Raw genomic sequence first — 288358 nt, 5'->3', positions numbered from 1 at the left:
TTAGGCTGTGCTTACACAAACACTCCAGGTAGAGGGGAGTGAGCATTTTGTTATACTATTTTCCTGGGTTTACTTTCCTTGTACTAGTCCTCCCAGTTGTACCCACTACTATGAAGCAGTTAAAAGTGGGTGCATCCCTCTGCTTCTTTTGGAAGTGAACTCAAGCCCTTGAAGCACAAACCAGCACAGACACCAAAAGCTCAGAGCACACAAAAGCCCCATTTCCTGATTGAGGGATAGTTGCTCACTTTGACATTTGCTGAGGTTATTTTGGACACTTTTTATTTTCTCTTTGCATTTTGTACCACTTGTACAGAACATACGAGGAGCCACAGACGTGGTGCAGCTCTTTTCCAGACAAGCAACAGGGACCACTCAAAGGGTGCCTTCACCACACCAGACATAAGGGGTGACACCCCCAAGGTGATGAATGTAGGTCCCTTGTCACACTGCAGCCTCTATGAGATTGAAAACCTGCTCCAAGAAGGGTCTTCCATAATTTAAGTCTGCAAAACCAACTTTTTTTCTCCAGAAGAGCTGCATGTAAAACAAAACACAGGTTTTAGCAGCTAGAGCAACTGCTGCTGGTGTGTATAACCATTGAAGGGCACCACCCTGATTTGCAAGACCATCTTGAATTAATTTATACCTCAGGGCATTCATTGCTCATAGCACTGTGATTACTTTGGAGGGGGCACCACACTATTCAGTTCACAGACACTTATCTTGGAGCATTCTTTGACTGCTCCTCAGATGATTAAACTCCCTCAAGGATATTGCTGCTTCCATAAAAGACATCTGCTGGGAGGGCAATGGGAGGTATGAAGCCGGCCAGTGTTCTTCTGTGCCAAGGACAACAGGTGCCAAAATCATCTTGGATTGTCTGAATAAACCAGGACCTAAATGATTGCACAAGATAATTTTCTCTAAATAAATCATGATTTCCCTATTAACTAGTAAATGTAGGCTTTTGAATAACAAGGCTCTACATGCATTTGCTGTTCTAAATTTGCTGCACTTCATTAAAAATGTTGAGGAAGCATGGTCCTCTTTTTCCTCTCTCAATTTTCCCTCCAGTTGCTGTCAATCCTTACAGATTCTTGGCAGCTGGCTTCTATCCATAGAAGTACCAAGTACAGCTAAGCTAACTGAAACATTGCCTTCAAATGAGAGAACAGAGGAAATCGTAGAAAAACCTATTTTGACTTTTCTGTGTTTCAGAAAGCTTTGGCTTAGTTTGAAAGAGATGTAAATTCTTGGTTTATTTTAAAAGTAACAATGTTTTAATCTGGTTTTCTTCCAAGCATGTGGCCAAACAAATACCAGTAGTCCCACCAGGATCCCCGTGGCTGTTCCACGAACTGAGGCATATTTGGTACACTCCTACAGGAGTGGGTTCTCATGACTTTTATACCCCAAGATCTTCCTATAACTTTACTGCTATAGGTAGCAAAGAGAAAAGCTAATCTGATCCAAGGATGGGTTTTGTGCAGTGTCCTTCTGAAAGCTGCCATTGCTGAAGGAAGCCGAGGACAGTCCTGGGGAAGAGAGGATCACTCTGGGCTCGAGTCAGTATGTCCAGACCTGCAGTGACCCACCATTCCCTCATTTCCTCTCTGCCTCCAAGTGCCCAGGGGTGCTGCCGCTTCCCATCCTTGCTCTCAGCCCGGTGTTCTGCTTCCTGCTGTGTTTCTGCAAATGCAGCATTTTGGGGTTGCTGCAAAAGCCCAAGGGGGCTTAAAAGCTGATATCAGTAAAACTCTGCTGCCTGTTTGATGGGCATTTTGCCACCTATCTTCAAAACATCTCCATCTGTCAGATATCCAAAAGTCATTGGTTCTAGGAAAGTGTTGGTGTGTCTGTCCTCAGGCAGGCAGGTGAAAACTGTCTAATCAACATTAGCCTACTTCCTTGCTGGTCTACCAGCATCCAGGAAAGACTTGCAGAAATTAGTCACTGGGTGATGCTGTGTAACTTGAAGCAAATTTGGATATTGCCTTTTGCTATGTGGAAAAACTGGAACATTGAAGCTAATTAATCATTCAGTAAAAAAAAGTTCTAGTGTCTTCTGGTAGAGAGTAAAGAATTCATACTGAATAAAATGTAGATATTTCTAAGGAGAATGAAAACACAGTTTCAAACAGGACAAGAAATGTTTGGAAAGGATGAGACCAGCTTGATATTTTTTTACTCACCCTAGCAAATAATTCAGTGAAAACCACTGAGAGAACTCTTCAAAAGTACCTGCAACTTTTATTCCACTGTAATCAATTGCTGCATCAGAAAACAGAGTTTCTTGGTCCAGAATATCATAGTGATAGAAAATGAACTCTGTTTCTCACTAGTAATCAGTATAGGATTTTTAGGGCCATATTTCAGTTATTCATTCTCCCTGAACAGTATCATTATGGTTAACCCTCTTTACCCTGTGTTCCTGATTTCTCCTGTGTTGTAGAATAAGAGTTATCAACCAGATTTGAAGACTGGTTGTTTATAGGATTAGGTTATTTGTGGAAGAACGAATTCTATAGTTAAAATGCCAACATTTGAAGAAGGGCTTGGAGACACATGAGCTGCTGCTATTCCTCTGGAGCAGTATGGACCTGTCCCATCCCAGTCATTTTCTTGCTGTTTTCAGTAAGGGTGGAACTTGGGCATTGCTTGGCACAGCTTATGGCAGCAGACTCCTGAGGAAGAGGATTGTTATGGCATGTGGCTGCAAGGATATGCTTACTGGATCCTGGCGGACACAGGTTTGGACATCTGCAGGCTGGAAAATGACTTGGTCTTCAGCAAGCTGCTCTGATGTTTCCTGGAGTTGCAGTTCCTGGTGACATTACTGCTCCTGATGTAGGAGCTGCCATGACAGTGAAAAGGGAGAGTGGTGAAAATCTAATGGAAAAACCATAGTTTGTCCCGAGAGATTCTTCAGCTTTGAGATTTTCAAGCCATGAGGCTTTTCCGTTCTTCATTGATCAAACTGGGCACAGGACACTTTGTCCAAAAAGCTCTCCTGAGACACAGAGGTGCCTTTTATCTTAGTTCCAATTATGTTGGCAGTACATGGCGTTTATGAGCAACAACATTGCTGTAGGACAAGAAATGTTTTTAATGAAAGTATTTAGTCCCTGAAGCAATTGTTTTGTGATTGCCTGGCAAGGACATCCCTGCCCCTGAGCTTTCCACTGGAAGGCAGAAACAATTCTGATGTGAGTGTATTTATCCTGCGGTAAAAGACTTGACTTTTTCTCAGTTTTTAGGGATCCTGTGCTTTCAAAGTAAGCGATGTGTCATTAATAATCTTATGACGCATAGAAGGACTGGGAACAAAATGATCTTTATTTTCTGGCTGTAGTAATGTGACATTCTTCTGGGTGAGGTTACAGCCAGTTACACTTTATCCAGTGGCTCTTACAGTTATTGTTATAAAGCTTTATCCTTGCTATCATCAGGATGGTGCTGAATTAATTTTTTCCTATTCTCACAGTGTTGCAGCCAACAAGGCTCCTATCATTCTGCCAGACATGCTGGAATTGTATTGTGTGGTTTAAAGCAGATTCTGTGAGAACTTTTAGCCCACACAGAAAATTTTGCTTAGATTTATTCCAGTATAAACCAATACCAGAGTTCAAATAAAACAGAGTATGGAGTTGCATGTTTGCAAACTGAGCAAAATGTACATCTGTTTACAAAGTAGATTAAAAAAAAAATCCTATCATTTTACTGAGCCTATATTTACAGGCCACCAGGCACTTTCCTCTCTCCTGAGAGTGTGGAGATAGTCTTCAAATGATCCTTAGCTTTACAAGGCATAAAAATAAATTTGGAGCTAATACGGGCAGATTCCTGGCAGGATTTTCCTTCACTCTGCCCTACGCAACTATGAGTGCAAGCCAGGGCTAATGTTTTTGGCTGTGAAAAAGGGAGCTTATGAAAACAGCACCACAATGTTTTGTTCAGGGTGTGTGGCCGCAGTCAAGCTAAAATAATAGCACCAGTATTATTGCAATAAGCTGTCTATGCAAAGAATTTACTAAAGTAAAATGGTAATTTTTTAAGAGTTAACATTTGCAGTAGGACTGGTCTATATGTTCAAGAATATTTATTGCACAAGATGAGAAAATGAAAGATCAACCCCTCTTAAGGATTTATGAATGTTACAGTCAAATTCCCATCTCTGCTTGTGTATGAACTTTTTCTAACAGAAGAGAGCAAAGCAGGATCTCTGCTTTTGCAGTTCCAAACTCTGCCATTTTGCTGTAAGTAGGACACACTGATACCCCCAGTTAAGACAACTTCCTCTAATCTTAATGGGACAGATAGCCCAGATTTGTGAGCCAACATTCCTACTTCATTCATGTCCTCTTATGGAATAGGAGTCCTAGTAAAATATATGTATTGTATAAGTGGCCTGAGAACTGTGGAGGAAACATGGCCTTTGAGTCCAGGAGCTGTGACAGCCAGGAGCTGTGAGAATATGGCCTTTGAGCAAGGGGCTGTGTGTGTTGTAAACGGCCTTTGAGTCATGGGGAAATGTACGTATTGTACTTGAATATCTATCTTGTATTTAAATATCTGTAAGTAAAAGAAGAGGGGGAAATATAGTAGGAGTCCTAGTAAAATATATGTATTGTATAAGTGGCCTTGCCCCAATCCTAGTTGTTCTAAATGGGCTGCAGCTGTGATGTCCTTAATTGGGTGGCAGCTGTGGCTAATGAAGATAACTGGGATAAAAGGGGGTGGGGCAGTCAGGGAGAGCCTTGGAGGAGCCCTGATGAAGAAGCAGGAACAGCACTGCTGTGAAGAGCTGTGTGTGAGAAAACCAGCCAGAAGGTATGTGACTCTAGAAATATGATAACAACAATATGAATGCAACACTGGTGACCCCGACATGATAGAAGATAGCACAGCCAAGAGCTGTGGCAGCCTGGGAGCTGGGACTCTAGAAATATAACAACAACGCTCTTATCAGTTCACGTTTTCATATTTTGCTTGGCACTTAAAAAGCTCTAAAGAGCAGATTCAAAGTTTACTCTTTCAACCTTGCACACCTTCTTCCTCTCTCTGAACTGCCAAAATGGAGATCTGGAAAGTGAATTGTTTTCTCTATGCATTTAGAAACAAAGTGCACACAGGAAACAATTTCTGGGGAATTGGTAATAGACAAAAAGTATCTGAAAGCATGCACTGGAACTTCTCCTGTCTTAAATTTTTCCACTCACCAGGTGTCCTTACCCACACATCACTTGGTGGAATGGAATTTGATCCGGCATTCTAGATAAAAAATCACTTGCAGATATCCTTTATTTCATGCAGTGCTTCAGCATCCACCTGGACATTCCTTCCAGGAATATATCTGAGTACTGTTCACTTCAACTCCACAGGAGGTTCTCACCCTTTTGTCTTTGTCTTTCATCACTTTGTCTTCTCTTAAAAAAACTTCATGGATATTGTGAAGGATTTTCCAAATGTGTGTTTTCACTTCTCTCTCTCCCTTCCTCCAGAAGTTATGCCCTTTGTCTTCAGATAAGATTCAAATTGCAAGAAATGGGAGGACAAAACTTCTGCAAACACCCTCAGAAGGAGGATTGGCCTCACTGGAAATGGCATGAGGATAAAGCAGGGCAGAGCAATGCTGTACAGAAGTCAAGGCTTCCTTGCTCTTCTGCCTTTTGCCATCATTGTCAGCACCTACACTGGGAGCACTGCAGCTCCAGGAAGAGAAATGGGGCATTTGCAGGGAGGGTTTCAACACCTCATAGTGGTCTCTGTTTTATAGTTTGTTTCCTTATTTGTTCAAATCTCTCCAACAGCAGATGATTGTAAATAGCATCAAACCAACTTCACCAGCACTCACCCATCCCCACCAGGTCAGTGCTTATCTTTGTCCCTTGTCTTGAATTTGGCTGCTTGCTGCTGCCACTGCTCCCCCTGGTTGAGTCTGTGTTGCTGAAACCTCCTTAATGTCTGTTTGATTTCATATCTCTCACACTGTCAAAAACTGTTGCCTTGATTATTTTATCTCCAGGTTTGAATTAGCTGATGCAACATTTGCTGCTCAGTAATTTCTGCAAGTGTCCTAGAGCAGAATACATGTAGCTGGAGCAAAACTGGAGGACAAAAAGATAAAAAAATCTTTCATGGCTGCAATTTCACCTTTTGCCAAAACTTGGGTGGCAAGATGTGAAAGGGCCTTTTCTTCCTAAGAAGAGAGTCCAGATGCAGATAGCCTAGAAAGGAGCTGCCTTCAAAGAATTGAGGTTAATTGAGGGAAAGTGGAACATATATGCTGATGAACAGCTAAGGACAAAACCAGAGAAGAATTAATTTAAAGAGCGTTTTTTTAAATAACTTGATCTTAAAGACAAAATACCATGAAAAATCTGGAATTTGCTGTTTTTCACAGATAGGCCACATACCTATGAAACACATGAGTTTCTGTTTTGGTCCTCATTATGAAACTGTCAGCCTTTTCAGATGGGTTCTTTCACCTGCAGAATTGGTTCCAGGTCATTACAAGGTAAGGTGTGGGTGCTGTACAATTCATGTCATGTGTTCTAAGAAATATATGACAATTGCTTTGGCTTCATTTGCAAGACAAAAAAGGGTGCAAAAATCTTTGTTCACTGAAGTTAAAATCCAGAAAGCTACCGATTTCTTCATGCACAAAGAACCATTGTGTGCTTTTTACTCAAAACGAGTTATTTCAGATAAAATGGAAGCATGTGAGAAAGAACAAACCTCAGAGGCCCCAAGAGGGAGTTCAATTCACTCATTTCTTTTGGAACAGGCTGTCTCAGCTCTTTGCACAGCACACCAAACAAGCAGACTCCATGTTTCATTAAAGGGCTCAAGGCAGACAAAGCAAAAGATGAGAAATGATGAGCAAGCCCCACTGTGCAGGGTATATCTTACATACTAAAGGAGATAAGAGACATTGCCTCAAAGAGGTCACAGTCACAAAAGATGTATAGCTACAGAAGTCTCATTGCAGCATATGCATCAGATGTATTTCCAACAAAAATAAGCTTTTTTTTTTCTCTCAAAAAAGCATCCTGTCTACCCAGATGTGGTGTTAAAAAAAAAAAACGCAATCCATATCTTATGGAAGAAAATTCTGTACAGTGCTCATTAGGCAAAAAAAAAAATTTCATTACAGCAGAGTTCTGGTATCTGTATATCATCTCTGGCATGTTCTCCTCCTCATTCTTTATGTTGATTCTGCAGTAATGCCCTTATGCTGTCACTTTGTGCTATATGTTTTTCTTTTTACAGCTCTGAACAATATGTTCTCATACGAAATGCTCTTATGGTTGTACTGAATAGGCTGTGAAATATCTAAGTATTCTCTTTTCAGATCAAGTGTTTGCATACTTGATTTACCAATCATGATAGATAGATGGATGTAGAAACATGATCTTTAATAGATATTGCTAAAAACGCAATTTTAAAACACTAACTTAAAAGTGGAGAAATTAAAAGCTAAGGCTCAGAGAGCAACATAATTTAATCTGTGTTTTTCGTTATTATTTTATTCTCTCATGCACTGGGACTGTAGGGACATATTTCAAGGGACTCCTCAATACAGAAGCACTAATTCAAAATGTCACCATAGAAGAACACAGAACACTGCAAAAGTCACAGACATTTTATTCTCTGGATTAGAATTCAAAGGAAATACCTAATATCTGTAGATTGCAGAGGCATTGGCTAAGGCTTGAGCTCTCTCAGGTAAAACAGCTTGCTTTAAAAAAAGTAATTGACATGAATCAAGACTTTATAAAAATATCCATCCAGTATTTTATGGAAGACTTCCACATGAATTCACCTTCAGATAATGGAAAATTTTCTAAAAAGTCCAAGGTACGTGAAAATCAGTTTGATGTACAACATGGCCTCAGCAGTTCCAAAGTGGCCTATATTTCCATGGAGTTTTACATCCTGGAAAATTCCAGAAAACTTTTAGAAATTATGAGATATTCTTGACTCTGTGTTCTAAGAGTACACAGAGTACACATTGCCAGGACAATAACATTGCCCTGGCAATGTTATTGAGCATTTTATTTGGTCTGTTTAGGAACCTCAGGTGAAGCCTGCCCATTTGTGTGGCGACACACATAGAAAACCTCCTCAAGACAACACAAAAATATCTCATCTTGTAGAATAACTAGGAAGAACACAATACTCAGAATACAACATCCCATATGAAAATTTGGATATCACAATAAATAAAGTAATGCTGTAATGGAATTTCTTAATTAAATTCAATTATATTAAATTAAAATGAATTTATCTAAATGGATAAAACCTGGAGGTGTTGGTACTCCCTTTGCTGAGTGTGTAGGCTGGAAGCCTGATTTGATGCTGTTGAGGTGGCTTTTAGGACCCTCTCTGAGATTTCAAAGTCTTGGTAGACTAGTTTATTCAAGTCAGCTAAAAACCAACACCCAAAGAAGCTGCCAATCAGTACAAAGAGTTCAAGCTGTGGTACTGTCAGCTGCAAATGCTGGGTGCGGAGATTCTGTGTGGGACCATTAACTAGGAATTTTACAGTATTTTCATTTATCCAGAAAAAATAAATATTTAACTTTGTGTTTCTGAAAATATTTCTTGGAGAAGTTGTTTTGAGTGTATTTTTGAGTTGACTGTATAGTAGAGGTGGCCTTGGAGTCTAGTAAAATATCAGTATTGTACTTGAATATCTGTGTATAGGCCTTGCCCTGGTAGGTCCCAGTTGTTCTTGATGGGCTGCAGCTGTGGCTAGTTAAGATAACTGGGATAAAAGGGGGTGGGTTGGCCAGTCAGGGAGAGCCTGGAAGGAGCCCTGACTAGAAAGGAACAACGTGCAGAAGAAGGAGTCTGTGCTGTGAAGATCTGCAGCCATAAGAAAACACTGAGGAGGTACTGAGGGACTCTAGAAATATAATAACAACAACATGATAACAACATGACTGGACCATAGAAATTACTTTGAATGACAGCAGTACTACAGCCACCACTATCATGATTCAAAAGCAGTCAACAATTGCATTGGTCACAAGACCGTTCACTCTGGAAATAAACCAAATCACCACCTGAACCTTATTAAATTTTAAAATGTAGAACAACAGTTTGATGTGATGGAGCTTAGATGACTGCAGAACCTGATGGAAAGCCTGTTCTGTGCTCTCAAACAGGAATACTTGAAAAAAAAGGTAAAGCCATGTTCTCAGTTGGAAGTTTGGTTTTCCAATTTAAGAATTTTCCAGAGTAGTATTCCCAAGGGTAGCACCAGCCATTCTGAATCCCAGCCTCGAGCCTAAGGCTGTGTTAGGCTCTGGCTACAAAATGCCTTGGAAACTTCTCTTCAACATCGAGTAGACAAGTGCTGTGAAGGACAGACCATCTTCCCTTTCATAACCCTTTTTCTGTCTCTTTCAGACTCTGTTCATTAGAGATTTCATGTTTAAACATCTGATGAATCATAGCTTTGATCCAGTATCAGATCCAGACGTTATTGGGATCCTGCCTGCAACTAAAGACTAAAAGGGTATTTTGTACAACTGAAGGGGGCCTCATGTGGCAGAGTCACAGAGTCTGGAGCATTAGCAGGTACTGAGCACAAGGGCTATCTTTCACTCTATAAAAGGTTCTGGCTCATACATATACACACCAGTACTACAGATATTATGTTGTTTCTTCTCCTTTTTTTTGGGAAAGTCCTTTCACTTTACAGCCGTGCAAGTTGCAACAAAGCTCTGCTCACATAACAATCCAGCTGCATCCCACTATGACAGTAATCCAAAAATCTAAGACCTCAAAACTTCAAGAGTCCTTGCCAGATTTTCCCTCACCCTTCCTGGGTTAGCACTGCAGCCAGTTAAAACCACATTGAAATTACCTTTTAAACATGCCCTTAGGCAAAGAGCTAAAGCAAAGGTTTGGCAAAGCTCATCCTGTTCTTAATGCTCTAATGCCATATTATTACTACTCACTGAAAAGCTTAATGCATTTAAACTCAGCCCTCATGCCAAAATACACTGACGCTATTTAAGAGTTTGCCATATAATTTGAACTGATTGTGTATTTATTGTTGGAGCAGTCTCAGACGGTAAAGCCTCCTGGTTTCCTCAGAAGTGCTTACTCCTCTCAAGCTCTGATAGTCTCTTCCCACACAATTGTTATTCACAGCAGACTTCAGGGAATTCTTTATTTAATAGAGAATATTTATATTTCTTCTGACTTCCATCACTAAAGTTTTAAATCTAGGGTTCAGAGATTTTCTGCTAAAAAAAGTAACAACATTCTGCTGTAGCAAAAGATCTCAGATTCTCCTGTATCAATACACTTCCCCCTGGCATACCCTGAGGAGCAAAAGTGCCTGAACAACTGCCTTTTGTTGTTTGTCACTTTTCCCAGTGCATGTATGTGTCTATACATGCACTGGGAAAAGATGATCCCCTTTCCTTGTGGAAGCAGTTAAAACCAGTGTGAGCTGCAACAAATACGTTCTAGGGATCCTTCTTTAATTTCTGATGCCATTTTAAATTTGAAGGGTAGATAGTAAGAAACTGGAAAACTGTCAATGGCCAGCCATTCTTTCAAAAACAAATCCACAACCCAGACATCTGAAATAGGAACGTGCATACTCAAGAACAGAACATACAACAAAAGTCTTGGTATCTGTGTGAATAAATTTTTTACCCTATCACTTAAATTCCTCCTTGCCCTCATTTTTGGTGCATGTTTTTTACTTCTGAGGCAAATTCACTGTTGGTAGCAGAAAGATTGCATTTGCAGAAAGATGCACTTTTTGCAGCAGTTGTAATACATCAAATGCCAAAAAATACCAGCTACACCCTCAAATTCCACTTGGACAATTTGTCCAGTGACAGTAGCTCCTACCAAACCATTCAGCTGACCCAGTCTCTCACAAAAGTTCTCTTCTTCCTTAATTTTCCCTTTTACTTTCTGATATTCCTGCATACACTCCACAACACCCAAGAATTGCTAACTACTGGATATCTTTTCCCCATCTGCTTTCAGGAAATGCTTCCTTTTACTAAATTATGAGCTCATCTACTTGAAATACCCAAAAGTAACGTGACTTGAAATGACATGGAAACACACCAGTGCCTTTATCACGGAGATGAAGATAACTCTGCTATGGCACAGACAGGGCTGTTCAATACTGGATCTTCTCTGCCTGCTTGGAAAGCCCCTTTGGCAGTGTGTTGAGGGAGAGAGGTGTGGGCTGGGCTGCAGTCAGGGAGAGCAGAGCAGGTCTCAAGTGCCCCCAGTGAGTTCCTGCAGAGGGGACTGGCAGCAGGAGAAGTGGGCTCTGTTACACTACGGCTCCCCAGATGGTCTCTGTGCAGGAAGGCCAAAACAAGCATTTGGCCCTCTGTGTATTTAACAGGATTTGTGCCAGGAAAAGAAGAAAAGAGCCCACACACAGTCTGCAAATTTATCAAGTATCTTTCCAGAAGTTAGAAACAGTGAGTCTTTCTTGGGTGACAACTGTGCCTGTGTTGTAAATCATCTCTTCCACAACTGAAGATGGTACAGAACTAACATTTCTTTTTATTTTTCCTTTCAGGCTTTTGGTTCTGTACCCTGCAAATGGCCAGTTCATAAGCAGCTGCAGAGTCACCAAATCAGGCCTTATTAACTGAAATGATTTTTCTATAATATTATCCATCAAGCATAATGTCCCTTGTGCAAAATTGAGACTATAAAAGAGTTAAACACTGAAGTCTTTAATTTCTCTGGGTATCCCACTGATGTCAAAGTAAAATACATCTGCAGGACAAATGGGAGGTACTTATGTATTTGAAGGGGATAGTGCTACTGAGGATATGGGAAGCACAAAAAGAAACAAGACAGAAACCAAAACACACTGAATCATGCTGCTCAATTAAAGACTACAGCACTGTCATCCAAATGGAGGGCGGCAGGAATCCATGAAACTCTCAGCTTTCACCACATCCAAACGGGTGTTTCACAATGAAGGCTTCTGTAGGGATCTGCAGTGAATCTTGAGCCACCCACATATAAAGTATTTTGTTTGTTTTAAACTGACATGCTCCTTTCCTGGACTGATAAATGAACAGGAGATGGAAGTGAAAGGGAATAAATAAATCTCAAATGTAGAAATAAATACATTTTCATCTTCATAACATCAGGAAAAGAGTTCTTGCCAAACTCTGAAAAGTGGGATGGCAACTGTGTGTTGTTTTATCATCTGAAGCTCATGGAGGTGACTTTCATTGGAAAAATAAATCAACTTTTCACAGAGTCTCTTTCAGCTCGATTTCTTGGCACTATACCAGCTAATACAAATTCACTTATGATACCAAAAGTCAGAGGCTAAGAGCTACAAGAACAGCCAAGAGATAGTATTTCTTTAACATCTGGCAGTAAAGAACTACACATTTTCTTAAATGGCTTTTATCAAACAGAACTGTGAAGAGGGACTTGTGTCCCTCTGTGCACCCAGACACCCCTCTCTGCTGAATGCCTCTAGTATTGTATAGCTTTGTAATTTGTAGGCTGGGAATCTCAGCACCTCCACTGCCTGGAAGAGATTTTTACTAACTCCTTAGTAAGGCAGCTTTGAGTGTAGTGGAAAGTTGTCATCCAAAGAGCAACAGCCCTCTGTGGATGAATCCTTACATATCTCTCTGGATCTTACAGCAGAAGCTGCTGCTGCCTGGCCTGGATAACTCAACCTTGGTAAATGTTTTTCTGTGACCTCAAAAAATTTGGTATGTTCCTTAAAAGAGAAGGAAAATTACATTGAACAAGCATGCTAATACATCTGCTTTTAAATAGGCAAAGTCTGAAGAACAGACCTAGACTATTTTCATGAGACTGTGATGATGACCTTATCATCACAGTTTTTACTAGTCTATTCTCTGCATTCAATGTGCTTAATAAATTTCTCCCTTAGAGATTACCAATTCAGATCCTATTTTTTAAGTTTCTTTTTCCTTTGACAGATTTTTCATGAAAAGCAAGTCATACCAACCTTTCCCTGAGGAGGTTTTCATTCCTATTTCTTTACCTCCAGACCATTCTATGCAGTGTTTTGAGTTTCAGTGAATCATAAGAAAAGGAAGGATGGGATCTGCCATCTGGAAATCATTATGAAAACCTATTGTACTGCATAAATATGCTTCTTTTTTTCCTTGCTAATTCTAACACAAAGCAGCAATACTGAAACAGATGCCAGACTAAACAGTGGAGAAAACAATGCAAACATGAACTTTGCCACCAGCAACTTCAGTATTCAACTTGATTATAAAGGAAAGCACAAGCTGGAGTGCATGAATATTCTGAGGTGGGTGAAATGGTCTGTTAGGAAAGGTAAAAAGAAGTTTAGGTAGGGTTTTGGGTTTTTTTTTTTTTTGTTAACATCAGCAAAATTTGATATCATTGAGAACTAGCTGGACTTGAGCTGCTGAAGTGGAGAATCACAGCAGAAAGGTTTAGTTTCTCAAAAAGCTCTAGGAAAACATGCATCTCTAGCACAGAGGAAGTCAGAAGGAAATCAGCTACAAAGAATGTCTGCTCTATTTCCTCTGAGACAAAGGTATTTCTCTCTCCAGAAAAGGCGAAACAATCACAGCTTGCCTTGGGCCTCAGCTCTCTCAGCCAGCTCTTTTTTGGGTTTTGTAATATATTTGTTGTTGTTGTTGTTGGGATTTGAGTGATCTGGCAGTATGATCAGTCTCCTTTTAAAAGGATTTATTTTTTGTCCAAAAAATCACTGATTCTACATTTAGCTGGGAATACGGCATTGGATTGCTTGACCTTATTGAATAATTCTTTTGTCTCTTATTTGAATGCCTACAAATTCAAATAACATTTTGCATATATTTTCTGGCTCATTCTTGATTCAATGAAAACCAAGTCACCCAAATTATCAACAGCCTTCTAAGGCTGATGACACAGCAGTGCAAAGCACAGCCCAGGGCTCACAGTGTTCTGTACAAAGAGGTACCAACCTGGGAGACTTTATAGTCATTGCATGCAAGTGGGAGTGCATGGAGAGGATGGGGAGAGAAAAATTATGCCTAAAGATCTGCTCTGGGTGCAATCAGCTCACCAGGTAGGCAGGTAAAAGCACAAGGGTTTTAAGTACTCCTTCCATTTGGCGTCTGATTTTTGTTCACACTAAATAAATCTTTACCTTGCTGTTTCTCTTACAGGTGCAGAGGTGATCTTACTGGTACCGAGGTGTAGGCACAGCTGGCAGGCAGAAGGCTGGATTCACTTCTGATTTTCCCTTCGTCCTTTTTCCTCAGCCTCCCTCTCCTTTTCCAGACTCCTGCCACTGTCCTTACCCTTCTCAGCCCTGTAACCCCATGGGACCTGACGATGCCCTAAAAGTGTGGTGAGCCCTAGTAAATTAGTTTACCATTATTTATTAACTGTGTCTGTGCTTCTAGCTGCGGCACACCTCAAGCAACAGGCTCCGGTCCTGTCCCATATCCAATCCCCAGGGGCAGGATCCATGGTAAGCAGCAAACACAAGACCCTCTCCTACCCATGTATGTATGGCTGCTGCACAGGAGCCCTCTAGAATCTCTTCTGCCCCTGCCCCATGGAAGAGCCTATATACACAAGATATTTAGATTTTGTCCATGCTTTTCACATAATCAGAAGCTGGACTTGCAATTCTATTCATTACACTTACTTTTATGGAGAGATTGAGGAGATATTAACGACTGGTAGGCATAGAGTACTGCAAGTCAGCTGACATAAGAGCAATCTGCAGATTATATATCAGGGTATAGCCTATCAGGATATTCAAATATTGATGTTAATCACATGCACATTACAAATATCAGATGGCTGCTGCCCTTGTAAATCTGAAAAAATATGCCTCAGCTTATTTATCACTCAAAATCATAGGATGTGAGGTTATTCAATTTGATCTTCTATGTTTCACTGAAATGTCAGAATGAGACAATTCTCTGAAACAGTATAAAAAGTAGCAGTTATGAAAGCATTAAAAGGCCATGAAAGTATAACTTTTCTGTCTTGCTCCACTGCCTTTTATCAGTGCAACAGGGAGCATTTAAAGTTTGGAAATTCATATGAGCAGAGATAACTCTGGTAAGCAGACAAAACAGCTCAGGAAATTGGTTAGCTGGGAGTGGCCACACATTGGAATTGCACAAGCTGTATCCCAGAGTGTCTTTGTTAGCCATGGCCAAATGTGGCCTCAAGTCACCGGCCCAAACTGCCTGGAGGTCTGAGTGCTTGGCAGGGCACAGTTCAGGGTCAAGCTGGTTCCCATGTGGGGCTTGGATTTTCCTGCCTGAGAAAGCACAGTTGATTTGCCTGAGGCCAAGCTGAAACACGAGCCAATAACAGGAAGTGAGGATGGTGGGAGAGCCTGGACTCAAGCCATGAACCAACGTGCAATTAAGCACAAATAGCATCATGTCAGAAAGCACTGCTGAAACCAACAAGTCAGCTCTGGCTGGAACCACCAGGGTGTTATCAGGCAGTTATCTGGGCAGGTATTTAACTGGAATCACATTATCATCTGATTTCTATGCCACAGAAGGGAGGGGGCTGATTGCCCTTGTTTTGCAAATCTTCAGATATGACTAAGACCCAGAAATGAGCAGATTCTTGAACATCTCACCCTTAACATAGAGACCCAAACCAGCAGGAACAACTTGGAGACAAATCACTCCATCTAGTCCATCAAACACCTCCATGTGCTGCTTTCATTGATCTGACCACAGAGAGGAGTTCAAGTGGGAATTTTCAACAGCAGAGTGCTCAAAAGATATATTTTGAAATTGCTACTCAGCCTCTTAGAATTTTCAGTAAAGTCCTATGACAGGTCAACTGCCCAAACTTTTGCATAAATGCCTTTCTATTCCTGATGGAGTGTGGTTATCAATTCTGCTGTTGGCATCCAGGTGCCTGAACCCCTCTCTGGTTGTCTTGGAGCTAGGGAATATCTGGAGCTTCTGCCTCAAAGGAATGAGCAAACTTTCAAACAAGAGCAAGCTAAGCATAGGACCTTGAATAAGAAGGGTGAATGGGCTTGAACAGACATCTCAGGCTCACCCAAGTGCCACAGCTGAATGGGAAAGAGGTTGGTGAGGACAAAGAACAACATCAACTGGACAATTTGTGAAACAACCGGAACACATGTGGGTGAGTAAGGAGGGCAAAACAGAAAGCACAACACACAGAGGGAAATTAAATCTGGACAAGAGGTGGCCAATATATTCCCAGAACACCACTGAAAAGACAAAACCTAAACTCAGAAAGAGCAGGGAAAATCAGCAGGAAAAGGTTGTCCAACAGGAGTGGGGTAAAACAAGCAAATTAAAACTTTAAAGCTTGTACGGCAAATTGTGGTCTTGTACTCCTATGAACTGTAAGACAGACCTTGTACCTGAATGCTGCTGGCCCTTGAACATCCTCCCACAAAACCAAACAGCGCAGCTCTCCTAGATCAGACAATGGAAATGGAAATCTCCTGACTTCAAAACCACAGTTTGTTGGTTCTGTTTAGTCCTAAAAAGCCCTTGCTGAGGATATCACACATCTGCATTGAGCTATTTCAGGCACTGAAGTGTAGTCCAAAGTCTCTGGTCCCTTAGGAACAACTCTTTGTCTGCAAGCCTCTCAATCAGACACCTGCAGAGCTCTCTGACGTAGCAGTCCAAGCCTAGGCAGGAAGCTTTCATCCTACATATTGGCTTTTAAACGTGCAAGATTTATAATTCAAGGCCAAAAACTACTACCAACCTAGTCATAGCCAATTCTACTACAAAGTGCAGCATCTGGAAAACAAATTCCAGCTTCTTAATGGTATTTGATAATGGCTAGTGGCACCACACATTCCTCTCTGTATACTCACTGCTTAGCTGAGGAATTTCAAAAGCATTTTGATAAATTGGAGAGACTGCAAATGTGATTTGAGTGCTGGAGAAAGCACAGTACAGTGGGACTTAGCAAATTCAATCAGTGCATGTTATCAAAAAAGTGGAGGATGTGTTGACCATCACATAAAAACTTTCAAAAAAGACAAAAACAGGGATTCAAGGGCTCTTCACTTTAAGGACAGATCTCTGTGCAGCCACAGGAGCCAGACAAAAAATCAAATTATACTGCAGGAGCACATTTCAATTGTGACAATGATAAACTACTGTGGTGAAACTTCAAAGGATGTGGTGAGTTCCCAAACTCTTGCTACTTGTCATATCAAGGGTAGATGCTTTTCTGGAGAAGAAGATTTCATTAAGCAAATTAGAAGTGCAGTGCAGATCTGAGCCAAACTCTGCAGCCTTTGTTATGTAAAAAATGAGGAAAGATGGTCTGACGGTTCCTTTTGGCCTCAAAAATCCGTGTGCGGATTTAGGAACCCCTTTGCTCAGTTCTCTGCATGGACAGGAGGAGAATTCCAGCGCTGCTGCCAAGAGCCCCAAAACCCCACGGCTCTCGCTCTGCACCCAGGGCAGTATCGGCCACCCCAGCCCTGCCTGCAGCCCTTCCCATGGACACGGCTCTGTGGGGACACACGGCTCTCTGGGGACACACGGCACTGTGGGGACACACGGCTCTGGGGGGACACACGGCTCCGTGAGGACACACGGCTCTGGGGGGACACATGACTCCCTGGGGACACACGGCTCTGTGAGAACACACGGTTCTGTGAGGACACACGGCCCTGTGGGGGACAACCAGCTCCGTGAGGGACACACGGCTCCGTGGAGGACACACTGCTCGATGGAAACACACGCTCCGTGGGGAACACACGGCTCCCTGGGAGACACACGGCTCCGTGGGGACAACCAGCTCCGTGCGGGACACACGGCTTTATAGGGACACACGGCTCCGTGGGGACACATGGCTCCCAGGGGAGCACGGCTCCCAGGGGGACACACGGCTGAGTTGGGGACACACGGCTGCCCAGCCGGTCTCCAGCTCGCCATCCTCGCCCCCGAGGGGGCTCACTGGGTGACATATGTGGCACATACACACGTAAACGTCCGCAAGCTGACCTCCAATACTCGGGGCGCAAAGCAGGTCCCGGCTCTGCCCCGCTCCTCCATCGGAGGTGACTTCGCCCCTCAGCGCCCTCAGGGCGGCGGCCGCCAGGGGGCAGCGCCGCGCCGCCAGCGCCGGGCCCGCGCCGCCTGAGGCGCCGGGGCAGCGGAGGCGCCGAAAGCCGGGACTTTTCACCCAAAACAGGAGCAGAGCGGGGCAGCAGAACGCTGCGAGGTGGATCCGGTCACACCCCGGCCTAGGCATTCGGAAGGGATGTCACGGAGCTCAGGGAGCATTTGCTGCTGCCTTGTCTTTGCCCGCCGAGGCGAGGGAAGTCTCCCACGAGGGGAGCAGCTGTGACGCACGGCCGGATTTATGTTCGCGGGGAATATCCGTGGGGAAACACAAGTTGTAAATGTCTAATTCTTCGGCTTAGTGACTGGTATGTTTTCGGAATTTACTGTCCTTGTAAACTTGGAGGATTTGGAGCTTTTGTTAAACGGCCGTGTGGTGAGCCAGACCTGCTGTCTGTGTCACGCCGAATTTATGTGCTAAGCGTCATTTCTGAGCCCATAAATGCCAGCTCCAAAGTGCTTGCAGAACTTGCTACACAACAGCGGTTTTGCTCCCTTCACTCCAAACCCAGAAAATGTGCAGTTTTACCATAGCATGAAATTTGGCCTTTATGTTTAGCACACGCTGAAAATTGTGGCAGAAATACAGTGGCAATGGAAGTTTGCAGCACAAATATCCATCAATTTCCAAAGCACTCGGCAGATTTCCAGAATTTGTACTTGATACATGGCAACACTTTAAGACACAGTGATGGGACACAGTAGGGGTGGAAACATCCTAATTGCTCAGAAGATGAGGTTTGGCCTCTCTTTCTTCCCCCTCATGCTGTGATTTTTGTGTTTATTAAGAACAAACTATTAGGAAATTAATTTAAAATTTAAAATTACTATGTACTCAATGCCTATTACATAAAAGCCCAATCATTAGGACTTCTCACTGTTCCCAGTTAGCCAAAGTGAGCTGTCTTTGCCATTACCACTTTCCTGAGCAGTCCATATCCACATCTTCCTCCCTAAATCCTGCCTGGCTCTTTTTGCTCCATTGATAAAAAGCAGCAGGAGAATTGACTCAGTTCTTTTATCTTTGGATTCCTTATTTTTTTCAAACACATCTTTTTCACAAAATTTGGACCCAGATCTTCAGGGGATAAGGAACAAGAAGAGTTTTTTGCTTCTTACTTCATTTTTTTGTATTATATCACTAAAGTTAATTATCTTTTCTTGCAAGTTTATAATCACCAAAATAGCTCCTTTTAATTAATAGTTTCTGATAGTTGACAAGTTGTGTTCCCTGTGCTTGAAAGAGAAATGACAACAAATAATTACTTTTAGAAGATAAAGCAACAGGAAAGAGCTATACTTCAATGTTGCCTTTTGTGACTGCAGTTTATCTGGAATGAAGGGCTACATGCAATCTTTCTAAATGAGAGACTTCATTAGCTTTTTTTGTATTGTTTGTAGATCTAATGTTACAAATGAGCAAATCAAAAATCTCACTCATTTCAAACAATCTGAAGGTTCCTTCAGCTATTGCTGTTACCTACTCACTCCCCCTTTGATACTGGAACAGTTAAAAATGTCTGCAATTTCTTGACTGGGCCAAATTGCGCCCTGGTGCAATTCCACAGAGCACATCAGGGATGAATTTAGCACCATTTCGTCAGCATTATAAAAGCTGTATTCAGTCATTAGCCGACTGATAAATTATTCAGGAGATTTTCTTCCATGTGGCTCATTAGGGATAAAGAAAATCCTTTTGCAATCAGTCACTGTCTCGTGTTTATTTTCGGTACAAGTTTAAGCACACGCACCCCATTAGCGAGTGATTAATGGCACTGGCAGGCAGTGGCAATGGACCACTGCTCCCCGTGTCCATGAGGAGCTGCAGCTGGAGCCCGCATCCCGCTCCTAACGAGAGCAGCTTGGGCTGGCAGTGGCAGCCCGGTGTGCTTCCCTGCTCCCAGGAGAGTTCCATCCCACATCAGCCGAGGGAGAGCCCCTCGTTGCCCACTGCAGGTGCCTCTGGCTGCTCGCTCCTCCCTGGCGTGCTCTGCAGAGCTGCCAAAGCGCTGATTAACGCTGCTCCTGCTGGGGAGCTCTGGTGAGCACACAGGTCTGCAGCAGCAAATCCTCACATGCCAAAAGAGATAACTTTTTGTTAGCACTGACAGAGGCCAAGGCTAAAGCTGTGCAGTGAAAACAAAAGTGAAGCTTTTTTTCCTATTACAGAGTTTGGGAGATGGGCACCGAGCCCAGCACATGCAGTTTTGTTAATGGTGAGAAGTATGTGTGAGGAGTATGTGTGCCATTGCCACAGACAGGTGGGTTTGAGCTCAGGTGCCAAAGCCCCACAGTGCTGATTCTCCTCCTTCCCAAACCCTACAAATGCCCATATTCTCTCAGCATCAGCCTCTGCCTGCCGAGTCCAACACAAGCACACATGACCTGAGCCCAGAGCTTGCTGAAACATCCAAATGCTTTGCAGTTTTCACAGCTGCTGGATGATTATGCCCATTTCCTTGCTATTCATGTTCTAATAATAGTCAGTGAACACAGGGAGAGAAGAGGCTGTTTTCTCCATTCCTCCCTCTCCAACCATCAGTTCTTGAATGACTGCAACAACCAGCTAAATACTGGGAAATCTCAGCTAAAATCTCTCTCCCACCAGCTCTTTAAGAGCAGGACATCTAACTTCAATCTTGCCTCTCCTTCTTGTCATCAACTCTGTGGTGAAGCGGTGCTGGATTCTTTGCTGAATTGTTTTCATTTTTTTTGTTTTGTTTGTATGTGGAAGCTTTTAAGATACAAACCAGTAAATAGGGAGGGATTGAGGTCTCCCAGATGAATGTCCAGGATATGGGGCTATGTGCTCATTGTCCTTCACATTAAGTAGTTAATTGTACTGAGGAAATACCATCAGGGACTACCATGAGAATCTGAGATAGGTAAGCAGCCAAGAGGGAGGGAATTTTTCATAATAGCCCAAGAACAATGCAATTAAGGTGATTAAAGGCATTTTTCAATTTAATATTTTTAAAAAACCCAGACAAACAGAACTACACTTAACTGTATACACAGAGTTTTATTTGGATAATTTAAAGCAGGCCTGCCACATACATTAATGTTGAATTTGTAAAATAGAATAATACAATTGATCTTTTTCTGAGTTCTCTTGCTTCATGGCGTCTAAAAAGGAATGGAAAGTTTTCCATCTGCCTATCAGGGATGTTGAGAAACTGATCTCCAGAAAATGGAAAAAAATGAAAACTATTTCTGAGTTCAGAAGTGCAGCAACTTATAGGTGAAACATTCACATCCACCTGATATTTCAGAATTGTTATACATTGTGGGGAGGAATTACAGAAGTTTCTAGCAGGCATAGAAGGGAATTATGAACTGTACTAAAATTGTCTCCATAGAATGTCACTAGTTTGATCCCCATTTGAGTTGTGTAATTCTTTTCACATATTCATACCACAATATAAATGGTTGGCCCATTCTCTCTTCTAGGGAAAGAACAAGCAAGCCCAAGAGTCAGGATATGTCTGTCATACCAGTTTGGGCTCATTGCACCAGGGCCCAAAAGATAATGCCCTGCTCTGCAGCACAATACTCACTGCTCTGCCATGAGGGTGAAATTAATTCACATTAGGAGATAGAGTTGCACACTCATAAAGCCAATAACTGTGCCAAAGCTTTGATGCATTATATAAAAACTCAGTATCGGTTTTCACTCCCCTTCACTTCTGCCTTACTTTAAAAATTCCCCACTCAGATCTGTTATTTCCAATCCAATCCAACACAAATTCTTTTCAATATAAGCACAGAGCTCCGTCCTCTCAAAAACCAGATGAAATTTAAATTAGCTTCATCTATTTGCTTATTTAAAGCAGCATGACAGCAGGGATAGCTGAGCTCCACCTTGATGGTATAATAAACTTGAACTCAGTGTTATGTGCAAGGGGATTGATTTATGCTGTTGACAGATTCTAGGCTTCAACAATGAATGTGTTAGAGGGGATGTAAATGCAAATGGCCACATGGTTTCCTGAAGACATGAGGGCTCCTCGTGGTCTTATACTAATCACTTCCACATTTAGCTCTTATTTTTTTCTCTATATGCTCCCTGTTTTTTCCCAGCAAGGTTATGACCATTCACACAATGCATTTATTCACCAAACCAAAGATTTTGGAATAATGGGCATTAATTCAAAAAAACTGAACCCCCCTCCCCCCCAAAAAAAAACCCCAAACCCCCTTCCCCCCCAAAAAAGCAAAAATAATTTCACTTTCAGGAGTATCCCTTGAAGATACCTACTAATATGTGCTAGACCATGACCCTGACTAAATGAAAACTGACATAGGGTAAAAATCAGTATAAGAAATGTCAACCTGCATTTCCTATGTTGACACAGATAAATTTATACTCTTTTTTTTCACCACCTCCAAAAACTTCAATCAGAAACACACATTTGTGATGACAGCCTCAATTTTTGCCAACAGGTAGTGTTGGTTTTCCCTGGTTTTAGCAGCCTTTGTCACGCTCCCATTCTTGAGAACCATGGAACAGCCTTTAGTGACTCCTCTCAGACTGACTTTCAGTGTGTGGGTGTTTTGGTGGTGGCTGGCAATGAGACAAAAAATTCCCAAGATGTTGTTACCCTTCCCCAGAATTTCTGTCTTGCTCAAATTAAAACATAAAAACTTTGAGCTATAGGAAACCTCCTAAAAGAAGCAGGAAAAGGAGAAATCCTGCCATCTTAGCACTATACCTGCCCATTGAAAAATGACTCAGTTCTTATCAAGATAATGCAGCTTTGGCCACGCTGCCGGCGTGGTAGGAAACCCTCTGCACCTGGAGCTCCTGAGCAGAGCCTCCACAGCCTTGTCCCAGAGCACTGCCCACCGCAGCACCCAGCTCCTTCCCAAAGCCCGTGTGCTGCCTGCAGGCATTGGTGAGCTCGGCCTTTTGGGGAAGGAAATGACCTTGCCTCCGAGGGGGCACAGTCGCAGCCAAAACCGCAGCTGCCGTTCTGCAGAGGAACCGCCGAGACCTCAGCTGATGGTGCCTTTTTTTCTAACTGATTCTTGCACTAAAGGAAACAGAATACACAAATTTAGAGGAATATCTTGAATGGAAAGAAGTAATCGAGTTTTCAGGCCTCTGACACAGCTCCCAGTGACGTAAAGAAAATTATAAAGACAAAGGGCTTGACCTTCTATGAAGCTGGTATATTGCTTTGTGAGGGAAAAGAAGCAATGTAAGGACAGACAGAGCTGTCCACCCAATTCCAGCCTGGCAGGCAGCAAGTACACACACCTGGGAGATCATACCAGCCAGCAAGAGGTGCCCACAATTTCTAGCATAAAGTCATTTCCTTGGTTGTTTGTATACTGGCAACCTAATAGCTCAACCCATCCTCTTCCTCTGTACTCTGAAGGAAGCAAATGCAAGTGAAAGACTCTCAGTTTTTCTGTGGAATCAATGGTCAAAATTAGTCTTACGAACTCGTGATTTGTCCACACTCTGCTCAGTAGCATATTGTCATAGTATAAACATCAAGGGCTCTGTTTGCCCTTGATCTTGAAACTTTTGGTCTTATTTTCATTTTTAAAGAGATTTACTGCCAGAATTCCAGAAAATGGAGCCTTAGGCTAAAACCAAAAAGGTCACAACGTTCACAATACCCTTGATAACTCTGTGAGCACTGCATATCTTGCAATAGCCTTGCAGTCTCTGCTGAGCTATCGTGTAAAGACTCACAGAAGAAAAGATTTGGTTTAGCAACACCCAGATTACAAGAAGCCAATCTTTCAAAGCAAAACAGGAAGCCAGATCTCTGTGCCAGCTACCTGACTCATGGCAATGGAACCATTGGTAAAGTGCTGTTCAACACCCAGTGTGAAGGCCTTCTCACAAAAAATAATTCAATGACCTGAAAGGTCACTGCTATGTTTTTTATTCTTTTTGCATTATATCTTGTTTTTATTATTCAGGACAGATTTACTTTCAAATGACTTTTATATGCTATGGGGAAGTCTATTAAAGCATTACTCTGCACTTCCTTGTTCTAACATTTAACCTTTTATAAACCTGAATCCTCATGGTGTTCTCAAATCAGGCTTAATCTCTGTTATAGAGAAAAGGAAAGAAAGCAGGTCACTGCAGTCAAGGCCAGGATTTGATGTCTGAGTCATGATTATGACTGTGAACCTCAGCCTGTCATTCAGCTGTAGTTAGGGATGGTCAAGGGTCTGTCATAACAGGGCAGCATTTTGAGCTTCAGCCTGAGCTTGCAGGGAAGGTGCAGTTCTCTACACGATTTACAGAAGGGTTTTAGAAAACCAACAGTTAAAGTAAAGTCAAAGTTATAGCCAAAAAAGAGAGCAAAACTGCAGTTTCATTGTTCTCAGCTGTTTCTAAAAAAAACCCATCAACCTGGTGTTGGTGTATAACACAAGTTTAATCACCTTAATAATGCCCAAAGAATTCATAGCTTGGCCAGGTTTAGATTTTAAGGAACTGTTGTTTGTGCAAACTCTGCTCAGAAGAGTTTTGCTGTCAAAAGCTGGAAAACATCCCACAGACCAAAACCTCAGACATGTGTTCATTTGCCCAGAGCACAGTCTTGGATACTCTTTGTGTGACCCACCTTTCTGAGGCAGCATATGCATCATTCTGCCTGGAAAGCAAAGCAGAGTCACAGAGGGCTCAGAGCTGGACAGTATCAGATGAGCAAGAAGTCAGCATCTGAACAATTGAATCACATTCACTGTACTGGAGTAATTAGGTTGAAATAGCCAGTGGTGCTGCTGTCCAGCTGGGAGTTCTTTATGACAGACAAGGGAGATTATAAATACTTTATTTTAGCTCTAGCATTGCCTGTTGCAATGTTGCAACTTGATCAACACTCAAAACTGCCTTCAGCTATTGTCAGTAGAGTATCTCAAAGTAGTGAATGCTTTGTATTGAGACATTTTGCATAGTCTAATAACTCTTTGGCTAGAAAAAAGATTAACTTCCATTTCTAGCATAGTGCATTCAGCTTAAATCACTCTGAATTTTAGCATAACTGTGGAAAAGGCTGAAAAGCACCTCTCACTATTTCAACTTCTCACCATCCTTGCTGTAAATCTCCACATAGACAGCCTGGATACCAGCACAATGACTACTTTTAAAAAGCACCATATAGGCTCATGGAAGAAGTTGCATAATGCTCTTGAAGAAATAAATTAGTTGAATGCCCATGCCTACAGGATAATCACTTTCTAAAGTTTTTAGTTTTGTTTATAGCAGTATCACCATTCATCAGTTAATTATCTTGCTTGGTATTGCTGTGATTTATTAAATGTTCTTTTGTGTTTTGATCACAGTGTGGAAACACAAAACAGGTACCCTGGGAGAGACCAAGATTCCTGTCCTTAACTGTAGGTGGCATTCTTCATCTGTTCTTCTAAGTTATTGCTGAAGGAATTTCAATATTGCTGAGACAAATGAGTTGTTTTCATGTTCCCTTGATTAATGTTATCAGTCTTCTCCTATGTTTAATTAAACAGTACTTTTAATTGGAAGGAATGCAGGTTCATAAAATCTAGAGTTGCATAACTATGTTACTTGGAAGGATTGGAACAACTTTCTGCTGTTCTTGCCCTAGAAACTGAGGAAATGACATGTCTTTGAGTGATCTGGACTGTTTCCAGATAAATTCTTCCACCGTGTGCTATGAAGAAGAAAAAGCTGTAAGGCCTGAAGACCTAGAGACCATTTTCAATTACCTTGCAGCAACAGTGAGTAAATCCAACTACATTTTGAATTTTTAGTGCTATCTCTAGAGAAATCTCAAATAATTTCCTCTAGTAGGTGGATTTTGGCTTGCCCAAAATTTCTCATGCATACTTGGTTATCTGAGACAACTCTGCACTCTTCTAACAGCTTTAGAAAAGTTACAAGGGGAAAAAAAGAGAATTTTTTTTCTTAAATTTAGCAAAAAATGTAGTGAGATTAAAAAAGAGAACTAATCATACTTTGCTAGAATCAGACTGAACTACAAGAAAGCAAATTATCTATAAGTATCCCATGCAGCTCTGAATACATTTTACTCTCTAAGCTTTTCCAGCCATGATCCTTCTTCTGATGTAATTGCATCAGTGGTATCAGATTATGTACATCCTTCATGATGCAGGCAAACATCCACAGAGGAGTAGACTTAAGGACACGGAGTTCATATGCTCTTGTGACCTGGGAGAGGAGACAGCTTCTAATCCTGGGAATAAATCTTCCAAATAGAAATGCAATTCAATTAAATTATTCATTTCCCTTCTCAATTAATCTTTGATTAAGCTACGAGAAATACGTACTTGTGCCAGATAACTGAAAACAGATGGCAGAAATTTGTTTAGCTCACCAGAGAAATTGGTAGGTCAAAGACATCAAGTCCCTTATATAGAAGGCTTTGTTTTATATAAAACAACTTAGTTTAGGGGTGACTTATTTGATATCTACATTTTTATTTCTGTTGTGACAACAAGGTGCGGTCAAAATTGTTAAATGATCTGTTATTTGCATGGATGAGGGGATTACAGGAAACATTTCACAGGGATATATTAAATTTTTCACCTTTTTTTTTAAATGTGTGAATAGTGTTATCAAAATATTAATTTCAGCCTTCTTTATGACTGAGACAAACCCAAGTATTTTGATCTTATTGAAGGGGAAACATTCAGATGAACCTAAGTAAAATATTCCAGAAAGTTTAATTTTTTTCATGGCAGTTTGGGGCCCAATTCAAATAAAATAAAACACTGAATTCAGCTACAGAACTAATATTAGTTTTGATCAGTTCTAAATATTATCACTTTCTATTTCTACAGCACTGATTAACAAACTTGAAGGAATATGAATTCTTTGGCTCTTATGAAAGTTCAGCTGGATGATAGTGCTGTTAAATTTCTTTTGTAGAAAAATTAATGATTGAAAGATAAAAATGACTTAACAAACGCCTCTCCAGGAGCTCTGCTGCGATTTCGCTTTACTTTGTATGGATTTTCTTAACACAGTGAAGGGAGACTAAGTAAACTGTATTTATCTTTTTCCTCTGTCTCCCATTTTTACAGCTTGGGTCACTGTGCCTTTGCTGATAAGGGACAATGAAGAAACTGGGATGAGTCTTGTCTCTCCCATTCAGAGTGTGGCTGGGTTCAGCCTTTAGCTTATAGGAGCAGAAATACAGATGAGTCACCATAAAAAACTGTGAAAATCCTATATTATTCCTGAACACAACACTTAGATACACATTTTTCTTCATAGCTAGAAAGGTTATGAAGAACACTGTTCTTGTTTATGGTTTATTATTATTAGACATACACAGAATGCTGTATTAGAATTGAGGAAAAAGGCAGTAATTAACTGGTTTTTGTGTTGGTTCATCGGCTAAGTAATTTTGTAAAAACTTGAGACATCTTCCCATTGAGCTCCAGCCTCAGTGGATGTCACACAAAGAACTGCATCCCCAGGCACCAGGTGAAGGCTGGACTGCAGCCTGTGGGAAATACTATGGGAGTGCAGTGTATGTGTGATGACTAAACAAGGCAGGCTTAGATTTGCTGCTGATGAGCACAAAATGGCAAAATATTTCATAGAGTTCTCTAATATCAACAGGTTTTTAGAATATTTAGCTCAGATTGGTGGATAGAAAATGCATTACTAAAGCTGGTTCTCTACCCTGGTGAATCCATTACAGTGCAAAATCCTGACCATGCTCAAAGCTCCAGACTGCAACATGGTCCCTAAAGAAGTCAAATAAAAAATAGAATTGTGCAGCCCAATCCTTCTAAGCTCATGGGTGATTTAAATCTCAGTCTTTCTTCCTGAGTTTTGTAAAAGGGTCATTAGAACAAGTTCTTGAGTTAGGGGCTTATCTTTTTTAAATTGGACCAATGTAAATGAGGTCTTTAGCAACATGGCTGATAAAGATGAACAGCCATCTTCTGTGAGGAAACACACCACAGTTATATAAAGTCATCATCTTGTATGTTTTACAGTTCCCTGTATGTTCTCAGATCTGGAAAATATGCTTCACAGTGACAGTTTAACTAGAGTACTGTGAGCTGAGGCATGCAACAGGTTTCTAGGTTTCATTTCAGGCAGAGAAAGAAAAAAAATAGGTTTGATTTTTGCAAACATGAGCCATTTTGGTATTAGCTCAATCTTGCAACTCAAGTCTGTTTCAGATACCTGTGGCTTTGCACAGATCTTTAGAGGAAAGCAGCATGTCAGTAACTCCCTCAGCAGCACACCACCATGCAGAGACAGCATATTTATAATATGCATTCATAAAGTCACATTCTGTAGTGCAATGTTTTTGTCACTTGAGTGAGGATACACCTGATGTGATGCTCCAGATGAAGTCATCTACATTACAATTCTACAGCAAATCTGAGGTTAGCAGCATTGCAGCCACCTTGGCTGCCTGGGAGCATAAGCATAAGTATCTTTAATTAATAAGCAACTTTGCAGCTATTTGGAGTCTGCTTTAAAACAATGCCAGTGTCTTTCCTGTGAACTGTTACAAGGGCAAGCATGAACAAATCCAAGGTAAAATCCATCCTTACTGGGTATAGTTAAATCCCACCTCAGTCATACCACTTGACTGTGGTGATGGATTCCCGGGCTACTCACATGGCTGTAATATCTCTCCATTTTGCACTCAGTAGAATGGAGAAGAGATGGTCATGGATGCTCTGCAACAGCCTGGGAACTGAGCCAACACATCAGGGCAGCACAGAACCTCATGCTCTGTGCCATGACATGTGATCCTTTCAGGTGACTGTGGGAATTAGTTCACAAATCCCTTTTCTCAAGTTTGGTAAATGTATTTGGCTAAAGTAAAGATCACCATATAATCTGGAGACAAACATTCAGAGGAGTGACCACATTGTGGATTTAATAATGCAGTTTCAGGTGACCCACCTGGATCATATCTTTGCAAATCTTGCAGTGATTTTTCTACATCAAATCCATTCAGTGTTTTGAAACAGTGCCTTGGGAAAGGAAGTTAATGATTCTTCTTGTATCATGTGAACTCTGTGTAGGCATATTTTCTAATACCATAAGAACAGATAGTGCACTTTCCCACTCCCCTAGAAACTGAGTTAATGCACAATGACTAATGTATCTGTTTGGACTGTCAAAATACTCATTGTAAACTTGATGCATAATTTAGCCTAAGTACATCACAGCAAAGGATACAGTCCAAGGAACACAGTTTCTTTTCCCTTGATTAATAAAGGCTGAAATCAGGCTTAAGAGCATTCTGTGCTCCCTCAAGGTCAAGAAAAAGATGCAATACTTAGAAGTATTTCATTCTGAGGCATTAATCAGTACTTTAGCTCACCCCACATTGCTCAATAATATGCTTTAAAAACCTCCATGTGGCTTCATCTACCCTTCCACTCACTCTGCCCAATGTTTTGTTTCCCTGTCAAGGTGGACAGTGCAGACTCCAGGGCTGCCCAGGCAATCTTTGTGCCACAGTCAGTGGTAGCTGGACAGAGCTCTTGGAACAAAGCATGCACTTCAGTCTTCTATAAAGTGTCTGCTTCATAGGAAATATTGTGCAGACCTCTACAGAGACTAGAGCAAACCCCCAAATTTATTTGCCTTTTATGTATGATTTCTTGAGTTTGGAATTTGCCACCAGATAATGCAAGCTGACTTCATAAGGGTGATATAAAACATAGGGAAAGGTCAGGATTTGCAGGAACTACAAGGTCAGTTCTTTAGGAGCTATGTGCAGCATCAGCAAACATTTTCCTTACATCTTTCTTCCCAGAAATTTATTTCCAAAATAAACTGCAGTGATTGTGCCAGTACTAAAACAATCATTCCCTTGACTCACCAGTGCTAATAAACTTTCTGACACACAAAGTACAGGGAATGTTCAGACAACACCAGGTCTTCTTTTGTCATAACACTGGTGAATAACAGTAAAGAGAAAGAAAATATTTGTGAAGAAAGACTACCAGACCAATGAGCATCACTTGGGACTAACCCAACTGATGTGGGAGAAAAAAGCTGGACCAAGGAACAGCCCCCATGAAAGCTCATGGGGACACAGTGCTGTACCCAACAGCCCTGGTGAGAAGGTGAAAGCCCACTTGGCACCCTTGAAAACTTAACCCTGGGACACAGCTCAGTGGTGAACAGCACGCCTGCAAAATTCAGAATTTTATACCTTCCTAATGCTTTTTTTGGTTTTTAGCCATTTTACAGAAAAACAGTGATAACATGGTTCAACAAGATCTCCTGTATGTTTGTTTTCCATAGAATCTTATATAAAATTTGTTAGTAAGTCTGAAGAACTTGGCTATAAATAATTTAAAATTGTTTGTTCAAATGACAACACACTGAAAGTATATTTTCTCTCCTGGGAAAAACAAAAGTCTTTGAATGGCTTCTATAATATGCAGCACTGAATGTCTTGATTAATGAAACCCCAAGGGACATAGAATAGAGCCCATATCACAGAAAAAATTGGAAGGCCCAGAAGCCTATTATTTTGTAATAATTACTAAGAAATTACAAGCATTCATTGCAGCATGTTCATTAGCAGCATTTCTATTTTATCATCACTGAAATACTCTAATATATGCTGATGAGCTCAGAAATATGAGCTTGATACAGGAGGGAAACTTTTAAAGGGTGGAAAGTGCTCATAGATCTATCTCAGGAGCCAGTCTGAACATACCAGGCTAACATTGCTGGTTAGAAAGGAAGAAGCTTGGATCCCAATGACAAACATGAATGTCAGCTTCAGGTTTGACAACATGGCATCATAAAATCAAGTATTTTAAGTACTCCAAGTAGCCTGTGTACTTCAGGTGCCTTCTGTTCATCAATAAAAGGATAAAAACGCTAAAAACTGAGGAATTGTTTTCATTGCATGGAATTTGAAATACCAACTGACAACAGCTGCAGTATCTTTTTACTGCTCCTTCAGGAATTATCAATCAGCTTAAAAAGAAATGATAACCAGTTTTGTGGTTAGAATAACAAATAGCTGTAAATAAGAAATAATAAGGAAAAGAAATGTGCATAAAAAACCCATCAGCATAAAAAACCCATCAATTTCATATCGTAACACTTATTTCCAATATCTCTTTATTCGATTCCATATTTATCTAATCATATAAAATTAAATAAAAAATAAACTAGAGGCAGATAGTCATTATGTGAACAAAAGATATAACTTATTTAGTGAAAAATTATAAGGATTGACAGCAGCAAAATACTATGATCAAGGTAAGAAGAGCAAACTAAAATGCTCCTCAAAAGTAAATGAAACTTTAGTGAAAGTGTGCAGTGGAAAAGAATATGGGAAAGAAAAGTTCAGGAAAAATGCAGTAAAGGGATATGGATAAAACAAATGGGAAAGAAAAAATAAACAAGGAAAATGCTGTTTAAAAAAACAGAGCTTGAAATATCATATTCCCCCTTCATTGAAAACAAATCTAGTGTCTATTTCTTTTATATGCAGAAGGGTAAACACTGGCTGAAACATGCTGGCTTCCAAAAGCATTGCCAACATAAATACTGCCAGGAAACACAAGCTGTCCCTTGCATTTGCCCTGCAGTTAATTCTGTTGTTCTGACTTCCACAGGCACAAATCTCTGTGCAGGTTGTTGGTTAATGCTGCACCTGAACAACAGGCATTAACCCACCCGCTGCTGGGGCAGGCTCGGCTGTGTGCAGGGCTGCTCAGCAGAGAGGGGTACGTGAGCTCTCAGGTCTCTGGTGCCCTGTGGGGCAGCAGCCACAAACCCACAGGCTTCCTCTGGTCTGCTCGTTAAGCTGTGCAAACAGGGTATCTTTCACACTTGGCATTTCACCTCAGAAATGCAGGAAACTTACAACTGCATCCTATTTCACATCAGTGTCCCCACAGCTAAGGAGAATCTCATAGCTGCACACTCAAGAGCTGGAAACTTCTTTTAAATCTTCATTAGCTGCCTTGTTTCTCCATAATCCATCCATCCACACATGGCTAAAACAAATTGTCTGTGACCAAGCTTCCCTACTGATAAGTGTGTGATAAAGTGCTAGAGTATGAGAACCACAGAAAAATTTGAGGACTTTAAACAGATTTTTCTCAGGTCAGTTAGAAATTGACAGGGTTGCCAGATATGATGGACTACATGGAAAACTTGCCCACTGGGGCACAGCTGCCAGCATCTGCTGAGGTTTGGACATAGAATCATAGAATTGTTAGTGTTGGAAAAGATCTTTAAGACCATTGAGTCTAGCACTAACACACTTAACCTAGCACTAAACCATGACCCTACGTGCACCATCTACATGTCATTTAAATTACTCCATGGATGGTTACTCATCTTCTCCCCTGGGTAGCCTTTTCCAATGCCTCACTACTCTTTTGGTGAAGAATTTTTTCCCAATATCCAATCTAAATTTGCCCTAGTTCAACTTGAGTGTTTCCTCCTGTTCCTGTCACCTGGGAGTAGAAACCATGCCAAATTTTCTGAAGGCTTTTCTGGCTCTGTCAATATCCTTTTGCTTGGTGACTTCAGTTCCTTGCTAAGGGAGCAGGCAGGTTGGTGAAAAAGCAGTTCTTATCGTTCAGAGATTCTGCATAGGGTTCACAACATATGCCTGGCATTCCACATACCTGTTCTTCCTGGGGCTGGAATTATTTGTTGCTGACATCAGTTTAATTGCCCTCACCTTGATATATGAGTGAGATCATGGTTCTGTAGCCAAAGAAGATCCAGATTGAGATCAGGTCCTCAAGCAAACCTTCCTGAAGCTGGGATGTGCTCAGTGCCAACAGTCTGTCCAGCAGCACCCATGAACCAGTCCATGCTTACCAGTACCATTGGGATGAAATTAGGCAAATACTAGGTTGTTTTAAGTTTAAACTATTACTGAGTTTGGACAAAAGCCACATTCCTTTTCCTTTTTTGCAGAATTGCTATGGGTTCTTTATACCCTTAAGACAATCAGAACTACAGCTATTTGGGGAGGAAAATATGAAATGCTTTTATATCATTTTTCCACTCATTTAAAGAAAACTTTACATGCCTTGGCTTTGCCTTGAATATTCTTTCTTTGATGTAGGAAACAAAGGTAACATCATACTTGAAATCTTTTCATGGATGAATGTAATATATACTGGATCTGTGTCAGAAGCAAACATTCCTATCCTTCTTTCTTGCTTCACCAATTAATTTTTCATGAAATGACAACATTTGCCTTATTAAAATTTCTGTGCTTGTGGGACAACTAAAAGTGTGAGTGACTTTTACAACTGAAAGTGTTAGCTAAAAATAAACAAATCTTGACTTGATTGCTGTCTCCTATATATTTGAAAAGGTAATGTATGAAGGTAGTGACTGAACCAAAACTATGCAATGATCCATGAAGCACTCAAAACTATTTCTCCCATTGTCTAGAATCTGGAAATTAATCCAAACTAGAAAACACTTAGATACAGCACATAGACAGGTAGCAAGCAGAGTTCTGAAATGACCTGTTAAGGTTCACATACTGCTCAGTATTTTCTTACTCAGGAAGCAATGTTCAGCCATCTCAGCTCTTGAAATGAGGTAGCAAATTTCTGTTGACAATTGTGAATGCACTTGCAACTCAGATTTCCCTGAAGTCCAGGTCTTGACTCCACAAGACTGATTTCCTGTGTCACCAGTAAGTAAAGTCATTATTTGATGTTAAATGTATAAACCTATCTTGAGAGAGGACTGGCCAGCCTGTTACCAAGCAAAAATATTGACAGTGTTTCCCAGAGTGGTAGAATCACTGGTTTTTTCCCATATCCTAGTCTGAGAATGAACAACAGACAAAAAGGACAACATTTTTAAAACTATCCAGTACTAATGTTTTGAACATACCAAACTTCTGAATATTCAAAATTAAAATTGCATTAAAAATTAATTTAAAATACATGCATGCATTGCAAACATATATGTTTTAAATGTAAAAATAGAGTGTAAAATTAATGCATGACCCACTGTGCAACTTCCTGGCAATTTTAGAAGGGAAAACAAGGTGTCTGATATTTTCTATTTGTTCAAACATAAACAACCAAGATTTCAAGAAATTTTGTTCTGTTTACTTACTTATTATTGTTTTCTTTTATTACCTTTGTTTTCTTTCACTACATTCTCATTTTATTTGTTCATAGGTAAGCATTCTACATTTATTTCTTTTTTTTTTTTTTAAAGTCAGGCAAGATCATAAAAAAAATAAGATTAATGGAAAAGAAATACAGGCTGTTTTAAGTCAGAAACTCAAGAAAGTTAGAGTAATTGTTCCCAGGTAGCAAATTCCAGATCTTTCTGCCTGCCCTCTGTGTTAGTTGCTGCTTCTTTCTCCTTTCCAAGCAGCCTGAATTTACAACACTGAAAATGCAGAGTAAATACTACTGAGAGTGCTTGACAAAAAAAAATCCCAAGCTGTGTCTCAAATGGAAAGCTTAAAAAGATATTTTTTAATGGCAAAGATTTTGCAAAAAAAAGTTTGCTCTTATAAGCCAATGATTCAGTAGCATTTTGCGATCAGGAAATCCTTTCTCTACAATGGATACTTTGTCATGCCAAAAGACAGATCTAAAATTGCATTGTGACTCATTCATAAGGCATTCAAACATTTTTATTTTCTTCAAATGTCTGGAGTTTGAATCATCCAAATCTCCATTTAAAAAAAAAAAAAAAGGCAGCAAGCAAGCACTCTCTCCTTTCAGATGGGATGTTTTGAGGAGAGGCTACACCTTTCTCCAGCCAGTGTGGCCACATGTGGCACCCAAAGTTTGGTAACAGCACTCAGTGGTGTTTTCAGTATCCTGGGGGCCCAGGGGCTGCTCACCAACTTGTCTCTACAGATTTTAACCTCTAATAGAGCTTTTCAAAGAACAAAAGTACTTTGGCTGGGGTAAGGTATGTGTACATCATTATGACTTTGTACAAGCTATGTGCTGTTGAAATTAATCTGTTTAGACAAGTTCCTCATCTGATTCACAGCTTAAGTAACATACCTTGAAAAGATTTTCATGAGGTTTTATTAATTTCCTGTTTTGGTTCTATTCAAGTATTGCTGATGTAAAATTTTTTAGATTAACACAGGAACAGCAAAGATCTTAATCACTAACATTTATGAAACTCCACAAATTGCTCTCAAAAGAGATTTTATTCTCTGGTATGCTATGTATTCATGAAAGCACCAATAATGAGTTCTAAGAGGGCTGAAAGAATAAGTGCACAGATATTTTAAGTCTATTCACTTGTGAAATCTTAGTAGTAATCTGTGAGAATTTTTGTTTTTATTCCTGAGAAAACCTATCATGGTTTTTTGTTCCTCCTTTTGTTCCTCTGCTGCTCTGTTCACTGCTGAGTGCTTTTCACTTGCACAAAATAGAAAATGGAGCCATACATGGAGAAAGTTCATTTTGGTATCTTCTACTTATTTCTTCTACTTGGGAGTGATCAGGTTTTGATAATAAATTTAAGAATTACCATATACAATTTATTTAAACTTTATATGACAAATACTACACAGTGTTAAGGATAAAAATCTTGCTTTTTTAATCAAGCGCAAACAATACCATGCCATTTGTTGATCAAGAACAAGTGCATCACATCACATGAAACAACTACTCAGCTCACACAGTTTAAACCAAATCAGTATTGAAATGTTTGGCAGAGTGGCCAGGGTTAACCTGTGATTCAAGATCAATTCAAGATCAATATCTTGTCAATACAACAGATAAGCTCCAATATCAGGAATTTAGGAAATGTTAATGAGCACCTGAATAGTTCTAAACACATTTTTAGCACAGTTGTAGCTACTGCTGTTTCCATCCAAGGTCCCACCACCAGATGCAAATCTTCATGCTTCTTAGACCATCCACCTCTCCCAAAACTTACTGTAACTACTAGTAATAAAGAATAGTGAAATATCTAGGTTTTTGCTTACCAGCCAAGCAAATTAACAAAGTTCTTACAATTTATCCACTTAGCTGTCACTGAAATGAAACAAAACACCTCAAATTTAAGGCACTGATCTTACAGACTCCTACAAGCCCCTATAGGACTGCCTAACTTTACCCACTAGGAGCAGCTCTATTTTGGCATGGACACACAGAGAATAACGAGAATAAAGCAAACGTATGCATGTTTGCTAGATTGGTACTCCATGGCTTAAAAGTTGGTATATTGAAAGGTATTAAATATTTAACATGTTGATTACCTTGATTGTATTTTAATGACAATTCAATTTTTAGTCTTTTCATTGCAACAGAGATGCTACAGACAAGAAGCAGCTGCTTGCTACAAGCCTTAAAAAGTATTTTAAAGTACCTAGAATTACACCATGAGGTTTTATTTTTATTAAAATTTATTAAAAATACCGTGAATATTTGATTAGTCAGTTCACAAATTTTAATTAATACACACAAAAAGTTCCCTCATTCATAATGAGGGAATCTAAGAAAAACCCAGCTGCTTGCACAGCTTGGGAGCTGGTATTTTCAAACTCTTCAGAGGCACAAAAAGGCATACCTGAGATTCCAAGCTTTGGCTTTACAAGATTTCCAAGCCCTTAACCTTAGAAAGCCTTATGAATAGAGAGTACAGGCTCTCCACACCCTCAATACCTGCTTCTGGCTCTTGCAAAGCAGGCACTCAAATGCTGTGAAGATTGGCATGCACAATTGTTGGTTAATCAAAGAGATATGCCATGGCCCCTATACCATGCACCTGTCTGCATTTCCACAAATGTATCTGTCTGCAGCACTGTTTTGGAGGTGTTAAATATCTAATTCCATATTTTGCAATCTAAAATTAGAAAGATGGTTTGTTTTTTTTTTCCCAATTTGTCTCAATTCTAATGGGCCTTAAAAAAATTAATTTCTACAGAGCAGTTACTGTATGCACCAACCCCTAGAACATTGCAGAAAAACATTGTACCTTTTTCTACATCAGGCTATTTGTCCAGCAGAATTACCCTTTCAGGTTTAAAGATATATGTGCAATATAGTCTTTCCAGCCTTAGTTCACCTCTGTTTGGAGCTGGAACAAATCTATATAAGAATTGCCAACTGGAAAAGTACTGGTGGGGAAACAGATTTGCTGAGGGCTGGATTACACCATGCAGCCATAAGAACCCCAGGAGCATGTTTCAGCCACTCTTTCTGGAATATTTTGTCCTTGTCTACTGTAGCAAGTCAAATGAAATATAGAGCTAGTTCAGTGGCAGCCTTTACTGACTGTGACCAGCAGCAGCAAGTGACATTTTAAGGTAGATCATTGTAGGTAGATATTTTAAGGTAGATGATTTGGGGCAAAATCCTAATCTTAGTCTCTCTCTCTCTGGAGTGCCATTGACTCCAGTGGACAGGGGTTGAAAGATGTTTCGATCTGAACTGCATTTTTTTGGAAAATAATTACTTTTCAGAATATTTAATGGCAACATAGGTTGACACTTGACAGGCAGCATTATAACTTTCAAAGGAAAGTTACAGCCAGTGAAAATCACTACTGCTTGCCACTAATTTGCAGAAAAACTGGCCATTTCCACAGTGTTTTGTATTCAGCTGCCATTAGATTAGGTGGATGTTTTCCTTGTGGGGCTTTTGCAGTCCATACTGTTAAGAAAACTAGTGTAGTAGTGGACTGACGCTTGACTCATTAAACTGAACTGTAAACCACTAACTTCCCTGGAACACAATATCCGTAAATATACCAATCCATCTTAAACAGCTTATGAATGGTTGTCACAGCACAATAAAATTGCTTTGAATAAAAACCAATTAACTTCCAAACTCTCCAACTGAAACTAACCATGAGGTCTACACAATAGCAGAGCCAACAAATAGAGCCTACTGGGAAAGAGCTTAGGCTATCACAGCAAGCCATGCCACATATTTTCCTCTCTACAAGCCTCATGAATCCATGAAAAAGAATCAAAACGTGATTAATTCCCCTCTGCAGTCCACCAGTCTCCAGGTACCAGATTGTCTGTGCCTGTTGGTTGCTAGCACAGGCTGGAACAGAAATCCAGATTACCTCAGCTGTAACAACAGAAAAAGAACAATCCCACTTGAGGAAGGAAAGCTACAGCCTCTTCTATCTCTGCTCATCCTCCCCTGGCCCTGCCAGCTTAGTCAAGAAAAGTTCAGTCCTAAAATACTATGCAACACAGAGGAATAATTTTGCATTCAAAGCAAAATATGTGATGAATATACCCACAAATAGCTCAGGACTAACAAAGACCCCAGGAGTATTACTGCTAAAGTGCTCCTCCAAAGGGGGACACGAGGCATTCTGCTGTTCTGAAATGAGTTATACATAGTACGAACACCCCCTTGGTATTGATCAGGAAGCTAAGTAAGAAACTCACCCTTTGTGCTGTAGGAAACATATAGTGCAGCTCATTTACTTTTCTGCTCCTAACAAGAGTGACCTCTCTCCTGGAAGAAGGCACTATCAGTTTCTTTGGCCAAAAGACAGATGGCAGGAATTTCCTTCAAGTACTGCAGATGGCACAGTGGCCCCTGTGGACCTACCAATCCTCACAGCTACAGGGTTACCCAAAATAGGATTCTCTAGGGATCATGGGGTGAGTGTCTTTCCAGATCCATCACAAAGCAGGCCTTCTGATCCCTGAAACCAGCATAGGAAACCGGCAAGGGGAGTCTTGGTCTAAAGAGAGTAAGAAGACAAGCAGAGAACTGTGAAAAATTACAAGCAATTACTCATAAATCTGTATTTAGTCATTTATGGATTAAGATGATCATGGGAAAGTTACCTTTTACTGTACTCTGGTCATGCATGCTTTTTGACCAGACTCTTATTTTAGAGGACCTGTCAGACCATTTCATAAGTAGACATGGCATGAAGAGCAGCTCTGGCTCTTACCATCCCCCATGGCCTCTGCCTGTGTAATTCAGTGGTGCTAGAAAGATCCGGAGGTTGCTGACATCTTTGTACCCACACACACACAACAGCCAGGCGTGTTTTCTTTTAACGAAAGCAAAAAGTACTCAGGTGAACATGCTCAAGCCAGGAGAGAGAAAGTGAAATCTGTCAAGCCTCAGTTATTTTCCAATTGACCATTGCTTTTTCCTGGGGACTTTGGGTCATCCCAAACCAACAGAGTTTCAAATGGAGTCATCTCATTTTCAGATGCAGGGCAACAGGTTAACAAGGCGCATATGAAGAGCAGCTATGGCAATTCTTCAGAAACAGCCTTACTTAGAAAAAAACCCATCTTTTTTCACTCATTCTTTCTTTTCACTTTACTGTGTGTGCTAAAAACCTCTGTACTGTGGGCATCAGTAATTGCAAAGCAAATATGCCATGCAATCTTATTCTGCAGCTCTGTTTCCTCCATGACTCTCAAAGCACTGTAGGAAAGGAAGGGAAGTACTGCTATTCCTGTTTAAAGCGGATGGTTCCTATTTCACAGATGTAGTTACCACACCACAGGTTCCTCCTCAGACAGCAGAAATGCCTCCTCAGTGCAGCTCCAAGCATAAAGAGAATCATCCCAGTGATGCATTTGGACCAAGACACACAGGAGAGATGAATGCCTCAATGAAATGCCTCAATGGCTTGAGGCATTTTATTTCAAAGTCTGTATCTCTCGAGGACACATGAAGAGAAGATCTTTCTCACAGACACACAAGTGCAAACACTTGTATGTTTTTGGGCTTTATTGTATATAATGACTTCTTTTTCCATTCTGTTTAACAGCACATCTTCCCTACAACTGGAAATTGTTAGAAAACAGCAGGAAAGTGGGGTTGGGAGGGAAGCAGGGGAAAAACAGAATGTTTGCATGCTGCTTTAAATATTTTCCAGATTTGAGGTTTCAAGGTGGAGGGAGAAAGAGGAAGGGTCTGTTTTTCTAAAAAAATGTGTGAATTCAGAAGTCAAAACTTTATATTTTAAATGCCAAAATTCAGTGGCATTAAGTCAAAGCAGATGTTTTATTTCAGTTTTGCGTTTTTAAAATGGACATAAGTTTGAATATTGTCACATCATAACAAGTATTTCTGTTTAAAAAGGTCTATAAATAACTTAATTTTCCTTTTTCTGGAGTTTTTTTTGAAGGGGGTGTTCCAAGGGAGGTCTTAGCAGGAAAAAAAGAAAGGTCATTCTGATCTCCTCTACTTCCCAACCTGACTTTAAACTGCAATGAAAACAGCTCATCTCATAATCTCTATTATGCTTTGCTCAGAAAAAGATGACCCAAGAAGGTGTTAGAATATTCCCTCTTGGAAAGTAGATGATGATATAATGTATTATGGGCAATGCAGACAGTACCTTTTATCACTTCTAAATTATGGAGAAACTGTAGGCTATAGTACAAAGTAGGATATAAATCTGAAGAAGGGGAGGATACATTTTTTATTTTGCAAAGCAAAAATGTGTATTTCTTACAAATGTATAGGTCTGAGTTGATTTTATTTTTCTAATTTTTCCTGATACATTTGTCATAATGTTTAACAAAGTTTTTATGTTTAATGCTTGACATTCAACATCCTAGTTGCAATTTTTTGAAAGATGGTATTATACTCACTTGAAAGAATATTAGAGCAGACTATACAACCATACATATGCAAAGGCCCATGCCTTTGTATTTTCATTTTTAATCAATTTAATATAGCATGCTGTAATACAAAGGGTGGAAAAGAATTATAAAGGCACATTTTCTTAACTGTGTGCTATATTGAAAATGATGCTTTGTGAATTCTATAGCTGTCATATTTGCATGGAAATACAAAATCTTTTTTTAATTTTGGAACTAAGCACCTGGCTTCTGCAATCCAATTCCTTTGAAAGGATTCCTGCACCACCACAGTGATATTTATGCAAATATGCCCTCTGAGATGAGCCTGAAAGACTGGGGAGCAGTTAAAGGGATTTTTTTGTACAATGGATAAGAATAATCTCAGAGGAAGAAAAATGCAGTTTCAAACCACAGAGCTAATGGTGTGGATCCGGTGCAGAGAGAGGGAGCAGGGAGGGAGAGAAGGGAATGTGTCTCAGGATTCAAGCTAAGAAATACTAGAATTGCCTTGTGAAAGGCAGAAATAGCTCTTGTGTCTATTTTTGTCTTTTGCAAAGTAAGTTTAAATAGCACAGTAGAGCCTGGGGTCAGATTTTTTAAACCACAAATTATGTAGATAAGACAATTTGGGTGCAGAGAGAAGTGTGTTTCTGTCATCCAACTCCCTTTGAGAATCATGAAGAGAGCAACCCATTTTAACTTTAAAAATCAACCCTCACCTCCATGGGCAGAATAATATGAGAGAGTAGCATTTCCTCATTAACATGTTCTTCCATAACCCTTCAAGCCATGCTCGTGTCCAAGAGCCATTAGGCAGAGAGCAGTGTGCAGTAAGGCCACCACACTACAGCAGGACATCACTGTTAAATCTGCGCCCTCAGCTGTCCCTTTATTATACAGTGCAAGAAAATGCCTCCATTATGTTGGGTGCCTGCATAGCAGGGCTGAGCCTGTGATTTCACAGCAAGAAGAAAGCCTGCAGTTTTCTGAAAGAGTGACTTTTGCTCCCTGTGTCTGGACCTCAGTCCCACGCTGTCTGCAGGGCTGGGGCAACCTCATATTCACCCATGAATTACCAAGAATCAAACTTCAGCTTCTGGTGGGGTTCATTTACCCATGACAGCATTTCCTGGGGGTGATGAGGTGGCTCTGGAAGTGGCTGAGTTGCAAAACCCAACTCCTCCAAGAAGCCAGCACTTGCTCTTTGGTCCCAGATAATCAGTGATGTGTCACCCAGTGGGGAGGGAGGCACAGGATCTGTGGCAGCTCTCTGCACTCAAGGTCAGCTCCAATCCAGGCTGTTAGTGTGGAGATCCACTACAGAACAATGTTCTGTTTACAATTAAATGTTTTAGCATCACTGTCCCTGGGGTGACTCTTGATTCAGCTTGCTGCCTATGGGGCAAATAAATCCCATTTTACATTGGCAATGTGCATTAATGTGGGCAAGGTGGCTTTTGGTCTGAGACTAAGCAACGTGCTTCTGTGCTTGGAAAAAGGTCAAAGCACAGCAGCAGCTCTGTCCCAAAAAGCTCTCTCCTGTTTCTACTGGGATATTTTCTGTTCTCATGCAATTTTCAGGGTAATCAAAACCAAATGATTCCAAGCAGCAGCTAAATGAAGTTGAGGAAGAGGATAATATAAACGACATGGAGAGATAAATTCTTGAAAGTGTTTTTAGTGTAAGCAGAGAGACAGTGAAATGAAGGAGAGCACATACCTCATTCAGCAGGGAGTTGGGGGGAGCTTTCTGAAGCAGAACTGGAATGTCACTCATTTCCCTAAACCCATCAGCCCCCTTCGCCACTCTTCACTGGCTCAGGAGTGAGTCTTCAATTCACATTTCAGTTTGCCATTTTTCAACTTAGCTTTTATTGTTTAGGTCAAACTTCCTCTTCCTTAAGTGTGTGTTAAGGTAGGTATTTCTGATTCATTAAACACAGAATGTTCATATGTGCACTGTGTGCTTCAGGACTGAAGCCTTATTTCAGTGTTTACTAATATTTACAGAACACTATTTACAAGTCTCTTGACAATCACAAAATTGTTGTTACTCAGAATGTTCCCTTTTCCCTCAGAGACATCATTCTGTGTTCTTTTGTTTCTTTCTCCCTGGCTTGTTTGCATTCCCTTTACTTTCCAAACCCATCCTATTTCCTCTCAGGTGATTTACAAAGAAAGTCAGTGACCTTCCACTGTTCAACTATTGTATAAACTGTCTTGACAGAATTGTGGGCCCTAAGGAAGGGGGTAGGTGGAGGAGTCTGGCTCCTTGGCTGAGGCTGCAGCTTCCCCAGAACTTCAGTTTGGGCCATACATTGTTTGCAAAGTTAAATTACATTCTTACCCACCATTAGCTGCCCAAAAATTAAGCTGTCTGTACCACTACATTCTTGTCAATCCCTTTGTTTTGACGTTAGCCCCTATTTTACTGTAACAGGGTGATTGAAATATTTCTTGTACCATTTCATCATTACTCAGAGCTGAACAAGTACGGCCAATGACTAATGGCACATTCGTTGTGGGTCATGGATACCTGGTGATCTGCATGGCTGCACTGATTTCCCAACGTTTACATTTCCCACTACATTCACAAAACATTGTGTAAAATGGGACCTTTGTAATACAGATTTTAAAAAACACTTCTCTGAGGTTTTAAGAGTGTTTGCTTGCAGTGTGTTTGCAAGTAATCATGGCCATTATTCCTGTGCTTGTCTGGAGATGCGTCTTGGCATCTGCATTCCGACATTGAATATATATATATTCATATATATGTGAATATACATATATGTGTACGTAGAGATCACATTTAAAGCTGCCCAGGACTGGACTAACTGTTGCTTCCTGGCATTAACAAATTTATTGGCACAAATAGTCATTAATTAAAACAAGTCATAAGTGTCTCTAATAGAAAGTCTATATTAAATTGGTGTAATGAAAAATCTCAGTAGAAGCTCGGTTCCCTGACATACAGACATCTGATCACAGAACGTGCTGGAACACTTGAATCCAGTAAACACAAACTCAGCTTCACATGTTTGTAAGATGTTGAATAATTGCAGAGAATTGATGTTTTGTAGCACCACTCCCCAGCCTAAAATTCCTTGTGCTCCTGCTACAACACTCTCCCTAGTGGGCTTTCCACCAGCCTACAGAAGAAAACCTCTCCCCCAAAACATCCCACAAGGAGAAGGGATGCTGCTGTCTCGGTTGCTGGGGTTGCTCTGTTGCTGGTCCAGAGAGGAACTGATGGATTGTAGCCCCAACAAAGAAGCTTCTCCCCATCCCTGCTGGGTGAGCAGACTCAGCCACTGTCTGCTCCCACATCTGGTTGTCTGCTCCAGCTTTTGGCACAGAGTCTGCATGGATATTTGCAGTCTGTTGAGGGTGTGATGAACATGTCAATATGACAGTCACACATGTCAGCTTTCATTTCATGTAGCATTGCCAAAGTATGTTTTTACTTAAAGTAAGGCTATTTTGAAACTCCCTTTCATTCTTCTGTGATTTCTCACAGATTATTGAAACTCATTTTGGGAAGGCTGAAGTGGCCTTGAGAGCTTAACCTCCGTTTTTCATGGGCTGCTCAGGGAATTTGCCATTCTTCCCCATCCTGAATGCAGCAATCTGCAGATAGAATGGCTTTCAATGTTAAGCTTTGCACATGGAAAAAAAAAAAGAAAAAAAAAGGCAACAAAAATTCCAGCAATGTTCACATTTTGCAATGTTTATATGTAAGTGCAGAACAGACTTTCTCCCTGTTGGAAGGGGCTGGATCTGAACAGCATAAGAGCTGTCCCACAACAGGAGAGTATGCTTCAAGTAAAGACAGTATACAATAAGGAAGGAAAAATGTACAGAGGACACCCAGGAAAGTTAATTCTTATTTTTCTTTAAAATGGATTGGTTAAACTAAATTAAAATCTCACACAGATTCTTTTTCTCTTCCAAAGGGATTAAGTAGTGGCAGCCATAAAGGTGTGTTTAACACTATTCACAGAACTGTTCACAGTTTAATTCAATTTAATTAATCAATTTCAGAATTCACTCTTTAATTAAATTCAAGCTCACTTTTAAAATATATGATCTGTTGACAAGCCCTAAATGAATATCCCTCCTAACAAGGTTTTTTCTTACTAACTTGAGAATGGGAAAAATAATTCTAGAACACTGGTGTTGCTTAAGGGGAAGGAACATTACAAGGCACTAGTACAAGAGAGTGCTTGGCTTTGCTTTAAATTACAAACCTTTCTATGACTTTTCCTTTAATTTTTCAATTCCTGCCTCAGGTTTCTAAGGAATTCAAGATGTAATTAAATGATAAGAATGTCTCAGTTTGGTGAGGAATCATTCTGTTTTGGTATATCTGTAATGATTTGAAACTGATCAAAAACAAGATCAAGCACATTCCCTTAGAGAAAAGTGTTTCAACTGGAGTCTGCTCTTCCCAAGGTTCTATCCCAGGTAGCAAGAATGGGCAGAAAGTATTACATTCATTTTTGCACAAAGAAACGCCATCACTTTTAGTTCAGTGAGCTGAAAACTCAGTGATATCCAAGGTCTGTTGGACAACTGGATGACTACAACTTCTAGGAAAAAGAAAAATAAACGGAGTGACTAATGACTAGTTCATTTATGGTACAGTATGGTATTTATGCTTATAGTTTGAACTCCCAACCTGTGGAATTTGCAGGATGCACAAACATATTTGTGAACAGCAACCTTCCAAACTTGTTAAATGGCAGATGCTGAATTGAAATCTTCACTTTCTTGAATTGCTATTCATTGTCTAAACAACTTTGATCAGCTAAAATATGATTCCACAAGGAGTTATTGGACATTATCTTGACCCAGTGCAGCACTTCAGCACCAAGCTTAAGAGCTCTGCTGCACCTTTAAGCCAGAGGGCTCTCCAGCACCTTGGTTATGATATCCGATGTGAAAGCTGCTGGGTGAAGAACAAAGAGATTCCAGTCCTCTAAGAGCAAAGCAGAGAGATTCCAGTCCTTTAAGAGTTAAAAGCACAGCTGCAGCATTCCAGTAACAACATCCTGGAAACATCAGCTCCCATAAGAACACATTGACCACAAAAGTCTGTCAAACTTAAACACAGCAAATTGATTACTGCTACTTTTTTAAAAAGCCCAGTCTAGTGACAACACATTTATGAAGCAGATTTGTAGCTGCAGTTATGGCAAGTATCAAGTGAATTTCCTCTCTGCAAGGAAAGAAGGATAGCAGAAGACAGTGTCCTCTAAAGGTCTTGGTCAGCCTTTTCTTTCGAGTCAGGAGGAGGGAAGGTGGGCATCAGCAGCCATCACCTTCCACATTATCCCAGCTTTGGTTCACCCCTAACACCATCCAGCCAGTTTTCCAGCTGGTTTACCAACCTAGCAGCACAGTAACTGTGTCACATTCAGCACCCAAGCATGAGCTAAGACACTGAATGATGTGGAATGGCCCATGCAGCCAAACTTAACCAGACACCTGATCCAGGCTAATAACAAAACATTAATGGATAGGTCAGAGCCCAATTTACTTTTAAGCATCAGACCACCAAACCCCATCATCTCAGACAATGCTGTAGCACTTGTAGCCTAAAGAGAAACCCTTTTTATCCTCCAGGACAATTAATTGGGTTGGTTGTCCTCAGCAGGAGGTGACTTGTGTGTCAGTGCAGAGATGTGCAGGAGAGAACTTGACCTGCCTCGGTAGGAATCTGTGAGATGAGAAACTGCCTCTTTCTGGGTGGTATTGATTTCAGCATCTCACCCAACTGATTCTTCCATGGCACCTTGACAAAAATCAGATTTATCCAGATTCTGTCTGGCATTAAGTACTTCAAAAACACATACCTATGCCAAGACTAGCCTGAGAAAAACTGTGTGTGATCTGAAGAATACATGTATTTTTCCTCCTTTTGAGATATCTTATCTCAATGCTTATCTCTTATTTTTAATGATTACAGCATCAAAAGGCCATGATGTTAACAGAGCACAGAAGCATCTAGAGAGCAGAATTTTGCAGCAGTTGAGGCCTGTAAGCAGAAGAGATAAATTTTATTAGTCTTGCTGCTGCTACGGGAAGAAACAAACTCTGGCCTTGTGTGCACTGAATGTCTTCTAAACATCTTCTGTTTACACTTCCTTCTCTACAAACTATGCCCTTCTTATATCTTATGAAATAGAGGTAGGTTAAACAAGCAATAGCAAAAATTAGAGGAAGAAGTTGGTTCCATCAAAAATAAAACATACAAATATGTATAGTTATAGATATATAGATACAGATATGGATTGTAGATATAGATTTTTTCAAGTGTGAAGATGCTAAGTAACAAATGGGATTCAAGCATGGTCCGTTTACTCCACCTTAGGTTTTAAAATTCGAAATATGGTCCAGTCCATATTTTTGACTTATCATTTTGATTCTTCTGAAAACAAAGTAGCCCAAAAGCTGCTTGCCAGCCCTTCTATTTGTGCCAGGCATGGAGAAAGAACATCCCTTTCTGATAGCTCTGTTTTTCCCCAACACATCTTATGCTACTCTTTAAATCTTGGTAAAGATCCATGGTTCAAAGCATTATAACTGTAGAAGATTAGAATTGCAATCACAAAAGTGAAATATTTAGATTCTTGATTTGGAGCAATCTGTAAGCAAGAAGGATTTCTCAAATTCTCTTTCTGAAATACGTGCAAGTAGAGATGTAAAATGAAAGAAACAATTTCAAAACACTAAAACTCACTGGTGATGGAATGTCACATTCTTTCTTTCATCTTTGGCCAAACCTTTGCTTCTGCTAACACTAAGGAAATTTGTAGGATGCAGGAAAACAACAGCAAGGAAATCCTTGCCTTGCAATTGTTTGTTTAAAACCCAGTTCAGCCTCAGTCTGTGGTAGGTGAAGAAGCACAAGAGCTGCCCTTTCAAGAGTAAGGCACTAAATTCAAATACAATGATCACTGAACTGTAATTTACAGCTTGATCTGAAACTTTCCGCAAGCAAAACCACAGCGGGTGAATCAGAGTTTCCGCCAGGGTACCAGCATTGCCACCCTGTTCAGGCAGGGAAATGTCTGAAGCTGGCAGGGGGCCAGAGCCTCGCCCCTCGCTGGCACTGGGGACACCGACATGGAAAAGGTGCCCACCAGCATGGCTGATGACCCAGACCCTGGTCCCTCTGCTCACAGGTGGCCAGGCTTTGGGACACTGCTGAATGAAAGATGGGGCCATGAGAACTGCCTCCAGACTTTCTGGAGATAAGATTGAGGGCTGACTCAGGGGGAAACATGCGCCTACTTATTCTTGCAGCACCCGGGATTTTCCCTGAAAACTCCTGCTCAAAAATTCACGTGGAGCTCCACCAATTAACGGGTGAGGAGTCAAGAAAGACAATGTCATCACACAGAATGAGAAACGAGATCTGCTTACTGGGCTTTCTCTCTTCGATTTACACTTCAGTTTTTACTCAGTCAAGCTACTGTAGATGTCAAAGAAAATTTTGCCTCTGAATCATCTGGTACTGCTCTGAAGTACTTTGCAAACCAAACTGCAATTTTTTGCTGAAATAATCTCAGTTTTAGGGGGTTATGGAGTCATCCTGCTAATGGCCAATTCCACAAATAGAGCCTCTGTGATACATATGCTTTCGCCTCAGTAGGCTTCTTCCCCAGATTTGTAATTGCATGGGGTCACCTTCCTTCCATATGCACTATGAAATCTTTGCATCACTAAATAGTCGTTAATGATAAGTACTGGAAGTGTTCTAAAAACTTTTTTATTAATGATGTTGCTCTTTTACATCTTCATCTGCAGAGGCAAGTTACTAGATCTCTTTTTTGGTGCCTGATTCTGCTCTTGTTTACATCAGTGTTAATTTTTTAACAGCTTTATTTACTTTGTTTATCTGTATTATTATTTTATTGCTCACAGCAGAAATTGGAAGCCTTTTTTGACAGCTGGTGAGCCAAATTGTACTTTCTTACATGACTATGCACCAAAAACAAACCCTTGCACTAATTCATTGTGTTTTGCAGATTCTCTTTCAGAATTTTCAGTAGTAATTCCAAAGTCTTATTTCCCTTTGCATGAGGTAACAAATCTCATTTTGATCAGCTTGAAAGAGCCTTTCCTTGAGAAGCTAAAGTGTCAGAGCCCTTGTACAAATTTGCAAGCTGACAAAACTCCACTGCAACACTATGCTTGATGCTTCTGAAGCTGACTGAAAGAGCTGAATGTGGCCCCAAATATTTTCGGGATGCTTTTGAGGTTGTTTAATTACAAATTCAAATTTTGTATTGTGGAGGATTGACACAAATAGATATCCGGGTAAAAGGTTTTGCATGTTTTGTCTGGCCTGGCTTTTTGACAAGGTACTGATTATTTTTTCCACAAACAGACAGAAACATTCAGAGTAGAACTCTCTGCAAGCCCCTGCTGTGAAGAAGGTGAGTGCTCTGGATTTAGATTTAATCACATTCTTGTGCATGCTCACTCATGTAGCAATTTGTCTTTTTACATTAGGAGTAAAATATACAGCTTGTCAGTTTAAAGCATGTATTTTCCCTTCTGCTTCTGTTACTCTTTCACTGGCAGGCTGAGAAGTCCATATTCTGAAATGAATTCTAAGAGTTAGGGTATGTTTTCTTTTGGCAGATGAGATTTCAAAGCTTTTCTCCTAAACATGTGAGATCTGAGGTTAGCTAAGCTGCATTCTCTCGAAAACGGGGCTACAAAGGGAGCATAAGAAAAACAGAAAAAGTCTTCCAGTCAAGTACCCAGAGAGGGCATGGAATTTGTTGAAAAGAGTTTTCATGCTATCACATATTCAGAGCCTATTTTCAGTTACAAAAATGATTGGCAATGGGAGATGAGTTTTGTTGTCAGAAACAAAATGTCTTTCACCTTCCTGTTACACTGAGGTATTTCTGACTGTATTCTGCCAAACCCAAGAGAAGTCAAGTGGTCAGAAAGATCACTTGCTGCTGATGTAGGGTCCTTGGTATTCACAGCAAGTTTGATGGCTACCCCTCTTATGGAAGAGATGAGGGAACCAAACAACAGGACAGCATGGGGAAAATATTCCAGCTTGTCTTTCCCCAGATTCTGAGGAGATGTGCTCCATTCTCATCCTACTCACTGACCCTTCATTGGGCATCAAAAGGCTGAAAGTTTGTGAAGCTGAGTTTGGGGACACATCACACGTACAGAAGAGATGAGGTGGAGGAGACCACCCTCTGTGTAATTCATTGACTCAGTCTCCTGATAACACCCAGCAACTCCATTATGCAATGCAATCTCTCACCCTGTAGTTCTTCACTCCTTTTGAGCTGTGTCCCATCAGTGCTACGTGCTCCTGCTCCAGCAATTTGGAGTTGCCTTCCCCCAGAGCCTATCGAACAGTTCCAGCCTGCTGAGCAACTTAGAAAAACTAACATCCTTTCTAGCTGCACTGAAAGCTGGTAAATTACTTTTTCAAACATCTGCCAGAGCATGGGGTTACTTCCCATTTTTGTCAGCATTCAGCCTTCTGGTCATATTCTCAGCTGCTCAGTCTTCATCCTTCTCCCCTCAAGCCTGCTTTTCATTTCCTGACACTCAAATCCAGTCTCTCCAGCCCCCTTTCTGAGAAGAAAAAAGAGAAAATAAAACTATCAGAATATCCTTTCACAAATTTACAAAGAGTAAACTTATCTACCAATGTCAGGCACCAAAACTACCCTCATCTAAGACATGCTTTTACTGGCATACTTAGAAGCAATGTATAATATCTCAGAAAAAATTAGAAAGAAGGGAGTTTTTTTGCAAAATCTGAATTTCCAGCTGTATACTCATTCTTTCCTTTTTTATACCTGCATGAAAATTAGTATATAAAATTATTTTTATATATTTTTATTAAAACAAAATACAAAGATCACTAAGTTTACCTGTATCAAATAATGTGATTCTTCTTTGATCTACAACCACATCCATACTTAAGCAGACAAAAAAAGGATAAAATTTCCTAACAGCCACAGGGAAATGAAAACAAGGATTGCCTATTAAACAGCACCAGCGTTGATGAAAACCAGTGACCTGATGTTCACCTGGCTGCACCACTTGACCAAACATATTTGCTTGGGGCTGAAATGCAGCTTGATCGGCATGGGGCAGCTTTTACAGAGCAAATGGCTATAGTAGGAGTCCAAATAAAATCTATGTATTGTATAAGTGGCCTTGCCCCGATCCTAGTTGTTCTAAATGGGCTGCAGCTGTGATGTCCTTAATTGGGTGGCAGCTGTGGCTAATGAAGATAACTGGGATAAAAGGGGGTGGGTTGGCTGGTTGAGGGAGTGCTATGGAGGAGCCTTGATGAAGAAGTAGGAGCAACAGAGCTGTAAAGACTGCAGCCAGAAGGAAACACTGAGATAAGGTATGGGACTCTAGAAATATGAATACAGAAATATGAATGCAACAAATGAAAATGGAAGAGGTAGCAAGGCATTAGTCAGTGTTGAGTTTCCCTCACAAAGCCATGAGCCCATGTCAACTACTACTAAAAGCAAGAGAGATGTCTGCTGTGGCAACAAGGTGCTCTTGGTAACACACCCAAATAATGCCACAATAGTCATTGCAAGAGTGTCTCTCAGTAGCAGATGGGTGTCACTGTGGCTATGAGGACAGCAAAGGTTCTAAGGGAAAACAAATAATTTTGCTAGACTACTTGGTGTCCTTGGAAGAAGTGAGCAAGCTTTGAGGAATACAACCCTTTCTTCAAGGCACAGTCTGAAGCCACTTTCAGCCTTTCTTATCTCAGCCACTCCTCACTCCTCAGGCTCCCAGCTGGGCTATTGCCACACCTGTGTCCCCAGCCTTGGGCTGCTGGAGCTGTGGCCTTGCTGTAGCATGAGGGGACAACCAATGGACACAAGAGAGGGGCAATGCTGGAATGACAAGGGGGTTCCTCGGCTCAGGAGCCCACAGCAAAGCCACACCTTGTGGTTCTCCTGCTGTTACCTTCAGGACTTTCTCTAGGGCTCCTGGGGGACAGCTGTGCACAGTGGTCCAGCACAGCAGGGAGATTCCTGTGCACCTCCTTCAAAGCAGAGGCAGAGAGAACTCCACCTCTTCCTGGCCCTAGGGAAACCCACACCTGCCACTGTCCTAGCCCTTAGGGGCTGTCCCCTCCTCAGCACGCCATCGCTTTCACCAGGTTCAGCTCCTTCAGGGCCCTGCCGGCAGCACTTCAAGTCCCCGTCACGCGTGTGAAGTGGGGAGTTTTTCTGTACAGCTGCAGGGGAATCCCACATGGCAAGAAAGCCAGGTGGGCTGTGCTGGCTTGAGCTGTGCCAGAGTGCCAGCACCATGGTGAAGAAAAGTGCTTCCTTAAGAATAAAACTCCCTGCTTTTACAGCAGCGGAAGAGCTCCTGTCCCTGCAGCAATGCACACACCTTGTTTTCCAGGAGAGGAGCGGAGTGGAGGACGTGTTTGAGGATGGCTGTGGGTGACAGCCAGCCCAGGGCAGGTGCCACAGTGCCAGAAGATGAAGCCTCATTCCCAGCCTGGCTCCCAGGGAGGGGCACAGCTCCCAGGGAACAACGCTGTGCTTTCCCAGCGTGCTGGGGAGGAGGCTGTTCTGGCGAGCTTTCACACCGCTGTCTGTAGGAGATTTTCTCACTGGGGAGCTGGCAGCTGCTTCCAGCAGCCCATGCACTGCTCAGCCTATGCCTTTGACAATCCTCACCTTCTCTTAAATACCTCCTTGGCTTAAATGCCAGGCTTGTGTTGCAAGTACCTCCCAAAGCCTTTCAGGTGCTCTTTTCCTGTGTGCTGAATCTGTGAAGTGAAGCCTGTCCCAGCTTGCATGCATCCCTGAGCTTCCCATCCTGAGGTCGGACCTTACAGATAAGTTACATAATGCAGTTATCAGAAACTCGTGCAGCTTGTAATTTTCCCAAGATCCCAGTTCTCAGCACAAGGTTTTGGCTTTCTGCTTTATCAAGTGTAGTTCTAGCCCATATAGAAGTAGGATTACTGAAGATGAAGTGCTGTCAGTCCACAAAATAAAGGACAACCAAAACCAGAACCCATAGTTATTATTATAAAAATACAGTGTCAGATGGTCTCAAGATTTCTAAAGGCTTGGGGTTGGCAACAAAAAAAACAAGCAAGCAACTTGCCTCTCATTCCTTGAGTCTGGAGAGAGATGTATCTGCACTGCCAAAGCACAGCAATTGAGATTTCATTCTCATCCTGTTATCATCCATCATCACTCTGCCAGGCACAGACACACGCAATTTCAAGCAGTCTGGGCCACATCCTTATTTAGAAAATAGTCTCAGCTTCTTTGTACTTTTGCTTGGTGCCTGCTCATGCCATGCAGCACATTAACATAACAGCTGACAGAATTAATCAGCAGTAATAAAAGCATTTGCATGACTTGACCTGTATAATCTATTTGAGGACATCTCTCTTTTGCCTGCTCTTTCACTCACCCTCTGTGTTTATGTCTAGTTCACTTATTCCTACCCATCATCTGCAGATCAATTTAAACGTGCTGCAGCACTTGGGTGATTACTGAGCTGCACAGCAGAAGTTACTTTTGGCAGTGGCTGCACAAACCAGATCAAAGGCAGCTGCAAAGCAGCTTTTAGGTGACCTTTTTTTATTTTTCTTTCTCTTAATGAAGACCTGTATTGAAAAAATGTCACCAAAAAAATGTCCACCCCTCCCTCCAAAAACCCAATTAAGTTAAAAAGAATAAATTAAGAAATGAAGAAGAAAAGAAAAAAAAACAACAAAAAAAGCTTCACCCAGACTTGAAAACAAAACAAACAATAAAAAAACTAAAGAAGAGAAGGAAAAAAGGAAAAACTACTTCTTGGAAATGAGCACAAGATTTATTACACATGATGGGAGATATCTCTCTTGTGCCATGGTATGTTATTGTTGTTAATGTAGTATATTTAATGGAATCAAAAAACACAAAAGGGAAACGTTCTCACTAGGACAATTAAATTTTTTACAGATCTGTGGGCCTTCCTTACAAGAAGAAATGAAAATGCCCGACTTTATTGAATTTGCAATGAAGTAAATGAGGACACAAGTAATTCTGTAAAGGACCATTCAGGAAGAAGCAAGGCAACAATTACTGTTTCAGCTATAATGCAGGTAGAAAGATGGTTTTCTGCCTGGGTTGGTTGGATTGAGGCTAGTCAAGCAGCAGGAAATTCCTTCTTATGAAGCTACACATATGCATATTTTCCCCTGGGAATACTGGTTCATGTTGCTTCCTGAGGGCTTACCCCCAGAGAGTTGTACTAGTGGGATCATCTGAGGGGAGGTGCTGCATGGCATCTCAGCTGGCAAGCAGCGAGAGCAAACCTTCAGCCCTGCTCTGGCTCTTCCTGCTCCCCTGGGTGCAGGTGACACCCAGCATGTGCCAGGAGAATCCGATATTGTGACTGACATGGAAAAGGATTCCTTCCTGCCCCTACCTTCTCATGCACATGGTGTGACTGTCTAACCTTTCTCAGGAAAGTTAAAGATACAATTTCCTATACTACTTTTAAATTTGGAAGCATGCAAGTAAGGCATGGCCCAGGAGACCTTGGCTGCTGCCAGGGTAATGCTGCACATTTGAGGGTGCTCCTTGATCAGTCAATCACATAACTGCTCCCCTGAAAGAGCCTAATGGTTATTAGATACATTCTCCACCTGAGTCAGAAATGTGTTTCCCTTCCTTCTCTCCATGTTGTTGTGTTGATAGACCATACTTGCAAAATGTTTTCCTATGAAAGTATTGCAGATGAAGATGAATAAATTAAACCCTACCTTGTTGAATACACTTCCTGCTTGTTTTGCCTGTATACTATCCATTTCCAGATGCCAGTTTTTCCAACTGTGTTTTATTGATAAACTGGCTCAGAACATCTCTTATTTCATACTTGGTGCAGTGCCTGTGGAGCTACCCAGATGGAGTTGTGTGGGGCAGTGCAGAGTTGCTGTTTGCTGGCTCTAGGAGATGATTAGGCTTCTAAAGAAGATGAGCATTATCAGGTCAGGTTCTAGGAACAAGCTCAGTCCTTTGAAAAGTGCACATCTTCACTTTTAGTGTGTTGCAAAGAGAGAGCAAACCTAAAAAGAGAATTTCTTGGGATTTTTCTTTTCTGAGTGCAAACAAAAGGAAAGGATTTTTGGTACAGAGAAACAAATTTGGAATGGACAGGAAATGGTTGTGTTTACTTTGATTTTTCCTGTGTACCATCTCCTGGCAGTCCTAATTGAAAAGTCTCCTGTGAGACTAAAGCTATTGATCCTAATTGGGTTTGTTAGAAGTACCAGCTTTTTGGATAGGCACTCTGGTGTCTCATTTAATGGTTGAACCAAACCATTCACCAATTGAAGAGTTTCTGCAGGTATTTTAATTCGCTTTAAATTTCCCACATTGCTTCTAGAGGCAGTCACACAGTGGCCAGTAACAGTGCTTTTGGCCTGTCATATTTGCTTTCCTGCCTCCAGTTCTGTTGGTTCTTCTGAGTCTGCTGAGCCACTTCTGGGTCCACTGAAAGCTCCAGCGATCTGAGACTAACAGAGAAACTGAAGGGGTCTTGAACAAACATATTTAGAAAGCATCACTTGCTTCAGTTCAATGTGAAAAGAGCTGGGAGTCTCAACAATTTGCATCTAAGTACATGGAAGAGGATAAGCCAATTTTTCATAGGGTGGAAGGCAGAAAACAGCCATCAAGCCATGATCATGAAAGGGAAAAGAAGCCTCCAGTAGCATCAGCAGCACAGACTATGTAGAAAGAAGCCTTGACATTCTAAAAACAAGTGCAAGAAAAAAGGAAATGCATGAGAAATTCATCTCACAACACATTATAAAACTTGAAAAGAGGAGCAAAAAAAAAAAAATTAGGGCCAGTAGACATAAGAACGGTGAGATCTTTAAGAGACTAAGAGTAAAAGGACTAAGTTGCATGTGTTGGAACAAATGGTCACATCACTGCATATGTTGAAACAAATGGGTCAGCTTTGAGAAGATGGCCAAGTTTTTGACAGTAATGAACAAGGGAGCATGTCTCATATTAGTGGGAAAGTTTGGACAATTTCTGTTCAAGAATTTTACAAGAACTGGCTGAGAATTTTTCTGAACTCCCTCCTTGAGTCACTTTTGGTTCTGGGTTTTTGTTTTTCTTCAGCAGCTGTTGAAATGTAGGGGAAAACCTGGGAAGAAAGATAAAAATCTTTTGGGGTTGTGCCAATATTTAAAACAGGTAGGTAAGGTGAAAGTTATTACATGGGCGCTTGTCTCTGAATCTTAAAGAGAACATATCCATATATCTCTCACCAGGCTCAAGAGAGTGTATCTGTATTGCACAGCGCAGCTCTTGGCTGAGATAATATCTTAGTTTCAGGAACAATGTAGCTGTATCAGTGCAGCCTCTGCCCTATTTTAATTAGCCTGGGCATACCACTGTGCTGATGCAGCTGAACTGTTCCCAGTTCTGGAGCTGGTTCAGTTGGAGTTATGTCAGGTATTGTAGCGTATTTTGGTATTGCACCATAAAGGCAGAAAGGATAGAATCCATATGTCTGGCCATGCAGTGCAGTGCTCAGGGAAGGAGTCATAGCTGCACCAGTGAAGAAAACTTCCAGTTAGAACAACAGGCAGCAACACAATATGTCTCACTATCCTTCCAGCAGGGTAATTTGTAATTGTCCTCAGCAATCGTGCACTTGCAGTGCTACAAACAGTGATATATGAGCATTCATGTGAAATACAGTTCAGATGTTGCCACTATATCATGTACTACTTTGCACAAGATTTTAGTGCAGATGAAGTCAACAAGGCAGTGCCAGCTGTAATGATTTACGCACCAAGAACAAAAAGGGAAAAGAAAAAGTTGAGACAAAACTCTTGATTAGAAAGGCAAAGAAAAATAAGGGATACATAAGAAATCGCCACGTAATCTGGTATATGGTCTGTTGAAGAATAGAGGATGAGATCTCTCATCTGTGTATAATTTTGTTTTTTCTTTTCTATGGCTGAGTCTTTGCCGGGTCTCTTGGAGTCTTATCGTATTTCTTCCACAGTAACTGCCATGGAAGTTATTATCCTAATTGCACAGATAATTTGTGCAACCCACGGGCTAGTACTTGGACTTGGCTTTCCCCTCTGCCAACTTTTCTTTTTCCCCAACAGATTTTCTTCCTTGTTTAGTGCCACACTGCTCATCTTTCTCTTTTCCTCCCTGCTGTGAAAGTATGTTTCTTTTCTGCTCTCTCTAAAGCTCCTCTTGCCTGAGAAGATCTGGGGTCCTGCAGAACCATCCACATGCTGCTCATAAAGGGGAAAACAGCACCTGCAGGTTCTGCTGCCTGCCTGGGGCAGTTCCCTCCTGAGTTACCCCAGCAAAGCCCTGCCAGCTGAGAAGCATGGCTGGTTATTCCTGCAGGAGTGGATATATGGCTTCTACTCCTCAAAGCCAGCTCTTCCTGCTCCAGGGTATCCTTGTGAAGCTCCCTGTGCCGTGGCTCAGGCTTTGGCATCACTGGGGCAGCTCTGTCTGTGCTGCGCTCAGGTGGCAGCTGGCACAGAGGAACCCCCTGGCTCTGCTTGTGCATGGTCCCTTCATTTCAAAGGCCTCAGCGCCCTGACTTGAATTTATTTAATTGTTTTTGTCACTAAAATGACAAGCAGATGAAATTCATGGGAGCACAGACTAGAGGTAAGCCCCCCTGGGCACAGCAACTGATCCTCCCTCCAAAACAGAACAGAGATTACAGACTCACATCATCTTCTCAACATCCAAGAACTTTCACCCCTAGTTACAAAACATACCTCCAATATCCCTGAATGTGCACATAAAATCTTAAGAACAAAGTAGTGGGAAGAAAGAATGAGAAAGAAAAAATATTGTCTGTATCTACAGCTCCTGCAATGAAAGGGGAAGAGGGAGGTAAAGTATTAAAGGAAGCCTAAAACTATTTCATGGTGGCAGCAAGGCTTTCTTTTCCCAAGCTAACACCCAATCTGCTTTACCACAAGATTAAGGAAGAAAGAAATACAATCTGCATGATTAGTTCCAGAATTTGCAGAGAGATGCTTAGCTCTGCTCTCACAGAAATGCTTTTGTGTCTTTGTGTATGCTTTTTAAAGTCTTTGGCAACCTCCCACCCCTACAATACATTGACTGCACACATACGTGTCGTATTAGGAACTCATATTGTCCTTTACCTTCCCTCATCACATCAGCAATATCAACTTCTGGAATTAATTTGATGTCCTCCTTCTCCATTCTTATTGTAATAAACCAATCCTTCTCAGCTATTTTTGTAATGTTTTAGGTGTATTATTTCTAACTCTTACAATTTGAAAGTTTTGTGTTTTGTTGCTTTGTGTTTTGGGGGGTTTTTTTGGGTTTTTTTTGTTGGTTTTCTTTTTTTAATTCTGGTTTCTAGAGTCCTTTAGGTTTCACTTGAAAATTAATTTGCCCTCAGGATTACAGAGAAAAGTGGAAGCAAAACTGAAAACTTCCAACAATCCAAAGCAAATGGAAAGACTTGCACAGATGGTATTTTTCTATCTTGTGATTTTTAGACCTGCCTAATGATTTTTGGACCTTTGAATGCATAGGGCTGGTGCCTGAGCTTCAGTCCCCGTTGAGCTGAGGGGACATGCTGTTCACATGCTGAAATTCTGGCACTTCCTAGGGAATAAACCTTTTCTCCAGAGGTAGCTCTGCCTGTAGTTCAGGATGCTGCCCATGTAAAGAAAGGAACAAATGCTGGGCAGCAGAAGATCCAGCTGAAAGAAGAGAGGTGTTCTCTTTTCCCCCAGTAACTGTAGTTGGATTTTGTTCATCAATTTTCTGCCTGTGGTTTTTTGCTCTCTCAATCATTACCTCCCTGCCTTTGCACTGCAAGAGGCTTACACAGAGCAGGCATTATTACATAGGAATAGTCCATTTCTGCAATTTGGATTTTAACCTCACTGGATCAAAAAAGAACTTACTCTTTATTTAAATCCTTACAAAGTAGGAACGAATTTGGTTTGTGACAGCCCCTATGTTTCTACTGATTTTTTTTATTTTTGACATGTAAGGTGTCATTACAGCTCTGTAGGCAGAGCCCAGGGTCTGTCAGCACAAACTGCTGGTTTATCTGTCCTGTGGACCCTCCTGCACTGCCAAGTCTCAGCTCTAAGCCAGTTCCCAATACACACACTGTACTATGCAGCCCAGTACATGTGCACAGTTGAAATAAAATAAGTCTTTTCATGCATTCTCTGCACGTATCTCTGTTTCATGCAGCTCTGGTAGAAGTTATTCCAAAAATGAAGGTGCTAAAAATATCAAGATTTCAGAACTGAAATAGCAACCAAATACTACAGCTTTTTTTCCCACGAGGTATATATCCTTCTTATCAAGAAATGTTAATAAGACTCTGTACACACCCACATTACAAACTACACAGTATCACACTTCTTTTTATAATATATTTTTAACAGCATTTGCACAGACATTTGCTAATAATCATTGGATAACATGGCACAACACTACGGCAGTTCTTGTATTTAGAACCAAAACAAGTCTTTCTTTCTCTCTTCTTTACTTTCATAAATTAAATACACAATATGCCCCTTTTGGAAAGTGCACACCACACTTCCAACATTTAGTCCTAATGAAAACCAGAAGGCCGTAGTCTGGCTGCTCTGGAGCATGTGTGCACTGCAGAGAGGAGCAATAAGGTCCATTTCCTCTGTTTATGTGTGTCTTGTGAGTGAAATGATGTCTCTGCAAAATGGTGGGGTCGGGAGGCTGCAGGGTCCATGTCCTGAGATTCAGCCCTGCAAGCCTGGCACTGTGCAGGGTCTCTGCTCATGCCTCAGTTCTGACGGACAACAGGGATGAGGGGAAGAAAAAAACAGGGAAAAAACCACCCACTTTTGGATGAGCAAAATCAGATCCTAAAAGCTCTGAATTGGAGAAGTAGGAAGTGTCTCTCTCATCTCACATATATATGTGTCATGATCCTCAGGAGCACATTTTGGCACCAGAGCCAAGTGCTGCAGAGGCAATGGGCATGATGGAGGCAGTGCTGGCAGAGAGCTGGGGCAGCCTCCACACAGCTGAGCAGTGAGAATGCCAGAGACGTTCAGGAGAGCCCTGGCACTGTAGGGACTCGGGCAGAGGGGAATCATGGCATCCTCACCAACCTCTGTAGGGACTCGGGCAGAGGGGAGTCACGGCACTGTGGGCTCCTCACCAACCTCCCAACTCCCCTGGGCACCCCTGATGCAGCAGCACTTGCATAGGCAGCTACAGGAATGTGGATGTCCTGCCTGCAGTACAGCTCATCCATGAAACAAGGAAGTGGCTGTTATGGCCCACAGAAAATTGGAAAGGAATATAGCACACTCTTTAGCTAATGTACCTAAAAGCATAGGAAGCAGCCAAATACTTTTCTCCCTCTGTAAATACATATGATTTCCCTCTGTGCATGACACTGCTGGATAAGAACAGCCACACACTGTACCAAGATGTACTTTCCAAACAGTAATCAAATTTGCCTCATTTATATTCACATGCTTTTTGGATCTTCTTTCTGAAAAAATCCATCTAAAAATATTCTATTTGAAACTGCTCGTCTTGAAAGAAGAAATTCATAAAAGGGACAATGTGGGGGTTTGTAAGTGAAGAATTGCAGAGAGTAAGGGGTAGGCTGAGACAAAGGTGTCCCAGGCAGGGATTGCTGGGCCAGGAGCCAGGTGCCAGGCTGGCATCACTGAAGTGACACCAAGAGCTGGTGCTCGGGTGTCTCTCTCTCACTCGGGATCTGCCTGTGCAGAAATCCACCTCCTGCACCTGCAGTGAACTGACAGCATGACTGTGTGGAAGAGTGGCTGAGCCAGAAATAAACTCTGCTGCCTCTCAGGGAGACCAGGAGCCCTTTTAGGCTGCAAATAACTCTGTTAAAGAACACAACTGACAAGGGAAGAATCTCATGGTGAAGGAACGATTTGTTGCCTCCTCTGTGTAACAAACGGAAAGCTGTAAGAAGGAGAGAGCACTAAATTGCGTCTGCAATCTGCTTGGAGACATGGAAAGTCAAAGGTAATGTGCAGTTGACAAGCAAAGCACAGGAAAAAGAAAACACTCTGTGGTGCTAAACACATTACACAGCTCTCCAAGGGCTCGCAGGAGAGAGCACTGAAAACTCCAAAGGATGCCAGCATGAAGTGAGCAGGGCTGAAGTTTATTTTTTAGGAAGTTTCTCAAATTCAAACATAAGATTTTACAAAATAATGAAGGGACAATTAAAAGACCACTAGAAGAAAGGAATAATTCCAAGAATTTTATCCATTTAATCAGAAAACACAAATTAATGGTGTGACTGGTTAATCCAGATCTAAACTCCAGATCCCATTGTTTAAATAATAACTGTGGTCACTCTGCTTACATAGAAATAGTTCTTGCAAAGCATTTTCTTCATAGATAAATAGAACAATCCATATATTCACAGTCTATAAGGGAAATGAGAATTACTTTGGAAGTGCAAATAAACACATAGCTTTGGTTTGGCACTATGTGCTGCTGAAATACACTCAGGTTTGCGTGCACCAGAGGTGGATCCAGATTCTGGTAATTTTTAATGCTACTTGAAGCTAGCTGGCAAGGCAGATCTGATGGTGTTGTTGCCATCTATTTGCCAGTTTGGAGTAAGCACAAGGGATCTATTGTTCAGCCACACTTCCTGCAGTGGTTTAGGAATAAAGCTCAGGTTGCTGTTGCAGGGAATCCATTGACATGATTAAGGCATTACAATGGCAAAAGAGGAAAAGAGATTTTTATCTACCCATTATCTCCCCTGCATTTTCTGCCAGGTAACATTTTTTTCTGCCAGCTAACATTTTGTGTATGCCAGATAACATTATCTGTTTCTCTCTTTATAACTTCTTAATCACAGATAGACCTGTCTTAATGTGAGACTAAGGATAACATCTATATTTGCAGGATTTAGAAGTCATTCTATTTAAAAAGAAAACTTTGGGAATGGGAGCCTTAGGAAAATGTTAAATAGTTAAGATATGGCCAAGCAAACAGTTGTTATTACATCTAGGCAGAAGACTGTGAAAAATGTTTATGGAGATTTCATACTTGTAGTCTGGCTACAAAGGGAGGATATGAACAGTAATGGAGAATGTGAATTTATAGAGCACCAATTATCCAGCACTAACTCTCTGCCCAGACACCCCTAATGCATAATGGATATGACATACCTTATTCCACTTTTTAAAGTAAAAGTGGTAGCTTTCCTATAAATACATAAATCCAAGACTTTGCCCTCCATAACAGAGTGATGGAGGGAGGGAAGAGGCAATTTGCAGAGAAATGCCTGTTTCTAAACTGCTATCACACCCTTGCCCTAGATGAAAGTATGTGGTCCTTGCAGGTCCTGAGGAGGGTTCAGCATGATGCAGTGAAGAGAAAGGACTAAGGTGAGTGTGAATGTAGGTAAAGTGAACTGGTGGGAACACAGAGCTCTAGGATATGAAAGGGGGTAATTTTTCCAGAGAGTAGTAGAACTGCAAAATTCCTTAATTCAATGCAGAATTCACCCAGCAATAGTTTTCAGCAATCATATGTGTCTTCTTCATGCAAATCCTGCTCTAATCCAACCCTATTCCAAATAAAAAATTGTCCCACTGAAACCAAACTCTATGTGGTTTAGAAATACATTTCATCGTCCATGGTGAGTAATAAATTCCTCTTTTAAAAGAAGATTGAAAAACCTGACTTGACAGCCAACACAGAAAGAAGAGCATTCTTCCTTCCAAGATAATAACACCCAAAGGACTGCAGGGATTTCTGTGAATATTAATATAAACAAACAGATACTGGAAATTTATGCCTGGTGTTTATTTGTGAGTTCAGGAAGGAAGGAAGGAAGGAAGGAAGGAAGGAAGGAAGGAAGGAAGGAAGGAAGGAAGGAAGGATAAGAAACTTTAAACTTCCATGCTATGATTTTAATCCTATACTACTTACCCTATCAACTACAGGTGGAACTGTAGTGATAAATAGAAGCTTGGAAGTTTGAAGAGAGTGAATAAATGTGTTCTACCAAGACATTTATTCAAACAATGAAAGGGCATAGGCTGAGTCACAGTGGTTTTTCAGTAGAGGTAAACACCTAGAGAAATAAATTCAACTAACAGATTAGGAGGTGTGTGTTAAAATCTTCCTCTGTTATTTTCTTCTCATATTCACAGTACTCTGCCTGAAATGCGAAACTCCAAATATATTTACTGAGATTCAGATTATCTTGACAATTGATGGCCGTCCCAGCATTGTCTTGGCAGACTGAGAAAAACAAACAAACAAAAAAATCTCTTTTAGAAAATAATAGGGAAATATTAGTCATTTCATACAAAATGATGTAATTATATAAATTTAATTAAATTTCATTTCTTTGCAATCATTGGCATTAACACTTACGTAAAACTGAAGTTTTGTTATTAACATCAAAGAAATAAGGATTTCATCCTTAATTATATTTTTCAAGGGCAATTTTAGAGACTAATGCAGAACCTTCTGAAGGTAGCAACAAAAGACTGTGATTGATGTCAGTGGATTTAGTGGGAGTAGGTGGTAATTTAATAATGCATTTAGGAGCTATGGAAAATATACAAGGATATTTTCCAAATCTTCTAGAATGTCTATTTCAAATTCTGTATGGTATATTGGTTAATGAGACATATATCAGTAATTGTGAGTGAAAGGAATGTTTTAAAGTTTGAGCCTTTTGCTTATGGAGTAAGTGAAGTTTTGCCTCCCACTTTTATTGCAATCAGTCCTAGTCCTTTATAAATCAGCAAAGCAGAGAAAATAATGAAGCATTTGGTAAAACTGTAGTGCTAAGACAAGATTTTTCATAAAAATTGCTCATGTGTGCTAGACACAGTCCTTGCTTCTTTTTTTCAGTTTATTGCAGAATATGATTACCTCAAACAATTGCTGATTAACAATATTAAGCCACATTTCATTACATGCTCACCTGATAGCTTTAATTGGTTCAAGAAAGGCTGGAAAAACACATTCATGGGTGGAAGGTGTGGTACCAGATTTGGTGTCTTTGCTCTTCTTCCTCTTACTATGCAAATTTGTCCTTTTCAAAAGTTGATGAAGAGCCACATGTATTTATTCCAAATAAGATCCAGACTCAAGGGCTGCACTCCTGCAGGCAGCCAGTAGTCCCTCCTCACACCAGATGTCCCTGACTTCTCTGGGAGTCCCTCAGGCAAGGCCATGGATGGTGTCCATATCAATCACAGACAATTCTTCCTCATAAGGCAATGCTGGTGGGGTGCAACTGATAAATAACAGGTGGTCAGAGCAAAGGAATGTAGGCACATAACAAAGGCTGTATAGGGTTAAAACACTGGGATTTTGCCTGCAGCTGTCCACAATAAATATGCATAAGTTCATTTTTTGCTTAGTTATGGATTCATCCACCTGTTTTCCTAAGAGTGCCAGACATTTTGAACTGTAATTATTACCAGGTCCCATCCAAAGACCATTTCAGTTAGCACAAAAGAAGTTGTCAGTGATCTTGGGCAGCAGGGACCAAGCCATGTGGAACAGTTTCACTACCATATTTATATTACAGATTCTCAGTTTTGATCTTATATTTGGTGATTCTGCAAAAGACTTAAAAATTCTGTGCTGTTCTTATTTCCAGGTAGTTTTTGAAAACAAACCTGCGCTCCTGTTAAATTATTCCAACAGATATTGCTGCAGGAGCCCAGAGTCAGCGGAGGGTTCAGTGGCACCAGTGAGCAGAGATGGATGTGGCTCTGCCGATGGCTCCCAGCTCAATTCAGCCTCCAGACCTCCCCAGGCCAACTTTAGGGCTCTCTCCAGAGCTGATTCAGCTGCAGCACAACAGTGCCCATAAAGCAGATGAGGTGCTGCTGCCACAGAAGTGAGCGCACTTCCTTCTCCAGACCACCTTTCTGCTGCCCAGTAACACTCCTGATGCTTCCTACCTGCTCTCTTTCACTATGGTCTTACCAGTTTGTGTCTGAGAATTTTGTCTCTATTGCCTTGGTTCCCAGGGAAGGCCATAGGGCATCGTTCATCAGGAAATCCACAGGTTTATATTTCACAACTCAGAAATATAACCTTACCAGGAAAATACCTGTAATCTGTGAATACTCCAGAAAATGTTGCATCATAATTTAACAAACAAAAACAACCCCTCATCAGAAAACAGCAACAGCAAAGGAGTACCTGGAGAATTCTACAGGCAAAATTGATCAGCTCTTTAGATTATCAGATGTACAAGCTATCAAGCATTACCAGTTTCCAGTTAGTTTTGGGGTCCATTTTATAAATCTAGAATTTCATCACATAATACACTATTATTTAACAATACATGTAATTATGTAAGCCTTTATATTGTGCAACCTGGCCTTTCCATTCTCCATTTTCCTTCTTAGTGAAACAATCAGTGAAGCAATTTCTTGAGCATGGATATTCTGAATCATTATGCTTTACTTTATAACAAAATCTCTAGTTAATCAACATCAGGCAAATCTATTTTGATTTTAAAATGACTGTTTATTACATTGAAGATGTTGGCTAGTCCTGAAACTGAGGCAGTAGAAATGTGGTTTGCATGTTCACTGACACCTCTCTGCACAATTAGGTTCTGCTGTGAGTCACTTGGGATGGAGATGTTTGCCAGCCAGGTTTTGGGAGGTTCATGGACATGATTAAGTGATGCTGTCCCAAGAGCCTAGTGCACACAAAACAAAACAAAATCAGTCTTCCAGTCTTGGCAAGTTAATAGAGGAAGAGCTGGCCTACACTTTGTTCTTTAATACATCTTCAGTTGTTTGAATTTCTTCATTACTACTTTATACTTACATTAGCAGACTAAGCTAAAATATCATGCATTATTTTCCTTTCTTCAGTATTTCAATTTACATCAGCTGTTAATTAGACCTACTTATGTGACCCATCCTTCAGTCAATGGTTTGAGAATGAAAAAAACAAACCAAACCAAACCTCCAAACCAATCAGGAAGATTACTTCCATTAATTGATTTGCTTTTTAAAAGTTGGAACACAAAATTTGAAATATCTGCTCTTAAAAACACACTGGTGAGCCAAGATGTATTTCCTTGCTGCTGACCACTCTTCATGCAGCACAGTCATGACAGTTTGAAGAAGAAGAGATGGAATCTCCCCACTAGATCTGGATGTGGGGTAGGGCTGCTTGCTGAGGGTGCCCCAGGAGAGGCTGAGGGGAGATCAGCTCTTGATCCAGGTTGATGTTCACTTAAATGATCCCTGCTCTCTCTTTCTAAGCTCTGCCACCAAATCTTAGATCAGATCTGTTCTCTTGACAAAGTTATTTTTTTAAATTAGAAAGTGTGGTAATTTCAGCATAAAAACACTGTGCAGCAGTTTTAGCTTCTGCAAGTTGCTGCAGTTCTGCGGATGTCTATTTATTTACTCATTTATTTTTGAGACATCAGCATTTTAGAAAACACTGTATTCCCTAGTTAGAGATTTTTATTGGAATGCATTTTATTAAAACACCATGTATGTAATAGAATATTAAATATTAAAACACAAGGCTCAATGCATTGTACATGCATAATATAATTATTCTTGCTATAAACTATTAATTCTGTAAAATTGATTACCAAGTTATAAGTATTTTCCAAAGTCTTGAAAATAAGACATCTAATTACAAGAGAATCTCATGTAACAATTAAAACAATTTCCATATCCCCAGGTGTAAAGAAAGCTCAAAAACCTAAGCTGAATGCAAACTGAACAGACCAAAAAGGAATAAAATCACATATATTTGTGAAAGACTTCTGCAAGCTGATTTCTTTCTGTGAGTAGAAGCCTGGTAATAGTCGATGAGACACATGATTAAAACTAATAACTGCTAGCAAGCAAAAACTGAAACAAATTTTTGCATATGTATGGAAGCTTTTACTGAACCCTGGGCTCAAATGGCTTTTAACTTTTTCTGGTATGGCTGAGAAATGTTAAGAGCCATATTTTCCTTTTAAACTAATACTCAAAAATAAAAATACAGTAGGACTTCAGAATCTCCTGGAATCTCCTAGAAGCTGAATAAGGCTTTTCATTGCAGTTTACTGCAGCAAGTCAGACTGTACTTGCTACTGCTGAGAATTAAAAAGGTAATTAGCAAAAACCAGGCAGAGATGCTTAACTGGATAAACTGGATTTCATCTGTACACTCATATGTGATGCAAAAAGACTGCCAAGACAAGATGAAGAGAGACTCAAGACTTTGCTTTGTATTTTCCTTGGATATACAAATACAGGCACACAAGATTAAAGCTAGATTTTTAATAAAGCCCTATAGTTAAAGTACATGATGCAAAATTGCACTCGACTTTAGAAACCTGGCCCACATCATAAACTTTATGGATGAGAAGTTAGTAATTGATTTGGCTCTCTATTGAAGACAAAGCCTTATTTCTAAGAAGCATCAGCATAAGCTGTAAAGGGACTTGCAGTTTATGGGAAAAACATGCATTGAAGAAGGATACTGATTTTACCATAAGTGATCTGCTCCAGGAAGAAAGTTCTGCAAAGAAATATCCCTCAACTCAATAAAAATATGAAGCATTTCTTCCTAGCAAGCCTGAACTTCTTTAGTTGGGATTACCCCATGCAATAAGTATGGAAAGAATCACCCTTAAAAACTAACTGGTCTTACTAAGCATCGCTAATAATTTATTTTAAAATCAGACACATATATGCAAAGAGAACTTAACTTAGCAAACAAATTCTGAATTTTGCAGTAAATTATTTTCCTTGCAGATGAGTATCCAGAATAATTTCAGTGTAAATGTATATCAATAAAAAAGACTCCAATGGTACTAAGCCAGAATTTATTCTTGTTTTCCATAATATTTCATAAGTAATGATCTTAAGAACCTGGAATAGGATAAACTACATAGTAGTAACATTAGAAAATCTAGATTTGTTTTGTTTAGTTAATGGTAGTAACATTGCTTCAAATGTGGATGCCAGTATTTTAACAATACATATCTTTGATATATATCAATAAAATATATTTACATTATAAATTTTATAATTTAATATTTATTTTAACAGTATCTTCAAAGAGCTTTAAATAATTTGAATAAAATTGGAAAAATCTAGTTCAGCTGAAAATCTTGACAGTTTTTGTGCTGTTCTGTTTAACATTTTTTTGTCTTGACATATTATTAAAAGATTTTAATATTCAGAATATGAAGAAGTAAATCATTAAGTATAATTTTTTTGGCAGATGAATTCACTGTTCACTGGTGTTGATACTTCATTGTTTTGCATCTGGTGTAGTCATTTAGAGATGTGCATAGTCAGTGCAAAACATCACAAAATTAGAATCACATTTTTCCAAATCCCTTTATGAAGGTGCTCTAAATGTAAGGCAGGAAACTGGAAAGTCACTTCCAGTGTCTTGTGGATCTCCTTTGGCTACTGGGCTAGATTCTAATTTTATTCAACTAAATTCTTCAGAACTGATCCTTTTTATTGTTAATTCACAGCCAAGGATGAGCATATGATATATGGACCTGAACTCTGGAGTTCAGCCACGTACAGCATGGTTTCTTTGAACAAAATGTAACCAGTGGTAAACAGGGGCAGACTCTCAATTATTCTCCATGGGGGGTTTTTAGGCATTTGCTGGAATTCTTACAAGAAGAGTCTGCTCTGTGTGCTTTGCTGGACAGAATATGCACAAAAATATTTTCAAACTAAATGCAGCTGGTTCTAATCCTCTGATAATTTAATCTACATGGATCCCTAGCTTTAACATGAACCAAGTCATCTGTAAAATGTTAGTTACATTAGAAGACACAAATCTAGTTTTTTACCAGATCCGAGCCAATCAATAAGTCTTTCTTTCTTTGATCTTTGTGTTTTCTGGAATAATGGCAAGAAACCAAACCAAAGTCACTACAAAATCAATCCAAGCCTTAATACACTCTTAAAACTACTAGGAACAATTTTTGATGAGGGGCTTCACTGCTGCTGGAGTTTCTCTCCTTGAGACATGCATTCCAGTTGTGATTCAAATTTTTCTGCTGAAATGAGAGGATAAACTGTACTTGCAATCATATAGCAAGCAGTAGGAATCCTAAAAAGGTAATTTTCTTTTAAACTATATATATGGCCCTCCTTGGCTTATTTCAGATGAAATCCAGACCAATTTGTTTAAATAACCAGTAAAGACAATACAGGAACTAAATGCAGGAAGAATGCCGAGAAAAAATAAAACGCAGCCAATTCCAAGTACACACTGAAAGAATTTTATTCATATTGCATATTCACGTTACATTCAATAAGCACCTTCATGTGTTTATTCCATACTCTCACACTCCAGCTGTAATGTGGTTCCAGTGACATTTACAGATAACAGTTTGTGTTTAAAAAGCCCAGGGTTGTTTTATTAAAAGACAATGAATTTGCAGGAGAAATTACATTCTTTTTGTGAAAGTCCCTTTATGCATCACGTAGTTTTCCTCCGTTTGTGAGACACATATTATTGAGCAGGATTTTCACTCCCCACATTTAAATAAGAGAGACATGGTGGAGAAGGAAAGAGCATAAAGCACTGCTGCTGGAGTAGGGCAGTATTTTGGTTTTCCTTGGTGCAATTGTGCAAGCAAGGGAAGGATGAGCACAGTATGAAACTGGTGTCTGCCCTCCAACTCCTCTCTGGACCTTCAGGAAAGACTAATACTGAAAATGCTCACAAGTAATTTTTTTGGGCTACCTACAAAGATGATGCAAATGCAGCTCTTCACTTTCTGCTGAAAACAGCATATTTTCAGCAGAATTCCTCCTATGTACAGGCACAGAAGTCAAGAAAAAGATTACTAACTTGATTCCGTGTCTGCTAGAGAGAGGCTGGTCTATCCCTCCAGTTGTCAGGCATAACTAATATGTTTTCCTCCATATTTTTTTTCTCTCTGTTCCTGCAGTCCTGTATTTTTCTTGACACCTTATTAGCTTTACAATACAGGTTTTGCAGTCCTCAAAATCAATCACTTTTTTTACTGATGTGGAACCAGCTAGAGTAATTTGATAGCTCTTCCAAACACCTACCATCACAATCAAACTCCTGCTGCTTCATTTACCTGAAACCCTTATAGTCCATGTAATGGTATTTTCATTTGAACTAGAAACTAAGGTCTTCTACTGCCTGATGCTTTTTGCCTTTCCCACTCATCTAGTACCTTTACAGTCTCCTCTTAAAGCAGAGAACTGGATGCTCATCCTCTTCTTCCATGCTGGTAAAAGATTTGGGCAGACTCCATTGTCTCACCCACTCTCCTGGTGTGGTGTGCCATGGAAATGGTTTTTCCCAGTTTTATGGTCAGTGCAGGTAACTGGTACTCCCTGCTCTGAAGGCTGACATAGGTAGGGAGGGATGTGACAAAAAGAACATTCAGTGCTGATCTCCTGGGCTTCAGAACATAGCCTGAAGTACAAAATACACCAGCAATCAAACTGAAATTAGAAAAATATGAGAGATTTGTCAATTCCACCATTCCTATGCTGCCACCTGTCCTCTTCCAGCAAGATTCTGGTTTGACAGACTTTGTAGAAAGAACAGTTAAAGTAGATTTTGATCTTCAAAAACTGTAACAGCTGGAGCTGCTCACAATGGCTTTCCACATGAAGAAAATGCTGGTGACATCTCTAAAGCCTTAGATTTGGCAGAGGAAAATAGTATGTATAGCCAATATAATCTGTTTGGTGCATCTTTTATTCAAAATGAAAATGTCATTCCGTGTCACGCATACTTCAACCAAGGCATGCAGAAATACAGAATGAGACAGGAAGCCTTTGAAAGGCTTACACAGAAACAGAGAGCACTGGAACTTTGAGGTCACTGTGAAGCCATTAGAATTTTTACTGTTTTAATTTGAAGCAAAGAACCTTCAGAGTATCACAGATGTGAAGTGGGACTGGAACAGGCAGTCAGCCTGGCAGGGCCGTCTGAGCCAAACAACCTCTTATATCTCATGGTAGAAGGGAAGAGTTGTGGAAGGATTGGCAGAGTATAGAGGAAAGAAACATTTAAAAACATTTAGAAATGTCTCCTGAAGGGGACTGAGTTGCCTGCTCTGAAATGTGGTAAAGAAGTGTACAGAGCCTGAAACACCACTCATAATGTTGCAGGAATGGTTGAGACATTTTTTGCCAAATTTGACCCTGTACTGTCCCTGTTTTCCTCACCTACGAAGTCCTAAAGGAAACTTGCCCTTCATAGTTCAAGGTTTATTTCCTTAAAACATGTTATACCTCCGAAAATATGGAGCACAACCGAATGCCCATGCTTGAGCTACCTGTGGAAATCCTACCTCCACTGGTTGCTGTTCAAAGGATGAATTAATGAATGAATGAAACTTATGTCTTCAATGCCTGTCTCACAACTTCAACAATATTAATTTTTGGTAATGGCATTTTTCTTCCTCTTACAAGAAGCATGGCCTTTGCCTGTGACACCATTTATGCATCACATGATGCTCAGGAAGCAATTCTCTCATATCTTGTCTCCAGCCTAAAACATTCTCTGTACACAGAGTAAACCCTGGGAGCTGTGGCCCATTAAGGATTTTGTCAAAGCAGCATGTTTTTGAAGGACAAATGTCCTAATTCACCAATATTATATTTTAAACAAAACAAAACCCCAAGTTTTTCTGGGAACTCACCTTTGCCTCCAGCACCATTTCCCAAGCATTACAAACCACATAAAAGGACAAAGGATACTTCAGTGCCAGCCCAGAGAGACCTGAGCCAAGAAATGCCTTTCCAGGAGGAAGATCACAGACATTGAGATCACATGCCTGAAAGAAGGTAGATTTTTTCACTTTCTTATGTTTTCAGGACCAATTTGATGAGCTCTTAGCCAAGAAATGATTCAAAGCCTACCCACCCAAGTGAAGAGGGCAAACCCCAGATTTGGACGCACAGTCTGTGTTGCTGCCATCTGCTGTTTTCATGTGGAATGGAAAATTTCAATTTACTTTTTCCCCTACCACATTTTTTTCAATTTTTAAATGCAGTCATAAAAGGAAGATTAGAGAGAGAGCTTTCTTTTTAACAATTCTTGATTTAAAAATTCTCATTTACTTATTGGACCAGATAAATTTTTCTTTTAGTTTTGCTGCCTATTTGGGGGCTGGGTTTGGGGGTTTTTATCCTTTTTTTTTTTAACATGAATTCCCATTTGGGATAAAAGAGAAGCTTCTCCACTTCTACAGAAAACCAAAGAAAGCAGATTAATAGGGAAATAATGTATTCATTTGGGTGTATTATATACTTTCTATGACTAAATTTTAATTGGATGACTTGCATAAATGGAATGTAAATTTGTCTACAGCACAGCATGGATTTGGTGCTTTAAAAGCCAAAGTTCAACCGCTGATTTCATTAATTAGGAACTATAATTAGAAAATGTAGGGTAGGTAAAGGAAATGAAAACAAACGTGCTTCATTAACTGTTCTTCAGGCACAGGTAAATATGAGCTCATTCACTGCAACTGTGCACTGCAGCCTTATTGGGAATAAAGTAATAACCTTGGACTACAGAATAGCTCACTCCCCTGCTTACATTTGTTAGGGATCCATGACTAGGAACCACCGTGCAAGGCAGGTTTGAAGTTTCCTTCTTGAGCCTTATAATTATGACCCACAGAAAGATCAATTATCACTGCCCCTATTCCACTATGAGCCCGAATGACCTTGGAGGTCTTCTCAAAGCAGGAGATATTAAGATGAATGGTTTTGGTTTTGATGACCATTGGGAAACCAAGATTAGAATTATAGTTTCTTGATTAATTGTGATAATAATATTATCAATTCACAAAGACACAATCAGTTGCCTCATTAGACTTTGCAAGTGATACATGATTTCTGTATGACCCATCTGAATGCTGTGTGGACCTAAGCCTGGCAGAAGTTACCTCTTAGAGCTTCATGTTCTCCTGGGGCAGAAAAGTAGATGTTTGATACTGCAGATAGGAAAATAACAACAACTAAAAGCTCAGTTGCACATTGTTGGTATGCAGAGAACAGCCTTGCCCTCAATCCAAGTTATCTATAGGTAGCCATTACTGCAAAATTAATATTTTTGAATGGCAGTAGACTTTCTTTCCACTTTATTTCAGTTTAGCCCATGCTGACCTGTTTTTGGTCTTCCCTCTCCAGCCTATGTCAGCACTGACACCCTTGTTGGTGCTCTCAGCCTGTAGAACAGAGGATGATCACTGTGCTGCTCACTGAATTAGGGTGCCACCATTATCCTTCCTAAAGGAAAGCATCACACACCTGCCCTGCTGGCTATTAACCAGGAGAGAGGATGGTCGTAACACCTTAAAAAGGTAGGAATGGAAATGGGAAAGAATCCTGAGAGAACAAGGCCAAACTTAAGAGCTAAACCTACTGCTGAGTATGGCATAGCTGAAAGACAATAAAAGATTCCTTAAACTGGGCAGAACAACAGGACAAAAGACAAACAAAACCTCCTAAACCATGTCTGTTCATTTTATTATGGGGTGGGCTGCAGCCTGCCAGCCTGTTTTAAAATCAACACTTCACAGCAAGAAACTACAGAGCAATGTATCACTTCTCTGCAGGCACTTCCTTCCCCTGACAAATGGTTCAGGCACAGTAATAGCTTAACCAGAACTGCACCGAGGGAGGAGGATCTGTAGGAAATAAATCTGTATTTATTTACAGACACATACCCAGGCACACAGCTTATTGTGCAGAGAAGCTTCTTATTGTGGAAAATGAGCTGCAGAAAATGCAAAGCTACAGGAGATGTTTTAACACTCAGGGGAAAAAAATAAATTCCACATGTTACACTAATTTATTCTGTCCCCAAGGGGGATCTCCATAAACTTCTCAGTCAAAAAATCAGCTCCTCTTCCAGCAGTTTTAAGACTTACTAGTTAGCACTCTTTGTTAACATCACTAACTTACTAGCCTTACATTTTCCTAATTTTTCTAAGCAAAGGAGAACAGAAAAGGTATTGTTTGAGAGCTCATCATAGTGCTCCTGAGTGCAAGCTGAAGCACATTTTTTCCTGAGGCAGAGAATAAACTGCACCCTAATGTAAATGGCTGATACAAAGCCAATACACCAATTTATGCCTCAGCTAAATCCTTAACTTAGCACTTATGTAAGACATTAGACTTTTATAGCACTTGGACCAAGGTAGGAATTCATGAGGAGCTCACTAATTTGAGAAAACAACTTGAGTATGCTATTCTGTACGACAAACCAGACCACTTATCCAATTAGGGAGAGATGAAGGAAGATAAATTCTATTTTGCCAGCTTTCTGAAATGTTTTTCAGATTTCCTCATTTAATACAAACTTGATATAAAGCTGCAGAATAACATTTTTAAGCTGCTCTCTAGTTAAAATGCTAAGCCTTTCCCTCATGAGTAAAAAAAAGTATTGCGCATGCAGGGTTTTAACTATCTCTGCTCAAATTCTGCCAATTTTTAAATGCTTAGGAATCACACTGAATCTGCTCATTCCCCACCAGGGCTGGTAAATGAATTAGCACTAGAGTTCTGCTATTTTTCTTGTACTCAGTAGTCACATTTGTAGGAGACTATTATTTTTTGAAACACATTAATGTAATGATGGGAAATTTAGCATAAGCTAACAGAGATTTGTAGGTTCTACACCTGAGCCAAAATGCACTTTTAATGAGCACCCCAGGAAATGATGCTGTCCTCGTGAAAGTGTAATTAATGGCTTGGAACTGAAATGTTGGGATAATAACACAAAGAAGCAACTTGTAAGATGGATTTTTCAGGATATGGATGCTTAGCACATCCTCAAAATAAAGCCATTTCTATTGTGAGAGTCTCCATTATGGACACTCTCACAAATCATTACTATATTTTAAAAATGTTTGGCTTTTTTGACATTAAATTGTATTTGTCCTATTAAATGAAGACATCTCCGAACATTTGGAAACAACTTTGCACATTGTGATGAAAATCTATTTGCAATAAAAAGAAAAACTAAATGTGCAGAAGTGAAACAAAGATCAGCTCTACATAGCTGCAAAAGTCAACCTCTATGAGATTTTATGTTATCAGCAAAGAAGTAGTAGCACTATAGAAATAAGACCATGATCCATTCTACTACTACAAAAACAAAATCTACCTAAACAGAACTTAGCCACTGGAAAGCCTTTGACAAACTCTAATAGTTTTGTTTTGGAGGACAATTTTTGTCCTTTTTAAGGGCAATGGGGGAAGACCAGGAGATGCTTAGTGTTAACATGTGTTAACATCAGACCGTAGGACTACTTTATAAAAATTGCAGGAAGCATGTACACAGCAATATTGGAAAGACTTGGTTTCTTAAATGCATTCCAAAGGAGGAGCTTGGTGTCTTTAACAAAATGAATGAGGATAGACATAACAGTTAATTCATTCTCATTTTAAAAATCCTAGGTCATATTTTTGTTAAACATAATTAGAAGCCTTACTGGCAGTTCTCTCCTCAAGTTCCTGACAAGGCTCTCCCAGCCCATTCAGCGTTACAGGGGCTGATTCATGCCCCCGGGTAATTTAGAGGCACTGAACCTTGGGATGCTTCTTGGGGGAGGCAAAATCCCAGCCCAGAAAGAAAACCTCCAGAGATTCTGTGATGAAGGTTAGAAAAGTAACCTCTATAAATCAGGAAGAAGTAATTTAATTTTCCTCTAAGTCAGGCATCAAGTCTTTTCCCTTACATCAGTGACCCCTGGGTACCTGAGACTCACTTGGGAGAATTAACAGTATCCCATGCCTTATGGCAAGCCAACAAAATTGATCTTCAAAACAAGGCATCCTAAAGAACCCACCTATCTGCAAAGGACACCATCTCAAAAGAGCATGGGGAGAAACTCTACACTGATTACAGCACCAGCTGTGGGGCACAGCTGGTTACAAACAGCATCACCTCTTCTCCTTTTCCTAGGTCTGCAGGTAGAACAGGAGAGAGGCAGGATCAGACTCTGAGACCTGGATCAGACCAGGCTTTCTGACTTCCATGTGGGCTTTTGCTACTTACCCTGAAGAGATGCACCAGAAAAACTGCAGGAGGGAGAAGATGAGTCCTGTGGGAAGTACATTTCTCTTTCTAAACACACTAAGATGAAATGGCTCAGGTTCAGACTCCCAACTTCATGTACAAGAATCTCAGTAATTTAATTTTCAGTTGTTAATAATTTTTATGTTTCCTCAGTGGAAAAATGCTTAAATGTAATTTACATTCAAGCCACCAGAAGGTTATAAACAATTCCCAGGCTGAAGGCTTCCAAACTATTGTGGAAGGGGCTAGCAGCGGGCCTGTTAGCTAAAGGAGCAAGAAGTAAGAAGAAGAAGAAGCTGATAAGGAGCTTTCTCCAAGGCCGTAACCAAGGAGATCGAGAGAAAGAAGATAAGAGCATTCTGCAGCTGGACGAAGCGATTTTAGAAAGTTAGGTGGAGTCAGAGTAACTTTTCACCAATGGCATGATATTGAATTATTGTGGCCAATAGCTAAGGTAGAAGAAGGGTAAACAACTGGAAAGTGTATAAAAGATCAGCCATTTTCATTAATAAACTGTTGCCAAGTGTTACCAACTGAGACTACTTGTGGTCTCTGCTTTATGTCGTGACCGCCTCGACTGCAACATTTTGGTGACCCCGACGTGATAAGAACATAGTCGGTGGGGGCCCATACGGGGTCCTAGCAATTGGCAACCGTGACCCACTGGGACGTAGTGGGGGAGGCGGCGTTGGTGCAGCTGAGAGTGGCAGGTGGAAGCCACAAGGAGGTCCGGACCTGATTCCCTCCAATCAAGACACCTGGAAGTAGGTGAGCCACCAACTAGTAACAATGGGACAAAATTTATCTAAAGAGGAAGAAAGTGTTTTGTCTACCTGGAAAGTTTTGTTAAGAAATAAGGGAATTAATACGTCAGACTATGCGCTTCGTAATATATTGCTGTGGGCTAAATCACAGAATTTTGGCACTGATCCCGACACAGCATTTAGTGTTAAGGCATGGAAGAAAGTCGGGGACAGACTTTGGCAAGTTATTCGAGCGGGAGATAAAACAGCTGTTGATTTAGCAGTAACCTGGAACTCGCTCTTTGAGGCTTTAAAAGAATGGAAAGTAGAGAGAGAAACGGAGCAAGATGCGGACGAAGAGTCGGGGCTGATAACAGAACCTGACGGGGAGGCTGAGGCAGAGGCGGCCTCTGAGGTAGAAGGGGGCTCTGATGGGGAACTTGGTGAAGAAAGTTCGGGCGCCATGGGAGTTACCTGGCACGCTGCCAAAGCTTCTGGGAAAGCTGCCAAGGCTTCTGGGAAAGCTGCCAAAACTTCTGGGCAACCTGCCCTAGCCTCTTCTTATCAGACCCCTAAGCCTCCTTATCTCACACCTGCGCAGCAGCTCGCGATGGTGCCTGTATATACTACACCGCTACGCCAGTTAGCTCAAATGTCTCTAGCAGAGAGAAAAACCCAGCCATCTGCCCCCCCGCTTCCCTCCTCTCTGGTCCAGCCGTCCGCCCCCCCGCTCCCCTCTGAGATGCTTGGACAACCTGCAAGGATGTATCCTCCTTTACCTGACAGTGACAGCAACAGCGAGTCAAGTGATGAGTCGCCCGCAGTAACACCTGTGTTGGGGCAAGGAGCTCTGGTCCCTTCATCTCCTAAGAGCTCTAGCCTTACTGCCCCATGGACTTTGCCTCCATGCCAAGTCACTGTGCTTCCTCGACACCCTCAGGAGTTTTGGGAATTTGTTAGGAGGAAAGCAGTTGAAGAAAAGAATTGGGACATCATAGAAAGGTTAGGTGCTCCAAGAGTACCTCAGGAGAACAGTGCCAATGCAAATGTTGCTTGTGATAACCCTATGGCTTTTCCAGTTTTCAAAGCAGCTCCTGGAGCAGGACAGAATGACAGTCATCACATCTTCGCCTGGAGGGTTGTGCAAGACCTCCAATCAAAAGTAGCTCAGTATGGTATTAATTCCTCAGAGGTAATGCAGTTAATACGTGTGATTAATGCAGATTTGCTTGCACCTTATGATATCACTCATCTTGCTACAATTCTATTCCAGCCAGTACAATATGGTGTATTTCAAGAAACTTGGAGGCGAGTGGCTGAGCGCACGGCTTTAACAAATATGCAGTTGCCTCAACATGACCCTCGTCATGCTGTGGGTATTGATGCCCTACTGGAACTGGGCCTTTTGCTTATCCAGATTTACAGGCAAGGTGGGATCCTTCGATTTTGGCACAAGCTCAGCAAATTGGCATGACTGCCTTAACTAAAACAATGGAAATGGCAGCTCCAAAGCAGAAATATGTTACTATACAACAAGGGACGAGAGAACCATTTTTGCAGTTTGCAGAAAAACTTGCTGCCGCTATTGAGAAACAGGTAGATGATGAAACTTTGCGAGAGAAATTGTGTGTACAATTGGCTAAAGAAAATGCAAACCCAGACTGCAGAAAGATTATTGACACTTTGCCTGGGGAACCCACCTTGTCTGAAATGGTTACTGCTTGCTCAAAAGTTGGTTCAGTTGAACATAAAATGGCAGCTCTTGCTGCAGTGTTAAGACCTTCAGCAAAGTGTTATAATTGTGGACAACAAGGGCACGTAAAGTCACAGTGTACTGTCCGGAAAACAACATTTAGGCCAAGTGCAAGCAATGATGTTGTATGCAACCGTTGTGCTAAATCTGGGCACTATGCTAAGCAATGCAGGAGCAAATATCATGCAAATGGTCAGCTATTGCCGGGAAACCCAAAGAGGAGCGCGAAGGGGCGCGTGGGGAAACAAATACCCCAACAACCACAACAGCAAATGCGGGTCTTCCCAGCCCTGCAAAGCTACCCATTTGCGAACAATTCTCAGGGGCAACAAGCGGGTCCGCAGGGATTGATATACCCACCGCTGACACAGTAACCATTTTAACAAAAGAAATATGTAAAGTGCCTCTTGATGCCTATGGTCCGATAGGATGGGGATTGAGTGCGTTTTTGATAGGGAGATCAAGTACTACACTTAGAGGTATTCATGTGCATCTAGGGCTTATTGATGCTGATTATTTAGGGCAGATTCATGCTATGGTATCCATTGATGACCCTCCTGTTACTATTCAGAAAGGAACTTGTATTGCTCAACTTGTACCTTTTGTGAGTTCTGTTCCAAATACAGTGGACCCAAGTCGCGGCACAGGAAGCTTTGGATCGACAGGAGAACCTCAAGTGTTTTGGACTGAGAAAGTAACAGAGAGCCGTCCAGAAAAGACATGCACTCTCACCGCCAGTGGATGTTATCCAGGAACTATATCAGTAACAGGTTTGATTGACACTGGAGCAGATGTCACAATACTCTCACGACTTTGCTGGCCTCAATCCTGGCCTCTTACTCGTGCAAGTTTTGGACTCCTGGGATTGGGTGGTGCTACAACAGGTGGCCTGTCAGCCATTGTAATTAATGTAAAACATCCTGATGGCCAACAAGCTAACATCAGACCCTATGTTGCCGATGCTCCTCAAAGTTTGTGGGGACGAGATTGTTTATCTCAATGGGGTGTCAAAATTACTACGGATTTTTAATGGGGGCCACTGTGTTGCAGGGCAATGAACGTCCAGTTGTACCCCTGACATGGTTGACAGATAAGCCTGTCCGGGTTCGCCAGTGGGCCCCTGACTACTGAAAAGCTTACTGCCCTGCAAGAATTAGTTACAGAACAATTGCAAGCAGGACACATTGAGGAATCATTCAGTCCCTGGAACACCCCTGTTTTTGTAATAAAAAAGAAATCGGGAAAATGGAGACTTTTACATGATTTACGGCAGATAAATGCTGTAATGGCAACAATGGGAGCTTTGCAACCAGGCCTTCCTACACCCACGATGATTCCACAGGAATGGCAAATAGTTGTCATTGATCTAAAAGATTGTTTCTTCACTATTCCATTGGCTGAGCAGGACAAAGAAAAATTTGCTTTTACGGTGCCTTCTATAAATCATGCGGAACCTGATAAAAGATATCAATGGAAGGTACTCCCACAAGGCATGAAAAATTCGCCAACTATTTGTCAATGATTTGTGGCACAGGCCTTGTCAAAAGTGCGGGAGCAATTTAAAAACTGCTACTGCTATCATTACATGGATGATATCTTGTTGGCATCTGACAACAAGCAACAGTTGTCAGCTCTTAGACAATGTGCTGTGACAAATTTGAAAGCCTTTGGTTTGATCATTGCTCCAGAGAAAGTGCAGGAACACATGCCTTGGAAATACCTAGGTATGTTGCTGACCAACACTCAAGTTATGCCTCAACCTGTAAAGTTAGACATTGATGTTAAAACTGCTACTGATGTACAGAAATTGGTTGGTTTAATAGGTTGGATTCGATCATATTCAGGCATAACTAATCATCAGATGCAGCCATTGTTTGATTTGCTTTCAGGCATCACTTCCTCCACTGATGAGAGGCAATTGACCTCAGCAGCAAAAAAGACCCTAGAAGAAGTTGAATTAGCCCTAGCACACAAATTTGTTAACAGGATAGATCCCTCTGTTGATGTTCAATTGTTTATTTTGAAGGACCATGAAATACCATGTGGAATATTGTGTCAATGGAATGATAATTGGGAAGATCAGTTGCATATTCTGGAATGGATATTTTTATCTTTCAGATCTCGGAAAACAGCTCCAGGACTTTATGAGCTTTTTGCAGATATTATCATCAAGGGTCGCAGGCGTTGTCATGAGATTTTGGGACAGGACCCTGTGACCATTGTGATACCTGTACAACAGTGGTATTTCGAATGGTGCTTTCAAAATAATCATGAATTGCAATCTGCCTTATCTTGTTTTACAGGCCAAATCTCGTATCATTTGCCTTCTCATCCTGTTCTAACACTGACTAAAGAGATCCCTTTTGAAGGCAAGCAAATTTGTTCTCCTGTTCCAGTGGAAGGTATAACAGTTTTTACAGATGGGTCCGGGAAAACCGGAAAAGCAGCTGTGGCTTGGAGAAAGGATGATCACTGGGAATATCAGACAGTGATTCAGCAGGGATCTCCTCAACTGGTTGAACTTTCTGCTGTTCTTTTGGCTTTTACTTTGTTTCCTGGTTCTGTAAACATAGTTACTGATTCAGTTTATGTTGCCAATTTGGTTAAGCATTTAGATCAAGCAGTGTTGTATAATATTCAAGAGAAACCATTGTTTACCATATTAGTGAAGTTGTGGACAGTTATTGGTGCTCGAAAACATTCTTACTTTATTATGCACATTCGCAGCCATACATCATTACCAGGATTTTTTGCTGAAGGCAATGCCTATGTAGATTCTTTAGTAGCTGCTGCTGCAATCAAAACTGTACCCAATGTGTTGCAGCAGGCAATTTTATCCCATCAATTTTTTCATCAGAGTGCTCAAGCTTTACAGCAGCAATTCAAATTGTCTACTGCTGAAGCAAAGTCTATTCTTTCCTCTTGTCCCGACTGTCATATGACTCATGTTACTCAGTATTATGGTACCAACCCTAGAGGTCTTTCTGCGTTAGAAGAATGGCAAACTGATGTTACAAAAATGCCAGAATTTGGTCGCTTTAAGTATATTCATGTTACAGTTGATACTTTTTCTCATGCAATGGTTGCTTCAGCATTCACAGGAGAAAAAACTCGAGATGCTATTCGTCATTTTTATCATGCCTTTTCTATTCTAGGTGTTCCGTGTCATGTAAAAACAGATAATGGCCCAGCATATGCTTCGCACAAAATGCAAGCATTCTTTCGTGCTTGGGGCATTGAGCATTCAACAGGTATTCCACATGTCCCCACGGGCCAAGCAATTATTGAAAGAGCTCACGGACTTCTTAAACGTCAGGTTCAAAAACAAAAAGGGGGAATGCAACAGGAGCCACCTCAAGTGAGATTAGATAAAGCTGTTTATGTGTTAAACTTCTTGCGTCCCCCACCTGACTCACAGTTATCTCCAATCTTTTGCCATTTTTCTTCTTTGAATTCTAAGCAACCAAATTTCCATAGAAATGTCAAGGTATGGGTCAAGGATTTGATTACTGGTATATGGTCTGGTCCAGTGGAACTGATAACCTGGGGAAGGGGTTATGCTTGTGTTTTGACAGATAATGGTCCTCGATGGGTTCCTGCTCGCTGTGTCAAACCTTACCTAGAGCGTGTGGGAAAGGACAGGATCGATGGTTCTGCAGCTGAAGCAGAGCGTGCAGATGACACTGGCTAAGACCATATATCGGTACTTGAAGATGGATGAAGGACAGGAACAATTGTATTAAGAGTGGGAATTTTGTTGATGGTTGTGATTGTGATTTTGTGTGTCCCCTCTCTGCTTGGGTTTTTGCAAAGGGCCCTGCAAAAATCCATAGCAGCTGTATTTACAGTTCAAAAACAAAAAAGGGGGAATTGTGGAAGGGGCTAGCAGCGGGCCTGTTAGCTAAAGGAGCAAGAAGTAAGAAGAAGAAGAAGCTGATAAGGAGCTTTCTCCAAGGCCGTAACCAAGGAGATCGAGAGAAAGAAGATAAGAGCATTCTGCAGCTGGACGAAGCGATTTTAGAAAGTTAGGTGGAGTCAGAGTAACTTTTCACCAATGGCATGATATTGAATTATTGTGGCCAATAGCTAAGGTAGAAGAAGGGTAAACAACTGGAAAGTGTATAAAAGATCAGCCATTTTCATTAATAAACTGTTGCCAAGTGTTACCAACTGAGACTACTTGTGGTCTCTGCTTTATGTCGTGACCGCCTCGACTGCGACAAACTATGTCAATTCAAAAAACCAGCAAGACAGACATAGCTATCCTTGCAAGAAGTGCTGTTCACAAACCTGCAGTCCAAGGAAAATGTGGCACAGAAATGAAACAATGGGGAAAAAGCAGCCTATTTCCTTCAAGGTCTGTGTAAATATCTCTGGAATGTGTGTATTTCAGGGTGACCTCCTTCTGGGGTTTGCATTTTCCACAACTTCCCTGTGGTAAGAGGGAGACTCGCTGTGCACGTCCAGGTCCCCAGGCAGGGTCTGTCAGCCCTGCCTGCTGCAGCCAGCAACACCCAGCTGATTGAGTGCAGCTGGGGCACTGCCTCATTGCTCACCAGCTATTCTGAGAGCAGAGCTCAGGCTCTGCCTGGCCCAGCACTGGCCCAGCTGCCTCCTGAACCAGGAGTCAAAGGGGTTGGGCTGCAATGCAGGGGGAGGGAGAGCGGCAGAAAAGAATTTAGATCTCCCAAACTGTGAACCTGTCAAACTGATGGAAAAGTCCTGCTCTGTGGTATCACACTCATCTTTCTCAATTTGCTATCTATATGTGCAATAAAGCACTGCATGTTTAGCTGATTTGGAAGTTAAGATGGGATATTCCAAGTTTACTCCAATCTTGAATAGCATTATCTTGCTTTAGCATCAAACCATAAACTAGAGCGAGACAATAACTAAGCTTGTTAAAATTTTGTAACAACTCTCTGGGTCATGTTTTTGAATCACTATCAACAAAGAAATAGAAGTTAAACCCCTTAAAGCACTACACAATTCCTCCCTCCTCCAAGTCAAACATTAGTAGTATTCTTACCTCTAGTATAGACTGGAGGTAAGAAATCACCTTTTCCATAGGGTTTGCACCTGGAACAGTCATACTGTTAATCAGTTTACAGCTATGTTAAATAATTTACCAGTACCTGTGTGAAATAGACACAAATAAGATATATTTTTTCTGTAATTTTAAGTCTTGCACCCATCAGCCAATTAAAATTGTTAAAGATTACATACACATGGGCCATGTATGTGTTTACTACAGATTATTTTGCCTGTGTAATTTTGTACAGAAATTCTGCCTGTGTATTATCTATACTGCAATTACATCTGTTGTGTACACCACAAAGACAATCAATAAATAAATGTTTCAGTCAAAACCTCACCTAAATTTACATAGCATACAGAACTTGGCTTAGACTGAAGAATTTAACAGAAGAATTTAAAAGCTGGAGTTTGCCATATTTTGTTAAGTTCTGCACAGCGTTTGCTCTTCAGAAATTCCTATATCAAGTCACATAGGAGTAAACTTCCTTTCCAAAAGTCTCAGTTTTGTTCAGTTCCTTAACTCTGTAGCTTTACCTTTAAAATACTGGAATCAAATCTTGGGCTTTCAACAGTAGTCCAGTACCATACTCATGTTCAGTATAAGATTAAGGAGAACTGGTTTTCTTTGCATCTCCTTAAGCTTTTTGTATACTTCCATGCAAGCTCTGCACAAGCCAGCTAATCAAAGCTATTCCTTCATGCTCCTAACCAATTTCAGCAGGGATTAAACATCTAGACAAGGATCTGCGATGCCATCTTCACTTCTGAATCTCAGTCTCCAGTCTAGAAAATAGAGACAATGCTCACAAACGTAAGGATATTTGCAATACCTCACTCATGGCTGTATCTGAAGGATGAAGAGCTGAAGAAGGCAGTTGGGCTTGCTTTTTGTTTGGTTGGGGTTTTTTGTTTAACAAAGCAGCTCATCTGATGCACACAAGTCCCACCTGAAGAATTTGCATAAGGCTCTGTCTCTGGGAAAGGGACTTTTTTCCTGAAGAAAATTGTGCACAGGTTCTGAATTCCCAGGGCACTTTTCCTTTCCTAGCTTGAGGAGATTTCTCTCTGTGTTCTCCCAATGCTCTGAGCATCTTGGAAACCTGCCCTGAGGCAAGCAATGAATGGGGGGTTGGGAGATAGGACTGGAGCTGTAGTGCCTGGCTCTTCTTGCCTTTGTTTGTAAAATGAAGCATTTTAAAGGGAATTTTGACTGGACTATACTGGCTGCAGGGCCCATTTCTCATAGCTAGAAGCCCATGAAAATAGCCTATATAGAGCCATCCTACAACACACTCCAAGTGCAGGTAAGGAACTCTAACACCTGGTAGTAATTAAGACCAGACCTTGGCAGCTAATGGTGGCTCATTTATAGCAGATCGAACACAGGGCATCTTTTCTGACAAAACTACAGGATGTGTGATGATGGATTATTAATGTAGTTGGCTGGCAGCTGCACTCAAATTCATTGCTGTGGCACCTGCTCAGCAAAATTTGCTGGAAAATCCAGTGGAGATTAGGTTTTGATGAAAAATTTCAAGGCGCTTTTCCCTAATGTGAGCAAGCACAGAGCTCCTGGGTTTATTGAACATTGCAGACCAGCAAGATAGCGATGCTTCTGCCTAAGTGGATGGAAAGTGCTGGGAAATGTGGGCTGCTCCAGCCGGTCTGTGCTGCTCTCCAGCTCCGAGTTCTCCCCAGTCCTGTTGAACAACATCCACAGGCTGTCATTAGCGGGCCCAGCTGCAAATGCCAGGGCCGTGCTCGGGAGGCAATTACCCACGCCTCTGTGGAACTGCGGCACTCGCCCGGAGTGCATTACAGGGAAATACTTATAGCAAAACAGGATGTTGCGAGGGGTACGGAGCTTTTCCTGACCAAGGAGAAAGTGCGTCATGTAACTCGATGATGTTGCTTAACATACGAAATCGCCCTGGTTGTGCGATTAGATAATACGTAGCGTGGCTGACTCGAATTTCTGGTCCTACTTTCTCTTTTCCCCAGACATCAAGCACATGGCTGGAAGCTACAGGGGACGGTCAGGAACCCGGCAGCCTGGGAGCAGCGGGAGTGACTGCTTATGCAGCCCGAGCTATAAGAAATTCAAGGGTAAAGAAATGACAGTTCCTCTGGCTTAACATCAGTGAGCAAAAACTTCCCTCAGCTAGTTAAACGAAGGTTTTGAGATTCACCTAACAAGATCTGTTGTGACTGCTGGCGTGGTTACATTCAGTCCCCAGTTAACCCACCCACAGCCCGTCCGACAGCACGAGCTTCTGAAGGTAAAGCGAGTGCTGCTCCCGGCTGACCCACGCCGGGGAAGCTGCGCTGGCCCCGGCGCTGCCGCTGCCCGGCCATAGCCCGTCCCGTCCGGTCCCAGCCCGTATCATCCCAGCCCGTCCGGTCCGGCCCGCGCAGCCCCGCGCCCGCAGCTCTCGCGGGAGCCGGCCCGAGGCGCGGGGCGCTGCCCGCCCGCCGGCGGCTGCGGGGCCGGCCCGCCCGCAGGGGAAGCGGCGGCTGCCAGGGCGGGCGGAGTCGGAAGCACGACAGCACGGGGCGCTGGGGCGGCGCTGCTGGCGGGGGCGGGAGCAGCTCGGCACTCGCCGCCGTGCTGGGGTCGCGGCGCAGGGACGGAGCCGGGCAGCGCCGGCCCCGCAGCAGCAGCAGGAGCAGCAGCGGCAGGAGGAGGAGGAGCCGCCGGAGCCGCCTCCCGCCGCCGAGCGCGGGGAGCCGCCGGAGCCGCTGCCCCGGGCGGCTTGCGAGCGCCGGGTTGCGGCGCCGCCGCTGCCTGCCGCCGCTCCGCGGGTGAATGAACCTGTCCCGGCCGAGCACGACGGCGGCTTCGCCTCGGGGTCCGGCACCAGCCTCCCTCCGCGCAAGATGGACGGTTTCGCCGGGAGTTTGGGTGAGTGGCGGCGGGACGGGACGGGACGAGGCGCGGGCAGCCCGAGCGCGGCGGGGCCCGGGGCGCGCACCTGCGGCCGGCGGGGATGCCGGAGCCGCGGGCTGGGGCTGCCCGGGGCCGGCCGGGCCGGTGCGTGCGAACACCGCCCGCGGCGGGAGGGGAGGGGATGCCAGCGCGAAATCTGGTCAGCTTCAAACCATCTGTTGCGAGAGCTCCGGCTGCACTTGCCTTCTTTGTTCTTCCCTCGCCGTGGGTCTGCGCTTCCCCAGAACTAGTTGCTTGCCTTTGGGCTGATGGTTTGGCTTATGTGGTTTGGGGTTTTAAAAAATGTTGTTTTGAGTTCTGGCTCTCCCTTTTGCTGCGGGGTGGGAGGGACGCCGTCGGTCCGGGCGCGGCGGGCCCGGTGTCGCGCCGGGAGCCGCGGGCAGCTCTGCCCTGTCCCGGCTCGGAGCGGCTCCGAGGGAGCGCAGCACCCCTGGAAACTTGGGGGCGCTGGCGGCATCCGCGGGAATGTTAGCGGGGCAGTTCCCGGTGTGCGAGCATCGTCCGTGCGCCCGAGGAAGCCGAGCTCCTGCCTGCCGCGGCGGCAGGTTCCTCTGCCGGAGCCGTGGCGTGAGCGAAAACATTTACTGCTTGCTCGTGTAAATGCTGCCAGAAAACTGATAGGCTGCGCTGCCTTCAGTATTATGAAGGCTGCGGCAAATTCCCACCAGCTTATTGAAGCAAAAATCAGCCTAGTTTTTTAGTTTTTCGGGAGACAGATTGCGTGTGCTACCAGGTGTTGCTGATTACACGTGTGAACTGAATATACATTCAAATGTTAGAGTTGTAAACCATGTAAGTTTCCATTTCTGCAAATTATAAGACCATCGGCTTTGCAGTGCTGCCTACCTGCTGCTCTCATCGTATTCACTGCCGCTGCATCTATTGCAGGCGTTTCGTAATCAAACTCACTCCATCTCTTGTAGAATAATAAATCTGTGCCTCTTAAAAATAAGATTAATTTATTTTTACGTCACTCCCGTAAAATCTGTAGTAACAGTGAATAGTTCTCAATTTTCTGGAAAAATTGACTCATTTAAATACTTCTGAGTGTGATCCTAACCTTTCAGGTTTTTGAAATGTCAACTCCAGCATTTTGGGCATCTCTCCAACCCAAACTGGTGCACCATAATTAACAGTATGCTTTGGTAGTTTGGCTCTTGGCCAGGTATACTGTCCTTGCTCAAGTGACTGCCATGGCCATTTCAGATCTGGGGATCAGGAAGCGACACATGGAGGAATTGTACGGGTTCTGTTCCCAGTTTTCCGAGGGAAGATTGTGCCTGTGGGTGACATATGCAAATGTGCCATGGTTAATATTTATGAACCTCTTAACCCAGCAGAACTGATCACCATATCAAAGCGCACCGATATTGCTTTTAACTCGTGCGCTATTGGTCCCGAGAGAGGTCGATATTTAGAAATAACTGGCTTTTGTTGGAAGTAGGAAGAACTCAATTACTGTGAAATAATAAAGCGTTGCTTTCTTGCTCAGGGAGGCTCTCAGTGAGCAGTGCCGTGAGACCGTCGGGTGGCCCAGCACCTTGTGCTGGAGCCGTGATGCGCTCATTGGGGCATCCCATGTGCCTTATTAAGGAGGGGCTCCATCTGGACCTTTAATTTGTCTCGTTGTTTGTTCAGGAAGGCGCTGTGATTTTATGTGAATTTAATGAGGATTTAGCTCAGCTCAGCCTTTTAAAATGGGTATTATGATATTCACTGCTAGTTGGCCTTTGATTTTGCTTTTGTGGCAAGCACTGATGCACAGAGGTTTTCTGGACTTGGGCTAAGGGGAGGGTATTCCCAGAATCTTTTGCTTTGAAGTATGAAACTTTTTGTGACTTTTTTGTTTCCAGGTTTGAATCATGCTGCTTAGTTCTCTTCTGTATTTATAATCACTTGTTGGCTGTTCTAGCTGCTAATGAGCACATAGAGTTCACAAAGATGTGTGAATTGTTCTGAGACCTTTTTTTTTAAACGTCTCTAATTAAAATCTAATGGCTTAAATTTAATTAGCTGTCCGCTAAATGTCTTTTAGGAAGGCCATAAATTAATGTAATTTAGAACGAAATGTAAAAATTAATTACAATTATTGTTGGCAAAACTGTGCCGTCTATGTATGTGCATGCTCAACCAGTCAAGCAAGCTTATTAGAGAGCGAGTTGTCCTTTTAATGCCTCTTGTCATTATCTGGAAGGCAAAATGTTATTACAGATTGTGCCCTCTAGCAGAGGCAGAAATACCTTCTTGCATGTCTCCTGCAGTTGAAAATACTTTACACAGCTGTTTTCTTTTGGCTTCCACATTGAAATTTTTATGAGAATAAACAGATGAAAGAAACCATTTCATATGTAATTTAGAAAATTGTTCGGCTTATTGGCTTAGTAAGTGCTTATGTAGCACTCTACTTACGAGTATACAATTACTGTATACAGTAAAAAAAAATAAATCTATATGCTATGAGTTAACTTGCACAGTTGAAATAATTATTGATTATTTTGATAAAGCACTGAGTTATTTCCCGTTTGCTGTGACTTCAGTACATTTAGAATATCACAGCGATTATTGAATCCCATGCATTATCTCAAGTAGGACAGTTGTATCTCAAATTTGGCATTACCAGTGTGATGGTTGTCAGAGGTCTCAGTGGATTCTGGCCATCTGCTTTTCAGATGCATCCCTCCAAGTCAGAGAATGTGCTCCTGAATGGGAACAAGGAGTCTGTGAGCCTGGGCTCTGCCTGGTGCCCTGGCTGAGACGGGAGCACAGCATGGGCGTCTGGCTCTGGTGCTGCGAGTGCCCTTGCCTCTCAGGGTCCTCATCGAAACAGATCTGCATCAGGGCACACACTGCTCATTCTGCCAGAGGAGTCAAGCAGAGAGTTCTAGCACAAGGAAAAAAAAGGCAAATAGAAAAGCCCATGTGGGAAATAGTGCAGCTAAGGCTGTCAATGAGTGTTGTTCTGCTTCATCCCTGGCTCCTGTTCGATCTGCCCTGCTGCCCTGAGTCTCTTCCACTCTCCTGCTGGTGCCTGCAAGCCCCTGGGCAAGCTGGTTCAGACCTGCCCATCAGAGGGCTGCAGAAGACTGACAGTTTTGCCAAGAGTAATTTTGATTTTTAGGTATCATCGGGGATTGTATTACTTTACTGCCTTGCTGCTTGCCCCTGCTGTTTCAGTGTGTTTCTGCCTGAATTGGCGTGTTGGGGAGTGGGAGAAGCGTGGCAGGTGTGGGAGGGGAGCAGAGGGAGCCTTCAGCTGGGGGCAGGTGGGACCAGGTGGTGCTGACAGCTCCGAGAGTGACTTTGCTGGGTCACTCTGAGGTGCCCAAGGTGTGGGATGTGCTCGATTTAGGCTTGGGAAGAGCCAGCCATGACAGGCTGCCTGGGGCTGCTGAGCATGGAGAGCTCTTTGCTGGACAGTTTTCCATTGCTTTTGGCAGCTGCATTGTTCTCCCTTCTGAGAACGCTTCTGCTCATGGAACTCTGTGACAATAACTCGTGGTAAACAAAGATATGGAAACATTAACCAGATTATAGTAAGTAAATCACGACACCCTTTTCCAAGTTTGTCACCAGTGTATGATGACAATGTGGAAGAGAGCATTTCAAAAGGACTCTCTCCATTATTGACGTCTGGCAGAATAGTAACTCATAAAAAAATGGAGAAGTTTCAAGTTCTGATTTCAAGCCATGGCTTTTGTGCAGCTGTGCAGGATGCCCTGAAGGTTAGAAGGAGTCTTTCTGAAGGATTCTCTATGGTTGAAAATATTTTCACAGAGAAATTACAATCACTCTTATCTTGAAGTCTCAGGCAAGCGGAATAATTTAGGAATTTTTTAAAAGATCCTTTGAGCCTGTGCATTTTGTTTTCAGAGAACTAGAAAGTAAAGGAGAGCTGAAATTATGAAGCAGAGATCAGTGCTTTGCTCTGCTGTTGTTGTTACTGGAGGAAGAACTGGAGGCATAATAAAAGAGAACAAAATGTAGATATTGTACAAAATGATAAAAAAAGAATCTGTTACTGTGTATGTAGTGCTACTAACTGCAGTTAATATGCTAACCTCTTACTGGGGGGTGACATGGAGATAAGTTCATATCATTTTGCCCCATTTCTTTTCCTGGGTATGGTGCAGAAGCTGTCTGTGTCAGGCAGGTTCTGAGGCAGTGTTAGAAGTGTGTTCTGCTCCCCAGCCCTGCAGGAACCAGCAGTGCCTGTTGAACCTGTGGCTTTGCTGAAACCCAGTAAGGCTTCTCCAAAGCCCCCAGTCTGTGGGGGCAGAGCTGCTGCAGGGCTCAGGCAGAGAGGATCTTGTGGTCGCTGGTGCCGTGAGCCTGGAAAGCGTGTGTGCATGATGATTCATCCCTGGCTGGGCTCACTACCGAGAAAAATGAGTGTGTGGGGTATTTGTCATTTATTTGGGCTAGAATATTAAGTTTTATCGTTGCCCGTCTAGACTGCAGAAGTGGCCGTGGTGCTGCAATGCGATTGCTCATAGCAACAGCGAGCTCAGCCCAATTCACAGGGCTCTGCTCGTGGGATTGCTCTGTGCTATTGTCACTGTGCTGCTCTTCAGAAAAATAAAAACTTTGGCAGGACATCATTCTCCCCTGCCTGAGAGGGATGGCCTTGGCTGGTGCCAGGGGGGATTAAACTGCAGCAGCAAGGAGGGAACAGGCTGTTTGCTTTAGAAACTTGGTGGCTGCAGCTCACCTTTTGCTAGAGTTCCTTAGTTCATGTGCAGTGAGGAGGAACCCTTTGCTCTCTAGCCAGCTGAAACTCAAAGGATTGTGTGTTTAAAAAACAATTCTTTTTTGCACAGAGTAATTGGCAATATGTGCTCTCGTTGTGAGTAGTGTCTCAAACACAGGAGCCTGTTAGAACAACTTCTCTTAGAATATCTTTCTCCTTTAGAAGGGCTTTTAATGCTTGGGATGCTTAGAATAATTTCTGTCCTCACAGTGTGTTTTTCATATTCTGTAACTGAATACTTTTGATATGGCAGTAGAGTTATATGACAGGGTTGTCTCTTGCCTAAAGAACCTACTCTGAGGATTTTTTATGCTTTATATCATGAAGTACGTAAGAGGGGAAAATTGGGCAAGAACAGTGTTCTTAGAAGTTCTTTGAAGCAGCATTTTGTTTTGTAAACATTATTATTATTATGGTGGATTGTGTTGTTAGTAAGTACAGGGTGATCTGCATGTCACTCCTTGCTCTTCTGAGCTGCTTCCCTTCTTGGTGTGGTTTGTATCAATTACTGAGGTTTATTTTTCCTGTCTCTCTTTAGGTCCTTGCTAAACCTAATCCTTAATGAATGCGATCATAAGGCCAAGAATGTTGTTCCTGTTTTACCCACACATAATGTAATGGGAAGGCTGGTAGAGGATAATTAATTTTATAGCACGTGGCATGTATGATGACAGTGCAAGTCTCATTGCTCTTGCTGGTGTTGAGCATTTCTAGTAGGGACATTCTTCTGTTTAGGAAGTGAAAATCACCTGATAAAGAACTTTTTTCTTTATAATAAGCTTAATTAAGTTCCTTTTTAAGAAACCTTTCTGCAGTAACTTAGGAGCTCAGGTGGAACCACTGCTCACCTCGCTTTTCCTCTCTGTAAACAAGTGAGCACAAGGAGTTTAAAAGAGGAATTACTTGCCTCTTTTTCTTCATCTGCTTGTTTAAATTGATGCAGAATTCTAGTTTCCTGGGCTTTTCTTTAACTGAATGCTGAAGGATGGATAACTGGACACCACATGGTTATGTGCAATTTTTTTCTGAAAGGCTGAGTGCTCTTTAGGAAGTACACATATGGGCATTCAGCTTGCAAAAGCTTGTGTCCATGGAGCAGTTTGGAGTCTGAACAGATCGTTCAGTCAGTGCAAGTGGATGGGTGGTGCTGATGAAAGGGTGGGATGTGGAGAACAACACTATCACCATTAAAAACCTGAGTTTATTGCTTAATCTTGGAACATGCAGAAAGTTTTTTCTCATTTTGCCTTTTTCTTCCTCCTTCCTGCTTCCTTTGTTATTTTTGTGTGGCTTTTTTTACTCCATGGTGCAAGTATTCATGTTACAAACCATCAGTGAGTGCTACAATATTAAGCTTTCTGCCCTGAGTCTCCTTACTGGGTTGAATGAGCTAGGGTTTTTTAATCAGTTTTTTTGATTGTTTTACCTCTCTATGGTTTGCCTCTTTTGCTTATCCTCGATAGTTTCAGTCCAAGTAGCTGTGTCTTCTTGTTCTTTAACTGCTGGTTTCTTGATCCCTTTCCTGACTTTGTTGGCTGCACTGCCCTGCTTTGCATGACGGTGCTGTCCACAGGGAAGGACAACCACCTTTCACCAAGTGTTTGCAGAATCCACCTTCTTTCTTTGGTTGGTGGTGTTCCCTGCCTTCCTGCCCCATCTAGTGATGTGGAATGCATGCTGCTGTAGCTTCTTTAGCAGGATATTTTTGAGTGCAAATCCATCTTATTCTAGAAGCAGGCTTACTTTTTGTATTTAATATCTCTTCTTTCTGGAGTTGCTTGTGCTTGTGAGTGACTCTTGTGCATAATAGAAATGCAATGTGAGGGGCAAGAGCAGGAACAACAGCTGTGCACTGCAAATGGATGCGATATATTTTGTACAATTACATGGGATTTTCTGTTAATTAAATTGGAGAAAAATATTCACTGTTGTCTGTCACCTGGTTCTCTTGTTTTGCTGAAGCTCCACTCATAGCTCTAAAGGCAGTGTTCCAGCCTGGAGCTGGTTCCCATTTCTCTGGCCAGTTTTGAGCTTAAAAAGTGTGGCAGGGGGAGGCTGAAACCAGACTGGCTTATGTTTGATTGTATTTTGGATTTGTGTAAACAGTCTTAAGGCATCAAGCTAAATTGGCCAGCTTCCATAATCCTCTGGGAAAACTGGGAGTTTGGAACCCAGTGGATAAATGAAAAAAATGATCCTAAGCCCCAGATTTGGCTCCCTAAAGGGATGCTGTAAATTAGTTAGATCTAAAAATGTGGTTTAGTTAAAGTAAATGAAAAAGTGTTTTCATGAGAACCTTGTAATTTTAAAGACAAAAGAGTTGGGTTTCTTTATTCTGAGTTGAGACACAAAAGCGAGAAAATGGCTGTTGACAAGAAATTTATATTTGCTGTCCAAACAAAGAGGTAATGATTTCACCACTTTTTATGGTTTTTAATGAGATCATGACGTAAGGGTACTAGAAATTGTTTTAAAATGCTTAAATTACTCATTGGCTGAGGTAAGCAAGCCTGCACATTCATAACTAATTAAACAATGCCAAATATACATAAGATGAATGGTAGGACTATTAGTTTCCTTACAGTTTACTATATGGTAATTTTCTTCTCTATTGAGAACAGAAGAAAAATGTCGCTTTCTCATCAATGTTCTGATAAGCTTTGTGCACATCTCTGTAGGAAAGAACAGCAGTAGAATGGGCTTGAGTTTGTTTCCATCCCCCTTTTTTTCAGTCACAAGCAGACCATGCCATTTCCTGCTCTGTGTGCATTATATGGATATTTCCTTCATTAGAACACAAGATTTGCATTGCCACTGGTGCAGTTTGGGAGTTGTTTGGATACAATTTGATTGAATGGAATTTCAGAAGAGCGTTTCTAAAAATGTGCTTTTCAGTATTTCCAAAGAGAGGTGTGGAAAGGAGGGACCTCCAGAGGTCAGAACCATAAATTAAACTCTTTCAGCTGCAATACTCATGTCTGTGTAGTATCACTTAGCTTCTTTAAACAAGAGCTCTAACAAGGAGGTAATTACAACTTTGTTTAACTATGAAATTCTGCATTGAGCTGCTATCCCCTCCTCTCCCAGAGTGTGTTGTGCAAATGCCATCGGAGAGACCTGACAGACAGTCAGTGGTTTGTGTGGCTGTGGTGCTTGCCTTCTGAATTCTAAACATGTCCATTAAAACTATGAGGCAAGAGGGACAATAACAGGCAGTACAAACTCTGGTTTTGTTTTTTATTTTATAATTTGAATTTTTTTTTAATATTCTTTCACAGGTTAAGCAGGAAGCAGCACTGAATCCATCTGCATGTCTATTTTCTAAGCATTTAATGATGGCATTTTTCCATGAAAATTATATGACAGATTGAAGAAAGATGACATGTTGGCAGCCCTGTTCTCCAAATCTGGACTTTTTTCTGTATTTTCTATAATCTGTGACTGTAGTATTTTCTGAGAGATGCTTGGAAGGGATTAAGTGTCGGTTCTAAACAAAGAGTTGGGTGATTTGAGATATTTTCAAAGGAGCTATAAAAATAGAAATTGCCTCTCTTCCTCTTAAGCATAGAGAAAAGTGGGTCTTAGGTATGGTTGTAGAAAACAGTTCAGATTCTTGTAAAACAGTTTTTTTTCTCCTCCTGAACACTTTATTTGGCTTATTAGTGGTTCATTAGAAATAGTATTCCAGCATGGTACTACTCCTGTGCTGTTTGGTAGAGTAACTAATTGGAATTGTTGATACAAACTCTAAACAGGAAGAAACAAATGCTGGCCCCCAAGTGCCGTAGAGCTTTTGGTGGTGCATTTCCAAAGTCTATCCGGCATATTAGGCGGTAATGGTGTTACAAACTGCTACACATTTTTAGGATCCAATTGGACAATTGTTGCAGTTTGGAGATAATTTCTGTGTGAGGTTAACATCACGCCTCAGGCTTTTGCCTGCCAGCTGGTTTAGGTGCAAAGAAAACAGATAGAAGCTGGCAATCTTCAGATTTGTAAACTCTGAAGATTAAAGCCAACCCAGCCAAGAACTGAAAAACAATCCCACTTTATTCATGATGTGGACAGATATGGACTCAAAGTTATTGTTTAATCACAGAATGGTTTGTCTTGGAAGGGGCCCTAAAGATCATCTAATTCCAGGTGTCCCTGCTGTGGGCAGGGACACCTTCCATTCAACCAGGTTACTCCAAGCCTCATCTAAAGACAAATTTAATTCTGAAGTAGTCTTCCATTTTTCATTTTCAGATGCCAAACCTTTGGGTGTTAATGGTTGTTAGTTAAACTCTGGAGGGATTCAAGCTGTGGGCATCAGGTTGGTGGATATTGCCAATCTTTGATCTTAGTGTACTGCAGAATGGTTTATTATGGGTTAAATATCGTGGTGTGCATTAGGAAATATTTGTTTGGAGGAATCTTATATTGCTTTTTCTTTGGGGTATTTTGTCAGTGAGCTGGTGTGGTGTTGTGTGGGACTCTAATTTGGCGCCCTACTTACTGAACTGGAGATAGGAGACCAGTTTTTCTTTATATCAAGTCATATGAGTTTTGAACAGCTATTTGATCATTGATTTTGTGTGTGTGTGTGCCAGGCTTGTGGCTCTGCTACAGGAATGTTTGGATGTGTGTATGGTATTCTGCTTGTATGAGTTTGGGAGGGCATTTTATTTAGTTAGTAGTCAAATGTGGAAGTCATCCTCCACCTTAGAAACAAAGAGTGTAAGCTGTTTACTACTGGATTAAGGTATTTGAAGCATTGTTAGAATGGAGATTTTATCTCTGCCTATCAATTCAGTTATTGCCTAGCTAAATAATACAGGTTTTTGTGTAGAGATTCTTGCTAACATGCTTTTAATTATCTGCATTTACTTAACTATTATTTGCAGTAGAAATTTCAATTTCCTGCTCCTATAGCTACAGCAGGTTTACCTGCAGAAGGGCTCTAATTTGGCTGCTGGTTTTTGTGAATGAAAGGCAATGTTACTGTGTCTTTCCTGTAGATCACAAAGGGGGTGGTTTTTTCCAAAGCTGTAGATGAAGTGACAGGGAATTGCAGGAAAGTGAAAGAGAATTGACAAGAACGCTTGCGTAGGGTATTTGTCAATTCATGCAGATTTGTGTTTGATAAGATCACTTATGTCTCCCTTTCAGCCTTTAATTGAAGCTAATTTAAACAGATAAAAGTTTAATAGTCCTTATTTTAGTTTCCAGAACTAATTGGGGAATTTCCAGACTGTGGTGTCTGCATATGTATATACATAGTAACACACTCACTGACATCCCCCTACCCTCTCCCCCAGTTTTATTTACAGGATTCAGAGTCTGGCCACCCTTCTAGTAAAGGAGCTTTCCCCAGTATCAAATCCAAACTTGTCCTGATGCAGTTTTGTGTGTCTTACCACTTGTTTCTTGGGAGACTGACCCCCACCTTATATATAACTTATCTCTTATGGAATGTAGCCCTATCTGGATTTACTTTTTGTATGTGTGATTAATGCACCTTTGGTTTCCTGTCAGTATTACTGGATCTTGATTATCTTAAGCATTGCAGAATGTATTTTGGTTATGAAAAACTTTAGGCTAACTTTGAAGTAGCTTTATTTTTTTTTTTCGCTCTTTGCCGTGTTGCTTTTTATGGAGTCTTTTACATGCAGCATATGGGTTAAAACTCAAAATACCTTCAAAGTTAAACTCATTAGCTGGGGAATTTACTAGAAAAAAGTGATTTGCCTCAGATGAATGCAGCTAAGAAGCTGCATTTTGGCAAACAGCTCTTCTGTACTATCATACACTCTTTGGGTATGTATTTTTAGAAGAAAAATGGGTAGGCTTGATGTCATCTAAGACTTCCCTGTTGGCTCTGAACCCCAGTTTTCTTCATCAGTTTAACTACTCTGGGATGTTACCAACGCTTGTGTTGCAGTACTGGCTTAACAGCCTTGGGTACTGGTTCCTGCCTTTGATCTGCATCATTCTTTGTTGAGAAACAGTGGTGCAGAAACAGCCATTTCATAGTGATTTCCATCAGCCTCCTCAGCTTTCATGTGTGTGCTAACACCCCCCTTCTCTGTCACAGGCAGTTCCTGTTGTGCCCTACATTCTCCTCCAGGCTCCTTGGTGGCCTTGAGCCAGCCCTGTGCTGCCCATGGGCACTGTCACACTGGGGAGCAGAGCCAGATCCCACTGGATTTGGGGCAGGACCCTTGAGATGGAAACCATCTCTGCTTCTCTCTGCTGGTTCCCCTGTGGATGTGGTCCTGAGGGATGTGTGGGGAGCCTGGGCGGTGTGACAGCACAGACTTCCATGGGGTTCAGCAAAAATAGGGGAAATGCTAATAATTACATCTCACATATGGTCTTGACTTTGTGAACAAGCAGTTTGGTAGCAGGGAGGGAAAGGAAGATGTTTGCCCCTGGAATGAAGGCCTCTAGTGGGAGACTGCAGGAGCCACCCCAGTGAATTCTCTTCATGGAGGGTTTCATGGGGATGCTGACAAGCTGCAGCTGCTGGAGGGATGCTCTGCAGAGCAACTCGTGTTTCTGCCTGTTGTGTTAGACTGCTGTGACATGTGCTCCTCATTGTGGGCACCCAGATTGTCCAACACTCTGTAACTTAGTAGAACCACCCATCCCCTCTCCAGTACCTTTGTGGATGCCTTGTTGTGATTGTTTGGGGATTTTTTAATCTTTTATTCCATGTGGAATATTGTTTTGTTCTTTACTGAATGCCATTTAACTTCAGGTTTTTGCTGGAAAGCTCTTGAGGTTGTGTATGGCATGCTTGCCATGGGCTACTTTTATGTCACATCACCCTTTTTCTAACCTGTGCTTCCCTCAGATGCCGATTCTAGTGATTTCAGTGTTATAGAAGCAATCATCTGTCTCTTGGAAACAGATGTTAGAATAGGTTTTAGTCACTTAGCTCTTGTGCTATGTGAACCATTTGTATTCTCGAAATGGAAAACTCAATCCCCTTGATGCTCTGATAACATAATGTCTTTCTGGGCCACTTCCAGGCATCCTGGAGCAGAAGGGTGCTGCTGGTTGTTGCACTGTACTGGCTGTTCAGTCCAACAAGATTCTGCTCCTTGGTTCTCTTCTAACAAGAACCATCCCTGTTATTCAGTAAGATAATGGCTGCCATATGGTTTTCTTAATTACCCTCTTCTCTTCTAATTTTTCATGTGTGCTTATGTTCTACAAGTTTCAGGGGACCACCTTCCATGCTAGTAGAACACTGAAAGTAGGTAACTTTCTGTGTTTAGAAACTTGTTAGAGCTACACTTTTTCAACATATAGCAGATAACCATAAAGGCATTTATATTAGTTTTTTATACTCTGAGGTACATTCCACTTATTTGTTAATCATTATTGGTTTGATTGTTTTGTTTGACGTAACCCATTTTTCCAAGGCCTTTTATTGCAGCAATTACACATGTACAAGGTGAAACTTAGAAGGAAGTGCCGCATCAGATCACTGGAGATTCTCTGCTGCTTTTACAGCTAATTTTTATCTTTTGTGGTGTTAAAGTTAATGATTTCTTGCTGTGCCCACTGTTTCACATGCATAGTGTATGTTGTATCTGCTTTACTATTGAGAGTGTTTTTCTGAACCCACATGTGTCAATGTAATTCATAGGAAACTTATCTTTTGTAAGATAAGTTTTGTAATTGAACATACAAAGTTGTATTTAGGTGCTTTCTAGTGCTGCCTCTTTTATTGCTCTAGCAACTGGCTCGTAGCAGTCATAGAGAGTAGTTATAACTACCAATAGGTACTGCAGCTCTTCTCTTACATATTGTGATCTTTTTTTTTGCCATGTGTGGTTCTGCTCTCATTTTGCATTTCACTTTTCTACTCCCTTTTGAGTAAGCTGCATGTTGAGCAGTTCATCTACTTTCTACCTACCATAAAAACCCTCAGTTTTAGTTTTGAGGCAGTAATTTGTAGTCCTTTAGCAGGTCAGTGTTCTTGTTATTACAAAACCATTTCTGAAGGTGTCAGCAAGAGCAAACCAGATGGAGTCAAGCTCTGGTGGTGTTCTCAGTGCATTCCCTGCTTGGAGGGTGGACAATGCACTGCTGATACGGGAGTGTGCCTTGCTCTGTGTGTGTGAGATCATCACTGTGGTGTGATCATCACCTTGCTGTGCTGGGGGGAGAGCTGCACCCATCCCATGGCTTCTTGGGAAGCAAGACAGAAGTCTTGTTGGTTTTGGTTTTTTTCAGCCTGCTTTTATAACACCCCTTCAGGTGAATAATGAGTACTGGCTGTATTGAGGGCAGTAGGGTGAGGAAAACAAAAGGTAAGCACTTGAAGGCCAAATGATTCCTTGTATAAAATACTTAGGATTGATTAGCTGTGTGCCCATCAACATGATAATGCGTGTGTTTCTGCAAGAAAATCAGCTAATTCCTGGTCTGAGTTTCCAGGCTAGATGGTTTATCTCATGGTGATGGCTTTCTCACGTCCAGGGTGACAGCAGGAACTCTGTTCCTGTAGTCATGTTGGGTGAAAACCTTGAGTCTTGCAGAGGAGCTTTGGGATGCTGAGTGTTGTAGACTCAGCTTTGCTGTCCCCAAGGAGCCGAGGGGCAGGGGCTGCACAGTGCCACTGCCTGTGGCTCTGGTGGTCACCCTTGGTGGCTGTGTGGGAGATTACTGGCAGGACCCATTTGTCACTGAGTCTCTGGAGGATGTGGGGAAGTGAGTGGGCAGATAGTGGTCTGAAAACTTGGTTTGGAAACGGTGAAGATAACACAGTGTAAAGAAATAAAGAGGGTGCCTGGGGCTGCGTGCTGCCCAGTATGGCCAGCCTGCGGTCTGGTTCCCCTTGCACAGACCCGGCTGTGCCCGTTGGGGAGCTCCTGGTGCCAGCATGGTGGGTGGAGGTGGGTCACTGCACAGCCCACAGGTGGAAATGACTCCTTGAGGTGTGAAGGCTGCAGGACAGATGCTGTGAGGGAGGAAGAGCAGCTTGGTGTGCTGGTAGAGCACTGGGGGAGACAGTCGGATGCTGTTGAACATCCCAGTACTCCCCAAATCCCAGCCACTTTCTTCTCCCTCTGCTGCTTTCCCTCCGCTTCTCCCTGTCCTTCTTCTGCCTCTCTCAAAAGGGTGTGTGAAAAGACAGAAAGAAAATCCTTTCTCAAAACCTTCTGGGAAAGCCTGATCTTACACATCCACCTCTGTCATTGTGTCTTCTCAAAAATCAAATATAAACGAACATTGTATTGTTTTCTTGACCAAACCAACCCCAAACTTGATCTAATTATCCCATTTAATTATCATTGTTTGTCTTGCTGTCCTTATAAAGGCAGTTATGCATATCTTCCAGATGAGAAAATGTGTTTTAATTTCATTTTACTGTTCTGTATGCTAAATGAAAAAATAAGCCAACCTAATTCCCTTAGAATATATATTTTATGGAAAACATATATTCCCTTAGAATGTAGATTTATGGAAATACCTGAAATTAAGGAGTCAATAATTTAAACCTAATACTTCATTTATAAGACTTGATTTTGAGTTTCATATTCTAAAGCTAGTGTGTTGTAGAGCAGGTAATCATAGAAAAGGCAAATAAGTATCAGATTACAAAACTTTTTTACATCAAAAATATGACCATATGTGCCTCTGAATAATTCCAGATGGAAGGCTGCTGGTTTATAATTTGCTTTATATTACATTTCTTCAGAATTTTTTGCCTTTTTTTTTTTTCTTTCATTATTGTTGCAAATCCAGAGATATATTACAAGCAGAAAAAAGTAAAGAGTGCGAAATAATAGTTTATGCCAGCAGACTTTTAGGTTGGACATTATGAAAAATTTCTTCACAGGAGGGGTTGTAAAGCATTGGAATGGGCTGCCCAGGGAAGTGGTGGAGTCACTGTCAAAGAACAGTATGGCATGGAGGACTTGGTTTGGTGGTGAGCATGGGTTGATGGTCAGACTTGATGAGCTTAGAGGTCATTTCCAACCCTAAGGATTCTGTTTCACTTGTAAATCCCATTCCCAAAGTCTTGGTTGCATACTTGAACTAGCAGGGGTGTCAGGTTTGGATTGGTCATCCAGACTTTTTCATACATTATTATTTAGTCCTGAGTGATCTCATTTTAGAGCACAATTCTTTTTTAATATGTATTTTAAGAAGCCTATTCAGATGCTTATTGAGAGAGTTCCCAAAGTGAATGCAAAATCTTTCAAATAAAAAGGGAAAAACTTGAGAAAGTTACAAACTTCTGAAAACGTGCAAAAAATAGTATAACAAAAGTGGTTTTGCAACCTTGGCTTTGTTTGCTGACAGTAGTGCAGCATGGAATTCCTTTTGAAAGAAACATACTCTTGAAGCTTGTCAGCTTACTCTGCTCCATAAGACCTCTTTTAACAGTGTTGTGTTACAAAAGGAACCTTGGAAATAGGCACAAGCTTGGTTCATTTTGTCAAAGGCAGTGGTTGAATATTTTGTCTCAGTAATTGCAGCTGCACTTTCATGGCAAGGTGAGAAAAATGTAATTTTAGGTTTTAGTTAATGAAGCTGTAATTGTTGCTGTGTGGGAGGTCACCTGGGGCTCCCTTGGGGGTGGGTTGTAGTAATCCTCTTACCCTCCTGCCCTGGGCACCTTGGTCAGTCTTGATCCCCACGTGGAATGCCTGAATTGCAATTCTGGTCCTCATTAGTCCTTGCTTGCTTGCTCTTTATGATAGGTACTCTTTATGATAGAGCACCATCAAGTTCATTCAGGAAGATCATTTCAATTCTTACTATTTGTGTCTATCCTATAGCATTTTCCTTGCATCTTTTTATTTACTAATTTCTCACACAGTATTTTAACAGTATTTCATAAGTCTCTATTGTAGGAAATAAGAGGCATACCCATGTCAATAGATTCTTTATGTTTAATTTCACTCAGAACATCACATGGAGGGAGTCCATATGCAATGTATTAATAACACAGATGATGAGCTTGCCATAAAAAGTGCCTGTTCCAAGTTGCTTTTTCATCTATATCCTCCTTGTTTTTATTTGTTTATTTCCCCAAAATCAAATTTCAGGGCTTTAAGAAACCCTATGTACTGTATTTACTTGATGGCAGAGGAAAGTATGGGGTTTAGTTTTGGCCATGGCAATCACAATGAATATCTGGAACATCTGAATAATCAGAACAATCAGAATATTTGGAAAACTAATTTCCATGTCTGGAAACTTTATCCTTCTTTTATTACTTCTTGGGGCTAAATATTGATTAAATTACTGATTATTCAGGAGTCATGTGAAATACAAAATGCTTCAGAGCCTTATGGTTTTAAGCCTTTAGAAGCTTGCCCCAATGCCTTTGGCTGGGCCATATAATTAAAGAGATGTTCGTCATGTGCATTGCTGGGGTATTAACTACTTGTGTCTGCAAAATGGGGATTTTCTTTTTGTCATGCAGGCCAAGTGAGTTCTGTGGTATGTGCTTTTTACAATAAGTGCAAATGTGTGTATAAAAAAAAAAAATCAGATCAGTTTCAATGATGTAACAAATATCTGCAGCTTAAGAGAAATCATCTTGATTTCTCAAAAAGCATCATCTTTTTTGCAAAGTGCAGTTTGAGTAAAATAGTTTCTGGAGTACAGAACCTCCTGTGCAGTGCTATTTCTGAAATGCTGCTAGGAAAGAGGCCAGGATTAGAAGGGGAGCAAAATTTAGCAGTATGGAGGACTGGGATTGCTAATGGTAAGCTTTTTCTCATGCTTCTGACTGTACCATTTTTATGGTCTTTTAGAGAGGAATATTGTGGTATTTCTCATAGGCTCAATTATTTCTGTGGTCATCTTTATCTGTCGTTTAGACTTCTTTTGGTTCAAATTCTATACTTGTGAAGGATTTTATCACTTTTCTATGAAACCTTTGCCCTGGTCCTTTAGCATTTTAGATGAAAGCTGTCCTCTGCAGCTAGAAATTCCCATTAACTGGCTTGTTTCTCACACAGAGTAAGTTTAAATGTATTGACAAGCCCTAGTGTATAAAGAGGAGGTTGTTTCCTTGCAGTTGCTTTCAGAAAACAGGGGAGTGAAGGAGCTTTTGCAATATCAGCCTTGTTTGCTCAGTTGCTGTTATACCAACCCCCTCAGAATTGCTGCTTTGTAAATGAGGCCCTACCTACTGTTAATTATTTTTAATTCTAAAATTAATTCAGTTTGGTGAGCATTTAACCTGGAAGACTTGCCTTGACATGTAAGCCAAATTAACTTGCATGGTGTGGTGTTCTTTGCATGCTTTTTTTTATTTTTTTAAAGAGTTGATGTAGCAGCAGTAAGGAACAATCTGGCATTTCTTAAAATTTGTGGTGATTCCTCTGCATTAGGGTTTCAGGAAGACACTGTCACCACACCCTCCAGCAGCTCCCTCTTCTCTGGGGACTCTTTTTCCGGGTATTTCCTATGGTGCCTGTGAGATTCATCCTTTCGGAATTTGACGGAATTTGGCAAAACCTGCCCACCTATGCCTTTGTAAGGGATGGAAGGCTGGAATGTGTGTGTGTGATATCTGGGAGTTAATTATGACAGAAACTGTATTTTGGAGTAGAAATGTGTAGCTCAGTCAGTTACATCAGCACCAATATTCTGTGTGGAGCACGAGGGAGATGGTGTGGGGTGGGTGCATAATTGTGGGATCTCAGCACAGCAGGCCTGATGTGCTGAGACACGGAGACAACCCTTGGGGGGCTCGGAGGTCCTGGAACGTGGCCAGAAGTGTCTGGTGGTTGGACTTTGACCCAGCACAGGAAACATCACCTGTATGAGGATGGGAGAATCACAGGGGATAAATGGTGAAGAGATTGATTAGTTATAGTGTGAAACACAGGGTTTAGAATTACGGTACAGGGGGGTTCTAGGGAGACAAGATGGAGGAATTGGGGCGTGTCCTGTCCTTCTTCTTCTTGTCGTCCATCTTCTGTGGTGGTGGTGGCACTTTGGGATTGGTTTTTACTAAAGGTACACTTGTCAATAAGGGTGAAAGGTATTGGGGGGGAAAAGGTAAATATCTTATATGTAGTTTTGGGTATAAAGATAACTTACTGCCCCGAGGGCACGCAGTGTGCTCATGGCTGACATGCTGTGCGGACCTCTGTCGGGCCAAGAGAAGATATTGTAGATAAAAAATTAATAAATGCTGGAGACCGAAAAAACCTGAAGACTCCTTTTGTCCTTTGGAGCACGGGCTGCCCCAAGGCCATCCCGAGCCTTTCTAGGCCATCAAAAACAGCCGAGAACGGGACACATAATCAGTTTAAAACATGGCTGAGTTGGTTTTTCAGTCTTCCAGCAGGAATTGCCTTTGAGTAGAAATCAGGAATGAGTGGCACAGGCCCACCTGGAAGTGATTTGCTGCAGGTATGAAGATGTAAGATTTGAAAGGAGGAGAGGGATGCTGTAAATGTGAGGCATGCCTGCCTCCCCCGGCCTGTCCTTTCACACAGGCTGATGGTGTTCCCTCAGGTGAGATGTGGGCTGACACACGACAGGAGACACCATTAGATCTTGAAAGAAACACTGAAATATTTTAATTAAAAGCAGATGTGTGGGGGAGAGGATGCCTTAGGAGCACAGGTGATTGCACAAATAACCAAAATGTGTTGAAAGAGAAGGTGATGAATTGCACAAAAATCTAGAGGATTGTTGAGTGTTAAAGCTCAGTGATGCAGTTGATTTCTTCATAGAGAAAGAAATTCCCCAGCATTACTCAAAAAAGCCATGGTTTTTGGCATGGCCATCTTTATAAATGGATACTTTTTGGTCTGAAAGTCATCTTGTGATCACTTTGCTCTTTCTGTATGGGTATGTTTGAAGTTTTTAGTGTGAGTGAAGAAGAAAATGGTAGGTATGTTCTTGGTTCTGAAAAACATTGATGCTCCCTAATAAAACTACTAACTAAGGGTTGTAATTTTTAAAAAATTCCCTGTACAGGTATTCTCTGGTTAAAATGCTTAAATATAAATGTTTCAGATGTATGTTTGTGTCTGGATAGATAATGGTTTCTCCATATCTTTTTGGTGGTCTAATCTCCTTTAATTGTCTAAATAAGCAAATCTCAAGTGACATGGAGATGGCTGTGGGTTGAGAGTGCAACTGTACAATTGTTTTCTTGTTATTTTAGTAGACATGTCTAAACTTCTTATTTGTATAACCTTCCTAATTAATTTAATGAACTCTACTGATATTAGATGCAACTGCATACTTGGTTCAAATGTCTGAGTGGTTATTCAGTTTTTTTCTATTTTATAAATGAATTACTCAGATATATCTGTTTAAATCCTATATTTCTCATGCTGCACTATCTTGAGACATGGAGTCTCATTTGCTTGGGCTGCATTTTTGTAAGTGACACTTGACAAGCCAGCAGACAGGAATTTAGAAACTGATAAGTGTTGGCATCTTTAGTTACTGATCACATTCTGCCACACATGCCCTCACAATGGGTTTTTAGGTTTTTGGTTCCTCCCCTTGCATCTGTTCCTGCGGGGCTTATTCTTTGCTTGTTGGCTGATTTGCAGACACATGTTAGTTGAGTTATTTTTGTGTTATATTTCTTTTCAGTGAGGGAGCCTGCAAAAACTGTTGCAGTGAATGTGTATTTGCACGTAGCTTAAGCTATGCATGTAGGTTGCTTTGCTTTGCAACAGTTTATGCATGCTCAAAATGTTCATTTGCAATCTGGCAAGAATGGTGAGGAGTTCAGCATTTAGCATCTTTGCCATGTTTTCCTTCTTTTCACATATGTGATTGTAAAAATGGCACTCAGTTCAATAACTGCTTGTACAGCACGTGCAGAAACTCTTACAATACAGGCTGTTTTCCAAATGTCAGAGATGCATTCTTGGTAATGGTTGAGTGTCTGCAGGATGTCTCAACCTCTATTTTTTATTATACATTAGTGCATGAATTCTCCAGTATTTTAACTTCTGAAGTTATTTTCACCCAAGTCCATTCACCTCAGTCTTCATGATTTGCTTGTGGGCTTTTTTGAAAATGCCCACAACTTGAACAAATATAGAGTGAGTGAATTTTTTTTGGAGGTGTAGTGCTGGATGGGCCTGTTTTCTTTTTTTCTCCCTTCATTCTTCCCCACAGGCCATCAGTGAAAATTAAATTCTTCAAGATATTACTTTTCCAAATGAAAATAGACTTTTCAGTGAGTAGATTAGAAATGTTTTTGTGACTACAGGAAGAAGGAAGATCTGTGTTTGTGTAAGAGACAGCTTATTGCTGGCTTTTGTCTTAGTGTTGGGTTCTACTGGCAGCTGCACTTTTCTTCAGTTCCACCTAAATTATGGCCAGGTTCCAGCCTTCACAGTAAATTTCAATTAGACTTCTAAAGCTAATGTGAACTTTAGACACACTGTATCTTCATTGTATTCTTTAGCAAAAAAGTAATTTTTTCTTCTGTATGCTACATGTGTAGAGTAGACTGGTTTCACATTCTTCAGAGAGCGGGAAAATTCTGTCAACTTCTGGTTTAAATGATCAGATATTAAAACAAGAAATCCCTTGCCATGTTCTTGACAGACTCTCTGTTGGGAGGACCGTCCATCAACATAAATCAGAGTTATCACATCGGACTCTGCTCAAGTTTTTTCAACATGTGCAATGAAAGCACAGCAGGCCAGGTCCCCTCTCCTTGATGGGGTTCTCTTGATCAACATCAGCTGAATTTCTGACCCAACATGTGCAGTGGTCTCCATTCCCAAACACAGCCCTCCTGGCTCTGCCAGACGTCAGTGCCACATTGATATTGGAGGGAGGTTTGTTGTATCAGCTGTGTTACAGAAAATCTGTTTTCCCCAGGCTGTTTGTTACAGACTGTTCATTGTGACTTTGGCTGGCTATCAGATGCTTCTATTTAAACAAACAAATTTCTTCTCCTAGTTTTCCTCAAGATGTCCTGCAGTGAGGAACCTCTGACTGAGACAAAATGAGTGATACATATGTATGCAATAAGTGACGTCAGAATTTGTTCAAACACATCAATAAAGCAGTCATTGAATTGTGACTCCAGAATAGGTCCTAGTGGCAGTAAAACAGCAACTAGAATCTCTAAAAGTTTCCAAGACCCTTACCTTTTGTCCCAGATGCTTTTTCCCCTTCGTGCCAGATGAGTGCCCCCAGCATGTGTACTACCTGTGTTGTTGCTCACAGGTGAGCCACTGAAAGGTGTGATCTGCCATATTTAAGGTCGAAGTCCTTATGTACAGATATGTCACAAGCAACTGTGTGTTTGCATTTCTGGATTTTTTTTCCTTTTTTCCCCCTTTTCCCATAAGTTTTGACACAGCATTTTGGAGCATCTGCTGACAAGAGTATGTCTAAAGAGCGTAGACTAGTATCTTCTGTTCTTGCATTTTGGCTGGCAGTGTGTTTTGGCTTGCTGGTGTATTAAATTTGTAATCCTATACCACGCATACTGTCCTAGAATAGATCATAGAATCACTGAAAAATGTAGGTTGGAACCACTGGAGGTCATCTGGTCCAACACCCTCCAGCTCCAGCAGTGATGGCTTCAAAACCAGATAGTGTTACTCAGGGTCTTGCTCCAGTTGAGTTCTGAATATCTAGAAGAAAAAAAAAGGTTACAACTCTGAGTATAAAGAAAAAAAAAATGGGTTGAGGGTGTTTAAAAGCTAAAGCAAGTGTCTGAGTTAGAGTTTCCTTTATTGCCCCTTCCTTTTGCAGCTCTGAAGACAGTTTGATTCACTTTTTTCTGTAGTTGGCACTTCTCAAGGTAGTGAAGAATTGAGTTGGCTCCTGCTTTGACTTTTCTCACAGCCTCTGGTCATGCATGATGTACATCCTTACCATTGACTCTCCAGCTGGCCCATCTGCTCTTTACTGGAAGATACCAAACTGGACGTGTGTCCAGCTGCCCCCCAGATGGGAATAATAATTTCTGCCAGTGTGGTGCTTGCAGTTCTGCTCAGACAGCCCAGTGTGTGGGCAGCCTTGGCTGCTGCAAGGGTCCCTTGCTGACCCCTCCCAGTTCCTTGCCCTGGATCTTCAGCTTCTTTGTGCTGGTCATCCCAGCCTGAATGGCTGTGTGGGATTGTCCTGCGCTGCTGCAAGACTGTGTTTGTTGTTGCGGAATATTGTGAGACTTCTGTCAAACCGGTTTTCTAGTTTGTCCTGAAGCTGGGGAGCAGCAGCTCTACACTCCACCACTTCAGTCCTCTCCAAGGTTGATGTCATGGATTCACAGAGTTGTTCAGGTTGGGAAAGACCTCAGAGATCAAGTCCAGTCATTGATCCAGCACAGCCAGGTCCACCCCTAGACCATGTCCCTTAGTGCCACATCTGTGTGGCATTTAAATATCCCCAGGGGTGGTGACTCAACCCAGAAGTAATTTATATAATGTGATCTGAACTTTTTCCTTAAACTGCATTAGGAGTGGGGTATTGATTACTCTTAAATAGGATGAGGATGTTTCCATCCCACTGGCCGGATGAAGCAGTGTTGGCCTGGGCACTGACCCGTGAGGGGGCAAAATTGAGATCAGCCACCAGCAGGAGCATTAGACCACAACCCCTGCATCTGAAGCCCGATGACCCAGCCAGTTTTTCATAAGATTACTTTTAGGCATGGGATATCTTCTTCTCTCATCCAATCCTTATATTTGAGCAATGCAAATTTAATAAACAGGTTAATTGAATGGAAATTATTAATACTGTAGACTTCTAAAGTGCATCATAGCATTTAAGAAGGAATTGGGAATTGTTTGTGGAAAGACAACAGTAAAGCAGAGGGATCTTGTTATCTAGTTTTTTAACCAATATGGATTTGTGAAAGTGTCACATTCAAAGTGATTTGAGCTGAAAAGAAACTAAAGGGAGAATTGCAATTGGTTTGAGTTAATTTTTTTTGGCACTATTTTGCATTGTTTATGCTGTATTGCACTGGCTGTGTGTGGAGGCCGTTTATAGGAAAAGCATCTGAGTTAGAGAGGATTTAAGGAGAATGTATGGCAGTAAAAATGCAAAGCATCATGAAGGTTCAGCATATTGGAATTATTTTTAGATAATTTATGCTTTAAAGTCACTGAAATTTTAAAACTGTTAAATGTACAGGGTTTTTTTTAAATTTTTTCTTTACACTTTGTGAGACTCTCTTCTGGATGTGACGGCAAAGAATTGTTTGTTATTTAGAATTCATTTTGTAAACTGTTCTTCTTTTGAAAAGGGCCCTGTGTTTGGCTTGGATAAGCCCAAGGTCTATAAGCACAACCATCCTGAAACACTTGGGCTCATCTGAGCCTTGAGGTGCAGCTCTGGGCAGGGTTTGGTGGAGACAGGGCCAGGGCTCCTGCTTCAGAGGGCAGTGACACAACTTGAGTGAGTGTTGGGAAGTCACAGCCGAGCACCACAGAGGAACTCTAGGGAGAAAATGAGAATGGGCATGAGGGATGTCCGTGAGCTTTGTGGAGAATTTTCCCACTGTGTCATTGTGAGGAATGGAGTTGCAAATAGGGGAGATTGTTGTGTGGACAGAGGCAGGGCTTCCAGCTTTGCTCAGCAAATTTAGGCAGGAATAATTCCATCCAACACTCATGTCATAAGGGGGGATTAGTATGATAGTCCTGTGTTGTGGTGATTGCACAGATTTTATACCACTTTTGCTGCTCTTCCTCCCTCTCTGTCCCCTTCCCATTGTCAAGCTCACCCAGCACCCACCACAGTCTGCTGCATTGACAGACCTGTTCAAACAGGTATATTGTATTTAAAATATATGTCCATAGCTCTGCATTAGTGCATTAATTTTGCTCATCTCATGCCATTATTATTTACATATTCTTTCCATTTCTTGTTGGTTTTGAATTTGAGAAGGTTTGCACAACCACAGGTGCGTTTGCTTGCCTTTTAATTAAGCCAAGCAGCTTTCATTGTCAAAAAATCCACAAGTATATTGACTTTGCTAGTGGACAGGTGTTTGGTAGATTACTTAAATTCCACAAAATCTATGGAAAGTATCTTCTGAGACACACCTTAATGAACGAACATACATTTTCAGTATGCCATAAGTGACTTGTGTTAGCAAATGCAGTGGTCAGAACATCACCTGCAAAAGAATGTGGTGGTGGCAGAGATCAGAACTGTGTATGCTGGAAATAAGCAAAAAATTGTTCTTGAAAATTTGCATATGCTGGTTTTTGTCCTAAGTGTTTATACAATGTTTTTGAAAGTTATATAAAAAATAGCCTTTTTAAAAAATTGTGCAAAATAAAAACCTAAGAATTATTGTGGAAAAAAAAACCTAAGAATGAATGTGGAAAAATTTATACAGCTGTGCATGGTACTAGAGACATTGACTTGCCAAATGTAAAAAAATACATAAAGGAGTAAATACAAACAGAGGTGCATTGCCCTTTTATCCTTAAACATTGCCCTTTTATCCTTGAGTTTGCTGGAAGCACAGAAAATAATGATCATTTGCTCAAGGTGCTGGATGTATAGATTGATGCCAGCAGGAGTGCCTGCAATAAAGAGAATACCTTCAGTTTTGAGTAGAATTCGTACCTATGTTCATCATACCTTGAGGGGTAGCCACTCTTCTGAAAATAATCTGCTGTCAAATACAGAGAAAAACTTGCAATTTAGTTTAACCTAAAGGAAGATGCTTATCATCTTAAATTTTTTTTTCATTGTTGACAGTGATGAGTGGGTGGGGGTTTTTGGGGTGTTTGCTTTGCTTTTTTTTTTTTTTTATTCTTTGTTTTGTTTATTTTTGGCTTTTGGTGCTTTTTGGGAGGGCTTTTTTTTCCCCTCTCTCTACATGTTGCCTGAAACTCAGCTTGCAGTGGTTGAATCTGGAATTGAGCAGCAAGCTGTACCTGCTGGAAGGGGCTGCAAGTTCTCCTTAAACTGCTGCTTCAGTGAGAGAGGACTTTGGTGTTGGGGAAAATTTGGGCATGGTTTTGAGAGGGAAAAGCTCATGTGCAGCTGGGAATTTCCCCTTCTGGTGCTGCAAGGAAGAATCATGTGTTCTGTTTTTACTGTATACAGTCACTGGAGATTTTGGTCTTTGTGGTGACCTAATCAAGATCATGTGCAATCTTAGAATTTCTGATACTAGTCAGTAACTTCAGTTCGGAGAAAAACACTAACTTTTGGGCAATTCTGATGTTCATCTCTGCCCCTGGGTGCAATCTTAGATTTGCAGTTATAAAAGTGTTTCTTGGTCTGTCAGTGTCTGATTGAAATTCAGCCATCAAATTAATTTTGGAGAATATAATTTCTTATCATTCCTAGTGATGTAGTCATTACTGTGCAGCTGCATCACTTTGAGGAACAATTTTATTGAGCTTTTCGTTAATTTGCCTTTTGTGCTGTTGGAAATAAGCACAAAAAGCTTGTGATAAAGATCTGGTCCTGGTCTGTGAGTTTGTTAGATGAAGTTAGTGGAGTTGAGTAGAGACAAAGCAATTCAGCTTCAGTCCCCAGGATTCATCCAAGTGCCATTGCAGTCACTTTCACCACAAAGCAAAAGAGAAATACACAAATTCCCACTTCTTTCTTCAGTGTTTTTCCCCTTGCAGATTTAAAGTGCTGACTGAAGTTTTAGCAGCTCTAAGTGTGGCTACCTGTAAATAAAGTTCAGACTGCAAGTAATATTTTGTAGCATCAGAAATGAAGAGCTGGAAATCTCCTTCTGTGATTCACTGGCATTTTCTCCACCATCATCTCTTGCTCTACTCCATCCCTCTGCTTCTCTAGCTTGGCTGCTGCATTTTTTTATTTCCCCAGGTACAGGCAGGTACTTTAAACAAGCAGCTGGCAGGGACCAGCAGATTTCCTCTGTGTTGGCAGGATTTGGTGAGGTCATGCGAGCACTTGCTCCAGGAGCTGGGAAATTGCGTTGCAGTCTGTTCCAGTCAGGTTTTTGTGAGTAATTGCAGGCTTCCCTTATCTCTATTGTCTTAAGGGTTTCTGTTGTTAATTGGTTCGGTTTCATGAAGCTGTGACAGCTGTGATAAGCCTCACCATTTTTACTTCCAGTTAAATGTTTATAAAACATGAATTTCACTGTATGTGGCTCGAAAGTCAGATGAGAGCCTCTGAGTGTATTTGTTTAATTGTCTGTAGCCAAGTACAATTAGCATGTACTGTACAGGCAGTGTAATTATCCTGTCTAGCAAGCATGCAGAATTCTTCCTTGCTGGAAGATTGTTTTATTATTCCCTTGATGCTGCGTGGGGCAGCAGTTGGATCCCCATGCTAAAAATAAGAAAGGAAGATGTGCATTTTGTGTATTGCATCAGCTTTCAGCAAGCTTAAAATAATGCATTGGGCAAGAACACATCCTTCAGCTGATTCCCTAAAGACTATTGCAAGTTTAACTTCTGTGAGCCACACACACCTCCTGCCTTGTATGGACCCAGAAATAACATCATTCAGATTATAAAATAACTCGTCAATTTTTATGCATTGGTTTAAATGCAGGAGGAATTTAGATTGTTTGTGTGGAAGAGAAGAGGTGGCATTAGCTTTAGCTAAAATATAGTACTCTGAATTTGACTGATTTATCATGAGTGCTGGTCTAATTAAGTGCTTTCTGGAGAGGTTGTTTATGTGTCCATCTACATTCTTGGGTTTCTTTGTTTCCCAGGGAAGGAAATTGGAGAATGAATGTGTCATGTGAAACACTTTTTTTTTTTTTTTTTTTTAATGGATGTGCGTTGATGCCTTTTTTTTGTTTATTTGGTTTTTTTGGTTTTTTTTTTTTTACAAGTGAAATCATATATAGGTGTTTTGGAAAGTGAAAGCTTATTTTATGGGTGACTTTGGAAATTATGCAGTCGTATTACCTGTTTTCTGGGAAGGACAAAAAAAAAATGGAATTTGATGCACAGTGGGGAAGAGATCACTGTGACACTGCAGTTTGCTGTTTAGGGAAGAGAGACTTTGTAAATCATAACTTTCCCAAACTGAATGGGTGGGTGATTTCACTTGCTGATGTTTGACTCAATGCTGAGCTACAGCTTCTAATATTTTTTATATTGGCAGTGGAGCAGAATGAGCCCATTTCATGGAAGGACTCACTGAGATATTTTTTACTTTAACTTACTGTAACAGGACTAATCTGAAATCATAAGTCTCTTTAATTCTGTATGCTAGAGATAATATCTTGATTGCAACTCTTGGAGAATCAGCAGTAAATGCATCCCAAATACCAATTATGCATTACTGCTTGTACTTGCTCATAAGTTAACTAAACAACTGTAGTAATGTTTGTAATATCTTGCGCAACAGAGGTGTATTTTTGGCACAGAGGTGCCTTAGAAATAATTATGTGTTCTTCTTTTCCCTTTGGCTGTAGAATAATATTTTTGTTCTCTGCTTTGGTGAGTTTTGTGTGTTGCTCCATATAGTGAGCATTGTGTTGCCTCCTTATAGTTAAAACTTAGAGAGAGCATGAATGGTGGTTCCAGTAGGCTAAGTAGCTATTGACCTAAATGTTTAAAGCTTGTTTTGGAGGTGTGAAAGTGTAACTTCCATAAATGAACTGTCAGCTTCGGTATTTGAGACTTCTGTTTATTTTCTGCTCTGTTTCTCACTCTGGGGGTGTTTTTTTTTTAAGGTGTAAATGAAAAGAAATGGCATCATTAAGAAAGCAATGTAAATGTCGTTCATATCTGTTGACATAGTCACAAGTTTGCTTGGGCTGTTTCTGTGCATGTGTTTCCTTTGAGGCATCCATCCCCAAGGTTGGTGTGGAGCATCACTGCTCATTCCGGTGCTTCTCTCACTTCTTCTAAAACAGATATGGCTCTAAACTATATCTGTGCAGTCTCAGTGTCCTTTTGTCTGTCCAGTACTTACTGCTGTGTTCTTCATCTGGCATTTCTTGGCGTGACAGAAGTGGATTTAGAAGTGTGTACAAGTATCTGAACTCTGACTTGAGTGACCCAGCTGTTGGAAATACGCTGCAAACAGAGTTGCAGAGTAAGATTACTTCCAAAAGCATCAGTTGATAGCAGTGGTAGGTAGTGGACTGTGGAATATGTGTGCTTGAATAAACAGGTTTACATTGAACTTGGAAGAATAAAAAGAAGCAGCAGAATTAAATGTTTTAGAGTATGATTCTAATACTGCAGAAGAGGAACAGTTGCAGTTTTACCCAGGTGATTTATTCTGCCTTGGAATCAGGGAATAGGTAGCCATGAAACATGTAGTCTTCACCCTCTAAAATGTTAAAAAGAAACTAATTCTGAATAAAGTTGATTTTTTTTTTTTTTTGGTGTGTGGTGTTTTTCCATTTGTTTTTGGGGTTTTTGTTTGATGTGTGTATGCTTTCAAAACTTGCATGGAGAGCTGACATTCCTGTCTGAGCATTTGTAAAAGTCTGCCACATCTACCAAAGGGAATTGAGACAATGAATTTAGGGTATTTGATGGCAATTGTTTTCCTTACTTGAATCAAAATTTCAACTTGAGTGTAGTCCACAGAATAGATTCAAAATTGCAGAATAGGTTTTTATCTCTAAATAATTAAAGGTGTCCATGTGAACAGGAGCTTGACATTGCCATTACTACTCTGTTAAACTGTATTAAGACCAAATCCATATATAAATGTCCAGAGTAGAAATGATACCACATCTAATTGGCTTTTGATATTGTCATAAACTTTACTAGTCTATAGTTAAATAAATATGAATCAACATTTGATTAAATTTTTTTTGTGGTTTGATTTTTATATCAAATTATATTACAAGGGGCTTAATCACAAGCCTTTTGCTCTTTACCTTATTTTTTTTAGTGTATTGTGCCGGGTCTTTTAAAAATAAATAAATGACCTTAATCTACAAAATGAATGTTCCCAGCCTTAACTAGTTACTGAAACTTAGACTGTCAGAGGTATAGTTAGAACTGTGTATCTTTGAGTTTGGGGTTCTTTCTGGTTTTGTTGGGGTTTGTTTCTTCTGTTTTTGTTTATGAATATGCCATTTTCTCATACTTAATTCTGGCTAGCCATAGAATTTCAGAGTCTTAATTTGGTATGACATTTTCCCTTTTTTATGTTCTGCTACTCTGTTTCTAACTACACTGAGTGTGAAGGAGCAGTACTTTTTGCCAGCATAAGGACTGTTTTACACAATCCTGCATTAAAAGTTGATCGGGGAATTTCAGCAGTATGTACTTACCTGGAAAGATGAGCTAAACTGCACAACCTGCTTTAACAGGTTCCTGCAGTTGTGGATGCCTGCCTTTCATATTCAGTAATACAGAGGCAGCTGATTGGGGTTGGCCAAGTTCTGCTACATCAATTGTAATTACCTAAACTTAGACATGCCAGCTGGGATGTAAAAAAAAAAATCAAGTAGGTCTTCCTCTTCTGTCCCTTATTTAAAGTAAAAGCAGATTACCTCTGAGTCAAAAATATTTTTAAAGTCTTTGTGAGAGGAAACTAAGCCATGATGTTTGTGTTTTTTACATGTGAGAGGTTTTTCTAGATATTTTCCCAAATATAAGCTGAAAGAGCACTGCTGAAGTGATCATCCTGGGGTGATAACTGCCCTGCCCAAACAAGCCCAGTGAATTTGTGGAGGAAGGAGCCTAATTCCCACCTGCCCGCCCCTTCAGACAGGAGTGTGCCATCAGCAGTTTGACTGCTTTGGGAAGCAAAGAACCTTGAATAATTAAATTTGGGTCATAAAAGTTTAAGTAACATCTGGTCTCAGAAAGGATACATATGTCTGGAGGGGGTACAAAAAAAAATAAAAACACAAAAGGGAAGCAGGAAGAGAGAGAAGTACACCAAGGTTGAGTCAACAGAGGCCCTTCAGAAAAAGGGAATTCAACCCAAAGGAAACCAATACAGAAAGCCATAAAACACATCAGGCAAATGTATGGGAAGGAAATCAGAAGAGTGAGAAGTCTATGAAGCAGATGGTCTGCTTTGTAATGTCACTTTACAAAAAGAGGAAGTGAAATAGTTCCTTCTCTAATAGATAGTTAAAGGAAAAAAATGTGAGGCTGTGGAGATAAGTGCTCTAATTCTGTGGGGGTGTCTTGTTTTGTTTGTTTGGTGGTGTGGTGGTTTTTCTGTCAGTGAGAGGGAATCACTGTCACACTTTAGGATGTTGAACAAAGTGATATTTCAGCTGGTGCATTGAAACACAGCAAACTGTTGTGACCAGCTGGATATGCCAAAGAATTCTGGGGAAGTCAGGGATGATGAGGTGGTTCTGTTCCAAATGTGCATTTTGCTGTCAGTGTGAGCATGGTGAGAGGACAAAAAGGATAAGAAAAGTTATTTAATTGGCTAAAAGGAGACAAGTTTGGGGCAATACAGACTAACCTGATGAGGCAGTATGACTGAGCAAGGAGGAGACAAAGAGGACAGCATGTTGGGCTAGGAGGATTTACTTTACCAGAGGCTTAATTACTGTCTTAGCTTATTTAGCAAGGGGGCAGGATAAACACGAGTTTACAGATAAGAGGACCTTCGTGTAGATTCTAAATCTAGAATTGAGCAGCCAAATTTTAAGTACATGGAAGAAATTAGTATATTTTATCTTAGTGCTTGTCTCCAAGGTATCAAAAAAAAAAAAAAAAAAGGGGTGGGGGAAACGTATGAGACAATGGAAAGGTAGAACATCTCCTGTGAACAATGAACACTTAGCAAAGCTAAATCCAAGGAAAAGGAAATACTCCCACCCACTCTTTTTTCCTTATCGTTGTTCTCACAGGATCAGTGTTAGCATTGAATAACACATCTCTTTCAGAGGCCACTGCAGCTGAGAACTCTTCTGAGAATTCAAATGATTTTGATATTTGTCTGAGTAGCAAGTAGGGGGTGTTAGAGTAAATAACATTTTGTTTTTAGCCAAGTGTGGAATTATCATGGGTTTGGGCATTGGCCAATTTCAGAGGTGTGGGTTTTAGTTTTTGTGGTTCTTCCCCCTCACCCCCTTCCAGTATAAAGCATGTCTGAATGTGTTATCAGCATAAATGGAAAAGCAAGTGCTTTCCCTTTTTCTGATATTTGCTGTAGGATAGATTCACCAGTACTCTTGCCAGATTAAAATTTTTTCTGAAGTACAGCCCTACCACATGGACAGCTTCTGCCTTCAGTGTGTGTCTGGGGTGATGGAATGAACATTACTTCTTTTTAAAGAAAGAAACAAGAACAACCAACCTTCCCCTCTGCAACAAACACACAAAACCCCCAAATCAAATGTGTTTTATCTTGTTTGACTTGTGCTTGGGAAAGCCTTTAGGAACTGTTTGTCTTATGAACATATGAGTATTTCTCTCCAGTGTTTAAGAAGCTGCTGTGAGGCTGTAGCGTCAATGGAGATGATGTGGGCTGTTATCTCTGTGAATATAAACAGAATTAAAAAGGAATTGCTCTGGCTGGAAACTGAACTCCCTCAGCAGTTCAAGTGCTTCCATGCACTGTGGCTGTTGGAGCCACAATGCCTTCACCTGCCCAATTCCACCTGCTTTGCACCCACTGCTGTCTTCAGCAAGGAGGCTTTTGAGGAGCTGAGATCTGCCCTGTAGCACGAGAATTTCCATCTCAAGTATGCAAATAAAAATCTGAGGGCTGAGCACAGTCTGGTGTGTGAGAGTCAGCCCTGAAGCTGTCAAATACAGCTGTTGATTTGCTTCTTTTTTTGTTAAAGAGAAATGCAAGTCAGTTGAAATCAGGTTGGCATGTTGGATCTCCTTGTCTCTCCCTGAGATTTCCATCTGATCCAGTGTGGATGGTGAATGGTGGTCATGTCTCCCTCCTGTGGCACAGGGAGCTGCATAACTCATGCTTATCAAAGAAACCTTTCTTCAAAGTTTTTGATGGTCAGGTTACATCCTATTGGTAAGCATCAAATGCAATGAAATACTTTTTCAGAGGGGCTTTAAACTTTATAATGCACTTAACAAGTATTCTTCTCTCCTTCAGTGTGTGCTACGAAGCACATCTGCAAAGCACTTTACTTGCCTATTGCATTTATAGTGGATTAGTGATGTTTTTTTACCTAGAGGGGTATGTGTAAATCCTTGATGTGTGAATTGCTTCTGCAGATGTGTTCAAGTAGAAGCCCCACACTTCAAAGTCTGAATGTTATGGATGTAAAGTACCTGGGGCAAGAGCGAGTCAAAGTGTTATCTCAATAGATGGTTCTAGGCTTGCAAAAGGAAGGTGCTTTAGCTTGGACTTTCCTGCTTGGGGGAAGAAAGCTGTTTTTTATTACTGTTTGTGCTGAATTATGGGAGTTAATCATTGTTCATGTGTGTTTGCATTGAGAGAGAATGTGTTCACCAAAGGCAGTAAATCCAACAGTTCAAGTTTTCTTCTGCTTGGTGCACTCAGTGCAGTATTCAATAATGATTTTCCCATGGTATGTGCTTTGAAAGCATTTTAAAATACAATAATCACAGGTGAGCAGTGTTTTACAAAACATGCTATTGCAATGTCTGGGTAATTGGTTTATAGGTTTATAGTTAATTATAATATAGTTAATATAGATGCAATATAGTTAATATAGATGTTGTTCTAGTTGATACAGATGTAATTGTATTTCAGAATGTACAACCATACATCAGCACAATAAAGCTGATGTATGGTTGTTCATTCGGAAATACAATTATATCTATGAAAGCATTAGATATAACAACTCCCACATTGGTCAAAAACAAAATACCCTCAAGAGTAATATAATTTTCTTCATTTTCACTTAGTCTTTGGTTGACTAAGTGTTCAATTTGTTGTAAGTGAGGAATGCAAAGGCAGGTGAGTTAAAAGGAGGTGCTGTTTTTAACCATGATGTGGTAAAGCCCATAGTAATGGTTTCCACACACCTGGTGACCTTCAGTCTGAGAACTGTCTGTCTAGTGCAGTGTCTTTTATCTAACTTCAGGCATCAGCAGCCTCTTTCAAAAAGGGTGTAAAACCTCTCTGCCAGACAAATGCGGGATCATCTTTATCATCCTAAAGAAGGATGTTTTGTATCTCTTATAAAGCTTGTATTTATTTTCTTTATACTTTGAGTGCCATGTCTGGTTTTAAAAACAGCTTTTCTTTGTGGTTTTTTTTCATTATATCTGTTTTTGTCAGTGGTAATCTGAATGCATTTATCACCCTTCTGAAAAGAATAAGGGACATTTTTAGGAATGGTTGAAACCTTTGGCATTACATTTTTTAAAAGTAAATGTTTTTATTAACATAAATACGACAGCACTTGTAATTAAAATGCTGTTGTGTTTTTAAGAATATTGATGTAATCTATATAGCTTATATGTTAACAAATACAAAAATGCTTCTTTTGCAGTAGAGTTCTGAAGAAAACTAAGTCCCTGTTTAATATTTTTTGCTTTCTTAAAATGGTTTTGAAGGCAAAATTTTCTTCTACTGAAATTGTTAAGACATTTAATTTTGCCAAAGTAATAAAAATGAATTTTGGTTGTAATGAATGTTAAAAATTATGTGTAATAGAGAAGAATATGAACCTATGAAATAATAATTGCTTTTTTAAAGGGTATTTTTGTTCATGTTTATTTATGGTCAGTTGGAAGGAAGTAAGCACTTTGTTTCCTGCTAAGTGTGGAAGGCTTTAAATATATAGTGCTTGGTGCTAACTTTTTTAAAGCTTTACTTATGACTGACACATCCTGGTGCAGTTTGCTCTTCCCGCTAGCGACCTTGAAAGCATGTCTGTGCAATAATTGCTTATTGCTGGAACAAAAGATAGTTCTGTCTTTGATTTGTTTGAATTCAGGAAGCTGTGTTTGCCAAAGTAAAATCTTGGTGACGCAACTATGTAAGGCTTCAGCAGCCACACCTCTGCTGAGCAGTTTCAAGTTTTTAGTTTTAACCTTTGTTCATAGCCATCTTCCTTTTCCAGCAAAACATCTGAGGTGGTTTGCTTTCTCGCTTTTGCACTGGAGCTGTGCTAAAGAAATGCCAAGTTAGAAGGAAAAGCAGCATCAAGTGCTGTTCAGGCTTCCAGCCCTTCTGTGCTAAGGCAACTGGATGGTAGCAGAATAAATGGATTCTCTTCCTGATCACTGTGGTAAGGTTGATGCACAATATTCTCGAGTGTTGGATGGTGTAGATTGTGTGGGGTTTGGAGAACAGGATTTTCTAACGAGCTAGATATGCTTGATATATGAAAAGCAATATAGAATGCCATCACTGAGCTCCAGTTGCCTTCCACTGAGAAGGGATAGTGGATCCAATTAAATAGGTACTTCTTCACTGCTGTAATGCAGTTTTCAGCATGGCTCTGAGGTATTGCATGAACATTTGTCTTTGATATTGGTGTTTAATGCAAGAATACATTTCTAATGAGCCAAGCTGCTGAAAGTGCTCCCTCTAGGACTGTGTGAATGTAGTTTTCACTGCTTTATGATGAGGATTTGCCTTTGTGTAATTAGGGATTTGTAAGAACCGCTCCAAAATTAATAGGTTTTGGACAGCAATTAGAGTTTTGAAGTGTGTATTGCTGTTAATGTGCCGGGCTGCTCCCTGTGCTGTACCCACTGCGTGTCCTGACCTCTGCTCAGGACCGAGTCTCTGGCGAGCGCAACTTCTCACCATTATCAAACTGCAAGCAAGCATTTAATTACAAATTAGCTGTTTTAACTGCTTTGGGGGAAACAAAACCCCACAGTGTTTTGAAATTAAATCCTGAAGGATCAGTATTTCAGAAGCAGATCTGTCTATTCTTGCCTGCAGTCATCCATATTTATGCGTGTGCTACTCATGTGGCTTTTAATTATCAAACACCAAAGTTTTGTATTGAGATTTCTGAAATTTTCTGAAATTTGACCCTTGGATGCAAATTCTAATTTTTGTCAAGCTCCAAAGTGCTTTAAGCATCATGTTTGAATATTTTCTCAGTGTGGAGGGCTGAAATCAAGAGTCATGGTCTTGGAGAGCGTTCAGAGGTTTGTTCATACTGCTCTCCAGTCAGATGCGATGCCAGGGGTCAAATCTTTGTTTACAGCAGAAGTAAATGAAGAAGTCATTTTACAAATGACTTGTGAAGAAATGATAGCGGTGGCGTGTGGAGCCTCTCCAGTCCATTTGTTGCTGCATTTAGCCGTGCCTCAGCTTTGTCCTGCCCGATTTACTGCCGGATTATGGGACAACTCCTGAAGACCCTCACTGAAAGCTGTTTGTAATCTTCTACCATGTTGAGTACAATACCACATTCATCATCACAGCCCACTGTTCATGAGTTAAAATGGGCATTTACAAAACTAGACTTATTTTCCTCCCTTCTAACTTGCTAATTAATACTGTTCTGTTTCTTGCTCTTCTGTGCCTGCTTTCTGACAGGACTTCCAGAGCTAATCAGCGCCTCTCCAGAGCTAAGTCTCTTGGAGGTGCTGGTGAAGGATTCCGGCATATTCTGTACCTCGAGAGACTAAACTGTATTTAGTGTTGTTTGTAATTAGGGGAAAAAAATACATTTCCTCATTGACTGTGTTTTCAGCCATTGATATAGGCAGACTTGCCTGCTGCAGTACAAATAAATATAATTTGTGTTCAGTGTGATCTGACTAGCAGACTAAGTATCTGCAGAGAGAATAGCTTCAGCATACTTGAAGTAAAGTTATGATAGACACAAGATACCTGAGAGATCCAGATGCTCAAGAGCAGTTTATCCTTAATGATTGTTTTGCTTTGGAATGGGAGGAAATTTAGGGAAGTGATATAAAAAAAAAAGTTAGTAATTACCCACACTAAAACCCACTCTACTCATTACCACATTAGTTAAAAAGATCACAAAATTAAAAAAATCTAACAAACCAAAACCACTACAATGATAGAGAAAAGAAAACTGTGCATGTCTCAGAAGAAGTTGGGAAATGTAATTCTGTCTAGAATCGGGTAAGTTGTTCAAGTGTTTGACATGTATTGAAAATTTCCTAGAACAAATTTTTGTGTTGTTGCTGTATTATTCAGGCTTCAAATTGAAATGAATTTTAAAAAGCTTTCTGGGGAAGGTAAGAGGTATACAACAGCTGTTATAGATGAAAAAACTATTTCAGCTTCCAGGATTGACTAACTGTTGCCTTCCCCTTGGGCTACAAAGCAAGTGGTGAATGCTAAAGTAATGTGAAAATGGGATGGTAAAAGACTTGGAAAAAACATGAAATAATCTAATTTAAGAATGTTTTAATTGAGGCTTGGTCTTTTGGCTGCATTTAGACATAAATGATATCTGTTCATCTGGTGTGTGATAACCTCTGAGAAAGGACTAGGACGTACAGCGAGATTTTTGGGCTTTGTTAGGAAATACGTAAAATTAAAAGTGTTGATGATTGAGTACTTAAAGTTATTCTATGCAGAGATGAACCTTTTACTTGAAGACAGATTTACGTGATATTCACAGCTCATAAATCATTCTTGCATTGCCTCCCTGCTAGACTATTGGCAGTAGAAGGCATTTCTCAAAATATGCCTGTTTTCAATTAGCTCAAGGAAAATTCTCTAGTTACAGAAAGAACATCATCCCTATTACCTGCTCCAGGAATTAACATTCAAATACGTTTGCATGAAGATTACCAAAGCTTAGAGTGTGTAAGCAATGATTAGGGCTGATTTTTAAATAGGGGAGGATAGGAAGATTTAAGCCAACTGCCTTTGAAATGTTTCTAATCGTGAGGTTCAGAGTTGTGATGGGCTGTGGAACAGCTCCTCAGACTTGGAGAAATGCAGCCCAAGGCACGTTGGGCTGGAAGGCAGGAGGGTTTGAGAGCCAGTGCGGTGTGGCTGGAGCTGGTCGGGCTCTGGTTCAGGGGGTGATGGAAAGGCAGGATGCTGCCTCGCTCGCCCACATTGCTCTGCTCTCCTGGGCAATTGTGCTATTAGCAGCAATTTTCTGTAAACTCTTTGTACAGCCTTGCCCTGTTTCATCTCTGGGCTGAGGCAATTGAGAGCTTCTTAGTTCTGTTTTATTGTGTCTTCTCTGAACAGCCCTCAGACGCCCTTGCCTTTTGTTTGCAATTTGCCCACTTCATTGTACCTTGGTTAAAAAAGGTGCTTGTGTCCATGCAGTTACAGATCCCTGCAAAACACAGCTTGTTCTGTGCTCTCAGGGTATTCCTTGCATGGTGATTCCACCTCTCCTACATCGACTTTGTTCTCTTCATGAAGAAAAGGCAAGTGATGCTGCCAACTTTCACAGAAAGCTTGTTTTCTTCCAAGGAGCATTGAAATAGTTGTAGTCTGTGACTTTTTCTATTGAAAACCAGATTTGTGTGAACTGGCATACTTGGAATGAACAATGTCCCATTAATGTGGTCGATCCAAAATCCCTTTTTGAAGGCAAAATGGGTGATCTTGATTTGTGTGACGTTGCCAAAGTAAATGTCACTTGAAGTCATTGGCTTGCACTTAGCTGGAACAATATACCTGGCTCTTAAATAAAGCTTTTTTTTCACTGCCTGATCGTGGGTGAAGAGCTAATTTTATTCTGTTTTGCTGGTAGTGAGTGGATTTCTAAGGTACTGAGTTAATTAGAACAACTCTTCTCTGTTTTCCCAGAGAAGGAAGCGTGTACTTCAGCACGTACGTTTCGATGTGTAACATGACAAAGAGACAAAGTTTCTAGGAGCATCTTGTCAGCTCCTCTGGTGGGGAGGGCAGGTTTCTTGAGAGCATATGTGTGTGTGTGTATACATTTGGAGAAACTGTGTGAACATATGTCAGCTCCTGCTACAGAGTGAGCATTTCCATAAATTGTTACCAGTGTCTAGATTAAAATGATGCTGGTGTGTATTTGGGCTGATAGGGTAATGTTAGCCATCTAATAATTTAAGTAGTCACCTCATTTTCACTGTGGTCAAAAGAAATGGGTCATTTTACAATGTTTGTACAAGGAAAAAAATGTATTCTGTGGCATTGAGACTGTGACACATTGTTCTGCTACTTGTTGTGATGCATTGGGTCTTGGTGCTTAGACACACAAAGGACAATGCTAAGGAAATGCTTTGTATATAGTCTATATTGGAAATTCTTGACATTTTTGTTAATGGCATGTAAGTCTGTATTTATGGGGCTTGAAAATCACTTTAGAGATGCTCACAGTTTGTGGCTCTGTCAGTACAAACCTGGGCTTTTATTAAAGACTTGGTGGACAGTTCTGAAGTGGCTGGAATTTGTCACATCCACAACTGCTCAACAGGAAAATCTCTTCTGATCAATGTATATGTCCAGGGATCTTTGTCTGCAGGCATTCCATGTGTCAAAATGCAAAATGTTCTTTAGTAAAATTAAAAAGAAACAGACTGTGGGTTGAATTCAGTATTTGTAGGAACAGCACCTTTTTACCATATTTTTCAGCTGGAAAGTGAGATGGGACAGAAGGAGGATAGCCTTGGCCATGCTCAGCTGACCTGTCTGATGAGTCAAGGAGTAGCAAGCACCATTTTGTCCCCACTTTTTAAAATCTTTCTTTTATTTAATATATCTGTGATCTCAGGCTTTTGAAGGCTGAAGGAAACTAATGCCCAGTTTTTATGAATTCATGTAGTAGATGCCTATCTCTTTGCTATAGGGTTTCTGGAAAATGTAATTTCTCCTTTACTTGCATAATAACTTTTCCCAAATTTAGAAAAAAAAATTAATTTATTACTTAGCTGTAGGTTCTGTGCTTTAATAAGAATAATATGTCTCCCTTTTACAAATGCTTTTATGCTCTTGACTGTTGCATCCTGTGATGTAACTTTTCACTTGAAAATCTTCAACTTCCAAAAACCCACAAGGTGAGGCAGGAATAGGAAGAGAGTGTTTTAAAGTGGGGCCTTGCTTTGTTCTTTATAATAGTACTTATAAAATATATATAATACACATATAAAATGTGCATGTTTATAGTATATATATAGATACATAGAAATGTATTTATTTATTTAAAAGGATAAATATTTATATGCATTACTTTTTTGCCAGCTTACTTCAGTAACAGTTCAGAATGTTTTTTTGTTGGTGTTAAGCCATTTCTGTAAAATTTGAAGAGAAGCAGCATTAGGGTTGCCTCAAGCTTGGAGGAAGCCATGGTAGGGAGCAGAGGTGCTGTGTCTGAGCAGTGCACAGGGAACAAGGAAACACCACCATCAAACACAAGGTGCCATTTGTTTCACCAGGTTGTTGTAGTGCCAGCAGTCAAATCTGCTTCAATTTTACTAATAGTGTTTGAGTTGAGGCTAAAAGATGAGAGGTCCTGCTCCTTTTGGAGTTCTACCCTTGATTTCTAGGGAGGAGAATGGGGGAACTCCTAGAATAATTGTTATGCGTTAATATATTATAGCTGTCAGAAGTATTTTCTGGAAGGATTTTCCTGCGGAATTGCTGTATTATCACCACAGCCCTAAATGGAAGTTACTTAGAATGAGTGTTAAACTGAAATGCTACACAGGTCATGGAAGATAGGCAAAGCTAGCGTAATGCTTTGGGTTGCTGTTCAGACACTGATGGTACTCCTGAAAAAGCTCCTTTTTCTGTGCCTTCCAGGGAATGATTTTTGAATTCATCCTGTCTCTTCAGGTTGTGTGGCTAGCACTTGCACAAGCTTGAGGAGGAGACAATTGATGCTTTGTGCATGAGGAAGCACTCTGTTTAACATAGGCAAAGATTAGTATGTGCCAAATACAGAAAAGCAAGAAAACTGCTCTCAGTTATTGAGAGCTTGTGTATTTAAGAAGGGGGAAGGTGAATAAAAGGAAAGAAAAAAAAAAATCTTTGTTTTTTTTCCCCCAGTCCTGACTGATTGAATATCTGTTTAATAAGTAATTTGTGAAAAGAAAATAATCCTAATGGGCTCTTGGGTCATTGGTTTATGGGCCTGGCTCCAGGAAACCTTGGAGAGAATAATTTAGTTAAAAGGATGACACAAATGAGGCAGAGAGGGAGATGCTCAGCAGCCTCACTAGCAGGGTGTTGACTCTTGTCAGTACTGTCTGTCCCAACTCCACGGAGTCGGGAATTCCTGGTGTTCCTGGGCTTTCCTTGGCGGCACACGCGAGCTCTGCCTGAGCTCTCTTCTTGTCTGGGCTGGCTGTGTTTGCCAGGAGCCAGGAACCTGTGCATCCCCCAGGCTCAGGCTGGAAGGCACGGGGTCCTCACTGAGGTTTCTGGATTTGAGCTGGTGCTTTTTGAAACTCAGTTTCCTTAATTCTGTCTGTCAAATCTGCCAGTCGAAGGATGCTCCTTTCTGTTGGTGGAAAAAATGATGGGAATGCTGGTTTAGATTCAGTTTTAGATGTCACCATACTTGAACAGTGGTGGTGATAAACCCCATATTTAGCCCCTTGCATCTAAAGAAAACAATTTATGTATTGGTTTTCTGTGAAAGCTTTCAGAGTATCAAGTGACTTTTTCTTCTCTTCCTACTGCTATGTGAAGCTAACATCTTTGTTCAGGACAAGTTTTTTTTGGGGGGGCTGGGGTTTGTGTAATTATCACATTTGCTTTTCCCTACATGCCAAAATAACTTATTGTAGTATATTTTCAAAGCTGGTTTATAGCAGATAGAACATACTGACATGCTGTCCAAAATAACCACATGTTCTTTTGAACAAAGAAGAGAAAGGGAAGGACAAAGTTCTTGTTAGCAGATCTAACTGCTGTCTTATAAGGCAGAGAAAGCTGGTTAGAGAAAAATACTGCTCTGTGGAGTTTTGATTAGGTTGTATATTGTCCTTGTTTATGCCTTTCCTAATTAAAAACACCAGCAAAGTAGCACCACTGCTCTGCAAGTAAAGTTCTGTGAAACATTTCTTGTGCTTCTATTAAGAGGCAAGGAAAAAATAAAAACTAATTCCTGCAGTCAGAAAGACTTGAGGTTTTTTTCTTTGTGTGATTGCTTACTTTATGAGGTTTTGAAGAGTAGAAATGTGACATAGAGGCAGATGACCTGTGACGCTTGAGCATAAAGTGAAATAGAAGAGGATATTAACTCTAGCAATGTTCTTTCAGGTTCTTATATGCACATGCTATCTTTTATATACCAGTCTTGCCAGAACTTTTCTGTGAGGTTTAGACTACATTATTCATACATAGGAAAGAATAAGAAAATTAAAAAAAAAAAGAAAAAAAAAAGCTGAAGAAGACTCAATATAACTTTTGCCCTTTCAGGTGGTTTTTTTTTGGGGGGGTTTTTTTGGGCTTTTTTTTGGTGGTGTGGTTTTGTGTTGTTTTTTTTAAATTTGGCTGTGGACTTGCCATGTTGCAGGGATAAAAGTGATAATCAGTTATTCAAATCAAGAGCCCTTTCGTCCTTTCATAGCTCATCTTGCTGCTATAGATTTGGGAGTAGCTGCTGCTTTTTCAATGGGGTGTGTTTGCCAGTTTGGAGAAGGCAATTTTTTCAAAGGTAATTACTCCAAAATGTTATAGGATATGGCAAACTGAACTTGTGTTTAAAAAAAAGGCAAGAAAGGCTGCAGGAAGGGGGGTGGTTTGGCAAAGATGACAGGTTTGCCAGAATAGTGTCCTGCTTTCAAGTAAAGGGGGAGGCTTGAGGTATGACACATGCAAAGTCATATGTAAATTTTCTGAAAACAAATTATTTTGGGCATGCATATGATTGCTGTTGAAGCATCAGAGAAATATCTTATTTAGGTTTTAATGCCTGCTTTACCCAGAATATTAAAGCAAGTAACAGCATATATTCATATCCTACCAATTTAATTATTAAAAATAAATTTTAAATGGTATTGCATTCTGTATTAGACCCAGTGCAGGTAGTCCTGTGTGCTGGATGCCTTGCCAGCTTGGGAAGAGAACAAAAGACATCATGAGGCATTTCTAATCAAAGAAATACAAAAGATGTGTGCATTTTGTTGGTATTCCAGGAGAGTTATACAAACCAAAGGATGTTGTCTGTAAAATGGAATTGAAGTTACTTTCCAACATTAGAGTTTGTGTCGGTGAGCTCTTAGTTTGTGTGAGCCTGTTTTTCAGTGGAGTAAGCTGGAGAGAATTTTGGTTTAATTTTGAAAATTTATTTGAGTTTGAAAGGCAAACCTAAATAAACATTTCAGTTTTTTTTCTTTTAGCACTGAGATTTCTAGCAGTGGTGAACTTCTTGTCAAAATGCTTAGTGCATACCTTGTAATGGAAATTGTGGGAGAATGTGAATAGAACAGAAATAGACCCAGCGTTTATCTGATAGTTCAACACAAAGTAAATATTGAGATTTGTTTCTTCTCTTGTAATGGACTATTAAAGTACAGCTGACTTGGGAATGGAGGGCTGAAGGGGACTATTTCCCCAAACAGTCATGTAAAAAAGAAATTTTAAATCTAGATGGGCCTGCTGCTCCCATTCCCCATGTGTTCTAACACATCTAAAGCCTTTATAAAATGACAAAGTGTGAATAAAGCATAGTGTGCCCTAGGGAGGCAGCAGAAGAGTTCAGAGACATTCTTTCTACCTCTCTGTTATAGCAGGAAATGTACTAAATGTAAATGCCTGGCCGAGCGGAGGAACACACCATACCTGAGCTGCACAGGTCCCACCTAGGAAAAATTCACTCAAGCAGTGGTGAATACATAAATTAGGTGCTGTGCAGACAGTGCTGAAGTTTGTTGTCAAGTTTGTTGCAGTTCAGCTTGCCAGTCCAGATGGACTAATCCCTCAAGCTCAGGGGCAGTGGGAGTCCTTGCACCAGCCTGTGCTTCCCCCTCACCCCCTTCCTTTTCCTGAGATCCATCCTGCTTACATAAACACCCCTACAGAGCTCTGCTGCTTTCAGCTCTTAATTGCAAAGCTACAGAATCCCGAGTGCTTTGGCTTCCCATGTAAAACAGATTTATTTTTTTTTTCTGTGCTCTGTTTTCTGAGTTGTCTTGTCTGCATCTGTTTCAGGTAAATTGGTTTTGGGAAAGGCAGGTGGTTTGGTTTTGATTTGGTAGCTACAACTATATGTATAAAACGACAAGTAGTGGTTTGCCAACACCTTACATAATTGATCGTTCTGGTTTTCTGTTGAAAATAGGCATTTATTTTGTGTGTGTGTGTGTGTGTGTAGAGGCACTGCAAAGCATCAGTCTCAAACAGCATTTGATGCTGTGATGTCTCCTTCTCCTGCTCATCTCCTGTTACTGGATCATAGCAGAAGTTATTATTCAGAGTTGCCTTTCACTCCATATGTTTAAATTTCCTTGCACTATTGTTGCTCCAGCTAGCTCAAAGGACTGTCCAGTTCCTGAGAGATGCCTTTGGGAAGAGCTAATTCTCCAAACTTTGGTCTCCCAGAAGTCATTATTGTATACCTGTTTTTTGGATATGGCCACATCTGTAACTTACACATAGCCCTGATGTCACAAAACCTAAGGAACATGCATCTTCTCTTTGTTTGGGTATCTTGTGTCTCTGTTGCCTGTCTTTAAACCAGTGCTTCATTCATCTTTAAAATGTTATATGTCTATACCTTAAATACTACTGTTTATCACATCAGTTCTTGCTTTAATTCTGGATTATGCTCACTGCTGTAAGCTCTTTGGTTCCTTTTTTGAGGAACAAATTACTCAGGTAAAATGAAATTTGCCTTGTCTTCATTTCACCGCTCAATTACATTTCTCTCATTTCTTTTGTTCAGATCTTGTCTTATCAAGGTCATGCTTTTGCACGTGTAGCACCAAGGTTGATGTTCCTGCTCTCCCAAACGATTTCCTTTCCCCCTCCCTCTTGTGGTGGTTTTTGGCATATCTGTCGCTGTTGTGAGTGCCAGTTATTTCAGTATTGTGGAACAGAGATTATCCAGATCCCTTTCTTTCTTTATTTTTTGTCTCCACACTGTATGTGGCAATAACCATTACCCTCTCCTCATTTTCAGTGTGTTATTTTGTTGTCCTTATAGAAATGGAAGGCAAAACATTTTCTTTGGTGTTTGTTCCAGGTTGTTTTTTCCCTAAATTATCTCTTACCCCTCAGTGTGTAGTAGGTGTCTTTCTCCCCTCCTTTGAAACTGCAGTGCATGGGAGCAGCAATGCCCCAAGATTTCTTCCGCATAGTTCAGCTGAAGCAGGCTCCCAGTTGCTTTTACTCTTCTGTTGGCACCCTGTAACCTCTAAAACATGCTTTTCTTTCTCAAGCTTTTGTTTCGTTATGGAAAGAAAAAGGTTTCCTACTTATTTTTAGCATCATGGGTCAGGCTTTTCTTCATCCAGGTAGTCTGGGTTCCTCAAGAGATTTGTTCCTTAGCTTGGAAAAGAAACAATGCTCTCCGCCAGGCTGTTCAGTGTGTCTCTGGGAAGTGGTCAGGAATGGTCAGGGATGGGTTGTGATTGCTTGAGCTGCTGGTCATCTCTCCTGTCCAGCAGCAGGAGATGCCTGAGACAGCATCCCTACTGACCTGGGACTGATCATGGCCACTGACCCAAGGAGTCCTTCAGCTCTAATGTCCGTGCCACTGCTCTCATTCATGTTTGTTTGGGTTTTTCAGAAAATAAAATATGTCATTTTCTCAGGAGGTCACCCTTCCCTTTACGTTTTATGAGAGAGAAATCTATAGACCACAGATGTAAATTTCTGTAGGATCCCAGCTGCTCTCCAAAGTGATAATTGTCAGAAGTCTCAGTTTCAGTATTTCTCTTCCTTCCTTTCTTTTCCCTCATTCACTACTCTACCTAGCAATTCTGGCTTTTGGTGTGAGTAATGGCCACCTCTCAGAGGTTATGTTTCTCTTACCCTACTTCTTGTGTTTCATAATGTGGCAAAGACTTGTTTTCTTGTGAGGCTAATGCTTTTCCTTGTGAGTGTCTGAATTGTCAGCTGTGGTAGGACACTGTTGCTAGCATGTGGGAAACAATGCATCATGCAAGAGAAATGTGTGGCCAAATTATTTGTATGTGTTTGTGAAAAACAACCTTTTCTGCAGGAGACTGTTACTTCAGGACTGAAGGCTGCGTGGGAGAGCTGAAATTGCTGGAAACATGTTTATAGGGGAAATTCTGGCAGGTTTTTAACATACGAGGCATGTGGCTGTCTAAAAGCAAGACGTTGTGTGATTCTTTTTCCAGATGTGATCCCTTTACCTTTAATTGCAATTTTAGCATATGAGAAGGTTTAGGAATGGAAAGACTGATATAAAGTGTCTGATGACACCAATTATTGGCTCAGGTTGTCTTCTAATTCCACGTGCACAGTAATGCATATGCTTGAAGGTGCTTGTGCTGCATAGGCAAGCGTTCCTGGTTCCTCCCTGTGGAAGTGGGATGGAGATGTTAATGGTGATGTGAAACTGCAAGCTGTGCATGGTTCCTCCCTCTAAAAGAGTGGTGATAGATGTTAATGGTGATGTGAAACTGTGCAAGCTTTGAATGGTTAAATGTTAATTGTATGCCTGGATCTGCTGTGTATATTGTTGAACTGTTGAGCTTGCTCCTTTCATTTCATTGCCCAGACCCTCTTCTGTGTTTGCTGGGTGTTGTGGCTTTGTTCTGTGTTTGCTTTCTTTTACCCCTTTTCTCTTGCTTTTTCCCCTCTTTTTTTTTCCCTTTTTCTTACCCCCTCTAATTTTTGTTTGTTTGTTTGGATTTTGTTTGTTTGTTTGTTTAGCTTTACTGAAGCTCCAGAAGGGGAAGATGTCATCTGGTCTGGTTATGGGTCTGTAGGCAAGGGTGTGCAGAGGATGGGGGGTTTTTGGTTTTGTTGGTTGGTTGTTTTTTTGTTGTGTTGTTTGTTTGTTTTTATTCTGATTAATTAATGGTGAGGAGAAATGGGCAGAGGGAAAGCGTTAGCAAGTAGTGATGCCTGGCAGGGGTTGATTACATTTGAAATAACGGGTTGTGATTTATGCTGTTTAGTTTTCAGCGAGAAGGAAGAGGAAGTGGGACACATCCTGTCTAACAACTTCTTTTAATGCTCCACAATTTATCTTTGCAGCATGTGCAGTAAGACTGTTCAGGTTATTTTCTATGTGAAAAATGTTCAGTACTGTCAACTGTTGAGACTTCTGCCTGATGTTGGCTGTAGACTTTGGTATTCAAGTAGCCCCAGGTATATTGTTGCTGCTGCTTCCTTAACAGGTGAGCATGTTTTTAATGTTAATGTAATTTCCCCATGCCAGAGAAGGGATCTCAAAAGTTTTGGACCCCAAACCAACTCATTAATAAATATAATTTTGTCCTCTCACTTGACGCAGTAATTCCTTTTCTTTGTCACTGAACAGGCGTGGCACATTTGTTGTAGCTCAGTTAATTTTGCAGAAATCAGCTCCTATCTTGGTGCTGTCTTGTCCTTTATGACCTTTTGTCAGTGAGGTGCTCTGAGGGCCAGGTCAGTGCCTGGCTCTGTGGGTCGTGTGTGCAGCTTTGCCCAGAGACAAACCAATCTGCAAGGCCACTTCTTGCTCCTCTCTGCAGGTGGCATCTTGTTTATCACTGAGGAGCCTGCTTAACCCCACCAGCAGGTGGTTTTTGAGATGAATACATGCTGAGATCTAGGGAGTTTTGTAATCAGGTTTTGTCAAGAAAGGGAGCATTTAGCCTGTGTTTGGAGAAGTGCAGATCTTGTTGAGTTTTATTATTTAGCATTTGACAAAAGAAGGATTACTTGCCAGGTCTTTCAGCTCTGTTTTTAAACTAAGGAAGAGAGAGAAAAACAAGAAATAAGGATTTGAAAGAAATGTTTTTAATCTTTGCTGTTCCAGGGCTAGTTTTCACTTTTGTCAAGGTCCTTTTGGAGAGTGAAATGAAGTGTAAATTTTAAATCTTTTTTTTTCAGTCTTTTTGATGTGCAGGTGGGGCTGGAACTGTCTATGTTGTGAAAAATCCTGGACTAAGATTATTTGTTTCTAGACAGAAATACTAGGAGAAATTTACTAGATTAAAAAGATAAAAAAATATTCTTTCATGGAAGCACCTCTTTTAGCACTGTAAGAGCCTCAAAACAGTTCCTGTCATCAACAATTCATGGTTTAAATAGGCAAGAAAAGCAAAAACAGGATGAAAGGAAATATTTAAAGGAAATAAAGGTATTTTGGTGGCCATCTGTTCTCCCCTGTTTGCTAACATCCCCCAAATTTTATTTCCTGCATGATCCTTAGTGTCAAACGTGCCAGTATGACACCTCCTCTCTTCCCAAACCTGTGGAATTGGCACATTTGTGCATGTTGTCAAAGGGGAGTAAACAGTTTCAATGTCATTATTTAAAGGCAATCCCTGGAGGAATTTGGAAATAGACCCTTTATGCAAGGAATTTGTGGCTTTTCCTTCCCTGGTTCCCCAGGAGGTTGTCCTTGCTTTGGGGACACCATGGGGCTGGTGTGTCATTCCTGTCTGGCACAGAGCTGGAAGCAGCTCCTGTCTTGTCTTGGCAGGAAACTCAGTGCCCTGTGGGGGCCATGGTCGGTGTGAGCTTTGGGAGATGAAACACTGGCTGAGGTAAGGAAATCCATCCCATCACCAGGAGGGTTGGCAGGGCGGTCTGTGTTCTTGTGGCTTGTGTGTTGGTTTTCACTTTGTGTGTCTGGAATCCTGTTGTGGATCTCTGATTTTTTTCAGCATGGCTAATAAATTGCTGCCTTGCTGGATTTTCCAGTGGATTGGAAAATTTTTTCTTTGGGGAAAAAAAAACCCCTGAGTTTGTTTTCATTGATATGCTTTACTTCTTTGTTTTCATAATCTACAAAGGAGTCACAAAAGTGTAATGGGCACAAAATTTCAGCTTACATCTAGAAGAATGAATAGAAGCAAAAAATACACAGTCTTGTCTGGCTTAAACTGGAACTTTAGGAATTTTGCATTGATAATTCAGATGTGTGGATTTGCCGTCATTGTGCAGCCCCTCCTAAATGTTCTGGGAATAATCCAGCAATGTCAGCAATGCCTAGAGCAAGTTATGTGGTTATTTTTTTATGAACCTAAAATTGTGTTAATCTTTGTGAAGGTTAGAAAGGCAAACTCATAATTCTTTTTTATCACTTATATGTTTTGAAGTGACTTTGGTACCCCACAAGCCCGTGTGTATCACGGCAGGTTATTTTTCAGAATAATGGCACATGCTTCAGTCCTTTCTGATACAGCCACTTGCAATTCAGACAGGTTAAACAGAAAAGAGTTTTAAAGGCTTTCTGCTTAATGCTTCAGTGCAATTAAATCCTGGCTTTGTTTGTAGAAGATAGGATCAGCATGCATTGGAACAATTGTTATGGCCCATAAAAATAAGAGGCTTTTGTTCGTTTTTGTCATGAATTCTCAAGTAAGCCAAAGTGAAGTGAACATTACCAAGAGATGCATATCCAGGAGTTTAACCTCCTGGTAGAGGAGTACAGCTCCAGATGTGTTTGTGGGTTTTTTTGCTTTGGGGTGTTTTGGTGGTTTTTTTTAGCATCATGAGCTCTACTGCTAATGGATACGATTTCACGGGAGTGTTTTAACAGTTTGGTTTTCTTTAAGACCATGTTTGATGAAGCTGTGAAGTTTAAGGAAGAGAATTTGTGTATTTGTTTAGCAAAACTGGAAATTCAGCAACCCTCAAAGTTGCAAAAGGAAAAAGCATGAAAATCAGACGTGTAGGGGAAGTGATCCTGCATTAACTGACACAAGGTCAAAAAAATTGCCCTTTTCCCAGTAAGTTGAGTTCTGAGGTTGGCTTCAGTACACAGTTTAAACAAAGATAGTTAATTTAACCTGACACTGCCTGGCTGTCCTGTCCAAGCTGCATCTCTGTGAACAGATCCTGCTGCCCAGTGGCTCTGCCCAGCCGACAGCCTCACTCACCTCTGGGAGGCTCCACTCTCCTCCAGCTACACCAAATATTGAAATACACTTGCAGTTCTAGAATAAACTCCCACCGCCACCTCTCAATAGGAGGCTGAGATTCCTCCCCTACTCCTTCTCTTTTAACAACAGATCATTTCAAAAGCATGTCCTGTACTGTAATCTAAAGCAGATTTTTTGTCTGTAATTCAATTAAATCAGCATACTACTGGTTTTGTCATCTCAATGAATTTATTAAGCTTTTTTTTCCCCTAGAAAAACAGTATGAGAAATCAAAGTACTTGAATAATTTGCAAAAGCAATTTTTTTACCTGATGGAGTAACAATATTAATAGCCATTCTTTTTACAAAAGTGGCTCTGATACTCTGGGAACAGGATGCCTTATATGAAGCAGTGAAAGCATCATTTAATATTTAATATAGCGCCAAGTTGTCCAAATGCTATTAGGGTGTGTTTTTGATAAAATGTTCTTTTTCTAAAGACTTTTGTCTCTATGAGGATACCTACTGTAATAACTTGTTGAAATTTGCCATGTTATGTTAGATGGTATTAGAGCATAATGCATGGAGTGTAATAGTCTGGGGGCGAGTCCTGGCTCCCTTTTCAGCCAGCTGGAGCCTCTCCCAGGTTTTTAGCCTGTCCCTCACCTTGCTTACGAGGTGGTCTGTGTTCAGAGCACAGCCACCAGCCAGGCTCCTCCCTGCTAAATTGTGCAGTAGGATCTACAACTTTCTTACCAAATCAAATCTTCCAACAGTGAATCCAGTTTAAACTGCTAATTTGCTAATGATCCAGACCAAACTCCTGACTCAGAGGTTTGTGCCAAGTACGTGCTATTTCCACGCCTAATCCTTTCAGTGGAGAGTGGTACCTTGCAAGCAGTTATCTGCAAGTGTTCTCTGGCCTACTTTCAGGAATGGCTGGCTCCATTCCCACAGCCACTGCCTGACTCCATCCTGTCTGCAGCAGAGTGGACCTGTGCTGGAAAGCCACCCTGCTGTCCCCACCTGCACCAAGGTGCTCCACACCACATGGGTGTGCAGGGGTACAGAGAGCACGAGGCGTTGCTTTGAGTTGTGTTCTTGTAGGCTGGAGGGCTTCATGGAAATAAACAGCTCTTTAACATTTAAACATTATTGTGGCTATAGATTAATGCTATTTTTAGTTCTGAAAAAGTAATTTCTTTAAGTAGACTAAATGCTCATCATATGTAGATGTGATGCCCTTGCTCGGTGTTCTCAGATGTAGCATAATTGCAGATCACTTTGTGTGGCTCTTCAGGTGGGTGATTAAGGTTGGATTACAAACTCAGCTTACTGTTTGCTGGTACATTTCTTCCAATGTTCCTTTCTATCCTGCCTAAGAATAACAATTGGTTTATAAATGAGAACAGGAAGGAGACAATGCGAATAAGCCATGTTCTCTCATGTCCTTTTTAATGCCATAGATCTGATTTCATCAGTGAAAACAGTAAGATGCTTCCTCCAAATTATTGGTTAATTTAATTCTCCTCTTTCCACTTCTCCCCATATCCCTCCAATGCACATATCCTCTATGGGCTTTTAGGATGCTGCAAGAACAAACTTGATTTCATCTGATTGCAGGTATGCTTGAAAACCTGTAATTTGCCTTAATGGAAGGTAGTGCTGACCTCTTGATAGCAATGAAGCAGATAAAATCAGCTGCCTGATTACCCATCAAATGAGTTACTCATTAAATCAAGTAATTATCCTGTGGTGAGACAAAATGAGTGATTTGAATTCTGTCAAGAGCTTAGCAAAGAAAAGCACTGAGGTATAAATCTTCTGTGAAGAAAAATCTTGAAAGATATGAAGTATAGTCATTTGCAGTCCTCCACTGCTCTCTCTTAACTTTGTTTTAGAGGAGCTGGGAGGAGCTTCCTCCTTGTGAGCCACCTTGCAGGGTGACAGACATTCATACAAGGTGGTTTTGAGGGTTAGTTCTGCAATATAAATGTGTCTATGTAAATTTGTTACATGTCTGGGCTATGCAAGTGTCGGAAAGCTGCACAAGTAACTTGCTACAATTCATTAATTCCTGGTTGCTCTAGTAAAATTTTACACTTTATTTTCATAGGGGGCGGCAGAATATTGACCCATATGACAGAATAGTGAAAAACTGTGTATTTGATGGGGAAGAATGTGCTTGAAATCTGTTACATTGCCAGTGGGATGCATCCTCAAATGATGCCTATAGAAACATGCAAGATTTAGTGAAGACTTCAGAAACGGGGACTGGAGTTGTCTTGGTATTTAAGCCAATCTTCTCATTGCTATCTAATACCATCCTTTTGTTCTGATGTCCTCCAATATCATTTGGTAGTGCATGCTTTACTGTAAAAGCCTTCATTTGTGTGGAAAAAACCCTCAAAACCAAACAACTCAACAAACCAACACATGTTCATGCTGCAGGTACAGGCCATGGAGAAATAGAATGAAATGTCATTGCAGGTTTGTTACTTTCAAGCAGATTTTCCTGTGGGCTGTGTTAAGATACTAAGTCACTAGCAGTTGAAGGAAATAGCTGAGTCTTCCTGTTTATAGAGGTAGTAGGCAAAAACATTGCTACTAAATAAAACACTGAAATTGTAACATTGTCTGGTGCTCGGTGTCCTATAAGCTTCTGTGGTGATTCCAGACTTATAGATAAATAAATCACTGTTACTGTTTATCTTCTTATCTTGTTTTGACTAAAACTTCTTGAACATTCTATAAATTCTTTTGGCCTGAGGATAGAAAAAAAGAGGAATGTGTGGTTTTTGGGAACTTGTATATTAGACTGAATAATTCAATGGTCAGATGTAGCCTCTGGTGTGTATGATTTAAAAAAAAATATTTCTGTTAACTAATTTGGATAATTTTACTAAAGTTTGGACATCTTTTGTATCTGAAGACTGTCTTGAGGTCAGGTGTCACTTACTTTAAAAATTTGGAATACTAGAGAGCGTCATAGATGCTCATTACATAGATGCATAGATGCATCATTACATTGATTACATCATTACACTGATTACATCAATGTAATGATACTTTATTATATCTATAATTTAAAATCTGTGTAACCATGTGCATTTAAGAGTTCTGTAATTCTCCATTTGGTTTTGTGGAGTCCTTTAAACATGGTGCAAGCTGATATGAGAGAAAGTATTTGTAAGTCCATTTCATTGCTTATATTTCAAATGGAAGTTGTATGTTCAGAACTTGGTGTTAAAAAAGCAACACACAAAATCCCCACTTGGATTAAAAGAAGCTATGTGTAAAGGTGTTTGTCAGGTTTCTGCCTGAAACTCTTGTGCTCGTTACTCCCCTATGAGGAATGGTGAGGTGATTTGGGATTGTTCAACATGGAAATGAGAAATTTTTAGGGTGACATGATTGTAATCTTCCAGTAACCAAAGGGAGCCTACAGGAACAATGGAGAGGGACTTTTTATAAGAGCCTGTAGTGACAGAACAAGGGGAAATGGATTCAAATTGAGAGTAGAGATAGATTCAGTATTAGGAAGAAATTTTTTATGGTGAGGGTGGTGAGGCACTTGCACAGGTTGCCCAGAGAAGCTGTGGATATCCCTTCCTTGGAAGTGTCCTAGGCTGGGTTGGATGGAGCTCTGAGGAACCTGGTCTAGTGGAAGGTGTCCCTGCTCATGGCAGGGGGTTGGAACTAAATGAACTTTTAAGTCCCTTCCAACCCAGACCACTCTGTGATTCCTAGCTCTGCATGCTAGAGCTAGTTAGATGAATACTGTGACCTTCATGCTGTTCCATATTAAAAAAATACAGATGCTTCTGTAGTCTGTATTAAAAAAAAAAAAAAGTCAGGACATGAAAATAGATTTTAAAAATTATTTTAGTTGACTTTGTATGCAAGTAAATAGAGTTTATTCTTTATCCTAAGATGGTGGGAGCTTAGAGCACTCAATACCATTGTGTCTTTTGTTAGCAAAGGAGTTGCTTGTAGTTGTAGCCCTATCACCCCATGTATTTTATTCCCTTAGCTCATGAACTTTATCCTTCTCAAGGAACAGATGGGTAAACTCTGCATTTCAGGCTCAATTAAATGCCTTTTAAACTTGTGATTTCAGTGTGTTCTAGAGTGTTCTCTTGTTTTCCAGCTCTTATTACTTGATGGTAGCTAGGCAGATCTGGAGTACAGGAGTTTCTTGTGGTGAAGTAAGTACATGGTGATCTTGATCATATGTTGCCATAATCATCCCCAGCTCTTGGGGCTGGTGGTTCCACAGTGTGTGGAAATGCCTCTTTGGTAATAGGATACTGTCAAACTCCTGCTGCTTCTGACCTTTAGTCAGTCTCTGCATCTTTGGTAAGCTGGATTCTTGAAAAATACAACTGTGTTTCTTAAAGCCATCAAGGACTTCTCCATTTTTTGTTGTGTGATGTTTTTCCCCTGTAGAATGGTGTGTCCTTGTCTTGACACAGCTGTTTAGTCTGTCACTTCCTTAGACCTCTAGTGCACATCACAGCTCCCTCCTCCTCTTTCTCCCTCTTTGAAATGAGCCTGTTTGCTCCTTGCTTTGACCTTTAGCTGTCATAACAAGATTGGTGATCCAGAGGAAGAAATTATTTTTTCTGACCTACTGAATGTTTATTTTCTGGCAATACCAACACACTTCTGTAGTCAAAAGTTGACCTTGGTCCCAACTCCTGTGAAAGAGCTACCAGTTAAAATGGTGGGGTGCCATTACTCTTGTCTCTTACTGTCCTTTGGTTACTCTCCAAAGAGAGGGGCTGGCAGAGGTGTCAGTTGTGCCAGGTTTTTGTAATACTGCTATTCCTACAGGAAGGAACAATGTCCATATGTTCATGTCCGTGGTGTTACTCAGGCTTTCAAGTAAGCATGGCTTCTAGTCTGGCAGATTTTATTTTTAACTTAGTTGAAAGGTCTCTTTTGCCTTCTGTGTGTGGATCAATGTGACTCCTACTAAAGACAATTTTTTATTAAGCAATTTGTGGAATTAGTATGGCTTGTTCTTCACATTTTATGTTCACCAAGTTTTAGGGTACTGAGAACACTACTGAAAAGCAAGAGAAGTAAACAGGAATTTCCACACTTGCCTTTTTGAAAAAAGCCACAAATGTGCATCTTGTGTGTTTTTCCAACAGCATAGGTCGTAAACCCTGCCTGGGGATTTCACAATAGTTCAATCCTACGTTTATAAATAAAACATGATGTGTATTAGTGTGACCCATTTTCCTTAAGAGTACAAAAATCTTGTTGTCAACTAAATTTAAAGGAATGACATGGATATAAAGCTGTTGCTACAGATTCCCTTTAAACCACTTTGTTTGGTAGTCTGTGCCATCAGAAGGGTAATTAATTTATGGACTGTACAGCTGCTATATATACTATGTCAAAACTGTGTGGCTGTAAATGATCTTTTGATAAGGTCAGACTGAAGTGAAGTAGTAGCTTAAGGTCTGACACCTACATCACAATTGCATGTGCTAGGTAACATTTAAATGAGAGATGCTGTGTTTCTGCTGCGTGATCACAAATGGGGACAATCACCTCACCCCTGGGGTGGAAGATTTGGGTTATGCTGGCTATGCAGAAGTCTGGAGCCAAAAGCTGTTCCTGTTGGTGTGGATGAAGCCAAACTGGCACTGTGAGGTTTGTCCCTCATCTCCATGGCTTGCCATGTGTCTGAGCCACCCTTTGGGATGGGGTGGTGGCAGTGCAGTCACTTGTCACCCGGTGCACAGCTGAGCTGGTCACCCACGATGCAAGCCCTCTGGGCATCCATGGCTCCTGTGCTGGACATCCTCAGTCAGAACTGGTTTTGTGGGAAGGACTGTGCTTTTTGGTGGGAGGTTTTTCATAAAGGCTTTTCTACCTCCTCAGCACTTCAGAGTGGATAGTAAACAATTAACTTGTTGGTCTTTGTCATAAATAGTGTTCTCTTTCAAATTTTCCTGGTTTTTTAACTCCTAGTTTATTTTTTATGACTTTTAAAAGTAGTAAAAGTAGTCACCATTGCAGCAACATGTTAATGGAAACAGCCAGCATCTGGAGATGTTTTGACATGCAAGAATGACATTTAATCATTTTCTGAAAGGATACACAACTCTTAAGCAGTGTCATATTTCTAGAAGTAGATATTTTATTTTGTAAGTGCTTTATTGGAAAACACTTTGTAGGTGGTTTATGCACTGCTGTTTCCCCGTTTCTGCATGGCAGAAGTAATATTTATCTTTCTGTTGGCATAAGCTAAATAATTAAATAGCAGTCATTTCACCATAGCTCATCCATAACCATAGCTTTGATATAACTAAGACCACCAGTAAGTTGTCATTATTAATCAAACTTTTGCTTTCAGATCACTTTCAGAGAATGGAAATGAGTTATACTGAACAACCTTGTACAATTTACCTGTACTTTTCAAAATACCACTTATGCAAATCTTGTGCGTTTGAAGCTCCACTCTTGACCAGAGATGAAACTGTGATTATCTCCACAAAGGTACAGACTGTATCTAACAAGGATGCCACTCTTCAGACTCTGTCTCCTCATTGACAGGGTTGCACATTTTCATGGGCCACTACCTAGGTTATGTGGTCTGAACTGTGGTCTGGAACTTATGCCTAGCACGAATTTTCAGGAGTAAAACCTTTTTGTGCCTGTGTTTTAGATTTAACACTTTTTCACCTTGTCTGTTGGATGGGCAGGAAGGCAGCTGCACGCAGTCTGCTGTGCAAGTGCCCCAGGCAGGCAGCGGAAGGCATGCTGCAGCTGTGGTTTGGTGCTGTGTGCTCAGGGAAATACCAGCCTTGCACATTGCCACCCTTCCCACCCTCCACATCAGCCTGCTGCCACCTCCGTCCTGTTGGTACAGCTGCTGCAGCAGCCAACCCCCTGACAAAAATAGGCATTCCTGTGGTTGTTCTTAAAATAAGCATTTGCATTTGGAGGGCTCTGTGTTGTTTGCAAGTTTTTCTTTTTCAAATTAAGCAATGTGGTTTTGGACAACAAATATAACATTTTCTCATTTAGATCACTTTTCTAGGCTAGTTGACCTAGGTTTAGTATGGTTTAGTTTAAAGCTGGGTATGGTTTAGTTGTGGAGGACACCTCAAGACAATTTTTCAGATCCAATGTACACCTCTTGTTCTTGTGTTTTCTGCCTGCTCATTTGAGAAAAATGCCATAGGAGGAAGGAGCTCAGTTAAGTCTAGGAGGGGGTGATAAGGGAAGGGCTCAGGCACTGCTGTGTGCTCTCTGCTGCATCCTGCCCTTGCACTGCTTGCCTGGGGACTTCACTCTCTTCTCTATCAGTTCTTATTTTACTCGGGTTTCTGGCGATGAAATGTGATTTACAAATGGAGCTGTTTCACAATCTCCTTAAGTCATCCACGGGCAGAGCTGCTGTTGACAGACACTATTCCCACCACTCTTTCCAGAGGGTGCTGCCGCCTCCCTGCTGCTGCAGCATGGCTCATTGTGCCATACACCATGTGACTGGCCTGGTGAGTTTCCCTGTTTTGATGTTGATGAGTTCAGTTTCATGCTGTTCAGTCTCCTGGTGTGCTTCCTTGTGCAGCCCCATGAGCCGTGTTGGCAGGAACAGGATGAGAAGGGGAAGGATGCAGGAGAAGGGCAGGGATGCTTATTTTAGCAGTAATGCTGCTGTATGCCAGCTCTAAGTGACCTTAATCCTAGTCAAAGGTCCTGCTTTTCATCACTCTGGGAATTAATGCTTCAGAGAATGGAACCTTATTAGGGTTTATTACAGTGCCTGGAGTGAGGAGGAGCGAGCAGCAGCTGCCACATCCCACAGGTGTTAGTGGGAGCACTGGATCCTGCTGGATCATCCTTGTCCTTTTTAGCTCACTAACCAGCCTCTGAACACCTCACAAGTACAGCTGGAAACAGGCTTGCTTCAATGAGCATCCTTAACCAAAGTGTGTCTTGTAAAACTGTTTAATTACTTTGTCTCACCTGATGAGATGGTTTTGGTCTGTTGTGCTTGCTGAGTGATAGCTGATATAACATGGGTTTAAAAACAAACTGAAAGAAACTTTTTCCTCCTAAAGATAAAGCAATCAAATTGGAAATTGGGTGGCTTTTACAGAAATTACTTTTATTCTCTCTTTTCTATGGGGTAAAGCTAATGAAGGCTGCTGCTGAAGGGTGATACTGTTTGACAGTGAGGTTAATTGCCAGCTGAAACATTGCTGCAGTTTCTTTTCAGAAAGAAGAAAGCAAAATAATTGAAGGATCATTTGCTAGTGGAAACATGATTGATTTCATATATATGAGGAAACAAAATTAACTAGTGCTGCCCTCTTGCAGTTCAACAGCAAGACAAGCGTTGAACTAGTGTCACTGCAGTTCAACTTTGTGATGTTTATGTGCAATTGCAGGTTTTGTGAATAAAAGGTAGATAAGGGAGAGTTTCCAGTAATCTTCTGGATGGAATATAACACTGTGATTTCTTCATGCAGCAGCTCTTGGATCTGAAGCCTCCTAAATCTAAGGGAAATTAAGAAAGCCTTAATCTCTGAAAGCCAATTTCCAAAATTCATACGGCAGGTACTTTCTTAGGAGCAGTATGACTTGCCAAGGAAGCTCAATAGGTAATCTTCCTCTCTTTTTTCTTTAAGTACTAAAAATGTCCTGGGTACAAGTGTCTGTTCTGCACCTGAGGACATGGTGGCTTTGGTGGGGGCACCTCTGGTTTCCTCAGTTAGCTCTGGGTGACTGGAAGGTAATTTTTTGGGTATGGACCCACAGGGACCTGCTTTGTCCTCGTCTTCACATGGAAGTGGTTATTCCGAAGATTTCATGCCTTCCTATGGCTGTCTTCAAAAGCTGGAGAAGCCATTTCCTCCCTCCTTTGAAGAGAAGGCACATTCGAGTGCTTTTTGATTCCTGAAAATCTGAAGTATGTCTAAAAAAATTTGTACAGTCATAAACCGGTGCTGCTGCAGTCTTTGAGACATTCACTGTTCTGAACAACACCAGATGTGTAGTGTTCCTAAATATGTGTATGTTGGGGATAAACAAGCAATGAACTAATCTGTACTTGTGCAGTGTGCAGAGCTCCATTTGTGGTCTTTAACAGGCTTTTTAATTTTTGTTAGATTGAAGAGTGTTCGTTAGTTTTTTTCATGGTGTAGCAATGCACTCTGCACTGCTAATAATCTTGAGAGTTTTTTCCTGAGCAAAGACTTACATTGTGTATGTGTTTTATTTTGATATGTACCATATTATAAGGGGTTTTTTTTTTCATTATTTATGCCTATATAAAATACTTCAAAGAGCACTTCCTCATCACCCACCATTCATGTTAAGTAACAGCAGGGAAGAGGGACCTGAGATGGTGCTTAGGCTTGAAAAATGTAGAGATAGAAAGGTGTTGAAGATAGGTGGCTTAGAAGGACAGGTATGGTAGAAGGGCCAGAGATAGAAGAGTGAAAAGTCCTAATGAGGAGGTAAGGTTATCATGATAGATTTAAAGGCAACTTGAGGAGTTTTGATCAAGTCTTCAGCTGAGCAGGGAACAGCAGATGAGTGGGTTGAGAGTCCTTCTGCCATTTTCAGGGGGAGCTGTATACACTGGGCCTTCTGAAATCTTGTTTCAAAAATTAGAGTTCCGAGGATCATTCCAGCAGCGCTCTGACATTTGGTTTGGTTCCTTCTGCCTCATCCTTATGATGGAGCAGACACTAAGCTCTGTTTAAGATACCCAGAAATAGCAGTGTCTTGTACTCATGTTACAGAAAGAGAGCCTAACTCTTTTAATTTTGTGTGCTTTACTTACTTCAAAATTGGTATATTCTTAAAGAAATGTGTTGGTGTGAACTACAGTGGATGCTTTTTGTGAGTGGCATGTAACGTGTCACTGTTCAGGGCACTAATGGCCACTTAAGATTGCAATCAAGCCTCTTTCTGCTCTTGGCACTGATCTAACCAGTACTACAGTGTCTGTTTGGCCTCATGGGGCACTCTGCCTGTCATTTCTTCCAAGGCTTCATAGTTGTATTGGGAAGCAAGCTGAGTTTGAAAGGATACCGAAGTGTGTGTGTTAAATTATTCTGTCTGCCCAACCCACCCAAGATAAGACTCAGTGTTTCGTCTTGCAGTTAAGATTGTTTAATGACTTGATGCAACACAGGGGTTGGGACAAGTTGGGAATGTGGGTTCTTGGTCAATCCCAGTGCCACAGCTGTGTGTTGAGTCCCATGGCTTCATTTGGGTCCATAGTTGTGTGCCCTTGCCTTTTAGGCTTTATCATCTTCCACCAGGCAGTTTCCTAGTCCTTTCCCCTTGTATTAATCACAGGAGTTGCCTGGCTGACTTCATGCTGCAGAGCTGTGTTCAGCTGACTGCCATCTCTTTTTTTAGATCACTGCAGAGGTCGATTCCTCCAGTCGATCGGGAGCTGCTGGAAAAGAAATACACTACTGTAGTTATGTACGTTGTTAATCCTGGGGAAAACACAGAAAACCAATTGTGTGCTGTCCTAATTATATGTGTTCTTATGAACCTATTAACCTTATCATCAACCGTTTCTGATGGTGAAAAAAAAGTGCTGCTCCTCCTTGTTTTTTGAATGGAGACACAGACTTCCCCTCCCCCCCCTTTTTTTTAACTATCCCACTGTTGTCTGGAAATCTAAACTTTAATCCAGTTATTTAATATGCTTGCAAATCTCGAAAATAATAAACTATTTCAAGTATGATAGAAGAGTCAAAATACATGCAGTACAATGTTCACAAATAGTTTTGTTTTGACATTTATCTTGCTGTAGTCGTTCTGCCAATTGGCTTCAGGCACAGCTACCAAAAGAATGAACACATGTTGCATTCATTAGTTCTCATCTGGCTGTGCTTCGTCTTGCAAGACAGACAAAATCATGATCACATTAAATAGATTGTAATGCATTTGTAATACGAGTTCCCTTCTGCTGAACAGAATGATAGCTTTGCAAAGCTGCTGCTTTTAAGCCATGATATTTTGCTTAGTTTTCATATAATGGATATGAGTATATTGCCAGTGATGTCATTGCTTTTTCGTCTCGAAACGATGTCATGTGAAAAATATTCCAATATAATACTGAGCGAACTGCTGCCCCCTTCTTCCCCCCTGTGTGAACTCCGCGTGTCGCTGCTCCTGTCACTCCTCGCGTCGCGCCGTGGCTGACGATAGATGGATGCGTGCCGTCTCTGACAGACAGACACGCTTTGAGACAATAATGGTTTATCTGCATCTGCCGAGGGAGGGTACTGTCGTTAGTCAGGGCTGCTGGTTCTTTATGCCCGAGCACGGACGGACAGACGGATGCTGTGGGCTGCTGATGGTCCGTGCGGCGCAGTGCCCCGGCCGTGAGCCCCGTGCGGCGCGGTGGCACCGGGGCCGGGTTGTGGGTTCCGATAGCTGCGGTTCCCGGTGGGGAGGGCGCAGGACCGTGCCCGTGTGCGGGCAGCTGCCGCTTTCCCTTTCGGGAGCGGCCCGGCGGGCTCCGCTTCCCGGCCGAGCAGGCCCCGGGGGGCCGCGGCCCCCGGCCGGTGCCGCAGCGAGCGCGCCTGCGGGCGGCCCCTCCCCGGGCCCGGCCCGGCCCGCCCCCGCCTCCCGCGCTCGCTCCGGGCCAGGGGCACGGGCGGCGGGACCGGCAGGGCTCGGTGGCCCGGGACCGTGTGCTGGGAGCCCGCCGGCCGGGGCGCGGGAGCTCTCGCTGAGGCGCGGCGGGGCCGGCTCGGCGCCGCTGGCGGCCGGGGGGATGGAGGAAGGCTTGTCCTGCCTGGCCGCAGCCTGCGACCCCTCGGCGCTCGCTGCCTTCTGCACGGGTAAAGTACCGCGCTGCGCCGGAGGGCTCGCTCGGGGATAACCCCGGCGCTCTCCGCTCCGCCGTCCCCATCCCTGCAGGGGAGGAAGGGAAGCCTGGCAGCCCCGGGCAGACTCTGCCCTGCGAGGTGTGAGAGCGGCTCCGCGCCCCTCGGCGGCCCGCAAGGTGTGCCTGCCCCGCGGCTGAGGGGCGCGCATCCGCACCGCCAGAAAATCGACAAAAGAAGGACAAGTAAATAAAATCGGGAAGTGTGCGGGTAGCGGAGGCTAATATAATAATGAAGCTAATGCTGGCTGGACAGGAGGCAGGGAGCAGCGCGGGTCCCTTTGGGCCGGGATGGGACAGGGAAGAGTTTGGATCGAGGGACCCTCGGCAGCACCCGTGGAAGGGCGGGCGGCTCTGGCGAGTCCTGTCTTCCCTTTGGAGCGCTCGCTTTGCCCTCTCCGAGGGAAGAGCCGGAGCAGCCCCGGCGGGACTGGCGGGGCCTCGGGCAGGCAGGCGGCAGTGCAGGCTCGCTCAGCCTGCTGCGGCTTTCTCTGCCTGGGGAACCTGTGCTTGCCCTTCAGAACTAAGGGCTGCTTCCTCGTCTCCCTTTGTTTTTACCAGTGTCATAGTAAAAATGAAATATTTCGGTGTATATCTCCTTTCTTTAAACAGCTGCTCTAAACACAGCCTTTCTTAAGTGCGAGTTAGGTAACTAACTGTAGCACTCTGACTGACTGTAGCTACCAAAACTATGGTTTTGAAAAGACCAACCAACCAAATAACCCTAAGCAAGAAATCCTATCAGAGATAAAGCGTGTTCCTCTTGTACACCTCTAGTCTGTTTCCCTGCGAGTGAGGCAGACATCAGCGAGCGCCCGTTCTTTGTTTGCTGATTCATGTCGTGCGATCTGGATACAAACGCAGCATCTTGCCTGAGAAACTTACGGCCGAAAATACGATGGTCCACAGAAAAGTTTTCTTAAAAATAAAAACAAACTTAATGCATATTAAGTGCTTAATGCATAGATTTCTATGGGCATTTAGTGTAAGAAAGGAATGACCTTGCTATAGTGTACTTTGTTAAAGTGAGCGATGTGCACTGTACTTCATCTACTTCAGAATTCAAAGCATTTGGTTTAGAATTCAAGATGTTGCAACCCTCAAGAAAGAGGGGAGGGTAAATTGGAAATGTTAACATTTTAAGTGCTTCGTGTGATTTTTTTTTTTTTGCATTCTTGCAGGGATTTTTACTGTAGAGAAGAAAAGCTAATGTTTAGCTGTTTGTCTTCAGACCAAAATTCAGAACAGCATATTTTATGGCTATAGCTTGAGGCTTTGTTACCAATATGTAGAGGTTTATGTGACCAACATTTCCACTGACTTTAATGGCTTTTAACTGGGGCTTCTGTGATTGTCTGTACAAGATGTAATAGTGTCTCAAACTTCAGCTTGAGGCGTATCTTGAAGTTCCAAAGTGAGTGGGACATTATAGATTTACTTACCTTTGAGTTTTGTATAGAAATCCAACAAAATAAGAAGCAAGAAATGCATTCTTTTCTGAATCCACATGTTCTGTTTTAATTTTTTTCTGTGCCTTAAGAAATTATTTTTTCTAAAATCTTGATAAAAGACTGAGCATTTTGCTGGATAACAGCTGGCATTTATAATTAAAAGAAAATGTGGCTTTGGATATTCTTAGCAAGGTAGTGTCTTTTGTTGATTTAAAACTTGATTCCTACTTGTACAGTTAAACTTATTATGCCTTTATATCCAACCTGTATGCCAGGTTTTCCAATGACTGTATTTTGGGTTGTGTGTAGAGTGCTAAGAAACTGGTATGATGGAGAATCAACAAGTGCTTTGTTCCTGTGAAATTTCTAACTTCAGCCTTGAGGGCTTTTAGCAAATTTGCACTGGTAACAAGTATGGAAATGCCTGAGATTAAGTTATAGAAAGTATCTTTTTTTTCTTCTTTTTGTTGGGCTGGACATGCTCGTTCTTGCTTTATTTAATGGAGCTTAAGGTTTTATACTAACAGTAGAGTAGGGTCAGGATTTTGCATATTATTTTTTTAATAAATATCCTATAGTGATATGTTTTTCCATAGGAGCTTTACTACCTTTAATTGTGATTTTTTTTTTTTTTTTGTGCACAGGTGTTATTGTACATACCTCTCATTGCCCATTTCTTGCCAAAGCTGAAAATTAATTCCAAATTCAGCAGTAAAGAACTAGCATTTCCTTTTAATACATAGGGTACAATGCTGATAGGCAACTTAATCAAATTTTTTTAAAAGCTTGTCTAGTGTCAGTAGGAAAGATTTTTTTTTTTTTTTTGTCTAATTAGCCTTTTATAATTAAAGCTAAGGCAAAGACGTGTCCCTTAGGAAGAGGATAGCTATCAGATTGGATATGGGCTGGAATTTATCTCAGACAACACAGATCAGGATAGAAATTTTCAGTTTGACCAAGGGGAATATTTACCTGCAAACAAATGTTCAGTTGGCATGCTTCTAGATTAAATATTTGCCTCCAGTGGCACTTGACATTGAAATTGGTATTTATATATGGGGGAAAAAAACCAAACAAACTCCAGCATCCTAGTATTTTTAAGCTTGTTTGCTTTCAGACTGTTGATTTGTATGCATTTGTCTTTAATGTTAAGACTAGTGGAGAGTGTGCTTAGGGTTTTTTCCCAGTGGGGTTGGCCAGTTGCTGGAGGCATTGATGGCAAAGGTGGGGTTCTGTCTGTGGCTCTGCAGGGTTTCTCCAGGGTGGCACTGAGTCTGCCTTGGGCTTTGGCTGTCACTGTGCTGTGGAGGGCACCTCGGCTGGCAGTGGCTTTGCCACCTGCCTCGCTGGCAGGCAGTGACAGTGGCTGGCACATACTGCTCTTCTGCTGCCTTGCTTCCCTGCACAGGTGCTGGTGCAAAAGTATTCAATTTGAATTAGTGTCTGACATAAGGGACTGTGCTGTAAGTATTTGGGTGTTACAGGAGCCTTTTTTTTTTTTCTAGTGCATGCAGGGCTGTGTGTACACAACATAAAATTTCAAATGCTATAGAAGTCAGGAGGGATTTTCATCTCACACTATTTACAAGCCCAGTACCTTGCCTCAATAAAGGTCTCGTTTCTTTAACGTCATAATTACCTTTTAAAACTGGAATATCATTTTTGGGTAACTTTTTTTCTGTTTTGCCAGTTAAGATCTCTTGCTGGCTCCCAGCAGTTCTAGGAACATGTATTAGTCATCAGAGGGGGGTTGAGGAGATAATAGTGCCTTGTGCAGGGTAATGGTAAGTGGTTTTTAGCAGTTGCAGAAAGTAATTGCAAGTTGAAGTAACTGCAAGCCACACTTGGAAGTTGCTGAAGTATCGGAATTGGTGAAATGTCAGAGGTGGAGTTGACGCAGCAAACTTGTCATTAAAGGTCAGCTAGAAAGGTTCTGACTGCAAGCACTTTCTCAGCACCAAGTCTTTGCTCTCAGATTTTGAGTACTGCCCCTATCAAAGAAGTATCTTTATGAACGCCACATCACACCCCTGCTTGGCACAGAAAAGTGAGTTCAGCAGGAAAGAGGTGGCATTGGAAATTTCCCTCTTTCAGCAGGCTTCTTCAACCTGCTCCTTCTGCACAGAGCCAGAGCAGCTTTGAGAGCAGACCTTGCAAAGACATAGGGGGAAAGTGCTGGACATGCAGCTCCTGCCCTGTGAGCAGGGAATAAGGAATAACCAGACATGACAGCCATTAGCCACAGCTCTTTATTGTGTGATGAGAAGATGCCCTTGTGCATCATAAAAACAGGATTTAGACATGTCTTCTGGCTTTGCTCTACTCTTCTAGCATCTTTTTGTTCTTTGTATGTTCTAAAAATGCATGAATTTGGGGTTTGCCCTTGTTTGCCTGTGAAGCTCTTCAGAAGCATTTAAAACCATGGGAATATCCACAGTCTAATTTCTGATACCTATGAAATGCATCAAAGGGAGTGTTTGCTTCCATGAGAATGTGGTTTGAGTTGACCCTTCAGGTTTTTCCATGATTTTATTATTTGGTAAATAAATGCCATGATGTCTTGATCATTAAGGTATCTTTTGAGATTGCTTTCCTTAGATGATAGAAGTGAAAAAATCAGAGCTGCAGGTGTCGCTCTGAGTGGTTTGCACTGATGGTGTGCAGTTTCTGTGCTGGGATTATGTTGTGTGTGTCCTGGCAGGGGTTTGGCAGGAGCTGGCCAGTGAGCTGATCCAGCTGGAAACTAACTGGGGGTGCAAAAAGTTTTCTATCAGGTAGCCACCAAAAACTATGTCCTGAAGCTGATACTGGGGCAGAAAAAACAGCCTGATCCTTCAAGGAAGATCACTCCTTTTAACAGCAGCCCATGGTTTGACTGGCTTAAGAGCAATTGAAGCCATGCCCAAGACAGTAGTACTACAGACTGAATCAATATTAAAATTAGGACAATTTGCTGTTATGACTTTTGATTTGATCTTAATGTATGGAAACAAACTCGGTGTCTTCTAGTGTTTCTGCTTGCTTTCAGCTTCAGAGTCTTGAATGATTATTTATGAACAACATTGAACTGAAGAAAATATCTAATGGCTTTCACTGAAGAAATCTGTTTGCCCATCTTTACAATATTCTATGCATTTTTGCAATCAAAGAAACCTTTAGGCCTGTAATGACATGAAAAACTGCTGAGAAGAAAAAGAAATTTGACAAACTTTTTTCTTTAAAGGATGCAGTTCAAACTTTAGAAAATATCACTCTCTACTATAAATAATTCTAACTGCTTTGTTAGAATTTTGTTCAGTGGGGGCAGAGCTGTGCTCCTGGCCCTGCTGTGGCAGGGTCACTTGTCTTCTCCACCTTTCTGGGAAGTGTTCCCCAGCTCCCCCAGATGTACATGTTGCATGTCAGGGAGTTCTGGCATGAGAACTTTGTCCTGTGCAACTTGCAGGCTGCAAGAATGGTCACACCTACTTAGAGTGTGGGCTTGCACAGGAGTTGCAGAGGGCTCAGTGAAGGCAGAGACTTGGAGCATGTTGACACAGTGTGTTAGTAAATGTGGATTAGTAGGTTAAACAAGCTGGCATTTAGTCTTGAGTAAGAGCAGTGTGCTTGAGTAGTTACAGCATGGAAGCTGAGATGCTGTTAACTCTCTCTTGGGCTCACTCCCTGCTGATTTATTTGGCCATATCCCATGTTGCAACCCAAAAAAACCATATTTTGTTAAAATTAAAATAAAAGTTGTCAAATGAGATTATAGCAAAAGTTACAAGATGCTGAAAAGTAATAAAATAATTTTGTTTCTGTTTGTGTATTCTGTTGTGGTGGGAGGAATATTTTTCATGCATGAAGGATCCTGTTATTTTGGTTGGCAGTATTATGTGGAAATAGCATCCTCCTGGATGGTTCTTTTTTTATGTATAAATAGCTGAATTAGCATAGCTAATGCTTAGTAAGTGTATGTGGAATTAATCAGTCCTAAAACATAAGCATTAGTGGAATGAACTAGATAATTCAGTGGTTTGAGATAATAGCTGCTTTCAGAATAACTATTATCTTTTTGGCTTTAGATTGTTCCCCGCACAGTTATCAAACAAATACAAATCTCCAGGGTTTAAAAAGGAGAATGAAATGAATTGCAAACACTGGAGACCTACAATATGTAGCTTTTTCCACTCAACTGTGAGTTGGAGTGTATTAGTAAAAAATCTGTAAGCTTTATTTCTGTGGTTTCAGGCAGGCCTAACCTAGCATTGCTGTTCCTGATGTGTTACAAAGAACTGGAAGTGTTACCCAGTGATAACCAGGGAAGAGCTTTGGCATGGATCTGCAAGGGGCTGACAGCTGATGTGGCAGAGGCTCTCTGGTCGTGTTAGTGCTCTTGTACTTTTGCAGAAAAACCTGATTTTTTTTTTTTTTCTTAAATTGTGTCTTTTAGCAAATAAAAATTCCTCTTTCTGAGGTGGCTTTGATTGTTATTAGCTCTTGATTGATTAATGCCTTTATTTTGAGGAAGAAGAAAGTAAGTGGGGAAAAATGCAACTTGTAATTTGTGACACTGCTGTTACTTAGTCCCAACCATATTCAAGTCTTGTTTTCCTGTTAAGTATTTGTAGCACTTGCAATATTTGTAGTACTGGGTATATCCATGATCAGTCACTATTGCTATTTGCAGGGCTATGTTTCTTTACCTAAAACCTGTTATTTTGTAGCAAATAGTAGGAAAAGAAACCTGAAGTTTTTTTATGCTTCAGAGACCCCATCTGTAGGAAGATCAGGTAAGTAATCTGTTTATGATACAAAATGTGATGTACTTAGGCAACTTTGATAGACACATCCCTTTTGAGTGTTCAGAATTTGGCAAACATTCCACACAGAAGTGTGCTTCCCTACAGGGTCCTTTGAGAAGAAAGGAAAAAGCATTCTTATGGAAAGGCATTTTTCCTCCTAAGCAAATACCATGCACACATGTATGTGATTTATCAACAGTGACTGTGATAGTTCAATTTTGTGTAGGACTTCTACATAAAATATCTTCAAGGTGAAATTTTAGAAGGTCTTAGCCTGCCTATGCCAACCAAAGTGTTCTGCTCAGTGATTGATTTTTCTCTGGGAAGTTGTAGCATCATGTAACACTGTTAGCCGGTGTTTGTGCTTGCTTTGCTTCAGTTCTGAAATCTGCTTTGTGGTTTGGCCTAAATAAAGGTGAGACCTAATTCCTCCCTTTTCTGGGGAGTTTTCCATTTTAAGTGTAATAGTGCCAGGATTAGCAACTGAAATTATGTTTGAAACTGGCTTCAGTTTTATGTATTCATTTCTGCAGAAGTGGCCTAACTGCAGCTTTATAAAATATGTGTGCAATGACACAGAGATGTCTGCCATGCTGTTCAAGAGTTCTTCCCTGTCATGAATTAAATCTCTTTCATTTCACAATTACCTCATTTGTTTATGGGGCATTTGTGGGGACTTGTTGATAGTGTCCTTGCTAAGGAGAGTGCAGCAACACTTGGTGACAGGTCTGCAAGCTGAATTGTCTAAAAGACTGTCTTTGCAAAATAACAAATGTTAATATTGATGTTTCTACAGCTCTTGAGAAGCAGTGTGTTGCAGGACAGTCAGTCTCCTGTCAGGCAGCAGCAGCCACAGCAGCAGGAAAGGTGTGAGCAATGCTTTCCACCCACACCTTGTTTACAGCTGTTACTTCACCAGGGCTATTTAACTGCTAACACAACAAAACAAAAGACCTTAGCTAAAGAACCAGTCAGTTTAATTGTATTTATGCTCAGTCCCCATTTTTGAGGGTGGCTGTTGACTTTCGCCAGCATAGATACTTCTTACTGCTCTCTGGCTTGTGTTTTCTCTGACACACAGTGGGCAGATATTCCATTTATTTCTCACTAGTTCCTCCTGTGTAGTAACCCAATTGGAGACTGTGACTAATGTGTGATGAGGAGTTGTAGGTAGATACCACCTTCCAGGTTGGCTGTGTGGGAGCCATGTGCTCCATCCTTGAAATCTAGCAGATAGCTTAGCTATGTCTGTAGTATGGCTGGTCTTTATGGAGATGGGTTAGTTCTTTTCTATGCAAAAAAAAAAAAAAAAAAAAACCCAACCAAACCAAACTGCTGTGGATTTGGTTCCACCTGGAGTAAATATGAGCTGGTGTAGAGATGTTCCTCTAATACCAAAGCTGCAAGCAGTTGCAGAAGCTGTGGAAGCTTCTTGGTGGATGTAAACAATAGCAGAATTTTGATTGCTGCTGTTGCAAGTGCTGTGTTGGATCAAGTTTGTGATTAGAGAGCTTTAGTCTCGTATTCCTAAAAAAGAGTGGATTTTTAAAAATACCAAAACCAAACCTTGTGTCTGTTCTTGCTTACACGACAGAGGAGAGGTGGAATGGCTGCGAGATGGTATCCCCTGCAGCAGGGAGGGTAACATTAGTGTTGCAGAGCTGGGATACGGGTGCCTTCTGCAGGAGATGCTGCCCAGGGGAATGGATGGATGAAGCATGATGGCTTTGCAAGCACAACCAGCTGCTCCTGCCCTGCTGCAGCAGAATGAACACTCCCACCTGGAGTACTGGAATGAACACTCCCACCTGGAGTACTGGAATGAATACTCCCACCAGAAGACTTGTCTCTTAGAGGCTATTTTTTTTTTATTTCAAGGGAGGGAGCAGATTGTCATCCTTAGGTTTTGGATAAGAAGATACAAAGAGGGACAGTAGCTCTTCAAGGTCAGTTTATCTTGGAGTGAAGTTCACAGTTGGTGTTTTACTGAATGGGCTCTGGTATGGAGGCGTAATAAAGCAGCGGCCACATAGGGCTGTGAGTAAGTGGAAGGAATTCCTATACCTGAAATACCAGAGAGCTAAGATAAGGCAGCAGTTGGGGAGTCTGTTTCAGAACAGGTTTTCCCTTTATCTGAGTCCTGTGACTTGGCGCGATAAGAGCTGTGAAATAGCGCTGTGTACGCCAGCGCTGGTGCCTCCCCCTGCTCGGGGGTAAGCACGTTTCTGCTGAGCACAGAAATGCTCAGATCCTGCTTTTTCCAGCAGTGCTGAAAGGGAAGGCTTTCCCTGCAGGGTAGATGAGTGTTTTGGGAGAAGGAGGTCTGTATTTCTTTGGGAAGGGAAATTAATACTACAGGCCAGGTTTCTATTTTTCTTGATGGAGTTTTGCATAGTGGCACTTAGGATAGATTGGCTTAGAATAGCACAGAATGAGATCAAAGAAACGGTTTGTAGAGTGGTATTTTTGATGTTACAAATTAGATATTTATGAGTCCTGGGGGAAGGAAATGCACAATGAAGCAGCCAGTACAAAATTTAAGAAACGTTCCAACACTCATTTACAGGGATAATGTCTAACTTGATTTCTAGATAACAGAAACTAGAGATTATTAATTTGTGTGCCAGGATTTGAGATTAGTAGAATTTTGTAAGTAAACATTGCATGGTACAAGATAAAATGTATCCATAAAAGAAGAGGCTATTTTGCTTTGCCTGATGTTATCTCACTTAATGATTTCAGTGCTTTTCTGTTTTGCTGCTGAAAGGGTACTCTAGAATTGATGAGATTATAGCAATCTTAGAGTAGAAACTTCTTTCCTCTAGGGTAAAAATGTACTTGTTAAAAGCATACCACAAACAAAGACCCGGCTAGGTTAGTTGGCCAAATAAACAATAAATATTTAAGATATTGGAAGATTGCCATAAGTGTCAGATTGAAAGTATGTTGGTACTACTGAATTCAGATTCTTTGCAGCAGAGGAGATGTGCTGCCAGTAATGGGGAATGTTGGACTTCACCTGTGTTGTTGCAATCTAAAGATTGAATGTTTCGCAAACTTGGATTTATTCACGTGTTACTAGAAAAGTTTATGTTTTGGAAATAGAACTTGGATAGTCAGAGGTAAGCTGTATGAATTGGGGCCTAAATTCTGGGAAAAAAAATCTAAATATATAGACATTTCTTTGAGCATGAATTAGCACCATCACTCTGACAAGAGCAGTAATAAATAAGTGGTACTGGGTGGAGGGAGGGGTGCAGAGGGCGATGGGGAATCTGAGATTACTGTGAGTGCTCTTTTTTTTCTCTCTTTTTCCCTCCTTCCTCTCTCCCCCTTTCCATTTACAAGCCTCCACACCAACTTGCTTGCCTGCCACATAATTGCTAGTACCCGTCTGTGCAAATGAGTTTGCACAGTACTCCAGGAAAACCAATGTTTCAGATGGTCCCATGTTTCTCTGTGCATTTACTGGGCTTTGTGATGTTTTGGATAGCATACTTTTGTCTGAGCCTGTCTGTGGTTATCATCATTCATTGTGTTAAGCAGATCATTAATGCTGCCATCTTTTTGTAGATTTGGGCATTAAGGACATAAGGTTAAAGAAGAGTGTTCCAAGTGGGAAGTCAGACTGAACTTAAAAGTCAGAGTTAGGGTTGTCCTTCAAAACTATATTGAAATCATATAGCTAGTGAGATGCATGGAGGAGGTCATAGTCTCTTCCAAGTTAGAACTCTGAAAAGGTGATTCTTCCTATAAAAGTGGTTGGTATTTTGAGTTAACTTTCTTTTCTTTATGTGTCTCTCTCTTATTTTTATGGGAATGCTCTGAATCTTGCTTCTTGAGAAATTGCATGCATTTAAGTGCTGACCTTGCTACAGCACTTAGGGTACAGCCCACTAGTGTTAATTAACCTTTAGGCAGTGTAGGATGATGAATTTCATTTCATTTAACAGATGAAGAGTGTCGTTAAAAAGAGATTAAGGTCAAAAGCATCTGCTAATTACCTCATTTTCTAATTAAGTAGTCTCCTAATTTGAAATTAGAAAAGCTTGTTTGTCAAAGTGCATAGGAAGGACTGCCCTGTACATGTCAAAGCCCTATTGCTCCTGGTGGGTTTACCTGTGAGAGCCGAGCACTTTTCCTCACTGAGCTCTGGGGATTTGGATTAGGCACAGCCTGGAGGTTCCTCTGCAGTGAGGCTTTGGGAGTGCAGGAGAGATGCTTTCCTTTTCTTGGTGTCTGTCCTGCTGTGGCCACCCTGGAGCCCCAGGCAGTGGCTGGCTGTGTCTCTGTCCTGCAGAGCTAAAGCCGGTTGAGTTTCTCCATAGGGTGGCTTGGGTGCCATCTGGTTTTGGTGCAGGGAGCTCAGTGGTGAAGAGGAAGACTTTTGTAATGTGGTCCCTCTTCAGGATATGAAAAGTTGTTTTCTTAGAAAATATTAGCTAGATCAGTTTGGGCATTAGGGAGGATGGGGATTTACAGAGTTTCTTGCTCACTTGTCACTTTTACATCAGCATTTTAGAATGGAAGTGTTCTAACACTTCTTGCAGAATATGAAATATTTCCAGTGAAGGAATACTGTTCTATGTGTGCTAAAGTGTTAATGCATGTGTAACTTGCAGTAGAGCAGTTTAGTGCGGCTGTCTCTGGTTTCTGTGTGAATTTCCAAGCCTCTGTGTTAGAAAAGATGCCCCCTGCCCCTCTCCTTACTGTGACATGGAAATGGGGCAGCACCAAATATTGATAAGAGCTTGGGGTGGCTGGGATAGCTGCTGGGCTATTTATATGGAGGATCCCAAGTGGGTGCCCATAGCCACTGTGGATTCTGTGGGGTGTAGAGGTCACTGATTTGTAGCAGATGCAGTATTTTGGAAAGGGAAGGGCTTGTCTTGCGGATTCAGGACCAAGCATTGGAGTGTAATATCAGGAGGCAAGCAATGTTAGGGGAAGAAAAGTACTTAAAACCATAAGGTTTATTAAGCAGTGGGTGGGGAAAACCCCATGAATGGTCTTACTCTTGAGATGCATCTCAATGGAGGTGGAGCTGATAGGAAGTTGGGGAAAGATATGAGGCAGTGCCTGCATAATTATCTGCCTCTTCAAGTAATCAAATGGATACCTCTGTCAAATGTGAGAAATGTCTGTAAGTGTTTGTTCTGGTTTTGCAGTCTGCCTATCAAAGCTAGCATCAGCAAGTATGAAATAGGAAATTTTTGTGCCCAGTGAGTTATACAGTTACTGGAAACTTAGGCAAGCAGAACACTCATGCTGATCAAATATGGTATGGGTGGGGCTATGCCCTGTGAATCTCATGCTGATTATCTGTATTTCTAGATTATCTGTATTAAAACTGAGTGTTTGCAGCAGTAGATACACAAGCTTATTACAAAAATATTTGTATTTTCTGTAATTTGTGGTTATTATTGGGTTATTTTTGTCAGGATGTTTTTGTGTCATCTTTTTATCTTTTTCCTGCCTTTGCTTTTTCATGTCAGAAAAATAAAAATATACAAAAGCCTATGTGCACAAAGCTGTGTAGCTTATACAAGTAGAGCTACTAATTGTTAGATGTGAAGTGGTAAATCATCTTACATGTCAGAATAACTCTTTCAAATAAAGTTACTTGAAAACATGGATCGTGTTCTTTATAATGTAATGATGCAGGCTCACAGACATGATCATGCTTCAGACTGGCCATAAAGCAGTCCACAATACCAAAGGCCAGTAGCAGCTGTTGCACTGCAGAATATTCATGGGCTTCAGCAAAATCATCTCATGGATCATCTACAGACAAGTAAAATACTGCTTGCTGTGGACTTGTGATCAAAAGGCTTTGTGGAATGGCTAGTGTAGAGTAATTTTTTTATTATTATCAATTACTTGTTGGGGATAAAACTAGCTGGGTTTTAAAAAAAATCTCATGAGCTGTACAAGGAAGACAGTCTTGATGTGATGGTCCTCGTGCAACATCAATCCAGAGCAAATGAGTGGAGAGTGTTCTTGACACATGTGTTCATTCAAGACAGTGTGTTCTTCCTGAAAACCTGAAGAAATGTCTTTGAAGGACACAAATTTAAGGTTTAGCTAGTGTTGGAAATGTTAATATACTGCGCTGTCTACAGTCAGTGACTTACCTGTACCTATCTCAGAATGTCTGCATTGTTATTCTAAAAAGAAAATAAAGAGTTTATGCTTTTGTCACCAGTAAGAAGTGTGAGATCAAGCAGTGCATTGGTTTTAATTTGGTGTAGGAAAACTGGAAGGTTAGGGAAAAGAATGAAAAACTAGCAAAGGAAGCCAAAGATGTGTGAGGTGATTGAGAGAGTTAAAGGCCAGAGTCTTGCACTTGCAGGAGGGGAGAGCTGGGAAGAACTTCCCACTCCACTTCCATGCCATAAGCTCTAGGTTCTAGGATAATGCAGTACTTTTGGGTTGTGGGGGAGTTCTTTGGATCCTCTGTGTTCATGTTGTGTGCTTTAATTACTATTCTTGGATTCTTCCCATGACTCACATCCTTTACAAAACTGAGATAATTTTGCATGTGCTGGCATTTGGAGGAGATACTGTGAGCAAAAGTATGGAGCCTTAATTCTGCTTTTTTTTATTGTTGCTAAAAATTCTGAATTACAGATATGGAACATGATTCTTGATCTTTGCACCTTGTATAAGGTACTCTTAAGACAGATGATCTGCAGAAAACTGCAGAGAGTTTTCTTTCTCATAATTTGTAGGAAAAATAAATTTGTCTGGTATCTCTCTGGAAATATAAGCCTCATCCAGAGTCAAATTTTTCAGTGCTCTTTAGAACAAAAATTGGAAGTTATAGAAATATATACTTTCCCTCACATGTGAGTGGATCATGGTCCTCATGAGAAAAGGTTCCTTGGGGACGCTTATCTCCTGAAATTGTCAGCCAGATCTTTATACCAGTCCCAGTAATTTCTGTTCCTTTTCCCTAATAAAAGACTCTTACTTCTCTGAGCAAAATACAGAAAATGCTGTGGGTGCCTTAACAGCCAGGGGTTTGAAATTACCTGTGGTTTATGTGGCTTTATTGGATAAAACAAAACACAGGATTTTCCACCCTGTGATTTAAATTTCCATGGGCTGGAGTTTGTAGAATTTGTTTTTCTGAAATACTGCTTACGTCTACAATGAATTCCTTACTTAGATTTAGTCAAAGCTGGGAGGAATTGACTCAGAGGGGTGATAATGGATGCTCTGGATTTGTTGAGGGTGCCCAGAATAGATGGTTCAGTAGTAAGATATTTTTTTTTTCAAATGTAGCCAGTTCAACATTCTCCTAGGCAGCAAATGATGAAGGGTGATGCTGTTCAAATGCTGGTACTCTCACATGCCTGCTAGATGAAGAGTGATGAGTGATATGTGGTTTAGAAGGTTTATTAAGTACCATGACTGTGTCCTGGATACTCCTTTTGGAGCTCCTGGCCCAGGCTGAGGGGCAATTTGAATTGCTGCCTTGGTGGATCTGCTAGGAGGGGTTTGGTGCCTGGGGCTGTGAGTCCCACACAGAGTCACCTGCTGCTCAGTGCTGAGAAATGAACCCTCATTTCTAGAGTCATCCCTGAGTCTCATCAGTACCAAATACAAGCATCCCATGGATATCCCTTCTTACTCCAAAAGCAAGGGAAGAGTTGATAAATAGCTAAAAATAAAAAAATCAGACTGATGAACTATGAAAAATAACAGAACATCTTGTTTTGAAGTTGTAGCACTGTATGGTTAGACGTAGAATGTTTTTATTGTCATTGAGTGCCAGTACTCTTACCTTAAACCAGCTTTTAAGACTGAAAAACCTTGGATTCACATCTATGTGGATGTCTCCTCACTGCTACCAGTGAGCACTGTAGATGGGGCTTTTTGTCCACACTGGATCTTGTTCCCAGCATGTCCCTTGAAGGCATAAATCCTCAACAGCTTAGAAAACATGACCAGCACATCAGAAATTGTGATGCTTGGTTATAATAAGAATAACCAGATAACTAAAAAGGTATTTTTAAAATGAATCAAATTAATTAATCAATAGTTGACTGCACTTACAAATTACTTGCTCTATTTGCCTAACTGGTTTCCCTTTTAAAATAAATTTCTCTCTGGTTTAATAAAAGAAGAGCAGCTTATGGAAGGCCTGGATAGATGTGTGTCTATGTCTGCACAAGGGAAAGGACAGATGTTCAGTAGTGGGAGAAGAGGAAGGGAGGAGATGGAGTTTTGCCTCCCATTGACTGACTTTGTTCTTGCATAAGAGCTGTTTCCTCTCTGAAGGAGGAGGGCATGTCCTTGAAGGAAGGTTTTTTTTTCCTTGCTTGAACTTCTTTTGAAGTAGTAAAACATAAAATATGTTTTAAATGAAAGAGTAATCTGAAAGATATTGTGAAAACTTCTGTGAAGAAAAGGTGTAATTGTGCAGATTTGTCAGAATGATCTCATGGATTCCAGCTTTGTTTACTTATAGGGCATCTTCTTTTAAGATAATCCTTGCTGAATTACTTTTCAAGACACTGCCAAGAAGGGCATGTTGGAATTCAGTTGAATGTTTGCTGTAATGGGTGAGATATTTGGATTGGGAATTATTAGTTTTAAGTCTCTAATAGTTGCCAGGGTAATATATGGTTGTCATCACTTGAAACAGATGCTACTTCTCTAGAATGATAAAGAACAATGAAATGTCTTCCAAGTGTGCTACTGTATTCTTTGATCAACCAAATTAGTCTTGATTTCCCAGTAATATCCTTGCCCTCCAGCTTCTTTCAGTGTCACCTGTTGTCACCTGTGCCCTCTCTGCAATGCAGAGCAGCCACTGGTGTTTTGGAGCCTCCCGTTGTACAACAGGACACATTGCTTTGCCTGGTTTGGAATCAGCTGGGTGGCTCAATCTTCTTGGCTTTCTCCTCATGTCCCATTTCCCTAATTGTGTCCCCTGACAAACGATTGGGTTGAAGTTGAGTTTGAGGGTCCTTCTGCCTCTGTGTGCTGTGCCAAGGCTTGAGCTCCCCAAGGAGAACATTGGTCAGCTCCTCTGCTGTCTCACCGGAGGTGTTGAGGAGGTCAGAGCATTGCAGCTCACCCTCACAGGGCACTTGTTCTTCAGAGTTCTAGCTAGTGATAGGACTGTACCTTTGGGAGCTGCAGCAGCCAGCTAATGTGGCTGCAGCACCCCAATTTTGGGGTGCTGGGGTTCAACAGCAACAGTTTGGGCAATGTTAGTAGTTCATGGGAAATAAAGATGTCCAGGGATGTGCAGAGCATTTGCTTCTGTACTCATCAGAGAGACTGGTCAGCAGTGGAACCTTTCCTGGTTTGGTAATTATGCTTGTTTGGACTCTACACAGGGAGCAGAGTAGTATTTGGCTTCTAAAATTATGATTTGACATAGCTACTTATTCCTTTTACAAGTGTTTTATAGTGATCTGCTGTATATTTATGCAGCCTGGGAACATATCCATAATTTATCCATTATAATGGATAATATCTATTATTTGAGGACATTGGCCAACAAAATAAGCAAAAAAAAAAAAAAATTAAACTGGGATGAGTTTCCCCCTTTTTTTTTTCCCCCTCCTCTTTTTTTAAGGAAATGTCAAACTGCTTTTTTCTGTTTGGACTGCTACTCAGTGTAAGAGAAGTTAAAATGTTTATAATATTTTGAAAATAATTGTTCTCTGGAGTGTTCATTCTGTCTAGTCCACTGCAGCTAATACTTGCAGGACAGTAGAAATATGAATTATATGGTATTTTAAGTCCATTTGCTTTCCTGAATTAAAACCTTTTCTTCATGGATTAATTTACCTTGGTTCCTTTTTGTATGCCACATAGGTGTGGATGCACGTAGGAACTTTTCCCAGCTCCTTAAAACTGATGGGGGTTTATGTTTTGAACATGAAGGCTTTAATAAAAGAATCTTACACAGCCCTTCCCAACCTGGGGTAGGTGTCACAGGTCTGGGTTTGTAAAGTCCTGCTGAGAAAGCATTGGGTGTGCTGGGCTGTGGGGTTATTCAAATCAATTTTCTGTGTATAGGGAGGTACAGTTATGGATGATGGGATTAAAGGTCTTTTTGTTGAGTCCTAATCTGTTGTCTCTGGGTCTTGATTTGACTATATACCTTATTAATTAATTAATTCCCCTGCAGTTCTTTTTATCAGCCAGAATGAATATAGTACTAACCATGAAGTGTACACTTCTGCTTTTGCATTAACCAAATAGTGAACTAAAAATATATGCAAAACTGTGATTTAGGGGCTGGATTATTATTGTAACCTGAAGTGTTCCTTTCAGTTCAATAATAATTTTGGATACATTTAATTACTAAAGGGTTTTTAGGGTTTTTTTACTAATTAATTGTAGGAATTCTGTTTGTATTGTGAAAGTATTAATTATGGTGCTTTATTTTGGTTGGCTCAATTCTTGGTCGTTCAGTAGTGAGTATCGTGTTTTAATGGAGTGGAAGTTGGCATTAAACTCCTTAATCTTTTCCATAGTGAATTGGAGGAATTTGGCTCAGTACTTCTTTTGTTTACATGTATTTTGGAAGTGCCCCTACTCAAGTATTTCAAAGCTCAAGACTTTTTTAGGGAAAATCAAACTATTAGGATTGTGACTTATATTAAATTTTTTCTCCTACATATGTCTTCCTAAGATTAATGAAAACTAAAGTTTAGATTTAATAGAATCAAAGTAATAATACCAGCTATTTACCTTTACATTTAAATTTGCTGTATTTATTTTGTAGACTACGAACTCAAGTGAGCTGTATAAGTGAATTTTTGTTAAGCTATATTAGAAGTTCCTTACTGAGTTTTTAGGAAGCCTTAAACAGAATGGGTAAGGAATTCAGTACCTTATGACTGAGCAGCATATTCTTTTACAGTTTGTTTTTTTTTTTAAAGTGATTGGCCTATGATTTATTAGAACAGCCAAATACAGAAATCTGTTATGTGTTATTTTGGCTTGGCAGAAATAATGCAAAGAACTGTCAAAGGCAAAGAGTAAGCAGAAGCTGTAATTTCCTTTTTACCACTGAAGAATAGATTTGGCTGGGTTAGGCCTTCAATGCTAATCTATCTCTGTGTGGCCAAACAGATTTTTGGAACCTTTTTGTAGTGCATTTATTTTCTCTTCACTTGAGGCCAAGTGTTACAAGGTTGTATGTTTTTTGGCACATCCATGGTGGTGATGTGAAAAAAATAAAGAGAAGGAATCGAAATTAAGAAGTCTGATCCTAGACCACGTAAATTGAGATTGCCACTTGATGCAATTAGGTCATTGTTAACGGTACTTGTATGTTCAACTGTGGATTTTTTTTTAAACTTTGAAACTTGCTTTAATATTAAGAGTCATAGTTAAAATTCTTCAACAGTTCCACAAGAATATGTTGCAGAATTTTATACATTTTTGGTTAATTTAGTTGGTTGTTTAAATAAGGTTAATTTCAGTCTTACTTCTACTTGTAAGGATGTTTTTCACAGGAAGCACATTCTCTCTTGTGGTTTTAATAGGTCCGCACTCTTTAAGCCTTCTGTCTTAGCTAATGATTATTAATGATTTCTGTCTTGAAGCACTAATTCGATGTTTGCCGTAATATCCGTTCCTTATTTGCCTGAACTTGCTTGGTAGAATGTCTTCAGTATTTCAGAAGGATGGGACAGAACTACTGGTGCTGTACATGCCTCTTTCTGTGGCTTTTAATTCAGAACAAAGCAATTCAGTGCCTCTTTCTGCTCTGCTTTTGCCATGCACAGATGACAGCATCTCGGCTGCCAGCACCTCCGATGTCCAGGACCGTCTCTCAGCCCTGGAGCTGAGAGTGCAGCAACAAGAGGATGAAATCACCGTGCTGAAAGCGGCCTTGGCTGATGTGCTGAGGCGTCTTGCTATCTCTGAAGACCATGTAGCTTCTGTGAGAAAATCAACACCAAGCAAAGGTAAGCCCAAATTTGGTAAACTCTTCCTAGAGTCAGGCTCTGTTATGTCAGAATGTTCTCCATTGGTCACTTGTTTTTCCCTTTTCTGTCTCATTTGGGAAGGCCGATCTATTTTGAGCTGGAGGGGTTAGGTTTAGAATAGTGGCTTAAATATATACAATCAAGAGATATCTGAAATATGCTTATAAATTCTTTTGCTTGCTAAAATTTTTATGGTCTTGATACCCCTGAAAATTTCCCTTACTTCTTGTAAAAGGTTCCTGGTTTAATTTCAATTGTGGAACATCAGCCTGCCACTGGAGGTTCTGGGGCTTATTTATGGACATTTTTGAGTCTCAGCTTTGACTTTGCCTGGAAATTACTCACCTGAAAGGGCATATTAGAGGTTACGTTTTCTCTTGCTCCTAAATGATTACCACAACAAAAGCCAAAATACATTGCCACCAAATAAGAAGGCTTTCTGAATGTAGTTATTTTTTGTTCCAGTACAGAGATAATTTACCACCAGTAGATCTCATGTAAGAAATGACCATGTAGCAGCAATATCTCTTTTGGTTACTTACTAGTAACTTTTATATTGTAGCACTGATATATGTAGGATTGTTTAAAAGTAAAGAAACTAGATACTTTTTGCACTAATATTTGTATGCTTCACCCCCATCCCCCATGGACATTTCATTTTGTGTTCTGGAGAAGTATTTGAGTTGAGTTTTGAACTTACTCCAACTTAAAGTTGTGTATTTGAAGAGAATTATGTCTGTGTATGTTTCTGGCATATATCAGATTATATAAAAGATTAGATCATGTTTCGAATAAATCACAGTTTTAATTCACCATAATTGCATGTAACCACATCATACCATGCAGCATAGAGATCTCTGGGATCAATCCCTGTGTGAGTCTTGCAGTGCACTAATTGCGGCAGTGCCAGTATAACACTGAAATGATGTGATGTGGCCTGTGCTTGTTTGGGTGACCACTTCATATAGGCTGAAAATGCTGAAAGTTTGAATTATTTGAGATGTGACAGAAGGATCAAATTCCTTAATTAAGTGTTTTTGCAGTCTCTCTGCCAGATGGAAGGAAGTCATGATGCTTAATTGGCTTGGGCTCTGAATCCTGCCATTCTCTCTTGCCTGCTGAATGGTGGACTGTTGTCATCTCTGCTTATAAATGCAGCTTTTATCTACCCAGTGTACATGTCTGGTCTCATCAAGATTGAAGCTTCTTTTTACAACTCTTTTTAAATATAGCTTCAGTAGATATTTTTACTTAATCACTCTGCTGTCTGTTGTCCATTATGAGAAAGAGAAAATGTCCAAGTGTATAACTGTGTGCACCATCGTGCTTTATTCTTCCTGTTTAAATGCAGAGGAGCTGGGATGTGCACAAACATGGCTAAAAACCTTTGGCTTGGAGCTGTCTAACACCCAGCAAACTTTGTGTACAGACAGGGCAGTCTTCCTGTGTTCTGCAAAATGCCTTGGGGCCATCTCCTTTCTGCAGGTCTTGGGACCATACTCAATTCTCTAGGTCTATTTGTTTGGTGAGAAATAAACTAATTCTTTGGGGGAGGCAGAGCAGAGGAAGGGTGGAATGTCTTCAGTTTGGTCATATTATATCTCTACAATTGAATGGCAGCAGCATGGAACTGTGAAGAAAGAGATGGGAACAGGGACAGATACGTCCATGTATGATCTAATTCACTGGACTTAAATGAATTATGACTAATTGTCACTGTATTTAATTGGTGATGGATGTGTCCCCATTGTGTTCAATTACACAATATCACCAGACAACACATTAACTTCACTGTTAATCTTGAAATCAGCTGTATATAGAATTCACAGAAGAATATGCTTACATACAGAGACTGGAATTTTAAGAGACTAAAATTAGACTTGAAGCATAAACGTGGGATTAAAACAAGTTCATGCATCGCTTTTTGCAACACCCTAGGTTCTACTTTTGATGTCTGTATTTCAAATTTTTTCAATGGCCAAAAAACTCTTGAAATGTTTTAACAGAGATAAATGTGTAATTTCTTTGAATAAGTAGGATTAGAAGATGATCTGAATTGCCATTAAAAAATAACACTCAAAGAAGTTGTTGTTAGGTTTTCTTTAAAGTTTTATGCATGCATATAACAGACTCTTACTAGTCAAGTCATGATTGCTGCAAAGCTAACTGTATTCCTCCAAAACTCATCTTGGGGTTTGTGATCCTGTCAAGAATCTGGATTTCTGCATTAAAATAATTGCACTTTCATGTAAAATATTATAGGTAAATTGTCTTTTAAAATAAATGCTGAGGCTTTCAATCACAGAAATATTTTTTTCTGCAGCAACCCTTAAATACATACGGACATAAATAGTGAGAAAAGAGAATAGATGTCTGTATGTCCTTCTGAATACATGGGGAGAGATGTGTTTAATCTGAAGTATGGCAACACAGTGAGGTAAATATTTTTAAAACAAACTGAACTCAACAGGAATAATAGTACCAGAAAACACCATCCTGAATCCTTCCATCAAACAAAGGAGTTTCAATACAAGGTGATTACTAACCTAGTTTGAAGGGCGACTCTTCTACTTATTGCTGAAATGAGTTTTTTAAAACTTCTCAGTTTTTTTACTTTGTGCCACCTCGGCAATGTCTTTGAAAATACATTTTTCATAGGCTAAAAATAAGTGTTGTGAGCAGATAGTGAATCACACTGAAAGGGACAAATCCATCCTGATCATTTTTCACTGATTTTTCTTATTCTGAAGTTGATGGCTCGACTTGGTGAAAAAAGTGGTCTCTTCATCCTTTGTCTAATTTGTCTGCATGGCACATCTGGTGATCTAATTCTGTTCCTAATTTCCTTTATTTTAGAGTGACAGATTGAAACAGTAGCTGAAGATAAAGTTTTTTGCATTATCCTTTAAATCTTTGGTTTTCTTTTTTCCCCTACATTTTTGTCACATGCATATTTTGAGCTTAGTCCAGTGAAAAAATTTGTGTGATTTTTTAATAGATTTTTATTTCTAACTCATGGGCTCTCAGTCAGAAGGCTGCTACCTAGGATCTTGTGTGTAAAGCTCTGTCTCAGAAATAAAAGGCTCTTCATGCAGGGATTTGTGTACTGTAGAAGATAAGATAAAGGGCAAAATTTTTAGGCACCTTAGTGTCTCCTAGTAAAGCATGCAGTGGAGAGACTGTGTAAGGAAAATACTTCTGGTAGGGATTGCAGCAGGATTAGCACTTGTCTGTATTTCACAGTGAAAAGCAGGCTGGGAGTGTTTGTGCCTGACTTCCCAATGCAAAGTTATTCTAAATTGAGCAAATCTTTTCAATATAAAAAGATTGTGATAGTGCTTCTCCATCTCTGCATGGAGCTAAGAATAACTACACAAAGGAGAAATTACCAGGTCCAAAGACAGTTTTGAGGGTTAGAAATGAGTAAAGGCTCGGTAAGGGATCCTGTCCCCAGCAGCTATGGGGCTTCTTAGGATCATAGTCTGGGGGTGAGTTTATGGGTTTCATTTCTTTTCTTTCTCTCTTTCTTTTCTTTTTAAATAGATGGCTTGGTAAGAAGAATTTCTTTGGTGGGAAATTATTTGCATTTGGCAGCTCTGCACTCTGTTGCCACATGCCTCTGCTGTTGATGCATGATTGATGCTGTTAGCATTCACAAAAAGTTCCAAAAACAAAGATTACCTGGACACTGAAGAAAAGGAAAGCAGAAAGCAGTCTGGTACTTGTGGCTGCCAGCAAGATAGATTGGCTCCCAGCTGGTGCCTGGTAAACGTATTAAAATCTTCCAGGGTGTCAAAATGTGTGTAACAGGAGAATTCATCCCTCAGGCTCTGGGTGTGCAGACAAGTTTGTGGCACACTGTGGCACTAGTGAAATATCTCAGACTAATCATTTCACTGGAATATGAGCCTGAAAAAGTACATCTGATGTCTGCCTGTAGAGAAACAAAGAGTTCATGTCCTTTTTCTGGACTCAGAAGTGATGAGGAGACTTGACAAAGGTTAAACCTTTGGAGGAATATTTCCTATTGCTTGGGCAGGAATTGATATTAAATAACTCATATGCAAATTCGGCTCACAAACTGAAATTGGAATACTGAATGGCAGTTTGCAGAGAGGGTTTCCCATGACAGTGAAGAGTGGCAAACTGAGAAGCATTTTATTTTACTTAAAGCAGTGGTCTTGGGGACCTGGAAAATCAGGTGTATACTGGAAATGCAGTTGGTAGGGGTTTTTTTACTTATTTTTTTCTTTCCTTTGTGCAGTGGGCTTTTATAAGAGGACCCCATTGAGTTTTCCTTCTTTTCCTGTTCCCTTCTCTTGTATGAAATAGTGTATGTATCTCATTGCACTCCTGTAAGCAGAGTACTTCAGATGTAATTTTCAGCTTATCTCAATAATGGCTTCATTTCATTTGCATTAAGTAATTTGGTTTTATGTTAACAAAAAATGGCTTTTCAGGTGTTGAGCAAGCTTCATTAATGAAAGCTAGGACAGATTTGAGGTTTTTTTAGTCTTTACACTATTCAATAAGCAGAGTTGTTCTAATAACTCATTACATGTTTATGTTGTCTAATCAGTAAATGTTAAAGAAGCATTAAACAGAGGTATACATAGGAAAATGCTTTATGGTAGTGGTAGGATATAAGTTCTTATCCACAATATTAAAACTAGCCTGGCAAGCTTGTATGTGGGTCATTTTACTCATGGGGATAGTCCTATTGAAGTCTGCAGGCTGCATGCTCACATAACAAATAATGATACTCTTGAGGTCTTAATGCATTTCCCAGGGATTGGTTTTAGTGCCATCTGTTCTTTCTGCATTTCTTACAATTTTTTCCTATCTTCTGCTCTGACTTATTGAATATTTTATTTTCTTTTGTTACACTTACCTTCCTGATGTTCTTCATGTATTTTTCTTTATTTAAAAAATTTGGATCTAGAGGGAATTAATGAACTAAGGGTCACTAATCAGCTAAACCAAGGTTAGGATGGAGAAGTGAAGAATGAAGTTCAGAGGTTTTTTTTAGAGTTCTGTAACCTAATAATCTTGTTCATTGTAGAGGAATATTTTCAGTTGTGGTGATAAGTATCCTTATTCTTTTTTCCGTATGCTTCTTATAGTTTGGGGTATTTTTTGTACATCTGTGTATGTCTTTTAGAACAGTGTGAGCAGATTTCCTTGAGTAGTACTCTACTGTTCTCCATGATGCTTCTCAAACTAAGAATTGTAATGTTGGAAGAGTTCAGTGTTGTCACTAACTTTTTCAAATGGAAACTCCTTATTTGTAATACTTGAGGGGCTTTTTCATCACTTGTTTTCCAGAGTCTATCAAATAGTTTCAAATTACCATAGTTAAAAATTTATTTCCTCGGCTTAGAATTAGCCCATTTGGCAATTGGTTGAGCATGTAGATGGTGCCTCTGGGCAAGTATAGCAAAATAAGATAGAAGGGAGAAGGAAAAGGGCCGTGTGATTTGAATAAGCAATTGGCCAAACGAGTCTTTCAGTTTCCTGTAGCATGTCTTAAAATGCCTGCCCAAAGAACAGAGAGGTGCCTCCCCTAACACCTGAAAAATTAGTTTTATATCCCTATGAGGATCATTTAAAGTTGGAAGTATATTGGTTAAGTCAGTATTTATAAAAATCTAAAAATAAGTATTTAATTACCCTTAACATCTAAGTTAGTTTATCTACCTACTAGGAGAGATAGCTGCCCTTGGAGCTCAAGTTGTTTATGCATTAGCTATGCACTCTCAAACTGTTGCTTATTAACATGCCTCTATTTGGATAGTTCTTTTCCTTTTAACAGGAGATGACCAATAACGTATGTTTAATAGCTGTCTGTTGAAATCTGTGAAATTGGGCTTCCATTAAAAAAATATTAAAAGAGTGGGGTTTTTTTTAGCTAGTTGTAATTACTGTAATAAAGTTTCTTGAAACTTAACTATCTTAAAATTTGATTATTAAGCAAGAAGAAGCAAACCCACAGTTAGAGAATGGAGCTATTTATCCTGACTTGTTCTGTTCATTATTTGAGACCTAATGTCTCACTCTGACTTCTTTTCATGTGAGAGAAGAGGAGGACACTTTTTCAACCTAAAAAGTTTTAATCAAAATTTGACTCTTAGTATGTAAGCGAAGTAGTTGAATAAAACAGAATGCTGAAGAAAATATTTCCGTCCCCTTCAGAATGCAGTACTCTATTTAAAAAGAGTTTGGGGCTCCCAGGCTGTTTCTTTGCCAGCATCTTCCATGGGCTGAGGGGCTTGACATCCTTTGAAAGCAGAGCCATAACTAGAATTAGCTGCTTTTATGCAATTAATTGTAACTCCTTGAACCAAGTCTAGGATTTGTCATAATTTCTATTGATTTAGATGTTGTTCTATTAGGAAGAAAGTGCATATAAAATCTTACATTCTGCTATACTTACAACTATTTCTATCTGTTTTCCACAGCTCACTCTGTGGGCTCTCTGGAGATTTGCACACACTGGACACTTGTTTAGTAAGAGTACTAAATTGGTTTTCTGTCCTTCCTGGTAGAAAACCCCATGGCATGTAATATATTTATAATCTAAAAGCCTTTGTCACATTTTGCTGAAAGTCAAATAGTTTAAGATTGTTGAAGGATTTGATAGTGTATGCCTTAATGGAGAAAAAAAAGAAAAGTCTTCCTTCAAAACATCAAAAAAAATTTTTTTTTAGTAAGGTGTCATTTCTTGAACTTTTTCTTTTAAATCCACTTGAATTAAGAACCCAGAGAAGTAACTTAAATGTAGCTGCAGCTACTTATTTTAAATTGGAATTACCTGGAGAAGACAAACAAGTGTTTGGTTTTTTCTTGTAAGAAAGGCGGTTTCCCTGTTAGAATATTAGCAAATACAAAGATAGTGAGAAAATTGTTTCAGCAAATATATTTGATAACAGAATCACCTACGTTTTAATGTAACATATTCTGAGTTTTGGATTTGGGAAGAAAAGTGAATTACTAATTGATTCTCAGTTTCAGCGCCTTGTAAGTATGTTTGGAGGAAAAAGCTGTCATGTTATCACAGGACACACATTTTCAAACTTACCACGCTCAGCCTGGCTTCATTTTTTCCCCAGTTAGCTAATCAAGGCTGATAAAGAATTGGAAATAGATTTTTGGTTTATTGTGGTCTGTTTTTTCTAATCTTACTTATCTTTCATTCACACATTTGTATACTTGACAGATGTTAATAAAATGTTTCTTTTGAACTCTACAGATACTATTCTATGAAAATTATCAGAACAGAGATGAATCTGTCCCATAAAAGACATTTTTACCACTTTGATCTCTGACAATTTGACTTTAATCCTGGTCACCATACACTGCCTTTCATTCTGCTTTCCGTTTACATCTGGCTTTTGTTCCAAACTAGCAGATAAAGCTAAGTGCTATTCAGTGTGAAATATTTCAGGCTGCCTATGCTAGCAGGTGGTGAATGGCATGATATTGGCAGAGGTGTGCAGCCCAGTGCTGCCAGAGCTCAGTTGTTTGTGTATTGATCTGGAATTTCTGTTCTCCTGGGCCACTTCATTATTTCCAGGTCTCTGAAGCAAAAGCACTTGGTTCTATGAAGGATTATCTCTGCAGTGGAGAAGGTTATAGTGTTGTTAATTTTTGACATCTTTGGACTGCAGAGACGCCCTGGTTAAAAGTCATTAAAAGAGATGTGTGGTTTGGACTGGTGGGTCAGCTTCCTTGGACTTCTGACCCAGCTGGGAAGATCCCCCTTGTGTGTCTCTGTCAGTAGCCAGGTTTCACTGCCTGGAATGTGCACAGGACTTAAAATTCACTTTTCCTTTTCATGACTTAAAATATAAATGCATTTTCTTTACTTATAAATGCTGATGATTAATTGATTTTTTTTTTCTTCCCTTTAAAAGTAGGCACTCTAAAGTTTTTGATTATCTAATTAACATGCAGTATATAGAGAATTTGGAAGGGGTCTTGTTTCTTAGGGGTGTTGAAAATGGGGTTTGGGGATTTTTGTTTGTTGAGGGGATTTTTGCTACTTTTTTGCTTTTTTACATTTTATTGCACATTGAGTGTGGCACACTGACCAAGATTTTTGTTCTGGAGTGTAAGAAAGCCTGATATATTTCTGACACTTGAAAAAAAATCTGTCACTGCAGATTTTAATCTGGGTTATGTTTAATTGTTAGTCATTTTGCAAAAATGGTTTTTACTTCAATTCAAAAATCTTAATCTCAAATGTGATTTTGCGTGTCATGTGTTGACATTTAGGATTACTTTGCCGATCTACCATCAATATCCACCTTACTGGAAAACAATCCCAAAGCTGCAGTCTGGATCCCTTTTTTTATTGCTGTTGTGTTCATCATTGCATGGAGCAGGGCATATTCCTGTCATGAGTGCATACTGATGTCGAGTTTTATTTGTAATCAGTTTTGTCCCTGGACATAAGCAGGAACTAATGCTTTCCATACCTAGTAGGGGGAATTATTCTAGATGTAGCCAGTTAAAAAAAATAGCCTGCTCCTTGCACTCTGAGAGTGTGTTCCCCATCTTCGCAAGTTCCTGTATGCTCTCTGTAGCTCTGTTGTGCTTTGCACATCCCACTGAGTGCCTTACCCACCATGCTGGGAATTACTGCTGATTCTCCTGATTCACGTTTCTGAAAAGCCATGCTAGAGCTGGTTGGAGAGACAATAATCTATTACAATGGGCAGACAGAGACGTTAAGGTCATATAAAGTTCAAGTGTGAATCACAGGCCTTTATATTACGCATCTCCACAAAGAAGATGACTTACTTTGTCACTGAAAATAAAAGAAGCTAATTTATAGGTTTCTACAGTAAATGTGCTTTCTAAGCTCATGCGCTTTTGTTCTTGAGTCTGAATTGCATGGGGTAAAAAAATCTTGAGCTTCAGAGGCTTTATGCAGTATATTAAAGCAAATTCTAAAACAAATTTTGTATTCCAAATGTTTATCTTGCAAATAAAACAGTCTGTAAAAAGTAACACTTGGAAAGAATCATACCAAATTGACTTATACAGAATTTAGGAAGAACAATGATCTTTGATCTGTTTTTGGATTTTAAGTGTGTCTTTACTTTCTTCAGCCTTCTTTTATTCTCATTTCTGCCTGAGATATTCCACATGCTCCTTTTGGCTTTCCTGATCTGAATTTCAGATGTGATCACATGCTGCTTGGTGCATTTGAAGCGCTGTTTCGTTTGTGTAGGCCAGCCCATTTCTGCATTCATCCAAATAGTTCTGAAATCTAATATTCCCTTGATGGGTATCTCTTGTATATGATGTGGTAGCTTAAAATAAGAATCAATTTGCCTCTCAACCTGCTTGAAGGAGCTGTGCTGTGACACATGGCTGGTAGTGTTCAAATGAGGCATCTGTGTGAGTTTGTCCTCTCTGCACAGAACTGTCCATTCTCCCCAGCTGCTGTTTTACTCCTCGCTTTTATCTTCAATGTGTGGCCTCATGCCTTATCTGTCTCACACTATTGTGAGCCTGCCATGAACACAGACCTGTTATTTTTCTGTCAGTCGTGTCCTCCGTGTTTGTTGCTGAAGTCAGAGTGACAACCTTATGAGATGCAATAGAAATTTGCTGTCTGTGAAATAGGCATGTGACACAAGAGGGGCTCAAAAGTGACCACTGATTTTTGGATGCTTAATGTGAGATTACCCTGGGAATCTTTCTCCCTTCAGAAGGGAAAAGTACAAGTCTAGCACTTTAAAGGAGGAAGGGCAAAATTCTGCTCCAAGTAATACCTTGGAAATAAAACAGGCGCACAAAAAGAGAGACATAGTGGGTAAGGATGAAACAGCAGGTTTGAGTAAAATGCCTTGTATTTCACTGGCATTCTGTGGAAGAGTCAGGTCTGGGAGCTAATTGCCAGGCTTAGTGTTCAGCTCTGAAAATAGAAGAGCCTTTGATCCCCCTTGTCTTCCTTGCAATCCCCTCCCACATTCACTGCATAGTTTTAAACTTCTGCAATGAGTGAAGTGGGCATCTGACAGACAACAGCGTTCTTCTCATATACACTCTTGATTTGTCCCTGGAGAGAGTCTGTAATGCTCACTGGATGTGGCAGATGTTCTGCAGAGTGAGCAGTATCAGAAACTTAATAGCTATACCATAGGGCATATACTGAAAGGTATTTTAAGATTGAAGGGGCAGCTGAAATGAAACTGCAAATCTTAATTTTTTTTTTTATCTTTAGAATCAGAACCCTTAAATAACTTAATAATTCTTTCATGACATCATAGCAGTAGAGGAACTGACCTCTCTCACAGCATATTCTTGCCTGCCTTAGTGTCCCAGGTTTCCCGGTTGCAGCTGCTTAGGTTAAGGTTTCGTGGATATATGTCACCAGATGTTTGTCCTCAATGCTCAGACTGCTGCTGTGGGATACCAGGTCCACAACTGAGAGCTTTTTGATTATCATGTGCACCTTTGGATGTAGCTGTAAAACCTTAGATTCTTTAATATTGCTTTTTTTCTAGGTCAGCCAAGCCTCCGAGAAGCTCTCTCGATGTCATGTATAACCAACGGGAGTACAGGAAACAGGAAAACAAGCCACAGTTCATCTGTTTCTGTTGCCAGAAAAGAAACACTTTCATCTGCTGCTAAAAGGTATCTAAATTGTTATTAAAATTCAGACTTTTATATATTAAAAAAACCAAACAGGTCAAACAGAGTTTGATTTTTGTATCTGCACAACACTCAGCAGAGCTGCCTGAAGTCCAGTAAGGCACAAATAAACTTTGGAGGTTTAACATGTTGTTGGGCTGTGTACAGAAGAGTTCTAAAAAGAATTCAGAAATGGAGAGTATTTCTGTGGTGTGTAGTGTCCAAAATGAATTCTCACTAAGGGAATAGGAAAATGTATTTCCAGTACAAATGGAAAATTTTTCCTTCTGGTATTCATATGTGCTTTTTTTGTTGTTTTTTTGTCTTCCCTCAAGGAAATTAAAGGGCAAAACTGACTTCATTGTCTGGAGTGTAAATAGTAGGCAATAGCGAAATAACTATGAGACAATAGTAAATTGTGTAAGATAAGGGTTTACATTTTTGGGTAGAAAATCTAACCCAAAATACAGCTACTTAGTCCTTATGAAAAATATCTGTATCAGATGTCAAATGTGAAGAAATTACATTGCTTGAGTAATTTAAGTTAAACGAGCTAGGAACTAAACAGTAGTGGTTTTCCTCCGTGTAATACTTTCAGCTTCACACAGTAAATGAAATGTTTTCTTAGCTGCTTTTTTCTGTGAGTGTGTTAGCCAGTGATTGCATGGCTTCTTCAGCAGTAGGTTTTGTACCTATTCTTGTTTGTTGTGAAGAACAAGCTGCCAGATATAGCCACGGGGCAGAGAATACTCTAATGTGTAACTGTGGTAAGTTATGTGAACAAATTCTTGGCCTCTGTAGAGTACCAGTAGCTGGTTTATCTTCTAGTGTGGATGTAAATATTGTGCTGTGCAGCAAGGCAGGGAAATTATATACTTCAGAGAATAAAAATGCTGCAAGCAAATATAAACTATGAAAACAAACCAGAAGAAGCTCTAGTGCCCTTTGGAATTTGGAAAGTGAGGGTAATGCCCTGCTCTTTGCTCTTCTCTACTGTGTAGCATTGCATAACTTTATTTATATCAAATTCTTACATTTACTTTTCAACAATAAATCAGACAAGGATCAGTGTATGTCTCTATCTGCTGGTGCAACAGGCACAGGGACAAGAGACATTCCTGCAGGAAGGTATTTCTTAGTTAGCACTTTTCCATTAATCTTAGCCCTGTGGCTCTTGGCACTTTGATGAGAGCCAGTCCGGTTCCCGTGGTGTTCAGCTCTCATTTGTGCTGAATCACCTGCTTGATTCATTGGCTGCTCAACCCTTGACTGCATAAGAGGAGCAGAGTGGAGTGGCCGGCATCCCTTTCATCTGAGTTAAGTTCTTTAAAAGGAGACCTGGATGGGCCAAAGGAGAAAACCTTCATTTGCAGAGGGCAGCTCTCCCTGGGCCCCTGATTAACTATCCAGGGGAGGTGTTGGTGGTTCCAGTGCAGCTGAAGACACATGACTCCCTTCATCAAGACATGTTTTAGAAAGGTTTAGGAAGTTCCTGTTTACAGGAGTTCCTTTGTCATGTCTTTTTTACTTAAATTTGTTTGCTATTTGCAAGAAACAAATTTGCCCTTTTGTAAAATTACCAGCTCAAGAAAGGGGAAAGGAAAGGCAAGTAAATGTCAATAGTAGTCCCATTTGCTTGCAAAGGCAGAGTAACCACGTTTATTTCTAACATTTGTTGTGTTGAAAAGGAAGGAGGCCAAAGGAGACTGGAATGTTTCACCCCACCTTAACCAGGCCTTTCTTCAGGCTGAAGCTTGAACTGGTGCAGCAGGTGGACAAGGACATCTGTTGATAGAGAATTAACCTTTAGGTTCTATGTAGACCCCGTAGCCTGCCTAGGACTTCTCATGTTCTAAGTGTATGCAGCCATACATCTGGCCTAAATACCCAAAGGCCTACTTGTGTCCAAACTGTAACTGGTGTTGAAGTTCAGTGTGTGAATTTCTTCTATGAATGAGCAGTTTCATTTCCTGGACTGTTTAATCTTGTCCTATGAACCTGAACATTGACACCATGGATATAATCACCTGCCTCAGTAGCTCCACAGCATTAGGATGTCTCATTTCAGCAATGGCATGCTAAAAATACCTGCAATCACAAAACTCAGAGCCCAGGAATGTTCCCTGAACAGCAGGTACATGATGACCCGTTAACAGAGATGGAGTCATGAATGTGTTGAGAAAATTTCAACCCTGTAGTTTGGACTGGAAACAAAAACCAACCAGTGACTGTCAGAGACCTGTTTGATAATTTTCCTTAAGACTAAACAGCATCTGATAACAATAGTCTTGATGTTTCAGAGTGACCACGGTCCCCAGTACATGCCAGTGTGTTGTGGTCCAGAGGATGAAACACTGTACTAAGTGAAATTAGAGAAGCTGAAAATCAGGACAGATAGTAATAGCTGTCAACTACTCACTTGTAGACTGAAGAAATGCCTCATCAAATTTGGTTTTGGAAAGAATTTTTGGATGCATTAAATGACTACTTCCCAGAACAACTAGTCTTTAGAAACCCACAGGAAAAGACACTGGTTTTGATTTGATTTCAGCAGTTACACAAGACCTACTAGAAGAAGTATTAGTGGGAGAGCCACTCTGTACTAGCCAGTCATAATACAATTAAGCTGAAGATTTTAGCAGAAGTGAGCAAACCAAATAAATTCAAAGCAAAGATATTCAGTACTCAGACTGCCACATTTCTGCATTATTTCCTTCCAAATGAAAATGCCAGTCACAAAAGAAGCCTTCTTGCAACCTGGTGGTAAATGAAAGCACTTTGTTGAATTCCAAATGTACCTTGTGCTACAATCTAGAGTGAAACCAGAGTGGTCCAGTGATTCTCATGGCCCAACAGAAAAGGAGTGAACCTCATGGCAAAGAAATGGATAATACACAGTGACAAGCTCAGTGACGATATTCCCATGCCAAATCTGTGGTTTCTGGGAGACAGATCCGATGAGTTTGGGTAGGAACACAGAAAATATGAGACTGAGCTGACAGGTTATATGCTGCTGTCAGCAGGTGGCATTCACCTGAGCCTGCTGGGGGAGTGCAGAGGTGAATTGCAGAGTTGCTGAGGTGTCACTGTTCAATAGGACATTACAAAAAGTGATGTGTACCTATCATAGTAGGAATAGAGAGGACTTCTGTTTGCTTCAGTGAAAAGAGAATCCGAGAATTTATTCACTATACTGAATTACTAGCAACAGAATGCAGAAAGATTGAGTGTAGTATGCTTTGCATCCAGCAATACGAGCTAAGTATTCCGATTAAAAAATAATAATAAATTTCTGTGCTACCAGTTAATTAAGGACCTTTGGCTATAAATTATTAATGAAAACCCCACAGTTCTCCAAGCTTTGCTCTCTGTGATCACATATACGCCCTCAAGGAATGTGAAAGCTCTTTGTTTTGTTTTCATCTGTTTTTTTTTTTTTTTTGAAAGAAAATGTCACTGTGATGGATTATATTGACATTTTGAACTAGATAGTATGTTTTACAGTAGAAATCCTGAGTGATCCTTACAGATTTGTCTGGGTTTCATATTCATGTTTTGACCTGTTTTTCAATGCATCTCTTCTCTGAAAGCAGTTGGAAAAGTTGAACTCCTGTAAGCCTTGGGGGCTTTGTCTCAGTGGTAGATGATACAATTTAACTGAAGTAACAAAAGAAGCAAAAAAAAAAGTTCCTAAGAAAGATATGTTACAATTGGGTGCCTATATTTTTTTGATTTTGAATGACGCTTTACTGTTTTCTTTGTGTTTTGGGAAAGGGTAAATAGAAATACAAATAATTATGGTAATGCAAGAATTCAAGGTGGGGGGGAAATTGTTATGAGGGGAAAAAAAAATTGGATTCTCATGTTCAGAAAGATACTCTTTCTTTTTTACTTTGCAGGTTACTTTGACCCTAAGATAAAAATCTTTCTATTACCTTTTTAGCTGTTATTTCTATCTTGCTTTATTTATTCACTGAAAAATCTATGTTATAAGATATAATTTTTTTACCTTAAAAAAAATAGGCCATGCACTTGAGAGTACTCTTCTCTTCCAGGTCTTGATATTGTTTGTGTGATTCAGTAGATTAAAAAGTATGTGACTTCATAGAAGAGCCTTTTAATTAATCTTTCTGTTTACCCAGCAAACATTTGGTTTGGGTCTTAATAGATTTAAGTTTGGTAATGATATGTATTTAAATCTGTTTCAAGTATTAAACTAATAACTACAGCACTATGTAAATAAAGATGTGTTCTTGGCTGTTGTGGCTGAAGGCATTAAAGAAGTGGCAAGACAATCTGATATTAGTCAACTGCAGATCAAATCAGCCAGGAGTTTTCAGGGATGGTTTCCTTTGAACTCCGGTGCAGCCAAGGAGAGCCCAGGGACCAGCAGCAGCATTCCAGGGCAGCTGGTGGCAGCTCTAAGATAACAGCATGGATGCCCACAAATACACTTTCATGGTGGGCTTACACTGAGGAGAGACAGCACAAGTGACAGTCCTGCCTTGACTTGCACTGAACCCTGGCTGGCAGCACAACAATGTGGTCAGCGAGCTCTGAAGCAGAGGATGGTTTTGTCCTGAGGGACAGCAGATTTGTGGGGCATCAGTTTGTGTCAGCTTTGAATGCTGATGGGGAACCTGTGAATGAAGGACACACTCAAATCAAACTTGTAATAATTTTAAAATCATAGCTAACATAGTACAGCAGAAATATGTAAGTTATCTTCCATGTCTCCCTGACTGTTTTTTATTGTTGGAACTAGTGGATAAACCTTATTTCAGCAAAAGGCTAACATGAAAAGATAGAGTAAATAATCATGGTGTTGTTTTGGCGGTTGTTTATAGGAAGTTGTTAAATGCCTCTCCCGTCTTTTCACAGAGGACATTTTCTCCCACCTTGCTAATTTATTTGCTTGTTCTCTTTTTTCCCTCCCTATGTTACATTTTCTTTTACAGTGGTACAGAAAAAAAGAAGGAAAAACCTCCAGGACAAAAAGAAAAAAAAGAGGACTCTCATTCTAATGATCAAAGTGCACAAACTCAAGCATCACCTTCTCCCCAGCCCTCCTCACAGACTCTCCAAACACACAGGCAAACTCCAGAAAGCAAGAGTTCTGCTCCAGCTAAAAGGTTTTCACAGTACCACAGTACAGAACTAGAAATTACTGTAATGATACAGAGTTCATATTTGACAACAAGTCATGTGAAATAGTTCTAATCTCATGATCAAGCTGAGGTTTGATCCTTTTTTCTGCTAGAGGAGATGCATTCAATATGCATTGCAGCAGAACAAATACGTAAAAATGCATGTTTTTCTTTGAATCTATTTTTGAGATTACAGAGATTTTTTATTCTCAGATTAAAATCCTAATTTTAACAGTAGAATACCTCTAATCAGCCATGATTGTAAAGTATATAATGATCACTCTGACTTGATTATTCTCAAATACACTTCATATATTTTGTCTGACATAGCTGAATTATGGAGTGTATTTTCCACACGGCCATTCTTATGTCTCATATCAGTATTTTTTAAATACTAGTATCATTGCAACTCTTGGTTCAGATATTTTTACTCTCAAATTACTCCATAAAGTGACTGCAGTTCTGTTTTTGTTGGTGTATTTTTTTAATGCATGGCCCTTCCCTTTTTAATTCCTGCTAGGTTGCAGGATGGCTTTACTTTCATTCTTTACATGAGTGAAGTTCTGGTTTTATACCCAGATCACAGAACTACTTGATTTGAATAAATGCTGAAATTTATTTAGGATAGCCTCTTCAGTTCCCACTAATCTTTTGTGGGAATTGGGCACAGGGGAAAAAAAAGGTAGATTTTAGAGATACTAGATTGCATTTTGAAGTCCAAAATGGCCTTTAAGTTTTGGATCATAGCTTCTGAGTTTCAAAACTATGCAGATCACCTGGCATAGTTTATTTTTGTTTTGGTTTGTTTTTTTTATTCGTTGTCACCTTACTGTTTTGGAAGGTGTGCATTTTTATTTTTTTTACTCTCTGGCACTTAGAGACTGAAACAAAATGTAAATTAAATTTATTACTCTGAAATTTACCCGTTTGGTTCACAAGATTGTTGTCTTGCATCGCTTGAATTCACAGCTCTTATAAATATTTAAACTTCCACTTGACTGGTGCATGTTATAACACTCCATAAAGGCTCTGTCTCCATGTCTTGCACAGACCTGTGAGTTGTCTGAAGCTGAACTTGCAGCCTGTTATTCTCTTGCCTGATATCTCCCTGTAAAGATGTCTGAAGTCTTGCTTACTAATCTTTTGCAGTGTGGGGAAAAATAAATGCCTTTTTCTGTCTCCTAAGGGTTTAACTTGATTTGATTAACTTGTTTGTCACAGGACTTTTGAACCTCTTGAGGTGCTGTAGAAGGAGCTTGCCATTTCTAGGGTTGCATTTCAGGACTTAACTCCTGCAAAAAGCATTTCTGACAGGATGAAGTGTGATACTATTAGCAAGACGTGCAAACTCTCAATCAGCTGGGCTAGGTAACTTTTTGAGCATGTGTTCTGTGATTAAGTCACATGTGAAGTTACTGAACTAGTGACTGCAAAATTTGCAAGTTCCCATTAGTGTAAATTGGCTCCAATGAGATTGCTGAAAAATTACATCCGCATTCATGGATTTAATTGTCTGTAGTCTCAGGCCAAACCTAGCTTGTCTTACTCATGCAAGAGGTTTGCAGACATTTGTTTCAAAAAGATTAAAGCCATTAATGTGATTTAGTATGTGCTAACTGCAAAGCTTCTATATGAAACTCTAATCTGATAGAACTGTTCTGCCTCAAAATCAATGTGCTTAAGCTGGTGAACAGTTAATCAGGGAAAAAAATACATTGTTATCTGCTTAATTGATTTTTTTAAATATAGTTTATTCTTTAAGGCTTATATACTTAGCCTCATTTTTTCCGCTACTGTAATTTGTTAGGGATGTAGTAATGAAGTATAGAGTTATTTTGTTCAAGTCTTTATGTAAGAGCATTTGGAAATGGAAAAGAATAGATAAAACATGTGGCAATTGTCTTGCTCAATTGTGTTCATTCATCCAGTTAGAACTTTTTGACTAATCTTTTTTCCCTGTTACATGCTGCAGCTTGAAGGAAGATCTAGCTCTGCTTTTGTCTCCTGCTGCTTGATATGTCCATTTGCATACGAGTTCCTGTTATTGTTACACTATTATCTTGTAATTGTAAAACTTTTTTTTTTTCTTCTAGCATAAAGAAATCCTTGACTGTTGAAAAAGCTCACGGTGCTTGGGAGAGTTCAGATGACAGTCGTAGCAAGCTGATGAGAGTAGCATCAACGTCTAAGTTAATATCAAAAGTGGCAAAGAATGCAGACAAGTATGTATTGGTTTGGTAATAAAGGCAAGAGAACTTGAGAGTCAAAATATTATGAAATCACACAATTCTAGTGAACTTACTGGTGTATATTATAGGACCTTTTGCATCTTTGTTTTTACTATGAGTACTTACATAACGTGCCTACGAGTTTTTACTATGAGTACTTACATAACAGTTTGTTGCTCTGGGTGCTCATGGAATTTTAAGATTATTATAAAGTAGTTCTTGTGTAAATATGTTTTAATATTGCCTATTTGGATTAGCAGAATTATGACCTTTTATGGCTTAATGCCAGTGATATGAAACTTCCAGCTGTTTTTTTCTTCTTTTCCTAATTAAAGCTGATTTGAAAATGCAAGTGCATTTCCTTGGAGTCAGTTCCTGGATTTCACATAGGATATGTTTCTGTAGACTGTCATAGTAGGAATATACTTCTATGATTTCAATAGGTCTCTCAATTTAACTGTTTAGTAGGTTCCTGGTAGCACATTCTGATGACAGGCAGGGATCTTTTTTCAGTGTCACCTTCAGCAGGTGATGTGCTCTAGCCAGCTATTCCTGTCACACCTTCCTCAGCAGCAGGTTTTCTTGGTTTGGGGTCTCCAGTCAGTGCCTCTGGGGGTGAGTAGCACAGAGTAGTCACTCCTGCTCCTGTCAGCACAGGGATGAGATTTTGCTTTTTACTGTAGCCCCACACTGTTGCCTCCTGTTGTGACCCACTCTTGTCCTCGGTACTCTCTGCCATTTGGGTTTCCCACTTTGTATTCACACAATTTCTCTTCTTGACTTTGTTGAAATTTTGCTGAAATTGTGGATTTTTTGCCTGATTCTTCTTATGTTTGGCAATATCCCCCCAGTGTGCTGGCAGATTCTACCACCGGGGTGTTGTCTGCAGATTCCTAGATCTGCTCATTAATCTTCATGCTAATGGCCTTTAGCTGGTTCAGGGCAGAACTACTTGAAAACCCGTCCCATTCTGAAATAAAGCACTTCAGACCTTTCAGAGGTCTGAAGTGCTTTATTGCCAGGTTTTTATGATTATGTCTGTAGTGCTTTCCCTAACTTGGATCTAAGACTGTCAAATACCTAGTCAAGAGTGGTGCAAGTGCATTCCTTCTTCCCTGGGAATGGGAAGAACAAAACAAACTAATCTTGGGTGTGGATAGCGGCACATTTATTAAAAGCTTTATGCTTAGCCTGAAGAGTTTTGCAGAGCAGTGTAGTGCTATGTGTGAGGGGATTATGTGTTACATATTTTGCAAGTATTTCCTTTCCTTTTATAATTGGTTTTCACTGCTGGAATTTAAAAGCCCTTTGGCAATTTAGATTATAGCATGGCACTGCTGGATAATATTTTGGAATGACAAAACCCTCTGCCTTGTTTTTTTTGCTGAGCTTTTTGCTATGCTGCTAAAATACCTTTTGCAGTGTAATACATATTTCAAATTTGCTAAAAGTAAAAAATAAATTTTACTTTTGTTGATACTTTATATATTGGTCCAGACATGGTCAAAATAGAGGTATTTTATTTCATTTTTCTGTGATTCTGATTATTTCTGAGAGATCTCAAATGTTGCCCTTCTACAGTCTCTAATGGAGAATAAAAGTCAGTTATCAAACAAAAGCATGGAGAAGAAAATATTAGTTTTAATTATTGATAGAGAAAGCTGTCTGTTCATAACTTGAGGCTGTTGTATCTTAACTATATTTGGCAAAAACAAAACCTCAAACATGAATTGTAGACCACCACCTTGAAGTGATGCTTGAAGTGTGGGTGTTGTATTGTTGTGTTCCTTGTTCTTAAGCTGAGATTTGTAACAGAGGCACTGTTTGCATACAAAGACATACATCAATAATAATTTTTTATTGACATTGTGTGCCACATCTCCATAAGAACTAGTTGGTATTGAGCAAAGATGTATTGTTGTATTTAATTTTTTGTTCCCAATTAGAAACATTGACCTCATCTGCTTGAAGCTGCGGAGGTCTTGTGCAAGGGAACAGAGCTCAGCCCCTGATGTGGCCCCAGGACAGAAATGTTTTACATATGCTTTGCACTATCAGCCCAGGATGTGAACTTTGTTTATGCAGCTCGGTCTGTAAGGCAGCACAGGGCTGTAAATCAGTCTGATAAGGCCCTAAGAAGGAAGAAGGTTCCCATGCAGCCCATCATTCAGTTGTTTTCAGGCAAGACTGGGAATCCACTTTAAATTTTTCACTTGGCAGTGTCGCAAAGGGTGATTCCACCAACAGCCAGAGATTACTTTCCTCATGCATATGCTTGACCCTTTGTCGCTGTTACAAAAAATTGACCTCCATCCAGCTAAAAATACTGGATGCCGCTCATACCTTTCTGCTGAATTTCAAATGAATTCAAGAAGGTGTTTCATGCAGCGCCTTCTTCTATCAAGGAGTATTATTCTGTTAAAAAGTAGCTCTGACGCTGGAAATTAGTGTTTCTTCCCTCTTCACAATATAAAAAATTACTGAATTTTTTATGAGTAACTCATTTCTGGCTCTGGTAAGGAGAGATAGCTCAACTACGCTCTGTTGAAGACTTGATGTTGCACATCCAGTAATGCTGCAGAGATCTGGTTTAAGTGAAACTGCAACTTGTGCAACTTGCTTACATTTAATCCATGTGTCCAACAAAGTTAATTCCTAGAAAAAATTGTGCTGTTGTGTGCTGACAGCTTATTTTGACGGGTGTTAAATGCTTTGCGTGCAGGCCTGAGGATATTTGGCAGCTTAAAACATTTGGTTATTACAAGTTCTCATTCTCAAAATGGAATTTTCTGTGCAAAAGGAACATGCCTTCTATAATTTATTTTTAAAAGCTTTTTTAATTTTGTAATTTTCAGAGTAATTCTTAGAAGCCCTTCCCACAGGGCCAAAGACTAAATTACTTGAAAAGTACAGTGAACTGCATAGAATAATATATTAATAAAAATGCACTACAATGATCAAGATTAGCTGTTGAGCATCATATGCTACAGTTGCATTGTACACAGAATCTGATGAGATTGCCAAATGCAGTAATGGGTAAAAATGGATGGTATTGCCTTGATAAGCATTTTGCGTATTATTAATGATAATATTTTGAATTTTTCCACAGGCACAAAGATGTTGTTGTCAGCCAAGGTAAATAAAAACATTTATTTTTAAATACTGGATGAAGTTGAAAATATTTGCTTTTGACTGAATAGTATTTCCTGTAAATGAATGCATTGGGACATATGCTTATGAAACAGGGGTTTAGAGGTAAAATGGCATTAATCAACTCCAAGAATTCATTTGGCAAAAAAGTTACTCCAGACACGTATATGAATCTTTAAAATTGTGGAGAAATATCTTATCAGATTGGATCTTTAGTAAGTACAGAAGTTTTTGGTAGGTGCGTGGTGGGAGGATTTGATTTATTTTTGTGAAACACACAATTTTCTAAAAGTGATTTTCTCTATGTATATGTGCATAGAGAGAGATTATAAAAATAAAAATCTAAAATTTGACCTATGTGCCAGTCTTCATCCAAGCAGATGTGAGTGAGACTTTGGAAATAGTTTTAAGATATTTTATTTCTGTCCCATAACTAGCAAAAATGTCAACTCGTGAAAAAAACAGCCAAGGTAAGAATTAAGCTATGCCCTTTGGTCGCTTTCTTCTAATTTAGCACTCTCACAAATCTTTTATTTGGCTTTTCACCATCAAAGAGCATCAGTCTCTTAATCATTCTCTTAATATTTCAACTCTCTTCTCATGGAAATTTATATGCATATGCACATTGCAATCTGTATGGGGACTATTTGGGAATAGTTAAAATAAATTATGGCACACATAATTTCATTGGAGAGGAATATGTGTTCACATAGAAGTCTTGCATTGTTGCCCAAGACGACAGAGTATTAAGAACTGCCAACTAAAAGATTTGTTTTATCTCAGCTTTCTGTCTTGCCAAAATTACAACATATAAATGCTGATTAGACAAGAACAGAGACTGAAGGTTTTAATAGTCTCCTGAAATGAAAAATGGGTCTCTTCTAAAGTGTATGTCTTTGCACCAATGAATCTTGCATTCTGTGGCTACCTGCTGCTGCTGGCTTGTTCAGTCCGGAAAAGGAACATCGTGGGATGTGGCAACAAAAGAAGTCGAATTCTGGTGTTGCAAAATTGCTCTGCTTTGAATGTCCTGCAAACTGTACTGAAGCATGCAGTTTCAAAACTAAAGCATGTAACTGAGTGCATGCTGCACACAACAGATCTATGTACAGGGGTTTTGTCTTGTGCTTTTTTGCTGCTAATTAAAAAATCTGTAGTCTTCAGATTCTGTGCTGCCAGCAAGTTTACGTTAGTCACATTTTGATTGCTTTTGGTCTCCTTCAAAAAAGAAAAAAAAAGCCCTCTGATTTTTTGAAAGTTAATATATGAATTGCTGGAATAAAAGCAAAAAGCAACTTGGATGCAATTGCTTTACCTTTTTCTAGTTCACAGAGAAATTACAGGTATAAAAATATTCTGAACTGATTCTTACCAAAAGCATCTTCAGAGACGGGATGTGTGAAAGGGAATGAATAGCTATCAAGAACAAAGAAGAAGTGTTTCATTATGCCATGGTGCTTAACACCAGCTGTAGAACAGTACATATGTGCAGCACTGGCTACTGTACAAGGAAAGCTAATCAGTGGTGGCCAGACCAGCTGCAATTTAGCTTTGCAAGTTTTTGACTAAAATTATTATATTAAAAATGCCTTTCCTGGTAAAAAACAACTTTTCACAAAACCGAGTTATGTATAGCTAAAATACCTTCAGTACTAAGTACTTTCTTACAACATGCTTCTACAACTCTGCTTGTTCTGCCCAAAATGGACCATCCTAAAGTTCTCTCATTCTAGTAGCTGTAACTTCAGTGGCCTCAATGTGCTCCCTGTCTTCTGTGTCACTGTGCAGAGGGTGTGATGCATGGGCCCCTTCCAAGTGTGTCAGGCCATAGTCTGTCCTGAGCCTAACTGAAATCAAAGAGAAACACGATGCAGATAACAGGGCCCCACACATATGGCAGGTGGAGGGAAAGTCTTGTCATAGAAAATGCATTTGCTCCATTTTAAATACATGGAGTGGCAAAACATAGTTCTATCTCTATCATGGATGCAGATATAGTTAGAAGATTCAAAGTTGTTTTGAGTTTTTTTGTTGTGTTTTTTGGGTTTTTTTTGAGTTTTGTTGTTTGTTTTTTTTTTTTAATATGGACAATTGAATGTAGTTTTGACATGTTTTAGAGTGTGTCTGTGAGAGTGTTAGCTTTTATGTTGTGTTTGCTGCCACAGCAAAAAGCCTGTGTAGGTTGCTGTTGCAGCAGGTTCACCCATCCTTCCCAGTATCCGCTTAGCAGTACTTGGTCACTTCTCCATCAGGGCAGATGGCTTTAGCCTGGTTTGTACTTGGGAATTGCCACATGAGTAAAACAATGTCCAGTTGGCACTTTGACCCAACTGGTCAGGAAGCTGAAGAGTTGCACAGTTAGGATCATGTTTCTGAGGTAATCCTGTGGACTTGGACAGTTTTGTCTTGGATAGCGTGGGATGAAGAGTTGCCCTTGCTCAGGGTGTTTGTACAGAAACTTTCTGTTCTGGAAGGCAAGGACACAGAAATTTACAGCTGCTTTAATGTTCCGTTGTGGTTTGCCAGCCTTTGCCTCTAGGGGTGAGCAGTCTCTAGCATGGTGTTAATTAAGTTACAACAGCTCCCCTGAGCTGCTCATTTCACTGAGCAGTGTGTAAAACACTGTGTATGCTCCCAGCACTCATCTCCCATAAGGACTGCATCCATGTTCTTCCTAGACCTAGAAATTCTGTGAAGGAGGCTCTTGGGAAAACTGCTGGTGTGCAAACTGCCAAGCTTCAAAGCAAATCTACAGTAAAAATACATCAGTGTCTTTATACACAGATAAAATAAGTTTGGAATCACTGTGAAATTGCAGATTTTTATAGCAGAAGGTGTTTGCATAGGATAATGGGATGGAAGATGACAATTTTGTGCTGCTTTGAACATCCTGGAATCACTTTGTTTCCTTTTTTGATTCAGCTAATAAAAACCAGCTTTAAAAATGTTGGTGTGGTATAGTACCACAAAATACAGCTGAGCACATTTTTGCATGCTTAGCTCTCGGAATATAATTTTTCTAGCAGCAGAAGATACTGCAATTATATCTGTCTTCTGATACTCTGTAAATTCATTGTGGTTTCTGTTGGTGTTGATATTAGCCATTAAAGTGATAGACTTGGGGAGCAAGTGAGATTCATAGCTGAGCTTGAGCAGTGAAAGGCATTAGCTGTGGTGTCAGAATTGGCTGTGGTTTGGTGTGGAGTCCCCCAGAGAGTGCTGCCTGTAAATGTCAGCAGGACCTAGGCAATTCTCTTCTCCTGCCAGGAGCAGCAGCAGCATGGGCAGCCACAGCCTGCAGCTGCCTTGTGGACAGCCACTTGGTGTTTTTTTTAGTTTATCCCCATGCCAAAGCCACAAGTGTTGCAGTGTCACCTCGTACCTTCTCAGTACCCATTTTGTTCCATCATGACTTTATCTCTCCCACTCAGGTTGAATTGCATATGCTTCAAGTAACGTTAGTCCTGAGCTTTATGCTCCTGGTTATGTGCTGCAGCAGAGGTCATAGGGTCAGTTTGTTTGTTTGTCCTTGTAAACCACCAACTTTTTTACAGTAAAATCCAGTTCTAAAATTCTGTAAAAATCCAATAAAGGTAAGGGTGAAAGGAACAGGTGCTTACTACAGCCCTCAAAAGACCCTAACTAAAGTTACTCTTTTAAATTCTTTACCAGCAGGTGTTTATAATTCCCTATTAAAGCCATCTTGCTTCTCACTTCAGCAGAAACATTTTTTAAAGTATTAATCATAAGGCATTCATATTTTTATACCCAGAAGTTAAAGACCTGGCTTATTTTGAGATAAAAGGTAATTTATTTCCTTGAGATTGTGTGTTTGAGTTTGGTTTTCAGTGATAGCAGCTCCATATATGAATCACTTCTTCACTTATTATAAAGTAATAAGAGACACTTAAACTTTTTGGATGGCAGTAAAAACCATATGTGAAAGAATTAATGAAAAACATGTACTGCATTCCTAAGTTTTTTGGTTGCCTTTTCCTTTTTCTTTTTTTTTTTTTTTAATTGTGCTTTTTTAGTTTCCAGTACTTTTTCTTCTGTTAGTTTAACTGTGTTATAGTTTTAGCTTCACAGACAGAGCAAGTGTGGAGCACACAATGGAAAAAATGTGCTCTGCTGACAATGCGTGCTGTCTGCAGAGAGTGCAGAATTCAGTGGCTACCTCAGACTGCTTTTTCATTAGAAAGTGATTTTGTATCAGGCTGTTGAAGGTGCTGCTGTACCTGAGAGCAAATGGAGACCCCATCTATCATTATTGGGCTTCTTGCTCTTGTTCAGGCACAGTGCATATTATTAAAAACAATCAGTACTATCACAAAACCAAATTGTGTACTTGGCAGTTTTTATCACTGATTCTTGGTGAAGTCAGGATTCTATGATTTAAGCAGGAAGCATTTAGATAGATTCTTATTGAGCTTGTTTGAGTCCAGTATTGCTTGTTTAGTCTTTGTTTTTCCTTTATAAAAAGCTAGAGTTTAATATTAAACTTCAATTGTTTCAGTGCTAATGGTAGCTGTTGATAATACCTAGATTCATAATGTCACCCAACAAATGAAAAAACAAAGTTCATTTATCAGATTATATAAAATTAATAGCCAAAGATCTGTTAAGAAATTTCAGGGCAAAGCTGTAAAATCATTCCAAATCAGGACAACTCTCTTGTCTCATCTATTGTATTTGGCTGTTTGGCTGGCAGTGCACCAGGGCTCTGTAACAACAGTGCATGTCTGTCTGTCAGGTTCAGCAGGCATTGGCACATGATAGCTTGGGGTGAGAGATGGCAGAGCTGCAGGCACATGGGAATTCCACTGTGAGGTTGAGTGTAACAGTCTGGGCTTGGTGGCTGAATTTGGGTATTCATCTCTGCGCTGTTAGCACTGGTTTAAATTAGAAACAGGCTTCTGAGCTCTTGTCCCTCAGGTTAGTGGTCCTGCAGAGTTCTTGGACACAGGCCTGAAAGCAGAAGGCTTGTGGGAAAGAAGCTATTTGTAGTTTTAAAAAGCATAGCTTCACTAGTCAAGCAACTAGAAGGTGAAGACAGATTAATAAATGTACCCTGGATGTGGTAGTTTATTGTATATTATTAGAGTGTTCTGCATGGCTAAGCTAGCTGGAGTCTTTTGGGGTTTTTCATTTGCCTGTAAATCACTTTAGGGTGCTGCTACACATAAATAGAACTGAGCTGGGGTTTTAATGCACCAGCCTATGTTGAACTTTCAAACTCGAGGGGGTGGGACCTACTGAAAAATAGTCAGTAATAATTTACAAAATTACTGTAATAATTCCTTTAGAACTAAACTTCTCTGTGTATGTATATAATCTACCATATGCTCATTAGACGTGCCATTATGTACACACTTGCTGGCTGAAGAGCAGTTAATTACAGCACAGACTTGTGGGGCAACCTCAGTGTCTTGTCTCATGAGGAATAGTATAGCGTAAAATACATTCTATAATATTATGTCCAGTCTTGTTGAAGAAATCATTAATTGAGGGTGAAGGTTTCTCACATGCCTCTACAAAACTACTTGATGGGTTTTTTTTGTGGCATGTTTTTTGGAAAACATGGGAGGATTTTGTAGTCTCACTGTCTTCAAATTTCTGAAGTATCTGAGTAGTAGCTTTCATGTCTTCTGAATTGCTTTTTGCCCTAGATACTTCAGAGTTAATCTACAAAGACTTCTTTGATCTTTTTTTCTCCTCTTTTCCTATTATTTTTGTTATTTTCCTTTGCAAGCCTTTCATATTCCCCTAAGAATATGATTCAGGGAAAGTAATGAATTTCTTAAGTGCCATTGCACGAGTCTTTCTGTGCTGGCTTCATGGAAGCACTAATTTCAGCCTTTCAGATGGTTTGAATTACAATATCTTTGCTCTCTGTTATCACTTTCAGGGTTTTTCATTGGCCTTACCTTCCAGCTTGCTTTCCCTGATTTGCTGGATTTTAAACATTCTTCTAAAGGTGAATTAATAGAAATTGTTGGGAGTTGAATTTTAATGTTACTGAGCTGCTTTTTCTTATTTCTTCAACTTTTTTTTTCTTTATAAGGCCTGATTAAAAGCTTATTCATGCTAATGGAAATCTGCCCTTGATACAAGGAGGCTTTGCAGGAAACTTTCAGTCAGTTCACTATTATTCTACAAGCTTTATTTGCCCATAGTTTTAGTCAGTTCTGGATTGCCATGCCTTGTCAACAGGTTCCTTGCATGCAAGGTATCTGTGCTGGCTTACAGTCAGAGAAGATGCTCTCATTTCCTTGCAGGTCAGCCAGGCTTCTGGAGCTTCCTCTCTCTAGCAGCACCTTGTCTCACCAACATATTTATTCCTTTCTTCTCTGTCAGGCTGTAAACTTCCAAAGAACTTGCTGTAGATACTTTGGTTGCTAACATCTACCTCCAGCCTGCTGGGACCTATTTGGTTTAGTGTTTACACTAATGAACTTTACACAGGAAAGTAGAAGCACTCACATTTCACTCATGGCTCAAAGCTGAGAGGCCAAACTGGTAGAGTTGGAAGGTGAGATTTTAATACAGTAAGACCTAGATGTTCCTGAGGCTGAAGTAGTATTAAAAAAAAAAAAATTATTCATGCAGAAGTTGCTAGCAATGTTCTAGCTATAAACAGCTGCTTGCAAGAATTAAATGGTAGGGGAAAGGGCTATAACATGCCACTTAATTGTACAAAGGTTGAACCACACACTTATTTTGATAACACAAATACAGTCCCAGGTCTTATCAAAAGTAATTCTAATGGAGACAGAGGCCTTGTGGAAAGTGTTAATGCATGAAAACCCTGGTAGGTTCTCCTCTGTAGTACTGCATGCACCCATAACCACAAAGGGTAAATGTTATTGTGCTGTGGTGACAGACTAAACCCTTATTATACAAAAAGAGAGTTAAATAGTTGGATGTTTTTATTTTTTCAGAATATGAATGCTTGGAGGATTGCTGTTTTCATGCTCACCCAATTCAGTTTCTGACAGCAGATGGGCTGAAATGAGCAGTCATGCTGTCACACACACAGAGAAAGAAGAAAACCTGGCCTTGTGTTATTGTCACCTGGAAACTGAGAAGTTCCCAACTAGTAGGAGGAGGTTTTTGGATGCTGATCTGAAATCAGCAGTGTATTTGTGTCTCTTCAGTGACAGCCAAAGCTCTGCTCCCAAAGCAGGTGCTGCAGTACTCTGCAGAGTAAAAAACATCAATGCAAGTAGAGACAGGGCACTGGGAGAGCGTGTTGGGTATCTGTCAGGCTGGACTAGGCTGACTCATTACATTAATTTGCATTAATTTTCAAAGCCACATGCTTGAGCAGTTTTTAAGATTACCTTGAGATGTGCCCTCCCCATGTCCTGGCTTCTCTTCGGGTCTCTCTCCTTCTGAGCAGTGTTTTGTGTCACTTCAGCTGACTGGGGCTACGTTTTAGTCAAATTAAGTGTTTCTGCATCTTTGGGACCGAGTTAATGATTTCCCCAAACCTCTGGGGAACCCACGAAGAGCCAAGTCCTGCTTGGAGTCTGCTTAGGTCCAGCACACCCAGAGGGCTGCTATGCCTGAGCCAATCCTGGGAGCATAAATTGGGAGTGCTGATCCTGTCTATGTTCCCTGGCACTTGTGTAAAGAGATTGTTGAGGCTCCAGAGGTGAAGTACCGTGGAGCCAAGGAGAGTTTGGCAAGGGCTGTGAATTTGAGCTCAAAGCTGCACAAAAAGCAGCTACAGCTGTTCCCAGGGAAGAGCTGGCCCCTGGAGCCAGGGCACTGCAGCCGCTTGGTGCTACCTTTTGTAGCGACTCTGGGCTTGTGCTGTGGGTAATCCATGGCACCTGGGTGTGCTACCTGCAGAGCCTCAGCTCTGCTTTTCAGTGGGTTTGATCCCTATTTGAAAGCATTTATAGGATGTCTGCAGTTGCAGATTAATTAACTTGGCAAGTGCCAAGGGTTCTTCATGATGTGCCCTCCTGGCCCTTTCCACACACATCCCCGAGCACCCCCTTCCCCAGATGCTTCTGCTCAGTGAACAGTGGGATCTGAACATCTCTTTATATGAAACAAAATATTTTTACTTTCATACCTAGTGTTTTCAGGCTGGTAGATACCAGAATTGTCAAGGATTTTTTGTTGGTTGGGGTTTAGTGAGTTTTTTACCCACTCTCTTCAAAAGTTTTGACTTTCTCCCTTGTCATCTCTTACATACATATCTATCATAACATGACAGGCTCTTTTTTCCCAAAAGAAGGAAATAAAAGTCTAGACCTACTGTTTTGTATTGGAAAATAGTGAGGCTGCAGGAAAGGATTGTAGTCTAATGCTCTTGATCATTCACTTGGGCAAGTATAGTATGAAAGAGTTAAATCACTGATTTTCTTAGCTTGCAAATACAAGAATTTGGCCTCAGGCAATTAACTGCTGTTTGAGAATGGTGTTGGTAGCTGTCATCCTCTCTAGTATTTCAAAAGATTTTTACATTAATATTATATCTACCCTACAGGTTATTCTAACAAAAGGAAATTTACAGTCTTAGACAAAAAAGATCTTTCAATGGGCTGTCTCTTTTTCTAATCCTTCTGCTTCTTTAGGGAGAGGTTTAATCAAGTTTTACCTAGCCTGTGTCCTTCTAACAAGTGTTTTAAATATGTATCTTCAAAGGTAATCTTGAGTAAACGCAGCTAGTTAAAAAGGTAAAAAAATGTTCTTTCTTTAATGAGAAACTTCAGAGAGCTAATTTGTATCTGAATGCCCTGTGGATATTCTTTTCCCTAAGCTCCAGCAGAACAAGCTTCTGCCAGAGGCTTGACTGAATTCCTCCTGGGTTCTTCATGCCTCTCATCTGCAGAGTCCAACAGGTGCAACTGCCTCCATCCATAAGAATTTCAATTGCAGGTTGTCTCCACTGTTCTAAGCAACAACGAGAAATTTGATCCTAAATTTGTGGTGTCATTTTGCACTGATCTTGTGGAACCAGAAGTGTCAAGCTCAGTGTTATATCAAGAATTTATGGATTAACAATGAGCAGTCTTTTGTAAATACCCTCAGGCTTTAATTTCTAAGACTGTTGGTGCCAGATTTTAGTAGAAAGGTCATTGTTAATACATTACTCTTGGGTTTGGCCAGTGTTATTTTATCTCTGAATATACATACTATAAAAAATGAGACCTGGTGCTAGTTTGGAGTAATTATCTAAACATTTATGTCAAACTAGTGACAGCTCCAATCTTTAGCTTTTCTTAGTGATGCAATTAAGCAATGCACATGTGGTAAAATAACTGTTGTGTCTAATTTAGCAACCAGAGAGTGAGTTTCTTTGTTCCTTTTTCCTTTATCTGAGACAGGTTTTCTACTGTTCTCAGTGGAGAGACTCATGGGGTTCTTGTTCAAAGCACCCATGTTTTTACTCGGAAAGAAGTGAGACAACTGTTTTTCATCTTTTTCATGTTTGCTCCTTTTGTACTGGGTTTCTATGGCTCAACTTTCATTGTATTAATATGCCAAATAAGAAAAAAACCTTTATGTATGTGTTAGTTTTAAATTTTTCAATTGTTATAATTACTGACCTGGTTTCTTTTGCCTTTTTAGATCTCCGAGTTTGACTTGATCTGTTAAGCTATGATTCTGTGAAAATAAGTCTGAGTTTCTCATAATTTCAATTGCAGATGTTTTAGGGAATGCCAGACATAGATTGCACAATTATGCAGTCTGAGTATTAATCTTATGCTTAATTTGGGAAATATTTCCAAGCATTCCTTGAGGATTGTAGGGAAGTCTGTTTCATGTTTGTTTCTTAAAGAAGTACTAAAGTAATTGTTGAAAAAAATCTTAATTTTAGATCTTAACGTTTTTTGCGTCAAAGGTGATTTGAGTTTTCTTAATACCATATTGCTAATTTACAGTTATTCTTCTACTCAACTCCTCTTCTAGTCCACTTCTACTCAACTATTCAAATTTTGGTTTGAACTCTGAGTTCCCTGTGTCTGCTACGATTTTCAAGCCCTCACTCGTAAAAAAGTGTCAGCGTTCCAAATTCACAGCAGAATATTATATTACTTTGGTTAATATTTATGCCATAAATGGATATTAATTACTAATGAAGTTGAAGAGCAATAAAAGTTACTACTTCATTGATGCAAAGTTAGTGGAATATTTGGCTCTTTGTCATCAGTGCTTTTTGAAATGGAACTGTAATTTTCCCTATTGGTAGGGAGGCTCACATTCCTTGAAAAGGAACTCCTGAAGGCTTCCAAAGTGCTCAGATTCCCACAGAGATGAAATACATGTGTCTTGTCACAGCTGTGAGCAGGATTAGCTGGAGTCATTCTGAGCTGTTGCTTTTTTCCTTTTATTCTTCAGGATACAAAGCTTAATAACACAGGTTGCTGTATTAGTTTGTGATGGTATATAATTTTTGATTATATCCATCTGCAAAGCTCTTGACACTTTTTCCTGTGGTGTCCTCGTGCCTTAGCTTGGCCGCTAGGATTTGGAATAATGTGTGGGGGAAAGAACCAGTTGGAGAGTTGGCCTGGGAGGGTTGTGGTTACTGGGTCTGTACCTGGTGGCCAGTAGGTGACACAGGGAGTCTGCAGGATTCTGGTCTGGCCCTGCCCTGCTCATCATCTCCAGCAATGGCCTGTGTGGGTAGGTGACACAGGGCACTCTCAGGTTGGCAGTGACAGCAGACGGAGGCCCAGTGGCTGTGCTGGGGAGATGGGCTTGTGGGAGCCTCATTGATGAAGCAAAGATAAATTCCAAGTCCTGCACCTATGGAAAAGAAGAGTCTCTGGCAGAAAGACAGTGTGGGGACAGAGGGGCTGGAGGAAACATGCTCTATGGGAAAGGCCCCTGAGAGCCAGGAGAGGCTGTGCCATCTCTATTCTAGGAGTTTTTAAATCTGCGTTAGGCAAAAGCCTGAAGAACCTAGTTTGGCCTCATGTCCAGACAGATGTTGGACTTAGACAGCTCCTCAGGTCCTTTTCAACCTGAAATACCTCATCCTGTAATGCTGTGACTAATTATTTATTCAGTTTCAAATTTGAATTTTGAATTTTGCCTTTATAACTTAACTTGCATGTCTAAAATGCTACATGCTCAGTCTGTTCTATCAAAAATTCAACTAACGCTTGTTCTGTGTGCATTTAATGTTCCATTAAAAAAAAAAAAACAAAACCTGGGCTTTTACCAAGCTCACATTTCAAAAATAATTGTTATATAACCAGTGTGATTTGCATCTCTGTGCTTATTACTGTGCTTATTACTGCTTATTCTTTTGTGTAAACTTGCCACATGATTAATGTGCCTTTTTGTTTCAACAGAGGGAGAATATATCAAGATGTTCATGCGAGGCCGACCAATCACAATGTTCATTCCTTCTGATGTAGAAAACTATGATGATATTAGGACAGAGCTGCCTCCTGAAAAGTTAAAACTGGAGTGGGTGTATCCTTAATATCAATAACTCCTCACTGTTCCCTTTTTGTCTTGTCTTGCATTTGTCCCTTTTACAATCCAGTCTTGTCTCTTCTCTGTTAAGAAGTAAAAACTAAAAGGTGAGGGAAAATGTTCAAATTAACATAACAATGGAAATGGTTTGTAACTCCTGTATAGTAAAACTTTAAATGGCAGGCTACATAGGTATGGAAATACTGTATTTTTTCTTTGTTTGTTTTGCTGTTGACACTAATTCTGATTTATTAACTGACTTATATTTAGTGCAAAAGACAGCATCTTTGGAAAGTTAGACAATTTGAAAAATGTCCTCCTCTACATCCCACTACGTTAATGTAGGCTTTTCTTCAGGAATAGTTAGTTTTCAGCTATGGAAGATGATGAGTTTGTGTCCTTTCATATGGAGTGAGGATTGGAGAAGCAGCCACCCTTTCCACTGCTTCTGTATTTCAGCTCCAGAGTGAAACAGTTAATTTCTTGGAACCTATTTTTGTATTAAATGCACTAAATTTGTCATTTGAGGAACTGAGTAGGTGTGTGGCTGATCAGGTTTACTAGATCAGACATTATGTTCATTTTAAGAGATGTGCTTTTGCACATGTTTGGGTCTTCCTGTCTCTCCCCCATCTCTGCAGATTTTTCCAGTAAGCTGTTATTGTGTAAGTAAGTTTCTTAGTACTTTAGTAAAATAACATGTCTAGGCAGCACTTAAGTTGTTGTAATAATCTGAAGTTTGATGCTCTGAGGTTGCTGAAAGCAGGGAGATTTTTTTGGAGATGTTGATGACACATTGTCACATGTCAGGAAGAAAGTTTTGGATTAAAGGCTGACTGGAAGGAAAACAGAGCTTTTATTTATGCTTTGTAACACTTTGTAACCCAATTTTCCAACCATCACAGCTCTTGGTTGCTGATGCTGGTACACATGTGGAGTGAATTGGGTCAGTCAGTGATCTGGCTGAAATGCAGTCTCTTTTTGTGAAGCTAATTTTCAAGCAGGACCAATACATTAGTTTGATTTGCCTCACAAATATGCAAGGACTGGAACTGGCATACTGGAGGAACATCAGCTCGACTTTTCCAGCATCAGTGAGCAGCTTGGACTGATGAAAACTGATCATGAAATCACACCCTCAGTTAAGTAGGTGCAAATCCCAGTGTGGACACATTTAATGTCCAAGAACCTTAAGTTCAGGTTAAACCAGTTGGCTGCTGAGGTCTAATGAAAGTGAAATAAATCTAGTTGAAAGAGACTGTCCATATGTTTTGGAATCTGTTAAGGGAAATGTCATCCCAAATCATATCAGTATATTTATGAGTGCAGGGTATCTTTTAGTTGGAAAGATGAAGAAAATGAGGAAAAGGCAGTAAAATTTATGAGGACTAAATACTTGTCTCTATGAATTTGAACTTGAAAAATTGCTCTTCAGTTGGAAAATACAGCAGCAGCACACCTTCTCATTTATGCTTAGGTTTAGCAGGGAGAACAAATCTGCAAGGTAGCTGTATCTTAGAAATGTGGTGGCAAACTGAACCCTGTATGCCTTATTAAAAAGGCATGGGGACAATGATTTACTGAGGATTTTACTAATGTCAGTATTTTACTGATGTGATCTGAAAGCTCAACTGAGTGTTGAATAATAGTTCCATTCATAGATTTTGTTTTGAATTCTTATAATTCTCCTGCCTTCTGAATGATTTTTATTATTAGGTTTTCCTTTGTTATTACTCTTTTGGAAAATGCTGGTCAACTATGACCAACTGCAAGGAAACAACAGGCAGATTATTGGGATGGTTTTTTTTGATTTATGGTTGGTTTGGGGGGGAGGGGGTGTCTACCTTTTAGATGTTTCCATTAAGTTTATTCAACTCCTGATATCCCTGTACTGTAGATTCAAATAGGGAAATAGAGCTTTTATCTGCCTTGCAGATTATTGTCATTTGAAGAAATGCCTAAGCTGCTTGGCAAGGTAAAGCAGCTCATGGAGGAGTCTGAGCTTTTGACTGTGTCTGGTTCCTGAGTGATATCATTTAAGTTGAATAATTTAGTTTGAGTATCCCTGCTTAGTACTGCAATCTTTGCTACTGCACTTCAGAACTGGTTAAAGCATATCTGACATTCCTAGGAATAGCAAAATTGGCTTATTTAGTAGCTTCAGAGGTCACAGTCAGTGCAGCTTTTGACAGTGACTTTGTAATTCTTTCTCCCAGTGTATAGGAGCTCAATTTCAGGAGGGTATTTCAGACTCTGTTTTATGAGATTATTTTTAGCAGTAGTGCACTTCTTTCTAAGAATAATTGAAGACAGTTGTAAATGTACTGCTGAAATCTGGTGTACGGTAGATCACTTTTCATTGAGGGCAGTAGCTATTTTTAGCCATTTCAAACAAACAAACAAAAAAGCCCCGAAACTTAAAGTTTTTAAACTTATCAAATGTTGTGACAAAAACAGTTCTTGTAATTGGTGAGAAATAATCACAATATCAAGGCAACTATTTTGTAATTTCCATGATTTAATCATCAGTTTCACTGAAATATTCACATTGAAACTCAGTGGAAATCAAGCATCAAAATTGTGTCACCCCTTTTTCTGAAGAGATACAGTCAATTATTGCATTAATTTTGTTGCATTAGTTGTGTTGCGCTGTATATGCTGCTTTCTTCTGCATGTGTGGAGCAGGAAAGAAATGCTGTGGAGCAACAACCCCTTTTTTTCACTCAAGATAGTCTGGAATGGAGAATGAAGAAAGCAAAAAAAAATTGTCCTACAAAACAAGTGGTTCCTTTAGGTGTTTGTAAAAAAAAGTGCTTCTAAAAATGCAGCCACTCTTTGATTCTTAATTTTGTAGGAGGGGTAAAAGAAAGGAAGGTACTGAGAAAATGTAATTTTTTTTTTTCCCTCACAGTTTCATGAATGTCATAACTCAGTGGTGGGTGCCAAAGTATTTAGCTCTAGCTTGGCTAAGCATGGAAGACTTATGCTTTGGAAAGACGTGTTTGTGTAAATCATTAGTACTTTTCTAGGATGAATGTTCAGAGATGTCAATCTTACTAAATCCTTATCAATACATTCCCCATTGTGTACAGCAGATGAGCAAAATCTGCCTTTCTCCTCTGAGAAGGTACTTAAAATAGCATTCTTAATGCTTCAGGATAGAAAAAATATTTTCATTGGTTTGTAGCCCATTGCTTTTGAAAGTTCAGTTTAGTTTGTTATTTTTTGTAAAAGGGCATTCTGGAGGTTTCTTTTAAAGGAGTTTAAAAGAAGAAAGAGGAATGGAGTGGAGAAGTAAATAGTAATGGAGGAGAAGCAGAGGCATCCTTTCTTTCTGCCCTCAGCATTGTGTTGTACCAGCATTGCTCTGGATATTGTTTGCTTAGCAAGCCAGTGAATAATCTCTGCTTCAGAGGAGCCTTTGTGTTCTGCCCTGCTAAGGGAAGGCAGCAAGATATGGATCTGTTTTATTTTTCACACTCCAAAGGGTTTAATTGACAGCTGAATGCAGTGTCCCTCTTTGAACTATTGTTTAGCTACAGCATGGGTTTTGTTTTGCAAGTGTTCCTCTGGTCTGGTGGCACTGCAGAAGAGTAAGGGTAGTGGGGTAGTGCAGTGGGGCGTTTTTGGGGGTGCAGCACTATTTTTGATAGAAAGGTAGCCCTTTTTGTGGAGAATAGAGATTAGGAGATACCAGTTTAGATATTCCCAAATCTGAACTACTGCACCAGCCTTCATTTATGAGGAAGGGCCATCTTCATCCATCCAGCTTTCTCCACATGGGCCTTTCACTTCTTTTTATTTACCTTACTCACCAGGACCTGAAGCTGGAATCCTTTAGCTAAAGCTGCATAATGTGTTTCCCATCTTTTTCTTGCTGTTGCAGGTGTATTAATTGGCACTGAAGTGGAAACCTCTCTAAAGTGCACGACATAACAGGAAAATAATAATTTTGGGGCTACACAGTTAGATGTTAAAGTCTGAGTTATGATGTTAATTGTTCCTGGTGACCCAGGGAACTGAAATATAGGCAGGCAGCCACATTAATAGTCTAGAGGAGGAGAACTGCACCTGTTCCAAAGAAATAACTAGTTGTAATAACGTTTGATCAGTGCCAACCAAGGCTCATTCACAGTGTGTAAAACTTCTGAATGTCATTAGGACCTGTCCATGTTCCTACAGAAAACATACATTTTATACATTTTGGGTAGATTTGGATAGAATACTTTTTACTGTGTAAATTCCTTTTAAGTTTGGTTTGTTTAAAAAATACTCTTAAAACAGTGTAAAGAAATCTCTCCTGAACTTGGCAGCTGCTGTGCAGAAGCTTGCCTTTTTCTGTAGGGCATCAGGAATTGTTTTAACAGGCCAAATGAAAGCAACAATCTGCTGCCCAGGCTGCTGATACACAGCTCTGCTGCTGTAAAAAAATGTTAAATTAGAATAGCAAGTCATGCTGTTACCTAATGAAATTTCACATGAAAATTTTTACAATTCTGCTTTTGCTTTACTACTAACATATTTTATTTTTAATATCAGTGATCATAATTTCTTGAGGAATTTGGGTTCTTGAAGTACAGTTGTATGGGAGTTTTTTGTTTTCTTTTTAAACCGTATTAGTGAAATTGTGTTGTAATTCCAGAGGGAAAACCTTAAGGAGCGTTTGCTGATGTGAGAGCTCCCCAAGAATCCTTTAAGGGGAAAAAAATAAATGCATTGGTTAGGTTTTCTCTGGTATTCAGTGATTATGAAATCCTTAACTAAAAGAAATATAGATATGGGTATCGTGGAAGAGACTGTCGAGCCAATGTTTACCTCCTTCCTACCGGAGAAATTGTGTATTTCATAGCCTCAGTGGTGGTACTGTTTAACTACGAGGAGAGAACCCAGCGGCACTACTTGGGTCACACTGACTGTGTTAAATGGTTAGTACACAACATTTGCATCTATGTGTGTGGGTAATAATGCAGAAATATTTCTTTTCCTCTCCTGCTATATGTACAAGCTAATGAATGTCACCGTAGTTGTAGTTATTTCCTGTTTAATCAGTCCCAGTAGATTTCACTGCAGTAAACACAGCACAAACAAATGGTGTTAGAGCAGTCCATGCTAGCTTAGGATGTCTGGTTTACATGTAAAGCAGGGGATATGTATACAATCTAAGAGTGCCTGTTTGAAAAAAGGATCTTTGCATAAATTATTCCAAATAGTTGTCCCAGAAATTAAAAATTGCTGTTAGCCTGAGTCTAAATCAGTTGTTTACAGACAGTATGGCAAAAGTGCAATCTTAAAGGAGAACTAGAAAACAGTGTTGAAAAATGAGCAGTCATACTCTCATGTTGTAAAAGATACATGACCCAAGTATAAAGAGAGTCAGGAAAATCAGAAAGAAGTTTGCAAAAAAAACCCCTAGAGAATGAAAATTGAAGCCATTGTCATTGTGTCAGGCAGTTACAGAATTTGCTAGGTCAGTCTGAAGTGTAGTGCACATAATGTAATGATGAACATAAACTCTCTACTGTGCATACCTGACTGGAGAAAATTTGACATCTAAAGCTCTCTTCTCTTGTCTGTGTAATTGATTCCTGAGGGAGGAATGCTGCCAGTTTGTGTTCTTCACTTTCATTCAGAAAATTGAACTGAATTGAAAATTTTTTGGTGTCTGTCATTAAGACATCTTCAGGTTTGCCCTGGGCCCCTTTAATCTTTCAATGGCTTTCTTCACCATTGCAGTTTTACAGAGAAAGGAATTAAGAATATAGATCAAAAAATCCCAAGGACTGAGAGGATGTATTCTCTGAAATCTGTTTTGCCACATGAGCTTCAAAGAAAAATGTGATAAGCAAGGACACATTTTTACTTCCACTAGTGGTGCACCACACTGCATTAGTACAATTGCATCAGTAACTCATTTCAAGTGGTGATCATCCTTGACTCCTGGGTGCACAGGCAAGCCCTCAGACAACTTTTCTGCCTTTTTCCCCCCAGGTTCATGACATCTCTAGGTTCAGGCATAAAATACACTGTAGTGTTTATAACTATGGCACATAACCATGTGTAGGAGGTTCACTACAGACCATGTAGATTGTGGTCTCCCAGTGTAGTGCAAACCTGAGATGTGTCAGGGCACACGTGGAGGTGGCTCTTCTGGCACTCCTGGTCGTGTGTCAGCAAGCAGTCAGTTCAGCGTGGAATGAAATATCTGATGAGAAACATTCAAGCTGTCTCCTTAGAAGTGGGATTTAGAATCATAAGTGTCTTCATGGGCTTTTGTTGAGAAACAAATAAAAAATTTACAAAACACCTCTCAGTTTTGGAGACGTATGGCAGCAAAAGCAAGTCATATTTCTGTCTGTCTTAGTCTTGCAGTTCATCCAGACAAAATTAGAATTGCAACAGGACAGTTAGCTGGAGTGGATAAAGATGGAAGGGTAAGTAATAGAGCTGTTGAGCAGTAGTGTCTTGTTTTGAAAATCAGGAAAAAGTGGTTTGGGGTTTTTTAATCATCACCTTCTGTCTGCAGTTTATATTAAGCACTGCTTTTACTGAGGTATTTTGAGTTTCTCAGGTAACAGCCTGTATCTCTAGCAAAAGACAGTGACAGAAACACTCAACCATACATTAAAAAGAGCAGAAGCTCATAAAGTCCCATATCTGCAAGCAAATATGAAGCTTGTAATTGATTTATAAGGCCACATCACTTCTGTTGTGTTACTTTCAATATGTGTTCTCCCAAGGGAGAGCAAATCCCCAGTTCTGTGGGTCAGTATAGTCTTAAGGCTTCATGGAAGAGGAAACCAACTTTGAGAATTCTTGGAAAGTATGCCGAACTTTCCTATAAACTTGCTCATTTAAGAGCAAGTATATTTAAATGCTGCACTCCACCTTCTAGCATAATTCTGTCAGAATTTGAGTAATTGGATTATTTTCATGAAGTTATGGGGGGGGGGGGGGAAGGCAGATGCTATGAAGTGTAGAAGCCTGTTAAATATAACTCTTTTTCAGATGTTCAGCTTAATTTTTTACATGTTGTAAGAAATTTATATGGGTGGTTTTGTATACATGATTTCCACTAAGCATTTTCTGAATCTTGTTAGAGCTGGTTGGTTTGTTTTTCCATCAGTACAAAGATTTGTCACTTTCAGTGGTGAATGCTGTTAGTTAGTGATTGTTTCTAAGCTAGTGTGGGATACTGGTTGTATGAAATATAACCATGGACATTTTCATTGAGTTGGTTGGTGTGGTTGAAAGGCTCAGTGCACCAGGCTTTGTTTCTTTTCTTTATTTCCTAATTTATATATATAAGCCCAGATTTGATTATTATTTTCAGTTGTTGCATAATATCACTAATCTGGGGTCTGAAATGCAAGATGACTCTTCCATTATTTGTTCACTTCCTTAAATTGGTTAAAGCATTTCCACAACTACCAAAAGCCACTCTGCTGCCTCGACAGCACCACTGCCACACTGGTAGCCCAGACATAAGGAACAGCATTGCCTGACTGTCCCCTTTAGGCTTTGAGGGTAGTGCCCAGCAGCACGACCAGCACCCTGCCTTTACCCTGCAGTTTGTAGTGCAGGCAGCAGCCTGTGTGTCCCTGCTGTGACCTGTGTGTGCTGTTGCTCCCCACGCAGCCCCTGCAGCCCCATGTCAGAGTGTGGGACTCGGTGAGCCTGGCCACGCTGCAGGTGATCGGCCTCGGCACCTTTGAGCGCGGAGTGGGCTGCTTGGATTTCTCCAAAGCGGTAAGATGGGCACCATGCCGTTCCACAGCAGGTCCTATGGAAATGGGGAGAAAACCTCTGAAAGTTCTCCCTGTGGTTATCTATATGTCTTTCAGTATTAGAAGTGTGTCACTGAAGTTTCTGTATACTTTATAAAAGCAGCTGACAGCTGGGAAAACAGGAAATGGCACATGTAAAACCAAACAGCACGAAAAATAAATAGCAGGCAAAACAAGCCCTTAAGTAGAAATTGAAGTCCACGCTGGGTTTGGTGGTTTGGTTTTGTTTGTGAGGAGCTTGGTACTTTTTATTTTGATGTTAAAAACAAATTTGTTTGTGAGGTTTGTGAAGACAAAATTTAGTGAGTTCTGATAGGAGGGTTAACTTTTTTGCTTTCACAGCTGGAGTAGGTTTTTGTCCACCAACAGGAAATTTAAAAAAAACAAAACTTCACATTGTCTTGTACTATTTTTCCCGAGGAATAGTTTGTTCACTCTTTTGCCGCATCTTTTACACAGAAAATAAATAGAGGTCTTTGTTACTGGACCCATAGAATTTATCAAGAAAATTTGGTAGCATATGGAGATACACTGTTTGCCATTCAGAAAGTTCTCATTTCAAATTTGGAAATTAGTTGGGTTTGTTTTTGGGGTTTTTTTTGTAAAATATGGGCATATTTTAACCTTTAAGCTGCCCCTGCATTTTGCCAAAAGACAGACGTATCAGACCTCCTGGAAACCCAGGCTGGATTCTTGCATTCCATCAAGAGGAATTAATATAAGTAAAAAACGGAAAATGCAGAAAAACAATGTCTGCGATATTTTGCTAATAGAGGAAGAGATTTATAGGACAGCTGAGGTGGGAAGGGATGTCTGGAGATCACCTCATGCACTGTCCTGCTTGCAGCAGGTTCTGTCAGAGCAGGCTGCTCAGGCTGTGCTCCAGCTGGCTTCTGGGAACCTCCCAGAATGGAAACTCAGCTGTGTCTCTGGGTGACCTGGTGAAAAGAAATTCCTGCACTCTCTTGCTGCAGTTTCACTTAGCAATTGGAATAAAGAAAGCAATTGAAAGAAATTTCATAGCATTGAAATGTTGCTGTGTTAGCTATAGTACATTTTGTGTTTCAGTAAATAATGTGAAAGGAGTCCTCGCATTCCTGTCACTCCAACAAACAAAATTTACATACTTGGAGAGAGAGATCTTTTTCAGTGTGAATAAGAGAATTCTGTCATTTTAAAAGCAGGGAATTTTTTGGGGACTGGATTTTAGTTTTTATTCATTCTGTTTTGCACTTGAAACTGAATTAGATTTCTTATTACAGTCTCACATGATTGCTCACTAGACTGAAACAGTTTGTGTGCAATATCTAGACCTATGTTTTTACCGCAGGATTTATTAACCCCCCCCCAAGAGCTGTGTACAGTGCCAATGCTGTCTTCAGGGTTCCTTCCCACCCAAGAATTCACATGTATATTTGCATATTACTGCTCAGAATAGTGCTTGGGAATAATGGCTTTAGCCACTTCTATTTTCATAATTTGTTAGAGAATGAAGTGCAAGAATCAACTTTATGATAATTTAAGTCTCCTCCAAATCTTTCTACAAATGTCCTTTAAACAGCTGGTTTGTGCTGTTTTAAGTATAGTTTTAAGATTTATTTTTCTCTGTTCTTTTAATTACATGTAGCCATATATTTACCATTTTTTTGTGAAGTTGCTCAAAATAAGTGGTTTCAGTTATTTCGTACTGAAGATGCTGCTCTACCTCCTCTGTAAGCACTGTTTTGTTCAGAAAGTGTTACTTTGGCTGCAGTTTTACCAACCACATGACAAAACTGCTGGTGCTTTATGACCCATAAGGAAAAAATTACGTTTGCAGAATCTGATAATGTAGTTGTATGTATGTGATGGTGGCATTTAGGAAAAAAAACCACAAGTGGAGCTGTGTGTCTGTCCTCTGAGACCTGAGAAAAAACAAAATATTTATAAGAATAGCAATAGAAATCTCTTTGCTGTCAGCGTGAAATTGCAAACAAGGAAAAAAAAACCACAAACAAAAAACCCAGCATAAAAACAAACAAAACCAGAGTAAAGACTTGGTAAAATACTTTTAAAGCTTTCCTAGAGTGTTATTTGAAGCATGATCATTTTTTATGAGATTATACAAAAATTTATGTCTTTTAAGAAAGACAAAAATTTATGTTTTCAAGAAAGAAAAAAAGGTAAATTCCCTATATTTACTGAGGTTGTATATACTTTAAAAGGACTTTGTTAATTTATATTTCTACCTTTGTGGATTTTTTAAAATACCTCTTCCCTGCCCTGTTTGTCAGTACTTTTTTTTTTTTCTTTTTCCCTTAGGATTCTGGTACTCATTTGTGTGTAATTGATGACTCTAACGAGCATATGCTTACTGTGTGGGATTGGCAGAGAAAATCAAAAATAGCAGAGATAAAGGTAATTTTTGCACATGAACATTCTGAAATACAACTGGTTTTATTCCCATAAATACAAGTTTGTGAGACATGCTTTTGATCTTACTTGGAAACTGCAGCTGTGTAATTCTGGTGGGTTGTTTAAGGGTTCCACAGAAATGTATTCTTAACTTGATTATTGGAAGCGGTTGGAATATTGAAGGGTTTGGAATTGCATTTTACCCATCCTTAAAAGCCAATGCAAATAAAGCAATTGTCTAATAGTTTCTTAATTTAAAAGAAAAATAAATCCTGGGAACTTAAAGAAACTAAACTGATGATTCAGTCTGTAGTTGTTTAAAAAAATGAACTATTTCTCAACATTCCACATTTCAATTTTGTCTGAATCAAATTCCAATTATTGATTCTCAGTATGTGTCTCTTCTCATTTGAAGTCCTGAGTACTTTTGTGGATTTCAGTCATGTCTGCTTTTCTGTTTCTTTTTGAAACTTTCCAAATTTCAGAGCACTGAGATGTTTTCAGAGATGCTGCACTCACTGCTCACGTAAACTTGATTTCCCTGGGAATACCCAATCCTTTGTGCTTCCAGTATCAAGCAAGCAAATATTTCATGCATGTGGAACTGAGTATTTGTCTATTTTTAGAAGTCATGCTCCACAAGCATATATGTCTATATCATTCCAAACTTGCCATTTCAGGTAAATCATGTTGGTTTGACCTGTTTTCTCTAGCTTATGTTGACAAATATAAGCTTTTTTCTACAAGTTTAATTCTATAAGAGTATTTTCATTTCCTTTTTGATATTTATGTGAAACTATTTGGCATATGCCTTGTATTTCCCGTTCACTGACGTTATGTCTTGACTGTTTTTCACTCAGGGCAGTTCCTTGATGTTTCAGAATTGGCTAAAAATTATTTGGCAGGGACAGCTTGCCCTTCAGAACTTATTCACATCTAGGACTTGGTCTTACAGTATCTTAAACACCTTCCACAGAAGATGGTGTGAGCAGAGTTGCATCCCTTGAGCTGGGATGCAAAACAAAAGCTGTTTCTTATCTGAACTTCATTAAGGTTTTCAGTCCTTAAATTCCAAATGATTTTTTTTGACGTGGCAGATTTGCTCTTGTGAAAACTCTGAGAAACATAAATCAATAAATATGGCTATAAAGAACAACAACAACAACAACAAATATTCTTTTTTAAAGTAAGCCAAAAGTTGTGAAGTTGTTCTCAAAGATGTGGTTTAACAGCACCCTTATGTACAGATGACAGAACAGCTGGGGTTGGAGGGCACTGCTGGAGATGATGTGCCCAAGCTCCAAGCTCCAGCAGGTTCCCCTAGAGCAGGGTGCACAGGATCCTGCCCAGGCACATGTTCAGTACCTCCAGAGAAGGAGACTCCACAACCCACATGGGCAGCCTCTTTTGAAATCCTGTAGAAATAAATGCATTTACTTTCTTGTTTTGTAGCCACTGCCTGCAGGGGATTGGAACTGTCTTCAAAGACAGTTTGGTTGAGTATATATTAGAAGTTAAGTAAATGACCAGTCAGTTTGTTATGTTTATAAAATCTATTGGTAAAATATGAAATACTTCAAGATGTTGGTAATTCAGTAAAAGTAGATGAAGCCAGTAAAAATACAAAGGTGGGACTCTATGTTTCAAAGTTTTGAGTTATGCAGACATTTTCTTCTTTGTGAGGAGGAAAGGAAAGCAAAGAATCCAAAAGAATCTTTACAGAATTTCAGAAAGAGAATGATGAATATAATCCTACAATATAATCGTTGTCTTACTTGCCTCCGTCACAGCTTTTTTATCCAGAATAGCAAGCAGTCTGTGTAAAAACTAAGCAGGGCTTTCAATCCAAAAAAGTGTCTTTTATACATTATTAACTTTCCTTGGCAGAAGTCTTAGCTATTTGAGAGAGCAGAAGCTTTTTGTGATTTAAAAGGGAATGTAAAACCCTAACTTGTGTACCAGAGTTTAATAAAGATCTGTTATGTATGTGAAAAATCAATATATATAAAATTATTTGTGCAGTCATTCAGACAGCTGACTTAGCACAGAAAACTTTAAAAAACTTTCAAGCATACAATGAGCTATCTAGTTTTACATATCTCTGTTCTGAAACTGGGGTTTTACATGTGTTTCTAGTAGCTAATGTCCTATCTGAATAAATATTATTTCTGTTATTATTTCAGACTACAAATGAAGTTGTTCTTGCTGTGGAATTCCATCCCACTGATGCAAATACCATAATAACATGTGGCAAATCTCATATATTTTTCTGGACCTGGAGTGGCAATTCATTATCAAGGAAGCAAGGGATATTTGGGGTAATAATATCTTGATACCAGGATGGTTTTAAATCAATGGAAATCACATTTTCTGTGCATTTGCTTTGTTGTTACTGTGTACTGTCTGATCAGAGAGGTAAATATACAAAAAAGGGCTAAATTCTGCCTATGTGTATGCAGGGTTTAAGAGTGTGGGTGCATTATCCTAATTATGTAACAAGTAGGAGCAATTATCCCTTTCTCTTGCTTATTTTGTTTCAGAAATATGAGAAACCCAAATTTGTTCAGTGTTTGGCTTTCTTGGGAAATGGTGATGTGCTCACTGGAGACTCAGGTGGGATAATACTTATATGGGGCAAAACTACTGTAGAAGCTACTCCAGGAAAAGGAGCTAAAGGTAGGACATGTTTGGGGTTAATCACAGATTTTGCATAGTCTGTAGAAGACAAACATAAAGGTTGGCATTAGGGAAGGAATAGAGAAAGAGGCCTGACTCAGAGCATGCACTTCCTGTCAGTAACAGGTGGTACCAAAGTCTGCAAGTCCTGTGAATTTGGTGACTTAAGAGCAGTCTGGAATTTCTCTCTAATTAAAGAGACTGTGCATGAAATGAATGAAAACTACTTTATCTAAATGTTTTGCATTTTTTAAAAATGTGATTAATCAGCTCTCCTTTGATCTGGTGATTTGGAAAAAGGCTGCAGGATCAGTTTAGGGATTCTGCAGGCTGCCTTTGCCTCTTAAGTCTTATGTTGCACCATGCTTAGTCTCAGAGGAATTCCATTAAGTGGTGGAGCTGACATTAATAGGACTAGTATGTGAAGTACAATTACAATGCTTAGTTGTAGCAGTTACATGAATAACAGTTTCTGGTTTAGCAGACCCTCAAGTCTTGATATACTTAAAAAAAAATAACTTTGAAATTTGAAATTGAACTAACTCTTTAGAGCAAAGCTTTTGTGAAAAAGAAAGGAAAATTATTTGTTACCCAGCATATGCAGACCTGGCACAGTTGAGCCCTCATAAATTCAATGATAATTCATTTTACTTGGCAGCTATTTCAAACGCTCTGGTTTAAATTGGTATGCCAGGAAAACATTCATGTAAAAAGTACATTTTTAACAGTAAGTCTGATTTTGTAGGTAGATCTTTTTTTCATCTTTCAAGTTAACTGCAATGGAAAAGTAATTCAACATATTATCTGATATTTAACTTTCAATTTCTTGTTCAAAAATAACCTTTTTTCAGTATAACCCTAAGTGTTATCAGATAGAATATTTATTTACATTGGCTTAACTAACAGTGGAGTTTTTAGTTGGTTTATCACATTAGATTGGTCACAGGACCTGATCTCATAATCTCTTTCACAGTGTGAGAGCACACTCATTTGAACTGACTTGAGGCAGAGTCAGCAAAGTTCAGCTCATAGCTGGGTGCTGCTCCACTTTTTCTGTGATTGCTATTTGAAAATATGCAGCACCAGAATCTTTTGCTTAGTTTTTTTTTAATTTTCCAACAGTAGTTCTTTTGATATGAAGACCCAATGAGGATGGAAAAGGCTTCTTTTGCTACCCTTGTTGTTTAATTTTCTCATCTCTTTCATACTTCCAAGTATTTTCCTTTGGGTAGACTGCTGTCTTGATAGATGCCAAATGTTGGTTGTACTATTTTTATGTGTGGCAGCACATATCCAGCTTTAGATATTAGGTTCATGCATCCTGGAAACTTTGCTATAAATAATTGGCCTTTTATTCCCAAAAGACTATAGACAACAAGTCTTCTAGTTTCTTTTAATAAAGTAGCTTTACTTATTTTCTGATAATGACTTGCTAAATATTTTTTGACTCTAAAAGACAATTTCTCTTGCCTCTGGAACTGTGTTCCTTTGGAAAGCAGAGAAATGAAAGCATTCTGCCAGTTGTTGGTTTTGGTTTTGCCTTCTCATTTTGTAGGACAGTCAATCTAAAAAAGTTTTTCTTGAGAAAGGAGGGCCCTTTGTTTTATCTTTTTATCCTGTAAGAAAACACTACCACCTTGTGTTTGCAATACCAAGAGCCTGACAGTCCAAGTGTAATTATTATTTTACACTTCCTTTATTCTTCTGCCTAAAGGCAGAGCTTCTCGTAAACCACAGGTAAAAAAATGAGAAGTGTTCTTTCGTATTTTCTTTTTTCTGCTTATAGGAGTGTATCAGATAAGCAAACAAATCAAAGCTCATGATGGCAGTGTGTTCACACTCTGTCAGATGAGGAATGGAATGCTGCTAACTGGAGGTGGGAAAGACCGAAAGATCATCCTGTGGGATCATGATTTGAATCCTGAAAGGGAAATTGAGGTAAGAAAGCAAGAGTGACAGGGAAATTGCCTTGAAGAAGGTATTGGCTAGCAAGACAGAGCCTTCCTCACTCTTAGTAGGGGAAGCTAGGATGAAAGAATACCTTCTGGTTGCTGTTTATTAAGTGGATTACAATGTTTTATTATAAAAGTGTTTAAATTTTAGCCTATAAATGAGTCTATATGGGACTCAGTTCTCCTGTGTTTAAATTGAACAGAAATGTTAAGGGTTTTCTTTCTTCAAAACCCTTCTTTAGTTGTTAGGAGTTTTTTTTAATTCATCCTGTTTGAGAGGACGTTTGAGGATATTCTCTAGTATTGCCTGTGTTTTTAAAAGTTTGCCTCTGGAGAAAGACAGTGTTACCAGCATTTGAGGGTTTTAGTAGAATGTTTGACATAAGGTAAACAAGGGGTAGAATACATATTGAAATTCTGTAATAATTGATGATTAATAAGCTATGATGAGGAACTTCTTTTAAATTTATCCTAAACCAGATGTTCAGTGAATATGTCTGTTCTTTGTGATTTCGCAATATGGCAGTGCTAGGTCAGTTGAATTGGAAAAGGAATTAATTGGAAAAGGTCATGTATTTTGGATTTTAAAAACTTGGGGTTTCCCTTACCTTGAAATAATGTGTTCTCCTTAAACAGTTCTTTAAACCCTGGTTTACTCCACTTACCTATTGTTCATTTGTAGTAGCATTTTTTCCTTAATATTTATGTGAGTTCAGGCTAGGATTTGTTACTGCCTTGAATCTAATACTGACATTTAGAAAACATGGTAGTGAAGGTAATCCTGACTATCATATACAATTCTTAGCCTTAAGTAACACACTCCCTATTCCTATTCCTATCCTATTCACTCTATTCTATTCCTATTCAACACTGTTTTCCTTTTGTTAATAATATTATGTTAAAGCTAATTTTTACATTACCAGAGTCCTGACAGATTGATTTTTCTATCTTATGTTATGTTATCACTTAAAATTAGTGTATTTTCTCAAATAATTTAGAAAACAAACAATTGCACATTGTAAAAAAAAAGCAGTGTCTTAGAATTCAAGCCTGCAATAAACAGTCATTAAAATTCAGAATCATTGCTAACATAAGGCATATGAACATTTACTTTAGGCTCATCAGGAAACATTAAGAAAATCAGGAAGCATTTACTGTGTGCTACAAGATTTTTCTTGGTTTTCAAAACCTGTTTTGGAAAGTAAATAGTAACTGTATTATTCCTTCCCTTATAAGATGAGTTGTAAGGCTGTGGAGTGCATTGGTTTAGTGAATTTGACACTTGAAAGCTATTTAATTTAATTTGTAATTTTTTTCTACTGAAGTTGTTAAAGTGATATAACTGTGATTGTCTTGGACTAAGATCTTGTATGCCTGTACTGAGCAAATAGATGAGAGAGGTTTCAGGTCAAGCCCTGGTCGAGGTTATAGTAATTGGATTGTTCCTTTTTTCTGGGAGAACTCTAGTTCTGATACTGTCACTGTGCTCTATTTGTGACCTGTCAGGATGCCTGATGTGCTTTGACAGATGTTTCTTTTCCCAGGTTCCTGACCAGTATGGAACAATCAGAGCAGTAGCAGAAGGAAAAGCTGATCAGTTTTTAGTGGGTACTTCGCGAAACTTTGTTTTGAGGGGAACATTTAATGATGGTTTCGTAGTAGAAGTACAGGTGAGCATAACTTGTTATTTTTGAAGTATAATCAAAAAATGTAAAGGTTTTCTCTGCTGGTGTGTTATTTTAAGAATCTTAATTTTACTAATCATTAAATCACTTGTGGTTTCTTTCTAGGGACATACAGATGAACTCTGGGGACTGGCATCTCATCCTTTCAAAGACTTATTTTTAACATGTGCTCAAGATAGGCAAGTTTGTATGTGGAACTCTGTGGACCACACACTGGAATGGACCAGGCTGCTAGATGTATGTCAACCCTTTAACTTAAATATAAAGCTAGAAATAGAAAAAAGCATTCAATCTCTGAAACACTCTTGTCCCACCTGATTGCAAGCAAAAATCCTGCAGTTATGCTTTAAAAAACAGCTATCTGAAGCTTTGATAAACTTGGCAAGGTTCATCAGACATTGTGTAAGATGTAATCTGGTTATCATTGCTTGATGTCATTTCGACAAGCCAACTTGAATAAGTCTTAGTCCTTTATTCTTGTTACATTTTATTTTTTTTTCGCTGTTATTCAAACAATCTGAAGAGGGTATCATACAGTTGTGAAGGTTTGGCTTTAGATGTCATTTCCTTACTGTCATTCATTTTGTAGTTTGGCTAGTTCTCTGCTGTTATCCAAGCAAAATTAGTTTTTACACAGAAGTGTCAGCCTTTTAGTCACAAGGTGTTCTTGCAGTGCATGTCACTGATACTCTGAGAGAATAGCTGTCTGAGGGTTAGCATGCTGCTAAGTGATTGGTTTTCCCTGTATCAGCTCAGACCTTGAGGACAGCTTTGGTCTAAGGAGAGGTGTTGTGCCCTGGGGATGCAGCAGGGCAGTAACGTGTCTGTGCTTCCATGCAGGAACCCGGGCACTGTGCGGATTTCCATCCCAGCGGAGCAGTGGTCGCCATAGGAACCCACTCGGGCAGGTAAACGCCTTCCAGCTGAGCTGTGGTGACAGAAAGTGCAAAGGAGACACTCTATACAGTGCACCTTATAATTGGAGTTCATTTGCTTTTTATTCTTTTTACTTGAGGTTATGGAGCCTAAAAGGCATGGCAGAAGGGGGCAGAGCATCTTATATGTCTTAGACAAAGAAAAATTGTTTGGTTGTTGTTAGGCTGGTTTGGTCTTTTTAACATGAAATGTTAAATGAGGGTCCAAATCTTGATTTTTATTTTTTTTTTAACTAGTTTTTTGCAGGAATTTCTATAAGCACTCCTTATTGTCTGTTCCAAGTATCATATATTTCAATGTTATGTGCACATTACATTTCTTTTTAAGACAGGTACAGTACAGATCTTTGTCCTTCCCAAATCAAACACACTTGCAACCTTTTAAACTGAGGTGGACAGGCAAGTGAACAGACTGGTGTTTTGATTTTTATGTAAGACAGAGTTCAGCATGGCACAGTGCTGCACTGAAGTGATACTGAACTGTTCCTGTTGTCATTGTGCCTTTGCAAGCTGTCAAAGCACAAGCTGAGTCTTTTTGACTTGGACTTCTTACAGTGGGAGAAAAAAAGTTACGTTATTTCATAGTCAGACTCTGGCTTGGCATCATCTCCCTGGAAGGGAGTACCAATGTACCAATTAAAAGACATACAGCTTGTTCATAGGACTAGAAAGGTGAGAGGAGCACATATTAAATCCATTAGGATTTTTGTTCTGTGTTTCAGTTATACTTCATGGTTGATAACTTGATGATAAAATCATGCCTGGTGCATGTAAGAAAATTGCAAATATTTTTGTGTGTTTAATTTACCAGCTAGAATTTTTTTTTTTACCTAACCTTATGCCTAAAAACCATCTGAAGTTTGGTTTTTAGCAAACTGCTGAGCATGCTTAAAATTTCCTGGAAAAATGAAATGCTAAATCTTTTTCGGGAGTTTCCTTCAAGATGAAGATGCAGTCTGCACTAAATTCATGAGGTATAATATCAGGCTACACAACCAAGTTGACCTTCTAGTAAAAACCTTGCTGAGCTCTTGTACACTTGATTACCACGTTGAATCTTTCCATCTTAAAATTATAAACATTAAATTGAACTAATATTTTTGTCTTCATTAAGCACAGCAGAATATACAGGCCTAAGAGTACTTTAAACAGGTAAAAGGGAAACAGTGTCAGGCTGTTTCTTCTGAGTTTTTAGATGTTTTTGAACTTATATTAAAGTACAGTCAAGGCACGTTGCATGGCCAAAGCATCCAGTCTGTTACTTGCTTTTGATTGACTTTTTTTTCCCTTGTCCTGGAGCTTTTAGTGTTGTGTTTTAAGTTTGGCACGTTCAGTTTAAATTCTTATTTTTAATTTACTTGAGGCAATGAGTTTATACTGCGTTCAAGAAGTTTATGATGATGGCCTTGGAGTTTTTTGGGGTTTTTTTTTACCTTCAGTAAAAAGAGTTTTTAAGCAGTTATATTTTCACCATTATATTTTAGTGTGTTCTGAAATTGTATAGTTCAATGATGGGTTAGAGATATACAAATGAAACTGAGTTGAAATGAGACCTGGTAAGTGTATAAGTGGATGAGAAATAAATGGAGTTGAGTCAAGATAAACAAAACAGTTTTAAAATTACTGCCTATGCAGCAGCATCATGCAATGCTTTCTGTGCCAGAAAATCTGGTCCAAGGGAATTATTTCCCAAGGAATGAAGGCTGTATCATATATCTCGATTAACATAAGAAAAAATAATCTCAAACCCATAACAAATATTTTAATAATTTGATTAATAGCCTAAAAATCTTAAAACAAATATTAAATGAGACTAATCTGTTTAGAACTCAGTAAACCCAAACCTTGCATGTGTCTGTTCTAGTGCTGCTCAGCTTTCAGCACAGAAGTGAGTAAGACAGGGACAAGGAATGGAGCACTAAGAAAGTTGGGTTTGTTGGTTAAAGTTGAGATATCAAAAGAAAACTGACTTTTGTCCCTTTTTCTCTCTTCTTGTCTGTTGTTTTACAGTGGTGTGGTTTTTATCAGGTCAAACATCATACTTTTGCTGAGTTTTTCACATATCACTTTCCATGATAAATATCCCAGTATCATTTCCCCTTTTGGTCTGCAAAGGGTCTACTGCAGGTTTTGTTGCCACTTCCTTACATACCTGCTGTGGACCTGATCAGCAGTTGTTTGGCAGTACTAATTCTTGCTGTGGATCCTGCTGCTTGCTGAAAAGGCACAGCTGGAAAACTAAAAATGTTTTTTTGAGGCACTTTTCAGATCCTTTTGCCATGCTTCCAGTGGTACTATTTGCAGGGAATTAGATCTTTCTGTGACTAATCATGTAGAATATCTTGTACTAAGTACTAAGCATATGAGTAATCAAAGGCACTGTGGAAAAAATGACTAACAAAATTCTAACAAAAATGTTAATATTGGTAAGAAAACTGAAGGCTGAAGGGCAAGGTTAGTGTAAGGCAGAGCCATAAAGAAATAAATCAGGCAATAGAGGCAAATCAGGTAAATATTATCTATTTTCCACTGGTTCTGTCTGTCCTGGTTATTTAGCAGTCCATGCCCTGTGTGGTTGGGGGTTTTCTATGTGTGTTTTATCTAATATCTTCAATGTGGCTCTCTAACTACAAGCTGGCTTGAGCCATTGGGACCAGGCTGCTTTCCAGATGCCTGGATGTTGGACCCTGGATGAGCATGAGCTGGAATCTCATCCCCATCCATAGAAAGCAATGTGTGATGATGTTCCTGGGGTTCATTTTGCAGCTTTGCTGTGCAATAAATGGTGCCAGGTTTAGTAATGTTCCACTGAGTTCACTTTGAGACAGAGGGTGGCCTTCCCTTGCTCATTTCCAGTGTTTGAACTTGCCATTAGGGATAGAAACCTGCCTGTGGCATATGTTCATGGCTGTGAGAGCAGAAGTTTGGAGCAAAGAAATTAAATTCTGAGTACAGCTCCAATGTGTTAAGCCATATTGGCACCTTCTGTTTCATGGTCTGTGGGTATGAATACATATTTTTTTAAATGGTCGTTGTCTCTGTGTTGCATTGTTCAGTGTATTTAGGAGTTGGGTGGGCGTCAGAGCCATTGCAAAGTGCTCAGTTTCTGCACATCCTGCATCTTGCTGTCAGTGGCCATTTTGGTCTGTGTGCCAGTGAGTTTTTGTAAGCATCTCACATGTGCCTCATAAATAATAAACTGAAGGTTAAAAGTTATTGCTAAAGAATAAAAAATGCAATTAATTACCTTAGCTATAAATCATCAAACAAGAAATATAAAATAAAATACTAGTTTATGAACCATCAAATTCTAGTGAATGGTGGGTTATTCCTTCTTTCTTTAATAAAATTATTCATAGAAATTAAAAGGATTGGGAGAAAAATACCAAGCTAGAATAGAATTTGTGTTTACAATGAGTACAGAAATGTTTTCCACTTACATCTACTACTTCTATTTTTTTATTAACTTTGCTTTATAAAAATTGAAACATCAGGTTTTATGTCAAAACTTATCTTCAAAATAAGGAAGTAGAATGAAACTCAGATTAAGGCTGAATGATGATAAGATGCAGTCTTATTTTCTGTTTAGTAGCATGTTTAATGTCCAGTAGACATTTTGGTGATTATTACAGTGTTCAGCAAAGGGGGGAAAAATTGAATGGTATTTAGAATCTTTCATATATTGTTCACTGAAACTTGTCTTGCTTTGTGAACCAGAAAAGTGTTCCATTAAAAACAGATGTTCTCTCTATGCTGCCCTAGAGGGGCTAGCAATAGATGATGAAGGCAGGCAGCAGTTATGGCTCTTTTACTTGTTCTTTTTGTTTAGTGGAAGTGATACTTACTGTCATTCTCCTCTCTCTAGGTGGTTTGTTTTGGATGCAGAAACGAGGGATCTGGTCTCAATACACACTGATGGCAACGAGCAGCTTTCAGTGATGCGCTACTCAGTAGGTAGGCAGACTTGGACAGTCAGAATAATTCTGATAAACCAGATGGAGATTCTGTTGGATGGTGTTAAACTAGTCCCCAGGCACAGCTTTGAAAAAATTGTTTCAAATGCTTAATGTGTAACTGAGGATTTGCTTATGGATTTGTTTGTGTGTACTAAATCCTGGAATTGTGTGACTGCAAACATCACCATCACCTTTCTCAGCTTTTTCTTCATATTGAACTCTGCTGTCATAATAAATGTTAACTTTGGTCCCCCAAAAAAAGTTCTCAAATGGTTGACAGGTTAACAGAAAAGTCTGTAAAAAGCTTAATATTTCAGTGATATTTTAATATCCCTTTTAGTTAGTTTTCAAGTTCATTAATGCAAACCCATAAAACTAAGTTTGTGTCTGTCTGGAAGTCAGAGATGTTTGTGAAGTGTTTGCTCTGGGATTACACGGAGTCCAAACCAGTGTTGAGTCTCCTCTTCAGACATGATATGACAAATAGTCAGAGGCTGACTCCTCTCTGTTAAAACAGGATGGAAGAACACGCTTGTAAATCTTTTTTTTGTTTGCTTTTGGCTCACATGCAATGTCAGCAAGCAAAATGTTCCTCTGATGCTGCCATGTGTGCCAAGCACAGCAATTTATTTTACATCACTGATATTCACTGACACTTAGAGGTGTTTGATTGTGATTTAGGCAGCTCTTGTCCACATATATAAAGGGAGACAAGATAGAATATAAAAATGCTTATAATGTTTGAAAATTCCAGATCTTTGTATGTTTAGTGTTGATTTATTTGCACTCCTCACCTCCAAAGTTAAGCTATCTGTAGACTAAATACTCTTCTGCATTTTTATGGTGCATAAAACTCAAGTCTGCCTGCTGTCAACAGCTTTCACAAATCCGGTGCAGTCTGAGGGTTTATATCCTGTCTATTGAACACTGATTCTAAAAAAAAGCAGAAGTGAAAGAACTTGTCCAAAAAACATAACCACAAAATAAACAGATACAGCTGAAAAGAAACATAGTGTAAACTGTTATAAGTCCTTCAGTACAATTCATAAGGAGTAGTTTAACTGAGACTATTGTCTTAGCAATAAACCTGAAATAATTAAAATTCACAAAACAAACATTGTATTTATTTACATCAAATATTCTGTGTTGCAGATGGCACCTTACTTGCAGTTGGATCCCACGACAACTTTATTTACCTCTATGTAGTAACAGAAAATGGAAGAAAGTATAGCAGATATGGAAAATGCACTGTAAGTTTTGGAGCATGAATAATCAATTCCATGATTATTACATCTTGTACATGCATTTTGATGTTATACATGCATTTAGATGTTAAGCAGCGAAACTCTTTCCAGAATCATGTTTTTCCCTTTTGGTTATATGTTTTATAGGGTTTTGTCAGTATTTGGTTGATTTTAAACTTCAGTCTCTAATGGCTACTGCATCTCATCGTGTGCAATGATCACTTTTGCATCAGATATGACTAATTATTCAGATTATTGCCTTCTTTCTCTGAAATGGGAAATTAGCAGTAAAATGGAGAAATGCCTTGTACCTATATGCTGAAACTGGTTCAAGGAAAATATTACATTTGTTTGGGGATTTTTTCCTCCCATTGGTAAAGTACTTCTTGAACTAACATAGTATTAGGGTGGTGTAATTCCATTAGAATGTGTAGTCTCGGGGGCTGAAAATATACACTGTTTTCAGTTGCAATTGTTACTACAAAATTTGAACTTGAGGGATCTGGCCCAGGGTAAATAGATCTAAATGTAGCATGGGTAATGGAGTCTGTTGGTTTTGTTACATTGGATGAGGTTGTCCCAGTGCGAAAAAGACTATTTTTCTGCAAGTGTGTAGTTATCTAACATTCTGGCCTTAAGTTCAGCTATCTTTCAAGGTTAGTGAAAATATTTACATTAAGAACAAGTGAAACTTATTGAGATATGCAAATTATGTCATAGAAATAGTTTCACCTTTGAAATGTGACACACACTAGAGCGCTGGGGTCAGAGCAGCCTGTGTGCAGCTGCTGTGGGGGTACAGGGCAGGCAGCAGCACTGGGTTTTCCCCATCCCTGCAGAGCCCACAGGGAGCTCAGAGCAGGGTCCCAGTGGGGCTGGTGGGGGTGGCAGTGAGATGTCTGCACCTTAGAACAGCATCTCATCTCAACACTTATTTTTTTAACTATAGAGTATAACATCACTCAGAGATGGCTAATCCTAACATACATAATCTTGAGCTTTCTATGTATTTCAAGGCCTTTAAAGATATTTAAGATCATTTATTTCTATGCATTATGTATGTGGAGAGAGCATATTGCAATTTAATCCAACATCTGGATGTCCCAGCTGCCTTGGCAGGAAAGAGATTAATAAAAATTGGTGTGGGAGAATTGAGCATTGTTACACCCAGGCAGAAGTGTCAAAGCTTCAAAGCAGATTTCTGTTCTGCTGTTCCTTTCAGTGTGAGTGACTGCCTGTAGAATACAAAATCAGCAGCACGGTTTGTGTCGGGGCTGAGCTCCCTGCCCCTCCCGGCCGGTGCAGAAGGCAGCGATGTGGAGCTGCCGGCCAGAGCTCCCTGCGAGGCTGCAGATCCAATTTCACTTGCCCTGCGCCTCCCCTGTGCTCCCTGCCAGGCCCATACCAGCTTGATGCTAAGCAGGGAGACTCCCAGGCATGCTCAGGACCCGGAGCACTCTCCTGGCACTGCATCCTCCTGGCGTTCTGTCATTCGGTAGCCTCACGGGTGACCTCCAAATAGTGTGACTCAGTCCTCCTGGTAGTTAACTTCTGCTTGTTTCTTCCAGCTTGAATGCGTTATTTGAATTCTTTCAGAAGGATTTTATCTACTGAACCAGAATTAGCTGGTTCATAAGGGCTGTATGCCTGCTGTTAGGTTTAAATCCCCTCTCAGTCACAGCCAGGCATTCTGCTGCTGCTAGAGAGGCAAGTCTCTAGACCTGTGGGCCTGTTTCCACAGCAAGGGATAGTGTTGGCTGTGATCAGAACTTCAGATGAGCCAAAACAACCATTTTGACTAGTGCAGCTGTTTTTTGAGGGCTCCAGCTATGCAGTCAGCAGAGTGAAGGTGTAGGCTGGGGCAGAACTTCCAGCGTGTCAGCAGTGCCCGGGTAGCTGCTGCTGTCTTTGTCTGCCTTACATCAGAGACTCCTTAGCAAAACAGGAGTTAGTGCTGGGCATTTACTCACAGGGCTGTGGGGTGAAAGCCACACAGACAGCCACTCTGAAGTATTTGGTACACTGAAGTGATTAGTGTGCCTGTCCTAGAGGCTGTGAGCATTTTGAACCTTGCACCACTGAAGTCTGAAATAGATAAACACTGCCAATGGAGGAAGGAGTTTCCATTTAGTCAGTTTTCATAGCTGGTAGTAATATGAATCATTCATTGTATATAAAGGTACAGAGAAGGAGAGAGTAAAATGTTGCCTTATTGGTGACCAGCTACAAAAGAAAGATTTTAATAGAAAATGGGATCCTCCTATTGCAAATATGATAACAATGTTGTGCTCCAGGTCGTCATTTGGTGATCACTTGCCTGAAGGGATTTTGCAGCCTGGAGCCCCCTGGCCAATTGCTTTGTTCCCTCCCCCCACCAGCCCCAAGAATTTTAACAGCTGCCAAATGTCTGTCAGGATTTTGTAAATGACTGACCAATTCTTTTCCATGTTGGAGTTCGATTGCAAATTGGAAGACTTGGAAAAGAAGGGAGGGAGAAAAAAATCCTAGCCAATTGTGCACTTTTTTTTAGTACCAGCTTTGCATGTCAGTATCATATGTCTCCCCCATGACTGCAAAGTAGTTATGTCAATACACAGTTCCTCTGCTTGAGGCAGAGACTCCTGCATAAGTAAACAAATCATAAAGGCCAACTTTTCTCCTAAATGTTTTTGCAGTCTCTCACAGAGGACCTGGGAACAGGGAGATGGGACATGGGTGTATTTCTACATATAATTCTGGAAGTAATCAGGATCTCTTAGAGTTTTCTGTGGCAGAAGCTGGCGTGGTGGGTGGTACGGCAGCCAGTGCAGAGCTTCTGCATGGCCCTGGTGTGGCTGCTGCAGGCTGTGCCAAGAGACCCTCTGGGGGCCTTAGGGACATCCTGTTCATAATGCACACTGAGGGAGGGACATGGATTGACATCTGTCAGTCAAGAATGTGGCAGTTTGTTTCCTGGCAGAATGACTATGAGAGAGAGAAAGTAGATGGTCTTACAAGGGGAAAAGGAGCAGTAAGAAGAAATAAAAGGGTGCCAGAGGAAGAGTGACATGGATGTCACTTTTATTAATTTCCTGCCCTTGATTCCTACCTTATATAAATCTGTGGCTTCTCTGGAGCCTTTCATAGCTTTATTATTACTGTTATGATTACTCTTAGTTACCTCAAAAGAAGTTTGTGCGGAGAAAAACTACTCTGTCCAGCTGCATCTGTCTTCTTCCCCAAAACCAAAGCCAGGTCCTTAACCCTCAGTGTGCTCAGTGATAACTAAGCAAGTAGACCAAAGGGTTTTGATTTTTAATAAAGATGAGCAGTGCCTGTAGGGCAGACACCTTTCAAAGCTGGTGCTAACATGGTGCAGAGCCTTTCAAGAAGCTTAGAAATGTATTCTTGTAACTCCAGTCCATGATCTTATACTTCTGCATGGTGGTTGTTAACCAAGGTATCCTAAGTTTTTAGGATGAGCAAGGGTTATTTGAATGAGTGTGCATTTAATGGAAGTTATTTTAAATAGATAGAGAAATAAAGAAATCCTATCTGTCACTTTTTTGTTAGGATCTAAAACTGATCCTGTGCACGTTACTTGCTTTTGCAATTAGGAGCAATGTGTATGTTCCTAATTCCAGTATAAACTGGGGCTCATCCATATTTCAGCATCATGCCTTCTAGGAGTAAATCATTCTGGAGTCCAAGAGGGCCAGGCTTTACAAGGGAGAGCTGGAGAGGCACGATGCCCAGCCTGTGTTTGTTTAGCTGTTAGGGAGTGTGGCAATGGGACTAAGGAGCCTTTAAAGGCACACAAGTGAATTGCAGCTGACCTGGGGCATGTGGGAAGGTGATTTTATTTTTTCTTCTGCTGTTAGCTCTCCCATCCGTGGGTGCAACTTCTGCTTCATTTTCAATTAAAATCAGTTGTTTCACACTGGTGTTACTGCATTCTTCTTCAGGGACATTCCAGCTATATTACACACCTTGACTGGTCCCCGGACAACAAGTATATAATGTCAAACTCAGGAGACTATGAAATACTATACTGTAAGTATGAAATTAAATACACTGGAAACAGAAATATGTATTAGCTGTCAGAGTATTTAGAAAAGTGTGTTTGATCAGGACTGTACAAAGTGCTTACTGACAAAGGGACTGATTTGAACTTGTGTAACCTGATATCTTGATGTTATTCAGAGCTGTGTGTTACCTAATGGCAATGCCAAATATAGCTTACTTCTTTACAAGGTCATAAATCAGTTTAACAGTGTAGAATTTACAGAACAAGTGGCTCTACAACTTGATGTTGGCCAAAAGTTCTGTAGATTGAAAATAATATATACAGTTGTCTAATTAGTGTCAACAATACCAGTTATTTTGGGGGAATAAAATCAGTGGGCTGGTGCCACAGTTCTCTGCTGGGGTTTCTTGTTTGAAACATTATCTTGGCTGCTGGTGGTGAAAACTAAGAAAAGCAGTAATGCTACTTTAATGAGTTAGTGGTGATAATGTTTTTGTGTTTGTCTTTTTTTAATATGTGAAAACATGAATGTAACACGTAGTGGTTATGACAGAGGTTCCACTTCAGGTAGTGCATTTTTTTAAATTGGGGGGTTTTATTCCTGTCTTCCTATAGCTTTAACTTGGTCCAAGAGGATTGTTGGTTTTTTTCCCTTTACAGGCAAGAATTACCAACAGTTTAAATGTCTGTCACCTGAACATATTTTTTCTGCCTGTCACAAGTTAGGTTCCAAATCTAGATAGTGCAGTCTGTCAAAAGGAAGTGTTGGTGCTTATAATTTCATGTATAGGGAAGAAAAGAACTGTGACCCATTATTACTGGCTTGGTGTATTGCAAGACAGTCTTTTTCTAGTTAAAAGTTGTCACAGTCTGAGGCTTCTCTGGCAGTAGTTGCTCACTGTTTTAAGAACACAGTTTGCTGAATGATTTACTGAATTCTAGCACATCAGTGGAGCTAGTAGGAAGAAGAAATTATTATATTACAGATTGCATTAAAGAATTTTGTAGAGTTAGTAGCAGGGTACTCAAGTTGCAGGGAAGTGGTTTTGAGATTATGCTATCAGAAGAGGGAAATGAGAAGTAAATGTGACTCATAAAAACCAAGTAAAGCTTCAAGTATCTGGAATTTTATAAATGTGCTGGTCTGTCTTTGCCTCTACAATTTAATTCCATTTTTTTTACGGCATTAGCTTCTCTTCAAAGAGCACCTATGGAAATAAATTTTGCATTGCATAACTCATCATTCACTTTTTTTTTACAGGGGACATTCCAAGTGGCTGTAAGCTAATCAGGAATCGTTCTGACTGTAAGGATATAGATTGGACAACATACACTTGTGTGCTAGGCTTCCAAGTGTTTGGTGAGCACTCTTTAACTTGCTTTTAAGCTACTAGCACTGTACTTTTGTGGTTTTGCTTGCTTCAATTTCTCATTGAAAGTACACTGTTAATGATTATTAAGGAATGGTGCTGAGATCACACCCCAAAGTGACTGACCACAGTATTTGTCTGTGCTAAAGTGCACCAAGTCTTCCACAGACAATGTACAATTGATTTCTATTTAGTTCTTGAAGTTAGGGGGTTGACTCTCCCACTGTCATTTTAGGCTACCAATTATGGAGGCACTGAAGCAACCAGCTTATATTTTAAAGTGCTCATATGGCACATGTGCATTCTCCTTTGGTTACCTTGTTTTGGGATAGGAACAAGAGTGTTACAAGTGCAGGTTATAGTTCATAAATTACAATTATGACAGTGCTTTGATACCTGTAGTCAAAGGTGAGTAATATACTCTGTTTGTAAAGAATAAAAATGCTTTAAAGCATGAGCAGATTTCTACCTACTAGTTTATTTTTAAAATATACAAAAACAATTTTAAAAAGCTGACAGATCTGCTTTTAATTTCAGACTGTGGCAAAACAGTTCAAGTTGCTTTTTCTGTAGGTAGGTCTGTTGGCCATAAACGAGGAACTCCTCTGTGAGGGGTGTAAAAGTAAGGTTCAGCCTCCCAGTGAAGTTCTGGGACCAGAGTTGGGAACATTTCTATTCCACCACTGAGATCAGGCACCTCCTTCTGTTCTGGTTGAAATACCAAAAGCAAATAAATCAGCAAATTCTTTAGAGGTGAGGATTAGATCTACAAATCTTCTCTTCACAGCTACTAGGAAGTCAACTTTGAATACCAGTTTACATACAGGATAGAAGAAAATCAGTGAAGTGTGAGTCCTTTCTGTAGCTTCTGACACATCTCATGTGTGTTTAAGGGCTGTCATGTGCTTAACAAGCAGGTAGCCTCCAAGGATTGAGGTTGGTGTGAGCGCTAACACTGACACATTTATGTGGCATATTGGTTGGGTGGGGGGCATTTGGTGCTTAATAACCAGGCATGATTTCCTTTTTGGATACCAAAGATCTGAGACAGAATAGGAAAAATAAAGGGGTCAGAGAAGGAAGCTAATTGATAGACTCATAAATATTTCTGATTTCTTTGGAGCTTGGTGTATAGCAGAAATAAAAAGGAGCGTGCTCTTTCTGCAGCTAAATATTGTTGCTTATTGCTAGTTGGATGAAAATATTGGCTTCCATTAGGCTGAGGACTGTGAATCACACTGTGTGTTTGCAGGTGTTTTTATTCAGTCTGCCTCAGTGAAGTAGAAGCATCTCCTGACGCTCTGATGCTGATCTGTGAAGCAGAAGCATCTCTTGATTGCTACTGTGACTGCAGTAACAGTGCAGCACAAAAGCCTTTTTTAAAACAGTATCAGAAGATTCAGGAGAGGCCACAGAAAATGAAAAGCAAACCTCTGATGTTAATATGATACCTTTCACCAGGAACAAGGAAAACACCTTGCAAGGACTGCGTTTTCCTTATGGAATAGGCTTGGAGCTGAAACATTTTACATTTTTTTGCAGAGTACTTAATTCTACCAGAAACATGGAGGTAGCAGACTGTTACTACTGAGTTTTTACCACTACATTTGGTAGTAGAGCAGACAGAATAAGGGCAGCAGCTCTCTGAATCCCAGGGCTTTCCCATAAGCGTCCTTTACTCCTGACCTAAGGAGGTGGGATGTGGGAGTGCAGAGAGAGTTTGATCTCACATCTAGACCACTGGCTTTGTCTTTTTGACAGCTGTTAGATAGAAGCTGTTATTAGTGGCTGGGGCCAGGCTGGGCAGCAGCAGCTCCCATAAACACTGCTTTGAGAAACCATTTTACTTATTGCTTTTGGAAGTGGATAGGTCTCCTGATCCTGTCTGCATTTTCTTTTGGATTAATACAAACTTCAACCACTCTGAATTAAGTTTAATTAGTTTCAACTACTCTCAAAATCTTCAGTGTGCCAGAGGACCTGGGCATGAAATAGATAAAGCAGATAATGTGATGGTATTCCAGAGCACAACAGAATATATTTAAACTTCCTAGCCAAGACTCATCACGCCCTAATTTTATATTGTCTGCTAGTCTGACACCCTTTGCAGAATCTTAAAGTTGTGGTTTGACCTGAAACAAAGGGAGTATTTTCCCATTAAATCAGACAGTGCAGCTAAGCCAACCTATCAGACATGTGCTAATCTGGCTTTGACCCAAGGGTCAGCTGGCTCAGGGATCCAAGCAAGTCAGGGGCTGCTTGCTGATGCTCAGGAGAGAGGGTTGAGTTTGTGGGATTTGGATTTTGGGGGTATGTGTTTTACAGTTCAGCTCTGTGGGTAGTGTGCCATAGGGTCAGGCATCACACAGGATGGAGGAGGAGGATGATGGAAATGTGTGGTGTGGATGAGAACAGCATCACTCCTTTTGGCAGTGCTGTTACTGTTGGCTCAGCAGTGTCATCACTCTGCACCCCAAACTCTTGAAGTCACTCTGGGTTTTGCTGCACATTTCCCACAGTTTTGCCTGAACAGATTCTTTTGAGGCTTACTGCTTTCAAGCAGAATTTGTTAAAAATGAAATACTGCTATTGTGCCTTATATAAAGTCCTATTACTTTGGGGGTTTTGTTATTTTTACAGTTATTAAGAATTTTTGCAGTTATCTTAAGAATTCAAGACTCAGTCATATTAATGTCTTGGATTTTTACCTGCTTGCCTGATGCATTGAAAGCAAATCCTGCTGTCTTATGACAAAGCAGCCTTACCTTTGGAGCTGCTAAAGGGCTTGGCAAGCATAAAAGATGTTTAATAAAAGTTTCAATCTTGAATATTAGTCCTTTTAATCTTAAACGAAAAAGAAGAGGAAATTAAAAAGAAGAGGAAATTGCATAGTTCTTTGTCAAAGCCTGCCTAAGGTGGTAGCTGAAACTTCAGGCATTTATTACTCCCACATGATAACAGTATTTCATATATAGAATGAATGAGGAAAGGTAAAATTCATTCATGTTGAACTACTTAAAAATTCTTAAATAGTATAGATTTTTTCACTTTCATTTCATTCATGTGAGACAACTAAAATGTTTCTTAATACTTTCCTTAGCACGTCATGTCATTATTTAGTAAATTACCTAGAATGTAGCTTATTGGCATTGTAACAAGTTTAACACGGTTCCTTTGTTATTCTTCAGAGAAAATAAAGTTCTTACTCCACCCACTGAAGAATGGGAAAAAACAGCTTTAAAGTTAAACAGTCTTTGACATTTTGCTTAAAAACAAGAAGATAAGGCAATTCTGAGTTGGCTTTTAGTGCTGTATACAACAGTGGACAACACATCCTTTTTTTTTTTTTAAATTGAAATCAGCAGCTGTAAGGGAGGAAGAAGATATTTTAATATCTAATAATCAACAGCCCTCTTGGTCAATTGGGCACAGATTTTTGGGGTGGGGGTGAAATTTGAGGGGGGAAAATTACAGCTAACTCCTAGACCTTATCAGAAACTCAAACCTGATTTTAAAAACATGGTACCTTTGGCATATTTTATAATTCCTTGCTTACCTTTTGTTCAGCTTTTCATGCTGATGTGAATTGTCTGTTTTATTATGGGAATCTGTAATGTCTTTATGTTTTGTTAAAATAATTTTGTTTAGAGTCCCCCTATCCCAAATTTGATCAGTGTTTTTCATCTAGGAAATGTTGTTATTCTTTTGTCTAGACATATCTGTGTCATTCTTTTGACTTAAAACCATATTGAATTGTACTTAAGCACTTGACAGCACTTACATCTATGAAACTTGCCCAGGCTGGGTTTCTGTGCAGAGTATCATCAATCAGTTGTCTTCTTTGATTTACACAAATACTAAGATTTAAAGAACAAGAAGTCAAACAAATGAAACCAGAGAAGAAGCCAGTAGGACCACAGTGTGCAGTACCCGGGTTTGCCTTGTGATTCAGCATCGCTGTTGCCTTTAAAATGTCTATGCATGAATGACCATATTAAGAGCTACCAGTTTAGCAGCAAACTTGATTTAAAGATAAGATTTAAACTAGACTGAGGTTTTGAACAGGAAACAAATGATAAGCCCAAGATATTATCCTGGCTGAAACTGAGGGTTTGGGACAACAGTGGGGGAGAAGCATTACACTAGCAAAATATTAATGACATTTAATGCAATGCACTTTCCATTTTCCAGTTGAATTTCTCTCTTACCTTTTGTTCATCTTGCCTTTTCTCACAGCTTTATAGATTTTATTTTTGTTAATGAATTGTCTGTTGATTTGTTTCCAAAACCACCATTGCTGAATATCTGCTGTGCTCTCTCCTAGGAGTTTGGCCCGAAGGATCAGATGGGACAGACATAAATGCCCTTGTCAGATCCCATAACCGAAAAGTGATAGCAGTGGCTGATGATTTTTGCAAGGTCCATCTCTTTCAGTATCCCTGTTCCAAACCAAAGGTAGGTCTAGACCAGTCTAGTCCATGTGCTTGTTTACCTTGCCTGAAGCTTTCCTTGCTTCCAGCATAGTTGTTTTGGAGCCTGGCAGGCAAATACAACTTTTATAGTAGTACCCCCATTAATTTTACATATAAAATAGAAAGTGTAAAACAGTATAGATATAAAAAAATATACCTAAAAGAGAAGTGTCAATAGTTATCCTTGAATTCTGGAGATAGGGCATGATGCTTTGTGTTTCCTGGCCTTAGTGTGAGGTCCATTACTTTTTCTATAAAGATCTATGTCTCTTCCAAGTTGCAAAGAAGAGAGGAAGTATTGTGGGAAATCTAATATAAATATAATTCCTTACTCTTTTGTGAACTAAGATCTCTCTTGAAGGGCTAAGCAAAACTATTAGTGGTTTTAAATTTCCGTATCATATGCTCTTCCAGCCAACATGTGATTTATCTTTCTGCTTGTTTTCAATAGGCCCCAAGTCACAAATACAGCGCTCACAGCAGTCATGTGACAAACGTCAGCTTCACCCATAGCGACGGTCACTTGATTTCAACTGGAGGGAAAGACATGAGCATTATTCAGTGGAAACTGGTGGAGAAGGTGACTCTGCCACCAAATGACATTGTCCTGGATATCGGTGCCACCAAAGTGCCCATCCCTGCCAGTGAGAACGCCGTGCAGCCTCCTGCACATCTGCCCCAGCCTTTTAACGAAATGAACCAGAATGAAAGCATAACTGGCAGCTCTCTGGCTTCCTTGGAGAGCAACTTGGAGCAGTGTGCAGAGCAGAGCGAGGAGCACAGCGAGGAGCACAGCGAGGGCAGCAGCCTGGACCCTGCTGAGCCCAGCTACGAGGAGCCCTCCAACGAGCTGAGCGAGGAGCACAGCGAGTCCACGGTCACGGAGGAGCAGCAGGATAACTCGCCGCTGTCCTAGTGCTCCCAGCTCAGGTGGTTCTTGTTTCCCCGTGGTGTGCGTGCTTTCATTGCAAGGGTGAGGGTTCAAATAGGGAAGAGTAGCTGAGATTCATGACCACTCCAGATTTTGAGTTTCAGTGAGATTTTTAGTCTGAGCTTCAGTTCAATGTGTGGAACCATCCCAAGGGCCTGGCTTGATGGTCTGTAGCAAGATCTGGTCGCAGTTAGTAGTGGACATTACTATAGATCCATTTCAGTTCTGAAATTGCTGTCAGGAAGTGGCATGAAATACATACTGGAAAAAAGGTTAGCTCTGAGAATTAGCTGAAGTAGACCACCTTAACTACGTGGAAGTGCTTTCCAGAAGAACTGAGCTGATGGGAAGCGCTGAGCTGTTCCAGCTGGGAAGCACTGTGCTGCTTTTTCCAGGTGCAAAGACAAACAGAATGAAAAAAACAACCAAAAAGCTCTTTGTAGGGCTGTTTTCCTTTGTTTTTCCTTGAGAAAAATAGAGGAAAAATAATTTAACAATGCCACATGTATGGCAATGCCTTCTTGATCTAAAACATATGCAATTTTCTAACACTACTAATTCCTCGTGGAGTCTGGATGTGTTCAAAGTTGGTCTGCCCTGGGTGCTGCTAGTTCTAAGGCAAATCCTGTCGAGGAACGGTGTCGACTGTTCCATTTTCACAGACTCTTAACTAGCAGACTAACCAAATACTGGCATGTTTCACTTTTCATGACCTGAAAGTTGACTTAAACTATAGGACATAATTGTCTCTTCAAAGAATTGCTTGCCTTGAGAGTTGGAAACTTGAGAGAATCTTTTACAGTGACTTTGATGTGAACAGCAGAAGAAGCATGACAAGAACACAGAAGTCAGATGGGCTCCAGAGTTAAAGTTTAAGCCTTCAATCAGAACTTGCTCCATCCCTCGTATGAAAAATATAAATACAGTTAACTTAAATTATTAAATTGGTGCTTAGAATTAGTAAGTTGATACATTTTTCTTCTGAATTTTTAGAGGTAATTCTTAGAAATCATTAAACTGCAATCTCTACTTTGTTTTTTCCCCTGGCTCCTTTAGCAGTTGTGATATAAGCATACAGTAATTTAGATGATAATGATGATGTGATTTTTTTTGTTTTCCCTAGACTTGCTGATCTATTGTTTTTGTGATTTTATTTCCACCCCACCCCTTCCCAGGTTGCTGTAAGCCATGCAGCTCTCATGTGGCTATACCTGGCCAGTTACGGGATATCTTGGCATTTGTTATGCATTTGGAAAGTACTTTTTTTTACAAAGTTTGTCAGATAGCTACATTTTGTTCTTAAGTGCATACATTTCCTACTTTAAAAAAGATATAGATTTACTGGCAGATATCCATTTCCTATGTACTTGTTTATATTTTGATTACATAGAATTTTCTTTTTTTAACTTGCTGCATTGTGCTGGTATTTTAGTTCTTAGTTAGAATATCATGTTTAGAAACTTTGGATGAGTTCATAAGTCTTAATTGTGCAAACGTTTACGTGATTGTGCCATTCCAAAGTGCATCAAAACTGTCATTCCCTTTCTAGTATCTTCTCAGGAGAAATGCTACAGATCAGGTATTTAGTCATCATTTGGAAAGATAAAAACAAATGGACTCCCAAAGGACATTTAGAACATTTATATATAAAATATATAAATATATATATACACACATATATATATATATAGAAAAAAAAATATCCTCTTGTTTACAACAGTTCCAGAGAACCTCAAAGTAGTTCCCTTCAGATGGAGGGAAATATGGATTCCAAGCAACCCATCTGTTTAAACTGTGCTCTGTACATAGAGTTTTACTGGAGAGCTCTAATATGCCTGACTTGCAAATCTGCCAAATAGCAGCAGTGGAAGGTAAAGTTCATCAGCTCATCAAAGTTCTTGGTTACAAATGAGGAATATGCTGTAGGTTTAGAGAATAATCTTAGTGAAGGAGAAGGGATAGTAGAGCTAACAAGGCACAGAGAGCTCTCTGTCATTTTTATGAACTCCACATAAGCAACACATTTCTCTTTGGAACATCTGTCACCTGGGGTTGCCATGTAAGTGAGAGTTAGAGTTGTGATATTCTTGTGTAGTTCAGAAGACTCTACTAATATGCAAAAAGCCTTACAGCTTTCAATTGCTGGCAACTACTGTTTAACAAATAATTAAATCTGTGATAATGGATGGAAATGGGATTATGTAACTGTAGATGTTTTAGAAAAATAATTGTGAATGAATTATGATTAAGAGTGTTTCATGTGAAGATGTTTGAGCCATTTCTATCTATCATGCATTCCTGTCTTGAGGCAGAAAACTTTGAAGATTAAAAAAATAAAATAATCAAAATAAAATATTGCAGTGTCGTTCTCCATATCTGTTCTGGTTCCTTCTGTACATAAAGTGGATGCTGCCATCAAAGTTGCAGTGTCTGGGTTTGTGATTTTGAAAGAACTTTCTCAATGTGTGCTTTTTTGATAACCTCCCAGGCTGTCTAAAAATAAATTAACTCAGCATCATGTATACTATTGTAAGATCTGAATATTGCTCTTGTTTATGTCTCATGAGTTCTATGACATTTCCCCTTGTCATGAACTCCTGGCATTATCCTTCTGTAGGTAATTGATGAATGGCAGAGTGTTACAGACAGATTTTTGTCCTGCTGCGAAGTGCAGTCTTCCTTCCAGGGTTCTTCCCATAAGCTTTCTTCTGGAAGTCAGGAGAGAAGTACAAACTTACTTTGGCTGTAATGTATTAAATACCCCAATGTTTTCCCATTCCTCATAGTCTCTGTCCAGCTGCAGGTGCAGAAGGTCACAATATTCTTGTGTGTGAGATTCCATCTTTTCAAAGGCTTTGAATCATTCCATTTCTTGCATCTGGTTTCTGCCCTTCGCAAAAGGGGAGGGTGAGTACCAGAAGGAAGAAACCTGCAAGAAAGACAAATACCTCATGTTTATCCTCACTTGAAGGAAAAGCAAACAAACACCATTGCCACCCTGAGTGGGACTGGAAACCTTGACTCTTCTTTTCCACCAAATTGTCTGGAGAATGCTGACACCAGGAGAATGTTCTGCCATGAACAACAAGCAGATGTCCCAAGGTCATGCTGTGCTGTTCCCAGCACACCTGCAGCTGTGGAATGCTGTGCTTTTCTACTCTCTGCTCCCTTTTTCTCCAGCTCAAGGCTTTTGCTGCCTCCTCTCCTGGGATTCTCAGTGAGGAGTCTTCCTGAGGAGCAGGTAAGCTGGTGTTTGAGTCCGCCTTAGTGATGCAGGTGGGACAGGGCTTCCAAGTGCCCACTCTGCTCACCTGGGACAGCAGCAGCTGCTGTCACTTCAGAGCTGCAGTGATGGTGTTTGTGCTGTGGAGATGAAGTTCAGGGTGGAAGCACCCCTGAAGCATAAAACTATAACTGCAGGATGGAAAACTTAATGTCCATAATAAAATGTTTGTATGGTTTCATAGTAAAACAGTGGAAAGTTAAAGAGTGCCGTGCTTATGGATTTCTGCATCCATATGGGTGAATCAGATAAAGTGATACTGGGTTTTGTGAGTGTGACCACATATCCATATGGGGTTTTATTTTCTCCATGGAAGCTTCAGGATAGGTGAGGAACAGGCTGGGTAGTGGTGAGTGATGATTTTCTTTGGTTTGATCTGGCTGGAATTCTCATCTAGATATTATTTGTTATATAAATAACAAGTACTTGTTTTTGTATATGATGCATCTCACGGTCTAGCTGCTTACTTTTTTAGTCATCCCTAGAAAGCATTTTGTCTATGAAAATGAACAAAAATTTTATTTGGATTGTTATATTGATTAGTCTGCACTGAACAACATGCTGTGTTTTCTACTTTGTGCTTCACTGCATAAGATGTTTCCTTCAGTGGAATATTTCAGTTGAGTCAGGATGAAGTAAGTAGAATGTCATTGTGAAATTTAGCCTTGGCCAAACCAGACAACCAAAAAATTCTCATTTCCACAGCCTCATGCTAATAAAATGTGGGCTCCTGGCAGTGGAAGGGTTACTGTTACATGAGGTGGATTTTACTTGAATGATATTTGTGCTGCATGTTTGCTTTCCTCCTGAACAAGTCCAAGCCCATTGCCTAATCTTTATTTCTGACAGATGTTTTATGTACTAATACTTTAATCAACTGAGAATTAAAAACTGCTTACAGTAGGATTATACCCTTTAGAACCCTGGCCAGTGTACACATTTTAATGTATTTAACACGCATGGGGTGGCTTTGTGTGCAGATACATGCATGCAGTCATCAAATGGATAATGGATATGGGTGCTCTAGGCCTTTTTTTTTTTTTTTCTGGCTTGAAAGGGAGATGTGAGTGACTTCACAGTTAATTAAGAAGGTTTAGGAGCACAGAAGCCTTCCCAACAGAACGGTAAGGCAAGAGGATTGGGAGAGGAGGGGCAGTGGTGGAACTGGTTTTACCAGAGATGTTTCCTGTGCTGGTTCCCCACCACATACCCCAGATTTCCCTCTTCTAGTTTTTGTCTGTGTGCTAAAGTCTATAACTTTCTGTAAGTTCCTGGAGGCTGTCTGAATCATAGTTACCTTGTCCCAGCTTTATCTTTTGAGAAGTGTCTTTAGGTTCCTAACTCTAGAACATGCTTTTGTCTGGTGAGCCCAGTGCTCCAGAGAGCTCCTGGTCTGCTCTGTTCCCTCTGGGGATGTTCCAGCAGTGCCGTGTTTCTGTTGGGCATTGCTTGTGTTGCCAGTTGACCTTGCTCTGAATCCTCTGTCACGCAGCACGAGGCTCCTCACCCTGCCTACATCACTGCCCTCCCAGGCTGCAAGCAAGAGGAGACATTTGCTTTTAGGGCTGCTTCAGAGTTCTCTCAGCTTCCTTTAAATGCTCTCTTGTCAATCCACTTAGCATCTGTGTCTGTGTATGTGTCCCCTTTTTATCCCCCTCCACAGCTCTCCCCCCTCACAGTTCAGTCCTTGCACTGGCAATAGTATTTTTCCTTTTTAAATCTGTTCACACCCTGCTGTGCACCTATAGCTGCATACAGGACAATCACAGAAGAGGAAAGTCATAAGCTGTGTGCATCAGACAATGGATACAGCTTCAAATGCTATTTGGATGTACGTATAAAAATTCCTGGAATTCTGTACTCTGACAATGAGTGTCTGTTGTTGAGGGACCACTGACAATGGAGAACTTATAAAACTATGTATTTCCTAAGTAAAAGGAACTTGGAGCTAACCTTGGTGTTGTTGCTACATCATGGAGGCCTGGGGGCTCACCTCATAGCTCAGGAAAACAAGGCAAAAACCCCGAGAAACAGACAAAATTATAACCAAAGCTTTTCGCTTTAGCAGAGCAGGCAAAAAGTTTTCCATCTGACAGCAAACAGAGCTGTGATGTGTGTGCACAGAGCTGCCCACTCCCTGTATGCCAAAGCTGCTCTTGTTACATTTCCTCTGCTCCAGAGTGGGTATGAGCAGCACCCCTCTATGGGTGGGCACTCTCTTTTCTCTGCTGCTACAGACCCTACCCTGGGCAGAATTTCTGTGGAAAACCTTGTTTTCAGCATTGTGTTGATTGCAATTTTTACTCTAAGAGCCAGACAACACAGAATTGAGAGCAGAGGGAGAGGCAACATCTTGTCCAGACACAGGTGTCCTCCAGTGCTAATGCTAAACAGAGATTTTTTGTGCCTGTTTAATGTGAAATGGCTGTTGTATAGACAGGGCTTCTGAAAGGATCCCATTTACCCCAAGTCTGGCAAAGGGAAAATGAAATGTCAATTGAGCGTGCAAAGCCGGGTTTCTTATGTCAAAAGTTGTAATGCATTTTTAGATTGATTCACAAATCAGGAGATCTGCAGTTCCATGGGTTTGCTGCCAGCTGGGAAGGAAACAGATGTGGAGCATTTTAAACTTTCAAAAAAGCATACCTATGAGGGATTTTTCAAGACAGATGTCCATTCCACCGTTTGCCAGGACCATATGGATATGCTTACATTATATTTTGTGGGGGTGTTCATAGAAATTCTGCTTATGTTGGATTATTTTGTATTAGACTCAGTAATTCTCTAGGGAAAAAGACAAAATAAAAAACACAAACTGCTTGAATAGCTATCTTCCAAATTGCTCTCTCAGTGGCCTTCCTAGGGTTTTACCTCTGAAACACCTTTTTCTGAGCAGACCTCTTGCCCTGATAGATTTTCTTTCAATTATACATAACATTTCAGAATGTTTTTTTCTCTCTTAAGAATAGGACAACCTTAAGGTTATTTCCAGCAATTAAATCAGAGTTGTTCTCCCTAACAGCAAAGAGGGGAACAGCTTCAGCTTGCCTAGGACTCGTGTCTTCATGAGCTTTTGGCTAAGGCTTCAGCTCTCCAGGTGATGCTTCCCTGTGCTGATGCTGCACTTGGAGTCTCCATGTGTCCATGGGCTGTTCTGTATCCTGATGGAGGCTCCAAGGGCTGGCTGTGCCCATGGGTTGTTCTGTATCCTGATGGAGGCTCCAAGGGCTGGCTGTGCCCATGGGTTGTTCTGTGTCCTTATGGAGGCTCCAAGGGCTGGCTGTGTCCATGGGTTGTTCTGTATCCTGATGGAGGCTCCAAGGGCTGGCTGTGCCCATGGGCTGTTCTGTATCCCTATGGAGGCTCCAAGGGCTGGCTGTGTCCATGGGCTCCTCTGTACCCCTTTGGGAGTGGCAGGAGGTGGCTGTGCAGACTCTTCCACCCACCATTCCATGGAATGCTGACAAGGTCATGTGTCTTGGTGAGCCATGCCATCTTCATTGCCAACCCAGGTGGTTCCTGCAGCAGTTTCACTTCCTTGGATGGCTTTCTCCTGGAGTATTTGCAGTTTAGCCACAGCATGCAGGCTATTGCAATCCATAAATTTTTCAGAAAGGGAAAGGAGAGGATTTGGTATGCAGCCTTCTCATTTACTGCTTTGATTTTATTTTTTTTCCTTCATTCCTCCACGGATTTAAATCTGTTTGACTGGAAATGAGTGAAGGAACACTTTGACACAAAGACTGACGCAGGTTTGACTGGAAAGTTTATTCTTAAGTTCCCCCCATCACTTTGGAGCCTGACCAACATCAGAGATTTTAATGTCACAGATAGCGTGATAGAAATTCTGGCTTAGCTGTGCTGCAAGGAAAGATCAAGGGGAACTATGGCCTGTGTCCCATTTTTGGGTCCTGAATTATTGCCAATTATAATATCTCCCACTGCAAGCACTGTCTCCCCAGAATCAGCCTGTGGGAACTGATCATAACTCTGCAGCAACGAGCAGAAGGAGGGTTTGTGCACAGGGGGAAGGGCTGCAGATGGGGAGAGCTGCCATAAATGGCTTAGCTGACAGTCCAGCTTTTTGCTGAATTGAAAACTTGTCTCTCTGGAAATCATGGGAATCGGCTTATGAGTTGCAGGCTGGATGCATCTGCATGGGGCTGTGTGTGCAAAGAGCTTGGCCTGGGGGTGCTGTGCTCTGTGCACATGGTCCTGCTGCACATCTGATGTGCCACGTTGCTGTAAAATATGGAAAATTAAATGGAATGTCTGTGGAACAGAGGGAATGAGTATCATGTGTGCAGAGTAATAAGCAAGGTTTTGATCAGCCCAACATGCGACCCTTTTGTAACCCTTATCCTGATTTGTTTGTTTTGCCTTCTTCCTCCACATTTTCAAAGGCCCTTCAGGAGGTTTCTTCCCAGTAGTTCTCGAGGAGTTTCTGCTCAGAGTGATTTTCAGGGCAGAGCCCCATTTTAGCAGTGGTAAAGCACACCATTGTTCTGTCCTGTGATCCAGAATCAGTCAGCTACAGGTGATGGAGCAGGAGATGAAAGATTGCAGGAGTGAGGCTCCACAGTTACTGGCTGTGGTTGTGCGAAAAAGCTCATCAAAGTAGTGGTGCCAACTAAAAGCCCAGTGCAGTACAGGCACACCCTTTCTGCTGCAGATATTTAGGTGTGATGATTAGACTTGTTCCCCTTAAGTACTTCCTTTGGCTGAGTAATGCTGATGCTTGCTTCTCTTTGATTCATATGCACCAACCACTGTCCATGTATGTGTGTGTATATATGTGTATATGTATATGTGTGTATATATATATATATATATATATATATATATGCATACATATATATAAATTAATATAATTACAGTTCTTGCCCCCTGACCTGAAGTGCTGCATGGGAACTTGCAGCTTTTTGTTGACATTCCTTTGGAAAAAGAGCCTCCCCTTCTTATCATGAATATGGAAATTTCACACCAGGCAAATTCTAATCTAGTATTAAAATACAGTCACAGGCACAAACCTAAGTTTGAAGTGGAAAGGTGACTCTGAGTGTTGATTATGGGAAGGAAATAGGATGATACAAAGGAAGAGGGGAATGCACGACTGGTTTTCTTAATCCTAACAGACCAGTGGTTTCCAAACACTGGCATAGGGAGTGGGGTTGGTTCTAGTGAATATGTTCTGGGAAATAATTTTATGTTTCTTTAGAAACATAATAATTTGAAAACTGAAAGAGGGAGAAAGCTATAAAAGGGGAGGGATTTACATGGATGGGCCATCCTACTCCTCTTGGCAAAGGAGTGGGCTCAGCACTACAGTGCATTGCAGGCTAGATGGTGGGTTTGTGATTCTCATTCTCTAAACTACAAGAATATTACCTTTCAAAAGGGTCTTTTCTTGAAGAGACGATAGGAAGAATGCAGGGCAATGTTTTGTCAAAACCTGTCACAAGGCTGACTATCCTAAAGGATTTTCCTTATATCTATCCAGGAATATAGTATATTAAAAAAAACTTGTGGGGTCAGTCTGTGGATACAAGTCCTCTGTTTCTCAGAAATTATACCCTCACCCTTCCCCGCACCCTGTGGGAGGCTTGGATTTCATTATTTGCCTTCTCTATCCAAGGTTTCAAATATCTCCCTTCCCTCACGTATCCTGTGGCTCTGCAATAGCACTTTCCTTAACATACAGAAACTAAGAGTGGCTAATTTGACCACTGCCCTTAAAGGAAACACATATTCAAGCTTTTCAACTTGTTTATCCAGTGTTCCCCTGAACACCCCATCTGTGACACAGGCTACGCAGGTTGCCTTCACCCATGAGATCCTGGACATTCTGTGTGTGGCCAGTCCTGGTTTTCCAGCTGTGTTCCAGTGTCCCTCACTCATCTCTGAGCACCAGCTTGGTACAATTGGAGCTGGGCTGATGGCTGCCTGTGCTGCTGTCTTACCAGAAGGTGAAAATCTCCCTGGGTGGAAAGATGCTCACACCTCCCAGCTTAGACCTGGCAATTACCTGTACCCACTGATAACAGGAGGAAATGCAATAAGACAATTTTGTACCTCTTGTTGGAGATAATGGATAGCTTGGAAAATGTTACAGCTTTGCAGAAATTTATACAAAGACATTTCAGAAATTTTTTTAAATTAGATTTTCCCCATTCTTGGTGAAATACTTGGATTAATTTACATTGCCTTTGTCACACCTGTGATTACCTAAGTTGGCTCTGTAGGCTTGTACTAACACTGAAACCAAGCATTGCTGCACAGCTACATTTTAACTTGGGAAACAATTTCCAAAAATATATCGTGTTCTGCATGTAATTTTGTATTTTTTATTTCTCATTCACTTGCAGAACATCTGGTATTTCAACTTGCTGCAGGTAGAAATTGATTATATAATCTCTGCCAAAACTTTGACTCAGTGGTGAATGGTATCAGTTTTCAGGATCTCTCTATCTTTTGGGCAGCGGCCAAAATGGTGTTTCTTTCTCTTTTTCACCAGAGTAAACTGGTGACTGTGTGAAAATAGGATTTTGCCTTTCAAGAACATTTAGAAATGCAGTTTTGGCAATGCTGTTTTTTGGTGGTGGCGGCTTGAGGTTTTTTTTAATTGGATTTTTCTAAATTACCAAGTTTTATTTTGAGGTAGCTGGTCTCTCAGGTTTGAGCTGCTCACTTTCTGGAAAGGAATGCCATGGGTATCCTGCTAGCACTGGCAGTGTCTTGTTGCCACATTGGCTTCTGAGCAAGCACCTCTCTCCAGCTCAATCTCTGCGTTGCAGCAAGCTTTGCCACGAAACTGCAAAGGACAAGAGAAATTTCAAAAAAATACCTTCAGCAGTGTATTAAATCCTAGACCTATGGAATCGCTGAGTTTGGAGAAGACCTCTAAGATTATTGAGTCCAACCATCAGCTGCAAGTCCACCACTAAACCATGTCTCTGAGTGCCTCATCTAGACATCTTTTAAGTACCTCTAGGGATGCTGACTCCACCACCTCTCTGGGCAGCCTGTTCCAATGCCTGACAGTTCTTTTAGTGAAGGAATTTTTCCTCATTTCCAATCTAAACTTTCCCTGGCACAGCTCAAGGCCTTCTCCTCTTGTCCTGTCACTGGTTGCCTGGGAGAAGAGTCCAAACCTCACCTCACTGCAACCTCCTTTAGGGCAGTAGAGTGATTATAAGGAGTGATAAGGTCCTCAGTGAGCTTTGTTTCTCCAGACCGAACAGCTCCAGTTGCAGTTCCTCGCAGGCAATGCAAACCCACTGCACTGGTGAGATGCAGGTGTGGGATCCCCAGGTCGTGCCTCTCCCTGTCAAATTTGTTCTGTGTGTGCACTCTGAGCCCTGCCATGGTGAGCAGCTGCTCCCAGCCACCTCCAGGGAGCTGAGCTCTGCCTTGGAACCCAAATCCAGCTGCTCAGACTGATCCTCCACCGTGTGGGATGAGATGTTTGTGTCGCTTTGGGATTTTCCTTTATGCAATATGCTTCTGCTCAACAAGTTGCCTCCATTCAGCTTTTCCACTGAAGGAGGAAGGCTGCATCTTATAAATTCAGTGAGATGTGGCTGTGGCTGTCCAACCAGGCAGGTGCTGCTGGCTGTGCAGGGGTGTCCCAGCAGGGAGGGCCATCCTGCAGGCTGCAGGGCACAGGAGAGGTGTGCATGGCTTCTCTTGGCTGACATCCCCTTTCCTATGAAATGCAAAATCCAGGCACAGACCTTCCACTGGCCTCCTTGCCAGGGCAAGCTGTAGATACCTGTTGAACATAGATTTTTCTTCTTAATGCACTGCACCTATAAAATTTCTAGCTAAGGCTTAAGGAGGGAGCCTTGAATCCATTAATTTTCTGTACTCTTCTGATGGGCAGAAAAGCCCATTTTAACAGACAGCTCTCACTCTGCTTCTCCTCAACTGGGAAAGGCAGACTTGTTAGTGAATTAACTGGTTTATTTTTTTGTAGGGACCGTGGTTATGTGAGGTAGTAATGACTGAGTACTAACAAGCTTCTTCTCAGAGAGAACAGCCCTGAAAAACTGTAAAAGGTTTATGAAGGGGTCTATCTGCATGGACATGTGAAATCAGGCCTGCCATCCTAAAACTGCTGTTAGGATGAGTGAGGAGTCCTGCAGGGAGCAGAGCCAGGACCAGCCTAGCCCTGTTTGGCATCTGGGCTGGTGAGGCTTTTCCTTGCCCTGCCCTCGGAGGTGATCCTCCTGTGACAATGGGTTTTAGTGGGAGCCACGTGGCTCACCCTGAGCTCTGCCACACTGCAGTCAGTGTTGAAACACTTAGACACCAGGGATATGACTCAGATGCCTGTGCTAGATAAGCAAAAATAAAATAAGAAGCAAAAGGAAACCCTCCGGAAGGAGGGGAGGGCCTGCACGCAAGTTTAATTGGACAAAAATCAGGCATTTTAAAGTCTTGCTGGGAAAAACAAGCCTAAGCCTTCAGCTAAAATGCTCTACAGCCATTCCCTCAGCCATTTGGACAGCCATTCCCTCCCCTCCAGCTGATATAACAAATGGAACCAGTTTCCTCCCCCATCCCTCTTTTATCTGGTTTTTTTCAGTAAAGTCTGAAGAAAGTATTTCCGCTCCCTCACCCTTCTTCAAGCAGGAGGCTGCCTGATATCCCCTTGATCCATGGGAAGTGGGATGAAAACTGAAATGGGATGGTTTGTTCCATTACAGATGTGCACAGCTCCTTCACCCCCAAGGCTGCCAGAAGGTGACAGCTCCGTGTGTGCCTGCAGCTGCCTCAAAAAAAGGTCTGAAATACATATATGTGGTGGGAGAGGGGTTTAAGCACACATTTATGAAAATATGAGAGCTTAAGAAGAATTGGGTCACATCTGACTGCTACCATCTGGCCCACTTCACTCCAAGATTACCCAGGAATGTATTTCACATGTGCCTTTGGAACAAGATTGGGAGCTGCCAAAAAGAAAATATTTTACAGCTGAGCGCTGCGTTTTGCTGGGAGCAGCTCAAATGCAATATCCCAAGGAGGAGGATTCCATCGGCAGGCAGGGAATTTGGGCTCAGTCCCTTTGTTTTGTCTGGGCAGTTTTGTAATATGGGACTCCTTGATGTTTGCTGGATTGGTTTTAAAGGTCCTTGGTTAGAACAGAAGCTTCCCAATGGAGAGTGGTTTCTTAAACCAGAGCCCTGGGCAGGCAGCTGAGCCTGTGTTAAACCTGAGTCACAGCTCAAACAAGGAATCTGTCCGTGTGAAATGGCCCCTCAGGAGAGCCCATGGAGTGCTGTGCTGGGGGAGGCAGCCAGGATGGAGGCTGGAGATGCCAGAGTGCTGCTCCCCATGGGCAGCTTCCCTCAGTGGGAAAACTGGCTTCTCCCATGTGTGTTTCCCTGTGTGCAGCATGGGGGCATCTCACTTCTGTACAGCGTGTGTCACCATGATATTCTCTGAAAAACCTCTTTGAGAGGATTTTTCTCTTGAGAAGCTTCAGAGGAAAAGAAAAACAATAATTATCTGTTGCTGTGGAATGCAACAGGTGCATTTTTGATTGGTTTACGTTGGTTGTTTTTAATTAACGGCTAATCACAGTTAGCTGGCTCAGACTCTCTGAGAGTCACGCACTTTTGTTATCATTCTTTTCTACTCTTTGCTAGCTTTTTGAGGAAATTTTTTCTTCCATTTTTTAGTATAGTTTTAGTATATAATTTTCTTCTAATATAATATATATCATAAAATAATAAATCTTCTGAAACACAGAGTCAAGATTCTCGTCTCTTCCCTCATCCTAAGACCCCTGCGAACACCACCACATTTGGTGACCCCAATGAAGAAAAATTCTATAGGTGTGCTGCCTTGCCAGACTATATATATAATAGGTAAATGTTATCTGATGTGTTTTGAAACATATAAAAATAGGCTTTGTGGTGATCTTTGCACACTTGGGAAGATGCACACATTTCTCTGTGGCACATCAGCACATGGGACGGAATCTCACACGGTGAAAGAGCTCGTGGCACCTGTTGCACTCGGGCTGATGTGGTTCATTCCCAGAAAAACAGGGAATGTGGGAAGAGCAGCACTTCTATTTGCCTCTGTCTGGGCACTCTGCAAGAGGAAAGGGAGCTTTTTGGGCATTGCTCAAATGAGGATGGAGTTAATCCTCTTTCTGCCTCAAGCAAGGTTTGCAGGACCAGAGAGCTGAACCAGCTGTGGAGGTTTCATTTCTTGCAGCATGCTGGAGATTATGGACTGCTGAGCTTAGTGACAGATACAGGCTGGGGTAATCCTGAAAAGCTGGGGGACTGCAGCCTTGCCTTTTATATATATATTTAATAATTAGAATCGGCCACAGTTCATTTTTTGTCCTAATTATTGTTTTAGGTTTTGAGTGAGGGGACTTGTGGTGTTTGCGAGGGTCCCCAGGACAAGGTGAGAGATGAGGTATATATTTATAATTTATATATTATATTATATTATATTATATTATATTATATTATATTATATTATATTATTATATTATATTATATTATATTACTATACTAAAGCTATGCTAAAGAAAGAGAAAGGATATGGACAGAAGGCTTAACAAGAATGATAATGAAAAACTCGTGACTGACTCCTCAGAGTCTGACACAGCTGATGGTGATTGGTCCCTAAGTAAAAACAATTCACAGAAAACCAATCAAACATGCACCTGTTGGTAAACAATGTCCAGACCACATTCCAAAGCAGCAAAACACAGAAGAAGCAATCAGATAATTGTTGTTTTCATTCTTTTCTGAGGCTTCTCAGCTTCCCAGGAGAAGAAATCTTGGTGAAGGGATTTTTCAGAAAACATGACAGTGGCAAGGACTTCTGATTTTTCAGATGTAAAGGTAGGGCACTCCCATCTATCCACGGGGTAGGAGCTCTGCCACACAGACTGCAGTATGAAAGGGTGTGCAAGTGCACAACAATTTTTCTGGCTGTTTTACCTCCTGTCCTGAGCTTTGTGCAGTGGGAAAGGCTGCCGTGGGACCAGCTTCAGGCATCAAAAGTGTGATTATGAGCAAGTCTTGCCAAGGCCACTGGCCTCAGGGCATCCCCACACCCTGCCAATGTTCTGCTGCGCTTGCAGCAAGTTCTTGCACAGGTAAAAAATGGGCATTGCCTCGGTGCAGTGGCACTTCTCTCATCTTTTGAGGCTTTTGAGGCAGGGCGGATGGCTTCTGGTTGTCACACAAGGAAAGAAGTTCCCTTTGTACCTACAGTCGTTGCACAGCAGACAAAGAGTTCAAATTGCTACACTGCTGTGTTTCATTCCTCTCAAACTCAGCTGCTTTGAATAAAAAAACCAACCAAAAACCCTCATGAAATTGTGTTCTGCAAGGGTGTATTTTTCATATTTAAAAGTATTTACTAAGCGGCCATGAAGTCTTGTTTGTCCTGTAAAAGAGAAAGATTTGATAACTTTTATGCCACGGTCCATACTTGTAAATTACGATGGGCTCCAAAGGCCAACGGTGACAGTGGAGTTTTGTGACTTTGCTGGAGTCAGAAAGCACTGAACAGGACGAGAGAACAGCTGGAATGGTAATTCAGAATAATTCATTATTTCTTGCTCCATTCTGCCCATTTCTATTAGCCTAAATATAGGCTGTGGTTTTGGCAATAATTGTCAGTTAATCTCAACTTTTTCTCAAACACACCCAAGGAAGAAGACAGAAGTGAGCAGCAAATAAACTTTACCTCAGACTGTGTTTTCCTGGGAATATCTGTGCTCCACCCCAAGTCTGTCTGAGCCAGTTGTTCATTACCACATGTAGCACTCACCAGAGAAGGGACTGACATTTCTGTGCTCTGGCTATCATTTTCTGGGAAATCTCATTTTACAAAACACCTGTTGTTGGGTGTGTTAGGAAATTAAAAAAAAAAAAAAGCAGTCCACGTAATTTTTCCTTTGTTGGTCTCAGAGAAGAACATCTACAGCATGGGAACATCATCCTAGCCAGGGAAATGCTTAACAGTAGGAAATGCCTAATCTCTGTTGGAGCTATCAGGGAATTTCTTCCTGCTCCCACACTCTGCCAGCCTAATACATCCCTTTGGAACACCAGTAAATGCATTTAAGGAGTGAAAACCTTCATCCCTCTCATCTCTGCTTGTGTCCTTTACCATTCTGAGAGCCCACAGGCAGAGTTTTCACCTCATGTCTCCTCAGGGACTTGTGGGACATAGAAATATTTTGGTTGGTGTTTGCTGTGGTCAGTAAATGCCTTTCATCTGTAATACAGAAACTGTTCCTGGCTTGTGTGATGTGCTCACTTCAGCCAGGGGTTTAGGTTGTCTCTTGGTGGGACAAAAAGTCGATCAATGGAGGGCACATGTGACTGAGAAAATGCACTCACGTACAACTGCAGAGAACTGCTAGTGGCAGAGCCTTGTCAACTTTGCAAAGAACATAATTTGTACAGACTCTTTTATTATTCATTATGATCTAATAGAGGGTTTCTTTTCTACACTGCCAATACAACTGAAGAATTAATTTCCAGTCAATATTTTCTTATAGATAAGAGCAGGCCTTTTGAAATCAAACCTGCTTAGCACTAGGTGGCACTCTGCTATAATCTAAATTAGTTTGCTTTAGTTTTGGAGTTTGGTAAACATTTCAGCAATCACAACAACAAAAAGAGATTGAATTCACCAGCAAGTTGCCAGGATGGGCACCCATGTTGTGAAAGGAGGGGAATTTTAACTAGATTGTAAAGCCTCTCTGATGTCCACTGGATGAGAGGGCAGGGTGGAAATGAGATCCATGCCCTTCTCCTAACAGTGCCAATCACTGCCATGGCTATTGAGAAACCAGTGTGGTGTTTGGTGGGGTTAATAATATGGTGCCCTCTGAGGAAATGGAATGGAGGTGCATAATTCACAGCCTTGTCAGTAGAGAATGGAGTGGGGATTGTGGAACAACTCCTAAACGAGCAGCTCTTCTGTCCCACTTGTTCTTGGCGCATTTTGTATCATGGAGGGCAGTGAAAGCTGCACTCTTCATAGTTTTCATTGGTTTGCACTGGTAAAGTATTTTAAATTTATTTTAATGGACTGAATTCATGGGGAGTGTGAAGATTCAACAGACAGGTGGTTTCTGAGTGAAATATTGCCTGAGTGGGTGTAGGACCAGCTCTTTATCCAAGGGGAGGATAGAGCTCTGGAGCTGGGTCATGATGGGGGCATGTTTGCAGAGTGAATCCCTAGGGGAGGAAATGGAATTGAGGGGTGTAGGGCTGGAGTGCAGGGCAGGAACACAGTTTCTAGCAGTAAAGAATAACCCAGAAACCTTGGAGTTGCACTGCAGTTCATCCAGGCTGTATTCTGGATGAATATGCATATTTGTATGTGTGAGTATTGAATTTGTATATGGCATGAATTTGTATACATATGAATATTTATATGATGATTTCTCCTCATCCACAAGAAATTGATAGTGCTAGAAAAACTCAGGTTGTCAATGCTGTTAAGCAAAATCTCTCACTTGGAAAATGACTGTCAGCCCCTGATATGTGAGAGCTGTTTCTGGGCTCTCTGAGGAAGGGTGACCCATGGCTTGGGACACAAACCCAGCCCTGAGATTGCTGCTCTGGCAATGGAAGTCTGACAATCCAGACTTCCTATGGGACCGTGAATGCAAAGGATGGATTCAGTCAAAGGCTCATCTACTGCAGCCTCCTCACCCTCCAGCTGGCAGAGCCTGTGCAGCTGGTGCAGGAGGAGCATTCAGCCTCTGCTGCTGGCCAAAGAGAGAGCTGCTGGTAAAGCTGCGGTGTGGGGGATTCTGTGTGCTCAGCAGAGCTTGAAGCATTCTGAGGCCGCTGCAGGCCCTGTCCCTTGGGAGCCAGAGGCTGAGGTGTGCCCACAGGGAGGCAGCTGAAGGCATTTACTGGGAAAGCTGACCTGAACTCACTGCTATCCTAGAAAATGGCAGGGGAGGAGAAGGGCACAGGCTGTTCTGATCTAATTCAGGTATTAGACAGCTTTACCTGGTGTCCTGGGGACCCTGGGCTGTCCTTCTTCCTTGGCATGTGGGATTTTGCTGTTTGCCAGGAGAGAGCTCCAGGGCACCTGCAGGGCTTCCACCTCCTGCAGGAGCTCAGGACAGCAGGAAAAGGGAGAGAGCCTGGCCCAGCTCTGTGATTTTGGCATTTATTTGGGAGAGAGGAGTGGGCTTCAGGTGCCTCCAAATGCCAGGCTTTGTCAAAATACCAGATGTGTTTCATGTGAGATGTGTGTGCCTCAGTGTGTGTGTCTGTGTGTTTCTTGCTGGCAAACACTGACTTTTTAATGCTAGTCTGTGGCCTTTGTGCTTTGGGTTCTCTCCCCAGTATTAAAGGCTCCCTCCTGAAATACCTTCTCTTGTTCTCTGAGTAGACCCATTGCTATCACCCCAAGTGACTGGTGCCATTTTCCTTGGCTATCTGGGCATATCATCCGTGTAACAATTTTCTTCTGTCGAAGAAAAACAATCCAGTAAGCTAAAAAAAATCCAGTCAATTTACTGGATTGTTGTCTTTTCCTCTGCATTTTAGCCCAGCCCTTGTTTTGTCCTGTAAGACAGCTCTGATATTTTGGAATGCCTTTATTATTTGTTCCCCTTCAAATATTTGCAAATAATTAGCTTATGTTTTTGTTCCACAGCACATCGTTGGTTGTTTAAATGGCAAAAAGGGACAAATTCTGCGGTTTTCTTCTCTTCTGAGGGATAAGAAAGATCAAGACTTCTGTGTTTCTATCTGGAGGCATGTGTGCAAAGCAAGATAAAGCCAAATGAGAGAAAATGGCTATCCATACACACTTGTGTACAGGCTGAGGGTTTTTCTCTAGTCTTTTTGGGAGCTATTGCTTCCCTCTCTGTAAAGATTACATGACAGAATTATAAATTCCAATCTTTCTGAGGTGCTTCATGATGAAATGCGCCCTATTGAACTGTTTTTGTGGAGGAATACAACTGCAGTTGGTGGTTTCAAATCAGTCCAACATGTGGTGGAGCACTGGTAAAACACACAGCCTGTCTTCCAGTGTATATTTCTGCTGGCAGAGACCCTAGATCTCCTTGGCCAAGCATTCAGTGCTGGGATAAAATCGAGATTCCCAGCAAATTCTCAATTAAGTGCAAGATGTTTCTTGAGCACGGAGCCAGAGATCAAACTGAAATAAGGCTCACTCTGAGAAATATTTTGAAAACTGTTTGAATAACCTAGTGTATACAAATATTTTAGGTCAACTATCATATTCTCTCAAGACTTGTAGGCGTTTCTGTATGGGTGCCAGCAGCACTGCATCTCTAAAGAATGGAACCAATGCTGAATTCTTACTTCCACTACTGTGTCAGTGAATCCACCCACGGCTTGATAATGTCAGTGCAATGTGATGGAAAGTTTTAATTATTCTTTGGCCCTCGTGTTGTTTTAGTGATATTTTTGTGTCAGCTTTGTGAGGAAAAGGAGAGGAGGGTAGTAACCAGGGATAGGAAAGTAATCCATCCAGCTCTTTGAAGGAAAACTCACCTTGTCTCAGTTTGCAAAGTTGTGGTGGGACACAGCTTTGCATTTTTTCACCTTTAAAACTTTGGCCTTAATTGAGAGGAGAAACCAGCCTAGACAATTTCTCCTCCTTCGCTTCTGAATCTGAGCAGTGCACTCTCACTCCATGCCTTCCCAGAGCCACAGACACTTTGGATAGCCTGCTGGTGGCAGCAGATCTGACTGGGTTTATCGTGTACCAAGAGATGATCCGAGCAGCCTGTCCCCTGGGCAGCTGCCAGCCCGGCTCCCTGCTGGTGCAGGGAGGGCTGAGCCAGTGCCTCGCTCCATCTCAGAAACCCCTGTGCAGGCTGCTGACCAGCCATGCTCAAGGATTTTGGCAGAATCCTGTTCAACGCTGGAAGGAATGCTTATAATAGTCTGCATTTCTCCTGGAGACCTGCATTAGGGATGTAGTTGCCTCCCACACGTGCACAAGTCTGGTTGGAAAGTGGGATATGGCATGGATGTGCCTTGTGGCTAGGGGAGGTCAGCAAGGCAGATTTAAAGTACTGCTGGAGGAATGACAGAAAAGTATGCAGACCTTTCAAGATCAGAGGCCAGATCCATATTTTTCATATATGAAAGCAGCAGTGACTTTGCTGAAGGCAGGGGTGTTGCTGTTCTCTAATGCATGTGAAGAGATTGTGCATTATTCATTATCTGAACCAAAGCACATCCGTGCTTTTATGTCACTTTGATAGTTGGTACATGGAGCTGTGAACCTCCTCAGGAGGCGCTTGCCAGCTGCTGTTAGTTTTTATGCAGGAGAATTCATCTTATCCAGAGTTCTTGCAGCAGCTGATGACAAATGCGCTGCTGCTCTGCAGCCCGTGGTGCTGGAAAAGGGAGAGGCTTCCATACACCTCCAGTCAGGCTTTTGGGGGGGTTGAAAAGATACCTGGTCACCTTCAGAGTTATTTGCAGTTAGAAAGAACTCTCTGGTTTGCATGTACAAAGCCTCAGATATTTGCAAATACTGTAATGGGGCTGTGTTGGCATGTGGGATGGATGAAAGGGTTGTCAGCCACAAGCATTCACAGCTTAAACACTATTCTCTTCTCTCCCTGCCTCCCTTCCCTGGTTAAACTACAGTGAGAAGGATTTATTTTTATATTAAATACTTTGGCTTTTTCTTATTCTTTAAATTTTTTCTGGCTTACAAAATGAAATTATGCTCTTGGATTGCACAATAATGGCTTCTAGGACTCAAAACTTTTAAAAGACAAGCAAAATGTAACTTAGAGTTGAAAGAGAGCTTATTTCCAAAAGCTGCTGATTCCTAAAGAGGCTTGAGGAAAGTACCAACAAAGACAACACCAATATTCAGAGGCTATTGATAGGACTTCAGGAAGAGATAAAAATAAAGGCTCTCCTCATTTTTATATTTTAAGAAAATTATTGTGTAGAAGCTAAAGCATGAGCAAAATGAGCAGAGAGTCAATTACGTCAATTTGAGCAGAAAAAAAAATTTTCTGGAAAACAGTGATAGAGCAAAAACCCCTGGAAAAGGGAATGTGTAAAGTGATCCTGTGCATCAGAATTTTGCTGAGCAGAGGAGAGCACATTCTACCTGGTGTGTAAGTAGTGCATCACTTCATGATACCTCTTTTTCTCTGAAGGATTAGAGAAAGAATCAGTCTGCTTGAGTTAGGTGATGTGGATCCAATCATACTCTGCAAATGGGAGCTTTTATAGCAACTTAATATTTTGTGGCACTTAAATATTTTTCCAACACCTCCATAAAGAATTAAGGAATCATATGCTGGTCGGTGCTGTGGATGTGACTTCTCTTTTTGATATACATTCTATCAGTTGCTGTGAGGAATGTGAGTTGTGGTTGTCTCAGCAAACCTGACTGTTTTCAGACTGCTGACAAGCCTTTGAGTTGTCTGTGTTGGTTATAGGCTGATTGCTTTGTGGCAAAACAATTGTTGAGCATAAGGGGGTGAACCTGTGGGTAGGTGGTTTCATCCTGAGGAGCCTTGGTAGGGAATTCTGCAGCACACCCATGCCTTTTTCAGCAACTCGCTGAGGACATGAGTTGGAAAGGATTTCCTGGGATGAAGTTGTACCCCTACAGAGGCTGACAGCCCCACGTCTCCCAGCAGCAATGGTGAGGCTGGCTGGCACAGCAGCAGATATGGAAAGGAGGTTTACTTTGGGAGGGGTGTATTTGTAGCTGGGAGATGGCACAGGTAAAAGTCAAAAGAAGGTGAATTAGGAATAACAAGATGTCTGTGAGCAGACAACAATAAGTAGAATACATCTTTTCACCTGATTCCATTTCAGATTGATTTGGATGAGCTAATTATTCCTCTGATGCTGCTGTTAACAAAAAATGCTCTGCACAGAGAGATCTGTGTGGCAAAACAGTGCTGGGGAGTCTGATGTCTGCAGCAAATGCTGTGGGGAAATTTATTTTTTAATAGCTCTAATCTGATCCTGTTGACTTGCTGCCCACTAGCACAGTGTGTGCACTCCTGGAGCACATCACCCCGCTGAATTTAACTCATTAGGAATTAATTGTGCCCTCGGGGTCAGGAGCACAATCCTGACGAAAATCTCTGGGTTGATCCCACTCACTTCATTTTTGGTTTGCATCCCAGAAATTTCTCCAGTGAGCACAGGGTCACTGCAGATCACCCAGTTTATCCTCTCTCCCTCTTTTGGGAGAACTGTGCCCCCTCATGTCTGCTCGTGTGTCCGTCTGTCCAGCAGGAGGCTTTGGGAAGCATGGCCAAACACCTCTGCTGTCAGCAGCTCAATTGTGCAGAATGAGGGATTTCTCCAAGTAGGATTCCATCCCAGGCAATCCAAAGCAGGACCTTCTGGGTCCTGGCTGCTCAGTTTTAAATATCAAATCAGCATAAAGGGAATCAGAAAGGAAGATCAGATCAAATCTGCTCAATGTTTGCTATTTACTGCTCAAGCATTCCTCTCAAAGCCTGGAGGCTGGAGAGGGAAGGCTCACCTACTGGCAGCATGTTAGTCCCTATATTTTAATGCTGAAAACTCCCATGCAGGATCTTAAAAATCTGCTTTTTTCATATCATTAAAAAAACTGTGTGTTCACTTCATCACAGCATGGTTCTCCGTGTTAGTAAGTCCCAAAACTGCCTTCCCTATTGTCTGAATTTCCATTTTCAGCTTACATTTTTTCTATTCCTGTGGGAAGAGGCTCCCCACTTTCATTTCCATGCAGTGTTGAAACTGGGAATCCCATTAGCATTGTTCATATGACCTACAGAATGTGAGTAAATGTTTCATAGCTGTGTATCCTCTTGGCTGCTCTCCAGGGCCTGTAATTAACTCCACAAATATTCCTCTATCTATCATAGGACTTTAGGTCTGACCTAATAGAAACAGTGAAAGCTGGAATAGAAAGCAAAGCTTTATGGAAAAAATCAAAGAAAGTGCTTTGCTTGCTGATAAGGCTTTAAGTGTTTACTGTGCATGCTCTCCTTTTAACAAGATTTCAGTCTTAGGAAAGCACTGAAATATAAAGCAGCCCTTTGAAAGGATTTTCAGTGTGCAAGAGATGCTCAGGCATCCTTTAATTTTTTAAGCATGATGTGAACACGTCACCTGTGAGTGGGTTGAATTAATCTTTATGGGGGTAACATAATTTTTTAATTTAATAAGTCATTTAACTATCTTGTCATCCTGGCTAACTAGCACAGTTTTCAAAAGCAGCTGCTTTTTAAGTAATATACTTGTCTTTCTTCCTTTTTTTTTTCTATCATATATGCTTCTGAAAAATATTAATTGACTCTGTATTTAATTATCTTACAAATTACATCAAGTTTTTGACAGGACTGTAATAATTCTAGGATTAGGGTGAGGAAAAATGGTAGCATTCATAAAAGTTAGACACAGATAGAACATGCATTCTTTACTGGGATTTGATTTAATTCTCAGCCTCTACTGAGGTTCAGGTCTTTGCTGTGTAAATCTGGAGTAATACCACTGGAACAAGGACACCAGCAGAGCTGGAAGCTGAACTTGGCCTTTGTTTTTTTAAGTACAATATTAGAATTTCAGATCTTTAATCCATTTGGTTTTCAGTTAGTTCAGTGTATCTTCCATATCTAATTATGTATATTTACACCTGATTAGCATAACTGCTCAGAAACAAAGGCTCTCTTATGATTTTTAGGCTCAGGCTGGTAAGATGCTTAAGGCACCGATTGTGGAGAAATGTTAGTGGCCCATCCACCCTTGGTATTATATTCCAGTTGATGGCTTTTATGTATGTCATTCACCTGGAACAGATGTTTTCCCTCTTGCTTTAACTGTTCCCCAAAAATATCTGAAAGGAATTTGAAAATACAATTAATATGCATGTCTATCCAATTAATTTAAATAAATTAGCATTAAAATGGATTCTGGATTTATTTTGACACTTTCTGCAGCATCCAAAAATAATCTTGATGCAGGACTGAATTTTGTCAGATGCCTCAGTAAACAGCAGAGACTTCTGTTGAAAAGAGGAATCTTTATTAGAAGATGGTAATTCAGTCCTAGAGCTCTGCTTTTTGTGACCAGTGTGAACCCTGGACTTTGGTCTGCTGTGAAAATGTTGGAGGAGAGCAATACCTTTAAACAGGATGACAGTCAGCTAAATCTACTGAGGTTTTGGGAGAGGAGCAATGCAGATCAAATGTTGTTTTACAGTACAGACTACTTTAAAATTCTGCACTGAGCACTAGTTAGTCCAGCAATTCCTAGGCTAGAGGTATTTCTAACATGCTGGAAATATGTATTGCAGGTGTTGGAGGCTCAGGTTAGGAGAATTGTCTGCCAGGCTTAAAGGATTTCATATCCAGGGTGTCAGATTGCTGAGCAGAATGAGGAAAGGGGATGGAATTAAATCTTTTGAGGAGGATGTGCTTTCTTTAAGGGGCACTTTCCCTGGTAGGAAGTTTAGTTAGGTGCAGACATTATTTCCTGGCTTCCCTACCTTTTGCTTTCCTTTGTTGCAAGGAGTGAATTAATAAAAAAAAAAAAAAAAATCTATCTTCTATAAGGTGCCTTTCAGCAGCTGCTGTTTCCATCCACAGCAAGTTTGTCAGCTCTTTCAGAGACCATGGACCAGCTGAGATGCCAGTGCAGGTTTGGAAGTTTGCAGGTTTGCAGTGGCAGGTTTGGAAAGTATCTCTTGTGAGCTATGCCAGATGCCAGCTCCAGTCCCTTCCAGCCCAAGCTACACAAATATGTTTTAAGGATTGGCCATAATCCCATAATTAAATAGCTAGCTGTGTTGGACTTTCCTGACTATAGTTGTATGTGAGATAGAACATAAGCTTCCCCTGGTTTTTAGGATTGACAAAGTTGGAAATGTCACATCAGGGTGGAAACCAAGTAAAATACAGATATAAGGGCTTTTGTCAGGGACATTTCAAACTCAGTCTCAAGATGGCAATGGAGTCTGACCACTAATATATTGTCTACTTATAATGTGAGAAACATTAGGAGAGGCTGAAGGGGCTGAGAATAGAATTAGCGGTATTGGCTGGCATGATGCTCTTTCTGAGGCTGGAGATTGACCCTCCAGGCCATGGCATTCCAGTCTGAGAGGAGGGATGGCAAAGCCAGGCTCATGGTGTGCCTGTGGCTCCCAAGTCCTCTGCTGGGACTCCTGTCTCCCTCCCTTTCTTGGATTCACTCTTGGGCACAAAACACTAAACCATGAAACAAGGTGGATTGGAAGTTCCCTCATTTTATGTTCTAATGAAGGATGTAAAAATAGCAAATAATAACAGGACATTTTTAAAGAAGGTACAAAAATATGATCATTTTCCCTTTCCTCCCCCAGAATATCAGATGTTAATCTTGTTCCTCCCACAGGCTAATGATACCAGATGCTGCAAACAACAGGTGAAAGCTAGAGGTGAACCAGAATATTAAAGAAAATGTACTCTGAGATAGTCATAAACTTTTACTAAGTAAAAGTGAGTCAGCTGTGTTTTCTCTTTTGATCTAAGGCCTGAGCTTAGTTAAAATGCATAACATGACACTTGTACCTCACTGCAACAAAGTCCACATAAACATACCAAATACTTGTAATTTTTTTAAAATGAAATGATGAAGTGAAAAGTACATTTTGCTGCCTTAATAAAAGTTTTGCTCAGCATACCAGTGAAAAATATTATTTATATTTTGGTGTGAGCATACCTTTTGAGGGTAGTTTATTACACTCCATAAGCAGCAAAGCATTGGTAGGCTTTTGGGAGTCTGCAAAAACAAACATATAGATGAGAATGAGTCATGATGTACTTGCTGGCTTACTTTCTTTTCTGAATGATTTAACACTGATTTTTTATGTGACTTGGCAGTTTATTGCTTTGAGTGATAAAACCCTTTGAGCTGAGTAGGTGTGAGGGCAGGAGTGGGCTGAGCACGTGGGATGTCAGTGCTGCTGCTTCCCCCACCCAGGGAGGTGCCCTGGTCAGGGTGTGATGAGGCAGTGTCCTCATTTTGGCAAGGAATCCATATTAATATAATTGATTGTGATCTTACTGCAATGATCTTGCAAAAAACAGACACTGCATGATGGAGGTAGATGTCAAAACTATCTCTTTTCAATCTGGCACAACCTTCCTCTTCTGAGGCTAAAATGTTGCTTGAGAAAGGCAGCCCTTTTTCATAGTTTAATCAATGTCTATGAGATGCCTGTCTTCTGTTTAAAAATGTAAAAATAAGAAAAAAAAAAACCCAATATTTTTTCTCTTCATGAAAACATTTGAAAATTAATATTTGAATAGCTCATTTGAGCTCATTTGACCATGATTACAGCTTTCATTGGGAAGGACTGTAGAGAGTTTCAGTGGAAATTGGTTCTGATTTGTCAACTTTCTGAGCCTTTGAAAAATACAAAATGGATAATGCCCAGTATGTTTTTTTCCACTGGGCTTGTATAGATGTATTCATGCATTCCAGTGTGGATAGCTAGCAGTGTTATGAAATAGGAAATGAAAATCCACAGAAACCCACAGCTCTGTGTTTCTGGTAAATCATCTGTTCCATGGGATGTGTGCTACAGATGGCTGTGGTGGGGCACCTGGGAGCTGCTGGTGGACAGACCTTCCTGAGCCCTGGAGATGTGCAGGGCCACAGGGAAGAGGAGGTTTTGTGGTGGAGTTTAAGGGACCAGCACGAGGTTGTTTAGAGGCTCCACTCTCTGCAGTAAATATTTGTCACAGACGTTTTCTGAAAAATCCTTTCCTTAGGATTTTTTCTCCCCAGAAGCTGAGAAGCCTCAGGAACAAAATCTCAACAATGATTATCTGCTGCAGTGGAATGCAACAGGTGCATCTGTGATTGGTCTCATGTGGTTGTTTCTAATTAATGGCTAATCACAGCCCAGCTGTCTGGACTGTCTCAGTCAGTCACAAGCTTTTGTTATCATTTTTTTCTATTCTTAGCTAGTGTTCTAATGAAATCCTTTCTCCTATTCTATTTATAGTTTTAATGTAATATGTATCATAAAATAATAAATCAAACCTTCTGAAACATGGAGTCAACATTCTCATCTTTTCCCTCATCCTCAGAACCCTGTGAACACCATCACAAATATTGGGCATGCAGTATTTAAAACTGCCAAACTGGGTGCAGTGGCCTTAACTTTGAATGTTTTTAATACATGTGCTACATTCAGCTGCTTGACTGTGCCTTTTTATGAAAAAAAAAGAAGTGATAGTGTGTGATTGTAACAGCCACTCTCTTTTTCTGCTCTGTGCTCAGCTGTGCTGTGCTTCATGTCCCAGTGTAAATGCCCTTTTGGTAACCTGTACCTGTGTTTCTCCATCTGTATTATTAGAATTATCTCCTAATATTCAATTTGCTATGTCTCTGACTAGTTTTTGTTCTTACAGAGAGCAAAGCACTTGCATCTCTTTTAATAACAACCTTCTAAATGGCAACTAAAGACAAATGTCATTATTACCTCCACCTTGACTTCTATCAGCTGGTCATGCTGCTCTTCTCATTTCTCATATTTTACCACAATTCTTCTTCGCTCTCTGAACTCAGGTCAGGTGACAAGGTCAGTAGGAAAAACCTGCCCAAAGAAATTTGGCAAGTAACAGCCATGTGAGCACACTCAGACACTAAGTGTCAAGGCTGGAATGAATCCACACACCAATTTTTTTTCCATTTTTTTCTTCAGGTTGTAGAAAATGGCCAGAGCAAGGTAGGTGGCAGACACATCCTCTGTCTCCTTCTCAAGCTCAGCAGTGGCTGGTGAAGAATTAAAGAGTGTACCAGTAAGCTTGGACCTGACAGAGCAGCAAACCATGGATCCGTGTAACCCTGTGTCTGTGCCTCCTTACGGAAACACAGGTGAGTTTCAGGAGTGGAAATCAAGGATGGACATGCTGCCATGTGTAACTTCAGCAGCTGGCAGGTGGGTGCTGTTCTGCAAGCAGGGCCATAGCCTCCAGAATTTTATTGAAATAATCTCTGGCACTCCCGCCTGACACAAATCCTGGGGCTGCAGGGAGGAACTGGAGACTAAGTAAAGGAGAGGGAAATTGTTTACCAGCTTTACATTGAGTCTGATGTTTCTTGAGTGGTTGCAAGGCCAGAAGTTGATGGGAAGCAGGAGGAAATCTCTTTTCCCCTCCTCAGATGGGAGGAGATTGTGTAGAAGAGCCCATGCTAAAGGTGACCTCCCAAGGGCTGTGGTCTTTATTGGGAACAGCATTAATATGCCTGGGAGTCAACATTACAACTTTTTCAATAAATGCCTCTCCCCTCTTTATGAGGAGATAGAACTTCACAAAATCTATTTTTATTTAAGACCTTCCAGTAAAATTATTAATATTAAAGTTTTTATTAATATTTTTAAGTGTATCAAGAGAAAAATGTTCTCTAAAATATTTGGCAGACTTTCCTCACTTCTTTCCACAAAGAAATTTTATTCTTCTCCATTAAACATCCCCAAAGACTTTGCTCTCACATAACAGTATAGAGCTTTTCACATGTCAGGGGATAATTTATTTTTTGAATTAATGAATGTAATTTCATTGAGTTTAATATTTTAGCCAGGATTTATTATAGTGAAGTCTCTAATTTACGTTCAGCTCAGGTGAATAGTCCCTTACATTTGTCCTCATAATAATGATTGATTGGAGGTCTCATTACAAAGCAGTGGTGTGATGTTCCCCATTTTATTTTGAACACGAACAATAACAAAAACCACTGCTGTGTGTGACACTTTCTTGTCATTTTTTTTCTGCTCTCTCAGCTGAAGGAAACTGAATTGCAAGGAGTAGTTTTCTCTATTTCTGAGGTTGTCTTTTGAGGTTGTCTTGCCCAGTTGGAGGAAAGTGCATCAAATCTGGGACACCCCCAACCAAAACTTGCATTTCTGCTGTCTGCTAGGTACCTGTGCTCTTTGGGTTTTAAATTTTTTATTTTCTTGGGCCTAAACCTCACTGCTAGGTAGAGCACTAACCTTACCAAATATTCATATTTACGTGACTTTGAATAAGTCATGGCTCCCCTCTGCCATAAAATTTATCAAGGAAATAAAGATAAAATGTATCTGAAGTGTATTATTGTCTTTATACCTGTAACATGACAGCAATATCATTTTCTAAATAATTTTCAAGAGTATATTCTGCAGCTATATTTTCTGTCTTTCTCTAGAGATACAGATTTAGGGTTTTTAAGTATTATTTATGTCAGCTGTAGGAGTTAGAGTAACTACAGCTGGGATATTTGGTGTTTGAGCTATGAATAATTAACAATTGGCTGACAAAAGCTGCTCTGTTTGGTTGTGTAAATAAGTAGAAGGACTCTATTTTGAAGGGGCAGCAGACACCACAGACAGAGGAAAGGACTAAAACTTGTCCCACAGATGAGCACAAAGACCCTGAGTGGTGCTCAGGTGCTGCAGCACTCGTGCATGCACACCAAATGCTGATTGAACTTCAGAACTGTGCAGAGGACAAAAGTTAAACCCCAGCATCTCTTCTGGACCAGACACAACCCCAAAACAGCCGTGGCTTCTGCTGGGATCTAAAGCTTTCTGCTGGGGCATTCTGAAAGCATAAGGTGCCTTTAGGACAAACTGAATCTGAAAATCAAAACTCTTGAGGGCCTTGTTGCTCTTTTGCAATTTATCTTAGATTAAAGCACTGTTATATAATCAAGGATTAAAGGCATTAAACCATCCTAAAGAAACATAAGGATGCAATTTTATCCAAGTTACCAGATGATAGACCTGAGAGCATTTTTTGATTGTTTAATTAGAACATATTCTTTCTTTGGTTTTGACTGACTAACCAAGTAATTTGAAAAAAAATTATGAAAATTTGAGAGATTCTCTTCCTCCTGTGGAGATTTGGCCTTAGAGAACACGTCACAGCCTGAACATCTTCCTGATCTACTTAAGCTTCAATCAGGTTTAAGTGCAGGCAGCCCACTGAGCTGCAGTGACATGCATGCCTCACTGATCACATGAGAATTGCAGCTAGGGCTTAGCCTAGCCAGTTATAATCCTGGTGACTAAATTTAAACAGCAAACTTCAGTAGTCACTTGTTCTGTATCAGTAAGCTGCCAGTAATTTGCATCATTCTAAACTCCCATAGAGTTAAAAATAATACTTTGAAATATTTAAATTTTATATTTTGTGTATAGCTCTAAAATTAAACTCTACATTAAATCTGTATTTAAAAATTATTTATCATTGGTAAAATGAAAATTAAAAAAATTATCAAAATTATCATTGGTATTAAAAGAAAACAAAAAAAATACTACTCGATACATTCACAAAACAGACCTATATTTTTTTATAGCCTACATAATATACCCTAAGTGTTAGATTGAAATACAGAATTCATTTGCCTGGAGAGATTTTGTGGCATAAACTGAGGTAGTCTAAGGTACAAGTTTGGTAGAAAGTGTCTCACTAAGAGCTGAAACAGCCAATCATGGTTTGAGAGAAGGGCACGCAGGACACGCTGAGCCAGAGAAGACTTTCTCTTGCTTTCCACAGTGGGAATGAAACCATTCCAGGTCATGAACCAAGCTGTCAGAAACAGTGTGTGCTGTAAGGAGGTGTGTGGCCCTGACAGGGAACACAAATCTCTGGTGGCACTCAGGAAAATGTAGAAAAGGGCGTTCAGATATCGCATCCAGGGTCAAATGCTGCGCTCAGCCTCCTGCAGGTAAGTGCTGCAAAACACAGCCCATGTGTTTTATATCCTGATTTCTGGTTGTATTCAAAGCTGGAAGAGTTCCTAGACCAATTTAGGCAGCTCACGGAGTTCTAAATTTTAGAACCTCCCCGTGTTTGTCATTGGCCTTCATTTTCACCACTGGGCTCATTTGTCTCTGTGTTTTGTGAGAACAGGGTGCAGCCAGCACCCCTGTGGCCACCAGCCTTGGACAAGGACCGCCAGGACATGCTGAACCCTTTGTCTGAGCTGATAACTCCTGTTTTCCAGTGGCACTCAAAAATGGAATAAAAATTAGACTATTTCTGAAGTGTATTATAAGTGATTGCAGGCAGGCAATTTCCCCCTTGTTCTCCCAGTAATTGCATTTTATTATTTTGTGGCTGGCTTCTCAATAAAAGGGAATGTTTACTTACGTTAGTGCTCTCAAAGCCAATTTGGATGGCAACTACCTTGTTTGTTGATTGCTACACCCACAGAGAGAGGAGGTGCTGTCCCTGACGTGTGGAGCTGAGGATCCAAAGTGTCAACATAAAATTTGCTATTCTCAATAAACACTGCGATGCGCTCTTGTGCAAACAGAACTGCAAAATCTTGATTTCCACGTGTTTTCCCATCTTTGCTCCAGGATGCACTTAAACCAAGGCCTGGCTCCCTGAGATATGGGACTTGTTTCACCAGGAGCTCTGAAGCAATGTAATTATTTTTCTGCAGGTGCTCTGCAAACACTGGTGAAGTCACAAAGACCTAATTTATAAAGAATTAGCTGTTTCTACTCGCCTTCTCAGCACATGACTCAAAGTACTTTGGCTGGGCAAACCAAACTTTCTAGGGATCTGCAGATAAAGCAGCTGAGTGTCGAACTGGTAGCAAATAGAAATTAATTTTGCTAGTGCCTGGCCACCAAATCACATGAGACTTGTAAAGACAGCTCCTGGCCAAGGACGAGAAAGAAGTTTAAATTTTTATTATTGTGGATTTTCTGAAAGTCATTTTACGAAGGGGGAGAGGGAAAAACCACCAACAAACCCCCCCACTGTGCTGTTCCTTTTGGGTGCATTACATTGGTGACTGGAGTCTGTTCTGCTGGTAAAGCCAATTTCCAACCCTGCAGCGTGACCATGCAGTATTTTCCTTTTCCTCTTCTCCTGCCTCCACAAAGATCCAAGTTTTCCTAACTTCCTTCCTGTTCCTCACCAGTTTTTCTTTTAGCCATCACACACTGGTGCTGCTTGATCTACTCTTCTCTTGGACAATCTGGTCTTTTCTCATGTCTTCTCTGATGTGTGGCTCTGGCTGAACTTGCTCTTCATTCACAGCTTCTCTTAGTGAACCACCCTCTCCTTTTACTTGCCAGCTGTAGAATAAATGTTTTTTATTCAAAAGGCATGTATTATATAAATGCTTATGCATCACTTTGCTGTTGAATAATCCTGGTATTCCTTATTTTTTCTGTAGTTTGCCATCTGGTCCTTGAAGTCATGCTGCTGTAGCCCTTTGCTGATTATGCCTTACAAAGTTGATCCTGCAAGTTGAATTAAGCTTGTCTAATCTGAGCAGAAAGCATTATTTTCAGGAGTAAGTATTCTGATTTAGAACCCTGGGGTAAATATTCAGAGTGGGAATGTTTTCTAACTTTTTTGTCAACAGCCAGGGCAATAATCCCACAGGATAAGAGGTTACTCTGCCATCAGCCCAGCTGTCATCCTTTACTCTCAAGCTTGTTGGTAAAATGCTGTTTCACCATGAAACATGCTAAAAAATATTTAAATTATCTTATCTCACACAGTCAAATGACTTCAAATTCATTGTGATCTATTGAGAGACACTTATGGTTATTTAAAAAACAAAAAAACAGCTTGTATTTGTTAAGTGTTTAATTCTCTGAATATCAAGTGCAAGAGAATGGGTGGCATTAGTCCCAGGCTCCAACAGAGTAAGGGAGAGGAAAACACAAAGGCTGATACCATTGTTCAACCTGTGCTTTAAGTAATGTCACATTTGTGGTCAAGAGATAAGGAGTGACTTGTCTGAGGTACCCTCAGGGAGGTGGTAAGTGAACTATTGGAACAAATGGAAGGAGGATTATGAGACTTGGAGGGAATAAAATTAAGACTGATAACATATGGAGTCTTGCAGCTATTTCTCCTGTTTCCTAAAGATTAATTTTTGCTGGTAATATTTTTTAGAGTGATTTAATAATGAACAGAAGGTTGTGGCTTAAAATGCTGGCAAAGGGCAGATTTTAGCAAATGGCTGCAACATGGAGATCACAAGAGCTGAGGATAGTAATGGCAAATTTTTACTAAAGAAATTTTACTGAGAACTAATGAGTGGTAACTGTATTTCTGGCTCCAAGTGTAAACAATCAGTGAAGAAGAGGAGATATGCACCATGATGTGTTTGATTATGGTCAAGTGCTTGAATTTATTTTAGAACTGTGGATATAGGTCCTTGTACTTCTCTCCATGAGATGTTTGTTTACAAGAGGGTTTGTGAAGTGTGTGATTTCTGTGTATCAGGAGATGCTGAACAAAGGACTCCCTGAAAGGCAGTGGTGTTGCTCAGAAGGGCAGATGATGATAGAAAATTTATAATACAGCCCTATGATATTGAACTGAGCTCAAACAGGCTTCAGACTTGTATGAACCACTTGGGTCAACTTCATTTATCTACATATTATTCATATGACTTTGTTCTTCTTAAGGGTCAAAATATATTGTGTTTATTGTGTTTGGTCTTCTTTGTGCATGTGGGAGCAATGGAAGGTAGGTGATCTTTGCTTCCAGGGGCAGACACTCCTGGCATCCCTGGTAGGTGGTGGCAGCCTTTGAATTGATGGAAGTGACCAAATCGGTCAGAATAGTTTAAAGTGTCAGGGGATGGAAAGAAGTGTTGGAAGATCTTGTTAATGGCTTGCTTGAACATTTTTATGCACAATATGGACTGAACCCTCTCCTCCCATAATTTAAACTCCTATATCTGCAGAATGGAGCTTCTGAATGAAAGGGCAGAAAAAGTAAAGGCGGATGTACTCAATTTCATTCTTTTCCTGGATTGGCAATGCCAAAATCTGCCACTTTAAGAAATTTATTGTAATCCTATTCCTCTGTTTTGTAAAGCATGCTTATATAAAAGCCCACTTACAGCAGTTAATCAAATGCCTTTGTGGACAGATAAATAAAGAAGAAGCAACAGGAATATTTTAAAAGCAGTCATTAGCATGTACCTCACATCAAATAAAAAAGTACTGCAATTAATCATAAGGACATAATTTTCCTTAACCCCATTTCAGATTGCTGTTTCAAGTGCAATTTATACCACACACCCACCCATGTCTATTTTAATCAAACATTTTGTGCTGATGCGTGAATTAAAGTAATATAAGAACAGAGAGCTGAGATATGTGATAGAACAAATAAAAGGCTGTTATGCTCCTCATTCCAGAACCCCAATGTGCCAGGTAAAAGAGAAAAAGAAAAAAAAAAGAAGGCATCTTTTTAATCAAATAAAAAGTCTTATGGATGCTCCAAATCAGTCTGACAAAAGGTCAAAGTAACATCATGTCTTTTTCATTAACCATTTGAAGTTACAAGAGCACCTACAGAATAGAATTTTCACAAATCTCGTGCAGACAGAAAGTGTTCTGATCACTGCTCATCTCTGGTAAACATTGTAGATAAAGAAGAAGTAATTTCATTTAAATATAAATAGATTTTTTTAACTTGCAGGTTTTTCTTGTATAAACAAGACAGGGTCATTTTTGTCACTTAAAAATGGCATGGACCTATTGATGCTCTTGGTGCAGATCCACTGTGTGCTTCCTGGATCTGGCTGCCTCTCTTGGCTTTGAACTGGTTTTGATTGCAAAGGGGAAATTATCCAGATGAGCCATAGTAAAGTTGCAGAGAGGGTGTATTGGTATCAAAAATTCAGCAAGCATTGCTGTGAGCTGTTTCATTATGTCACTTTCCCTCTGACTGTTCCTTGTGCTTGAGTTGCCTCTCAGTGAAATACCACCTGTGTGTACCTGCTGTAACTCCAAACTGGGCATCCACTGAACTTCTGCTAATGACCAAATATTGCTGTAAGTCAATCTTACTTTTGCCAAGAGTCCAGCAAACCTCTCTGTCTAAATCAATAGGAACCATTCACTAGTTCAGCCTATGACATTTCCCCCCACAATGCAACATAGAGGGAAATTGTTGCCAATATCAGTATTTTGACCCTACTATAGGGAGATGTAGCTCAGTGCCCCCACTCCCCTTTCTTTTCTTTTGGAAAATATTTGTTGCACTCCACTACAATGTTATTTTCTGGTCCACTTCATTCCATCTCAGATATATGACTAAGATAGCTGCTTTTAATATACTGATAAATATATTCAAACTTAGTCTAAAGTAAGTAGTCTCAAGTCAAAGATTTACAAGAATTGATGCAGAAATGTTCAAAATACTTGTTCTAGTGAAAGCATGAAAGTAAGTAATCTTCTGAATGAAAGACGGGAAAAAATGTGAGTTTTCCACTTGAACAGAATTTACATTTAAAATTCTGTGCTTCTGAATGAATAATGAATCTGTTCCAGGTTTCCTTCAATTACTCAAATGCTGGAGCAGATGTGTCCTGCAAAGGTCTACCTAAACCAGTAGCATTTGATGGAAATGGCAACTAATACTTCAGGAAAGGTATAAGGACAAGGGAGGCAGAGAGAGATAAGCATGCCAAGCCTTCAGCCTTGAAAATCTGGCTGGTAACTGCCTGAAATTATAGCAAACAAAGATTTCATGTAAGTGGGCAATAGATGTACCAAAACTGAAAGTTTGCAGAATTTGGCTCAGTTTTTTTAAAATGAGAAACAGCATTTTCAGTATTACCAAAAGAAAACAGCAAAGGTCTGGCATATCTATTCCAAGCAATTCTGATGTTCAGATGCAGTCAGGATTTGCCTTTATAATGGTAGGAAAAGGCACTGGAGCCCCTATAAGATTGTTGTCAATTATTATCAATATGGACTGAATCTACTTTGAAACCAAATTGTATGTAAATCAGAAACCTGAGACTGTGATCCAAATTTACTAAATATCTTCTATTGGTATGCATGATTTAGAGTGTGAAAAATGTTGTTTGATTAGTCTCTTGCTGTCTCTGCATCCACTTTTTCCCTTGTGTCATTTTATTTATTAGAAGCATTCTGAAGAGGAAGGAATTACCACTGTGCAGCTGTTATTTGCTCAATCTGGAGAGAAATGGCCACAGTGGATGATTCTCCTTTTCAGGCTCTGGGATGAAGTGTGGCTATTTGAACTGTCATGTCTACTCATAAAATATCCATTTTAACTGGGCTCAAAGCTTCCAGGGGCACCTGGACTGCTGTGATGGGAAGTTGCCCTTATCAGTCAGTGGCTGGCTGTGGGGAGAGAGCTGATGAGCTGGTCTGGCCTGAGCTGCTGCACTGAGCTGGAGTTCCTTTGGGCTCCAGTGGTTCAGGTAATTCAGTCTTGCCTGGAAGCTCACTACACCCAGGCTTGGTTGGGGAGCAGGTGGCTGCCACTTAATCCTGGCGGGTTATATCATGCTACTGGCTTGGAGAAAATCCTCTGTAATTACCAGGGAAAAGATTGATCCCTCAGCTGGGTTTAGAGAAATCCACGCTTCCTTGAAACTTGTGTACACAGATGTAGGTTCATCTGTATTGTGTTGTTAAAATCCCTCTGGCAAAGTTTCTGCCTGTAAGCCCTGCTAATCAAGACTTGCTTACTTCAAAAGATGCATTCTAGTTCCTAAATCTTCTCCCCTGGTGAGCAGTTTCCATGATGTATGGCCCTGCTCACCAAGGAGAGCTGGGGAGGTCTCCTCTCCTTACCCTGCCACAGGGACACACAGACTGTGTTTGCAAAGAGGTCTGGGACACTGAAATGAGGGATGGAATAGGCAAAATGAGACTGCAATCAATAGCCACTGGCCAGCAATTTGGTGCCTCAAAGGACAAGGAAAACCTGGAAAAGGAAAATTGGTAAGAAAGACTGGTTGGCCACCAGAAAATTTTACTTGGGAACTTTGACTTGTAAAAAAATAAAATAAATAGAGAGATCTAAAACAGTGCTGCTGGGAGCTCTGGAAGCTATCTCCTCTTTTCCAAAGTTTTTTCTCTTAATGTCAGATTTCTTTTCAGGCCTACAGGTTATTTGTACTCCCTCCTCAAACCTGTTCTAGATGACTCGACCCCAGATATATGTGCACACATGCACACACACACAGAGGTGTGTTCCCACTCCCTAAAGTGAGAATTCAAACAAAAAATCTCTTATTTTCCTTACATCCCTGACAGCCATCCTATCTTTGTGTTTCTTACAGAATTTTCTCTTCTCAGATGTTTTGGTTTAACCTGTGGCAAGTTGGAGTTGCAGAGGTTTTTAGTTATGTTTTTGCAAAACTCCTTTGGCTCCCTTATGTTACAGATGTTAGAGAGAACAGAAATGAAAACTTGTACCAGATATAGTGAGACATCTTGATTAGCAGAACATTTTTCCACAGACAGGCTTATATTTTACAACATTTGAAACCCATCTAATTACCCCAGAACAGGAGAATGAGTTCAGGATGTTGGGAGGATCTGGAAGGCTGTTGTTTTACAGTAAATGGCTTTAATCACCCTGATAACAGAGCTGTGCTTTGTGTATAGAAACTCCTGTTTCCCTTTTTTCTCCCCCATCAATGTGTTCCATATCAGCTTTCTCTCTGAGCTCAAGCCACAGAGGATGTGGACAGTCATGTTATATCCCATTTGCTGTCTGCTGATTAAACAGGAAAGATTAGGTTAATGTCATGTTACCCTTTAAAAAATCATTGCTCTTACAAGTGCATTTTTGTGTTTTAAAGACATTTACCTTTTGAAAGAGAGAGGTTATGAGAGCATAAAATCAATGTAAAGGGCAGTTAGAATTGTGCATAGCCCACATTTTTTGTCTTTAAATCAAAAACTGCCTTCACATTGTATTGTACCTTGCATTTTCACACAGCTGGATGCTTTGGAACAGATCAGCTTTCATTGTCTCAGATGTGGATTTGGCAAGGAGCTTCTGTGCTGATCTGAATTCTGGGAAGTCTGAATTCTGCATGGTTTACTTCTGTCAGAAGGAAGAAGTTCACAGATAACCTTAATTGTGATAAACAATTTTCCATAGCTATTGAAAGTCAGTTGGACACACACTGAATACTTTTTGCTTACTTAATAGTAATGACTCACAAAAATCACTCACAAAAACGATGTGAATTTCATAACCTTTCATTTCTTTGGAACCTTGTCACCAGCCCACATTTATGCAAAACCTAAAATACTTTCTGAACACAGTTATGCCTTACAGTGGAAAATCACATCTGCCCTGGGCTTCAAAGCCCTTCATGGTGATTATCTCATGCACCCTGATGGGTGAGGGGCTGGGGACACCAGGTGTCTGCAGGGAGCTGAGCCTCTGCTTTGACTCAGGTCCTGCTGCTCAGCATGTGCTGAGCTCCAGGGAGGCTGAAAGTAATGTGAGAGGAAGAATTCTTGCACAAAAAGCTCACGTGCTGGGTGCAGGGTAAACCATAACTTCATCCATGTGCTTCCTTCATAAGGAATGCTCCTGTGACACCATTTTCTCTCTTTGCTTACTTGCTATTTTCATTATCCCAGCTTCAAGGTTTTGGAATACACACAGGTAAGTCTGAATGCAAATACCCACAGACAGTCAGAAGGCACAGCCTGACAGATTGCTTTGCCTTCATAATGTACTACTGTAAATAAATGTTCATGCTGGAATTGATTAATTGCTTCCTTTACAGTGCAAACACAATTAGCCATTGATGATTTTTTGTTTTGTTTTGTTTTCCAGGTCATTTTACCTCTCACAGCTTTTCTAAATGGAAAAGGGAGGTTTACCACTCATCTGAAGCACCTCACTTGGTATTTAAGAGCAAAGAGGCTGTGGGAGATGGAGGGTGTCAGGAGGACCCAGGAGCAACCAGGTTCCAGCTGGGGACACCTTTGTCGCCAAGGACTTGCTGCTGGGCAGGCAGTGAGAGAGAAAGGGCTGCTTCCTCTGCCTTTGTTTGAGATTTGCAGAGCTGTTCAACAAAAAAGTAGAGAAAAGGTCCTAACAGTGAATGTCTGGTTAACATTTCAATTTTCAGGTGCTCTTTTTCTTTGTAGATCAAGGTTGAAATGTATAAACAGACCTGTCTGGAGAGTACCCAGCTGTTCCCCAGGACCTCAGTGTGTTTTTTCCCAGTTGTCTCCATAGAAGCAAAACAGGCAAGAAATTTGATGTGGTAGAAATCCAGCTGGTTGGCCAGCCACAGCTGATACCAAACAGCCTCCATATTTTATTTCCTAATGATGTGTATATGACAAAAAGCTGCTCTTTGCAGGTGCTTAATTTATGGAGGTTTTTTTTCAGCCATTGTTACAAGTGGTGTGATAGTTACATCTTGGGATGTTAGAGATGGAATTTCCCACTTAGCCATCAAGAGTGTACCTATGGCCTGGATCTCTCTTGAGGAAGGGTGATTTTAGTGTGCTTGTAAAAGATGTCCAAAAACCACAGAAAACCACAGCTGTTTGCTTCCACCAACTAAGTTACAACTACCAGGAAACTATGCCCAGTGTGAAAAAATGCTAAATAATCCTTGTGTTAATTCACTATTGTGTGAAACTCAGTAGAACTGGATAGGACTTGATAAGGTGCCTTGACTGATGTCTCGAAATTGTCCTCTTGAAGTGGATTCTAGCTTAGGTTATGGATTACCTGATTTATAAAGAGGTACAGGATGCTGCACAGATCTTGTCACAGGGGTCTCTCTGAGGGTGTATAGAACACCTTCCAAAGCTTTGGTACTGACCACACGAAGTCTTCAAAAATTAGCAATACAGAGGTCTAGTAGTAAACTAGTTTACTTAGACCTTTTACACTTTGTTACTCTTGTTATTTTTATTTCTCCCAAGTATTTAAAAGGGTTTCTGAGTCCCAAAGACCAAGGATATGGAAACAAGGAAAATGCTATAGACTGTGCTCCACAGTACAGCCTGAGAGGGGAGCTGGGGCAGTTTCTGAGCCTCTCAGGTGGGGATGTGCTTGGTACTGCTGGGATTTTGAGCAATAAAGGTGCTTCGACTACAGCACTTCTCATGTATCCTATATACATTTAAGGAAAAATAGTGGAATGAAAAAAAAGGGGGAGAATTTCCTCTTGAGATAAATGTCTCTGCACAGCCTCCCACCCACATTGCAGCCACAGACAGCTACAGCCAGCCCTGTCTATAGCAGTCTCAGAATGTGTGTCCAAACACAGCTGTGAATAATGTTTGAAGATATGAACAGGAAGACCAGCTATCCTGTGTTGTGTGACTGGAAGGCTATGAAAGGTTCTGGGATGCCTCAGTAAATCCAGAAGGAATGGTTTCAGCACTGTGGAACATTTAAAGTTCCCAATATTTTAATATTTATATAATGCAGTGACAAAAAATATCACTCAGACTAGGCAATCTTAATGGAAATATTTAGTCTTCTATCATGTGGGAAACAGAATGCAGTTCTTAAATTCTCTTCTGCAAATTCAGAGTCAAAGGGTAATGATTCTCCACATGGGCTAAAATTGATATATTATACACAGTTGCTGAGGGTAATGATTAGGAATTAGAAGATCTTAAAAGGCTCCTGAACTCCAACATTTTACTATGTCAGTGATATTGCTTTAACAGAGATAATTTAATAAGTAAAACAATACTGCCCCTAAATGAGCATTCTTCATTTTTTCCACTGCTTTGGGCTTTCTCTTGCATTAGACACATCAGCCTAAATTCATCCTTGCCATAAATTTAGTGGAGTAACTGGAGCAGAGTGAGGGATGCACACATGTGCCAGTCTGGAGTGAAACTCTTGGTAGGGAGCAGAACTGTCTGGACTGAGCAATCTCTGGTGGTTTTCTGCAATCTCATCCTGTTTAAACTGAAGGCAGACAGTGATGGGCAAGAAACCTCCTGTTTGGATGATCATGCTTTTTGGATGTTCATTGCAAAAAACTCCACCCCACAAATATTAGGTTGAATTAGTTATTCTTAAATTTTGTGTTAAGTAATTTTATTTCAGATTAGCAACAGGTATATGGTAACTTATGTGATAAATATAAAGATGGGAAGACATCCTGCACGACCTTAATAAATTGGAAAAGGTGCTCCTACATGTAATTCTTATCTCTCTCCTGCTGCCTAGAAGCTGTCTTTGCTGCTCTGTAGCTTAGGTGAGCTAGAAAACAAGCTTAGGCTTGTTTTCCCCACTTGGGAGCACAGCAGCCCAATTTTTGTCATAAATCCTCCCTGTATCTAGCAGGAATACTTCTCTCCAAAACACATGTACCACTGGCCTTGGGGGACAAGAAATGACTAAATGACACAGAAAATCTGCACTTTACCTGAGCTGGCAGGGAAACAGGTGCTCCATGGCTGCTGGAAGGGCCATGGGGGAGGATTGTGTGCTAATGGGTTTGGGGATGTCAAATCTCCAGGTGGTGACTGTGACAGGTGAGAGGAGATAATTCAGCAGCCCTGCCTGGCAGCGAGCCCTGGCTTTTCCCACCCTGCTGAGTCACGCAGAATAACTCATTACCCAGCACTGCTCAGGGACTATCACAAACAAACCATGGGCTGGAGGTTTTTCTTCCTTCTCTCCACCTAGGAGACTGCATTTGGAGTATAATGAAAGTTTTGCACTACACGTTTTTTCTTAGGGTAACAGGTCAAGAAATGGGATTTTAGTATGAATGTCTGTTCATCCAGCACCTAGCACACTGAAATATCACTATCACTTGAGGGAAAATCCATATGTCATTACACAGAAGAGTTTTTCGCCAAAGGTTTGATTTGGTCACTGAAAGTAGTTTAAGCCAAGTTTTAGTTTCTGTTGCTTCATTTAGTTGTCTTTCCAGAACAAGGATGTGTCAAAACAATGAAGGACATGATTTTCTCTCATTAGAAACAAGATATGAAAAAAAATTGTAAGGAACTCCCTAAAAACTGCTTTTTATTGATGGTTAATACCATAGATGAGCATGTGGATATGATGATGATCATTCAAACAGAAAAAGGAGCATGTACCCTTTTCCATTGACATTTCAAGACATTTGGTGCATTTTGCTGCAGTGATAGAGACATCTGGGTCACATATCTTTTAGTGACTGAATTGTTTTAAGTCCCTTACACTTGTAGGAGCAGTTTTTCCCAGCTAAAGCAGGGAGATGTCACTCAGTGACACCCTGGCTCGGGGATGAACAGCCCTGAGGATTGTCCTGTTGTGGTGCCACTGTGGTGTCCATAGGGGATATTTCCAAATCGGTAAACTAGGAGCACCTGGAGAAATACTTTAACTATATAGTGGCATTTCATGCATCAGAGACTGTGAATTTTTTACCTCTTTCATCCTCCCCTGAATTCCTGAGAGATGAGCATTGGAAAGTACAGAAAACTAAGATGAGAATACTTGTGTTTAACTGAGTGCTGAGTTCCCATTCCAAAATACCTCAAAGATTACTGGGAGATGATAGACAGAAAGTATTCCACCTGCTCTTGGGGAGAAGAGCAATATTCTTTGTACTGTGCCATGGACAATACATGATGTTTCCAAGGGGCAAAGATACATCCTAAATGTTGTTCACTAGAAAGGGGAAATTTTTTCCTCCCCACCAACTCTCAGCCTCAAAATTTCCTTTAATCACATTGAAAATGAAAATCTAAAACTTTTTTATCCTAAAATTAAATCTTAAGTTTTGGGGTGTGAGAAGAGTTAAGTTCTTTATTTTTCAAAGGGATCTCAGTTTGGCTCTCAGAATTTATTATTGCTCTTTCATCTGCACACAATTATGTCTAGAAAAATGCATATAATTTCTTTCACTGGTTGAAGGCTGAGTATGCATTTGTTGGCACAACCAAACAATTATCTATCCAAGTAATATAAAACAATTGTAAAGATATTTGCAGCTCCCTTCACTTTATTCACAATTACCATAAAACTAAGGGAATGTGAGGAATGAGGTCTGGATTCGTCTTTGAACAAAGCAGACTTCTAGAAAATAGACTTTAATTACATTCCTCCTCTTGCTGGAAAGGTTATACATCAGAGAAAGTCTTCTGAGTCTTTTTTGTGGCAGAAATGTAGCCACCATATAAAACCTGTAATAAGAATTGTCAAATATAACGATTTTATGATGTCTGTTCATCATCTGGGCAGTGAGGCTTTTCTTAATGAATGCATTGATCTGACAGACCAGGGCCAAGGAAGAAGCAGCACAAAAGCAGTACCACAGTTTCAAGGGAAAACACAGAGGTGAATATTTGAAAATCAGAGTTTTCCAGTTGCTTTGCCATTGCCAGTGGTAGGAGGCTGAATGTGGATGATTGGTGAGAATTCAGCCAGGGGCATGGGGCAGGACTGAGACCTGAGCTCTGATTGCCAGAGAGACCAAGGAGAGGGGTCTGAAGGACAGGTTATACCTTGGAGGGGGTGTAAATCACAACACATGCAATTGAAGTGTGGGTCCTTGGTTTGTTTTAAAAACAGTGAGATTACAGACTCCTGTAGATTATCTATTTATATCATGCTGAATAAAATGGCAAGGATTTTGGAAAAACACTCTTTCTCCAAGCTGAAATATAGCTTTAGCCTCTGTGTGAGTGGCTAAGAGAATCTCACAATGTCAATAAATGATAGACAGCTTGCTTTTTTTTATTATTATTATTTTTAAAGCAAGCTTTCCAAGGGCTAAGAGACACTTATTAGAACAGGCAGGACATGCTCCCACTGGCACCAGTGCAAACCTGCCAAAGCTCCTCTCCAGCAGGATCAGATCCTTTGGGCTGCATCTCCAGTTGTTTACACAGGTGTAAATTAAGTGTGAATCCATTGTGGCCAGCACAGGCATTAATCATCATGTCAGCCTGTGAGAGCTGCCTTCAACCTTGCACTGAACTCCCTGAGGTCCCTCCCTCCCTAGCCTGTGGTAGATGTGCCAGAGCAAGGGTGGTGTGGGGTGGTCATGCCCCTCTCCCACCTCAGTGCCCCTTCCCAGGCACTGTCTGGGAGCTGCTGCCTCCAGCAGCAGTGGTGCTGTAGGAAACTGCTCCACAGTTTGCTCTGATTGTGAGGTGCAGCACACTTGTTGTCAGTTGTGTGGCTGGGCTCAGAATATGTCTGCAAAGCTCTTTGCTAATGCATGATGCCTTTCTCTCTCTCGCACAGAATTCTTGTTTCAGATTTGGTAACACCAGCACTCAAGGAGCTGTGGCTCAGTTCAGAACACGAAGCAGCATCTTGTCTTGGTTTAGAAAGACAGGAGTCTGCTAACGAAGGCAGGAGCCTCCCCTGAAATGGAGAATGTAAACCCTCCCCACCCCTCTGAATTGCTATAAATTTTAAATTAAGGGGCTCTCAGGCAAAAATATGGGAGCAGGAAATAACAGCTCTTTAATGGGGAAAAGAAAAAAAAATAAAATAAACAATGCAGTACACTAGAACAACACTGACAGAGTCAGAACCCAACCTGACACCCTGTGGGTCAGGGTGTTGGTAGCAGTCCAATTGGGAATGTGGCTGCAGCCCTCCTGGAGTGTCAGGTGTGGTTCTGTGGGAGCAAGGGGAATCTGTAGAGAAGGATGTATTCTTCCTCTGAAGATGCAGTGGAAGAAGAGGCAGCTGCTGTTCCTCTGGGGAATCCAGTGGAGAAGCCGTGCTGGTGTCTCAAAACCCTCCAGATTATATCTGGGTAGTAATGCTTGGCCCCTCCCTCTGGGTGGAGCATCTCCCAATGGGATGTTACAGTTCTTATCAGTCGTGCAGTGACATTCAATAGTCTGTTATCAGCAGATGTCCCCTCCCGAGGGAGGAGTGATTGTGGTCACTCAGAGACAGAGATAAGGCAAACTGCCCCCTTGACAGAGGTAATCTGCCGTACAGATGGCAATGGAAAACAACTTGCATTGCAATCTTCAGCACATCTCCTGGGGACAAGCTAATTCAGCAACAGCTCTGAGGCACTGCTGGCCCTGGAAGGAAACAATGCATCAGCTCCCTGGAAAGAAACCTTAATGCCTGCTACGAGTCTAGATTTACATGGTAAAAGAGACTACTAGCTACTGCCATAAAGTATCTGTAGGAAAATGTTATGGATCCACAGGAAGATGGTAGGGGTTATAAGAAGAATTTATTATTGTGGCAGTCTGGTTCTTTTCTTTTTCACTGAATTGTAAAACTGAGTTTTATGTTGAGATGGAGTCAGTTAGTTGAGCTCGTTCTTAACTATTTGTTATTGACATTAGTAATACAGATTATAAAATATGGCTGCAAGGTTTTGTTGATCTTTTAATTTACATACTTTCTGAAAGTTCATACTGAAAAGTTGACTTTCAGTGTTTGTAAACACACACACAAACACAAAGATAATTTATTTGCACTTAACTGTGTCCTCAGAGAGTAGCTGCATTCTGTGTGTGCTTTCTTTTTATGCTGGATTCTGCAAGGCTGCCTAAAACAAAGTAAAAGAGATATCTTTATTTTAAAAAAAGATATTTCACTCTTCATAACTGATTACTCCATGGTTTTGGAATGTTCAGGATAAATGGTGCTTTATTATTATTATGTTTGGTGCTTTTAGGAAAGCAAACAAGGGCAAGGACACAACACAAGCCTTAGGCTTTGCCTGGAGCAGACCACGACCTGTTCTCTGTGAGCTGGAGCAGTTTGCAGCTGTGCTGTGGGGAGGAGGGATGTCTGTGCCACAAACCAGCCTGCAGGAACCCTCTCAGGATGCTGTGGGTGAGCCTGAGGCACTGGCACTGTCATGGTCTGAAACCTCCCAGCAGGTCACACCACAGGAATGGGTCGTGTCCATTCCTGTTTCCCATGTTCATATAAATACTGAAGGAGTTACACTGAATAAACAAAGGTGTGTATTTTGACCCATGCTTTCCATAAATCTGATGTTTCATAGTTTTAGTCATGGAATACACTGTTTTGGAGAGATTTTGTTTCATAACAGTGCAACAAGAACTTTCTGAACTCAAAAGTTCTGGATTAAAGAAAGCATTTGGGAACAGAAAATGAATCATGTCAGTGGCACTATGAATGTATGTTTTTTACATTCATAATCTGAGGCTCTTCACACATTTTCTTTGGAAAGCTCGGGTTTCTATTTTGAGGATTGAATTTGTATTTTAATGAATCAGAAAGTGTGAAAGCTGTATGAAAATAAGTTAAGTTTTGGGGGGAACTTTAATTCAGAACAGTCTAGCAATAGAAAATTGCTTTCAAGAGGCTACATCTTTGCAAAATTTGAAGGGAAAAAGGACTAGATTATAATCTACATAAACACAGATGTTCTAAGACTGTAGAGTGCCTACCTTTATCCTCAGAAAAGTGCCATAAATGAAGTTTTCATATTTTCTGCATCTATTTCACAATTAACATAAAAATATAGAACGTACAGTTACATATAAGTAGTATAAATTTCTTAGCAAAAATGAGGAGGAAAAAGTAATCAGAGTGACCAAAAGCCTGCTAAAGGGAATTTGAAATGAAAGCCTGACCTTGATTTCAGGCTGCCCAGGCAGTGGCCCTTTGGCTGCCCTCGGGAGGCCTGATGTGCTTCCATTCTGAAGCTCGGGATGCTACAGAGTGCATAGGAAATGCAGCACTGCAAACAACTTTGATTTAGGAATTTGGAGTGATTTTTTACCCTCTGAACTTGGATTACTGGAAGGATCTCTTCCTTGTTTTTCTTTTTCCATCACGGATGGGCTAAAGGAGGATTACCCAAATGGTTTTGCCCAAAATATGATGAGACTGAGAGATGAATGTGGGCATTACTATCTCCAAGCATTCACTTGGTCCAGAAGTTAAAAAGACTAAAGTGCATCTACAAGAGTAAAACCAATGTTTAAATAGGATAAGCAAGAATCTGTGGTGTGATTTGTCCAAGGGAGCCACATAGAAGAAAACACAAATGCAATTCATAAATGAAACTACTATGAGAAATGGTGGCAGCATTGCAGCATTAATGTTTTAATGTTTAATGCAAATGAAATTACAGATTTTTTCCTTCTGATTTTTACAATAACATTCTTTCATATAGAACACAGTGTTAAATACAAGATTTGATCATCTGCTTATTCAGTAACATCTGAACACTACTGAGTTTATGAGAAGTCTGTGGTTTTAAATTAGGTTTGCCAAGTGTTACATTAAACAATCAGACATGCACAAGTCAAAGCTGTTGAAAGCCTGGATTACAGGGAGATAGAACTCAATGACCATTACTGCCAAAAAATAATCTGTCCTGTTCCTGCCATCGGTATGAGGTACCTGGTGGCACATTTTAGGTAACAATGTCAGCTTAAAATAAAAAATAACCCTGAATGTCCTGTGGCTTGCAATCAGGAAAGACCACAGCATCACCAGCAATTTTTCAGAGGCAGGCAGAGCCTGTTTCATGCTAACCATTTTATATAGTTCATAACTCTGAGGTATAACAGCACTTCCCCTGCTACCAAACTCTAAACAAAATGGGAGAAGTGTCCCTTTTAAAAGATATTTGCTTAACTTAAAAGTTCTACCAATAACTATCCTCTTATGGTGGAAAAAGATTATTAATGTGTCTCTCTGGAAATCCTGGTGTGCCTTTTAAATGTTTGCTTTGAATTGCCAACATGCTTTTCTTTGGAGTCCTTCTGCTTTTCTAGGTAGCAAAATGCAATATTAGTTCAATCAGCTCAAATGCAGAGCAGACCTGTGTTGCTGGGTTTCCCAGCACAGTTAATATCAAGCAGCACTCTTGTGGTTTTAAACTTGAATTAAATTTGCAAAAATCAGGCAAAAGTGGGGCCTGATTTATGGTTACACATTATGCCTTGAGGTGGTAGCTCTTTGTTTTCCTCAGGACTGTGAGACTTTATACCAACCCGAGTGTTGGTTTAGACCAACTCAAAACAGATGAATTCCACTGGACAACTCAGGGGAGCTTGGCAAAACAATGCCAGTGAGATCTTGGCTCCCTCTGGAAGAGAGCAGGAATTTTGCCATTAACATCATCTGGGACAGATTTTTTCCTTTTGCTTCTCATCCCTGCTGGAGTCTGCTTAATCCCCTCTTGGGCCAGCGAGATGGAGCAGCACTGGAGAAGGTGTGGTGATGTAAAGCATCAGGAATAAGTTATAAAAAGTTGTGTCCAAAAGGCTTGATAAATATTACTTTATCCTATATCCAACCACAGAAGGAAGAAGCAATGATACATGTTGTTCTTCTTTCCAGCACAGACAATCTTCCTAGATTCTTATAATCGCCAAGCAAAGTTTCTCAAAAATCTCCTTTCTGTTGTGGAAAGACTTAAAACTAGAGTAGAGTTTGCTTCTTAAAAAAAGGCAAAAAAATGGGGGGAGGGGGGGGAATATTCTTAACATAAGAATATTAATATTTCTTAACATAAGAAATCACCTGTTTATTATATAAATCAAATGAAAAATCTTCTATTTGTCAATTTGCATGAGCCAAGATTTACATATGGCAGAATAAAGTAAATTCAGAGTACAGAAAATATTCCAGAATTGAATGTACTGGAAATTGCTGTCTGACTAACTTGTCCTTCCTGGATTTATGTTGCAAAGGAGAGTTTCAGCAAACACAATTTTGTCATAAATAATCCTTAATAAAGGTGATATTTCAGTGAGGAGACCTGGCAAACCTGTTTCATTTGCCAATGTCTTTTCCAGGATCATGTTCAGTCCATATTTCCTACAGCTCTGCTCTGTAACTCCTTATTTAGGATTGATTTTCAATTTCCCTCTTTTTTAAACTGAATTGAGCTATATCTGCCAGGGAAGCAAATCTTAAAACTAAATCCATTTATAGAAGATGTCATTTCCTGTCCCTTACAGGTCCATAAACAATAGCTAATGTAAAGATGGGTGGTTTGCTCTAATAAAAGAGCAGCAAATCAGGAGGAAAAAATGGTGTGTGGTAGCATAATGCATTCTGTATTGACTGCAAAGATCCGTCTTAATCCCTAAAACCCCAACAGTTTTGCTAAATTGCCAAAGTGAATGTTATACATCACCAAACTGTAAATTTGTAAAATATTTTTTACATGAGCATCTAAATATAGGTTGCATTTTCATTCCCTACGTATGCTGAAATATTTGCAGACTGCATTGGGCTTAGTCCACATGTCCCCTCCCACCATCCAGTGTGTCAGCTCACATCCAGACATGGTTTTGATGGCTGTAGTTGCTGAGTCTCACCTTGTGTCAGTGATGTTGTCTTCCACACTGCTGTTTTAGGTGAGATTATTTTTTCTTGATCATGGTGACATTTGGTGTGTGATCAGTGAAAATGTATGTCCCCAAGCACATGATGGACAAGAAAGCCAATGTTCCTATATCATGTAGAGTCCTTATACAAACTAAAATTTTGCATAAAAGAGCATCTCTGTCTCCCTCTCTCTCAGACTTATTGATTTCAAAGGGTCATAATGTAATTCAGTGGATGCTGAATTAATTGCAAAGTGTTTCCCAACTGCATAGTACAGAAATTGGTCACCACTGACTTTCTAACTGGAATTCTGCCTGAGTAGATTCATATCCCATAGTCCAGACTGAAATAACGACTAGATTGTTTGTATTTTTGAGATGGAGCTCCATAAACTTCACTTACATAGTTCCTGTAGCATGGACTGACTTAGGAGGAGTCATTGCAGATTGAAATCTTGTGGCCTGTGGAGGAAGGACTGGAGTTCAGGTCCTTTTCCAATGAATGCTTAACAAAACACCTAAACAGGTGCAGGGAGACAGGTTCCTGCTGAAGGAAAATTCTCTCACTTTTTAATGGTGCCCAAGATCGTGCTCTGTCAAAAGGCATATTTAAATAGTCTGTTGAAGTTGAACTGTTTCCAAAGACACTAATAAATGTAATAAGCTGTTACAGGTGTGGCTCAGCACAGGCATGCTGGGGCTGATACTTGAGGTGGTAAATCAGGAGGGAGAAAAGGAAGATGGCAAGGATGAAGGAACAGAAATGGAGAGGCAAGCTGAGTACTTGCTCCTCTTCCTTGCAGGGCCCAAGCCAGAAGATGTGCTTTGAGAATTCCCATCAGATCAGGCTTCACAGAAGAGCCAGAGCTCTCAGTAACAAGTTCATAGTTCCCAGCAGGGTTTGAGATCAAGCTGGAAGCTGCGCTGCTCTGGCTTGTCAGCCTGTGGATACCCAGAAGCAAATCCTTTCCTTTCCCTTCCTCTCCAGAGCTTTGCTCTTCAAGTGCCACAGGAAGGGGAACATGGGGCTTGAGGAATGAAATTTTACTCTTTGATTCTTGGCTCAGCAGTTAGCCTAATTATTATTGTAAATGTGGCAGGCAAGTTTTCTTTCTAATATGTTCCCTCTCTTTTGAACTACCTATATAGATTGTGAAAAAAAAAGTCTGTACTTCTCTAAGATGCCAGAGTTCAGTTTTTTAATTAAAAAGTCCAGAATGCAGAAAGACCTTGCTGTGCTGTCAAATATAACCTCACTTCCTAAGCATTTGAAAGCCTGAAGGGCTTGGAGAGAAAGTGAAGGAGGGTATCTAACTTTCATGGAAACGTGTATTTTTTCCCCTGATCTCTTTATTTATTTTGGTAAGAAGTATACAGAAAAAAGGACAACTATATTGAAATTAATCATGTGGAACTGATTTCTGCAGGAGAGGCCATGAGATAGCTGGGGAAACTCAAGAAAAGTCCAGGTCCTGCTGCTGTGATGTGCCTGACAAGAAATGACATGGGCTGTGAGATGTACAGGATTGAGCTGTCCCATTTCACTGGGCAGATTAAACACCAGCTGGAAGAAGACAAAATCAAGAAATGACATGGGCTGTGAGATGTACAGATTGAGCTGTCCCATTACACTGGGCAGATTAAACACCAGCTGGAAGAAGACAAAATCAAGGCCTCATGCAGCGAATAACACAAGCAGAGAGGTGAGGTGCAGCTGTAAGGTGGTTCTAGCACCACCAGGAAATGTGAGGGGTACAGGCTGCCTTCACCCCCTTGTGGAAAAACAGCTGGCAGCTTCTGGTGAGGAGGCTGCTAATATTTGAATATTTATACTGTATTTTTGTGCTGTGGCCATGACCAGACAGAGAAATTCCAAGAGAATTAGTGTTTGGTAGGTATAAGAGACGTAGGAATGGATAGTGGGTGCAGCAAAAATATGATTGTGCTTTCAGCAAGCCAAGCACTGAATCTTTGGGAAGATTTCCTCCCAGACTTAAGATGCTGCTCTGAAAAATACACAGCAATTTAATCCATGACGCATGAGATTGAACTTTGAGAGTGAGATCTTCCAAAATAAATCGTTACCAGCAAGGTCTGTGCAATCCTGGAACATTTAGCTGTTAAGTACTGTCTTTTTTTTTCTCCATGGGGTATAATTTGCATTTTGATTGAACTAGCCAAATATTTTGTCAAACAAAAGAATTTCTTAGTAAAGATAATTATGCTTCTAGTCTAGATGACTTTTTTCTTGATAAAAAAATCTTGATTACCTTTTCTATTAATGAAAAGTTGATTAATGTACTTGGATGAATTATTAAAGAAGAGATAACTGAATTAATCATACTTAATGTAATGGCAGATTACTGGGAGTTTATAGATTAGTATCAGAATTTCCCCTCCTGTTATAGGCTAATATAAATAGATTTAATTGAAAGGGACTATGTTCATTTTTTTTTCTGGCCTTACTCATGAATTAACACTGCTCTTGTAAATAATCCTGGCATGTAGCAGACACAGGATAAGGCTTTGAGTCAAACTGTTTTTCAGCTGGTCTGTGTTTTTCACTTCTTGCTTTTAACAGAGCCTGGAAATCTGTTTTGTTTGAAAATATAGATTTTGATTGTCACACGCCAAAAAGAAATCTTGTATTTATTCAAGGCAGATTTGGAAATATAGAGACCTTGTGGCCGATAAATCAGTTTTGAGCTGCACTTTAGCTACCCAGTTGCTGTGTTGATAACTGTGCTGTTGGTGTGTCTCCTGAGATCTGAGACAGATCATGCAGCAGCTGGCTGATGCACATTCTCATGTTTGTGCTTGGAGAGAAAAGCAAGCCAATTCTGTTCTTCCTTCTCTTTTCTAGACCTTGACTATCACACAACCTGCACTATATCCATGGCTGGGACACAGGCAGAGGATGAGCAGTGTGAGCAGGAGCCAGGTGACAATGTTTTTCCACTCTTTGGGAGCGTCTGATTCCTCTTGAGGAAGAGCCTGTCTGAATCCATTGGATTCCTGCACAGCTCAGCCCGTGACAGACACAAAGTGCAATCACAGCCCTTGAAATTAATGAGCCCCTCAGGTACAGTGAAACAACTCCAGACATATACATGTGACATGGGAAAAGCCAGGTGCCAAAAATTTCTCTTTTGCCATAAAGGGTAAAAATATTCATTCTAAAAGGTAAAATACAATGAGCTATAACTATATATGTTTATATATATTTTTATTCTGTCATACTTCTGTTCAGAATCTTTTAAGCACCTTCAGAAAAGGTTAGGGTCTTTTTTTAAGAAACTCCTCCTCTATTTAATAGGCTGCTAAATAAAACAATTTCTTTTTTATGCATGTAAATGTAGCAGCATGTATGTAAATCCAGAGGTGTAATGGACCTTTAATATGACCCAGCCCAGCAGATGGTGACCAACAGAAGGCTCTATCCAGCTTGTCTGGGACACATTGGTGGCTCCCATGCTCCTCATGAGCTTGTGGATAAGATGAGAGGGAAGATGAGGCACCACCTACCAAGCAAAGACTGAGTGGTGACGACAATGTACAGACAGGACAGGAGCAAAAAAAAGTGGGTGAAAAAAAGATGTTCAAAAGAAGTTTTGCAACGACCAGTCAAGGAGGTAAACCCAATTTTAATGGCTGGTTTGGCTGAACAGGGCTATATCCCATCCAAGAGACTCCATGGGACACTCTTTCTGTCTTCTTTTAACTCCCTGTCCCCTGAGAACACCTCAGGTCATGAAATATCTCCCACTCGGGTGATAAAGTAGTTGAGCTGTTGGAGGCAGTGTGATGGTTCCCAGGGAGAAACCTGTGAGAGGATGCTCAGATTGGCTCAGGCCAGGAATTTGTCTGGTTTGAAACCTCACTTGTCATCAGAGCTAGCTTTGAGCACGTGAGGAAGGTGCAATATGTACTGCAGAAAATTGAAGGAGGGCAGTGACTCCAGCAATCCTTGTGGTTGTAGTGGACCCCATCATAGCAAACAGCCTCTATTCAGTCCTTCATTATCATTTATTATATTCTTCATATTATATGAAATATGCATGATATTTAATATAATTCATAATGTCATTTTATCATTATAACATTTGGTACTTTTCTTATCAGTTTAATGTTCAGGTCTCTTTGAACTTAGAAATTCTGACACAATGAGGTTTATAATGTAACTGTGTGCATGCTTTATTGGGGAAGGATGGGAAGTACTCCTTTTACTGGTTTTTAAACTTAGAAATTCTCATTCTTTATAGAATTTAGAATTTCCATTAGATCTGAAACTGTGCCTGGTATTATCCCTGCTTTAATCTCCATCTAATGGCTACAAATGCAAAGAGCAAATGCAGAGTAAACAAATGAAGGAACACACTCTGTTTGTGACATCACCATTTAAAACATTCCTGAGGTGTTTATTTATCAAAGACATTTTGGAAACTACATTTGAAAGATTAAAAGAAAAAAATCCCTATTTTTTTTCTCCCAAAACCTTCTTTATATTTAGGTCCAGAGTAGTCTAATATTTTCTGTCTGTAGAAAATAAGAGTTCACATTTCTAAACCTGAATGGTTCTATAAAGACCATGACACATTTTCATTTTTTTTAAAAAATGTAGTTAATCTGAAGCTTAAAATTGCCTACAATCTGTTGAACAGCTTTCAAGACAGATATATAAGCATAAGAAAGGATGGTCTCTGGAGAGCTAATCTTGCACCAAGTAAAGCTTTGGGTTTTCAGCCAAATAGGATTGGAGACCAGGTTTTCTATCAAGAGTGATTAAACTGTCTATATAAAGCTCAGATTAGGAACTAAAAAAAAGCTGTATGTGAAAAGGCTTTAGTGGAAAACTAAAATCTCACAAATCTCCTCTTTCATTAAAAACAGTGCTACTCATTTCAATGGAAGAATCCTCTCCTCTCCTCTCCTCTCCTCTCCTCTCCTCTCCTCTCCTCTCCTCTCCTCTCCTCTCCTCTCCTCTCCTCTCCTCTCCTCTCCTCTCCTCTCCTCTCCTCTCCTCTCCTCTCCTCTCCTCTCCTCTCCTCTCCTCTCCTCTCCTCTCCTCTCCTCTCCTCTCCTCTCCTCTCCTCTCCCCTCCTCTCCTCTCCTCTCCTCTCCTCTCCTCTCCTCTCCTCTCCTCTCCTCTCCTCTCCCTCTCCCTCTCCCTCTCCCTCTCCCTCTCCCTCTCCCTCTCCCTCTCCCTCTCCCTCTCCCTCTCCCTCTCCCTCTCCCTCTCCCTCTCCCTCTCCCTCTCCCTCTCCCTCTCCCTCTCCCTCTCCCTCTCCCTTTGTTACCCAGGAGTGAAAGAGAATAAAAATGTACTATTAAATCTTGAGCAAACCCAGATTCGGACATTAATGACCCAGTGGAAAATTCTGAGGACATCTCACTTAGGTCGAGCAGCTTGAAATCTAACCTCTTATAGAGAGTGGAACAACTACCATGAGAACAGGGCAAAAAGACCAAAAAAAGTTGAGATAAAACGCTGTGGCAAGTCTAATTTTGGTAAAGTTCTAAATGAGAGCTAAAAAGGTAAAGTAATTAAATTAATATTCATTCCCAAATTCTTCCTCTATTTTGTGAATAACAATTGGTGTGGAATTGCATTGTATAAAACAGTACTCCAGTTAGGATTAAAGCAGTACTTTCCTACCTCTCTGAATTGTTAAAAGCTTTACTGAAAATGGAAGTGTTCTAGTTTTTACAGTTTCACCCTATTGCTAATAGCAAGAGTGGCTAACATTAAAAATAAAAAAGAAGAAATTGTCAGAAATGTGATCATAGCTCCAGGAATGGTATAAAAACTCCTTAATAAACTCAACAGAACAAAGCCATTTAATTCTCCTTATATTATCACATATCAACCAAAACAACTTTGCAGACTCCACTTATAAAATAAATGTAATCAAAAAGGTTAGAAAGAAATATGTGAAGAAGATTAGGTAATAGAGTGTATCCCATCCAGCTTCAATGTAGAAACTATCTTTGTTTTCCACCCTTCATGTAAGTATTTCTAAAGCCTGGTAAAATCAACCAGTCAAGGAAATTTTTGTGTAAATGTATTAGTGGGAGCTGGGGGACAGAAGTGGAAATACAAGTTATGATGTCAGGATGGTGAGGCTGACTTGGATTAATTGGAATCAGAGAGAGCCTCCCCAGTAAACAGAAGCCATAGAGGAGAAGAGACTCTGGCTCAGTTTAGGATGGAGGATGTTTGAGAGGCATATGGGGAGTGTAAGGATGGGGAATAGTTCAGGATACTCCCTAGAAAGGTAAGCACAGACCAAGAAATACAGCTGAACTGAAAGCTGTTTTTAATGGTACTGGAGCAGTCCATGTGTATGAAGTCAAAATATCTCCTCATCTGTAAGTCAAATGCTGACATGCTGCAGACTTGTCCCGTTATTCCTAGAGGATTCCAGTACACAGCCTGCTCACATTTCCTCTAATCCCATCACACAGCAATGCAAGGCTGCTTCTCCAAGTTTCCAAAAGATGGCAAATAAAGGAACAAGTCTGGCTGAGCTGAGCAGAGAGCAAGCCCAAAATTATCAGGTGCTGCTGCCCCACACATAATGCATTAATGTCTTCTCCAAGAGGGATTTTTGATTGATCGAGGTGTCTTTACAAGACTGAGTTTTGGCTTACTTTATATTTAATATATTTTTTAATCAGAGACCTCCAGATGCTACTGTGTTCTTCTCATTCAAAAATATCAACAACCATATGCTACAGAACCAAAGGCTTAATTGCAAAACTGTATCTGGAATTCAACTGAGTCAGGGGAGAGGAAAGGGAATTTCATCAGTAATCAGGCAAAGAAACACAGGCATGATGAATAAGTAATGAAGAAATATGCTCAGCATTCTCTCTATTAATCAAGTTTTCAATACTTCCAGGTCCTACAAATAGGGGAATGAAATTGGTTTCTAATGTACATGTATGCATTCAGCCCTTATGTCTTTAAATACCAGCCAGGAATTCTTACAGGAGAGGTGAAATTAGGGAAGAAAATAAAATATGAAAAAACACATATCACTATAGTTGGGTGATGCCTCAACACTGATTTTGGGAGGAACCATCATCTGTCCAAGAATGGAATTGCAGTGGACCAGGTGATATCTGTGGATGGAAAAAACTGATGCATAAAGGTGAAAAGGTATGAGACTGTTGTAAGAATTTGTTGTTGTTTATAATGATCAAGGGGTTTTGATCAATGCAGAGAAAGTAGCAGGGTCTGTCCCTTGTTGCAGAGCCAGGGTCTGTGTTGTTGGTGAATTTCATACATTGCCACTTTAGAATTACCTGGTTTAAATCAAAATAAAACCTGGTTTCTGAATCTGCAGCAGCTTTCCTCCGGTTATTCTGTATTTGGGTAGACATTGAGAGGAAAAGTTATGTGTATCCAGACTTGTTTATTTTTTTATACAGGCAAACATATAATACAAATAAAATAAAATTTTAGCACCCCCAAATCCCATAATCATCATACTATCCAACAACAATTAATTTTTTTTTCCAAAATTTGCCTTATTTCCACTAGAGGTCAGTCAATAGATGGTAAATTTTCATGTTGTAGAAATGCATATTTACAGCTTTACCCACATAACTTCTGCAAACCTGCTGAACAAGACAATTGTTATATATGAAAAAATCATGCAAGAATAATGTTTTCAAGTATATGACAAATTCACCATCCATATGGGTATTTAAAAGATATGTAAGTGTGGCACTTAGAGACATGGTTTAGTGGTGAACTTGGTGGTGCTGGCTTAACGCTGGGACTTGATGTTAAATCCCTTTTCTGACCTGAATGATTCCTATGATATTACAAGTGCTATCAAACAGAAATCGTGCATGAAGAATTGCCTTTCCACAGTTGCAGCACAGTCTGGACAGGAAGACTGTGTTATTGTGGAGTGTTTTGTAAATTACAGAAACTGACTGGAAATCTCTGAAAGCCTTTTACGAAGCTGAAAATGCAGTAAAACCATGGGGTTTTTAAAAAAAAATCTGTCTTAACATAAACCTTGAAAGCCTCAAATGGCTTCAGCATTGCTCTCTGGTGTTAAAACTATTTGTCATTTCAAAAAAAGTTTGCCCCAGCTACATTTACTACTGCCCTTACTTGCTACCTCCAAATGTGGGGTGCTCTCCATGCTGATTATTGTAGAGAAATGGCTGTTAAGTTGCTTTACCATGATTTTATTTATTACCTTTTCTGCAAGCAGCATATTCACTCCTTGCAATTTTTCTGGATATTGAATTACCTTATTTTTAATATGATAGCACTATTTATTGATTTCTCTTGTCTCGGGACCTCAATAATGAGGTCCTTGCCCTCAGATGCTCTTTTTTGGCTCCAGCATACAGGTAGTGGGTTTTCAATTTAGAAAGCAATTTTATTGCCCAAACTCTTAGAAACGATTAAGTGGGACATTATCCATGCTGATTGCTATGTTTTGTTCTCAGTGAGTATTTACCTGATATTTGAATTTAAATGCTTCCATTATACTTGCAAAGATCTCTCATCTTCCACCAAGTGTCACCAATTATTATGATTTTAATCATGCTCAAATGCACCTTTTTTTGCCACACTTCTGCTGCAACTGCATCAAGGCTGAGAAAAGAAATTTCACCTAAGGTTTCAGCACAACACTGTTCATGTGCGGACCAAGAACATCAAAAAGTGAGTAGCACTAATCAATATATTAAGGTGTTACATCTATATCTATATGCCTTCATATCTTTGCTTGTGACTCAAATAGAGACATAAGTCCTACCTGGCATTACTCAGTTATAACACTAAAATATTTAACCATCCAGCTTCAGGAAAATTCAAGTGCTAAGATTATCATTCAGGAATCATTATCTGCCCACTGCTTCAAATCATGTGATGCATGACTACAAAAATTTTTGCATTCTTACAGAACTTTAAAATAGTTTCATAAAATAACATTTAAATGCAGTCCCTGATAGCCCCAAATTGCAGGTCACTGACTTCTTAACCAAGATTTGTGCAGTAGGAGTACCATTAGTACTGAGATTGTTCCACTGTAATTTGTCTTGACAGCTAAGTACAGGACAAAAGAGCTCATTTCCTTGAAGCCCCTGGAGGAGCATTTTCAAAACTTCCTATTA

The 288358-nt window shown here is 40.3% G+C and overlaps 1 protein-coding gene and 1 long non-coding RNA gene across 9 annotated transcripts; both read left to right on the top strand.

Moving 5' to 3' along the window:
• The first annotated feature begins 4778 nt into the window (after positions 1-4778).
• On the top strand, positions 4779-12139 carry LOC135444977 (uncharacterized). 2 transcript variants are annotated; one of them, XR_010439399.1, is made up of 4 exons: positions 4779-4833; positions 5505-5870; positions 9421-9591; positions 11579-12139. It is a non-coding gene; the product is annotated as an uncharacterized LOC135444977 (long non-coding RNA). The 2 variants fall into 2 exon arrangements; XR_010439398.1 differs by having other exon boundaries at positions 11026-12139.
• A 73802-nt stretch (positions 12140-85941) lies between these two features.
• Positions 85942-233225, top strand: EML4 (EMAP like 4). 7 transcript variants are annotated; one of them, XM_064709006.1, is made up of 24 exons: positions 85942-86272; positions 164640-164822; positions 175361-175490; positions 180446-180619; positions 182728-182856; positions 185972-185997; positions 186450-186482; positions 197334-197457; positions 202236-202385; positions 203822-203891; positions 205096-205206; positions 207546-207641; positions 209822-209956; positions 210179-210314; positions 212101-212252; positions 213811-213936; positions 214057-214188; positions 214792-214859; positions 218752-218840; positions 219995-220092; positions 224031-224118; positions 225354-225452; positions 229787-229917; positions 230386-233225. In XM_064709006.1, the coding sequence occupies exons 1-24, from the start codon at positions 86248-86250 to the stop codon at positions 230848-230850; spliced, it is 2970 nt and encodes a 989-aa protein (XP_064565076.1). In that variant the 5' UTR covers positions 85942-86247; the 3' UTR covers positions 230851-233225. The 7 variants fall into 7 exon arrangements, with proteins under 7 accessions (XP_064565076.1, XP_064565077.1, XP_064565073.1 ...); XM_064709007.1 differs by lacking the exon at positions 85942-86272 and adding an exon at positions 120069-120108; XM_064709003.1 differs by lacking the exon at positions 85942-86272 and adding an exon at positions 145830-146034.
• The last annotated feature ends 55133 nt before the right edge of the window (positions 233226-288358 follow it).

Source organism: Zonotrichia leucophrys, chromosome 3, assembly GCF_028769735.1.
Source record: "Zonotrichia leucophrys gambelii isolate GWCS_2022_RI chromosome 3, RI_Zleu_2.0, whole genome shotgun sequence".
NCBI classification, from domain to species: Eukaryota; Metazoa; Chordata; class Aves; order Passeriformes; family Passerellidae; genus Zonotrichia; species Zonotrichia leucophrys.
This window is presented reverse-complemented; position numbering and strand designations above follow the sequence as displayed.

Coding starts and splice junctions, on each gene's coding strand:
- EML4 (XM_064709003.1), top strand. CDS start 145,965: ATGCGTGCCGTCTCTGACAGACAGACACGCTTTGAGACAATAATGGTT. Junction 209,957..210,178: donor GGAAGCAAGGGATATTTGGG/GTAATAATATCT, acceptor ATTTTGTTTCAG/AAATATGAGAAACCCAAATT. Junction 213,937..214,056: donor GTTTCGTAGTAGAAGTACAG/GTGAGCATAACT, acceptor GTTTCTTTCTAG/GGACATACAGATGAACTCTG.